Source organism: Nerophis lumbriciformis, linkage group LG10 (genome assembly GCF_033978685.3).
Source record: "Nerophis lumbriciformis linkage group LG10, RoL_Nlum_v2.1, whole genome shotgun sequence".
Lineage (NCBI taxonomy): Eukaryota > Metazoa > Chordata > Actinopteri > Syngnathiformes > Syngnathidae > Nerophis > Nerophis lumbriciformis.
Window position 1 is genome coordinate 50,743,192 of NC_084557.2, and position 241,046 is coordinate 50,984,237.

The 241,046-nt window shown below is 41.3% G+C and overlaps 2 protein-coding genes across 2 annotated transcripts; one reads left to right on the forward strand and one right to left on the reverse strand.

Annotated features, from left to right (window-relative positions):
* Positions 1 to 119,004: 119,004 nt before the first annotated feature.
* On the forward strand, positions 119,005 to 231,262 carry stra6 (signaling receptor and transporter of retinol STRA6). Its single transcript, XM_061969453.2, has 18 exons — positions 119,005 to 119,233; positions 146,232 to 146,534; positions 147,453 to 147,519; positions 161,339 to 161,421; positions 165,624 to 165,757; positions 167,730 to 167,896; positions 175,091 to 175,216; positions 181,856 to 181,926; positions 187,912 to 187,991; positions 188,084 to 188,145; positions 188,220 to 188,382; positions 191,188 to 191,263; positions 191,512 to 191,645; positions 207,414 to 207,531; positions 207,654 to 207,755; positions 208,713 to 208,876; positions 214,880 to 215,017; positions 230,641 to 231,262. Exons 2-18 carry the CDS (start codon positions 146,467 to 146,469, stop codon positions 230,880 to 230,882), a joined length of 1,995 nt encoding a protein of 664 aa, XP_061825437.2. The 5' UTR covers positions 119,005 to 119,233; positions 146,232 to 146,466; the 3' UTR covers positions 230,883 to 231,262.
* A 2,347-nt stretch (positions 231,263 to 233,609) lies between these two features.
* islr2 (immunoglobulin superfamily containing leucine-rich repeat 2) lies at positions 233,610 to 236,735 on the reverse strand. The gene is made up of 2 exons (XM_061969450.2): positions 236,514 to 236,735; positions 233,610 to 236,415 (listed from the first exon to the last, which is right to left on the reverse strand). The coding sequence occupies exon 2, from the start codon at positions 236,410 to 236,412 to the stop codon at positions 234,310 to 234,312; it is 2,103 nt and encodes a 700-aa protein (XP_061825434.2). The 5' UTR covers positions 236,413 to 236,415; positions 236,514 to 236,735; the 3' UTR covers positions 233,610 to 234,309.
* Positions 236,736 to 241,046: the final 4,311 nt, after the last annotated feature.

Consider the following 241,046-nt stretch of genomic DNA (forward strand, 5'->3'; position numbering starts at 1 on the left):
ACTTGAGTACAATTTCTGGCTACTCTACCCACCTCTGATGAAGTGACAAGTCCGTACTGCCCACACTTTGAACAGAATCCTTAAAGAGGAACTGCTTTTTCTTCTATTTTATTTTGACATTCGTTCCAATATTTATTATTAGAGAAAAGAAGACAGATGTATTTTTTTAATGCATTCAAACTCGTAAATAAACATAAAAGAAAGTCCACTTACAAATAGGTTAATGGGAGGTCCTCTATTCTGCTCATAAATCTCTCTAAATAAGCATCCAAAAACCGCCAACAATACTCCACTTACATTTTGTGACTTGAATAATAACCAAGTATCATTGATATTGTTATTATAAGCCAGACATGGGCACATGAAGGCCCGGGGGCCACATGAGGCCCGTTGAGCTTTTTAAATCTGGACCGCCGGACATTCCCAAATAATTGTTTTAGATGTTTAAGATGTAAAGTGTAGCTGCCATTATGATGTGCACTTATCTTTTCTGATGACCGTAAGTCTTCAACTATACTAAGTCATACTTGCCAACCTTGAGACCTCTGATTTCGGGAGGTGGGGGGTGTGGTTGGGGGCGTGGTTAAGATATATCTATAAGAAATACTTGACTTTCAGCGAATTCTAGCTATATATATATATATATATATATATATATATATATATATATATATATATATATGTCTTAATAAGGTTATCCAAAAAATAGTGCTCGATACCGTAGTAGAGCGCAATATATGTATGTGTGGGAAAAAAAATCACAAGACTATTTCATCTCTACAGGCCTGTTTCATGAGGGGGGGTACCCTCAATCATCAGGAGATTTTAATGGGAGCATTCGCATACCATGGTTTATATAGGGCACAGAGTGGGTGGGTACAGGCTGGCCTAGGGGCGTGGTGATTGGCTCATGTGTTACCTAGGAGGTGTTTCCGTCTATGGCGGCATGTTGTTACAATTTCGCTGCGCTTGTTGAGGGATGACAGGTCTGGACGGTAAATAATAAACAGTTTCTCTTTCAAGCATAGGTTGCATCTTTTATTACCACTATTGTAAGGTGTGCTGGATGCAAGAATTTGCCATGTTATTGAATATTCAACATTATTGTCTTTGAGTTCCCAAATGTGTTTGCTGAGTTCTGTGGTATTTCGCAGGTTTTTGTTCCTGAAAGAAGCCTTGTGATTGTTCCATCTGGTTTTGAATTCACCCTCGGTTAATCCTACATATGTGTCGGATGTGTTAATGTCCTTGCGTATTACCTTAGATTGGTAGACAACTGATGTTTGTAAGCACCCCCCGTTGAGGGGGCAATCAGGTTTCTTTCGACAGTTACATGCTTTGTTGGTTTTGGAGTCGCTCTGACTGGGGGTCGACGGCTCATTTGCAATTGTTTTGTTGTGGTTTGAGATGATTTGTCGTATATTGTTCATGCAGCTGTAGCTCAATTTAATGTTGTTCTTGTTGAATACTTTTCTTAGGTTGTTGTCTTTGGGAAAGTGTTTGTCAATCAGATTGAGGAATTTGTGTCCAATGTTCGTTGAGACGTTTTTGCTGTATGGGGGGTTGTACCAGATGATGCCGTTTCGTTTTCTGTTCTTTTTTGGCTGGTTTCCTGGCGTGGGTTCATAGGTGAGGGTGAAATTGTATCCGCTTTCATCAAGGGCCTTTTGGTACGGGGGGGTTGCTTGGTCAAATTCAGCTTTGCTAGATGACAGCATCGATAGCCTTTTATTGATTCCGGTAGGTATTCTTTTCGTGGTGGTGGGTGGGTGGTTGCTGTCATGGTGCACGTATTGGAGTGTTGTGTTGGGTTTCGTGAATGGTTGGTAGCTGTTATTTCTCAGGTTGAAAGTGACGTCAAGGAAGTTGACGGTTTGCTTGTTGGCTTCAATCGTGATCCGTAGGCCGTTCTCTTTGAAAATTATGCGCTTCTTGGTATTCTCGCTGCTCCTTGGCGAGGCGCGACACACTGCCAGTCCGTCATCACGGTAAATACCAAGGTTCAGATTGAGGCTAGTGAGCTGGGAGAGGAGGAAACTCCCAACGAGTTCACACGTTTCTGCTCCGTCAAAACTTCCCATAGTGACGTCAAATGTTGCATTGTTCTTTTTTTGCCATGGTGTACTGTTGTGGATGAGAATGGAGTTTTTTGCGTGGATGATGATGTTTCTTTCGTTGCCTGTGATTGAGTCGTAGTCTGAGGCGAAGTCTAGTGCTTGAGTCAGTAGGTCTTGCGTGATGGAAGGGTAAAATTCCTCGATATCAAAGGAGATAAAGTTGTGCTGTTGTTTGTCTTGGATGTTGTTGAACCATTTGATTACTGCTGCTGGTATTTACCGTGATGACGGACTGGCAGTGTGTCGCGCCTCGCCAAGGAGCAGCGAGAATACCAAGAAGCGCATATGCCAAATTTTCAAAGAGAACGGCCTACGGATCACGATTGAAGCCAACAAGCAAACCGTCAACTTCCTTGACGTCACTTTCAACCTGAGAAATAACAGCTACCAACCATTCACGAAACCCAACACAACACTCCAATACGTGCACCATGACAGCAACCACCCACCCACCACCACGAAAAGAATACCTACCGGAATCAATAAAAGGCTATCGATGCTGTCATCTAGCAAAGCTGAATTTGACCAAGCAACCCCCCCGTACCAAAAAGCCCTTGATGAAAGCGGATACAATTTCACCCTCACCTATGAACCCACGCCAGGAAACCAGCCAAAAAAAGAACAGAAAACGAAACGACATCATCTGGTACAACCCCCCATACAGCAAAAACGTCTCAACGAACATTGGACACAAATTCCTCAATCTGATTGACAAACACTTTCCCAAAGACAACAACCTAAGAAAAGTATTCAACAAGAACAACATTAAATTGAGCTACAGCTGCATGAACAATATACGACAAATCATCTCAAACCACAACAAAACAATTGCAAATGAGCCGTCGACCCCCAGTCAGAGCGACTCCAAAACCAACAAAGCATGTAACTGTCGAAAGAAACCTGATTGCCCCCTCAACGGGGGTGCTTACAAACATCAGTTGTCTACCAATCTAAGGTAATACGCAAGGACATTAACACATCCGACACATATGTAGGATTAACCGAGGGTGAATTCAAAACCAGATGGAACAATCACAAGGCTTCTTTCAGGAACAAAAACCTGCGAAATACCACAGAACTCAGCAAAGCGCAGATTTCAACCATTTAAATACTTTCTAGAGTTCAAGACTTATGGCAATTTAAAAACAGCACTACCCATCATAATGGCAAACACACTTTTGATGTTAAAGGTCTGAAAATATTATGTAGAACATCCGGCGGGCCAGATTGAAAATCTTAATGAGCCGCATGTGGCCCGCGGGCCTTACTTTGTCCGGGTCTGCTCCATTGTAAGCAAACTTTTGATCGCATTTATTTGTGTGCTTGTCTTACATAAGGACTGTGAATGATAGGCCAAATTCCCCAAAAAGTGCAGTTCCCCTTTAAAATTTGTACAAATAAGTATGATTCTCACCAGAGGTGGGTAGTAACGCGCTACATTTACTCCGTTACATCTACTTGAGTAACTTTTGGGATAAATTGTACTTCTAAGAGTAGTTTTAATGCAACTTACTTTTACTTTTACTTGAGTATATTTATAGAGAAGAAACGCTACTTTTACTCCGCTCCATTTATCTACATTCAGCTCGCTACTCGCTACTGATTTTTATCGATCTGTTAATGCACGCTTTGTTTGTTTTGCTTTGTCAGACAGACCTTCAAAGTAGGATCTATCACATGCCTACGTTTCACCAATCAAATACACTCACTGGTGACGTTTCACCAATCAAACAGAGCCAGGCGGTCACATGATTAACTGAACATAAAGTTTCAGCGGCAAACAACAACAAGCTTAAGCTTACATGAACTCAACGTCAAATTTGAGGAAGCACATGGCGGTAAGTAACGTTAGTAGATATTTTGGCTGTCACCGTAGGCTGATGTTAGCTTCCCTGCTATGAATCACTGTCAAATGTACATCGTGTGGGGACATTTATTAACGCACTGCAGCCTCATAGACACACACACACACACACACACACACACACACACACACACACACACACACACACACACACACACACACACACACACACACACACACACACACACACACACACACACATACACACACACACTCACACACACACCAATCAGAAGTGCACAGTGTGTTCCCAGGTGCAGCCCACACCTATCAGTTTATGGTTTTCGTAAAGGCTAACTTGTTATTTTCCTTTGTAATCTCTGCCTACTGAGCCTATGGTGCTGTTAAGTTATTGTGGCTAAATTTGCCTTCTTTTTTTTATGTTAATGTATTATTATTTAATATATATTATTGTTTTAGTTGCTTAAGAAATATTCCTGGCTCTGAATTTGCTCATTGCTGTTTTTATGTTTTTGTGCATTATTAGTTGCAGTCATCATTAAAGGGGAACATTATCACAATTTCAGAAGGGTTAAAACCATTAAAAATCAGTTCCCAGTGGCTTATTTTATTTTTCGAAGTTTTTTCCAAAATTTTACCCATCACGCAATATCCCTAAAAAAAGCTTCAAAGTGCCTGATTTTAACCATCGTTATATACACACCCGTCCATTTTCCTGTGACGTCACATAGTGAATACAAACAAACATGGCGGAAAGAACAGCAAGCTATAGCGACATTAGCTCGGATTCAGACTCGGATTTCAGCGGCTTAAGCGATTCAACAGATTACGCATGTATTGAAACGGATGGTTGTAGTGTGGAGGCAGGTAGCGAAAACCAAATTGAAGAAGAAACTGAAGCTATTGAGCCATATCGGTTTGAACCGTATGCAAGCGAAACCGACGAAAACGACACGACAGCCAGCGACACGGGAGAAAGCGAGGGCGAATTCGGCGATCGCCTTCTAACCAACGATTGGTATGTGTTTGTTTGGCATTAAAGGAAACTAACAACTATGAACTAGGTTTACAGCATATGAAATACATTTGGCAACAACATGCACTTTGAGAGTGCAGACAGCCCAATTTTCATCAATTAATATATTCTGTAGACATACCCTCATGTCAGCAGGCCAGGGAAGCTAGGGTCGATATTCTTCTCTTGATCATCTTCGGTGGCATAAGGGACGGTGTGAGCCAAGACATCCAGGGGGTTTAGCTCGCTCGTCTGCGGGAACAAACTGCCGCCATTGCTTGCCGTGCTAGCGAGGTCCTTTGTCCCTGAATTGCTCACACACTCCGGCAGATTCAATGGGGGTCTGGCGGCAGATTTCTTTGACTTTATGGTTGTAAATGCATCTGCTTTGAGTGTCGCAGGATATCCACACATTCTTGCCATCTCTGTCGTAGCATAGCTTTCGTGGGTAAAGTGTGCGGAACAAACGTCCAATTTCTTGCCACTTTGGCATCTTTGGGCCACTGGTGCAACTTGAATCCGTCCCTGTTGGTGTTGTTACACCCTCCGACAACACACCGACGAGGCATGATGTCTCCAAGGTACGGAAAACAGTCGAAAAAAAACGGAAAATAACAGAGCTGATTTGACTCGGTGTTTGAGAAAATGGCGGATTGCTTCCCGATGTTACGTCACGTTGTGACGTCATCGCTCCGAGAGCGAATATTAGAAAGGCGTTTAATTCGCCAAAATTCACCCATTTAGAGTTCGGAAATCGGTTAAAAAAATATATGGTCTTTTTTCTGCAACATCAAGGTATATATTGACGCTTACATAGGTCTGGTGATAATGTTCCCCTTTAAACGAACAGGTTACTCATCAGTTACTCAGTACTTGAGTAGTTTTTTCACAACATACTTTTTACTTTTACTCAAGTAAATATTTGGGTGACTACTCCTTACTTTTACTTGAGTAATAAATCTCTGAAGTAACAGTACTCTTACTTGACTACAATTTCTGCCTACCGTATTTTCCGCACCATTAGCCGCACCTAAAAACCACAAATTTACTCAAAAGCTGACAGTGCGGCTTTTAACCCGGTGCGCTTCATATATGGATAAATATTAAGATTCATTTTCATAAAGTTTCGTTCTCGCAACTTCGGTAAACAGCCGCCATCTTTTTTCCCGGTAGAGCAGGAAGCGCTTCTTCTTCTACGCAAGCAACCGCCAAGGTAAGCACCCGCCCCCATAGAACAGGAAGCGCTTCTTCTTGTACTGTAAGCAACCACCCGCCCCCGGAAGAAGAAGAAGCGCGCGGTGCATGCTGGGATATGTGACGTTTCATTTCCATTTGTGTGTTTATGTAAAGACCCCAAAATGGCTCCTATTAAGTGTGTTGTCTGTCTAATTATAAATAATGCAGACGAGGCGTGTTAACTGAGTTCTCAACGTTTACTCACAGCGTGCTCATAACCACATTCTAACTCCCAGCATACAACAACGCTTCTCAGGGCTACCGCGCATGCTCGTAACTATCATTGCATGCTGGGTAGTGTAGTTGTTATATTTGCTAGCTCATAACATCACATTAAAAGACACGCTTACGCGCTTAATTCAATACTCGCCGTCATTCCGGGTGGATTGACAAAAGACCTCCAGCCGCTAGATATTGGTGTCAACAGGGCATTCGAAGCTAGACTGCTAACTGCGTGGGAACAATGGATGACAGAAGGCGAACACACATTCACTAAGACAGGGAGGCAGCGCCAGACGACGCCAACATCTGCCAGTGGATCGTAAATGCCTGGGCAGATATTTCGGTCACAACTGTGGTCCGAGCTTTCCGGAAGGCAGGATTCACAGAACTGCTGGATAACAGTGACACTGACTCCGATGACTTCGACGAGACGGAACCGGCCATTTTGGATCTCACATTTGCCCAACTTTTCACTTCGGACACCGAAGACGAAGGATTTACGAATGAAGAATAACTTCAGAAAGTAAGCGCTATGTTTATTTTGTGTGTTGTGACATTAACGTTCGAGCAACATTATGTTGCTATTGCTCTGCACTATTTTGAATTTTACTATGTTTGTGATTGCACGTTTGCGTACATTTTGGGACAGAGTTGTTAGAACGCTGGTTTTCAATATATTATTAAAGTTTGACTGACCTATTTTTTTGACATTCCCTTTAGCGCAGCGTAGGCGCGGCTTATAGTCCGGGGCGGCTTATTGGTGGACAAAGTTATGAAATATGCCATTCATTGAAGGTGCGGCTAATAATCCGGTGCGCCTTATAGTGCGGAAAATACGGTACTCTACCCACCTCTGATTCTTACGCACCCATTTATTTGAATCTGTGTGCCGAATAGCCTCCCAAAGTGCTACTGGACTATATGGGAACGCTTTACAGATGTTAACTTATTTTTGCACTGAACCTGTTTTATGATGGTGATATTTTGAAACTGGAGCTATAGGAACATATAATGGTCGACCAGCATAACAAAATGGATGAACCTTTGACTTCCATCTGCATGTTCTGAGTGACTCAGTTCACTTCCAATAAAGACATCAGCACAGCCAGACTCAGAAGCTGAGCTCAGCCCAGACTGCATCTCTAGGGAGAACATCCTAGGAGCAAACACCAGGGAGCAGAAGAGCAACTCTCAACAAATATTCTCTGCTGTGGCTTGAGCAAATCATGTGAATAACACAAGAAGTATGCAGTTTACAGTCACACCATTTTTATGTTAATAGGAGAGTCTGGCTGAGAATGAGAGATATGTGCAGATCAACAGTTGGCACAAGAAGTGCGATGCCAGCAGGCAGGGGTGAGAGCGTGCCCAGCACCTGGCAGATGGTACTGACACTGGGGCATAGGTCCTCATCATGCAGCCACAAATACTTCTTGGGGAGAGGATGAAAAAAGGGCAAGGGGTATGGCTGAAGGAGAGGAAAGTATGGTGCCTAAGAGTTTGGATGGAATTGCTTAGAAGACCTCAATATACCTCAAGCAAACAGATATTTAGACACATTAAAAAACAGATACTCCACAGAGCATACAAATGTCATCAGTATGCTCCACCAGGCAGACATGAATATTGCCAACAATGCTATACCCAAACCACCTGACGTGTGCTTGTCCACAGGGATGTTTCAGCTTGAAATGTCATTGGCGGTGCGCAAACAAAAGGTCACCAGTGACACAGGATTCAGAGCTTCTTATTGATTCCCAATCCAGCAACATTATGGCTAACAATTACAGCTGCCACTGAAATGCTAATTTGTCAGCGTGACCAGACTTGTAATGTGGTGCATATGCATGTATAATAAGACTTGTAATGTGGTGCATGTATAATAAGACTTGTAATGTGGTGCATGTATAATAAGACTTGTAATGTGGTGCATGTATAATAAGACTTGTAATGTGGTGCATGTATAATAAGACTTGTAATGTGGTGCATGTATAATAAGACTTGTAATGTGGTGCATGTATAATAAGACTTGTAATGTGGTGCATGTATAATAAGACTTGTAATGTGGTGCATACACATGTATAATAAGACTTGTAATGTGGTGCATGTATAATAAGACTTGTAATGTGGTGCATGTATAATAAGACTTGTAATATGGTGCATGTATAATAAGACTTGTAATGTGGTGCATGTATAATAAGACTTGTAATGTGGTGCATGTATAATAAGACTTGTAATGTGGTGCATGTATAATAAGACTTGTAATGTGGTGCATGTATAATAAGACTTGTAATGTGGTGCATGTATAATAAGACTTGTAATGTGGTGCATGTATAATAAGACTTGTAATGTGGTGCATGTATAATAAGACTTGTAATGTGGTGCATACACATGTATAATAAGACTTGTAATGTGGTGCATGTATAATAAGACTTGTAATGTGGTGCATGTATAATAAGACTTGTAATATGGTGCATGTATAATAAGACTTGTAATGTGGTGCATGTATAATAAGACTTGTAATGTGGTGCATGTATAATAAGACTTGTAATGTGGTGCATGTATAATAAGACTTGTAATGTGGTGCATGTATAATAAGACTTGTAATGTGGTGCATGTATAATAAGACTTGTAATGTGGTGCATGTATAATAAGACTTGTAATGTGGTGCATGTATAATAAGACTTGTAATGTGGTGCATACGCATGTATAATAAGACTTGTAATGTGGTGCATGTATAATAAGACTTGTAATGTGGTGCATGTATAATAAGACTTGTAATGTGGTGCATACGCATGTATAATAAGACTTGTAATGTGGTGTATACGTATGTATAATAAGACTTGTAATGTGGTGCATACGCATGTATAATAAGACTTGTAATGTGGTGCATGTATAATAAGACTTGTAATGTGGTGCATGTATAATAAGACTTGTAATGTGGTGCATGTATAATAAGACTTGTAATGTGGTGCATGTATAATAAGACTTGTAATGTGGTGCATGTATAATAAGACTTGTAATGTGGTGCATGTATAATAAGACTTGTAATGTTGTGCATACACATATCTAATAAGACTTGTAATGTGGTGCATGTATAATAAGACTTGTAATGTGGTGCATGTATAATAAGACTTGTAATGTGGTGCATACGCATGTATAATAAGACTTGTTAAATTAGGGCTACAAGTTTTGTACTTGGGGAAAAAATTAAACTTCAAGTTTTGATGTTGAGTATATAAAGAATACAATGTTTTCAATTAAAAAAATATATATATGTACAAAGGCTGCAACTAACGATTAATTTGATAATCGATTAATCTGTCGATTAATTTGATAATCGATTAATCTGTCGATTATTACTTCGATTATCCATCCATCCATCCATTTTCTACCTCTTATTCCCTTTGGGGTCGCGGGGGGTGCTGGAGCCTATCTCAGCTACAATCGGGCAGAAGGCGGGGTACACCCTGGACAAGTCGCCACCTCATCGCAGGGCCAACACAGATAAACACACAACATTCACACTCACATTCACCGATTAATAATCGGATAAAAGAGACAAACTACATTTCTATCCTTTCCAGTATTTTATTGAAAAAAACAGCATACTGGCACCATACTTATTTTGATTATTGCTGTTTGTAAATGTTGCAGTTTATAAATAAAGGTTTTTTTTTTACAAAAATAAATAAAAAAATTGCCTTTGCGCATAGCATAGATCCAACGAATCGATGACTAAATTAATTGCCAATTATTTTTATAATCGATTTAATCGATTAGTTGTTGCAGCCCTAATATGTACAAAAATATTTTTCCAAGTTGAATAAAATCATTCTTCAGTCCGGCAGTTCTTTTGAACAAATTTATTATTTTTATTTTTTACTTGTGTATATTTTGTTGTCCAAATTTCACAAGGACACACTCACCACACTGAATTCGGGCCAAATGTCCAAATTTGAAAAAAACAAAAAAAACAATAAAAAAAAGATTTTAATTAACCAAAACAAGATCAGAACCTCAAAAAAAAATTATAAAAAATTTTAACAAAAAAAAATAAAATTGGAATTTGATAAAAAGCTACATTCAAAATACATAAAATGTAAACATTTACATATAGAATGTATTCAAAATAATTACCAGAGTGTATCATATTCAACCTGAAAAAAAAAGATTCTGTGCACATATTTTTATTTTAAATACACCAATATATTTGTCATAACTAGTATTTCAGTTTCAAAGTATTTTTTTCAAGGACGAAAATTTGGCCCTAATTCAGTTTCATACTAACCAACATATTAGTGTCATAATCATCCTTTTCCCATTTAAATATGTGTTTGATTTGTTTTCTCACAATCACAATTCACTGCAATATACATCCTGCGATCCAATTATATGCACCACGATCCATCCATCCATCCATTTTCTACCGCTTGTTCCTTTTTTGGGGCTGCGGGGGGGGGTGCTGGAGCCTATCACCACGATCCAATCAGTAATTCTTTCCTTGCATGTCTTCAAAAACAGATCGAAGCACAACAGAGCTATGAGAGTCTAAGATGATCATGCGAAGTGGTCTGTTGCCTGCCTGAGCACAGATGGAAGGCGAGCAGGATGTAGCGACACTGCTCTTGGCCATTTGCACAAGCACGCGCATGCGTATGCATATACATGACTAATGCTCTAACCATATCTACACAGTGGAGGTGACCATGCAGCCAAGTGCACAGCACAGGAAATGAGACGCTGATAGACAAATTGGCCTTTTAAAAATGTGTCACATTCCGTTAGGGAGTCATAACCTGTCATACTCTGTAATCAAACCTTTTATTTCCGGTTTTAAAATGGCAATGCAACAACTCCCAGACATGTCGATCAAAGGCTGCCTGTGGTTCACAGAGACATGCAAGGCCACGCAAGATAATTAGTGCACCAGGGCGATCAATACCGCATGCATGGGAGGGGGGTTGAACATGCAAGAAAAAGCAATCTAAGGAAGAGTTGGAAGAGAAGTGCAAATTAAAGCACAATCCAAACAGGCAGCAGTCATTCAATTTAGTCATTCAATTCACCATGCAAGACAATCAATAGTGTGGGATCTAAGGCTGCAGCTAACGATTATTTTTCTATCGATTAATCTATAGATTATTTTTTTTCGATTAATCTATGGATTATTTTTCCTTTTACCGATTATTTTTTTAATTTAAAATGAAGATGAAAAAAATAAATGTTGGCCAGTTTTTTCAAAAGGCATGACTTTTATTTACAAAAAAAAAAGTATGGCCACTCAGTCAACATTGACAACAACATGACAAAATATTCTGTAACAATGTAAACATTTAAAACTTTTAACATTTAACAAAATTAAAAGTAGCTTATTTGCTTTTTAATGTGCAAATATAAAAGTAAACATCCAGTGCAAATCTTAATATTCTGCAATAGTATAAGCATTTCAAAAGTAAAAGTATTGCTTATTTTGCTTTAAAATGTGCAAAAATAAAGATAAACATCCAATACAAAAAAGTGCAAAAGGAAATATTCTGTAACAGTGTAAACATTTCAACAAAAGTAAAAGTATTGCTTATTTTGCTTAATAACGCAACAATGATAGTATGATTAAAGTGAAAGTTAATTGTTGGTTTGTACATAGTATATGTAACTGTTAATGTTGTAAAAGGTATTTGCACAACTAGTTAACGTTAGCGTTAAAGAGGAGCGCGTCTTTGTAAACACTGAACAGGCATGCCAAACGCGTCTCTCAGAGCGAAACAGTGTTTCAGTTTATGAATTTACAACGCAAATACAAATGACACATTCATGTTTTTGTGTAATGATGACAACGTATACTCACGCAGACGATTGACTAGTTGATGGTGATGGCAAGAACGCTGTCGGGTGTTTTCTTTTCAAATGTTCCTTCATAGCCGTTGTGCTGCTATGATAGGCCATTTCCGCTCGACACAGTGTGCATACAACAACTGTCAAGTGTTTTGCTTTTTTCGCTGTGCTTATCCCACACTTGAAGGGATGTACCAATGCTGAATGTGGCTTCTGGATTTCACTCAAAAGACCAGACCGTAGTTACTTATTTCTTTTATTTTCCTTTAGTTTGCAACAGTTTTTCCAACGAAGAAACAGCTTCTTTTTTCTTCTTTAGTCTTTTTAGCAGTCTTTAGCAGTGTTAGTAGACTTTAGTTTCTTTAGCTGTCATTAGCTGTCTTTAGTAGCCTTTAGTAGCCTTTAGCTTCTTTAGTAGGTGAAAAACCTTTAAGGACAAAACACCACAAGATAAACATGCTGTAAAAAATCAATCAATTATCAATACCATAATTTACAATTATTAATTAGGTTATCAAACTCTTAACCATTAAACAACTGCAAGAAAATGGACACATCTTTTCCCTTTAAGTTAAAACAGATTTTAAATAAATTGTCTCAACATAAATGCACCAAGATACATATAAAATACATTTTAACCCAGAAACACAATAGATAAATGCAGCAGAAAACCCAATATGCAAATACATAAATACCTAACCAATTAACCACCTATTTAGATACATATTTAAAATCCATATTCAATATAAATATATTATTAATTTAGCAGTGAAACACTCAATCTTAAACGCTGTCTACTGGTAGAAAAATGCCCCTTTTTCTATGCCCTCACCAGCAGCCAATGATCCAACACAGTTAAATCCAACACTTGAAGTTGAGCGACTTCACCCTCCTGATGAAGCAAACTGCTCCAACATTTATCAAACTAAGCAAAGAATATCAACACTAAACAACAGTTACATAACACACTGTGTGTATTTAGCCTCCAGACTAAGCACGCTACATGCACACAAGTCCCCCCCCCCCCCCCATCTCACCAGCGCAACAAGTGCGCCACACCCACGAAGAGAAATATTAAATCTTACATACTTTTGGCACAACTCTGGGTTTCCTGTAATGAACTAAACCTTTTTCCACTCTGCGCTGGCGTCTTTTGTACTCCTTGATTTGACAAAGCGGTCTAATTACCGGGCTCGCGCACCAGCAGATGAGACGGGAGCGCGCCGCGTTATACCTGCGCGTGAACGTAAACTGATCGGCTCTGATTTTATAAGCCGACTGGCCGAAATAATGCCGAATTATATACATTTCCTGGGGTTGCCTAGGTGAATAGGGATGCGGATGTGCTCTCAGATAAAATATAATTTTATTAAGTGGGGTTTGGCTGGTTGCTAAACAGCCACGGTTGCGAGCTCGCGCGTCAGCTGACGAGACAGCTGTTCGCCGCTACAACATTATTAGGCCGTTTATTGAAATACTCCCACACTTTTGACGACTTTTGGCGTGCTTTTTTCCCCTCGCTCGCATCGTCTGCTTTGCGCTCCGCCATGACGGCAGTGTGACGTAAATATGCGACGCGTCGACGCATAAAAACGACGTCGACGTATTTACGTAACCGATGACGTCGACTATGTCGACGCGTCGTTTCAGCCTTAGTGGGATCGCTATAGTACAGAATGTTTTGTGCAGGACGCCAAGCTTTTTCAATTCACAACAATATTCATAACACAATGCATGAATGAGCAACCTATTGATTCCCAGCAAAAGCCACTGAAAGCTCCTGAGTGAGTGGACAGGCAAGCAGTAAAAAAGACAAATGGCGAGGCGCAAAGGCAGGAAGACGGATAGATGAATGCAGGGGGATCGATGGGCAGAGGAGGAGTGGAGCTCCCCGAGGGCGAGCGGGGCCTTTTTAGCACCGTGTAACGAAAGAGTGATGAAAGGTGCCCTGAGCATGGAAGACAGCCAGCATGCAAAGATGTGTGAGTTGGACCATAGGGCGCTGGGTGACAGACGGTGAGTGCGAGCGACAAGCAGAGCTTGAAAGAGAGGAAGACACAGCCCTCCTTCCTGCCTTGCTACCTGGAGGACAGCCAGGCCTCACTCAGTTACAGCCAACATGACAAAAACAGACATTTTGAGTCCATTTTGATTAAGCTAAGGATACAAAACCCAGTTATTCTGGGGGGAACTCTATTAAAATAAGCCAGAAAAATCATGACAATATTCAACAGTTAAAAAATGCTCAAATGTAATAATGCAGACTGGAGGTCTAAAGGCAAAATAAATCAGCAAGAATTATTCCATTTAAACCCAAATAGCAATCAAGAGTGCAGATATCTGACAAGGCTGAACACTTCTACAAACCCCGTTTCCATATGAGTTGGGAAATTGTGTTAGATGTAAATATAAACGGAATACAATGATTTGCAAATCAGTTTCAAGCCATATTCAGTTGAATATGCTACAAAGACAACATATTTGATGTTCAAACTCATAAACATTTTTTTTTTTTTTTGCAAATAATCATTAACTTTAGAATTTGATGCCAGCAACACGTGACAAAGAAGTTGGGAAAGGTGGCAATAAATACTGATAAAGTTGAGGAATGCTCATCAAAGACTTAATTGGAACATCCCACAGGTGTGCAGGCTAATTGGGAACAGGTGGGTGCCATGATTGGGTATAAAAACAGCTTCCCAAAAAATGCCTAGTCTTTCACAAGAAAGAATGGGACGAGGTACACCACTTTGTCAACAAATGCGTGAGCAAATTGTTGAACAGTTTAAGAAAAACCTTTCTCAACCAGCTACTGCAAGGAATTTAGGGATTTCACCATCTACGCTCCGTAATATCATCAAAGGGTTCAGAGAATCTGGAGAAATCACTGCACGTAAGCAGCTAAGCCCGTGACCTTCGATCCCTCAGGCTGTACTGCATCAACAAGCGACATCAGTGTGTAAAGGATATCACCACATGGGCTCAGGAACACTTCAGAAAACCACTGTCAGTAACTACAGTTGGTCGCTACATCTGTAAGTGCAAGTTAAAACTCTCCTATGCAAGGCGAAAATCGTTTATCAACAACACCCAGAAACGCCGTCGGCTTCGCTGGGCCTGAGCTCATCTAAGATGGACTGATACAAAGTGGACAAGTGTTCTGTGGTCTGCAGAGGTGGGTAGTAACGCGCTACATTTACTCCGTTACATCTACTTGAGTAACTTTTGGGATAAATTGTACTTCTAAGAGTAGTTTTAATGCAACATACTTTTACTTTTACTTAAGTATATTTATAGAGAAGGAACGCTACTTTTACTCCGCTACTTTTATCTACATTCAGCTCTCTACTCGCTACTAATTTTTATCGATCTGTTAATGCACGCTTTGTTTGTTTTGGTCTGTCAGACAGACCTTCAAAGTGCCTGCCTTACTGGTGACGTTTCACTCTGTTCCACCAATCAGAAGCAGTCACTGGTGACGTTGGACCAATCAAACAGAGCCAGGTGGTCACATGACCTGACTTAAACAAGTTGAAAAACTTATTGGGGTGTTACCATTTAGTGGTCAATTGTACGGAACATGTACTGTACTGTGCAATCTAATAATAAAAGTTCCAATCAATCAATCAAAAGTGTGAAGGAAAAAAGATACTTTTTTAATTCAACCGTACATCCCGTCAAAAGCCTAAAGACTGACCGCACATGAGGACCTTCCTGTCTTCACAATAAAAGTGCCGCTCCATCGCGCCTGCGCTTTCAAAACAAGAGTCTCCGAAAGCCAGCGCAAACAAGCTAGCAAGCTACGGAGTTTGACGCCAATATATTTCTTGTAAAGTGTATAAAAACGAATATGGAAGCTGTACAAATAAGATGCCAAAACCAACCACTTTCATGTGGTATTAGACAGGAAGGAGGAACTTTTCTTCTCCTCCATTTGAAAACGTGGACGTTATCATCACTACTGTCTGATTCCAATCAATGCAAGTCATCAGAATCAGGTAATACACCAACTTATATTCTTGTCTTCATGAAAGAAAGGAATCTATATGTGTTAAACATGCATGTATATTCATTAAAACACCTTTAACATGTAAACAAAAACAGCAAATTAAATAAATATAAATTATATACTGTACATATCAATGTATACGTATATATATATATATATATATATATATATATATATATATATATATATATATACATATATATATATACACACACAGTATATATATATATATATATATACATATATATATATACACACACAGTATATATATATATATATATATATATATATATATATATATATATATATATATATATATATATATATATATATATATATATATATATATATATATGATGAGTGTGTATGTTACTCATCAGTTACTCAGTACTTGAGTAGTTTTTCCACAACATACTTTTTACTTTTACTCAAGTAAATATTTGGGTGACTACTTCTTACTTTTACTTGAGTAATAATCTCTAAAGTAACAGTACTCTTACTTGAGTACAATTTCTGGCTACTCTACCCACCTCTGGTGGTCTGACGAGTCCACATTTCAAATAGTTTTTGGAAACTGTGGACGTCGTGTCCTCCGGACCAAAGAGGAAAAGAACCATCCGGATTGTTATAGGCGCAAAGTGTAAAAGGCAGCATGTGTGATGGTATGGGGGTGTATTAGTGGCCAAGACATGGGTAACTTACACATCTGTGAAGGCGCCATTCATGCTGAAAGGTACATACAGGTTTTGGAGCAACATATGTTGCCATCCAAGCAACGTTACCATGGACGCCCCTGCTTATTTCAGCAAGACAATGCCAAGCCACGTGTTACATCAACGTGGCTTCATAGTAAAAGAGTGCGGGTACTAGACTGGCCTGCCTGTAGTCCAGACCTGTCTCCCATTGAAAATGTGTGGCGCATTATGAAGCCTAAAATAGCACAACGGAGACCCCCGGACTGTTGAACAACTTAAGCTGTACATCAAGCAAGAATGGGAAAGAATTCCACCTGAGAAGCTTCAAAAATGTGTCTCCTCAGTTCCCAAACGTTTACTGAGTGTTGTTAAAAGGAAAGGCCATGTAACACAGTGGTGAACATGCCCTTTCCCAACGACTTTGGCACGTGTTGCAGCCATGAAATTCAAAGTTAATTATTATTTGCAAAAAAAAATAAAGTTTATGAGTTTGAACATCAAATATGTTGTCTTTGTAGCATATTCAACTGAATATGGGTTGAAAAGGATTTGCAAATCATTGTATTCCTTTTATATTTACATCTAACACAATTTCCCAACTCATATGGAAACGGGGTTTGTAATTTGCATCAGCACCATCAATAGAAACTCCCCAGCTATAAAGTATTTGTCGGAGTTGTGTCCAGGATTGATACATTATTCATAGTGAAATATTGGCACATATACAATAGAAAAATGCCACGCAAAAGTCAACAAAAAAGAAAAGATATTCTTGGAACCGCCTTAAAAGGTAATGGTTCATTCCTTGGCCTACAGCAGCTAAAACACAGCTGGTCAAAGTCAAATCAAGCCCTGATGCCAACATTAGATTGGTGATTGAAACACAATTTTGTGGAAATAGAGAATGAAATTGCTTTACAAGAATTTGCAATGAAAACATGATGTGTGTGTCGGCCGCCGCCATCCGTGCACCAGATTGGGGTTGTGACATTTTGACACTCAGCTAAAAATCCATTTGAAATGCAAAAAAAAAAAAAGAGGGTATTTTCACCTTGACAACGTCTTTGCTATTCTTAGAAGACAGGCAGGAGAAGGAAAGAAAAGCAAGATGGAGATCAGGGGATGTTCCACCTGTGATGCTAATATAGTCTAGTCTAAAAATCGACTCCGTTTTGTCTTCTATTCGCAACATGAGGTGTACGCACATAGTTTACTGAGATCTAACTACGGGCATAAAGAAAAATGCTGTTTTTCCGAAAATAATACAACTTATTTTAAGTGAGATTGTTAATGAACAATGGTATTGCTGTGGTAGTAGCAGAGGTGGGACCAAGTCATTGTTTTGCAAGTCACAAGTAAGTCTCAAGTCTTTGCCCTCAAGTCCGAGTCAAGTCCCGAGTCAAGACAGGCAAGCCCCGAGTCAAGTCCAAAGTCAAGACTGGAAAGTCTCAAGTCAAGTCCTAAGTCCTGCATTTTGAGTTTCGAGTCCTTTCAAGTCCTTTTAACCACAGACTAATATATTAACACAGATTGTGTATGCTTTTCAAACGCTGTATTTATTTATTAAAACAAGTGCATTTTAAATTGCAGGAAAGAAAATTGTGCTGACATTGCACTTTATAATAGCACTATTAACCAGTCATTTTAAACATTAACTCATTCCTTTACAGAACAAACACATTGAAAAATAAAGTGCAAATGTACTTATTTGTACAAAAGTGTTAACATTGAAAAAACATGACATATACGTGAACATAACAAAAAAGTTGTACTTTTTATATGTCAGGGCCCTATGCTGCATTGCATTTGCAAAAGACCAAATTAGCCAAGAGTCTGTCAGTCATTTGTGCACGATGGGGGCGTAGTATGATGCCACCATGGCTGAAAACTCGCTCCACTGGAGCACTGGAGGCAGGCACTGCCAAGACTCTCATGGCCACTCGGAACAGTGAAGGAAGAGTCTTCATGTTCAATGCCCAGAACAAAAGGGGGGAGAGAGTTGTTTTGGGTTGGTGCACTACTTGTAAGTATATCTTGTGTTTTTTATGTTGATTTAATTAAAAAAAGAAGAAAAAAAAAAATATTTCTTGTGCGGCCCGATACCAATCGATCCACGGACCAGTACCGGGCCGCGGCCCGGTGGTTGGGGACCACTGAGGTAAACAACCAACAGTATGTCAGAAAGCTAGCTAAAACGGTACACATATTCATAATATAGTATACATTTTAACTGACCTTTATTTGACTATTTTTGTCTTTTTTTAGGTGGCTAAAATACGCGGTGCTGCTGACCGCCGTCTAATGTTACGTGTGATATATTGACTAACGTAACCCTGCTTAAAAAAAATCACTGAACAAAAAGTATGAATAAGGTAGTGAACTGCAACAGATTCCCGTGTTTGCAATAACGTTATAACGTTAGCAGTGAGTTTACAGCCTCACTGATTTAACTACACAGCAAATAAAAGTCACGTTACTTAGCCAATAAACGTTATCTTACATTCAAAACTTACCGTTCTTTGTGCAACTTCAAATGCCGGACGAAGTTGGAAGTTGTTGCCTCTCCATCAGTAATTTTGGAACCGCATGTGTTGCATACTGCAAACCGTTTTGTGTTGACCACCTCGTAATTTTTATACCCAAACAAAATTATTTTAGGTATCATTTTTTGTTCACTGGCGTGTGGTTTGGACATGTCTTCTTCGTTGGTTGTCCTGCAATTTGATTGGATGAATGCTGTGTGATGAAAACAAAGTAGATCTAATTTGATTGGCTGTTGTACTGAGAGCACACCAGCTGACACACGCAACGCTGATAGACAAGTACACAATGAAAAATACGGAGCGCTCCCGAATAACTTTTTCATCTTTGGGTTTTGGGGAAAGTAGCAAGTCATGTCAAGTCATGTCAATTCAAAAGGCTCAAGTCCAAGTGAAGTCACAAGTCATTGATGTTAAAGTCTAAGTCGGGTTGCAAGTCTTTTTACATTTTGTCAAGTCGAGTCTAAAGTCATCAAATTCATGACTCGAGTCTGACTCGAGTCCAAGTCATGTGACTCGAGTCCACACCTCTGGGTAGTAGTATGTAGTGTAAGTACATTATAAGGCGGGGGTCAGCAAACCTGCGGCACTCGAGACGCTCTTTAGTGCCGCCCTGGTGGCTGCCTGGAGCATTTTTTTAAAAATAATTAAAAATGGATAAAGATGGAGGAAAATATTTTTTTGTTTTAGTATGTTTTTTGTTTGAGGACAAACATGACACAAACCTCCCATATTGTTAGAACTACCACAGTTTAATATGTTTGTGTGTATGCTTCACTGATGACACTATTTGGTTAACATCCTTTTGTCCTACTAATTTCAGCGGTTCTTGAACTCACCATAGTGAGGACTGTGACGCAACAGTTTGTTTACATGTAAAATTTTCCACTCTGTCTTTGTCTCATTTTGTCCACCAAAAGTTTCATGCTCTGCACTTTGTTGATGTTATTGACTTGTTGGAGTGCTAATCAGGCATATTTGGTCACTACATGACTGCAAGCTAATTGATGCTAACATGCTATTTAGGCTAGCTGTATGTACATATTGCATCATTATGCCTCATTTGTAGCTATATTTGAGCTCATTTAATATTCTTTACTTTTATCCTCTTTGTATATAATTTAGTTTTGCATGTCTCATGACACATTATCTGTATGTAATATTGGCTGCATTGTTTGTGTGCCATGTTGTTCCAGACCACAGCAAACATTACACAGCTTGCCAAAGATTGTAATAAATCTATTAAAAGAAGACAGCCTTAACTTGGACACACACATCTATACCTTTGGCCATTAAAAGCCAGTAGTTTCTAGGAGTTATCTCACCTTCTGAGTAGCCTCTGATTTACTAATGGTTTCTAATGTTGTAAAAATGTGTAGAATAAATATTACATTTCAACATTTCTATCAACGAAAATTTGCTTCAGCTAATATAGACACTTACAGTGGGGCAAAAAAGTATTTAGTCAGCCACCAATTGTGCAAGTTCTCCCACTTAAAATGATGACAGAGGTTATCATAGGTACACTTCAACTGTGAGAGACAGAATGTGAAAAAAAAATCCAGGAATTCACATTGTAGGAATTTTAAATAATTTATTTGTAAATTATGGTGGAAAATAAGTATTTGGTCAATAACAAAAATTCAACTCAATACTTTGTAATATAACCTTTGTTGGCAATAACAGAGGTCAAACGATTACTATAGGTCTTTACCAGGTTTGCACACACAGTAGCTGGTATTTTGGCCCATTCCTCCATGCAGATCTTCTCGAGAGCAGTGATGTTTTGAGGCTGTCGCCGAGCAACACGGACTTTCAACTCCCTCCACAGATTTTCTATGGGGTTGAGGTCTGGAGATTGTCTAGGCCACTCCAGGACTTTCAAATGCTTCTTACGGAGCCACTCCTTCATTGCCCGAGCGGTGTGTTTGGGATCATTGTCATGCTGGAAGACCCAGCCACGTTTCATCTTCAAAGCTCTCACTGATGGAAGGAGGTTTTGGCTCAAAATCTCACGATACATGGCCCCATTCATTCTTTCCTTAACACAGATCAGTCGGCCTGTCCCCTTAGCAGAAAAACAGCCCCAAAGCACGATGTTTCCACCCCCATGCTTCACAGTAGGTATGGCGTTCTTGGGATGCAACTCAGTATTCTTCTTCCTCCAAACACGACGAGTTGAGTTTATACCAAAAAGTTCTATTTTGGTTTCATCTGACCACATGACATTCTCCCAATCCTCTGCTGTATCATCCGTGTACTCTCTGGCAAACTTCAGACGGGCCTGGACATGCACTGGCTTAAGCAGAGGGACACGTCTGGCACTGCAGGATTTGATTCCCTATCGGCGTAGTGTGTTACTGATGGTAACCTTTGTTACTTTGGTCCCAGCTCTCTGCAGGTCATTCACCAGGTCCCCCCGTGTGGTTCTGGGATTTTTGCTCACCGTTCTCATGATCATTTTGACCCCACGGGATGAGATCTTGCGTGGAGCCCCAGATCGAGGGAGATTATCAGTGGTCTTGTATGTCTTCTATTTTCTGATAATTGCTCCCACAGTTGATTTTTTCACACCAAGCTGCTTGCCTATTGTAGATTCACTCTTCACAGTCTGGTGCAGGTCTTCAATTATTTTCCTGGTGTCCTTCGACAGCTCTTTGGTCTTGGCCATAGTGAAGTTTGGAGTCTGACTGTTTGAGGTTGTGGACAAGTGTCTTTTATACAGATAACGAGTTCAAACAGGTGCCATTAATACAGGTAATGAGTGGAGGACAGAAGAGCTTCTTAAAGAAGAAGTTACAGGTCTGTGAGAGCCAGAGACCTTCCTTGTTTGAAGTGACCAAATACTTATTTTCCACCATAATTTACAAATAAATTCTTCAAAATTCCTACAATGTGATTTCCTGGATTTTTTTTCACATTCTGTCTCTCACAGTTGAAGTGTACATATGATGAAAATTACAGACCTCTGTCATCATTTTAAGTGGGAGAACTTGCACAATCGGTGGCTGACTAAATACTTTTTTGCCCCACTGTATGTCATGTGTTGCCTTCATCATAAGACTTATTTACAGCTTTTAATTTTTTGTGGCTCCAGACAGATTTGTTTTTTGTATTTTTGGTCCAATACGGCTTTTTCAACGTTTTGGGTTGCCGACCCCTGTTATGAGGTAATGAAAATAGAATAATGAAGCTCACTCAGTGGAGGGCTTATCTCAGCCAACGCTGAAAAATTGGAGGTAGTGAGCAATTATTCATATAAAAGCATTCATTTTCATGCCCTATTCAATAAGAAATTAAGATATCAAACAATGTTTTTTGGGACGCTTACAAACAGAAACAAAAATAATCAGGAATTTGCAATGTTGAGATTGCAGTAGTTCAGGCAAATTTAACCAATTCCCACGAATTATACACGTACTGCAACTTCCCTGCATATTTGGGTGAATCAGCGTCATTTTCGCCAATCCAATTTATTTCTTGTGTAGACTAAGCAGGAACAGCAACGTGTAACAAAACATCATCACTTTATTGCTAAAATAGCACATTTGTCGTCCTCCCTCATACCTTAAACCAGTGATTTTTTTCATTAAAAAAATCCGAGGCACACCACCAGCAGAAAACATAAAAAAATGAAGCCGATATTGAAAATAAAAGGTTGTTGTCGCAATTGTTGGATATGACTTTAAAGCATAACCAAGCATGCATCACTATAGCTCTTGTCTCAAAGTAGGTGTACTGTCACCACCTGTCACACCAAGCCGTGACTTAATTTAAGTTTTTTGGTGTTTTCCTGTGTGTACTGTTTTAGTTCTTGTCTTGCACTGCTATTTTAGTGGCTTTTCCTGTTGTGTTGGTGTTTTTCTGTAGCAGTTTCATGTCTTCCTTTGAGCGCTATTCCCCGCACCTGCTTTGTTTTAGCAAACAAGACTTTGATTAAGTTTTGTGGATGCTATCCTTCTTTGTGGAGACATTGTTGATTGTGATGTCATGTTTGGATGTACTTTGTGGACGCCATCTCTGCTCCACATGCCGTAAGTCTTTGCTGTCGTCCAGCATTCTGTTTTTGTTTACTTTGCAGCCAGTTCAGTTTTAGTTTCATTTTGCACAGCCATCCCTAAGCCTTTTCTTAGCGGCACTCGCCTTTTGTTTGTTTTTGGTTTAAGCATTAGATACCTTTTTACCTGCATGCTGCCTCCCACTGTCGTCTGCATATTGTGATCACGATAAACCATCGTCATTGTTACCGACATCTACAAAGCAATTAGCTACCTGCTGCTACCTACTGGTATGGAAGAGTATTACACGGTTACTCTAGACCAGGGGTGTCCAAAGTGCGGCCCGGGGGCCATTTGCGGCCCACAGCTAATTCTGGAAATGCAGTTAACATTCTGGAAATGCTATTGCAAAAATAAAAAATAAACATTTCAAAAAGTGGAATGAGGTGAAATCTAACTAGAAAAAGTTGCAATGTTGACACAAAGCTGCCATGCAGGCTGTTTTTTTTCTTTTGTCTATCTTTATTTTTCTTTTTTTTGCCATTGCTCAAAAAAACTAAATAAATCAATGTTATAATGAATTATTGACCTATTCAAGGCTCCAATTACTTCAAATATTTCACTTTAAAATGTTTTATGTGGAAAATATTGCGTATATTGTGTGGTTGCCATATAAATACATCAATGTTTTCTTTGACAAAAGAGCATAAAACAAACAAAATAATAGTTCAAACGTAAAATAGACAGATATATCTGAAGTTGATCCTGTAATTAAGTGTTGAATGTAAAAAAAAAAACTAATAAAAATGTATCACTTTATGGGTGGGAGACCTTATGGATCCCAACAATATTTAGTGGGATTTTATTTCTCTTTTCTCTGTGATTACTCAAAAATAATAATGAATTAAAATCAATGGTGCCCTGCATTATTTATATTTTAGGGCTCTAATTACTAAATACTGCATATTTCAGTTTTACTATGAAAAAAAAAAAAGTGGTCTTTACTTTATATCAACCTGAAATTGATATAGAGATTTACTGGAAGCATTCAATAAAAAACAATAATAATATGACTTATTTTTAACATTTTAATGACTGAGACCCTTTATGGTCCCTGGGAGCCCTAAAGTTAAAAAAAAAAAAATGTCTGCTTTTAAGTCTGTGTGGTATGAAACAATACAGTTCAGTTTGTTGAACTATTGTGCTTTATTAGCTTAAGCTTACAAGGAACACTTAAAACATTGAGCACAAATTCATAAAAATTTAAAAAGCTGCCGCAAATTTAGGCATTAAGGCCGCAACAATCACAAAAAAGTCTTATTTTGCCTCTGCTCCACCCGCCCACAAAGTGGTCGGTCGGTTGAGTAGGTTTTGTGTAAACAACTGGCACTACAAACGTAACATTTCCAACAGGGTTGAGTGATCATCTCTGACCATGTCATTCAAAACTAAGGCTGAAACGACGTCATCGGTTACGTAAATACGTCGACGCCGTTTTTGTGCGTCGGCGCGTCGCATATTTACGTCACACTACTTTACTGTCATGGCGGAGCGCAAAGCAGACGATGCGAGCGAGGGGAAAAAAGCACGCCAAAAGTCGTCAAAAGTGTGGGAGTATTTCAATAAACGGCCTAATAATGTTGTTGTATGCACACTGTGTCGAGCGGAAATGGCCTATCATAGCAGCACAACGGCTATGAACGAACATTTGAAAAGAAAACCCCCGACAGCGTTCTTGACATCACCATCAACAAGTCAATCGTCCGCGTGCGTATACGTTGTCATTATTACACAAAAACATGAATGTGTCATTTGTATCTGCGTTGTAAATTCATAAACTAAAGCACCGTTTCGCTCTGAGAGGCGCGTTTGGCGTGCCTGTTCAGTGTTTACAAAGACGCGCTCCTCTTTAACGCTGTGGAGAGGCGGCGGCGGCGAGCGAGCGGCGAGGCGGGGCGCGCCGGGAGCGACGCCGCAATCGTGCCCAGGTGCGCGATCCGCGCAGTTGGAAGAGAAACGACTTTGTGTAAAATTAAAAGATTGTAAACCAGGCAAAGCCGTCTGGCGTTCAGTCTGTCGGTCCTGAAAGAACCCCACGGCACAAGACGTGTCACAAACGCTAACGTTAATTAGTTGTGCAAATACCTTTTACAACATTAACAGTTACATATACTATGTACAAACCAACAATTAACTTTCACTTTAATCATACTATCATTGTTGTGTTATTAAGCAAAATAAGCAATACTTTTACTTTTGTTGAAATGTTTACACTGTACACTTTTTTGTATTGGATGTTTAGCTTTATTTTTGCACATTTTAGCAAATAAGCAATACTTTTACTTTTGTTGAAATGTTTACACTTGTTACAGAATATTTCCGTTTTGCACTTTTTTGTATTGGGTGTTTATCTTTATTTTTGCACATTTTAAAGCAAAATAAGCAATACTTTTACTTTTGAAATGCTTATACTATTCCAGAATATTAAGATTTGCACTGGATGTTTACTTTTATATTTGCACATTAAAAAGCAAATAAGCTACTTTTAATTTTGTTCAATGTTAAAAGCTTTAAATGTTTACATTGTTACAGAATATTTTGTCATGTTGTTGTCAATGTTGACTGAGTGGCCATACTTTTTTTTTTGTAAATAAAAGCCATGCCTTTTGAAAAAACTGGCCTACATTTATTTTTTCCTCTTCATTTTAAATATTAAAAAAAAATCGGTAAAAGGAAAAATAATCTATAGATTAATCGAAAAAAATAATCTATAGATTAACCGATTAATCGAAAAAATAATCTATAGATTAATCGATAGAAAAATAATCGTTAGCTGCAGCCCTATTCAAAACAGAACTGTTATTTAGATTTTGATAGTGTTCTTCTCATTAGATTGTGTAGATCTTAATGCTGTGTCTGGATAATCTGTATCCATTATCACTCTATGACATCATGACTAAATCATGAATCTGACCAAACCAGCAATCACATCTTCCCATCTCCCAGCACTGTTTTAGTCTATAGTGTACAAACCAGATGTCCATTGTCTGTCTTAATTGATGTCAGAGCCCTGATGGGGCATCGGCCTCTTGTAGCATGTGTGTGTGTGTGCATGTGCTGTTGTGCATTTGTCCCCCCCAAAAAAACCTCGCCCACCAGCTGCAATAACAAAGCCAGAGCATATCGATTTTTCTGCTCATGGAAGCAGAATAAAAACGAGGAGAGTATTTTTTTCCTGTCTGACTCATCTGACAGGTGCGAGGAGGCAGAAGGGATTTGTTCCTCAATCAGTAGCTGATTTATGAGAGGAGAGTCAAAGATCACTTCTGAGCAGATGAAGTTATGCAGCATCACATGCTATCTGGTGGGCAGCCAATTATTGCAAAATGTTTTTTTTTTTTTTAGTGATAACTTAGGTTTATTGACTTCAGGGATACTTGTGTGCTGGGGGTCAGTGTGACACCGCCCCACTAGATCCAGCAGATGGAGCTGCAATTAAAAAGATGAAAAAAGTAATTGTACTGAATATAAAATAGAGGTCTTATTGCACAATCAAAGCTGTTTTTGTTTTTTTTACAGCATGAATGAGCTGCAAGTTTTATATCCGCCTTCTTCCTTGTAAGCTCCGCCCCAGTCATGGACACAACAAAAGGATAAGGTTATGTTACAAAAGCAGATTAAACTCACCGGTTTAACAGAATATATACAGTAGCAACCACCAAAACACCAATTTTTGTGTTTGTGCAAGTGTGACATGTGTGCGTTTTTGTCTGAGAGAGCCATGATTGAGAGCCTGAATGCCAGCATTCTGACCCCAACCAAACAGCAACTTTTACAAGTTCATTAAGTTTTAATTGTTAGAAATATAGACATTTGTTAAAGCTACTCTCTACGTCGATCGCGATCTACCGGTCGATCTCGGAGGGTGTGTCAGTCGATCACCAGCCAGGCATTAAAAAAAATAGTCCTAAAAATGAGCGATCATAAATCTTCACTATGACGTCACTTTCGTCACTTGATTGACATTCACGGCACCCGAGGGTCTTCTGAGATGACGCTGGCTGCTGCCAGCTCATTAAAATGACCGACTGGAAGGCGAGAAACACTTTATTTCAACGGACTCTGGCGCCGTACCTGTCGTCAAAACTCCAAAGACCGACTGCACAGTTGCACAATAAAAGCTCTGCTTCATCCTGCCTGCGCTACCAAAATAAGAGTCTCAGAAAGCTGGCGTGCACAAGCTAGCAAGCTACGGAGTTTGCCGACAATGTATTTCTTGTAAAGTGTATACAAAGGAGTACGGAAGCTGGACAAATAAGATGCCAAAAACCAACCACTTTCATGTGGTATTGGACAGAAAGGAGGACTTTTTTTCTCCTCCATTCGAAAATGCGGACGCTATCATCACCACTGTCTGATTCCAATCAATGCAAGTCATCACAATCAGGTAATACACCAACTTATATTCTTGTCTTCATGAAAGAAAGGAATCTATATGTGTTAAACATGCTTGTATTATCTTTAACCACCTTTAACTTGTTAACAATATTAACTATTTGTGTTAAACATGCTTGTTTTATCTTTAACCACCTTTAAGTTGTTAACAATTTTAACTATTTGTGTTAAACTGTGGGGCTGTCTTGGTTGACAAGACTCTGCAGCATCGCGTGGACATCGGGGGCGGTACCTCTGGATTGGCAGACCGGGGTGGTGGTTCCTCTCTTTAAGAAGGGGAACCGGAGGGTGTGCTCTAACTATCGTGGGATCACACTCCTCAGCCTTCCCGGTAAGGTCTATTCAGGTGTACTGGAGAGGAGGCTACGCCGGATAGTCGAACCTCGGATTCAGGAGGAACAGTGTGGTTTTCGTCCTGGTCGTGGAACTGTGGACCAGCTCTATACTCTCGGCAGGGTCCTTGAGGGTGCATGGGAGTTTGCCCAACCAGTCTACATGTGTTTTGTGGACTTGGAGAAGGCATTCGACCGTGTCCCTAGGGAAGTCCTGTGGGGAGTGCTCGGAGAGTATGGGGTATCGGACTGTCTGATTGTGGCAGTCCGCTCCATGTATGCTCAGTGCCAGAGCTTGGTCCGCATTGCCGGCAGTAAGTCGGACACGTTTCCAGTGAGGGTTGGACTCCGCCAAGGCTGCCCTTTGTCACCCATTCTGTTCATAACTTTTATGGACAGAATTTCTAGGCGCAGTCAAGGCGTTGAGGGGATCTGGTTTGGTGGCTGCAGGATTAGGTCTCTGCTTTTTGCAGATGATGTGGTCCTGATGGCTTCATCTGGCCAGGATCTTCAGCTCTCACTGGATCGGTTCGCAGCCGAGTGTGAAGCGACAGGGATGAGAATCAGCACCTCCAAGTCCGAGTCCATGGTTCTCGCCCGGAAAAGGGTGGAGTGCCATCTCCGGGTTGGGGAGGAGATCTTGCCCCAAGTGGAGGAGTTCAAGTACCTCGGAGTCTTGTTCACGAGTGAGGGAAGAGTGGATCGTGAGATCGACAGGCGGATCGGTGCAGCGTCTTCAGTAATGCGGACGCTGTATCGATCCGTGAAGAAGGAGCTGAGCCGGAAGGCAAAGCTCTCAATTTACCGGTCGATCTACGTTCCCATCCTCACCTATGGTCATGAGCTTTGGGTTATGACCGAAAGGACAAGATCACGGGTACAAGCGGCCGAAATGAGTTTCCTCCGCCGGGTGTCGGGGCTCTCCCGTAGAGATAGGGTGAGAAGCTCTGCCATCCGGGGGGAGCTCAAAGTAAAGCCGCTGCTCCTCCACATTGAGAGGAGCCAGATGAGGTGGTTCGGGCATCTGGTCAGGATGCCACCCGAACGCCTCCCTAGGGAGGTGTTTAGGGCACGTCCGACCGGTAGGAGGCCACGGGGAAGACCCAGGACACGTTGGGAAGACTATGTCTCCCGGCTGGCCTGGGAACGCCTCGGGGTCCCACAGGAAGAGTTGGACGAAGTGGCTGGGGAGAGGGAAGTCTGGGCTTCCCTGCTTAGGCTGCTGCCCCCGCGACCCGACCTCGGATAAGCGGAAGAAGATGGATGGATGGATGGATGCTTGTATTATCTTTAACCACCTTTAACTTGTTAACAATATTAACTATTTGTGTTAAACATGCTTGTTTTATCTTTAACCACCTTTAAGTTGTCAACAATATTAACTATATGTGTTAAACATGCTTGCATTATCTTTAAACACCTTTAACTTGTTAACAATACTAACTATATATATTAAACATACTTGTATTATCATTAAACACCTTTAATGTATTAACAATATTAACTATATGTGTTAAACATGCTTGCATTATCATGAAACACCTTTAACTTGTTAACAAAAACATATATTTCATAAATAAGTAAATATAAATGATATATATGAATGAGGTAGATCCCCACGACTTGATCAATTGAAAAGTAGCTCGCCTGCAGAAAAAGTGTGAGCACCCCTGCTCTAAAGCCACTCTTGGCAACAGCTAGCTGTTGGTAATGATCTTATATTTCTTGTTTTAATGTGTTTCTTTTTTTAGATGGTGACAGCTTTAAAGTGTGTGAATACATAAATCATTATGCAGGCCTGTTATTTAACTGGATTCATGGCATTTCCTTCTTTTTACTGCTTTCTGTGTTTGTGCGCAACAAGCAGTGTTGGGACTAACGCGTTACTTTATAACGCGTTACTGTAACGCCGTTACTTTCGGGGGTGAATAGAAATCTAACGCGTTATTTTTTATATTCAGTAACTCAGTTACCGTTACTACATGATGCGTTCCTGCGTTATTTTACGTTACTTTTTATGTAGTATCGGCTAGAAACTGAGAAGATCTGAGTGTGTTTTATTGCTGCGGTGTCGTCCTTCTGAATGTTCCTGTGTCACAAGGAAGAGGCGCGCCGCGCGCTCTATGTGGGTGTATGTGTGTGTGTGTGTGGGAGGGGGCGTGTCTGTGTTTACTAACAAGACAAGCCGAAGCCGAGTTTCTTAACATGAAGATATTCTCACTACTTTTCTTTTGTTGACCACAAAGAAAATAACATTTTAGTTAAAATGTAAGTTGTGTCTTGGATCAAAGCTCCTATCCTAGCAATTCAAATCTGCTACAAAAGCAACATGCTTCGACGAAGCTAGTAAAGAGAGACACACTTCACCTCCTAAGCAACAGCGGCTGGATTTTAACGAGGCACTGCTAGCCAGGACAACATTGATAGAAACATTGCAGCGTGTGTGCTAGAACACATGCAGGCTATTTTTACAGTGGAGTCACCCGCTTTCAGACAGCTAATTAGCATGATACCGGGCGTCAAATGGCACCTGGACAGTGAGTACATAAAAATGGAAAGCGAGCTAAAGAAGACGCTCCAAACTCTGCCTATGCTCATCATTCAGCACTGAAGATACACACTCTGTCAATTCTCCTACATACTCTTTCATTCTAGACTTCTAGAGTGTTTAAATATCACATCACTCTGAATGTATAGACTATAAAGTTCACAAACATAAAGAGGGATGCTAGTGGGCCAGGCCAATCTTTCCTTATCTCTAAACTAAAGCTGGGGAAATGTGTAGAGTGTTCTGGGCTTCAGACATGATTTTATTTCAGAATTCCTTGAGATAAAAAAACGCCTGGTTAGGCTTTGTGTATGTAGTGTGTGCCTTCCTTGCTTTACAGCTATGTTGTTATTATGCTGTTTGTTATGTATGTATGTTATGTTGCAGCTATTTAAAATAGTTTTGTCAATTTGTTCTGGCCCGAAACAAATTGGCCCTTTGAAACATATCTTTGTCTTTGTGTGTTGTATGTAGAGCACATTGCTTAGCAGAGTTGAGTGATGCAAATGCATGTCAAGTTGATCAACACATTGTATTATTCTCCAGTGCAATAACAGTACTGAAATGAAGGCTAAAAGGGCATTAAAGGGGGCCTTAAAAAAAAAAAAAAAAAAAAAAAAAATATATATATATATATATATATTATATATATATATATATTAGAGATGCGCGGATAGGAAATTATTTCATCCGCAACCGCATCACAAAAGTCGTCAACCATCCGCCATTCACCCGAACTAACATTTAATCAAAACCGCACCCGCCTGCCATCCGCCACCCGCCCGTTGTTATATATCTAATATAGACGATGCAAGGCATTAGTGAGGTTATAAAGCTTTTGCCTGTTAAAGAAAGGAGACTGATCCAATGCAGCAGAGACATTCAATGCGTGCCACGCTGTCGCGGCCCAGACGCACACCAGTGCGCAATCATCTGGGAGCCGCGCTGAGCGCACCTCCAAGCGCGCTCGCGCCACTCAAACTGCTGCAGGCAGCTGCGTTCTATCTTGTTTTAACATCCTGTGGCACTCTTCTGGGATCACGGCGGACGAAACTGCTCATGCTCAGGGTGTTTGTGGAGATTCGGGGTTTTGCACAAATGTGATGCACCATGTTAGATGTCCCGGTTTTGTGACTGTCGTAGACATAAACAGCGTCGCAGCTCTTGCAAATCACGTAGCCAGCATTACTATCATCCTGATTTACAACCTCATAAAAACGAGTCCACGCTGAACTTTTCTGGCCTTTTTTTTACCTGGTCTTTAGTATTCCCTTTTTTAGTTTGTCGCGTACCACGTTTGCTGCCGGCGTTGCCATCTCTTTTTTTCTTCTTCTTCTGTTGTGGCATATGCTGCAGGTGCCTGCTCGTTTTTCGTATGTGGGTAACAACATTTAACTATGTATATATATTTCCCAATTGGTTTAACTGCCACCCGCCTGAATCTATTTAAAATCTAATTTTTTTTTATTTCAACCGCCCGACCCGCGGATAATCCGCGGACTCCGCGGTTGTGTCCGCAAACCGCGCATCTCTAATATATATATATATATATATATATATATATATATATATATATATATATATATATATATATATATATATATATATATATGTCTTAATAAGGTTATCCAAAAAATAGTGCTCGATACCGTAGCAGAGCGCAATATATGTATGTGTGGGGAAAAAATCACAAGACTATTTCATCTCTACAGGCCTGTTTCATGAGGGGGGGGTACCCTCAATCATCAGGAGATTTTAATGGGAGCATTCGCATACCATGGTTTATATAGGGCACAGAGTGGGTGGGTACAGGCTGGCGTAGGGGCGTGGTGATTGGCTCATGTGTTACCTAGGAGGTGTTTCCGTCTATGGCGGCATGCTGTTACAATTTCGCTGCGCTTGTTGAGGGATGACAGGTCTGGACGGTAAATAATAAACAGTTTCTCTTTCAAGCATAGGTTGCATCTTTTATTACCACTATTGTAAGGTGTGCTGGATGCAAGAATTTGCCATGTTATTGAATATTCAACATTCTTGTCTTTGAGGTCCCAAATGTGTTTGCTGAGTTCTGTGGTACTTCGCAGGTTTTTGTTCCTGAAAGAAGCCTTGTGATTGTTCCATCTGGTTTTGAATTCTCCCTCGGTTAATCCTACATATGTGTCGGATGTGTTAATGTCCTTGCGTATTACCTTAGATTGGTAGACAACTGATGTTTGTAAGCACCCCCCGTTGAGAGGGCAATCAGGTTTCTTTCGACAGTTACAGCCTTTGGAGTCGCTCTGTCTGGGGGCCGACTGCTCATTTGCAATTGTTTTGTTGTGGTTTGAGATGATTTGTCGTATATTGTTCATGCAGCTGTAGCTCAATTTAATGTTGTTCTTGTTGAATACTTTTCTTAGGGTGTTGTCTTTGGGAAAGTGTTTGTCAATCAGATTGAGGAATTTGTGTCCAATGTTCGTTGAGACGAACTTATTATTTACCGTCCAGACCTGTCATCCCTCAACAAGCGCAGCGAAATTGTAACAGCATGCCGCCATAGACGGAAACACCTCCTAGGTAACACATGAGCCAATCACCACGCCCCTAGGCCAGCCTGTACCCACCCACTCTGTGCCCTATATAAACCATGGTATGCGAATGCTCCCATTAAAATCTCCTGATGATTGAGGGTACCCCCCCTCATGAAACAGGCCTGTAGAGATGAAATAGTCTTGTGATTTTTTCCCCACACATACATATATATATATATATATATATATATATAACTAAATAGTTACTTTTCACAGTAACGCATTACTTTTTGGTGTAAGTAACTGAGTTACTTTTGAAATAAAAAAACTAGTAACTGTAACTAGTTACTGGTTTTCAGTAACTAACCCAACACTGCCAACAAGTGACAGTGGAAAATAGTCCGCACAAATCTACATTGCTGCATCTGAGGTAGAAAATGTATTTAATTTGTAAAAAAAATAAATTGATATGGAAATGCTAACATACAGTAAATCCACGCTAATGTTAATGCACAGGAGATATGAGCCGAGTCTGCACTGCTCGTGGGAGAAATGAAGCTGATTTCCTATTCACAGAGAGAGACCTCAGCTGGAAATAGAGTAGTGAGCCTGCACAATAAAACTAAGGGAATGGCTGCCATTTGGTACTTGGCTCTAGTAAGTTTACTGCCACAGTAGGGCAGTAGTCCATTAAGACATCATCTGTGGAATGAGCTTCCCTTGCTCCATTCGCTACCTAATGGATATGGCAAGTGTTGAGAATATTGCTGGCTAGTGAGGCTGAGGATTGTCTTTTGAGATTTGAAGTGAAGAAAAACAGATTTAAAAAAATAGGGACTTGCGAATGAGATAGAGTGATTATGGCTTGTAGCTCTCAAGAGGGCCCTTCATTAACAACAATGCACAAATCAATGTTTATAGCCATCATAAAAAACTGCAAAGGAGAAAGCCCCCTAAAGCACAATGCATCCGTCAAGTATGCTCTCTACACAGGGCAGAACCATCTTGGAGCTGATTCAACATTAGGTTCCTAAACTCAGCACATCCTGCAATCCATTTCTGATATATTTCCCCCAAAAACAAAATTAGAACATTTCAGATCCATATTTCAGCCTGTTGTTTGTTTTGCTCCTCTGTTTCACTGCCTGTATCATTCCTTATGTCTAGACCGGGGGTCAGCAAGAGCCCTGGTGGCTCCATGGAGATTTTTCAAATACGTATGGAAATGGAAAAAAAAAATGGGCTGAAAAATATATTTTTTGTTGTAATATGATTTCTGTAGGAGGACAAACACGACACAAACTCATTATAGGTTAGAAATACCACAGTTTAATATGTTTGTGTTTATGCTTCACTGATGAGAGTATTTGGCGAGCGCCGTTTTGTCCTACTAATTTTCAGCGGCCCTTGAACTCACCGTTGTGTGGACTGTGACTCAACAGTTTGTTTACATGTATGACTTTCTCCGACGCTGCCACAGAAAGACGTGTTTTATGCCACTCCTTCTTTGTCTCATTTTGTCCACCAGACGTTTTATACTGTGCGTGAATGCACAAAGGTGAGCTTTGTTGACATCATTGACTTGTTATGGAGTGCTAATCAGGCATATTTGGTCACTGCATGACTGCAAGCTAATCGATGCTAACATGCTATTTAGGCTATCTGCATGTACATCATTATGCCTCGTTTGTAGGTATATTTGAGCTCATTTAATTGCCTTTACTTATGTCCTCTGTGTATATAGTAAATGTTTCCATGTTTAATGACACATTATCTGTATGTAATATTGGCTGCATTTCAGATAGTTTTTAGCGTGCCATGTTGTTCCAGACCACAGCAAACATTTGCCAGCTTGCAAAGATTGTAATAAATCCATTAGAAGAAGACAACCTGCCGTTTCCTTTAATTTGGACACACACATCTATGCCTTTGGCCACTCCATGACAGTCAATTCCAGGAGTTATCTCACCCTCTGAGAAGTTTTACTAATGTTTTCCAAGGTTGTAAAAATGTGTAGAATAAATATTACATTTCAACATTTCTGCCAATGAAGATTTCGTCGTTTTGATAGTAGGCTAATATAGCCAATTAGCCACTTACATCATGTGTTGCCATCGTTATAACATATTATTCATGTTATTCTTACATCTGTAAGAGACACTGCAACAGGAGAGCAAACAGCATCCTCAGGGACTCATCCCACCCAGGTCACCACTGGCTTGAAATCTTGCCTTCAGGGAGGCGCTATAAGACCATCACCCACTACACCAATACATCATCCCACTACCATCAGGGCGCAGGTACAGAACAATCAAATTCCGGAGGGCCCGCCTCAGGAAAAGCCTGATCCCTGCAGCTATAGCCGCCCTTAACAGCAGGCCCGGCCGACCTGTCTGACAAGCCTGTAAATGTGTGTTAGTCATGTATGATGTCTTTTTGTTATTTTTATTTTATTTTTTTGTGTGATGTGTAATGTCTAGTGTGACAATGAATTTCCCCAAGGGGACCAATAAATCTAATCTAATCTAATCTAATCTAATCAATGCAAGGACAAATAGACTGAAAAACAGTTTCTATCCTAGAGCTGTTATTGCCCTAAACTCCGCACTTACCTGAACACTCACCACTTTATTACTTGCTTATTACTCTGCTGTGCAATGTTTTTAACATTTTATTATTGTTTTTAAATTTTAAATTGTTTTATTATTGTTGTTGTCTTCAGACTATTTTATGTAGACTTGTTTTAAAAGCACTGAGCTGGATTGCTGTCCAATTTCGTTGTTTCCATACAATGATAATAAAGCTATTCTGATTCTGAACACTTATATAAGTCTTTTAATTTTTTGCGGCTCCAGATAGATAACTTTTTTGTATTTTTGGTCCAATCTGGCTCTTTCAACATTTTGGGTTGCCGACCCCCTGGTTTAGACTGTAAACTACATTGAAATATGAAATAAAATACTAATGTCATGTCTTTTCACTACTGTGTTTAATTGAAAACTGACATTTACTGTGAACAGTAATGTAAGACATAGGAGAAATTGTTTTGGTGCAATATAAAACATGAATTTTGCTAGATTAGAAGAAGATGATTAGCAAAAAAGATAGAAGCAATGGATATTGCAAGGAGAGACAGCAGCAAATGTAATGGGATACACATAGCTACACTGAAAGGGTAAAGAAAGCATGGATTATTCATGTTTATTCCCAAAGTAGAAGGGCTCCTATTTGATGAATGGCGCCTGAGGCAGTCTTCCCTGCTCAATAGCAACAGTCAGCCTCATGCTGCTGCACACAGACACCATGATGAGCTCCCCCGTAATCACAGACGGGGCCGGCGGCACCCCTCTTGCATGCTGTTGTCGGCCATGAGGACGATGATAATGATGAGGATGTGTGGTCCAAGGTGATCCCAAATTTAACAGGTCTCACAAGGTGAGGAGGGAAGTGGGGAAAAGGTTGTCGGGGCCTAATGGCAACACTTAAAGAAGCTTTTTTATAGTCCAAATGAAAGAATCCAGTCTATTAAAACACAACAATTTAATTACAGTGTTTCAGTGACGTGCGGTGAGGTTGATGGCTGGTGAGGCACTGACTTCATCACAGTCAGATTTACAAACATATGAACCCTAAAGAGTATCTTATTCACCATTTGATTGGCAGCAGTTAACGGGTTATGTTTAAAAGCTCATACCAGCATTCTTCCCTGCTTGGCACTCAGCATCAAGGCTTGGAATTGGGGGTTAAATCACCAAAAATGATTCCCGGGCGCAGCGCCGCTGCTGCCCACTGCTCCCCTCACCTCCCAGGGGGTGATCAAGGGGATGGGTCAAATGCAGAGGACAAATTTCATTACACCTAGTGTGTGTGTGACAATCATTGCTACTTTAACTTAACTTTAACTTTACACATACAAACTGTAGCACACAAAAAAGCACATTTAATAAAAAAAAACGTTATTATGGTCTTACCTTTACTTAGAAATGAAATCCACAACTAAAGCCCTCACTTAAACTTTCCACGTGCAAGATTGAATCTATTTAAAAAAGTGTAACCAAGGGTTTATAAATGTCGCCTATACTGTATGAAACTACAAAATAACAAACACGGAGGCTCCAGTTTACACGAGGACCACTTTATTTACCTTCTTTCAAAAACCTACGCTCCACTCCGTGTCATCACTTCCGCTCTTAGCGCCTTCAAAATAAGAGCTCAAGGCATATACTGTATAACAGCGCATAAATGGGTTGTACTTGTATAGCGCTTTTCTACCTTCAAGGTACTCAAAGCGCTTTGACACTACTTCCACATTTACCCATTCACACACACATTCACACACTGATGGAGGGAGCTGCCATGCAAGGCGCTACCAGCACCCATCAGGAACTTAACATAACATAACATAACAGGAACTTAACATCACAAAGAGAAAAGCCCATGAAAATAGGTTACAAAAGTTATTTAATAAGAAGCCAAAAAGTGCAAAAACAATAATGTTCGTGTTGGAGGAGTTGTGAATTAGATACACCTGCAGTCTGCAGGTGTACCTAATGTTGTGGCCCTGCAGTCATTCACGACTCCTCCAACACGAACATTATTGTTTTTGTACTTTTTGGCTTCTTATGAAATAACTTTTTTAAATAGATTCAATCTTGCACGTGGAAAGTTTAAGTGTGGGCTATATTTGATATAACAATTCTACGGCGGGGGTGCAGGAGGCGGGGCTACTGGAGCCTCAGCCAGTGCGTCTTTTGCAGCCGTTTTATGATCGCTCAGCACAAGAAATACACATACAGTTGTTGACAAAATACACTGTACATTATATACCTCAGCTAACTAAACTATGGAAATGTATAATATAGTTCATATAGCAATACGGTCTCACTGCACAGCAGGCCAGCAGTTAGCCGAGTCCGGAATCCATGTTGAGGCACTGAGTGACGTGCCTCAACTGGCTGCTGTTCACCGCACCGTCTCTTCCCAGTATTTGAACGGCAAATGTGAAAATTCAGCGATTTTGAATAAAAATAATCTAAAACTGGTGAAGTTAAATGGAAAATAACTCTATAGTATAATCACTGGATACATATAACAATTTAATTATTTTTTTTCTTTTTACATTTTTTTTCTTTCCATGATGGCAGGTGAGGCGGGGCCTCACCTGCCTCTAGTGACTGCACGTCACTGCAGTGTTGGTAGTTTGCAGTGGTGTATATCTATATTGCATCTAACTGAAAACATTTTCTGATGTGTTGTATCTAAATAAGTTGAACCAAATACAACAATATCAAAACAGAGATGTATTATTTGTGTAAATGTCATTTTTGGCACAGAGTAAAACAACTTGCACTGAGCCTAGTCTATAAAATCCGCTACACCTCCCTGATACCGAAGAACATGTCAAACTACTTCCTTAACCGCCATAACCACAACACCAGGGGGAGCTCCACTAACCACATTAAACCCAGATTCCCATTTAACAAAGGTCTTAACTCATTCTCCTTCTATGCCACATCAATATGGAATGCACTCCCAACAGGTGTAAAAGAAAGGGCATCTCTATCCTCCTTCAAAACCGCACTAAAACAACACCTCCAGGCAACTTCAACCCTTGACTAACACCCTCCCTTCCACATCCCACCTCCCCGGATTGTAAATAATCAAATGTAAATAATCAAATGTATTTCTAATGTATATACTTGTTCTTATGCTATCTGAACTCACTATGTTCTCTGCTCGCTGTACATATCCTACCAAGTCACACCTACACTGTTTCAATGTCCATTTCTCTGATGATGCAATTGTTGATGACTGAAGTGCTGATATCAACCAAACCCTCCACATCCCACCCCCCAAATTGTAAATAATGTAAATAATTCTATGTATATACTCTGATGATTAACTTGTGTGATGACTGTATTATGATGGTAGTATATATTTGTACTAGGGATGTCCCGATCCAGGTTTTTGCACTTCCGATCCGATACCGATATTGTTTTTGCACTTCCGATCCGATACCGATACTGACCGATAATGGCCTATCCGAGCATGTATTAAAGTTATTTAGCCTACTTAGTTGTCAGAATCATGTTGAAAAGGGTTTTAGTACTCTTGATAACAACTAGCCAGCTGAATTAGGGGAGTTTGAATAATACACAATGGTTGGTAACAAGAAACTGACCTGTTTATTCAAGGATAAACACAAAATAGACAAAATTATACATGACAAACAGAAATGGCATCATTGAACTAGGGCTGGGCGATATGGCCTTTTTTTAGTATTGCGATATTTTAAGGCCATATTGCAATACATGATATATATCTCGATATTTTGCCTTAGCCTTGAATGAACACTTGATGCATATAATCACAGCAGTATGATGATTCTATGTGTTTTGATTGATTGATTGAGACTTTTATTAGTAGGTTGCACAGTGAAGTACATATTCCGTACAATTGACCACTAAATGGTAACACCCCAATAAGTTTTTACACTTGTTTAAGTCGGGGTCCTTTTAAATTGATTCATGATACAGATATATACTATCAGATATATACTATCATCATAATACAGTCATCACACAAGATAATCACATTGAATTATTTACATTATTTATAATCCAGGGTGTGGAGGGGGGCGCCGGATGTAAGTGTCAAAAAGACAGCCAAAAGAGTTTGATATGAGAATAAATCTAAAGTTAAAATATAGGGTAGAAATGCACCCATTTGCAGGAAATGTAGTCTTGATTTTCAAAATTTTCTTTCAAGGCTTGCATGTCTACATTAAAACATTCTTCTTCATACTGCATTAATATATGCTACTTTTAAACTTTCATGCAGAGAAGGAAATCACAACTAAATAGATCACTAATCTTTTCAGACGGTGTTGATCTGGAAATTTTTGCCTCGGCATTTTGATGGTGTAGACGTGTGGCACCGAACGGAGATAAGCGTCTCGACAGACATTACAATATTTGAACAATGATGACGAAAACGGTTTTCTCTGTCGTGTCCGTGTGTCGAAAATTGTTATGCGCTTATTTTTTTATTTGATTTTGTGCGTGGCATAGATTTGCTGTGCGCAGAGGACGTTTGAGCAGGCGCGCACCTTAGCGGCTGCGCTAGCATCACAGCTAACGCTAGCCATGCCGCTACCTCTCTGCTCGGGGAGGACATATATACGTATGTGACGTATGACGTGACAGTATGTGACGTATGACGTGACAGTATGTGACGTGTGTAAGAAGGTGCGCTCGCTGTCTGTGAGAGGGAGACAGAGGAAAGAGTGAGAAGAGCCTGTCGTGTAATGCCAGCAGCTAAAAGCAACTGCGTGAGATTCCACAGACCTGTGGATGTGTTGAAGGTGTGCTGGAAAATGCGGAACGGAAATTACGGAGCAGTAGAAAAGTGGAATGTATTATTTAAATCGGTGCGTTGGAAAACAGGAACCGGAGCATTTTCCCATGCCTTGCCGATACGCATTTTTTGGCAAATATCGGCGGCCAATCCGATCCAAATATCGGATCGGGACATCCCTAATTTGTACCATGAATTGATTAACGTGGACCCCGACTTAAACAAGTGTAAAAACTTATTGGGGTGTTACCATTTAGTGGTCAATTGTACGGAATATGTACTTCACTGTGCAACATACTAATAAAAGTTTCAATCAACCAATCAAAGCTGATGTGAATCTCCGAGTATATATATATATATATATATATATAAAATAAAAGCAAATAAATGCAAATATGCATAATTAAGTTGCTTTATGTAAATTTGGATATGATGTAATTTCTTTGTAAAGGCAGAATCATATTATATTGTAGTAGTAGAAGTTTACCAAATGATGTGACGGTACTAAAATAAATACAGTACATTTGTAAAAAAGTGGAACAAGCAAAGGTTAAAGCCAAAGTGCTTAAGGCATTGCTATGGTACTGTAAATATAAACTGGAAGATTGCAACACTGAACAAGCTGAACTGAGGATGAACTCCGGCTGGCTCATACTCCTTTTTCAAAAGACGTATCTGCAGACAGCATGAGTCTGCCAAATTTCTTTAGGCAGACCATTTGAAAGAAGCGGAATCAAGTGGTAGTCCAACCCATTGTGGGTCAAATCCCAATAACACACGTTGCCTGCAGCCAGCAATGCCGCACACAGTCAGTCATCATGTTTTTTTGGCCCACTAAGGAGAAACTGATTAATGCAGAGATTTTCACACTTGTCACACATTCCACACTCTCTCCTGGCATCAAGGAAGCAAATCAACTGCTCGAGTGGTCAACTTGCTGTTCAAAGTGCCTTAGCAACAGTTGTGCAGTACTCCAATGGTATCGCCTCGCCGCAAAGGGGAGGAGTCACCTACATCGGCAAATGCAGAACTCTGGTGAACAAAAGGGAGGAGGCTTCAGAAAAAATGCTCTGCTTTGTCCATCAGTCTTCCCTTCAAATGTTCTGCTATCACGCCCACGCGGACTGAGAGTGCGACAGTATGTGTGGCCTTGTGTGTAATTATTCTGTCACGTTGCAGGCAGAAATCATGCTGCATGAATAAGCCCACCAATTAGCCTCACCTCGGGTGTTTTTTTTCTGATCTGGTACCAAAAATATGAAAATGACCTTTAACTGACAAAACTACTACAGAAGCTGCAAATACATGCAAAAATACACCATAAACCTTCTGTTTTCATAACCACCTATCTGACTAAGCGGGTCAAAACAAGTAAATAGTAAAACTAGGGGTGTCATATGATTGTTAATGGTGATTCATTATTATACTTGGCGTGGTATGTTTTTTTAATGGCGTTAATGTTATTTTAAATGTAACATTGTTGTGCCTGCGAGTTGTACCGCCCACTTCTTGTGCTGGACTGAGAGCATCAACAGTCGCCATGCGGCACACAGATCAAATGTAGCCACGGCAAAAAAGATGTCTCACTCTGTCACTGGACTGATGTTTGCAGATTTATAGTGCGAATATGATGGATTACAGCTAACAAATAGTGTAAAATATTAATTGTACAAATAAAGACGTATCATCAGTATGTTTATGGTTTGTATACGTTGCAATGTTGTCTTGGTTTTGACAATGTTTTTTTTGTATCTACAGTAGCTATTAGAGATGCGCGGATAGGCAATTTATTTCATCCGCAACCGCGTCAGAAAGTCGTCAACCATCCGCCATCCACCCGATGTAACGTTTGATCAGAACTGCACCCGCCCGCCATCCGCCCGTTGTTATATATCTAATATTAATAAAAAAAAAAAAAAAGGGTGAAAACTACGCGAATTGCACCTTGTGCAGACAAGATTTTTCGATCGGACACGGAGGAATTAGCGATGTAAAAGACCACGTTGGGACAAAAGAACACAAGTCTAATGCCGTTGCTAGCGATACAAGTGGAAAACTTTCAACGTTTTTCGTCGCCCAAACAGATTCTTTGGATGTGATAAATGCCGAAGTTTTATTTACGGAGGCAATAATTGAGCATGGACTTCCAATCGCACTGGCTGATCACATGGGACAGTTAATAATGTAATGCAACCTTTAAAAATCATTACGCGGTGATCGCGATCCCAAAAATAAACTTTTCTTGCATGATAATGTCCAGAAAAATTCGCTTTATATTACTATAGAGTCCTTTTAACGAATGAGTTTGATGGTTTATCACAAACCTTAAATGAAAGAAGTCCTTTGTTCTCTTGCACCATGGCCTTGCTTCGTGTTTGGTGCGCGTGTCGGCTGTATTTCACAGCACGACATACTGTTAAAAGTGTTTATACTATTTATACTTTCAATTAACAAATTGAAGTCTTGTGAAAGGTTGACAGGATAACTGGCATTAACTGTCAAAATAATTTCAAACTATTGAAGTTAGCTTACAGAATAAACATGTCAATCAACCCATATGATTTTTGCTGTAATATTTTTGTTTTGAAAAGTCACTGTGACTGATAGAAAAGTGATGGTTTTAGCAACATTTTAACCTGTCTGAATGCTAATAATCATTTTGCGTCGGGGGGCGAAGCCCTGAACCCTCCACCAGGACTTTGTCCTGGACCTACCGGGGCCTGCGGCCCTTGTACCCTGGCTACTAGGTTTTTCTGATTTAAAAGTTGGCAGGTATGGTGAGGTTATAAAGCTTTTGCCTGTGAAAGAAAGGAGACTGATCCAATGCAGCACGCTGTCACGACCCAGACGCACACCAGTGCGCAATCATATGGGAGCCGCGCTGAGCGCACCTCCAAGCGCGTCTCGCTGCCGGCGACGGCCAGGTATGGGCCCACGCTCCAGCGCCATCCATTTTCAGGGCTAGTTGATTCGGCAGGTGGGTTGTTACACACTCCTTAGCGGGTTCCGACTTCCATGGCCACCGTCCTAGCTGCTGTCTATATCAACCAGGGTGAGCCCCACCCCTTTCGTGAGCGCACTGCGCGCGGAGTGACCCCTGTTACGCGCCCCCGGCAACAGGGGTGGCAAGCAGGTAAGCTGCGCGGGCGGAGCGCGCGGAGTGACCCATGTTACGAGCCCCCAGCCACGGGGGTGGCGGGCAGGTAAGCTGCTTACCTGCTGCGCGTGACGCTGGCCGCGGCGAAAGCAGACGAGGCGGGGTGTCGGTGCGGTGGGCGCGGTAGTGACCCTGGACGTGCGTCGGGCCCTTCTCGCGGATCGCCTCAGCTACGGCTCCCGGTGGGGCCCTCTCGGGGGAAGGGGCCTCGGTCCCGGACCCCGGCGAGGCGTCCCTTCTCCGCTCCGTAAAAGTGTCCATCTCTTTTTTTTTTTTTTCTTCTGTTGTGGCATATGCTGCAGGTGCCTGCTCGTTTTTCATATGTGGGTAACAACATTTAACTATGTATATATATTTCCCAATTGGTTTAACTGCCACCCGCAAAAAAAAAAAAAAAAAAAAATCTAATTAATCCGCCTGACCCGACCCGCGAGCGGATAAAATCTTATTTTTTTAAATTTCATCCGCCCGATCCGCGGACTCCGCGGTTGGGTCCGCAAACCGCGCATCTCTAGTAGCTATTACACAAGCTATGGAAAATGGTGTCACTTGTGTGTTTTGACCCCCAGTAGCCTCTACGACAAAATAATTATGCATACACTAAATGTACAGATATTAATACGAATGATTCTGAATTAAAACAAAGCCACAAGTAATACAATATTCTAATTGTATAATTTCAAAACCCCGCTTGGCCCCTTCTTAAAAAAATCTATGCAATGCACAAAATCCAAATCCAAAATCTAACCTAAACTCTAAACAAAATAAACACACAATTTATTCTGTATCGTTTTTAACAAGTGGTCAAAACAGATATAACAATAAGACATTTTGAGGAGGAGAAGGAGGCGGCCTGCATCAATAATCATTTTATTGAGCACAATTGCACTGCAAAAACTGCAATCTAAGTAAGATTAAATATCTCAAATAAGAGTGATATTTGCTTATTTTCTGTCTGATAAGATCATTCTTCTCACGAAGCAGATTTTATCTCAGTGGCCTAGTGGTTAGAGTGTCCGCCCTGAGATGGGTAGGTTGTGAGTTCAAACCCTGGCCGAGTCATACCAAAAACTATAAAAGTGGGAGCCATTACTTCCCTGCTTGGCACTCAGCATGAAGGCTTGGAATTGGGGGTTAAATCACCAAAATGATTCCTGAGCGCAGCCACTGCTGCTGCTCGCTGCTCCCCTCACCTCACCTCCCAGGGGGTGATCAAGGGTGATGGGTCAAATGCAGAGAATAATTTTGCCACACCTAGTGTGTGTGTGACAATCATTGGTACTTTAACTTTAACTTAACTTTATGTTAGAGTGTTTACTTGTTTTAAGTGTTTTGGTCCTAAATGATCTCAGTAAGATATTACAGCTTGTTGCTGAGATGTGATGACCTATATTGAGTAAAACATGCTTGAAACTAGAATATCAAGTGTTGCAAAGCTGTGTCATCAACACTCACAAGTATAAAACTACTTTTTTAAAGTAATCATTTCTTATTTCAAGCATGTAAAAAAAAAAAATCATGACTTTGACACAATTGTGTCTCATAATTAAAACAGATGACAGCCAAATGGACTTTCCTCTTTTATTTTCAATGAAACAATAGAAAATACGCACTCATATAGTAGTACAGTTATTAGTGAGAATATACTTATTTTAAGGTAGTTTTGGGTTCATTGAGGTTAGCTAATTTTACTTGTTTTGGAAAGTCTTAAGCCAAATTTTCTTGTTCTATTGGCAGATAATTTTGCTTAGTTCAAATAAAATACCCCTAATTTTTGTATTTTTTTTTCTTGTTTTTGAACACTGACTTTTTGCAGTGTGGTTACTGCCGGCTGTGTGGCAATGAATGGGGTACAGGGGCCCACAATGATGCTCTTTCAGAATTTCTAGCAACGACCCTGCCCGTGTGTGTCTTGAGACGCACACTTACGGGTTTCTGTTTTATGTCGTTCGCTGGCAGACACGCAAGTCATTAACTTCAAGTTTTGTCTTTAGATAAGGTTTAAAGTTTTAGATAATGTTGCACATTATTGTACGTGTATTAAACATACTTTATGTGATTGACAATACCAATCAAAGCCAACATTTCCTCTGATCTGTTTAACAAAGTCTATCCAGTTGTGAGAAATACAGACATTTGATTCTCTTAAACACATATGCCAGCACTGTGATTGATGGGTGTGTTTTATCTATTTTATATCATCTGAAGTAGAGGGAAAGCAATAAGTTCAACATTCAATACAGTGTTCTTGCAGTTTTATGATTTATTAACTTCAACACTTTATATGGACCTTATTTTTTTATTTTAGAAAATAGAACAGACTGCATCTGTTCAAGTCTGTTTAAAACAATAATTTACTTTATAAAGCTACTTTTTTATATTGGCATTTTTACAATAATGTAATTAATTTTGGGCCCCATCAGTGAATTTAATTGTTCTATCAGATGCAGAAACTGTCAACATTTGCTATATCATTTTTATAACTAGGGCTGCAGCTAACGATTATTTTTCTATCGATTAATCTATAGATTATTTTTTCGATTAATCAGTTAATCTATAGATTATTTTTTCGATTAATCTATAGATTATTTTTCCTTTTACCGATTATTTTTTTTATTTAAAATGAAGAGGAAAAAATAAATGTAGGCCAGTTTTTTCAAAAGGCATGGCTTTTATTTACAAAAAAAAAAGTATGGCCACTCAGTCAACATTGACAACAACATGACAAAATATTCTGTAACAATGTAAACATTTAAAACTTTTAACATTTAACAAAATTAAAAGTAGCTTATTTGCTTTTTAATGTGCAAATATAAAAGTAAACATCCAGTGCAAATCTTAATATTCTGCAATAGTATAAGCATTTCAAAAGTAAAAGTATTGCTTATTTTGCTTTAAAATGTGCAAAAATAAAGATAAACATCCAATACAAAAAAGTGCAAAACGGAAATATTCTGTAACAAGTGTAAACATTTCAACAAAAGTAAAAGTATTGCTTATTTGCTAAAATGTGCAAAAATAAAGCTAAACATCCAATACAAAAAAGTGTACAGTGTAAACATTTCAACAAAAGTAAAAGTATTGCTTATTTGCTAAAATGTGCAAAAATAAAGATAAACATTCAATACAAAAAAAGTGCAAAACTAAATATTCTGTAACAACAGTGTAAACATTTCAACAAAAGTAAAAGTATTGCTTATTTTGCTTAATAACAACAATGATAGTATGATTAAAGTGAAAGTTAATTGTTGGTTTGTACATAGTATATGTAACTGTTAATGTTGTAAAAGGTATTTGCACAACTAATTAACATTAGCGTTTGTGACACGTCTTGTGCCGTGGGGTTCTTTCAGGACCGACAGACTGAACGCCAGACGGCTTTGCCAGGTTTACAATCTTTTAATTTTACACAAAGTTTTTTCTCTTCCAACTCTTTTCTCTCCTCGCTTTTTGGCTCCTCTTCCTCGCTCGCTCGGATCGCGCACCTGGGCACGATTGCGGCGTCGCTCCCGGCGCGCCCCGCCTCGCCGCTCGCTCGCCGCCGCCGCCTCTCCACAGCGTTAAAGAGGAGCGCGTCTTTGTAAACACTGAACAGGCACGCCAAACGCACCTCTCAGAGCGAAACGGTGCTTTAGTTTATGATTTTACAACGCAGATACAAATGACACATTCATGTTTTTGTGTAATAATGACAACGTATACGCACGCGGACGATTTACTTGGTGATGGCAAGAACGCTGTCGGTTTTCTTTTCAAATGTTCGTTCATAGCCGTTGGGCTGCTATGATAGGCCATTTCCGCTCGACACAGTGTGCATACAACAACATTATTAGGCCGTTTATTGAAATACTCCCACACTTTTGACGACTTTTGGCGTGCTTTTTTCCCCTCGCTCGCACCGTCTGCTTTGCGCTACGCCATGACAGTAGTGTGACGTAAATATGCGACGCGCCGACGCACAAAACGGCGTCGACGTATTTACGTAACCGATGACGTCGACTACGTCGACGCGTCGTTTCAGCCTTATTTATAACACATGTCAATTCTTCCAAGTCTCAATAAAAGACAAATGATTGACACTGTCAGAGGTCTGCAATGAAATGTTCATGCATTCGGCATAGAGCAGAGGGTAAACATGCATTCCACAGGAGGCAAAAATGTCACAAAGCGATTGAGATTCTGTCGAAAGCTCTTATTAAACACACTTGCAAAGAAATCAAGAGTGCAGCTCAAAATGCCAAGCTAATCACATGAACCTTTGAACGCACTAATCAAATATGATCCCTCTCCCTTCAGAGGCCTATAATCCCTCTTAGAGGGCGACGCAAGAAACGTGCCACCTGTTTCCAGTCATACAGCTTGAGGCCCGAGTGGCCTTGTGACATCACGCTGCCCTTAATCCATTGCACATATGCAGAGCTTCAACTACATGCCTCTGCTCACCACCAGAGTGAAGAGTGTCACCACCATAGTGAAGTGTCACCACCATAGTGAAGTGTCACCACCATAGTGAAGTGTCACCACCATAATGAAGAGTGTCACCACCATAGTGAAGAGTGTCACCACCATAGTGAAGTGTCACCACCATAGTGAAGAGTGTCACCACCATAGTAAGGTGTCACCACCATAGTGAAGAGTGTCACCACCATAGTAAGGTGTCACCACCATAGTGAAGAGTGTCACCACCATAGTAAGGTGTCACCACCATAGTGAAGAGTGTCACCACCATAGTGAAGAGTGTCACCAACATAGTAAGGTGTCACCACCATAGTGAAGTGTCACCACCATAGTGAAGAGTGTCACCACCATAGTAAGGTGTCACCACCATAGTGAAGAGTGTCACCACCATAGTAAGGTGTCACCACCATAGTGAAGAGTGTCACCACCATAGTGAAGAGTGTCACCACCATAGTGAAGTGTCACCACCATAGTGAAGAGTGTCACTACCATAGTGAAGTGTCACCACCATAGTGAAGAGTGTCACCACCATAGTAAGGTGTCACCACCATAGTGAAGAGTGTCACCACCATAGTAAGGTGTCACCACCATAGTGAAGAGTGTCACCACCATAGTAAGGTGTCACCACCATAGTGAAGAGTGTCACCACCATAGTGAAGACTGTCACCACCATAGTGAAGAGTGTCACCAACATAGTAAGGTGTCACCACCATAGTGAAGTGTCACCACCATAGTGAAGAGTGTCACCACCATAGTAAGGTGTCACCACCATAGTGAAGAGTGTCACCACCATAGTAAGGTGTCACCACCATAGTGAAGAGTGTCACCACCATAGTGAAGACTGTCACCACCATAGTGAAGAGTGTCACCAACATAGTAAGGTGTCACCACCATAGTGAAGTGTCACCACCATAGTGAAGAGTGTCACCACCATAGTAAGGTGTCACCACCATAGTGAAGAGTGTCACCACCATAGTAAGGTGTCACCACCATAGTGAAGAGTGTCACCACCATAGTGAAGAGTGTCACCGCCATAGTGAGGAGTGTCACCACCATAGTAAGGTGTCACCACCATAGTGAAGAGTGTCACCACCATAGTGAAGAGTGTCACCACCATAGTGAGGAGTGTCACCACCATAGTGAAGAGTGTCACCACCATAGTGAAGAGTGTCACCACCATAGTGAAGAGTGTCACCACCATAGTGAAGAGTGTCACCACCATAGTGAAGAGTGTCACCACCATAGTAAGGTGTCACCACCATAGTGAAGAGTGTCACCACCATAGTGAAGTGTCACCACCATAGTGAAGAGTGTCACCACCATAGTAAGGTGTCACCACCATAGTGAAGAGTGTCACCACCATAGTAAGGTGTCACCACCATAGTGAAGTGTCACCACCATAGTGAAGAGTGTCACCACCATAGTGAAGTGTCACCACCATAGTGAAGTGTCACCACCATAGTGAAGAGTGTCACCACCATAGTAAGGTGTCACCACCATAGTGAAGAGTGTCACCACCATAGTAAGGTGTCACCACCATAGTGAAGAGTGTCACCACCATAGTAAGGTGTCACCACCATAGTGAAGAGTGTCACCACCATAGTAAGGTGTCACCACCATAGTGAAGAGTGTCACCACCATAGTGAAGAGTGTCACCACCATAGTAAGGTGTCACCACCATAGTGAAGAGTGTCACCACCATAGTGAAGTGTCACCACCATAGTGAAGTGTCACCACCATAGTGAAGAGTGTCACCACCATAGTAAGGTGTCACCACCATAGTGAAGAGTGTCACCACCATAGTAAGGTGTCACCACCATAGTGAAGAGTGTCACCACCATAGTAAGGTGTCACCACCATAGTGAAGAGTGTCACCACCATAGTAAGGTGTCACCACCATAGTGAAGAGTGTCACCACCATAGTGAAGAGTGTCACCACCATAGTGAAGAGTGTCACCACCATAGTGAAGAGTGTCACCACCATAGTGAAGTGTCACCACCATAGTGAAGTGTCACCACCATAGTGAAGAGTGTCACCACCATAGTAAGGTGTCACCACCATAGTGAAGAGTGTCACCACCATAGTAAGGTGTCACCACCATAGTGAAGAGTGTCACCACCATAGTAAGGTGTCACCACCATAGTGAAGAGTGTCACCACCATAGTAAGGTGTCACCACCATAGTGAAGAGTGTCACCACCATAGTGAAGACTGTCACCACCATAGTGAAGAGTGTCACCACCATAGTGAAGAGTGTCACCAACATAGTAAGGTGTCACCACCATAGTGAAGTGTCACCACCATAGTGAAGAGTGTCACCACCATAGTAAGGTGTCACCACCATAGTGAAGTGTCACCACCATAGTGAAGTGTCACCACCATAGTGAAGAGTGTCACCACCATAGTGAAGTGTCACTGCCATAGTGAAGTGTCACCACCATAGTGAAGAGTGTCACCACCATAGTGAAGAGTGTCACCACCATAGTGAAGTGTCACCGCCATAGTGAAGTGTCACCACCATAGTGAAGAGTGTCACCACCATAGTGAAGAGTGTCACCACCATAGTGAAGTGTCACCACCATAGTGAAGTGTCACCACCATAGTGAAGAGTGTCACCACCATAGTGAAGAGTGTCACCACCATAGTGAAGTGTCACCACCATAGTGAAGTGTCACCACCATAGTGAAGAGTGTCACCACCATAGTGAAGTGTCACAACCATAGTGAAGAGTGTCACCACCATAGTGAAGAGTGTCACCACCATAGTGAAGAGTGTCACCACCATAGTGAAGTGTCACCACCATAGTGAAGAGTGTCACCACCATAGTGAAGTGTCACCACCATAGTGAAGAGTGTCACCACCATAGTGAAGTGTCATCACCATAGTGAAGAGTGTCACCACCATAGTGAAGTGTCACCACCATAGTGAAGAGTGTCACCACCATAGTGAAGAGTGTCACCACCATAGTGAAGAGTGTCACCACCATAGTGAAGTGTCATCACCATAGTGAAGAGTGTCACCAACATTCATCCAGCTCTTGATCTGTTGATACAACCATAAGTGTGAAATTGAGATACTGATGCCCTTCATCTTGTGTTGCCATTTTTTTCCCTACAAATACATTTTTAGCAGGTAGAGAAAAGTTATCATGTCATAAACTACAGTGGAACCTCTATTTACGAACTTAATTGGTTCTTGAACAGGATTCGTAAATAGAAAAGTTTGAATATTAAAGCAATTTTTTCAATAAAAACAATATAAACATGAATAATGAGTTCCAAATTCAACTAAAGCCCACATTTTCATAAACATTTGTACACTGTGAACACAATATAAAGCGCTACAGAGTACGACATATCAAACAAACATAACAAGGGGATATTTAATCAAGTCAAAACAACATTTAACTAGCTTAACTGTCCTCCTCGATTGCAGCCACCCTGCTTACATGCGCACACATTCAGCAATGGGTTCCTAACTTTACCTCTTATCTTTCTTCCTAAGTGATTTCCTAAAAGGAGTCCATTCAAATTCATGACGTGTTCTTAAACCGCCCAATTGTTCCCACCTGCTGTTCTTAAGTTGCTGAATGCCAAATGGTTAGCGCGTGCGCGTCTATCATAATTTGCATATAAACACGCCCTTATTTCCCCAATACGCATATGTAAACGCCCTTAATTCCATAATTTGCAAAGGTAAACGCCCTTAATTCCCCATATAAGGGCACAATTCCGGCGGAATAGCCGAACATCAAACACACGGAGAAAACACAAAGAGATTACAGAAGATACATTTGTATTATCCCGCGGCGGAAATACATAATGTCAAAACGTAAGTTTAAGAAAGGGGGGACAGCTCTCGGTAGCCTAAAGCGTTCAAATAAATATTCGTCACTTCGGGCAAATAGGTCGACATGGTCGTGAAATATGCGCTCCCTCCCCAGGGCACGATCTGCGGCATCTTGCAGTAGCAGCAAAAGCATTGACATTGTGTGTGTGTGTGTGTGTGTGTGTGTGTGTGTGTGTGTGTGTGTGTGTGGGTGTGTATGCGTTTGAAATGTCTATACATTGCTAAAAACGAAGGACCCAGATTTCCCTCGCCAGGACGCGGGTCACCGGGGCCCCCCTCTGGAGCCAGGCCCGGAGGTGGGGCACGATGGCGAGCGCCTGGTGGCTGGGCCTGTCCCCATGGGGAGCGGCCGGGCATAGCCGGAAGAGGCAACGTGGGTCCCCCCTCCAATGGGCTCACCACCCATAGCAGGGGCCATAGAGGTCGGGTGCAATGTGAGCTTGGCGGCAGCCGAAGGCAGGGCACTTGGCGGTCCGACCTCGGCTACATAAGCTATCTCTTGGGACGTGGAATGTCACCTCGCCAGGGGGGAAGGAGCCTGAGCTAGTGCGCGAGGTGGATATAGATATAGTTGGACTCACTTCGACGCACAGCAAGGGCTCTGGAACCAGTTCTCTCGAGAGGGGCTGGACTCTCTTCCACTCTGGCGTTGCCAGCAGTGAGAAGCGACGGGCTGGGGTGGCAATTCTTGTTGCACCCCAGCTCAGAGCCTGCACATTGGAGTTCAACACACTGGACAAGAGGGTGGCTTCCCTCCGCCTTCGGGTGGGGGGCCGGGTCCTGACTGTTGTTTGCGCTTACGCGCCAAACGGCAGCTCAGAGTACCCACCCTTTTTGGATTCACTGGAGGGAGTACTTGAGAGTGCTCCCCCGGGTGATTCCCTCGTTTTACTGGGGGACTTAAACGCTCATATTGGCAACGACAGCGAAACCTGGAGAGGCGTGATTGGGAAGAATGGCCGCCCGGATCTGAACCCGAGTGGTGTTTTGTTATTGGACTTTTGTGCTCGTCACAGATTGTCCATAACGAACACCATGTTCAAACATAAGGGTGTCCATATGTGCACTTGGCACCAGGACACCCTAGGCCGCAGTTCCATGATCGACTTTGTAGTTGTGTCATCGGATTTGCGGTCTCATGTTTTGGACACTCGGTGGAAGAGAGGGGCGGAGCTTTCATTGATCACCACCTGGTGGTAAGTTGACTGCGAAGGTGGGGAAGGATGCCGGAAAGACCTGGCAGGCCCAAACGCATTGTGAGGGTCTGCTGGGAACGCCTAGCAGAGTCTCCTGTCACAGAGAGTTTCAATTCCCGCCTCCGGAAGAACTTTGAACATGAGGTGCTGGACATTGAGTCCGAGTGGACCATGTTCCGTACCTCTATTGTCGAGGCGGCCGATTGGAGCTGTGGCCGCAAGGTGGTTGGTGCCTGTCGTGGCGGTAATCCTAGAACCCGTCCACCAGCGGTGAGGGATGCCGTCAAGCTGAAGAAGGAGTCCTATCGGGTTATTTTGGCTCATAGGACTCCAGAGGCAGCGGACAGGTACCGACAGGCCAAGCGGTGTGCGGCTTCAGCGGTCGTGGAGGCAAAAACTCGGACATGGGAGGAGTTCGGGGAAGCCCTGGAAAACGACTTTCGGATGGCTTCGAAGCGATTCTGGACCACCATCCGCCGCCCCAAGAAGGGAAAGCAGTGCAATGTCAACACCGTGTATGGTGGGGATGCTGTTCTGCTGACCTCGACTGCGGATGTTGTGGATCGGTGGAGGGAATACATCGAAGATCTCCTCAATCCTACCAACACGTCTTCCTATGAGGAAGCAGTGCCTGGGGAATCTGTGGTGGGCTCTCCTATTTCTGGGGCTGAGGTTGCCGAGGTAGTTGAAAAGCTCCTCGGTGGCAAGGCCCCGGGGCTGGATGAGATCCGCCCGGAGTTCCTTAAGGCTCTGGATGCTGTGGGACTGTCTTGGTTGTACTCCGGGAAGTCCTGTGGGGAGTGCTCAGAGAGTATGGGGTATCGGACTGTCTGATTGTGGCGGTCCGCTCCCTGTATGATCAGTGTCAGAGCTTGGTCCGCATTGCCGGCAGTAAGTTGGACCCGTTTCCAGTGAGGGTTGGACTCCGCCAAGGCTGCCCTTTGTCACCGATTCTGTTCATAACTTTTATGGACAGAATTTCTAGGTCGTTGAGGGTATCTGGTTTGGTGGCTGCAGGATTAGGTCTCTGCTTTTTGCAGATGATGTGGTCCTGATGGCTTCATCCGGCCAAGATCTTCAGCTCTCACTGGATTGGTTCGCAGCCGAGTGTGAAGCGACTGGGATGAGAATCAGCACCTCCAAGTCTGAGTCCATGGTTCTCGCCCGGAAAAGGGTGGAGTGCCATCTCCGGGTTGGGGAGGAGATCTTGCCCCGAGTGGAGGCGTTCAAGTACCTCGGAGTCTTGTTCACGAGTGAGGGGAGAGTGGATCGTGAGATCAACGGGCGGATCGGTGCGGCGTCTTTAGTAATACGGACGCTGTATCGATCCGTTGTGGTGAAGAAGGAGCTGAGCCGGAAGGCAAAGCTCTCAATTTACCGGTCGATCTACGTTCCCATCCTCACCTATGGTCATGAGCTTTGGGTTATGACCGAAAGGACAAGATCAAGGGGACAAGCGGCCCAAATGAGCTTCCTCCGCCGGGTGGTGGGTCTCTCCCTTAGAGATAGGGTGAGAAGCTCTGTCATCCGGGAGGAGCTCAAACTAAAGCCGCTGCTCCTCTACATGGAGAGGAGCCAGATGAGGTGGTTCGGGCATCTGGTCAGGATGCCACCCGAACGCCTGTTGTTTCGGGCACGTCCGACCGGTAGCAGGCCACGGGGAAGACCCAGGACACGTTGGGAAGACTATGTCTCCCGGATGGCCTGGGAACGCCTCGGGATTCTGGACGAAGTGGCTGGGGAGAGGGAAGTCTGGGCTTCCCTGCTTAGGCTGCTGCCCCCGCGACCCGACCTCGGATAAGCGGAAGAAGATGGATGGATGGATGGATGGATGGATAATGTAGATCAGGCTCTTGTCCGTGCAAGTTGCAATTAATGTGTCTTTTGTCACAGCTTATATAGGGCAGCAACAAATGTCACCATGCATTAGCTTGCATACTGACTGAACCCAGAGAATCAGCAGTGCGGGGAAAAAAAAGTCATTAAACATGCGGTCTTTCTTCAGAGAGTCCATAGGCTTACGGGAAGAACGACAACATTGCATGACAGGAAGCTTTTACCTCAGCACGGGTTCATGGTTGTCTTTTATCTTCCAGATGAAAACTAGCGCGGGGTATGACACTACACTATATCTGAGCTGCACACAGTGGTGCTTTATAGTCGTGAACTGTAGAGAACACATCTCTAGCTTTTAAATAAAAAACATTGTACTTAAAATGATCAGTTGCCTTAAGTCACAGCAAGCCCAATCAGAATGAATATTAATTATACCGTAACTGTGCTTTTAAGTCATTGTAAGGATAAATGGCATGGTTGGTTATGTGTTGCCAACGAATGGCCTATTTAGAAAAAAAACATTTTGTCCTGATGAACATTGAGGCTATGTACCTGCTATGTACAGGTAAAAGCCAGTAAATTAGAATATTTTGAAAAACTTGATTTATTTCAGTAATTGCAATCAAAAGGTGTAACTTGTACATTATATTTATTCATTGCACACAGACTGATGCATTCAAATGTTTATTTCATTTAATTTTGATGATTTGAAGTGGCAACAAATGAAAATCCAAAATTCCGTGTGTCACAAAATTAGAATATTACTTAAGGCTAATACAAAAAAGGGATTTTTAGAAATGTTGGCCAACTGAAAAGTATGAAAATGAAAAATATGAGCATGCACAATACTCAATACTTGGTTGGAGCTCCTTTTGCCTCAATTACTGCGTTAATGCGGCGTGGCATGGAGTCGATGAGTTTCTGGCACTGCTCAGGTGTTATGAGAGCCCAGGTTGCTCTGATAGTGGCCTTCAACTCTTCTGCGTTTTTGGGTCTGGCATTCTGCATCTTCCTTTTCACAATACCCCACAGATTTTCTATGGGGCTAAGGTCAGGGGAGTTGGCGGGCCAATTTAGAACAGAAATACCATGGTCCGTAAACCAGGCACGGGTAGATTTTGCGCTGTGTGCAGGCGCCAAGTCCTGTTGGAACTTGAAATCTCCATCTCCATAGAGCAGGTCAGCAGCAGGAAGCATGAAGTGCTCTAAAACTTGCTGGTAGACGGCTGCGTTGACCCTGGATCTCAGGAAACAGAGTGGACCGACACCAGCAGATGACATGGCACCCCAAACCATCACTGATGGTGGAAACTTTACACTAGACTTCAGGCAACGTGGATCCTGTGCCTCTCCTGTCTTCCTCCAGACTCTGGGACCTCGATTTCCAAAGGAAATGCAAAATTTGCATGGTTGGGTGATGATTTGGGGTGCCATGTCATCTGCTGGTGTCGGTCCACTCTGTTTCCTGAGATCCAGGGTCAACGCAGCCGTCTACCAGCAAGTTTTAGAGCACTTCATGCTTCCTGCTGCTGACCTGCTCTATGGAGATGGAGATTTCAAGTTCCAACAGGACTTGGCGCCTGCACACAGCGCAAAATCTACCCGTGACTGGTTTACGGACCATGGTATTTCTGTTCTAAATTGGCCCACCAACTCCCCTGACCTTAGCCCCATAGAAAATCTGTGGGGTATTGTGAAAAGGAAGATGCAGAATGCCAGACCCAAAAACGCAGAAGAGTTGAAGGCCACTATCAGAGCAACCTGGGCTCTCATAACACCTGAGCAGTGCCAGAAACTCATCGACTCCATGCCACGCCGCATTAACGCAGTAATTGAGGCAAAAGGAGCTCCAACCAAGTATTGAGTATTGTACATGCTCATATTTTTCATTTTCATACTTTTCACTTGGCCAACATTTCTAAAAATCCCTTTTTTGTATTAGCCTTAAGTAATATTCTAATTTTGTGACACACGGAATTTTGGATTTTCATTTGTTGCCACTTCAAATCATCAAAATTAAATGAAATAAACATTTGAATGCATCAGTCTGTGTGCAATGAATAAATATAATGTACAAGTTACACCTTTTGAATGCAATTACTGAAATAAATCAAGTTTTTCAAAATATTCTAATTTACTGGCTTTTACCTGTATATACCTGTAATCTATTGGTCACAAATATTAATGCGGCCATTATTGGAGAATGGCTGCACTTCAATTACCTTTTGCAATTGCGTGCGGAATGTAGCACTCAGCAGGAAGCAAAAGCTCGACTTTTATGAACTGTTACATGTATATTTTTAGTAAAAAAAACATTTTTGTTGCTTCACATTTCAGGAGCCCTTCCCCCATTTGTACCTTTTGTCTCTGAGAGCTCTGGTGTGTTATTGTTGGAAGCCCAGGAGCGCTGGGTCGGTGCCTGGCTGGCCTGCCCCCTCAAAGCTGCTGGCAGATGAAATATTTATGACTATATGGCTTGAAAACCTCACATTCCATTTGAAGTGCTGCAGCCGCTCTGATGCTGCCCCCACTGATGGCAACTGCCTCCGCCATGTTCATTCAACCAGCACTTTCCCTCTCAGCGGGGGTGCCAAACAAGGTGCGATGGTGGGACGGCATGCTTGCTCTGCCTTTCACCAATCAGGGACAGATTTTTCATGGTTGCATTACTTTACTGTTAATACCCAGAAAACAGCGGTGCTCTATACATATGCAACACAGCATCCTCAGGGGGAAACGCCACCACTACACGCTTCAGAAATGTAAGCTCTTTCAATATTAGCATATCATCCATGCACCTCTTAAAACATTTACATGTGTAAAATCACTATTTCATCAGATTATGCAGTTGTAAATAATATAGTTTAAAAAGATATAAAGAGAATGCAGTTCCAAACACTAGAATGAAAGGCTATTTTTTCAAACAAAGGGATTCATGATCAGAGGTGGGTAGTAACGCGCTACATTTACTCCGTTACATCTACTTGAGTAACTTTTGGGATAAATTGTACTTCTAAGAGTAGTTTTAATGCAACTTACTTTTACTTTTACTTGAGTATATTTATAGAGAAGAAACGCTACTTTTACTCCGCTACTTTTATCTACATTCAGCTCGCTACTCGCTACTAATTTTTATCGATCTGTTAATGCACGCTTTGTTTGTTTTGGTCTGTCAGACAGACCTTCAAAGTGCCTGCCTTACTGGTGACGTTTCACTCCGTTCCACCAATAAAATGCAGTCACTAGTGACGTTTGACTCCGTTCCACCAATCAAATGCAGTCACTGGTGACGTTGGACCAATCAAACAGAGCCAGGCGGTCACATGACCTGACTTAAACAAGTTGAAAAACTTATTGGGGTGTTACCATTTAGTGGTCAATTGTACGGAATAAGTACTGTACTGTGCAATCTACTAATACAAGTTTCAATCAATCAATCAAAAGTGTGAAGGAAAAAAGACACGTTTTTATTTCAACCGTACATCCCGTCAAAAGCCTAAAGACTGACTGCACAGTTCCTGTCTTCACAATAAAAGTGCCGCTCCATCGCGCTTGCACTTACAAAATAAGAGTCTCCGAAAGCCAGCGCAAACAAGCTAGCAAGCTACGGAATTTGCCGCCAATGTATTTCTTGTAAAGTGTGTGAAAACGAATATGGAAGCTGGACAAATAAAATGCCAAAAACCAACCACTTTCATGTGGTATTAGACAGAAAGGAGGAACTTTTCTTCTCCTCCATTTGAAAACGTGGACGTTATCATCACTACTGTCTGATTACAATCAATGCAAGTCATCAGAATCAGGTAATACACCAACTTATATTCTTGTCTTCATGAAAGAAAGGAATCCGTATGTTAAACATGCATGTATATTCATTAAAACACCTTTAACATGTAAACAAAAACGGCAAACTAAATAAATATAAATGGTATACTGTATATATCAATTTATGTGTATATATATATATATATACATATATATAAATACATACATATATATATATATATATATATATGATATGTGTGTGTATGTTACTCATCAGTTACTCAGTACTTGAGTAGTTTTTTCACAACATACTTTTTACTTTTACTCAAGTAAATATTTGGGTGACTACTCATTACTTTTACTTGAGTAATAAATCTCTAAAGTAACAGTACTCTTACTTGAGTACAATTTCTGGCTACTCTACCCACCTCTGTTCATGATGTAACCACTAAAGACTAGCTGAATTTCATGTATAAATATGTGGGTGTCATTTTATGACACCTCACCATCCATCGCTATTCACAGTTACTTGAAAATATGTTTTGGCACATCAGCTTGTGTGTTTGTCTTAAATATGCGGCACAAGGAACTAACATATGTTTTCTCAGTTGGAACACATTCATCTCCTGCTTGTCACAAAGAGGACAGATTTATTCTGGCTTCTAATTTGCACAATAATATTACAAATGTGCGCCAATATTTCAGTATGAAAGTTCTACTGCTTGTAAAAAGCTTTACAATATAAGAATTTGTGTTCCACAAATTGAACAAAGCCTGCTCTTATGCATGCACGGAGTCACATCGGTTCCTAAGCAACAGGTCTCTGCACAACACACGCCGCTTTTCAACAGGTTTCAAGACCACTGCGAGTCCAATTGGACAATAACCTTGAACAAACAGCTCACAGATCCCCTCACTTCTTGATGGAAGTCGCCGGGATAATTAGCGCAACACAATGAAGACGCATTCATCTTCAGTGCAAGGTCTTCTTCAGCGCCACGTGAAATCAACATTCGCCTGGAGTCATCAGACAAGGCTCAGGTTGCTAAGCTTTGATGGCTGTTCGGAAAAATATTCTGAAATGCCTCAAAATGAACAAATATTGCATGTGCAGGCATTGAGCATATAATTTTCTTCAATGAGCCCTGAAACCTTCAAATCAAGTTGACAAAAACACAACATTTATGTTTTAGAGCGCACTATATGCATACTTGCCAACCTTGAGACCTCCGATTTCGGGAGGTGGGGGGGTGCGTGGTTGGGGCGGGGGCGTGGTTGGGGGCGTGGTTAAGATATATATATATATATAAGAAATACTTGACTTTCAGTGAATTCTAGCTATATATATATATATTTTATTACATATATATATATATATATATATATATATATATATATATATATATATATATATATATATATATATATATACATATATATAAATAAAAGAAATACTTGAATTTCAGTGTTCATTTATTTACACATTTACACACACATAACACTCATCTACTCATTGTTGAGTTAAGGGTTGAATTGTCCATCCCAGTTCTATTCTCTGTCACTATTTCAGAACACACACATTATACAAATATACATGATAAAATCAATAAGAAAACGGGAGCTCTAATTTGGGAGTCTGAATTAGGATCAGAAGTTCCTATATAAACATTGCGCACTCACGTCGCCTTTTTGTATTGATTACTGCAGCTGTGCACTGGATTCATTCACAAATACAAACTACAACTCACAAACACTTTAGAGTTAGGCTCCACCATCAGAATGTGTACTTAAACTTATAAAGATCACATGGATATTATTCAGTGAGTTGATTCACCAAAACTAACCTGTTATACGGGAGGAAAAAGCACACAGGACGTTTTAATTGTTCACAGACTGGTCGCGCTCATCAGAATGACAAGACACTTCCGGTCTGCAGGTGATAGCATTCAATTGGGAAGAAACGCCCTACTGCCCCCTACTGACCAATGTGAATACTGATAAATGTGTAATGACAGCTCCAAAAACGAATTCAAACCACAAAATAAAGTAAATAAATCAACACAAAAATGTGACACATTATGGGTGGGTCACATATGCATGTACAGTAGATGGCAGTATTGTCCTGTTTAAAAGTGTCACAACATTGCTGTTCACGGCAGACGAACTGCTTTACGGGGGACGAAAACATGACTGCTGTTGTTGTGTGTTGTTACCGCGCTGGGAGGACGTTAATGAAACTGCCTAACAATAAGCACACATAAGAAACCAAGAACTCGCCCTCGATCATTAGCTGTTTATATTGTGGGAAAGCGGACGTGAGAACAGGCTGTCAACACGTCACTCAGGTCCGCATGGAGCTGGAAGGGGCGTGGCCTCCAGCTCCGCCTGAATTTCGGGAGATTTTCGGGAGAAAATTTGTCCCGGGAGGTTTTCGGGAGAGGCGCTGAATTTCGGGAGTCTCCCGGAAAATCCGGGAAGGTTGGCAAGTATGACTATATGGACATGAAAAATAGAGACTATGTATTTTACTGCTGCCAATACTCATGTTCAAGGCTGTAGATGAACAGTTAAGTCAACTTTATTTCTTAAGATTTAAAAAAAAATCCATCCAAAAACCTGATAGACAGCATGCAAATTAAAGGCCTACTGAAATGCGATTTTCTTATTTAAACGGGGATAGCAGGTCCATTCTATGTGTCATACTTGATCATTTCGCGATATTGCCATATTTTTGCTGAAAGGATTTAGTAGAGAACATTGACGATAAAGTTCGCAACTTTTGGTCACTGATAAAAAGTAGCAGACGAGTAGCGTGACGTCACAGGTTGTGGAGCTCCTCACATCTGCACATTGTTTACAATCATGGCCACCAGCAGCGAGAGCGATTCGGACCGAGAACGCGACGATTTCCCCATTAATTTGAGCGAGGATGAAAGATTTGTGGATGAGGAAAGTGAGAGTGAAGGACTAGAGGGCAGTGGGAGCAATTCAGATAGGGAAGATGCTGTGAGAGGCGGGTGGGACCTGATATTCAGCTGGGAATGACTAAAACAGTAAATAAACACAAGACATATATATACTCTATTAGCCACAACACAACCAGGCTTATATTTAATATGCCACAAATTAATCCCGCATAACAAACACCTCCCCCCTCCCGCCAATACAACTCAAACACCTGCACAACACACTCAATCCCACAGCCCAAAGTACCGTTCACCTCCCCAAAGTCCATACGGCACATATATTTCCTCAAAGTTACGTAAGTGACATGCACATAGCGGCACGCACGTACGGGCAAGCGATCAAATGTTTGGAAGCCGCAGCTGCATGCGTACTCACGGTGCCGCAACTGCGTATCCAACTCAAAGTCCTCCTGGTAAGAGTCTCTGTTGTCCCAGTTCTCCACAGGCCAATGGTAAAGCTTGACTGTCATCTTCCGGGAATGTAAACAATGAAACACCGGCTGTGTTTGTGTTGTTGCTGCAGTCGGCCGCAATACACCGCTTCCCACCTACAGCTTTCTTCTCTGCTGTCTCCATTGTTCATTGAACAAATTGCAAAAGATTCACCAACACAGATGTCCAGAATACTGTGGAATTTTGCGATGAAAACAGACGACTTAATAGCTGGCCACCATGCTGTCCCAGAATGTCCTCCACAATCCGCGACGTCACGCGCTGACGTCATCATACCGAGACGTTTTCAGCAGGATATTTCGCGCGAAATTTAAAATTGCACTTTAGTAAGCTAACCCGGCCGTATTGGCATGTGTTGCAATGTTAAGATTTCATCATTGATGTATAAACTATCAGACTGCGTGGTCGGTAGTAGTGGCTTTCAGTAGGCCTTTAAGATATAGAGCATTACTTACCCTACAAAACATTTACACCAAAGTAGGTGTCATGTCTGTGTGATCATGTTTTGTTTTAGTAATGTTCGGTTTTGTTTTTGGACTTTTTGTGCACTTTTGTTTTGTTTTGTCACCATAGTTACCCATTAGTTTCACCTGTCATGTCACGCACCTGTTGTTAAGCATGTCTGTTATTTAAGCTTTTCATTTTCTGTTGTTCGTCTTGATGTCACACCGGTTTATGTCTTGCTCTGACCAAGTAAGTTTCCCTGTCCACGCCATAGCTTCTGCTAAAGATTAGCCTCACTTGCGTTTTAGGCACGCTTGCCTTTTTTGTTGTTGTTGTTGTATTGTTTATGTTTGTGGTAGTGCGTGATTTATATTAATAAATCCTAGCCTGCCTTCACGCTGTTGTCCGGAGCCGTCTCTTTGCATTGGAAGAACACCCGCGCAGCGAGCTGCGACCCCCCCCCACGTGACAGTCGGTAGGTACCAACCGAATTCAGTCAATACTCCAGCGTACACATTCACGTAAAATCAAACGTTAACATATTTTGATATGTTGCAGTTTCAACACCTCCAAATTTGGTAATCAAAATGACAATTAAGATGCACGTTACAATCACCCAGCTTGTGTAATTAGTAATAAGTACAATACTTACAGTATAAACACTATGTAGGACTTAATAGTAGTGACAAGACCACACAATCAATTTCTAAGTAGTTGTTCACGTTACCAAAAAAGTGTGAATGGAATGGGTCCTTAAAGAGACCTGTTTTGGCATACATTGTCATGTTCACGGACACAAACAAGGTTTCAAGTGTCAGTCCTGGCACATTTGTGGCGATGTCATGGATTTTAAATAACCGGGATCAACATATTCTTAACCAAATGATTTTGCGTAGGAGATAAAGAAGGAAGAGGGCAAGAATTTTGGCTCTTGCAGTTTTTGGGTCACTTGCTGCGACGCCAGTTCTGAAGAGCGTGTGGGCAAACAGTCAGAGAAAGAAGTGGTGGGGCATTGATGAGATTTCTAAAACATCATCTTTTTGTCCATTTTTTTTTCTTGACTTTCTTTTTTTAGCAAAACATTCATTTATGATTATATATGGGTGGGATGAATGCGAGCTAATTGTCCAGACTGCAGTTGCATCGAATACATATCGATATCTGACATTACAAAAACATCAGAAACAGGTCACATATTGGCAAAAAAAAAAATCCGAATTGACCTGCAGTGTGAACATTGCCTCATAAGTATAAGAAAACAAGATACCCCATTTGGACAGCACAGTTATCATTATCAGCTCAATGTTAAAAAATAGATGTACTTAGTAGAGATGCGCGGTTTGCGGGCACAACCGCGGAGTCCGCGGATTATCCGCGGATCGGGCGGATGAAATTTAAAAAAAATTAGATTTTATCCGCGGGTCGGGTCGGGTCGGGCGGTTAAAATAAAAAAAAATTAGATTTTAAATAGATTCAGGCGGGTGGCAGTTAAACCAATTGGGAAATATATATACATAGTTAAATGTTGTTACCCACATACGAAAAACGAGCAGGCACCTGCTGCATATGCCACAACAGAAGAAAAAAAAAAAAAAAGTGATGGACACTTTTACGGAGCGGAGAAGGGACGCCTCGCCGGGGTCCGGGACCGAGGCCCCTTCCCCCGAGAGGGCCCCACCGGGAGCCGTAGCTGAGGCGATCCGCGAGAAGGGCCCGACGCACGTCCAGGGTCACCACCGCGCCCACCGCACCGACACCCCGCCTCGTCCGCCTTCGCCGCGGCCGGCGTCACGCGCAGCAGGTAAGCAGCTTACCTGCCCGCCACCCCCGTGGCCTGGGGCTCGTAACAGGGGTCACTCCGCGCGCTCCGCCCGCGCAGCTTACCTGCCCGCCACCCCTGTTGCCGGGGGCGCGTAACAGGGGTCACTCCGTGCAGTGCGCTCACGAAAGGGGTGGGGCTCACCCTGGTTGATATAGACAGCAGGACGGTGGCCATGGAAGTTGGAACCCGCTAAGGAGTGTGTAACAACCCACCTGCCGAATCAACTAGCCCTGAAAATGGATGGCGCTGGAGCGTCGGGCCCATACCCGGCCGTCGCCGGCAGCGAGAGCCGCGAGGGCTAGGCCGCGACGAGTAGGATGGCCGCCGCGGTGCGCGCTGAAGCCTCGGGCGCGAGCCCGGGTGGAGCCGCCGCGGGTGCGAGGGACATCGCACCTCCACGCGCTTGGAGGTGCGCTCAGCGCGGCTCCCAGATGATTGCGCACTGGTGTGCGTCTGGGCCGTGACAGCGTGGCACGCATTGAATGTCTCTGCTCCATTGGATCAGTCTCCTTTCTTTAACAGGCAAAAGCTTTATAACCTCACTAATGCCTTGCATCGTCTATATTAGATATATAACAACGGGCGGGTGCGGGCGGGTGCGGTTCTGATTAAATGTTAGATCGGGTGGATGGCGGATGGTTGACGACTTTCTGATGCGGTTGCGGATGAAATAATTGCCTATCCGCGCATCTCTAGTACTTAGTAATTGTTAAATAAAAATACAAAAATAGGTATTTTTAACACCATGATCACACAAAAGTACTGAAACTTACCGTTGAGTACCAGTATTGATTGCCAGCTACCAAAAATCAGTACCATATCGGTTCAAAAGTACCCATCCCTAATGCAACATGAAAGCAACATAACACAATAAAGCAGCTTTCAAGACATTTACAGTAATAACACGTCATTGATAATCCTCCACTTCTTTTAACTATTCAGCTAATGCTCAAGTGCAATGTGTACAATTTGCAAAAATCTTGTTCAATGTCTAATTCATCTATGTTGTTAAATGAAAGGCACTAATTATATTGTACTACTTGCTAAAAAAGGGCATTGTATTACTTTCTAAAGATTTACACCTAAAATGTTGTGTATAAAGACGTGCTTGATATATGTCAGTATACGGAGAGATACAGTAGATGTCAGGCATTGAAGTTAAATCCCATCAAGTATTGAGTTTTGCTAGTGGATTTAATGTAAAAAAGAAGTATACCTGCCACTGTGCTGTAGAACAGCAACACACAACTGGCTTACTCTCAGGGGAACAGACTAGTGAGTGATTTTGAGCAGGGAAAAAACCAGAAGCCAAAGAGCAGATATGGGATGGTGAGGTTTACTCCAGTTTGCTGGCTCCTCACCTCAAGCAATTACATAGAGCAGAGGCTTTCTGACATTCTTTCTGTCAATCAACTGGTCTCAGTCAATATATCCAAAGGAACTGCTGTACAGTCCAGTCACTTTCTTTGGATGAGCATTACCCAAGCATGTATGTTATTAAAAAGGAAAAGAAATGTAGGCAACATGGATTAACATCAGCCAATGGTGCATCGATCAGTGTCCACCGAGCATAAATGGAAATCACTGTTGAAATGTCTTTGCATTAATAACCGTTTTAATGAGGATGGGTGATATTGATGATGCTGATACAGTAGTTACAGCTTAATCAAAAGTCTGTTAGAGAGCCAAGGCAGTCTTTTTTGCTGAAATTGCTCAGTAAAAATGTATACCAATTGCAGCAGGATATACTGGGGTAAGGATAACAAACATTAAAAATAACAACATTATAAAAATATGAAGGTAAACCTTTGCATTGAAATACATAAAAAAATGATGTGAATTGTTCATTTTCTTAATTTTTTTTAATTAAGAGACACTATAAGAGATACTGAGACGTACACAAATTCAAAAACATGATAAAAATGAAGAACGAAGGCCACAGAATATTTGTATCAATATTAATTTTTTCGTTTTTTTACTTCAAACGTTTCACTTTAAATGAAACAGCTGCAAGCATCCATCCATCCATCTTCTTCCGCTTATCCTAGGTCGGGTCGCGGGGGCAGCAGCCTAAGCAGGGAAGCCCAGACTTCCCTCTCCCCAGCCACTTCGTCCAGCTCCTCCCGGGGGATCCCGAGGCGTTCCCAGGCCAGCCGGGAGACATAGTCTTCCCAACGTGTCCTGGGTCTTCCTCGTGGCCTCCTACCGGTCGGACATGCCCTAAACACCTCCTTAGGGAGGCGCTCGGGTGGCATCCTGACCAGATGCCCGAACCACCTCATCTGGCTCCTCTCTAAGGGAGAGCCCCGCCACCCGGCGGAGGAAACTCATTTCGGCCGCTTGTACCCGTGATCTTGTCCTTTCGGTCATAACCCAAAGCTCATGACCATAGGTGAGGATGGGAACGTAGATCGACCGGTAAATTGAGAGCTTTGCCTTCCGGCTCAGCTCCTTCTTCACCACAACGGATCGATACAGCGTCCGCATTACTGAAGACGCCGCACCGAACCGCCTGTCGATCTCACGATCCACTCTTCCCTCACTCGTGAACAAGACTCCGAGGTACTTGAACTCCTCCACTTGGGGCAAGATCTCCTCCCCAACCCGGAGATGGCACTCCACCCTTTTCCGGGCGAGAACCATGGATTCGGACTTGGAGGTGCTGATTCTCATCCCAGTCGCTTCACACTCAGCTGCGAACCGATCCAGTGAGAGCTGAAGATCATGGCCAGATGAAGCCATCAGGACCAAATCATCTGCAAAAAGCAGAGACCTAATCCTGCAGCCACCAAACCGGATCCCCTCAACGCCTTGACTGCGCGTAGAAATTCTGTCCATAAAAGTTATGAACAGAATCGGTGACAAAGGGCAGCCTTGGCGGAGTCCAACCCTCACCGGAAACGTGTCCGACTTACTGCCGGCAATGCGAACCAAGCTCTGACACTGATCATACAGGGAGCGGACCGCCACAATCAGACAGTCCGAAACCCCATACTCTCTGAGCACTCCCCACAGGACTTCCCGAGGGACACGGTCGAATGCCTTCTCCAAGTCCACAAAGCACATGTAGACTGGTTGGGCAAACTCCCATGCACCCTCAAGGACCCTGCCGAGAGTATAGAGCTGGTCCACAGTTCCACGACCAGGACGAAAACCACACTGTTCCTCCTGAATCCGAGGTTCGACTATCCGGCGTAGCCTCCTCTCCAGTACACCTGAATAGACCTTACCGGGAAGGCTGAGGAGTGTGATCCCACGACAGTTAGAACACACCCTCCGGTTCCCCTTTTTAAAGAGAGGAACCACCACCCCGGTCTGCCAATCCAGAGGTACTGCCCCCGATGTCCACGCGATGCTGCAGAGTCTTGTCAACCAAGACAGCCCTACAGCATCCAGAGCCTTAAGGAACTCCGGGCGGATCTCATCCACCCCCGGGGCCTTGCCACCGAGGAGCTTTTTAACTACCTCAGCAACCTCAGCCCCAGAAATAGGAGAGCCCACCACAGATTCCCCAGGCACTGCTTCCTCATAGGAAGACGTGCTGGTGGGATTGAGGAGGTCTTCGAAGTATTCCCTCTACCGATCCACAACTTCCGCAGTCGAGGTCAGCAGAACACCATCCGCAAGCATGTTGTGACTTAATTGTGCAGCCTGGTAAAAAATTAGTCTCACAGTGCTCAGAGAAACAAATATTCCCCAGCAGGTTGAAGGGAAATTTTTCCAGACCTGTTTGCATATCAAATTGTGTTAAATACTACTACGCCTGTAAACCGTGAGAAAGCATGAAGCATTTGATTTAAGACACAATCTGATATTGTTCCATTAAAGGGGACCTACGAGGATTTTCTTATTTTCTGACTTATAAATGTAGGGAAAGGTAACCCACGGTATGGTCCGTACCTCAGTTTTTGGACGACGGTTTTGGTTCAGTTTCGGTGCGTTTTTTGTGTTTACGGAGAACAATTTCATTTACTATCAAAAATTTAACTTTATTTTGCTTGTCAGCAAAAACCGCATTTTGCAATTAGAGTGTCACTGGTGTATTAAATACTATAAGTAACTAAACACATATTGCCTCTTATTCCTTGACTACTCGTAAACATCAGTTCTTCCCACCAGTGTTTTGGCAGTGGTGTGTGCCACCAGAGGTGACCCAAAGTGCGAACATTTCAGGAAAAAGTTTTTAGCCACAAATTGTGTCTTTGAATGAAGTCGGTACTTCTTTAAAATTTTGTCTTTCAAATTCTCTGCTCATGCTGGCCAAAAATCAGGCCTATTCAATTGGCGGCCCGCGAGCCACATCTGGCCTGCCAAATCTTCTCATTTGGCCTGTCAAACATTGCAAAAAATAGGCTTGATGAAACCATTAAAACTTAGGTTGATCATGTATGCAGTACTCCTGCCACCCTGCAGGGGGCAACAGCGATGCATATGTGTCACAGTGAAGCAGCAGTTAGGTGAGTAGAAGAAGACTACTCATTCAACCCTGAAAAAAATCCAAATAAATTGCAAATATCTGACTTTTAACAAGGACTAGACAACAAAGTATGAACGTTCTACCCAAGTCATTGTTTTCTGGCGGACCTTTTAAGCAACGGACGCATTGATCCAGACAAGCAGCAACAATGGTAGAAATCACAGCGTGTAAGTTTCATCACCAAACTTGGTCAAACATTTGTAAGTAGATATAATTGGTGCATAAGGATATGTAATTTATTTTGTATTGAAATTGCTGACTTCATGATGTATTTTGTATTCGTGGTTGTGTTGTTTTTTTGTCTGAGAGTAATGCTCAAACTTTGTTATATCATACTTGCCAACCGATTTCGGGAGGTGGGGGCGGGGGCGTGGTTGGGGGCGTGGTTAAGATATATATATATATATATAAGAAATACTTGACTTTCAGTGAATTCTAGCTATATATATATATATATATATATATATATATATATATATATATATATATATGTATATAAATAAAATAAATACTTGAATTTCAGTGTTCATTTACAAACTACAACTCACAAATACTTTAGAGCTAGGCTCCACCATCAGAATGTGTACTTAAACTTATAAAGATCACATGGATATTATTCAGTGAGTTGATTCACCAAAACTAACCTGTTATACAGGAGGAAAAAGCACACAGGACGTTTCAATTGTTCACAGACTGGTCGCGCTCATCAGAATGACAAGACACTTCCGGTCTGCAGGCGATAACATTCAATTGGGAAGAAACGCCCTACTGCCCCCTACTGACCAATGTGAATACTGATAAATGTGTAATGACAGCTCCAAAAACGAATTCAAACCACAAAATAAAATAAATAAATCAACACAAAAATGTGACACATTATGGGTGGGTCACATATGCATGTACAGTAGATGGCAGTATTGTCCTGTTTAAAAGTGTCACAACATTGCTGTTTACGGCAGACCAACTGCTTTACGGTAGACACTGTTGTTGTGTGTTGTCAACACGTCACTCAGGTCCGCCTGAATTTCGGGAGTTTTTCGGGAGAAAATTTGTCCCGGGAGGTTTTCGGGAGAGGCGCTGAATTTCAGGAGTCTCCCGGAAAATCTGGGAGGGTTGGCAAGTATGGTTATATACATGTAGTGCTGCATTTGACGAGTAGAGGGCGAAAACGCTAATAGTGATAAGTCACATACAATGTTTGGTGTGTGAATGTTGTGTAATTTCTATAAGTGTAAACATGTGTAGTTTAATGTGTGAATGTATTAACACTAAACCTTCCATTTTATTTATGTAAAATACACAATAAATAAATAAATGATAAATGGGTTATACTTGTATAGCGCTTTTCTACCTTCAAGGTACTCAAAGCGCTTTGACACTATTTCCACATTCACACACACTTTCACACACTGATGGCGGGAGCTGCCATGCAAGGCGCTAACCAGCAGCCAATAGACGTTATACTTTTGTTATGTTTAATTTGTGTTTATATTTACAGTCTTGCAAACAAGAAATAAAACTAAGGAAGGAAAATAATTAAAAAGAAGGAACATCAATCCTAAACAATTTTTATTTTATTGGTAGTGCAGTGTGAAAGCCGATGTGTTTACTTTGTAATTAAGTAAATGCAGTCACAAAGAAACATTCACATTTCAATGTCCGGCCTCTGAGCCCTTGGGTTCTTGAAACTGCGGCCCTCTTCATTACGTAGTTGAATAGCCCTGCCATAAATCTTTGGGTTTTTTTTCTGTACGAGGGAGAGACTGGTAGAGACACAATGGTGCTTGGACATTTTGCTATCTGCAAAGGCATACGCACGCACACTCACACTGCAAAATTAACGACAAAAGCGAAGAATGTGGTCCTTAAGGGTAAATTGTTGCGTACAAAATAGTCTGGTATTTTACCTTGTCCGGGTGCATCCCTTGTTGTCACACTGTTGGATACTCATGTTAAACGATGCCAAAGAGTCAAATCATAAGTTTCATGCATTTAAACGTGAGCCTGCACGTAGTTTTGAATGCTTCTGAACACTGTTTTGTAGTCCTTTCTTAACAATGTGCAATTTGTAATGTCACAGTTTGACGAGCGTACTTACAGGTAAAAGCCAGTAAATTAGAATATTTTGAAAAACTTGATTTATTTCAGTAATTGCATTCAAAAGGTGTAACTTGTACATTATATTTATTCATTGCACACAGACTGATGCATTCAAATGTTTATTTCATTTAATTTTGATGATTTGAAGTGGCGACAAATGAAAATCCAAAATTCCGTGTGTCACAAAATTAGAATATTACTTAAGGCTAATACAAAAAAGGGATTTTTAGAAATGTTGGCCAACTGAAAAGTATGAAAATGAAAAATATGAGCATGTACAATACTCAATACTTGGTTGGAGCTCCTTTTGCCTCAATTACTGCGTTAATGCGGCGTGGCATGGAGTCGATGAGTTTCTGGCACTGCTCAGGTGTTATGAGAGCCCAGGTTGCTCTGATAGTGGCCTTCAACTCTTCTGCGTTTTTGGGTCTGGCATTCTGCATCTTCCTTTTCACAATACCCCACAGATTTTCTATGGGGCTAAGGTCAGGGGAGTTGGCGGGCCAATTTAGAACAGAAATACCATGGTCCGTAAACCAGGCACGGGTAGATTTTGCGCTGTGTGCAGGCGCCAAGTCCTGTTGGAACTTGAAATCTCCATCTCCATAGAGCAGGTCAGCAGCAGGAAGCATGAAGTGCTCTAAAACTTGCTGGTAGACGGCTGCGTTGACCCTGGATCTCAGGAAACAGAGTGGACCGACACCAGCAGATGACATGGCACCCCAAACCATCACTGATGGTGGAAACTTTACACTAGACTTCAGGCAACGTGGATCCTGTGCCTCTCCTGTCTTCCTCCAGACTCTGGGACCTCGATTTCCAAAGGAAATGCAAAATTTGCATGGTTGGGTGATGGTTTGGGGTGCCATGTCATCTGCTGGTGTCGGTCCACTCTGTTTCCTGAGATCCAGGGTCAACGCAGCCGTCTACCAGCAAGTTTTAGAGCACTTCATGCTTCCTGCTGCTGACCTGCTCTATGGAGATGGAGATTTCAAGTTCCAACAGGACTTGGCGCCTGCACACAGCGCAAAATCTACCCGTGCCTGGTTTACGGACCATGGTATTTCTGTTCTAAATTGGCCCGCCAACTCCCCTGACCTTAGCCCCATAGAAAATCTGTGGGGTATTGTGAAAAGGAAGATGCAGAATGCCAGACCCAAAAACGCAGAAGAGTTGAAGGCCACTATCAGAGCAACCTGGGCTCTCATAACACCTGAGCAGTGCCAGAGACTCATCGACTCCATGCCACGCCGCATTAACGCAGTAATTGAGGCAAAAGGAGCTCCAACCAAGTATTGAGTATTGTACATGCTCATATTTTTCATTTTCATACTTTTCAGTTGGCCAACATTTCTAAAAATCCCTTTTTTGTATTAGCCTTAAGTAATATTCTAATTTTGTGACACACGGAATTTTGGATTTTCATTTGTTGCCACTTCAAATCATCAAAATTAAATGAAATAAACATTTGAATGCATCAGTCTGTGTGCAATGAATAAATATAATGTACAAGTTACACCTTTTGAATGCAATTACTGAAATAAATCAAGTTTTTCAAAATATTCTAATTTACTGGCTTTTACCTGTATGTGGGCATTCTAGTACACACTCTCTGCCAGGCCACTCCTCTGACTATGTTGGAGCCTCCTGCATACCTGCCAACTTTTGAAATCAGAAAAACCTAGTAGCCAGGGTCCAGGGGCCGCAGGCCCCGGTAGGTCCAGGACAAAGTCCTGGTGGGGGGTTCAGGCTTCGCCATCACTTTTCTATCAGTCACAGTGACTTTTCAAAACAAAAATATTACAGCAAAAATCATATGGGTTGATTGACATGTTTATTCTGTAAGCTAACTTCAATAGTTTGAAATTATTTTGACAGTTAATGCCAGTTATCCTGTCAACCTTTCACAAGACTTCAATTTGTTAATTGAAAGTATAAACACTTTTTACAGTAAACAAATGGTAAAACAGTACTAAACAATTCCATTAAAAAAAAATTGGTGTCATTATTAACTTTCTGTCCAAGCTTGTATAATCTACTGCCTTGTTCAATTGTAAAAAATATTCTGTGCCTAAAATTCACATTTCTATCACAATTATCATACTGTAAACATGGTAAGCTAACTTCATTAAAATTAATAGTCCTGTCAATAGCATGGAATTACAATTCAAATGTAGTTTTTTTGTAAGCCTTTCAAAATAATTCAAAATATGAAAAATTCATGAAAATTAATTGAAGCCATCAGACACTTGAAAAGTGGCACATCACATCTCTAATGTAATCATTTTAACTTTTCAACAGAAATAGCACTGCAAAAATATTAAGGACATACTTCTGTATTTTGGTAGTTATGCTGTCAACATTTAACAAGATTTCTTCAACTTGGACTTGAAAGCATAAATAGTATAAACACTTTTAACAGTACTAAACAATTCCAATAGATAACATTGGTGTCATTACCTTTTTGTGGCTAAAATCCGAAAAACGTTGAAAGTTTTCCACTTGTATCGCTAGCAACGGCATTAGACTTGTGTTTTTTTGTCCCAACGTGGTCTTTAACATCGCTAATTCCTCCGTGTCCGATCGAAAAATCTTGTCTGCACAAAGTGCAATTCGCGTAGTTTTCACCCTTTTTGGAACGGATAATTATTCCCGGATAGGCTTTTGAATATTCTTCACGGAATGACTGCACTTTTCTTTTCGGTTTAAGACTCGTATGCGATTTTTCTCCGGCTGATTCCATGATCGTTCGCTCGTTTGGAAACAATGGCAACTGGTGCCTCGTGCTTGGCAGCGGTGCTATAAATAGCCTCGCGGAATGGCTCGATAGGAAGTTACCGGAAGCAGGTCGAATGTCATTGTTGTTACGCGATTTCGTGAATAAAACTTTTAAAAAAATATTTTTTTTTTAATTAATGAAAAACCGTATTTTTTATCACTGCAACCGTAACCCGGAATAGGTTGATGAAAACCGTACTAATTACGGGAAAACCGGAGTAGTTGGCAGGTATGCTCCTGTGTCATGCCGTCCCATCTATTCTGATGTCATAAAATACATACTTCCGTGTTCCATGTTTATATATTCACAACATTCTACACGGGACAGTTTTGTCAACATGGGCCAGCACGAAGTTGGATTAATCGCTAAACTGCTGCTGAAAGACGGTGCCATTCAAACATTACAACTTAGTCGTGTTGAAGAACCACAAGAAAAATCTGTAACTGTATGTCAATTTATCAGTCTCCTGTTTATTTTGTGAAAAAGTGTGCATATGTACTGTATCTAGGGCTACAACTAACAACTATTTTGATAGTTGACTAGTCATCGACTATTTTAACGGTAAATCGACGGATTATTAAGTGTACACAAATTCAGTAGCTCTAATTTCGCAATCAACTTTCAAACTCAGCTACAAATATTTTAGGCATGTGCTTATGAACAACAAAAGGTGATTAATTAATTCATAAATATTTATTTATACTGTAACTATGCTGCTTATTCGGCTGTTACAAAATACAAAATAATTCTTAAACTTGTGTACATTTAAAAGCAAAGACAGGAAAAGTGTTAAAAAACAATGCAGAAAAGGACAGTTAAAATAGCAGCAACAACAACAACAGTAAAACACCAAAAACTAACTTATTAAAAAAGAAACACGCATTTTGTGAGGATTTAAAAAAAAAAAAATCTGCACACTGGTATATATATATATATATATTTTTTTTTCTTTAGTTTATTTCGAACATGAACACACTTACATCATAATACATCACACAATTTCATATCATTTCATTTTACATCACGCCCGAAAAGGAGTAGGAAGAAGCAAAGCTTATTTAATCCTACCTCTTTCCCACTTCAAAGCGTTTACAAATATATAGAATCATTTACTGACCTTTTTATATAATAAAATAACATCTATGAATTAGTATACAACAGTTTTGTAATATGTAATTAATTAATTAATTCAGTCATTATTAACAGACTGAGATGAAGAATATCTTATTTTCAATAAGGTTGAAAGTATTTCTCATAATTCTTCTTCTTTGTACTCTGTAAGCACTATTATTTTGGACAGCCTCTTAAACTGGATCATATCAGTACAATTTTTAACTTCTTTACTTAATCCATTCCATAATTTAATTCCACATACTGATATGCTAAAAGTTTTAAGTGTTGTACGTGCATATAAATGTTTTAAATTATTTTTTCCTCTAAGGTTATATTTCTCCTCTTTAGTTGAGAAGAATTGTGGTACATTCTTTGGTAGCAGGTTATAGTTTGCTTTGTACATCATTTTAGCTGTTTGCAATTTTACCAAATCACCGAACTTTAATATTTTTGACTTAATAAATAAAGGGTTTGTGTGTTCTCTATATCCAACATTATGTATTATTAGGGCCCGCAATGGCCCATTGCAAAAGGACTCCCGAAGGGAGTCCTTATGCAATGGGACATAAGGACCTATTGTTATTGTAAGGTTTTATTATTCTTTCTTTCTTTCTTCTTCCGCCGCCTCTTCGAGCACTAATTTGACCCACTTAACATGCTTCAAAACTCACCATATTTGACCCACACATCAGGACCTGCGAAAATTGCCTTTTAATAAAAAAACCAAACCCCAAAACTCAAAATTGCGCTCTAGCGCCCCCTAGGAAGAAGAAAAAAACTACGCTGCCTGTAACTCCCACTAGGAAGGTCGGAGAGACATGAAACAAAAACCTTTATGTAGGTCTGACTTAGACCTACATTTTTCAATTGTACATCTTTGGGCTAAAATCAACAGGAAGTTGGCAATTCCCCCTTCAAGACAGAAAAGTACTAAAAACAGTCACTTTTGCCTCTTTGAGCTCTAATTTGACCCCCTTAACATGCTTCAAAACTCACCTAACTGAACACACATATCAGGACTGGCTAAAACTGTGATCTAATGAAAAAACCTAACCCCGAATCTAAAAATTGTGCTCTACAGCAATTTTTTAATAAAACGCACAAAAAACTGCTCCTCGGATGAAAAATCTGACAAAACTGCCTGTCACTCCCACTGGGAAAGTCGGAGAGAGATGAAACAAAAACCTCTCTGTAGGTCTCACTTAGACCTACATTTCATAAATTGACTACCCCCAGCAAAAATCAAAAGGAAGTTTGCTATTCCCCCTTCAAAACAAATTTTTTGTAAAAACCAGTCACCTTCCTTCAAAAACGAACTCCTCTGAGCGCGTTTGTCGTTTCGCCTTCAAACTAACACAGGAGAGACATTGAACCCTTGTGATTACAACAACAGAAGCGCTTTTTAATTAACTGCTCCGGTTTTGATTTTATGACCCTTCAAAGACCCGCTGCGCTGATGCTGCTGTTTTTTTTAAGATGGCTGCTTAAAAGCAGGAAGCACCAACGTGCCCACACAATGCAGACAAGGTAGGTACACTAGACAAAAGTCTTGGGACACTTCAGACTAAAAGTAGACAAAAGTATTGGGACACTTAGGACTAGCACCTGCCAAATACGCGGGCCCGTCCAACGCTGCTTGCAGCTTTAATTCTAATTGATCTTTTTTGTAACACGGTTAGCGAATGTAGCGCACATTTGTAGTTATTTCCCCATATTTCTGCACAATAACTCAGATATGTAACACTAGCGAGCAGTAGAGAATATGTAGTGATTTTTGGCCCAGGACATATTTTGCTTTATTCATTATTGAAATGTTTTTTGCCACCTTATGTTGTATGTTTTGTATATGAGATTTCCAGTTCATTTGATCATCTATTAATACTCCCAAAAATCGAGTTTCTTTTACCCTTTCTATGTCTACTCCGTCTATTTGTATTTGTGTATGATGCTCTTTTCTACTATTACCAAATAGCATTATTTTAGTTTTACTGAGATTATTGATTATTGATTAACATCTGGTATTTTTAATCTAATAGACTCAATGTATAGAATTGTATCATTAATTAATTCTTAACATTTTACTTATCAAAAAGATAGTATGTTTAATCTTTTATGTTATAGGTGCATTGTTGCCTAATGTTGTGTGTGCATGTGCGTGTGTGTGCAGGTGTTTGTAGTATACATTTACAGATTGCATGAATATTGTGTGATTCACATTAGGCACTTATCCGTATTACCTCTCATTCAGACAGACACAGAGTCGCATTGCAGCCATGCAGGATGTCGGCCGAGTCCGATGTCATAATTTGACTAGCTTCAAAAGCTTACTTCTGGTCTATAATTAGGGACTTGATTGTCTCCGAGGAATAATGTATTCATATAGCGTGAATCTGCAGACGGCCTGTGCATGTGCGTCTGCGTGTGTTCACAGAGGCTTGGCTTTCACACATCTCTACTGGAATGAGGCTGATTCAAGACCATGTCCTGGTTGTCAGCAGCAGAGCATCATATCCTCTTTTGCAACCAAAGAAAATGTATTTTACGCTCAGATAGTTCTCGGGCACAATGGCGGCTTGAGAGAGCCTTTAAATTGTCGTGTTGTGTTTGAAAATGATTAAGTCAAATCATTTTGTGACCCTTTTGTCAGAAAATAAGTGCACAACATTAATGAAATGTGTTTTATTTTATTTAAGTGGGCAATATAGTACAAACCCTGTTTCCATATGAGTTGGGAAATTGTATTAGATGTAAATATAAACGGAATACAATGATTTGCACATCCTTTTCAACCCATATTCAATTGAATGCACTACAAAGACAACATATTTGATGTTCAAACTCATAAACTTAAATTTTTTTTGCAAATAATAATTAACTTAGAATTTCATGGCTGCAACACGTGACAAAGTAGTTGGGAAAGGGCATGTTCACCACTGTGTTACATCACCTTTTCTCTTAACAACACTCAATAAATGATTGGGAACTGAGGAAACTAATTGTTGAAGCTTTGAAAGTGGAATTCTTTCCCATTCTTGTTTTATGTAGAGCTTCAGTCGTTCAACAATCCGGGGTCTCCACTGTCGTATTTTAGGCTTCATAATGCGCCACACATTTTCGATGGGAGACAGGTCTGGACTGCAGGCGGGCCAGGAAAGTACCCGCACTCTTTTTTCATGAAGCCACGCTGCTGTAACACGTGCTGAATGTGGCTTGGCATTGTCTTGCTGAAATAAGCAGGGGCGTCCATGAAAAAGACAGCGCTTAGATGGCAGCATATGTTGTCCCAAAAGCTGTATGTACCTTTCAGCATTAATGGTGCCTTCACAGATGTATAAGTTACCCATGTCTTGGGCACTAATGCACCCCCATACCATCACACATGCTGGCTTTTCAACTTTGCGTCGATAACAGTCTGGATGGTTCGCTTCCCCTTTGGTCCGGATGACACGATGTCGAATATTTCCAAAAACAATTTGAAATGTGGACTCGTCAGACCACAGAACACTTTTCCACTTTGCATGAGTCCATCTTAGATGATCTCGGGCCCAGAGAAGCCGGCGGCGTTTCTGGATGTTGTTGATAAATGGCTTTGGCTTTGCATAGTAGAGCTTTAACTTGCACTTACAGATGTAGCGACCAACTGTATTTAGTGACAGTGGTTTTCTGAAGTGTTCCTGAGCCCATGTGGTGATATCCTTTAGAGATTGATGTCGGTTTTTTTATACAGTGCCGTCTGAGGGATGGAAGGTCACGGTCATTCAATGTTGGTTTCCGGCCATGCCGCTTACGTGGAGTGATTTCTCCAGATTCTCTGAACCTTTTGATGATATTATGGAGCGTAGATGTTGAAATCCCTCAATTTCTTGCAATTGCACTTTGAGAAACGTTGTTCTTAAACTGTTTGACTATTTGCTCACGCAGTTGTGGACAAAGGGGTGTACCTCGCCCCATCCTTTCTTGTGAAAGACTAAGCATTTTTTGGGAAGCTGTTTTTATACCCCATCATGGCACCCACCTGTTCCCAATTAGCCTGCACACCTGTGGGATGTTCCAAATAAGTGTTTGATGAGCATTCCTCAACTTTATCAGTATTTATTGCCACCTTTCCCAACTTCTTTGTCACGTGTCGCTGGCATCAAATTCTAAAGTTAATGATTACCGTATTTTCCGCACCATTAGCCGCACCTAAAAACCACAAATTTACTCAAAAGCTGACAGTGCGGCTTTTAACCCGGTGCGCTTTATATATGGATAAATATTAAGATTCATTTTCATAAAGTTTCGATCTCGCAACTTAGGTAAACAGCCGCCATCTTTTTTCCCGGTAGAACAGGAAGCGCTTCTTCTTCTACGCAAGCAACCGCCAAGGTAAGCACCCGCCCCCATAGAACAGGAAGCGCTTCTTCTTCTACTGTAAGCAACCACCCGCCCCCGGAAGAAGAAGAAAAAACGCGCGGATATCACCGTACGTTTCATTTCCTGTTTACATCTGTAAAGACCACAAAATGGCTCCTACTAAGCGACAAGGACCCGGTTCATGAAAAGACGCAATCTCTCCATCCGCACACGGATTACTACCGTATTTCACAGCAACTGATATTCCTGTGAACCGCACTGTGGATACAACGGGAGCACGTACGGTGAATATTCGCACCACAGGGAATGAGAAGTCATCCTTCACTGTGGTTCTAGCTTGCCATGCTAACTTCCACCCATGGTGATATTCAAAAGGAAGACCTTGCCAAAAGAGACCTTTCCAGCCGGCGTCATCATAAAAGCTAACTCGAAGGGATGGATGAAGAAAAGATGAGCGAGTGGTTAAGGTAAGTTTAAGTTTACGCGAAGAGGCCGGGTGGCTTTTTTCACGCAGCTCTGTCCATGTTGATATACGTATGTTTGTGATTGCACATTTGCGTACATTTTGGGAGTGAACAGAGTTGTTAGAACGCTGGTTTTTAATATATTATTAAAGTTTGACTGACCTATCTGACTGTTTTTTTGACATTCCTTTAGCGCAGTTAGATGCGGCTTACAACACGGGGCGGCTTATTGGTGGACAAAATTTTGAAATATGCCGTTCATTGAAGGCGCGGCTTTTAACCCAGGGCGCCTTATGATGCGGAAAATACGGTATTTGCAAAAAAAAAAAATGTTTATCAGTTTGAACATCAAATATGTTGTCTTTGTAGCATATTCAACTGAATATGGGTTGAAAATGATTTGCAAATCATTGTATTCCGTTTATATTTACATCTAACACAATTTCCCAACTCAAATGGAAACGGGATTTGTATAACAAAATATATGTACAGTACTGTGACGTTTAGGGATGATGTTCGTTAAGAAATGATCGATGTCGATGCCATTATCGAATCCTCTTATCGAACCGATTCCTTATCGAATCTCTTATCAAATCCAGATAGGTTGTTGTTCCAAAAGCCGTAGATGTTATGTGACTGGGCCGGCACACTGTTTATATGGAGGAAAGGCGGACGTGACTGAGGACAGCATGCGGACGTTAAAGGGTGAAGGTTTCAGGTGAGAGAGGAAGCTAAAGGCACGCGCCCAGTGAGCATATAGTGCGGCTATGTGCATTGTAAATAAAAAAGTTGCCGACAATCACATCACCAACATGGACGCTCACTTTCGACATCCCGGTGAAGCACCCTGTGGAGAAGAAGGGGACCAGCACGGTAGAGAATCGATTACGCACAACGGGGCAAGAGAAGTCGGCTTTTACTGTTGTGCTAGCTTGCTATGCTAATGGACAGAAACTGCCACCTATGGTGAATTTCAAGGGGGAGACGCTGCCGAAAGAAAAGTTTCCACCCGGAGTCATCATTAAGGCATGACGAAGGAACTCCAACCGCTGGACCTGGGTGTAAACAGGACGTTCAAAGTAGGGTGACCATTTCCATGACACCAAAAAGGAGGACATTATGCGGCATATCAATAAATTACTATGGTGTACATAGGACTCTGGTATACTCTTATTTATAGTACAATTTTGAGTGGTTTAAAGATGATGTTTGTGTGGCTGAATAGGAAAAAAATATTAAAGTCAAGTGTTTGTTAACAGTATTTGTATTTATTCAATACATTGTGGTGTTCAAAAAGTGACAACTGAGATGAATCTTTTCAAGTGCAGAGTACCACAAAGCATAACATGTGTGGACTTAAATGTAGTTAACATATATAATTTAAAAAAAATGCCACAAAAAATTTTCCACATCAACATCAAGGCTGCTTGCTGCATATCTGGTTGTGTTATGCAGAATATGGGCCAAACAGTTTGCAGGGAGCACATCTTTTTGGCTCAGTTTCAACTTCTGATACACACTGTTATGTTTGCCACAATTGACACTGGCATTGTCTGCTGCATATGCAGACATGTTTTTCACCTCTAAGCCAGACATCTAAAGTTTTGCCAGCAGCTAGTTTGTTATGGCGTTTCGTTGCTGTCACTATAAAAATCCAACAGGACATGTTGGATGCCTTCATCAAAGTGAAAATACCTTACCACAATGGGAAAACACTTGTTTGTTCCTTTATTTGAGGCGTCGGTTGCCACGGAAAAGGGTAGGTTGTTTTCTTTTATGTAGTCGGTATGTTCCTGTACCGAATAGTGAGCGATGACGTTCTCGCACAATGCCTTGGCTTTTGTTCGGCCACAGGCCATCCCTTTAGCTGTGGGATAGTCACTGAAAATCTCCCGGTCCACTTTCATGCCGCAGTCTAAACTTCTGTAGGACTGGTGATGCTTTACAGCAGTGGTTCTCAACCCTTTTTTCAGTGATGTACCCCCTGTGAACATTTTTTTAATTCAAGTGCCCCCTAATCAGAGCAAAGCATTTTTGGTTGAAAAAAAGAGATAAAGAAGTAAAATACAGCACTATGTCATCAGTTTCTGATTTATTAAATTGTATAACAGTGCAAAATATTGCTCATTTGTAGTGGTCTTTCTTGAACTATTTGGAAAAAAATATATAAAATAACTAAAAACTTGTTGAAAAATAAACAAGTGATTCAATTATAAATAAAGATTTCTACACATAGAAGTAATCATCAACTTAAAGTGCCCTCTTTGGGGATTGTAATAGAGATCCACCTGGATTCATGAACTTAATTCTAAACATTTCTTCACAAAAAAAGAAATCTTTAACATCAATATTTATGGAACATGTCTACAAAAAATTTAGCTGTCAACACTGAATATTGCATTGTTGCATTTCTTTTCACACTTCTTTTTGACAGACATTTTAGTGAGGGTCAAACCATCATGGCATGGGGGAAACTCTGGGTTTATGGTAATGAATGGAATAGCCGACTTGATTTGATGTTCAGTTTATGAACTTACATTACATTACATACCCCCAGGGTACCATTTGAGAACCACTGCTTTACAGCATGGTACACCTTACAGCTCGCAGCGGTTATCTTGTCATCCAGGGGCGACGAAACTTCACGAAAAAATGTCCTCATTGAAGAGGTGCCGCACGTTTATTACTTTTATGTTTATCCGTACCCGTATGCCGTTCAATTGCAGCTTTCCCCTGACTACTTACGTCGACATCACATCGACAAAGTGTGCAGAAGCCATGAAATGAGTCTCGGCTGCTTTTCGTTATAAATTCGTGCTCTTTTGTCCATTCAGAATTACACGAGGTCTTGCGTTTTGGCATGATGCTAACTTTCTGTCAATGTTATGCCGCAGCAGCACATGAACCCTTGTTTACTTTTTTAACCAATGATAAGCAGATTTGTATCCGACACAGCTCTTAGCCAATCATTTGATACGTTACTGCGTTGGGGGCATTTTTTACGGTCTTTGATTGGCTATCGCGCTGCAGCCCAGCAAAGATGAAAAAACTCCGCTTTTCAAGCCTAGTGCCTCAAAAAGGAGGACAAATACATCTCCGGCTTGATGCTGCGCCGGACGCCGGACAGGGCATAAAAAATCCGGACTGTCCGGCCTAAATCCGGACACCTGGTCACCCTAGTTCAAAGTGAAGTTGTGAGCGTCATGGGAGCGATGGATGACAGACGGACACAGCTTCACGGAAACTGGGAGGCAGCGTCGGGCGAGTTACGCCACAATTTGTGAATGGATCGTGGATGCTTGAGCCAACGTGTCTGCTTGCACTGTTCTTCCAGCTTTCGCAAAAGCCGGCATCTTTTCCGAGGAGACTGACTTTGAAAATGAGGAGAGGGAATCTGGCGTGTTTGATGGAGAACTTGCCCAGCTGTTCATTTGGGACACAGAAGATGAGGACTTTGATGGATTTGTGCATGAGGATTGATCAGAAAATAATGTGAGTACATTGATAAATACTTCAATAAAGTAGAATCGAACTCAGCTTTGCTCCTGCTGCCTTTTTAAAACTGCGTCAATGCATGCTAGCTTATGTTTTAAGCTAGCGTAACCCATTAACTGTCACAGCGCCTTTTTAATACGGTGCGCCCTATGGTCGAGAAAATACGGTATAGTGGCTTTGATAATGGGAGCCGGTTCTCAAAAAGGGATTGCAATCCATGGAATCGGTTCTTTTCTTATCAACGCATCGGGAGAACCGGTTTCCGAACAGATGTTAGCTTATTAATGAGGCAGGATAACTGAACAAGTTAGCCTTGCATTTGTATTAGGGATGTAACAATAAATGCTAATAATGATAAACGTAGTAAAACTCCTGACGGTTTGGATGACCTTTTTAAACTAAAATGAACAAAACAACTCTGATTGGTAACTGACTGATTCGCACGCGTTTGCCACCTTAAATGCTAACACAAAAACAAGAAACAATAATGTATTCCCCCTTTTAGAAACAACATACTCCAATCTGAACTTACAGAAACAACTCTGAGCAACTAAGCTATTTAATTGTGCACATCGAATTTACAAGCTGTGCTCTTTTAAAAGAAAGTGATCGTTATACATGGAGGAATACAAGACAGAGGTATTTTTACGGTATGTTCAAGGACCGCTGATCAGAGTAGGATACCACAACGTTCGTTTGTATGTAAGTGACCTTTGGCCATACTTGCCAATCCTCCCGGATTTTCCGGGAGACTCCCGAAATTCAGCGCCTCTCCCAAAAACCTCCCGGGACAAATTTTCTCCCGAAAATCTCCCGAAATTCAGGCGGACTCAGGTCCTCCACAATATAAAAAAGCGTACCTGCCGAATCACGTTATAACTGTAGAATGATGGATGGCGAGTTCTTGGTTTCTTATGTGGGTTTATTGTTAGGCAGTTTCATTAACGTCCTCCCAGTAACAACACACAACAACAGCAGTCACTTTTTTGTATACCGTAAAGCAGTTTGTCTGCCGTAAACAGCAATGTTGTGACACTCTTAAACAGGACAATACTGCCATCTAGTGCATTTGATGAAAGCACTTTTGTGCGTGCCACACAGCAATGCATCAGAGAGGGTGTTAAGCATGGTTCGAAAAATAGTGACAGAGAATAGAACAAGGATGGACAATTCAACCCTTAACTCAACAATGAGTAGATGAGTGTTATGTGTGTGTATATGTGTAAATAAATGAACACTGAAATTCAAGTATTTATTTTATACATACATATATATATATGTATATATATATACATATACATATATATATATATATATATATATATATATATATATATATATATATATATAAAAAATGTATAATAAAATATATATATATAATACAATAAATATATATATATATATATATATATATATATATATATATATCTAGAATTCACTGAACGTCAAGTATTTCTTATATATATATATATATATATATATATATATATATATATATATTTATTTATGTATTTATATATATATATGAAATACTTGACTTGGTGAATTCTAGCTGTAAATATACCCCTCCCCTTTTAGCCACGCCCCAACCACGCCCCGTCCCACGCCAACCCCCACCCCCCTCCCCCCACCTCCCGAAATCAGAGGTCTCAAGGTTGGCAAGTATGCCTTTGGCGCATGTGCAAACGGATCGGGCAGCTCAGAGGACCGGGTAATAACAACCACATGAAAACTACTACCAACTAGTGCTGTACAATCATCCAGCCATCCATCCATGTTCTACCACTTGTCCCTCTTTGGTTTGTGGGGGGGGGGGGGGAGTTGGAGCCTATCCCAGCTGCACTCGGGCGGAAGGCAGGGGACACCCTGGACAAGTTGCCACATCATCGCAGGGCCAACACAGACAAACATTCACACTCACATTCAGAATCAAATTTGAATCACGATCAAGCTCTCCCCTTTAGGATTCCTGCACATACGTATGAATCCAGAGAATGTGAAAATGTAATTGCACAGTAGAGGACTCTTTCACGTGGGTAAAGTTGTGACACCAAATAAAGCTATAGTTTTATATTTCAGACTTGAACTTTTACAGCCACATTAAGTCAATAACATTAGCAGCTTTTTACCACCTGAAAAACATTGCCAAAATCAGAGTAATAATGCCTAAATAAGACCGAGAAAGACTAACCCAGGCCTTTGTCTCCAGCCGGTTAGACCACTGTAATGGTCTTCTCACTGCGCTCTCTAAACAAGCTGCAGTACATCCAGATTGCTGCTGCTCGAGTCCCGACTAGAACCATGAAATACGACCACGTTAGTCCAGTGTTTCGGTCACTGCACTGGCTTCCTGTTGCTCAGAGAATATACTTTAAAACAGCTCTCTTTGTGTACAAGTCTTTTCATGGCCTTGTGCCAAAGTACATCTCTGACATGTTAGAAGCATATGAACCATCTCGACCTCTGAGAACGTCAGGGAGTGGTCTCCTGCTGGTGCCCAGAGTCAGGACCAAACAAGGTGGAACTGCGTCTCAGTTTTATGCTTCTAAAATCTACAATAATCTTCCTGAAGATGCAAGGCGGGCCTCAACGTTGGCAATGTTCAAATCCAAACTGAAAACACTTTTATTTAATTGTTCATATGACAAATGAAGGTATTTTATCTACATTCAGTGTTTCCCACACATTCATTTATTTGTGGCGGCCCGCCACGAAAGAATTACGTCCGCCACAAATGGATTTTTCGGCTTTTGACTCGCTCGACCGCTCATAAAAGCAATGAGACTCTGTCTGTGAATGTTGCTTGTAGTCACAACTCCGGTGCAGTAGGTGGCGGTAGCCTACTATGCATTGTAACTCCGCCAATAGCACTTAATTCACCTGGTGGGTCAGAAGAAGAAGACGAAGACGAAGAAGACGAAGACGAAGACGGACGGACGGGATCAAAATACGAGGGTAATATAGGTTATAGGTAGATAGGTTATAGCTGCATTGCTCGCGGCTCGTCATATATTTAACTTTAATCCGCGACTTCACCAAGCGTTTCACTGACGGTGAGCAGCCTGACGCTGCTTCATTAACACCCCCGCTGTTTGACTCGTAATAACAATCACCTGTTTTCATAGCGACGAGCTGACGTGTCCAGGTTATAACACTGTTGTCAATAAACACACGTGGAGACGGTGCTTCAGATACTACATTAATACTCAAGCTAAAATGTCCACTGCAGCTTGTGAATGCAATGAAAAGAATAAAATCTGAGCCAACCAGCTGTTAAAATGTTGTCCAGGTTAATGTTTTGGCCATTAAAGGCCCTTCATTTCAAGATTTCAACTGTGATCGGGCTTTAAACAGGTGGCTGACCTGTTCAGATGGGTGTAACTGCTACTGGTCAAATAATGTGAAATAGCATTTAATTTTACATGTATGCAATGCCATTTAAATGTAATTATAGATAATAATAATAATAAATACTGTGTAGTGTTGTAAATAGTCAACGGGAAGAATTTTAGTAAGATATAAGCCATGAGCACTACACAGCCAGAAAAAAACCTAGGCAGGACAAGTAAAAATATTGGGGAAAGTAGATTTGAGAAGTCGGGCAAGTAGAAAAATTAGGGCGGAGGGAACAGGTGAGACTCAGCAAACACTGAAAAATAAAGCAGGGGCAGATCAGAAATGCACTTTTCTAATGAAAAGGGTCCTAATTTATATTCTTATGTGCCTTATAGAGAGGACCACGACAAAACATAGAGCGACTAGCTCCAGTGCCACCTGGTCAGCAGCAGCAGGAGGAGGAGGAGGAGGAGGTTGACTGACTGTGGCAGGACACCTCTGCCTCTGTTTCACTTTATGTTGCTGGTAAATAATATGGTTGTAGTAGTAGGCTAAAGTTAAATTATTTAGTATAAACTAATTAAAGGGGCAGAGCTTTAAGAGACATTTTAGCTTTTATATTTTATAAGATATATTTTTTGTAAGAACCACAATTAATAAATCTATTTCAGTGAATAACTAATTGTTATAATCTGTATATAAATATGTACATAAAGTGTTGTAATTATATTCCAACTCCGCATTCTTCTTGGTCATCGCCGCTGCCGCCGCCACCCCCCGCCCCCCGACCACACCACCACAAATAGATGCCTGCCCTGTGGGAAACACTGTACATTATTTGATTTATTTTAATTGATTATGATTGTTTTTATGATGATTGTATTTTCTGATTTTGATTTGAATTATGATTTTATATCTTTATTTTTGCCTTCTTTTAATTTTCTGCAAAGCAATTTGAATTGCCTTGTGTATGAATTGTGCTCTATAAATACAAATGTCTTGCTTTACCTTGCCAATATTTTGTTATTTAATATGCATGTTTCACACTACAAATAATCAAATGTATGATTAGGTCAGGCCAGGGTGTCAAGCAGGCCACCCACAGAACAAGGCTGTTTTTATGGCCCTGAAAAAAACATCAAAATGGATAAATCAAGCTAAAGGAATAATGTAATGACAAAAAGCTGATATGTGAACTAATAATGAACAAAAACACAAATATTTGTCTTGGATAATGAATAACGTTTATTTTGCCTTTTTGTTAGACTTTCATTTCAAATTATGTGGTAACTTCACATTCGTGCACCCCCCCATTGTTACTATTTGTACCTAACATGTTGAATAATCGTCATTAATAATCATGATTTCAATATTCATGAAAATAAATGTGAATATCCTTTTGAGCCTAATTATGCTACCCTACTGCTAACACTTCTTCAATCTCTTCTTTTAACACTTATTCACTACCACGCTGCTACTGACCCAACATGCAAAACGCGGTCCATACCCTGAATTACAAACTGAATAATAGTAGCGTTGTTACATACTTTTGTTGAAAGCAACATATGCAGCAGTAATCATACCTCTAATTGCATTAGTTGTGAGTCTATACTTAACTTTTTTGTAGTTTGAACCTGCTAACCTATCTGAATGTTGACCTGGAGTTGTAAAAAAGTCATTTTGAGGCGCTTTAGTTCTATTTTTCTTATCTCAACAAAAGTGATATGTCAGAGGTTGGGCCATTGTGACTGTTGTGAAAGAACATATTTCTACAGATGTTGTTTTTCTGAATGTCTCTTTAATGCAAGAAGCCTTATGTCAGCTTTTGTAATCCATCCACCCGTGTCACAGTAAACAAATTGCTATAGTTGCTTTGAAGACTCAGAGTTGGTCATTTCTAAAAGTCATTTGGTCACAAATGGCCCGGCGGACGGAAATGTGTGTGTTCTTTGAAAATGGCAGTTAGTCCCATTGAGACATTGGTTCCGTCACACTGCGCTGGTCCCCCGCAAAGATCAGTCATGCCAGCCTCCTTTCGCAAAAGGCTTCTCTCCACATGCCACCACGTGAACAAAGACCCGTTTTCATCTGACACCATGAGAGGACAGCCGCCATAAATAAAGTTCTAGTAAACATGGCTTGAAGTGCATACGTTTTTATAACCAAATGAATTCAAGTGATTGGCAGTACCGGTTATAGGCAGTCAGAAATGTGAAGGAGGCATCATGTGTACACGCTGCTTATTTCTGTGCTAATACCGTAGTAACATTGCCTTCTTCATTGAATTTGGTTGTTAGCTATGTTTCCAACTCCGACCTGGAGAAGTGGATTGTACTTTGTCAGGCCTCTACCTTTAGGCCTGTTCAGCTTGAGTGTCCCACCTGAAGACTACAGTAAGATTCTGTCGGTGTAGTTCTTGAGGTCACTGAGGTACACAACCCCCTGACCACAATAAGGTGGCAATCCCTCAGGGGCGGGGGGACTAAAAATACAAGTAAAATAAATAAAATAAAGGAGCCATTAGCATTTTATCAACAATTTATCTTTTTTTTTTTTTTGTCCTGTCCAGCTTCTCAGGCAAATCATATAGTAGATGTAGATGATCATATAGTAGATGTAGATGATCATATAGTAGATGTAGATCAGGGGTGCTCACACTTTTTCTGCAGGCGAGCTACTTTTCAATTGATCAAGTCGTGGGGATCTACCTCATTCATACATATAATTTATATTTACTTATTTATGAAATATATGTTTTTGTTAACAAGTTAAAGGTGTTTAATGATAATGCAAGCATGTTTAACACATATAGTTAATATTGTTAAAAAATTAAAGGTGTTTAATGATAATACAAGTATGTTTAATACATATAGTTAATATTGTTAACAAGTTAAAGGTGTTTAAAGATAATGCAAGCATGTTTAACACATATAGTTAATATTGTTAACAAGTTAAAGGTGTTTAAAGATAATACAAGCATGTTTAACACATATAGTTAATATTGTTAACAAGTTAAAGGTGTTTAAAGATAATACAAGCATGTTTAACACATATAGTTAATATTGTTAACAAGTTCAAGGTGTTTAAAGATAATACAAGCATGTTTAACACATATAGTTAATATTGTTAATAAATTAAAGGTGTTTAAAGATAATACAAGCATGTTTAACACATATAGTTAATATTGTTAATAAATTAAAGGTGTTTAAAGATAATACAAGCGTGTTTAACACATATAGATTCCTTTCTTTCATGAAGACAAGAATATAAGTTGGTGTATTACCTGATTCTGATGACTTGCATTGATTGGAATCAGACAGTGGTGCTGATAATGTCCGCATTTTCGAATGGAGGAGAAAAAAAGTCCTCCTTTCTGTCCAATACCACATGAAAGTGGTTGGTTTTTGGCATCTTATTTGTCCAGCTTCCATACTCCTTTGTATACACTTTACAAGAAATACATTGTCAGCAAACTCCATAGCTTGCTAGCTTGTGCACGCCAGCTTTCTGAGACTCTTATTTTGGTAGCGCAACTGTGCAGTCGGTCTTTGGAGTTTTGACGACAGGTACGGCGCCAGAGTCTGTTGAAATAAAGTGTTTCTCGCCAGCGTCATCTCAGAAGACCCTCGGGTGCCGTGAATGTCAATCAAGTGACCAAAGTGACGTCATAGTGAAGATTTATGATCGCTCATTTTTAGGACTATTTTTTTAATGCCTGGCTGGTGATCGACTGACACACCCTCCGAGATCGACCGGTAGCTCGCGATCGACGTAATGAGCACCCCTGATGTAGATGATCATATAGTAGATGTAGATGCCCATATCGGCTGTTCACATTTACTTTAGTGTAGGATACTTCTCTTGTTGCCTTATTTGTATTTGACTTTATTAAATGTATTTATATTAAAGACATCATCACAACATTTATCTTAACTGGATGGCCTAATTCTTAAATTGAATTCAACCTTAAGTAGGACTTCACTTAACAGCACTGCCCACACTCTATACATAGTGGGTTAGTTTTCCAAGTTGTGTTTTACCAACTAACAGCGAGTCAACACTTTAGCCTCTGTGCTTTTGTTGAGTCCCTACAGTTGAAGCATGCACATGTTTGTGGCATGCATCTGTGTAGCACTTTGTCTCCATCAAGTGCTGCTTTCCAATTGTTAAAAGCAGTTAAGGTCAAATCAACATCCCTGTCATTAACAGCGCTGCTATATTTCCAAAAGGGGAAACAGAAGCAAACATTTCGCAGCACAGAATACTCTAGCCATGGTGGTGTGCGGTACCATGCAGGGTTGAATGATCTCAATGTTGTAGCAAATGCACGCTATGGGTAGCTAACCAGTATTGGCTGAGATGGTGCACTGCATATTATATAAAACCTACTTTTCTTACCTATTGGTACCTGTTTTTGTTTATTTGGGATCTGCATAAGTTCCGAAAATGTGAAATCACACTGTGGAGGCATTGCAGAGATATTTATAAAACAATCTTGCCTTCCTTCATACTTCTTCCAAACAAGCTGTTCGGAATTTGCCCAATTGAGGATGTCAGAAAAGACCTTTATACATGGTTGCGCTTTACCCAAAGTGCTCTGTGCAAGTCCTCCATTGTAGTAACATTGCCTTCTTCATTGAATTTGGTTGTAAGTTCCTTCTTTTTCTCTATCCACTTGATGTGTGGTAGACTGGCTTGTTCATGCAAATGCACTCTCGGCTGTTGCCATTTCCAATACAAAGAAGCCTATAGTTCTAACTAGGGATGTCCCAATCCAGGTTTTTGCACTTCCGATCCGATACCGATACTGACCGATACCGATACTGGCCTATCCGAGCATGTATTAAAGTTATTTAGCCTACTTAGTTGTCAGAATCATGTTGAAAAGGGTTTTAGTACTCTTGATAACAACTAGCCAGCTGAATTAGGGGAGTTTGAATAATACACAATGGTTGGTAACAAGAAACTGACCTGTTTATTCAAGGATAAACACAAAATAGACAAAATTATACATGACAAACAGAAATGGCATCATTGAACTAGGGCTGGGCGATATGGCCTTTTTTTAATATTGCGATATTTTAAGGCCATATTGCGATACACGATATATATCTCGATATTTTGCCTTAGCCTTGAATGAACACTTGATGCATATAATCACAGCAGTATGATGATTCTATGTGTTTTGATTGATTGATTGATTGAGACTTTTATTATAAAGGTTGCACAGTGAAGTACATATTCCGTACAATTGACCACTAAATGGTAACACCCCAATAAGTTTTTACACTTGTTTAAGTCGGGGTCCACTTAAATTGATTCATGATACAGATATATACTATCAGATATATACTATCATCATAATACAGTCATCACACAAGATAATCACATTGAATTATTTACATTATTTATAATCCAGGGTGTGGAGGGGGGCGCCGGATGTAAGTGTCAAAAAGACAGCCAAAAGAGTTTGATATGAGAATAAATCTAAAGTTAAAATATAGGGTAGAAATGCATCCATTTGCAGGAAATGTAGTCTTGATTTTCAACATTTTCTTTTAAGGCTTGCATGTCTACATTAAAACATTCTTCTTCATACTGCATTAATATATGCTACTTTTAAACTTTCATGCAGAGAAGGAAATCACAACTAAAAAAATCACTAATTTTTTCATACGGTGTTGATCTGGAAATTTTTGCCTCGGCATTTTGACGGTGTGGACGTGTGGCACCGAACGGAGATAAGCGTCTTGACAGACGTTATAATATTTGAACAATGATGACGAAAACTGTTTTCTCTGTCGTGTCCGTGTGTCGAAAATTGTTATGCGCTTATTTTTTTATTTGATTTTGTGCGTGGCATATAATTGCTATGCGCAGAGGACGTTTAAACAGTGCGCAATTGCACAAGCGCGCACCTTAGAGAGAACGTTGGTCACACGGCTGCGCTAGCATCACAGCTAACCTTAGCCATGCTGCTACCTCTCTGCTCGGGGAGGGCTTATACGTATGTGACGTATGACGTGACAGTATGTGACGTATGACGTGACAGTATGTGACGTGTGTAAGAAGGTGCGCTTGCTGTCTGTGAGAGGGAGACACAGGAAAGAGTGAGAAGAGCCTGTCGTGTAATGCCAGCAGCTAAAAGCAACTGTGTTAGAATCCACAGACCTGCGGATGTGTTGAAGGTGTGCTGGAAAATGCGGAACGGAAATTATAGGGAGCAGCAGAAAAGTGGAATGTACTATTTAAATAGGTGCGTTGGAAAACACGGAGCGGAGTTTTTTTTTTAACTGGATCTGGATCGGCATTTTCCCATGCCTTGCCGATACGCATTTTTTTGCAAATATCGGCGGCCGATCCGATCCAAATATCGGATCGGGACATCCCTAGTTCTAACTTATGTCTGTCAGTAGACAGACTAAAAACTACAACATGGCTGGCAGGGAGAAGACTCAGTCGAAGTGGAGGCACGTAAATAAAACTGCCTACAAGAGATGGTCCGAAAGTGGCATGAAGATGGTCTATAAAAAATAATCAATGCAAAATTTTGAGCAAAGAATCATTATTATATATTATGTCAACCACAAGGAAGCGTTTTACTCGTAGAAAAAACCCATAATGAAGTTAAAGTTAAAGTCCCAACGATTGTCACACGCACCAGGTGTGGTGAAATTTGTCCTTTGCATTTGACCCATCCCCATGTTCAACCCCTGTGGGGTGAGAGGAGCAGTGAGCAGCAGCATGCACCGCGCTCAGGAGTCATTTGGTGATTTAACCCCCGATTCCAACCCTTGATGCTGAGTGCCAAGCAGGGAGGCAATGGCTCCCATTTTTTGTAGTCTTTGGAATGACTCGGCCGGGGTTTGAACTCACGACCTCCCAGTCTCAGGGCAGACACTCTAACCACCAGGCCACTGAGCTGGCTAATATGACCCTTTAAGTCACGGGGTCGCTGTGCAGGATGGTTTGGGGCAGCACGTGTTTGTGGAATGGAGGGAGAAGCAGTGCTAGCTGATACTAAAGGTATGCTGGTTGCTGTCTCTGATGTACTACCAGTTAGAGATGCGCGGTTTGCGGACACAACCGCGGAGTCCGCGGATAATCCGCGGGTCGGGCGGGTGACATGACGAAAAAAATAGATTTTAAATAGATTCGGGCGGGTGGCGGTTGAACCAATTGGGAAATATATATACATAGTTAAATGTTGTTACCCACATACAAAAAACGAGCAGCACTCTTTGAAACAGGCAATTATTCATCAGGCACTGCAGCACACCACAACACAACACAACACAACAACAACAACAAAAGATGGCAACGCCGGCAGCAAACGTGGTACGCGACAAACTAAAAAAGGGAATACTAAAGACCAGGGGAAAAAAAAGACCAGAAAAGTTCAGCGTGGACTCGTTTTTATGAGGTTGTAAATCAGGATGATAGCAATGCTGGCTACGTGATTTGCAAGAGCTGCGACGCTGTTTATGTCTACGACAGTCACAAAACCAGGACATCTAACATGGTGCATCACATTCCTCTACAAACTTCCATCTCGACGGATCAGCAGAGGAAAATCTACTTTCCTTTTGGGGGGAAACAAGGACAATCATTCCCACGACTACAACACCTTGCCAAAAGAATCCTATGCGTCCCAGCAACAAGTGCCGCAAGTGAGCGCTCCTTCAGTTTAGAGGCCAGGCGCTCTCGCCTGAATCCTGGCACTGTAGATGCCATTTTATTCCTGCATAGTGCTAACAAAAAAAAAAGTAAATAGACATACGGTTGGATATGTTAAACGAATTAGTCTACCTTACCTAGGCTATACCAAATAAGCCCATGTCTAACCTATATTGAGTTCGGTCAGCTGAATAACTTTGATGGTTACGTGTTTGGGCGCACTACAATGCAAAGGAATTAAGGCAATTGCGTTGTTTATTGTGTTTTTTTTCTATTCGAGATATACTACTGTGTGTTAATTATTTGGCCTCGCTTTCAAGTGAAGCGCATCTCCGATTGGCGACAATGTAAGGATATTTAGCCTGCTTTGTTTGTCGCCACCGTCTATTTTCATTATAATTCAAGTTTGATGATAAAGTGCAGTCTGATGGGTTTGATTTCCCCCCTTCAGCTTTTTGCCTTGGCCAATAAGTTGCAGGTAATTTATTATTATTATTTATTTAATTTATTTTTGTTTAAATAGGGATGACATACATATGTTATTGTATAATTTAAGTTTGTGCGCGTGATTGACAGCCTAAGGCTTATGAGGCACATTTTTTTTTTTTTTTTTTTTTTTCAACTTAAAAAGGTATGAGCCTATGCCTATGCCTACAACATAGGCTATGTGTTTATCTTTATTTTCCTGCCTGTCGTTGACAATGGAGATTGTCTGATATTTTGTCATGGCTGCAGATCAATCAATAAAGGTTCATCTTTGTCGCAAAATTGTTCACTTCTTCACTGTGCACCCCGCCCTCGTCCCTATTTGAGCATTATAACGTTAAGTATAAAGTTAATATTCATTGAAATAAATTCAGAACATTTTTTTTACCTAACGAAAATATAGGCCTAGTCTTTCTAAAACATTTTTTTAACTTCTTAAAAGCATCGTTCTGCTTGCTGCAACTGCGCACACAAAGTGTGAGGAACGCACTCCTGATCTGAGGGCATTGGCAACAATAGTCAACACTTTCTTAATGGAAATGACAATAATACTATAATAATGATAAATAATATTATCAGGCATTAATATCTCTTAGCCACTAATGCGTGGCCAAGAGATATTAATGCGTGGCACGTATTGAATGTCTCTGCTCCATTGGATCAGTCTCCTTTCTTTAACAGGCAAAAGCTTTATAACCTCACTAATGCCTTGCATCGTCTATATTAGATATATAACAACGGGCGGGTGGCAGGCGGGTGTGGATTTGATAAAATGTTAGTTCGGGTGGATGGCGGGTGGATGACGACTTTTGTGATGCGGTTGCAGATGAAATAATTGCCTATCCGCACATTTCTACTACCAGTTCATGCAGGAGCAGCACCAAACATTTTAAAAGCTCTAAAAAATGGGTGCAATACACAGCGTTAACTTTCTCTTTGTGAGCTTCTAAGAGCAGGAACAGACAGTCAGTAAGATGGTTTATATTGAACAAAACAGAAGTACAGGCTGGGGTGGGGCTTCACGTAGAGGTCTGTCAGACACAGGTTTGTCTTCAGTTTATCAAATGCAGTGGACACCAAACTTGACACTGCATTATTTGCACACTGCAACAGTGATTGGTAGTTTACTGCAGTGTTCATTTTGACAGTAGTTTCAATGTAGTTTTAGTCTTAGTCTTTTGACGACAATTAGAGATGAGAGAAGATGATACTAGTGTATCGTGTCCCTTTTTCAGCGGATTTCTCCTCTATACCGATAATTTGGTGAACTTGTGATGTATTAATTTTGTGAGTATGTTTAAAAGGTACACATTTTATTTGAGGGGGCAAGATATGTATTTGCCCACATAGAGGTGAAAATAGGCAAATATTTATTTATCTACTGCTGCCACTTCAATATTCCAATAATTAACCAGGTTTACATTTTGTGTGTGTCGACTGATATCAAGTATCTGCATTTGGGAATCTTCCTGCTGCCGCAGTGACATCATCTCATTGATTCCTGCAATACACAGAAGTGACTCACATGTCCCAGAGTGGTTACATGATAGTCCAGAAGGGGAACCCCCATAGGGCCTTGTATGGGTTGCTCACTGTCTGGTGTGATATCTTCCTTTTTATTTTGATTTCGGACACACTCTTTCATCATGTGTGATCATCTCTCCGAGCCGTATGGAGCCGCTCGGGCCTCTTGCACGTGACCAAACACCTTACCTAATTAGGGTGGTGACAGATTGTCATTTGCACATACGTACCACGGTGAGTCGGTGGGAGGTGGAAGCATAGAGTGGCACCTTGGGGCCTGTGTGCCTATAGAAGAGTCCACAGGTACAGTCCCATCAGAGGTGTTGCTGTCATTGCTTGTGGTGTGTCAAAATAATGTAAAATGAAGTAAAATACAATATTCTATTTAAAGGGGACCTGTGATAATTCTAAACTATATTATGGTCTCGATAAAAAGTATTGTTAATGCGTTGGTATACAAACCCCGTTTCCATATGAGTTGGGAAATTGTGTTAGAAGTAAATATAAACGGAATACAATGATTTGCAAATCATTTTCAACCCATATTCAGTTGAATATGCTACAAAGACAACATATTTGATGTTCAAACTCATAAACTTTAGGGTTTTTTTTGCAAATAATAATCAACTTAGAATTTCATGGCTGCAACACGTGACAAAGAAGTTGGGAAAGGGCATGTTCACCACTGTGTTACATCACCTTTTCTTTTAACAACACTCAGTAAACGTTTGGGAACTGAGGAGACACATTTTTGAAGCTTCTCAGGTGGAATTCTTTCCCATTCTTGCTTGATGTACAGCTTAAGTTGTTCAACAGTCCGGGGGTCTCCGTTGTGCTATTTTAGGCTTCATAATGCGCCACACATTTTCAATGGGAGACAGGTCTGGACTACAGGCAGGCCAGTCTAGTACCCGCACTCTTTTACTATGAAGCCACGTTGATGTAACACGTGGCTTGGCATTGTCTTGCTGAAATAAGCAGGGGCGTCCATGGTAACGTTGCTTGGATGGCAACATATGTTGCTCCAAAACCTGTATGTACCTTTCAGCATTAATGGTGCCTTCACAGATGTGTAAGTTACCCATGTCTTGGGCACTAATTCACCCCCATACCATCACAGATGCTGGCTTTTCAACTTTGCGCCTATAACAATCCGGATGGTTCTTTTCCTCTTTGGTCCGGAGGACACGACGTCCACAGATTCCAAAAACAATTTGAAATGTGGATTCGTCAGACCACAGAACACTTTTCCACTTTGTATCAGTCCATCTTAGATGAGCTCAGTCCCAGCGAAGCCGACGGCGTTTCTGGGTGTTGTTGATAAATGGTTTTTGTGTTGCATAGGAGAGTTTTAACTTGCACTTACAGATGTAGCAACCAACTGTAGTTACTGACAGTGGGTTTCTGAAGTGTTCCTGAGCCCATGTGGTGATATCCTTTACACATTGATGTCGCTTGTTGATACAGTACAGTCTGAGGGATGGAAGGTCACGGGCTTAGCTGCTTACGTGGAGTGATTTCTCCAGATTCTCTGAACCCTTTGATGATATTACAGACCGTAGATGAAGAAATCCCTAAATTCCTTGCAATAGCTGGTTGAGAAAGGTTTTTCTTAAACTGTTCAACAATTTGCTCACGGATTTGTTGACAAAGTGGTGACCCTCGCCCCATCCTTGTTTGTGAATGACTGAGCATTTCATGGAATCGACTTTTATACCCAATCATGGCACCCAGCTGTTCCCAATTAGCCTGCACACCTGTGGGATGTTCCAAATAAGTCTTTGATGAGCATTCCTCAACTTTATCAGTATTTATTGCCACCTTTCCCAACTTCTTTGTCACGTGTTGCTGGCATCAAATTCTAAAGTTAATGATTATTTGCACACAAAAAAATGTTTATCAGTTTGAACATCAAATATGTTGTCTTTGTAGCATATTCAACTGAATATGGGTTGAAAATGATTTGCAAATCATTGTATTCCGTTTATATTTACATCTAACACAATTTCCCAACTCATTTGGAAACGGGGTTTGTATATTTTGTGTAAATTTTGATCCGCAGTCTTGTTTTTAACCCCCTTTCTTAGTAAGCCTGCAAAATGATCCGTTTAGGGGACTCTGTTTTTTGAGATGCAAATTATTCTCACCAAGCCCCACCCCATACACTGTTGAAATCTATGTTTTGAAAAAAAAACATTACCGCTATTTTGGCGATAAAATAAACTTCATTCTCACTGAGTGTTGAACATTGCTTTTAATGTGTGCATACCACAGTTAAATGACATTAATACTTCATCCATGTCTATGTGGTAAGCCGAACACATTAATTTTACTTTAGCTCCTTGTAAATGCACTAACATTACACATCGGGGTGCAACGATTTGTTGCCATTGTCGACGAATATCGACATTAAAATTTGCCGCTAACAAATGAATGTGTCGCAGGTGAAAACATGTGTTTGTTCTTGTTAAAGACATGAATACCTTCTTCATTTTGCAGAACAGATCTTGTTTTTATGACAAAACATCTGTGATATGGGAGCATTTAAAGCGGTGGAATGTCGGACATCTGAAGGATGTGGTCTCAACTTAGTAAGATTGTTTGCTAGCTAGCAAGGTAACAAGCTAACAAGTGTGAGACAAAGTTGTGTGAAAAATAACTTAAACTGCCGGTATCATTTTAGCAATAGTTCGCCACCTAAAGTTTGTGTAAATCAATTTAAGTACTTTTTAACCCTGTAACACCCCTTGTTGTAAAATTACAACGTTACCTTTAACCATCCTAAAAAGCAATCCGTTATATATAGTATATATTTTTTTTTAATCACATTTACATAGTCATTGGGTCCTATTGTTCAGTCTCACAAGGTTATTGGATCGTACATTTGTTTATAAGTACGCCTTCTGGCCATGAACTCACACAACCTCTTCAAACAACATCTATTTGTTTCATTGGACTGGATTCATCAGATTCAAGTAAGTAAAATGTCTTTTATATATTTTTTGGTTGTTATTACAATGTCTAGAGCATGTACATCTGTAGTTATTGTGGAACAGATGCATCAAATTTCATTCAGAGCTTGTTATATCCCACCTCACTCCTACCCACTTCTCCAAAGTGGGCTGGCTCAGGGTGGAGGACAGAGTAAAACAACTTGCACTGAGCCTAGTCTATAAAATCCGCTACACCTCCCTGATACCGAAGTACATGTCAAACTACTTCCTTAACGTAAATGACCGCCATAACCACAACACCAGGGGGAGCTCCACTAACCACGTTAAACTCAGATTCCAATCTAACAAAAGGTCTTAACTCATTCTCTTTCTATGCCACATCAATATGGAATGCGCTCCCAACAGGTGTAAAAGAAAGGGCATCTCTATCCTCCTTCAAAACCGCAATAAAAGTACACCTCCAGGCAACTTCAACCCTAACCCTAACCCTTAGTTGTTCAGACAATGTGAGAACAAATACAGAAATTCTGCTCCCATCAAAGCCCAATGTTGCAATATTACAACATTTCTCTGAAATCATACATAAACATTTTTTTTTAACTATTCAATTTTTGCATTACTGAAGACGCCGCACTGATCCGCCTGTCGATCTCACGATCCACTCTTCCCTCACTCGTGAACAAGACTCCGAGGTACTTGAACTCCTCCACTTGGAGCAAGATCTCCTCCCCAACCCGGAGATGGCACTCCACCCTTTTCCGGGCGAGAACCATGGACTCGGACTTGGAGGTGCTGATTCTCATCCCAGTCGCTTCACACTCGGCTGCGAACCGATCCAGTGAGAGCTGAAGATCCTGGCCAGATGAAGCCATCAGGACCACATCATCTGCAAAAAGCAGAGACCTAATCCTGCAGCCACCAAACCAGATCCCCTCAAAGCCTTGACTGCGCCTAGAAATTCTGTCCATAAAAGTTATGAACAGAATCGGTGACAAAGGGCAGCCTTGGCGGAGTCCAACCCTCACTGGAAACGTGTCCGACTTACTGCCGGCAATGCGGACCAAGCTCTGACACTGATCATACAGGGAGCGGACTGCCACAATCAGACAGTCCGATACCCCATACTCTCTGAGCACTCCCCACAGGACTTCCCGAGGGACACAGTCGAATGCCTTCTCCAAGTCCACAAAGCACATGTAGACTGGTTGGGCAAACTCCCATGCACCCTCAAGGACCCTGCCGAGAGTATAGAGCTGGTCCACAGTTCCACGACCAGGACGAAAACCACGCTGTATCGATCCGTTGTGGTGAAGAAGGAGCTGAGCCGTAAGGCAAAGCTCTCAATTTACCGGTCGATCTACGTTCCCATCCTCACCTATGGTCATGAGCTTTGGGTTATGACCGAAAGGACAAGATCACGGGTACAAGCGGCCGAAATGAGTTTCCTCCGCCGGGTGGCGGGGCTCTCCCTTAGAGATAGGGTGAGAAGCTCTGCCATCCGGGAGAACCTCAAAGTAAAGCCGCTGCTCCTCCACATGGAGAGGAGCCAGATGAGGTGGTTCGGGCATCTGGTCAGGATGCCACCCGAACGCCTCCCTAGGGAGGTGTTTAGGGCACGTCCGACCGGTAGGAGGCCGCGGGGAAGATCCAGGACACGTTGGGAAGACTATGTCTCCCGGCTGGCCTAGGAACGCCTCGGGGTCCCACAGGAAGAGCTGGACGAAGTGGCTGGGGAGAGGGAAGTCTGGGCTTCCCTGCTTAGGCTGCTGCCCCCGCGACCCGACCTCGGATAAGCGGAAGAAGATGGATGGATGGATATTCAATTTTTGCATCAAATGCCTCCTACAACAAAATCTAAAAGGTCAAATATTTTTTTTTTTAGGTTTTTCTATATTTGGGTCTTACAGGGTTAAATAAGCGTCAGTTTGCAGTGCAATGAAAACGTCAACAACACCCCCCCCCCCCCCCCCCCCCCACACACACACACACACACACACACACACACACACACACACACACGAAATATGCAATCATACATGCTCACATGATCAAACAAGCTCATCAGTATTTGCTGCCCTCGATTAGCTCTTTTGGGACACTTTGGCAAATCTCCCATTTTGAAAGCGATTACGGTACGTTTGACGTGCTTGGCTAAAAATTAATCTCATAATTAAAAATCTCGGAGATGTGAGACATGCAAATACACCATCAGTCCTGCATGCTATGCTGCCTTGAGAGGGAAATTGAAATTCATTGCACATTTTTTTATGTCTTCATATTGGGAAACACACACTTTTGTTCTTATTTGTACTAGGGCTGAAACGACGCGTCGACGTAGTCGACGTCATCGGTTACGTAAATACGTCGAGGACGTTTTTGTTCGTCGACGCGTCGCATATTTACGTCACACTACCGTCATGGCGGAGCGCAAAGCAGACGATGCGAGCGAGGGGAAAAAAGCACGCCAAAAGTCGTCAAAAGTGTGGGAGTATTTCAATAAATGGCCTAAGAAGAAACGCTACTTTTACTCCGCTACTTTTATCTACATTCAGCTCGCTACTAATTTTTATCGATCTGTTAATGCACGCTTTGTTTGTTTTGGTCTGTCAGACAGACCTTCAAAGTGCCTGCCTTACTGGTGACGTTTCACTTCGTTCCACCAATCAGATGCAGTCACTGGTGACGTTGGACCAATCAAACAGAGCCAGGGGTCACATGACCTGACTGGCTCCGAGCTAACTTCGGGTGTTACCATTTAGTGGTCAATTGTACGGAATATGTTCTGTACTGTGCAATCTACTAATAAAAGTTCCAATCAATCAATCAATAGTGTGAAGGAAAAAATACCCTTTTTTTATTTCAACCGTAAAGACTGACTGCACAGTTCCTGTCTTCACAATAAAAGTCCCGCTCCATCGCGCCTGCGCTTTCAAAATAAGAGTCTCCGAAAGCCAGCGCAGACAAGCTAGCAAGCTACGGAGTTTGCCGCCAATGTATTTCTTGTAAAGGGTATAAAAACGAATATGGAAGGTGGACAAATAAGATGCCAAATAACAACCACTTTCATGTGGTATTAGACAGAAAGGAGGAACTTTTTTTCTCCTCCATTTGAAAACGTGGACGTTACCAGCACTGCTTCCTGATTACAATCAATGCAAGTCATCAGAATCAGGTAATACACCAACTTATATTCTTGTCTTCATGAAAGAAAGGAATCTATATGTTAAACATGCATGTATAATTATTAAAACACCTTTAACATGTAAACAAAAACGGCAAAATAAATAAATATAAATTATATACTGTATATATCAATGTATGTATGTGTATATATATATATATATATATATATATATATATATATATATATATATATATATATATATATATATATATATATATGTGTGTGTGTGTGTGTGTGTGTGTGTGTGTGTGTGTGTGTGTATATATATATATACACATATATATATATATATATATATATATATATATACACATATATATATATATATATATACATATATATATATATATATATATATATATATATATATATATATATATATGATATGTGTGTGTATGTTACTCAGTACTTGAGTAGTTTTTTCACAACATACTTTTTACTTTTACTCAAGTAAATATTTGGGTGACTACTCCTTACTTTTACTTGAGTAATAAATCTCTAAAGTAACAGTACTCTTACTTGAGTACAATTTCTGGCTACTCTACCCACCTCTGCTAATAATGTTGTTGTATGCACACTGTGTCATAGCAGCACAACGGCAGCGTTCTTGCCATCACCATCAACTAGTCAATCGTCCGCGTGAGTATACGTTGTCATCATTACACAAAAACATGAATGTGTCATTTGTATCTGCGTTGTAAATTCATAAACTAAAGCACCGTTTCGCTCTGAGAGGAGCGTTTGGCGTGCCTGTTCAGTGTTTACAAAGACGCAGTCCTCTTTAACGCTAACGTTAATTAGTTGTGCAAATACCTTTTACAACATTAACAATTACGTATACTATGTACAAACGAACAATTAACTTTCACTTTAATCATACTATCATTGTTGTGTTATTAAGCAAAATAAGCAAAAGTTTTACTTTTGTTGAAATGTTTACACTGTTGTTACAGAATATTTCCGTTTTGCACTTTTTTGAATTGGATGTTTATCTTTATTTTTGCACATTTTAAAGCAAAATAAGCAATACTTTTACTTTTGAAATGCTTATACTATTGCAGAATATTAAGATTTGCACTGGATGTTTACTTTTATATTTGCACATTAAAAGCAAATAAGCTACTTTTAATTTTGTTAAATGTTTACATTGTTACAGAATATTTTGTCATGTTGTTGTCAATGTTGACTGAGTGGCCATACTTTTTTTTTTGTAAATAAAAGCCATGCCTTTTGAAAAAACTGGCCTACATTTATTTTTTCATCTTCATTTTAAATTAAAAAAATAATCGGTAAAAGGAAAAATAATTTATAGATTAATCGAAAAAAAATAATCTATAGATTAACCGATTAATCGAAAAAATAATCTATAGATTAATCAATAGAAAAATAATCGTTAGCTGCAGCCTTAATTTGTACCTTATGTGGGCTTTGTACCGAGGATGTCGTTGTGGCTTGTGCAGCCCTTTGAGACACTTGTGATTTAGGGCTATATAAATAAACATTGATTGATTGATTGATTGATGGTTCTGTTTTTGCAATGTATTATCTTAAAGAGTACAAACACAAATTTTGCTTTACGGAAAAATACAATATTTAAAAACGACTGCGTTTTCAATATCGTTGTACTTTACACTCCTTCAGCTATATAGGTCACAAGATAAGAGAGAAACATGGTACATTTCACAAGAAACCAATAAGCTAACTGCACAACATGGCTCTGGAAAATAACACACACACAAGCAGAATTGGAGAGTAGAGGGCGTGCCAAGGACGTCGTCTACCACAATGCCATGCAACATCTTCACTATAAGGAGTATCAAAATACACAAAGCACATTGATTAAAACATACTTTTCACTGCCACATTGATTTGGTAGATGTTTGAATGTATCAATGTTTAGATAATAAAAATGTGTTTTCTAATGGTCATGATTTATGATCTTTGTGAGAGACACGCCAGCTGGGATGTTTGCTCAGATAAACAGATCAAATCAAATTATATTCCAGAGTGTGCAGTACATTGGGCGCCACAAAGCGCTTGTATACAGAAAATGATAAGGTGATGTGACCTTGACTAGCCTGCTATAAATTCACAGATCAATGTGATCACAAGCACTTTAATATCTACCTGGAAGATTTGTACTTGTCACGGGCTCCTTACGTACATCTCATTTTCAGGGCTTATAAAAGAAAGAATAAATCTTTTGCCACAACAGCAGCCATACATCAAAGCAGAAGCAGCCAGGCTACGACTGAAATTGATTTTTTGTTCTTGTGAACGCTTACTGTAAGAACAATGAACATTATATGTCTAACATAATTATAGTGGAACCTCGAAGGTTGAACAAAATCTGTGCCAATGCATCAGTCAACCTCTGTTTTTTTCTTCTATAGGAAATTGTGGGAACGGAAAATGGTCAAACCACTGCCCTCATAATCCTGTATGTATAGAAAATTAAATAGGAATCTCAAAATATTTTACTGTTGTTAAATTAGGGTTTAACAACAATAATTAATCCTTTTAATGTTGACGCTTGACTGAAGTCACATTCGGTATATTAAAGCCCAACCCTGACTTTAGAGTCATATTTGCAACTTTAAAAAAAGAAAATTCTGCGGTAGTAGTGCCCCTTTGATTTTGTTTGTTGATTGATTGAGACTTTTATTAGTAGATTGCACAGTACAGTACATATTCCGTACAATTGACCACTAAATGGTAACACCCCAATAAGTTTTTACACTTGTTTAAGTCGGGGTCCACGTTAATCAATTCATGGTACAAATATATACTATCAGCATAATACAGTCATCACACAAGTTAATCATCAGAGTATATACATTGAATTATTTACATTATTTACAATCCGGGGGGTGGGATGAGGAGGGTTTGGTTGAAATTAAACTTCAAACCCTAGTTACGCTGAATGAGTTTAAAGCTTCTGTGAAAGGACTGCAGTCTACCTTGTCTGTATGCACATGTGTCATGTGAGCAAGTTTTAATGTTGTAAATGTGATGTTTTATGTATTTGTTTACTGTTTTTAATGTAACCTTGCTGCTGCCCTCTTGGCCAGGTCTCCCTTGGAAAAGAGATCTTTGATCTCAATGGGATTTTACCTGGTTAAATAAAGGCTAATAAATAAATTGGTTGATATCAGCACTTCAGTCATCAACAATTGCATCATCAGAGAAATGGACATTGAAACAGTGTAGGTGTGACTTGGTAGGATATGTACAGCGAGTAGTGGACATAGAGAGTTCAGATAGCATAAGAACAAGTATATACATTAGAAATACATTTGGTTATTTACAATCCGGGGTGGTGGGATGTGGAAGGGGGAGGGTGTTAGTCAAGGGTTGTAGTTGCCTGGAGGTGTTCTTTTAGTGCAGTTTTGAAGGAGGATAGAGATGCCCTTTCTTTTACACCTGTTGGGAGTGCATTCCATATTGATGTGGCATAGAAGGAGAACGAGTTTAGACGCGCTTTGGTACTCTGATTCTATAGCTTGGCCATTGTTTCCCCATTTCCAATCAACTATTTCATCACTCCCATCTTGAAATAATTTTCTGAATGGGGGGAAAAAAACAAAAAAAAGGGTTGGGTTGACCCAGTTTGGCTTCATTGAAGCTGCCAATGCTAAACAATCCTTTCATGTCAGCTTCAATCTACATGGCTTTCCACCTCGGACACGCACAAATCCAATTAGGCCTTAATTGAGTGTTACAAGGCTCATTGATTATGATAGAGGCAGTGCAGAGCAGAGCAGAAGAAAAATAGCACTTGTAATTAGCCATGACTCTTCGGAGGCCTTAGAGTACCAAGATTTAATACAAAGGCAATATTTTTTGGTAGGACTCAATTTGAAATTTGACTCGCAAAACTTGTGGCGGACACAATTAACAATATAAAAATATAAGCAAAATGTCAATTTAAATGTGCTGTTTCCAACCGTGAGGTGGCTGCCAAGTGGGCGCTAACTTTTGAATGTGTTGTAAGCATGATATCTATCTTTAAACACATAAACTACTGATAGCGATGTGGCAAAGTTTAGTTGCTAGCCTGACAAGACAAGGCAAGACAAGACAAGCCAGGCTTTTTCCTCAGGCCGACAAGCAACTTTATGCAATATAATTAGTAATTGCGAAAAACATACATTTTCTTTAAAAAGTTATGTGAAATCCCTAATGGTAACATAAAATACCCTTTGGTGTTGTTGTTATATTTTGTGGTATGAAAATTTTACTTCGATCAAGTTACCAGCATCCATTTTCGTACACCCTGGACAAGTCGCCACCTCATCGCCTGGTCAACACCCATTTAAATTAAAAGTAGGGTAACAGTGAGATACTTTTGACAAAATGGCTACCCCGATAGGGACAAGTGGTAGAAAATGGATGGATGGAAGGGTAAAACTTGTGAAATACAGTATCGCATGCAGACCACCTCATGATTTTGATGGCCATCCATCCATCCATCCATCTTCTTCCGCTTATCCGAGGTCGGGTCGCGGGGGCAGCAGCCTAAGCAGGGAAGCCCAGACTTCCCTCTCCCCAGCCACTTCGTCCAGCTCCTCCCGGGGGATCCCGAGGCGTTCCCAGGCCAGCCGGGAGAGATAGTCTTCCCAGCGTGTCCTGGGTCTTCCCCGTGGCCTCCTACCGGTCGGACGTGCCCGAAACACCTTCCTAGGGAGGCGTTCGGGTGGCATCCTGACCAGATGCCCGAACCACCTCATCTGGCTCCTCTCGATGTGGAGGAGCAGCGGCTTTACTTTGAGCTCCCCCCGAATGACAGAGCTTCTCACCCTATCTCTAAGGGAGAGCCCCGCCACCCGGCGGAGGAAACTAATTTCGGCCGCTTGTACCCGTGATCTTGTCCTTTCGGTCATGACCCAAAGCTCATGACCATAGGTGAGGATGGGAACGTAGATCGACCGGTAAATCGAGAGCTTTGCCTTCCGGCTCAGCTCCTTCTTCACCACAACGGATCGATACAGCGTCCGCATTACTGAAGACGCCGCACCGATCCGCCTGTCGATCTCACGATCCACTCTTCCCCCACTCGTGAACAAGACTCCGAGGTACTTGAACTCCTCCACTTGGGGCAAGATCTCCTCCCCAACCCGGAGATGGCACTCCACCCTTTTCCGGGAGAGAACCATGGACTCGGACTTGGAGGTGCTGATTCCCATCCCAGTCACTTCACACTCGGCTGCGAACCGATCCAGTGAGAGCTGAAGATCTTGGCCGGAGGAAGCCATCAGGACCACATCATCTGCAAATAGCAGTGACCTAATCCTGCAGCCACCAAACCAGATCCCCTCAACGCCCTGACTGCGCCTAGAAATTCTGTCCATAAAGGTTATGAACAGAATCGGTGACAAAGGGCAGCCTTGGCGGAGTCCAACCCTCACTGGAAACGTGTCCGACTTACTGCCGGCAATGCGGACCAAGCTCTGACACTGATTATACAGGGAGCGGACTGCCACAATAAGACAGTCCGTTACCCCATACTCTCTGAGCACTCCCCACAGGACTTCCCGAGGTACACGGTCGAATGCCTTCTCCAAGTCCACAAAGCACATGTAGACTGGTTGGGCAAACTCCCATGCACCCTCAAGGACCCTGCCGAGAGTATAGAGCTGGTCCACAGTTCCACGACCAGGACGAAAACCACACTGTTCCTCCTGAATCCGAGGTTCGACTATCCGGCGTAGCCTCCTCTCCAGTACACCTGAATAGACCTTACCGGGAAGGCTGAGGAGTGTGATCCCACGATAGTTGGAACACACCCTCCGGTTCCCCTTCTTAAAGAGAGGAACCACCACCCCGGTCTGCCAATCCAGAGGTACCGCCCCCGATGTCCACGCGATGTTGCAGAGTCTTGTCAACCAAAACAGCCCCACAACATCCAGAGCCTTAAGGAACTCCGGGCGGATCTCATCCACCCCCGGGGCCTTGCCACCGAGGAGCTTTTTAACTACCTCGGCAACCTCAGCCCCAGAAATAGGAGAGCCCACCACAGATTCCCCAGGCCCTGCTTCCTTATAGGAAGACGTGCTGGTAGGATTGAGGAGGTCTTCGAAGTATTCCCTCCACCGATCCACAACATCCGCAGTCGAGGTCAGCAGAGCACCATCCCCACCATACACGGTGTTGACACGGTGTTGATTTTGATGGCATTACTGAGAAACAACAGAGAGGTCTATAAAATGGAAAGTAATCTATGCCAGGTGCAAGACATCTGATGTGCACTTGACTTTCCTTTTTTCCACTGGAAGAAACCATAAGAGTAGGTTGACTGTCAAATGAAATCTAATGTGTAATTACCCGCCTTCACTGACACGCAGTGGCGGGCCGTGCGTCTCTCACCTAGGCTGCCAGTGATGTCCGACTTCAATGGTTACCTCTAAAAATACCATCATTGATGTCACCACATGACCATTGCTGGAGAAATACTACACAGAAACACATTTACGCCCTACTGGGCATTGAATCACCAACTGTGTACAGAACGGGTTATTCTCTGGCCGAAAATCAATAAATTTGCATCAGCAATTAAAACATATCTTATGTGGTACTGTCAAAATTAAAATAGCAAAAAAACATATTAAACGTGAAAAAATAAAGAAATTAAATATTTGGACTCACAATTTGTAGCACCCATTCGACGCCGTATAACCCCTCGTAGTCGGTTGATTCGAGTGGAAATGGCGGGCATTTCCCCATTTCATCACAGACATCGTCTCACAAGATGTGGTTTCTCTTTAAATATCCTTCTTGAAAATGGCCTTGCAAATATATATCTGCCACCTAATCAAAGTTTTGTTCTCTTTCTTTGCGGGTCAACACTTCCTGCTTCCTGCTAAATTAAAACTTGTGATTAGATACTCACTTTGGAACGACAAGTGATTATCCAATCACAATCTCGTTAAGATCAGGCTACCTAGATACGCTACTGTCAACAACTTGTGATCCGACTGGCTATCGCAACTGTCTATCAACTCTATGTGTTCTCAAATTCATCCGCTAACGGCCCCGGGGAGTATCCAATCACAGGACTCGTAAATGTCACGTTCAACCTTCGGCCAGCTAGAAGGTCTTACTGACAACAACTCGTGATTTGATTGGCTATCGCAATTGTCTATCAACGGTTTGTGTCCGTTCACTTACAGTGCATTGTTGATTCTGAAGGCCACAGGCAGATTTGGTACAGCATGGCAACATAAACTAGCTGAATTCTGATTGGATTCAAACGGTAACCTAAAAACAACAGCACTGGAAAGAGCATAATATGACATGAAGAGAATATGAATACTTTTAGATATTTAGGGAAAGTAAATTAAAAAATAATTGTATCTTTAATTATGATCATGATTTCTGGTTATGTTAGGCAAGCAGAGAAGGCTTTGCTGGCCCTAAAGGCACAACACTGCTGATACGCCACCTTAAAGCCATACTTGCCAACCCTCCCGGATTTTCCGGGAGACTCCCGAAATTCAGCGCCTCTCCCGAAAACCTCCCGGGACAAATTTCCTCCCGAAAATCTCCCGAAATTCAGGCGGAACTGGAGGCCACGCCCCCTCCAGTTCCATGCGGACCTGAGTGACGTGTTGACAACCTGTTCACACGTCCGCTTTCCCACAATTTAAACAGCTAATGATCGGGGCGAGTTCTTGGTTTCTTATGTGGGTTTATTGTACGGCAGTTTCATTAACGTCCTCCCAGCACGGTAACAACACACAACAACAGCATTTCGTCTACGTAAAGCAGTTGGTCTGCCGTAAACAGCAATGTTGTGACACTTTTAAACAGGACAATACTGCCATCTACTGTACATGCATATGTGACCCACCCATAATGTGTCACATTTTTGTGTTGATTTATTTATTTTATTTTGTGGTTTGAATTCGTTTTTGAAACTGTCATTCCACATTTATCAGTATATACATTGGTCAGTAGGGGGCAGTAGGGCGTTTCTTCCCAATTGAATGCTATCACCTGCAGACCGGAAGTGTCTTGTCATTCTGATGAGCGTGACCAGTCTGTGAACAATTGAAACGTCCTGTGTGCTTTTTCCTCCTGTATAACAGGTTAGTTTTGGTGAATCAACTCACTGAATAATATCCATGTGATCTTTATAAGTTTAAGTACACATTCTGATGGTGGAGCCTAACTCTAAAGTGTTTGTGAGTTGTAGTTTGTATTTGTGAATGAATCCAGTGCACAGCTGCAGTAATCAATACAAAATGGCGACTTGAGTACGCAATGTTTATATAGGAACTTCTGATCCGAATTCAGACTTTCAAATTAGCGCTCCCGTTTTCTTATTGATTTTATAATGTATATTTGTATAATGTGTGTGTCCTGAAATAGTGACAGAGAATAGAACAAGGATGGACAATTCAACCCTTAACTCAACAATTAGTAGATGAGTGTTATGTGTGTGTTTATGTGTAAATAAATGAACACTGAAATTCAAGTATTTCTTTTATTTATTTATATATATATATATATATAAATAAATAATAATGTATTATATATATATATATATGTAATAAAATATATATATATATATATATATATATATATATATATATATATATATATATACGGTAGCTAGAATTCACTGAAAGTCAAGTATTTTTTATATATATATATATATCTTAACCACGCACCCCACCCCACCCCCGACCACGCCCCCCACCCCCCACCCCCCGAAATCGGAGGTCTCAAGGTTGGCAAGTATGCCTTAAAGCTGATGTTCGGAACCCACTGGAACCCAACATGAAATCATTAAATTTTTTTTTTTGGTATAAGAATACCTCAAATTTGGCATCCTTAGCTCTCCAGGAATTAACAAAGTAAATGCTATGTTTGGAATAGTCTCAACAGACCATAATTGTGTGATGTAACAATTGTGACAAAGTTAGCTGATCCAGGTATATAGGGCGTTAAATAAATATCGGTTATGCATGGTCCTTTTTGGCCTGCATGCATTTTATCTGCTTTGACGTAGTATTAAAAACCAGTTACACTTATTGTCTCCATGACCATAAAAACACTTGGAAAAATCCACATACATGGTATGTCAATAACAAATTCTTCAAACATCAATAAACTTGACCAAATGAGTTCTCTAAAGGTTTGACAACACTTAAGGAGTTCAATCAGGTTGCTGCCATTGCAAGATAGAGACGTTCAAAGTCCTCACAAACACGCACACACAAACACACACACGTACACACAGCAGGATACTACAAACAAATTGAACTTGAAGATTTTTCTAAATGTAACTGAGCATTTTGAAGTTTTTCCTTGGTGAGGAGGCTTCAGGGTGATAAGGTAAGGTGTATCATTGAATTCCATAACAGGATATTAGATCATTTGCAAGTGCTTTAAGTTGATTTGTATTATTAGGAAGCACAATATGTATTCAACTCTGCAGTTTTTGCCACATTATTTGGTGCCGGGGGGATTCCAGTATATGACCTTTAGGAGTGCTCAAGTGTACCATACTTTACCAACAATGATGCTATTTTAGTTTCAAATCAGGAAAATATACTCGATGAATTTTAAATCAATTATGAAATATGATTCTTTTTTTTTTTTACTAATACAATGATACTCTCAAAAGGCAAACTATTTAATTTTGCAATGCTTAAAGTCAGTGCGAGGAAAAGCACATGGGGACACCAGTTATAGCATCTTAATAATAATAATAATAATAATAACTGGGATTTATATAGTGCTTTTCTAAGTACCCAAAGTCGCTTTACATGTAGAACCCATCAATCATTCACACCTGGTGGTGGTAAGCTACTTTCATAGCCACAGCTGCCCTGGGGTAGACTGACGGAAGCGTGGCTCCGACCACCACCTATCATTCATCATTCAATTCACCGGTGTGAGTGGCACCGGGGGCAAAGGGTGAAGTGTCCTGCCCAAGGACACAACGGCAGCAATTTTTGGATGGTAAGAGGCGGGGAGCGAACCTGCAACCCTCAGGTTTCTGGCACGGTTGCTCTACCCACTACGTTATGCCACCCCTTGGTTAGCCAAGCACGGGGGTGTCAAACTCATTATAGATCGGGGGCCAAATTGAGAAAAATCTACTCCCAAGTGGGCTGGACTGGTAAAATCACGACATGATAACTTCAAAATAAAGACAACTTCAGATTGTTTTCGTCTGAAACATTCTGAAAATGTAAAAATCATAACGTTGTTGGGTTTTCTTTTACACTTACATGTTTCGGTTAATAGTATTCTATCATTATTTGTCGTTATTTATACTTTCTGAATAAATTATGTGATAATGTTTGTCAGTCAACGAATTGGTATAAATTTTCAATAGATAAAAAAATTATATTAAATTCAAATTATGGGATCTTATTTATGTAGTTTGCTCATTTTCTTCAACTGGTGCACTAACATCATGTGCTGTATTTTTTTTTTTTTTGGTTGATATCAACACTTCAGTCATCAACAATTGCATCATCAGAGAAATGGACATTGAAACAGTGTAGGTGTGACTTGGTAGGATATGTACAGCAAGTAGTGGACATAGAGAGAGAGATCAGAAAGCATAAGAATAAGTATCTACATTTGATTATTTACATTTGTTTATTTACAATCCGGGGAGGTGGGATGTGGAAGGGGGAGGGTGTTAGTTTAGGGTTGAAGTTGCCTGGAGGTGTTATTTTAGTGCGGTTACACACGAAAGTGACTGCAAAACATACTTGATCAACAGCCATACAGGTCACACTGAGGGTGGCCGTATAAACGACTTTAACACTGTTACAAATACGCGCCACACTGTGAACCCACACCAAACAAGAATGAAAAACACATTTCGGGAGAACATCCGCACCGTAACACAACATAAACACAACAGAACAAATACCCAGAATCCCTTGCATCCCTAACTCTTCCGGGCGACAATATACACCCCCCGCTGCCACCAAACCCCGCCCCCCCAACCCCGCCCACCTCAACCCCGCCCCACCCCCTCCCCCCAATCTCCCGAATTCGAAGGTCTCAAGGTTGTCAAGTATGATCTACAAAGATACAAAGAATTGCTATTTCGACATCTAGTGGACACGTTTAGAACAGCAGTTTCTTTCATTCAAAAAAGTTTGGTTCGTTTTCATACTTAGCAAACTCAACCCGCGGGCCGGATAAAACCTTTTCGCGGGCCAGATCAGGCCTGCGGGCCGTATGTTTGACACCCCTGGCCTAGCATCTTCTTTAACCTACAAGAAGGCTAGCAGAGGGACGGCTTACATTAGCTAGTTAATGTATTTTGGATTGATTGAGACTTTTATTAGTAAATTGCACAGTAGAGTACATATTCCGTACAATTGACCACTAAATGGTAACACCCCAATAAGTTTTTCACACTAATTTAAGTCGGTGTCCACTTAAATCAATTCATGGTACAGATATATACTATCATCATAATACAGTCATCACACAAGTTAATCATCAGAGTATACACATTGAATTATTTACAATCCGGGGTGTGGGATGTGGAGGAGGAGGGGGGGGGGGGGGGTTAGGTTTGGTTGATATCAGCACTTCAGTCATCAACAATTGCATCATCAGAGAAATGGACATTGAAACAGTGTAGGACTGACTTGGTAGGATATGTACAGCAAGTAGTGGACATAGAGAGAGAGATCAGAAAGCATAAAAACAAGTATATACATTTGATTATTTGGGGGGAGGGTGTTAGTCAAGGGTTGAAGTTGCCTGGAGGTGTTGTTTTAGTGCGGTTTTGAAGGAGGATAGAGATGCCCTTTCTTTTACACCTGTTGGGAGTGCATTCCATATTGATGTGGCATAGAAGGAGAATGAGTTAAGACCTTTGTTAGATGGGAATCTGGGTTTAACGTGGTTAGTGGAACTCCCCCTGGTGTTGTGGTTATGGCGGTCATTTACGTTAAGGAAGTAGTTTGACATGTACTTCGGTATCAGGGAGGTGTAGCGGATTTTATAGACTAGGCTCAATGCAAGTTGTTTTACTCTGTCCTCCACCCTGAGCCAGCCCACTTTGGAGAAGTGGGTAGGAGTGAGTTGGGATCTGGGGTGGAGGTCTAGAAGTAATCTGACTAGCTTGTTCTGGGATGTTTGGAGTCTAGATTTGAGGGTTTTGGAGGTGCTAGGGTACCAGGAGGTGCATACGTAATGGAAAAAGGGTTGAATGAGAGTTCCCGCTAAAATCTTCAAGGTGATTTTGTTGACCAGAGAGGAGATTCTGTAGAGAAATCTCGTTGGTTGGTTGACCTTTTTGATGACCTTGGTTTAGGGTGACCAGGTGTCCGGATTTAGGCCGGACAGTCCGGATTTTTAATGCCCTGTCCGGCGTCCGGCGCAGCTTCAAGCCGGACACGTATTTGTCCTCCTTTTTGAGGCACTAGGCTTGAAGAGCGGAGTTTTTTCATCTTTGCTGGGCTGCAGCGCGATAGCCAATCAAAGACCGTAAAAAATGCCCCCAACGCAGTAACGTATCAAATGATTGGCTAAGAGCTGTGTCGGATACAAATCTGCTAATCATTGGTTAAAAAAGTAAACAAGGGTCCATGTGCTGCTGCGGCATAACATTGACAGAAAGTTAGCATCATGCCAAAACGCAAGACCTCGTTTAATTCTGAATGGATAAAAGAGCACAAATTTATAACGAAAAGCAGCCGAGACTCATTCCATGGCTTCTGCACACTTTGTCGATGTGATGTCGACGTAAGTAGTCAGGGGAAAGCTGCAATTGAACGGCATGCGGGTACGGATAAACATAAAAGTAATAAACATGCGGCAGGTACCTCTTCAATGAGGACATTTTTTCATGAAGTTTCGTCGCCCCTGGATGACAAGATAACCGCTGCGGAGCTGTGCAAGGTGTACCATGCTGTAAAGCAGTGGTTCTCAAATGGTACCCTGGGGGTATGTAATGTAATGTAAGTTCATAAACTGAACATCAAATTAAGTAGGCTATTCCATTCATTACCATAAACCCAGAGTTTCCCCCATGCCATGATGGTTTGACCCTCACTAAAATGTCTGTCAAAAAGAAGTGTGAAAAGAAATGCAACAATGCAATATTCAGTGTTGACAGCTAGATTTTTTGTGGACATGTTCCATAAATATTGATGTTAAAGATTTCTTTTTTTGTGAAGAAATGTTTAGAATTAAGTTCCTGAATCCAGATGGATCTCTATTACAATCCCCAAAGAGGGCACTTTAAGTTGATGATTACTTCTATGTGTCATCACTTGTTTATTTTTCAACAAGTTTTTAGTTATTTTACATATTTTTTTCCAAATAGTTTAAGAAAGACCACTACAAATGAGCAATATTTTGCACTGTTATACAATTTAATAAATCAGAAACTGATGACATAGTGCTGTATTTTACTTCTTTATCTCTTTTTTTCAACCAAAAATGCTTTGCTCTGATTAGGGGGCACTTGAATTAAAAAAATGTTCACAGGGGGTACATCACTGAAAAAAGGTTGAGAACCACTGCTGTAAAGCATCACCAGTCCTACAGAAGTTTAGACTGCGGCATGAAAGTGGACCGGGAGATTTTCAGTGACTATCCCACAGCTAAAGGGATGACCTGTGGCCGAACAAAAGCCAAGGCATTGTGCGAGAACGTCATCACTCACTATTCGGTACAGGAACATACCGACTACATAAAAGAAAACAACCTACCCTTTTCCGTAGCAACCAACGCCTCAAATAAAGGAACAAACAAGTGTTTTCCCATTGTGGTAAGGTATTTTCACTTTGATGAAGGCATCCAACATGTCCTGTTGGATTTTTATAGTGACAGCAACGAAACGTCAGAAGCCATAACAAACCAGCTGCTGGAAAAACTTGAGATGTCTGGCTTAGAGGTGAAAAACATGTCTGCATATGCAGCAGACAATGCTAGTGTCAATTGTGGCAAACATAACAGTGTGTATCAGAAGTTGAAACTGAGCCAAAAAGATGTGCTCCCTGCAAACTGTTTGGCCCTTATTCTGCATAACGCAACCAGATATGCAGCAAGCAGCCTTGATGTTGATGTGGAAAAATTTTTGTGGCATTTTTTTTTAATTATATATGTTAACTACATTTAAGTCCACACATGTTATGCTTTGTGGCACTCTGCACTTGAAAAGATTCATCTCAGTGGTCACTTTTTGAACACCACAATGTATTGAATAAATACAAATACTGTTAACAAACACTTGACTTTAATATTTTTTCCTATTCAGCCACACAAACATCATCTTTAAACCACTCAAAATTGTACTATAAATAAGAGTATACCAGAGTCCTATGTACACCATAGTAATTTATTGATATGCCGCATAATTTTTGGTATCATGGAAATGGTCACCCTACCTTGGTTGCCATTTTATCACAGGAAAGATTAGCCTCTAGAATGGAACCTAGGTAGGTGACCTCATCTTTCCTGGTGATAACAATGTCACCCACTTTTATTGTGAAGTCACTGACTTTCACTGACTTGGACACACAAATTACAGCGAAAATAAATCAAATCAAATCAAATCAACTTTATTTATAGAGCACATTTAAAATTTACCACAGGGGTAGCCAAAGTGCTGTACAATGAGCAGGTTAAAAGATAAAACGAGTACCGAGCAAACACAACACAACACAAACAGAACACGATAAAAAATAAATAATTAAAATAGAATTAATAAAAAACATAAAAACATAAAAACAGGATCACAGCAGGTGTATTATGGGGCGCCATTGCATGATGGATATCACTCAGTGTTAAAAGCCATGGAATAAAAGTATGTTTTTAAGAGAGATTTAAAAACAGGAAGAGAGGAGGCTTGTCTAACACTCAGGGGTAGGTCGTTCCAGAGCTTGGGAGCAGCAACGGCGAAAGCTCTGTCACCTCTAAGCTTCAGCCTTGTGTCAGGGACCGTCAACAGCAGCTGATCGGCTGATCTTAAGGATCGGGTGGGGCAGTAAGGCTGAAGGAGGTCGGAGAGATAGGTTGGCGCGAGGTTGTTTAGACATTTAAAAACAAATAAAAGGAGTTTAAAATGTATTCGGTAACGCACAGGGAGCCAGTGAAGGGACGCTAAAATAGGGGTGATGTGCTCACGTCTGCGGGTCTGTGTTAGCAGACGAGCAGCAGAGTTCTGCACGAGCTGCAGGCGGGCGAGGGAGGCCTGGCTAATGCCAACATACAGGGCATTACAGTAGTCAAGACGAGTCGAGATAAAAGCGTGGATTAATTTCTCAAGATCATGTCTTGATAGAAGCGGTTTCACTTTCGCTATTTGGCGTAATTGATAAAAGCTTTTTTGAACGACGCTGCTGATTTGTTTTTCGAATTTAAAATCTGAGTCAAACTTTACCCCCAGGTTTGTGACAGAGTCGCTGAGATACGGGGTCAGAGTGCCGAGGTCAACGTTGGGGGAGGGAGAGCGACTTGGACCGAACAACATAACTTCTGTTTTATCTTCATTTAGGCTCAGGAAGTTAGCTGAAAGCCAGACTTTGATGTCGTGCAGGCAGTCAATAAGACGTTGAACCGTGTTATTTTGTGCCATGGGAAAATAAATCTGGCAATCATCGGCATAAAAATGAAATGCAATACTGTACTTCCTAAAAATAGAACCAAGGGGGAGAAGGTAAAGCGCAAATACAATTGGGGCAAGGATTGAGCCCTGGGGGACCCCATGTGGTAAAGGAGCTGTGGACGACATAAAACTGTCTACTTTTACACAAAAACTCCTGTCGGTTAGGTACGACCGGAACCAGTTGAGGGCGGCGCCCTTAATGCCCACACAGTTCTCAAGACGAGTGATTAAGGTGGCGTGGTCGACGGTGTGGAACGCAGCAGACAGATCTAAAAGCACCAGGACAACATATTTACCAGAATCAGTGGACAGGAGGATATCGTTAAAAACTTTTAGAAGCGCTGACTCTGTGCTGTGGAGGGCTTTAAAACCGGACTGGAACAGCTCAGTGATACCATTATCCTCTAAGAAGGGCAACAACTGACTCTAGACAACCTTCTCTAATATTTTGGAAATGTATGGAAGATTAGAGATAGGTCTGAAGTTAGAGAGGAGAGAGGGGTCGAGGCTGGGTTTTTTAAGTAGAGGTCGTACCACTGCATGTTTAAACTCTACTGGAACTATTACAGAAGAGAGGCTACTATTGATAATGTTAAGGACACTTGATTCAATAGTAGCAAGTACCTCCTTAAACAGGCGAGGTTTAACTATATAATATACAATAAACATTGTAACATCTGTATTACTAAAGTACGTTTCAATATGTGTCTAAAATAATCTATGGGCTTCAACACAGCTAAACAAAGGAGTAGCTAGGAATAGCTCATTCGGCGCAAAGCATTCTGGGAATTGTAGTCATAATTAGGTTAGATAGTTCCCTGCTTGTTGTAAACTTCCCTCTCAAATGGTGAAAAGACATTTAGGCAATTATTAGAAAGTTCATTACTGTGACGGCTGTAGCTATTGATATTTTGACGGTGGTTCATCCGCCATAAAGTGTCTCCAAAACGGTTTGATAGACAAAATAGTACCATTTTTTCATTCATTCGACATTTATTATGTGTCCACGCCTACCTGGTGCTGAACACAGGTGAAGGTGCAGGTGCAGGTGAGTAATCTGTCGTCTCCTCTCCTCGACGTTGTTGATAGAAATGACCCACAAAATAGACTTATTCTGGGCGTGAAAGGAGCACAATGGCGAGTCTGCCTTCAAGCAAAACGAGATGAATTTACCTGAGATGTCACACTTTGCTAATCTCAGGAACTCACTTTGAAAGAAAACAAACTGGTGTGTCGTGTTTTTGTTTGTGCCTTCTAGAACTTTCTCAGATGTAGGATGAATTACGACTATTTCGTCGGTTTACGTCACATTTGTGCTGTCCGTTTTTTGTGTACACTAACAGGCCACAACATTAGGTACACTTGCACGGATTAATTCCAGAGTTGCCAAAAAAAAGTGTTATGCCTCAACACTTAGAAGCATTTTTGGTTCTGATTAAAACTGACATATGTTTTATAACAATTTATGATGTTTTAGTTTGTTAATTATAAATAGAATACACTGTAAAAAAAAATTCTGTAAAAAAAACGGTCATCTACTGACAGCTGCGGCTACCAAAGAAAACCATAAAATTAAAGTAAAACATTGTAAACCAATTAATGATCAAAAACATTATAATTACAGAAATTTTCATGAAACGTTTTACGGAAAAATATCGTGATATTACATGAATTTGAAAGTAATTTAAGAAAACAGAAAATTCTATGTATAATTAATTTGGTATTTTTCTGTACAAAAAATAGAAATATACATAGTTTGTCATTACTTGTTTATTTACAGATAATGTCTTCAATTCTACAGTTTTATAAACAATTTTTTTAAAAATGGAAAAAATACAGTAGAAATTTAGTGTAAATTAACCATAAAAATATGATGTATTTTTTTACAGTGTAGAATGTATATTTTTTTGTCTAGAAGACATATGATCAGAGCTGGCCCAAGGCATAAGCGTACTAAGCGCTTGCTTAGGGCCCCGCGGCCACCAGGGGGCCCCCAAAAGCAATTAACAAAAAATTATTATTTTTTATTTTTTGCATGTACGAGTCTGACTGATGATTTCTAAATGATCAAAGATATATTATTGTACAAAAACACAATTTTAGGTCAACGTTTTTGCACATTGCTGTTTCAGGTTTTTGTTACCAAAAATAATAAAGTCAATCAGAATCAGCTTTATTGTCCAGTTATGTTTAACACACATGGAATTTAACTTCAGTAGACTGCGCTCTCTTTGTACTAAGTAAACATTAAATATGAACAATTAACTAAAAATATAAACTAGTAATTAAAGACTAATATGTACAAGACTGATGAGACAAGATGACACTTTTACTGTAAATACAAAGCTTTATCACTTGGACTGTTCAACCCCAGGCCACTCTTGTAGCTGAATGTTTTCTACATTTTAAGATTAGGAACCATATGTGGCACTCTGGACATCATTCGTTCATTCATTGGTATTATTTATGTTCTTAACTGGGCCACCCCCATATCTTTATAAATGACATGTCATTTGTAAAAACATGCCAGGCTGACAATAGGATAATGTAAACAACACTGCCAGAGCCGCAATGAGTTTATATATTATTTATATATTATTGGCAGAAATAGAGGGCCCCAAAATCAAATTTTGCTTAGGGCCCCATGGAGGCTTGGGCCGGCACTGCGTATGATTAATTAATTTCTTTCTTTTAACGTTCTAAATTGAATACAATTTATTTTAACTACTTTTTAGAAGTATTTTCTTACAGGCGTGTGTATGTTTTAACGCTGAGGAAAACACATTTCCTCTTTTTTTAGTGGGTTAATGCAGTTTAAAAAAAAATCTATTTTAAATTAACTAGTAAACTCTTCTGCCAAATCTCGTGTTCATTGATTTAGGGTTTACTAATTTTAATAAAGCAACATGATATGCACTTTCAGTACACCTAACTCCTGCATATGCCTGAATGTTGTCCGAAAATTTATTAAATATTTAATGTAAAAGGAATGAAAATTACAGAAACATTTAATGGGTTCTTCCTTAACCTTCCATCCAAGATTTGTGGGGAAATTGTATTTTTTATTCATATTTTTTTCATAATTCTGCTCACAATGATGAAAGGATATTTGAATGTAACAGTATTAATTGTATAATGGCACCATACTACACATTTACCTTAATTGTTGTCCCAACATCGTTAATTCCTTGCTGTAAGATGATGGAAAACCTTGCACAATTAATTAAATCAGAAAATTTTTACAATAACTGTTTTGGGGTTTTTTCGTGATCGCACAACTACGATTTGTTGTTTTCATTTTGCTGCTCACAAAGTGAAACTATACCCTCCTTATTACAATGTTTTTTGTTAAGGTGCATGAGGTTGTATTCTCATTGTTGTTGTCATGAATCCATATTGCTGTGTTTCTACTTTAACAACCCCAGAGTTCTGTTTAAAACTATTAACACTGTCATTGATGCTCCCAAATCTGCTGGTTTTGATGCTTCTTTTGAATTCTGTGAAAATTGTCTCCATTTTTTCACTGACAAAATTGTGTCAACTAGAGCCAGTCTATCTCAGCCTTCATATGACCCTTCTGTTCCCCTGCATTTCTCTTCTGTTTTCCATCAGTTTGAGCCGGTGTCCTTTTCTTTTTTAAGTGACACAGTCAGTCATATGAAGCCCTCTGGTTCTCCTGCAGATGCCCTCCCACCTCGCCTGTTTACTTGCTACTATTGGATCAAGTGTCCTTAACATTATCAATAGTTGCCTCTCTTCTGGAATAGTTCCAGTAGAGTTTAAACATGCAGTGGTACCACCTCTACTTAAAAAACCCAGCCTCGACCCCTCTCTCCTCTCTAACTTCAGACCTATCTCTAATCTTCCATACATTTCCAAAATATTAGAGAAGGTTGTCTAGAGTCAGTTGTTGCCCTTCTTAGAGGATAATGGTATCACTGAGCTGTTCCAGTCCGGTTTTAAAGCCCTCCACAGCACAGAGTCAGCGCTTCTAAAAGTTTTTAACGATATCCTCCTGTCCACTGATTCTGGTAAATATGTTGTCCTGGTGCTTTTAGATCTGTCTGCTGCGTTCCACGCCACCTTAATCACTCGTCTTGAGAACTGTGTGGGCATTAAGGGCGCCGCCCTCAACTGGTTCCGGTCGTACCTAACCGACAGGAGTATTTGTGTAAAAGTAGACAGTTTTATGTCGTCCACAGCTCCTTTTCCTACATGGGGTCCCCCAGGGCTCAATCCTTGCCCCAATTTTATTTGCGCTTTACCTTCTCCCCCTTGGTTCTATTTTTAGGAAGTACAGTATTGCATTTCATTTTTATGCCGATGATTGCCAGATTTATTTTCCCATGGCACAAAATAACACGGTTCAACGTCTTACTGACTGCCTGCACGACATCAAAGTCTGGCTTTCAGCTAACTTCCTGAGCCTAAATGAAGATAAAACAGAAGTTATGTTGTTCGGTCCAAGTCGCTCTCCCTCCCCCAACGTTGACCTCGGCACTCTGACCCCGTATCTCAGCGACTCTGTCACAAACCTGGGGGTAAAGTTTGACTCAGATTTTAAATTCGAAAAACAAATCAGCAGCGTCGTTCAAAAAAGCTTTTATCAATTACGCCAAATAGCGAAAGTGAAACCGCTTCTGTCAAGACATGATCTTGAGAAATTAATCCACGCCTTTATCTCGACTCGTCTTGATTATTGTAATGCCCTGTATGTAGGCATTAGCCAGGCCTGCAGCTCGTGCAGAACTCTGCTGCTCGTCTGCTAACACAGACCCGCAGACGTGAGCACATCACCCCTATTTTAGCGTCCCTTCACTGGCTCCCTGTGCGTTACCGAATAAATTTTAAACTCCTTTTATTTGTTTTTAAATGTCTAAACAACCTCGCGCCAACCTATCTCTCCGACCTCCTTCAGCCTTACTGCCCCACCCGATCCTTAAGATCAGCCGATCAGCTGCTGTTGACGGTCCCTGACACAAGGCTGAAGCTTAGAGGTGACAGAGCTTTCGCCGTTGCTGCTCCCAAGCTCTGGAACGACCTACCTCTGAGTGTTAGACAAGCCTCCTCTCTTCCTGTTTTTAAATCTCTCTTAAAAACATACTTTTATTCCATGGCTTTTAACACTGAGTGATATCCATCCTGCAATGGCGCCCCATAATACACCTGCTGTGAACCTGTTTTTATGTTTTTATTAATTCTATTTTAATTATTTATTTTTTATCGTGTTCTGTTTGTGTTGTGTTGTGTTTGCTCGGTACTCGTTTTATCTTTTAACCTGTTCATCGTACAGCACTTTGGCTACCCCTGTGGTGAATTTTAGATGTGCTTTATAAATAAAGTTGATTTGATTTGATTCTCTAAAGTGCAGTGATGTTTGAGGCTTCCATGTGCTTTCCTTTCAATGAAATTCAAACCTACTTCGCTAAACCTGATACAAGTTAACTGTCCGGCTAAATCAAAGCGCTTCTGTGTGATGTCATTAGAAGCGTTCAAAGCATTCTTTGTTCACTGACCCCTTTATTTGTGGGGCTGTTTTTTTTTCTTCCTGAGCACATTTGGTGTGGTGGCTTACAGTGCTTGAGAAACACTTGATTCTCAGGAGTGCTGAGAGAGAAAGTTGTGTTGCTTTCGAAACTAAGTGTGGCTGTAATCCTGCCATAAAGGCTGTATGCTGACATGGAGGCGTGTTGCAAAACAGTCACAGTTTCAGTTCCACTCTGGCTTTCTGCAGTGTCAGATTCCCGCATTCATTTTTGTGTATATAGGCAAGCTTGCATAATGATTTACATTCTCACTTACAAACTTTTATATTATTCCTTCTTATTGTAAAAGTAAAATAATTGGAGAAGGGTGTTGATCTGCACTTTGACCCCAGTCCATGCTTTTGTTTCACTTACGGTAAGTCAGTCACCATTCCCGCCCCCAAACTGTTTCTGAGCTCCACTTTTATAAAACCGCCGGCATACATGTGTATCTTTGGTCACATTCTGTTTATCATTTTTCTCATTGGGAAAAACACAATTGCTATCTATCGGCATAATAGTAAAAGATAGTATTAAATTAATAACAATGTCATCAAAACTGAGCATTCTTATCTTTGTATAATTGGTATTACAGTTGTGTATTTGAGCGTATTTGAAGTGTAAATATGGCCTGGATATTGGAATTTAGACAAAGTTCTTAAGGCCCTATCCACACGGGAACACATGGCGAGGAAAAACCAGCGTCCACAACATGTGGGATAAATAAGTAGCCACGTCCAGATGGTAACAAATCACCTAGAGATGTCATTTTAAAGCATTTATCGGCCGATAATATCGGCAGTCCGATATTATGGGCCGATAAATGCTTTAAAATGTAATATTGTAAATTATCGGTATCGGTTTCAGAAAGTACAATTTATGACAAAAACGCCGTTGTGTACACGGACGTAGGGAGAAGTACAGAGAGCCACTTAACCTTAAAGGCACTGCCTTTGCGTGCCGGCCCAATCAAGCCCGGCCCTAACCAATCTGGCGCCCTAGGCAAGATTTTAGGTGGTGCCCCCCCACATCGGCAGTGAAGTGTATATACTCACAAGAAACCGAATAGCTTTGTCTTTGACCTTTTTTTTACTTAAAGAAAGCAAATTAACAATCACAATAGTTAACAAGATAAACAAAAATATGAATAAATAAATGAATGCAAAAAATAAAAAATGAATATATGAAATACAATATTTTTTACATACATATTGCTTAATTAACATTAATGATGTGCACTTTAACAACTAGGCTTACAACTATACCTAATATATAAAGGGGTGGAAAAGTGACTATTACCTGCAGGGCAAACATTAGCTAACCAGAAGGCAATAACAATGTAAACAAAAAACACCTGCTTAAAAGATCTAATACAAATGTCCCTGAGGAATGTAAGGTGGGAGTACTGTAATTACCTAACGTTACATTATTATTTTCCATAACAATTTAGCCCCCTCCACAATATTAACCCGACGTTAAAACAGAACTAGCTATTTATTGATTAGCAATTGCCGAATCATGTAACATTAGCTTAATGCTAAAAAGCCAGGTTACTATCACATTCTGTAACAGACAAATAATTTCATGTAGGCTAATGTTACCTACCTGCTACCTCTTGTCTTTTTCTCGTTTCTCCTCCTCTTCTTTTCTCTTATTTCTTCCCTGGGCACCTGACAGTTTTGGCCGTTTTGACATCTTGTGTTGATTTTTTGATGTGGTGACGTCCAAAAAGAGTCATGATACGGGAAGGGAGGGGGCACACAGTGCGGGGGGCATAATGTTGTAACAAATAATATTTCTATTATATAGGCTTTACTTTGCATTTTAATTAACGTGGGATTATTTTTTGTATTTAGAAATAATAGTACCAACTTTTTTTTTTTTTCTCCAACATTTGTGGCACTGGCGTGGCGCCCCCTGATGTACGGCGCCCTTAGCATTTGCCTATACGGCCTATGCCACGGGCCGGCCCTGGGCCCAATCACATAATATCTACGGATTTTTACACACACAAGTGAATGCAAGGCATACTTGGTCAACAGCCATACAGGTCACACTGAGGGTGGCCGTATGAACAAGTTTAACACTGTAACAAATATGCGCCACACTGTGAACCCACACCAAACAAGAATGACAAACACATTCCGGGAGAACATCCGCACCGTAACACAACATAAACACAACAGAACAAATACCCAGAACCCCTTGCAGCACTAACTCTACCAGGTTTACCATATACACCCCCCCTACCCTCTACCCCCCCACCACCCCCAACCCTGCCCACCTCAACCTCCTCATGTCCCAAATTCCAAGCTGCTGTTTTGAAGCATGTTAAAAAAAAATAATGCACTTTGTGACTTCAATAATAAATATGGCAGTGCCATGTTGGCATTTTTTTCCATAACTTGAGTTGATTTATTTTGGATTACCTTGTTACATTGTTTAACGCATCCAGCGGGGCATCACAACAAAATTAGGCATAAAAATGTGTTCATTCCACTACTGTATACAGGTAAAAGCCAGTAAATTAGAATATTTTGAAAAACTTGATTTATTTCAGTAATTGCATTCAAAAGGTGTAACTTGTACATTATATTTATTCATTGCACACAGACTGATGCATTCAAATGTTTATTTCATTTAATTTTGATGATTTGAAGTGGCAACAAATGAAAATCCAAAATTCCGTGTGTCACAAAATTAGAATATTACTTAAGGCTAATACAAAAAAGGGATTTTTAGAAATGTTGGCCAACTGAAAAGTATGAAAATGAAAAATATGAGCATGTACAATACTCAATACTTGGTTGGAGCTCCTTTTGCCTCAATTACTGCGTTAATGCGGCGTGGCATGGAGTCGATGAGTTTCTGGCACTGCTCAGGTGTTATGAGAGCCCAGGTTGCTCTGATAGTGGCCTTCAACTCTTCTGCGTTTTTGGGTCTGGCATTCTGCATCTTCCTTTTCACAATACCCCACAGATTTTCTATGGGGCTAAGGTCAGGGGAGTTGGCGGGCCAATTTAGAACAGAAATACCATGGTCCGTAAACCAGGCACGGGTAGATTTTGCGCTGTGTGCAGGCGCCAAGTCCTGTTGGAACTTGAAATCTCCATCTCCATAGAGCAGGTCAGCAGCAGGAAGCATGAAGTGCTCTAAAACTTGCTGGTAGACGGCTGCGTTGACCCTGGATCTCAGGAAACAGAGTGGACCGACACCAGCAGATGACATGGCACCCCAAACCATCACTGATGGTGGAAACTTTACACTAGACTTCAGGCAACGTGGATCCTGTGCCTCTCCTGTCTTCCTCCAGACTCTGGGACCTCGATTTCCAAAGGAAATGCAAAATTTGCATGGTTGGGTGATGGTTTGGGGTGCCATGTCATCTGCTGGTGTCGGTCCACTCTGTTTCCTGAGATCCAGGGTCAACGCAGCCGTCTACCAGCAAGTTTTAGAGCACTTCATGCTTCCTGCTGCTGACCTGCTCTATGGAGATGGAGATTTCAAGTTCCAACAGGACTTGGCGCCTGCACACAGCGCAAAATCTACCCGTGCCTGGTTTACGGACCATGGTATTTCTGTTCTAAATTGGCCCGCCAACTCCCCTGACCTTAGCCCCATAGAAAATCTGTGGGGTATTGTGAAAAGGAAGATGCAGAATGCCAGACCCAAAAACGCAGAAGAGTTGAAGGCCACTATCAGAGCAACCTGGGCTCTCATAACACCTGAGCAGTGCCAGAAACTCATCGACTCCATGCCACGCCGCATTAACGCAGTAATTGAGGCAAAAGGAGCTCCAACCAAGTATTGAGTATTGTACATGCTCATATTTTTCATTTTCATACTTTTCAGTTGGCCAACATTTCTAAAAATCCCTTTTTTGTATTAGCCTTAAGTAATATTCCAATTTTGTGACACACGGAATTTTGGATTTTCATTTGTTGCCACTTCAAATCATCAACATTAAATGAAATAAACATTTGAATGCATCAGTCTGTGTGCAATGAATAAATATAATGTACAAGTTACACCTTTTGAATGCAATTACTGAAATAAATCAAGTTTTTCAAAATATTCTAATTTACTGGCTTTTACCTGTATATATCGGTATCGGTTGATATCGGAATCGGTAATTAAGAGTTGGACAATATCAGAATATCGGATATCGGCAAAAAAGCCATTATCGCACATCTCTAGAGGAAACTGATGTAATACAAATGCTCCACCTACATGTGGCGCTGTAAGACATATACAGAGCCATCGGGATCACCAAATCTATAGAAGCAAGAGTGCAGGCGCCTTGTCACTATATGATCGGTACTGGAAGACATGATCGGTCCACGCATGCACAAAGACTACGTCACTTATTTTGCAACAGTCATGTTTGTGCACGCTGTCACTGTTACCATGGTTTTACTTTTTGAATATATGCTTTATTTCAATAACAATGTAATATAAACATTACATACAAAACAAACTATCAAGGTTACAGTCTTTCAAAACGGTCACTGTCACCATACTAACAATAAATCATCACTTTCTTCGAATGCGGAGGGAAAACACAGCACGTCTTACGGCCGTTCGGCAACCTTTAATTCAACAAAATTAAACAGTGATCACACTTTTAAGTAATTTACTTCTTAATTTACATTAAATATATCAATATACGATGCTGCCAATTAGTGTTGCTTAAAAAATAGATTCACATTTGAATTGCAGTTACTATTTATTCTGATTCTAAATCAATTCAAAATGTTGCAAATGTATTAAATCTAAAAAAAACACATGTACCGTATTTTCCGCACTATTAGCCGCACCTAAAAACCACAAATTTACTCAAAAGCTGACAGTGCGGCTTATAACCCGGTGCGCTTTATATATGGATTAATATTAAGATTCATTTTCATAAAGTTTAGGTCTCGCAACTACGGTAAACAGCCGCCATCTTTTTTCCCCGTAGAAGAGGAAGCGCTTCTTCTTCTACGCAAGCAACCGCCAAGGTAAGCACCCGCCCCCATAGAAGAGGAAGCGCTTCTTCTTCTACTGTAAGCAACCACCCGCCCCCGTAGAAGAAGAAGAAGCGCGCGGATATTACGTTTCATTTCCTTTGTGTGTTTACATCTGTAAAGACCACAAAATGGCTCCTACTAAGCGACAGGTTTCCGGTTCATGAAAAGACGCAATCTCTCCATCCGCACACGGACTACTATTTCACAGCAACTGCCTAAAGACTTTCAAGAAAAGCTGGCTACTTTCCGTGCATATTGTAAAAACAAGATAGCTGAAAAAAAGATCCGGCCAGAGAACATTATCAACATGGACGAGGTTCCACTGACTTTTGATATTCCTGTGAACCGCACTGTGGATACAACGGGAGCACGTACGGTGAATATTCGCACCACAGGGAATGAGAAGTCATCCTTCACTGTGGTTCTAGCTTGCCATGCTAATGGCCAGAAACTTCCACCCATGGTGATATTCAAAAGGAAGACCTTGCCAAAAGAGACCTTTCCAGCCGGCGTCATCATAAAAGCTAACTCGAAGGGATGGATGGATGAAGAAAAGATGAGCGAGTGGTTAAGGGAAGTTTACGCGAAGAGGCCGGGTGGCTTTTTTCACGCAGCTCCGTCCATGTTGATATACGACTCCATGCGCGCCCACATCACGCTGGTTTTTAATATATTATTAAAGTTTGACTGACCTATCTGACTGTTTTTTTGACATTCCCTTTAGCGCAGTTAGATGCGGCTTATAACACGGGGCGGCTTATAGGTGGACAAAGTTTTGAAATATGCTGTTCATTGAAGGCGCGGCTTATAACCCAGGGCGGCTTATGGTGCGGAAAATACGGTACATAAGTATTTACAGCCTTTGCTCAATACTTTGTTTCTGCACCTTTGGCAGCAAATAAAGCCTCAAGTCTTTTTGAATGCGATTCCACAAGCATGGCACACCTATCTTTGGGCAGTTTAGTCCATTCCTCTTTGCAGCACCTCTCAAGCTCCATCAGATTGGATGTGAAATGTTGGTTTTCATCCAGCATGTCTTTGTACATTGCTGCATTCATCTTAGTCTAGTCATGGAGGTGACAAAGAACCCGATGGTCCCTCCTTCGGACCAACAGTTTTCCTCTGTGGAGAGAGGAGAACCTTCCAGAAGGACAACCATCTCTGCAGAAGGGATGTCCCGATCCAGGTTTTTGCACTTCCGATCCGATCCGATATTGTTTTTGCACTTCCGATCCGATACCGATACTGACCGATACTGGCCTATCTGAGCATGTATTAAAGTTTAAAGTTATTTAGCCTACTTAGTTGTCAGAATCATGTTGAAAAAGGTTTTAGTACTCTTGATAACAACTAGCCAGCTGAATTAGGGGAGTTTGAATAATACACAATGGTTGGTAACAAGAAACTGACCTGTTTATTCAAGGATAAACACAAAATAGACAAAATTATACATGACAAACAGAAATGGCATCATTGAACTAGGGCTGGGCGATATGGCCTTTTTTTTAATATTGCGATATTTTAAGGCCTATCGCGATACACGATATATATCTCGATATTTTGCCTTAGCCTTGAATGAACACTTTATGCATATAATCACAGCAGTATGATGATTCTATGTGTCTACATTAAAACATTCTTCTTCATACTGCATTAATATATGCTACTTTTAAACTTTCATGCAGAGAAGGAAATCACAACAAAAAAATTACTATTTTTTCCATACGGTGTTGATGTGGAAATGTTTGCCTCGGCATTTTGATGGTGTGGACGTGTGGCACCGAATGGAGATAAGCGTCTCGACAGACGTTACAATATTTGAACAATGATGACGAAAACTGTTTTCTCTGTTGTGTCCGTGTGTCGAAAATTGCTATGCGCTTTTCTTTTCTTTTTTATTTTGTGCGTGGCATAGATTTGCCGTGCGCAGAGGACGCTTGGGCAATGCGCAATTGCACAGGCGCGCACCTTCGAAGGAAGGTTGCTCGCACGGCTGCGCTAGCATCACAGCTAACGTTAGCCATGCTGCTACCTCTCTGCTGGGAGAGGGCGTATACGTATGTGACGTATGTCGCGACAGTATGTGACGTGTGTAAGAAGGTGCGCTTGCTGTCTGTGAGAGGGAGACACAGGAAATAGTGAGAAGAGCCTGTCGTGTAATGCCAGCAGCTAAAAGCAACTGCGTGAGAATCCACAGACCTGTGGATGTGTTGAAGGTGTGCTGGAAAATGCGGAACGGAAATTAGGGAGCAGCAGAAAAGTGGAATGTATTATTTAAATCGGTGCGTTGGAAAACACGGACCGGAGTTTTTTTTTAAAACTGGATCTGGATCGGCATTTTCCCATGCCTTGCCGATACGCATTTTTTTGCAAATATCGGCGGCCGATCCGATCCGATCCAAATATCGGATCGGGACATCCCTACTCTGCAGTAATTCACCTATCAGGCCTTTTTAGTAGAGTGGCCACACGGGTGCCATTTCTTTGTAGAAAGTTGCCAAAATGCACCTGAAAAACTCTCAGACCAAACAACAAACAAAATGCTCTGGTCTGATGAAACAAAGATTGAACTCTTTTGCGTGAATGCCAGGCATCATGTTTGGAGAACACCAGGCACCACTCATCACCAGGCCAATACCACCCTTACAGTGAGGTGAGGCATGGTGGTGGCAGCATCATGCTGTGGGGATGGTGTGTACAGAGACATCCTGGACGAAAACCAACGCTTCCCATCCAACCTAATGGATCGACAACATATTAAACAAAGGCTGTGAATACTTATGTACATGTGATTTTTAAGTTGTTTTATTTTTTATAAATTTGCAAATTGAAAAAAACCAAAAATGTTACTCATTGTCTTTATGGGGTATTTCATGGACAATAATACATGTATTCCATTTTGGAATAAGGCTCTAACATAACAACATTTGTAAAAACTGAAGCGCTGTGATTACTTTTGTAATGCACTTTATTCTATTTTTATAATAATAAAAAGTATATATATATATATATATATATATATATATATGTATATATATTAGAGATGCGCGGTTTGCGGGCACAACCGCGGAGTCGGCGGATTATCCGCGGATCGGGCGGATGGAATTTAAAAAAAATTAGATTTTATCAGCGGGTCGGGTCGGGTCGGGCGATTGAAATTTAAAAAAATTAGATTTTAAATAGATTCAGGCGGGTGGCAGTTAAACCAATTGGGAAATATATATACATAGTTAAATGTTGTTACCCACATACGAAAAACGAGCAGGCACCTGCAGCATATGCCACAACAGAAGAAAAAAAAAAAAAGAGATGGACACTTTTACGGAGCGGAGAAGGCCCCCGACGCCTCGCCGGGGTCCGGGACCGAGGCCCCTTCCCCCGAGAGGGCCCCACCGGGAGCGATCCGCGAGAAGGGCCCGACGCACGTCCAGGGTCACCACCGCGCCCACCGCACCGACACCCCGCCTCGTCCGCCTTCGCCGCGGCCGGCGTCACGCGCAGCAGGTAAGCAGCTTACCTGCCCGCCACCCCCGTGGCCGGGGGCTCGTAACAGGGGTCACTACGCGCGCTCCGCCCGCGCAGCTTACCTGCCCGCCACCCCCGTGGCCGGGGGCGCGTAACAGGGGTCACTCCGCGCGCAGTGCGCTCACGAAAGGGGTGGGGCTCACCCTGGTTGATATAGACAGCAGGACGGTGGCCATGGAAGTCGGAACCCGCTAAGGAGTGTGTAACAACCCACCTGCCGAATCAACTAGCCCTGAAAATGGATGGCGCTGGAGCGTCGGGCCCATACCCGGCCGTCGCCGGCAGCGAGACGCGCTTGGAGGTGCGCTCAGCGCGGCTCCCATATGATTGCGCACTGGTGTGCGTCTGGGTCGTGACAGCGTGGCACGCGAATGTCTGTGCTGCGTTGGATCAGTCTCCTTTCTTTAACAGGCAAAAGCTTTATAACCTCACTAATGCCTTGCATCGTCTATATTAGATATATAACAACGGGCGGGTGCGGGCGGATGGCGGGCGGATGCAGTTCTGATCAAATGTTAGATCGGGTGGATTGCGGATGGTTGACGACTTTCTGATGCGGTTGCGGATGAAATAATTGCCTATCCGCGCATCTCTAATATATATATATACTTTTTTTTTTTTTTTTTTTTTATTTATTTTTTAATTATTTTTTTTTTTGCCAAAAAAAACCAAAAAACTAAAAAAACAAATATATATATATATATATTTTATTTATTTTTTTAATTATAAAAATAGAATAAAGTGCATCACAAAAGTAATCACAGCGCTTCAGTTTTTATAAAAAAAAACATATACCGTATTTTCCGCACTATAAGGCGCACCGGATTATTAGCCGCACCTTCTATGAATTACATATTTCATAATTTTGTCCACCAATAAGCCGCCCCGGACTATAAGCCGCGCCTACGCTGCGCTAAAGTGAATGTCAAAAAAACGCTGCGCTAAAGTGAATGTCAAAAAAACAGTCAGATAGTTCAGTCAAACTTTAATAATATATTGAAAACCAGCGTTCTAACAACTCTGTCCCAAAATGTACGCAAATGTGCAATCACAAACATAGTAAAATTCAAAATGGTGTAGAGCAATAAATAGCAACATAATGTTGCTCGAACGTTAATGTCACAACACACAAAATAAACATAGCGCTCACCTTCTGAAGTTATTCTTCATTCGTAAATCCTTCGAATTCTTCGTCTTCGGTGTCCGAATTGAAAAGTTGCGCAAGCGTGGGATCCAAAAATGGCCGGCTCCGCCTCGTCGAAGTCATCGGATTCAGTGTCGCTGTTGTTGTGCAGCAGTTCTGTGAATCCTGCCTTCCGGAAAGCTCGGACCACAGTTGTGACCGAAATATCTGCCCAGGCATTTACGATCCACTGGCAAATGTTGGCGTATGTCGACCGGCGCTATCTGCCCGTCTTAGTGAAGGTGTGTTCGCCTTCGGAGCTGTGTGAAAAAAGCCACCCGGCCTCTTCGCGTAAACTTCCCTTAACCACTCGCTCATCTTTTCTTCATCCATCCATCCCTTCGAGTTAGCTTTTATGATGACGCCGGCTGGAAAGGTCTCTTTTGGCAAGGTCTTCCTTTTGAATATCACCATGGGTGGAAGTTAGCATGGCAAGCTAGAACCACAGTGAAGGATGACTCCTCATTCCCTGTGGTGCGAATATTCACCGTACGTGCTCCCGTTCCACAGTGCAGTTCACAGGAATATCAGTTGCTGTGAAATACGGTAGTAATCCGTGTGCGGATGGAGAGATTGCGTCTTTTTATGAACCGGATCCTTGTCCTTTGTAGGAGCCATTTTGTGGTCTTTACAGATGTAAACAGGAAATGAAACGTACGGTGATATCCGCGCGTTTTTTCTTCTTCTTCCGGGGGCGGGTGAAGCGCTTCCTGTTCTATGGGGGCGGGTGCTTTCCTTGGCGGTTGCTTGCGTAGAAGAAGAAGCGCTTCCTGTTCTACCGGGAAAAAAGATGGCGGCTGTTTACCGAAGTTGCGAGACCGAAACTTTATGAAAATGAATCGTAATAAAGCGCACCGGGTTATTAGGCGCACTGTCAGCTTTTGAGAAAAATTGTGGTTTTTAGGTGCGCCTTATAGTGCGGAAAATACGGTATATATATATTTTTTTTATTTTTTTATTTTTTTTTAAATAGAATAAAGTGCATCACAAAAGTAATCACAGCGCTTCAGTTTTTATTAAAAAAAATAAAAAAATAAAAAAACATATATATATATATGTGTATATATATATATATATATATGTATATTTTTTTGTATTTATTTATTTTTTTTACAATTTTTTTTTTTTTTTAATAAAAAAAAAAAAGTGCATCACAAAAGTAATCACAGCGCTTCAGTTTTTATAAATGTTATGTTAGAGCCTTATTCCAAAATGGATATATATATATATATATATATATATATATATATATATATATATATATATATATATATATATATATATTATTATTATTATTATTATTATTATTATTATTATTATTATTATTATTATTATTATTATTATTATTATTTTTTATTTTTTTTTTTTTTTTTTTTTTTACAAAAATGTAAATATCACAGCACGTTACGTCGCAGAAGTAAAAATCACGTTTGAAGGACGTGACTCATCGTGTCTTCCAGTACTGATCGTGTTGTCTGTTGTCTTTTGCTGCACACCAAACAAACTCAAAGAAGAAGATCATGGAGAAGGAATGCAAGAAACAAGCATCTCTTGTACAGATTTAATGATAAACCGCTGTATATCTTCCAACTGTTGGTATTCATTCATTTTCTACCGCTTGTCCCTCTCGGGGTCGCGGGGGTTGCTGGAGCCTTTCCCAGCTGTATTACGGTTTGAAATCCAAATTTCCATAAAACCGTGATGTATAACCGCACTTGAATAAAATCACGGATCGGCTAGTGTTACATCGCTAATTAGCTTAAATGCTATCATGAATAAAGGAGACATTAACGTCTTTTCCCCTTAAGAAGAGTAATATCCCAATCTCAACGCGTATAAACACTTAGCTGTCTGAGCAACTCAGCTATTCACAAGCTGTGCTCTTTTAGTACAGAGTGATTGATCGATGCAACCAGGTGTCTACGACAGGAAGTGAACTCACGTGGTGTCACATAAACAGGAAGTGAAGCGCACATGTTGTCTTTATTATTGAAGAAAAAACACACTAAAACCTTTACAAATTAAAATGGAAGAAGATAAACATTTTTCAACACTCCAAAAAAACAACAGAAGTAAGCACAATGTTTGATGTTTCTTCTGCCAAGAAAATGTATCGCACATCTTTTTATTTTATGTTTTTATTCTACACTTAGTAAAACATTTCAGTGTTTATAAGTACTTTTTGAGCACATTAAACATCCATCCATCCATCCATCTTCTTCCGAGGTCGGGTCGCGGGGGCAGCAGCCTAAGCAGGGAAGCCCAGACTTCCCTCTCCCCAGCCACTTCGTCCAGCTCCTCCCGGGGGATCCCGAGGCGTTCCCAGGCCAGCCGGGAGACATAGTCTTCCCAACGTGTCCTGGGTCTTCCTCGTGGCCTCCTACCGGTCGGACGTGCCCTAAACACCTCCTTAGAAAGGCGCTCGGGTGGCATCCTGACCAGATGCCCGAACCACCTCATCTGGCTCCTCTCGATGTGGAGGAGCAGCGGCTTTACTTTGAGCTCCCCCCGGATGACAGAGCTTCTCACCCTATCTCTAAGGGAGAGCCCCGCCACCCGGCGGAGGAAACTCATTTCGGCCGCTTGTACCCGTGATCTTGTCCTTTCGGTCATAACCCAAAGCTCATGACCATAGGTGAGGATGGGAACGTAGATCGACCGGTAAATTGAGAGCTTTGCCTTCCGGCTCAGCTCCTTCTTCACCACAACGGATCGATACAGCGTCCGCATTACTGAAGACGCCGCACCGATCCGCCTGTCGATCTCACCATCCACTCTTCCCTCACTCGTGAACAAGACTCCGAGGTACTTGAACTCCTCCACTTGGGGCAAGATCTCCTCCCCAACCCGGAGATGGCACTCCACCCTTTTCCGGGCGAGAACCATGGACTCGGACTTGGAGGTGCTGATTCTCATCCCAGTCGCTTCACACTCAGCTGCGAACCGATCCAGTGAGAGCTGAAGATCCTGGCCAGATGAAGCCATCAGGACCAAATCATCTGCAAAAAGCAGAGACCTAATCCTGCAGCCACCAAACCGGATCCCCTCAACGCCTTGACTGCGCCTAGAAATTCTGTCCATAAAAGTTATGAACAGAATCGGTGACAAAGGGCAGCCTTGGCGGAGTCCAACCCTCACCGGAAACGTGTCCGACTTACTGCCGGCAATGCGAACCAAGCTCTGACACTGATCATACAGGGAGCGGACCGCCACAATCAGACAGTCCGAAACCCCATACTCTCTGAGCACTCCCCACAGGACTTCCCGAGGGACACGGTCGAATGCCTTCTCCAAGTCCACAAAGCACATGTAGACTGGTTGGGCAAACTCCCATGCACCCTCAAGGACCCTGCCGAGAGTATAGAGCTGGTCCACAGTTCCACGACCAGGACGAAAACCACACTGTTCCTCCTGAATCCGAGGTTCGACTATCCAAACTGTAATTACAATTAAATCCCTACATTAAATGACAGGACAACAAAATATGAAGATATGGTCAACTTGGAGTCATCTGCAAGTTTGTTAGCAATGGTTGCATGTTGAGTCATCTCTTGTTCATTGTTCTCATAAAATAGTGGTTTACTTCTCCAGATGACAACAAGTTCTCAAAACTTATTTTCTCAGAGCACCCAGAACTCTGTTGCCAGGCGGATGAACAGCCGGAACAATACAAAACTTTACCATTCTGGGGCGGTATAGCTCGGTTGGTAGAGTGGCCGTGCCAGCAACTTGAGGGTTCCAGGTTCGATCTCCGCTTCCGCCATCCTAGTCACTGCCGTTGTGTCCTTGGGCAAGACACTTTCCCCACCTGCTCCCAGTGCCACCCACACTGCTTTAAATGGAACTTAGATATTGGCTTTCACTATGTAAAAGCGCTTTGAATCACTAGAGAAAAGCGCTATATAAATATAATTCACTTCACTTCACATTCTGACTTAAGAACTGTCCCATGTAGACGGCCTTAGTAAGCCCAACTGGGAACACAACGTTTTGTGTGTCTGTAGCTTTAATGGTCAAGAGCTGTGGTTGTCCATCTTGTCTCTGACCTCTTTGCTTGGTTAAATTAGTGATAAGTTGTTCACTCTTACATTTTACAGTTTTAGTGCACCTGTTATGCACAATAAGAATCAGAATCAGAATCAGAATCCGCTTTATTGTCATTACGCAGGGTAACGAGATTGAGGCCATTCCATACAGTGCGATGTGTGCATGCTAGAAAAACAATGTGCAAATATATAAAAATATAAAAAATATAGAAGTACAATGAATATGGTGTGAAATGAATATATACATGAAAAAACAAAACAAAAACAGGGTGGTTGGTGGAATGGGTTATTGCACCGAAGAGAAGGCTGTTATGAGGGACAATGGGGCAGTCCGTTCAGGATGGTTATGGCCCTGGGGAAGAAGCTGTTCTTTAGCCTGTTTGTTTTGGTTTTAATGCACCTGTAGCGCTTCCCAGAGGGCAGCAGGTGGAACAGGTCAGAGCCAGGGTGGGTGCTGTCCTTGATGATGGCACTGGCTCTGTTGAGGCAGCGGGAGGTGTAGATGTCCGTCAGAGAGGGGAGAGGGCGGCCGATGATCTTCTGAGCCGTCTTGACCACTCTTTGCAGCCTCTCCCTGTCTGCTGCAGTGCAGCTGCCGTACCATACCGTAATACAGTAGGTCAGCAGGCTCTCGATGGACGAGCGGTAGAAGGTCAGCAGCAGGTCAGGCTTCAGGTTGTACTTCCCGAGGACTCTAAGGAAGTGTAGCCGCTGCTGAGCCTTCTTGATGATTGATGTGGTGTTGACTGTCCAGGAGAAGTCATTAGAGATGTGGACTCCAAGGTACCTGAAGGTGTGGACCCTCTCTACACGCTCGCCGTTGATGTAGAGGGGGGCAGGGTCGGTGCTGCTCCTCCTGAAGTCGACGATGATCTCTCTGGTCTTGCTGGTGTTGAGAGCGAGGTTGTTCTCCGAAGACCAGGCCGTCAGCTTCAGGACCTCCTCTCTGTAGGCAGCCTCGTCACCCCTGGAGATGAGCCCGACCACTGTGGTATCGTCGGCGAACTTGACGGTAAGGTTGTCACTGTGGGCCGGACTGCAGTCATGGGTGTAGAGGCAGTAGAGGAGGGGGCTCAGCACACAGCCCTGTGGGGAGCCGATGCTCAGCGTGCGGGAGGATGAGAGGTGCGGGCCAAGTCTCACATTCTGGGGTCGGTCCGTTAGGAAGTCCCTTATCCAGGCGTTTGTGAGAGGGGGGAGGCCAAGAGTGTCCAGTTTATTGCAGAGTCTGTCCGGGATTATTGTATTGAAGGCAGAGCTATAGTCCACAGAGAGCATCCGGACGTAGCTCTGCTGCTGCTCCAGGTGGTTCAGAGCAGAGTGGAGAGCAACAGCGATGGCGTCCTCTGTGGACCTGTTCGCCCGGTATGCGAACTGGTGGGGGTCGAAGTCTGGAGGGATATGGTCCTTGATGTGCTGGAGAACAAGTCGCTCGAAGCACTTCATGATTACCGGAGTGAGGGCCACTGGTCGGTAATCATTCAGGCTGGTGATGGGAGACTTCTTCGGCACCGGGATTATTGTAGATGACTTCAGGCAGGATGGGATGACTGCCTGAGCCAGGGAGAGGTTGAAGATCCTGGTGGGGGGGGGGGGGGGGGGGAGCGAGCTGGTGGGCGCACGTCCTGAGCACCTTTCCAGGTACTCCGTCTGGTTATAAGAGTCCAAGTTGAAAAAACTATTTCCCCAAACATGCTTGAAGGACTTTTTATCTGCCGAAGATAAAGTGAATGAAGTTGAATGAACTCTGTCCTTGATGTTTGTCAAGGTGTATACAGTAGTTGTTGTTTTTATAAATCTAAGGCCCCTCCTACACTAAGGTTATCCAGGCTATATCCCACCTAACCTTATCCTTCCACACACACACACAATGCCACCATTTAAGACCCCCTCCGTCCACCGTCCACCGGCGCAATGCGACCTAGTACGCATGAGCGAAAAAAAATGCTAGCGTCATAGTCACCTCTGACCTGGGAGTGTATCCTTACCCTGTGTTTCAATCAATCAATCAATCAATGTTTATTTATATAGCCCTAAATCACAAGTGTCTCAAAGGGCTGCACAAGCCACAACGACATCCTCGGTACAAAGCCCACATAAGGGCAAGGAAAAACTCACCCCAGTGGGACCCCTGTCGTACCTGTTTACTAGGCCTGTTGCGAGTTAGCTCCCTAAGATTAGCCTCAATGTCAGGTGCTCTAGCCCCAGGGATACACTTAATTGTGGCTGGTTTGCTAAGCTTTATGTTTCGGGTGATGGAGTCCCCTATGACTAAGGTGTGGTGCCCGGTAGACTGGGGTGTAGGACTAGCTAAAGAGCTAAATCTATTATGCGTCTCAACTGGTACACCGTAGCTTGTAGGCCGCTTAGGACTACTACAGGCTGGGCTAGTTAGCTCGTTCCAGCTAACGCTAGCAGATGTGTCCGCAACATCTAAAGTTAGGAGATTACTCTGCTCTAACTGGCGGACACGGCCCTCTAGCAGAGCCAGCCTCTCCGTGAGTAAGGTGCAAGACGCGCAGGAAGCCATACTCACGGTGTTTTCTGTCACCGAGTGAAGTTCCTGCTGTCTTCCGAGAAGTCGTGGTCACGGTGTGCGGGGAGCCTCTTCCTTCCGACGGACGACCGGCGCCGCCTTTCTCCGCGCTAGCTTCGTTAGCTTAGCAGCTAGCTGCTAGCTAGCTGCGGGAGGGGTGGTGAGACTGAGATCGGGTGATTTGCAAGTTAAATAGTACTACTAAATATGTTAAGAAAGTAATAAAGAAAGCTGCAGAACAATTAAAAGCACACAAATAGAACGATACTTAGCTTTTTCGAAACAGCGAGCAGTCAGCGAGCAGTCACGCACGGTGAACCGGAACCCACTCAATGTAGACTATTGCCACACTTCTTTTAACAGTAAACCTTGCTTGCCTCACCATCAGCAGCTGTTAGACTATTGGAGTGAATCACACCTGAGCCATCATACATGAATCATATCTTTAATGGCAGAGGTGGGTAGAGTAGCCAGAAATTGTACTCAAGTAAGAGTACTGTTACTTTAGAGATTTATTACACAAGTAAAAGTAAGGAGTAGTCACCCAAATATTTACTTGAGTAAAAGTAAAAAGTATGTTGTGAAAAAACTACTCAAGTACTGAGTAACTGATGAGTAACATACACACTCATATCATATATATATATATATATATATGTATATATATATATATATATATACAGTATATAATTTATATTTATTTACTTTGCTGTTTTTGTTTACATGTTAAAGGTGTTTTAATGAATATACATGCATGTTTAACATACGGATTCCTTTCTTTCATGAAGACAAGAATATAAGTTGGTGTATTACCTGATTCTGATGACTTGCATTGATTGTAATCAGACAGTAGTGCTGACAACGTCCACGTTTTCAAATGGAGGAGAAGAAAAGTTCCTCCTTTCTGTCTAATACCACATGAAAGTGGTGGGTTTTTGGCATCTTATTTGTCCAGCTTCCATATTCGTTTTTATACACTTTACAAGAAATATATTGGCGGCAAACTCCGTAGCTTGCTAGCTTGTTTGCGCTGGCTTTCGGAGACTCTTATTTTGAAAGCGCAGGCGCGACGCAGCGGCACTTTTATTGTGAATACAGGAACGTCCTCATGTGCGGTCAGTCTTTAGGCTTTTGACGGGATGTACGGTTGAAATAAAAAAAGGATCTTTTTTCCTTCACACTTTTGATTGATTAATTGAAACTTTTATTAGTAGATTGCACAGTACAGTACATATTCCGTACAATTGACCACTAAATGGTAACACCCCAATAAGTTTTTCAACTTGTTTAAGTCAGGTCATGTGACCGCCTGGCTCTGTTTGATTGGTCCAACGTCACCAGTGACTGCATCTGATTGGTGGAACGAAGTGAAACGTCACCAGTAAGGCAGGCACTTTGAAGGTCTGTCTGACAGACCAAAACAAACAAAGCGTGCATTAACAGATGGATAAAAATTAGTAGCGAGTAGCGAGCTGAATGTAGATAAAAGTAGCGGAGTAAAAGTAGCGTTCCTTCTCTATAAATATACTTAAGTAAATGTAAAAGTATGTTGCATTAAAACTACTCTTAGAAGTACAATTTATCCCAAAAGTTACTCAAGTAGATGTAACGGAGTAAATGTAGCGCGTTACTACCCACCTCTGTTTAATGGACGTGTGGAAGTAAACAATGTGATAAAGAACATTTTACACCAACCAATCTAGGGATCTAGATATCTGGTCAGGACACATGTGCTTGTAGGCTGAAATTGGCGGTTCGTACTTGATGGCCGCAACCACTTCATGGCTCCACAATAGTTGTGGAGTACAAAACTAGACGTTGAGTAATTGCTCGACATACATCGCGGACAATAACTAGTAATAGTCTGCTTTGCCAGTCCAAATGCAGTTGCTGTTTTCCATAGTACTCCCTCGTCCACGGGAGCCCACATTCTCTTTGTCTCCCCTTCGACAAATGGACAAAGTTTTTCGCTAAGTACAATCACAGCTGACCTGGATTTTCGAAAGTTCTCTTGCTGTTCCGGTGGCCGGCTAATGTTATCTAGGCTATATCCCACCTAACCTTATCCTTGTCCACACACACACAATGCCAATGTTTAAGACCTTCTCCCCCCTCCGTCCACCGGCGCAATGCGACCTAGTACGCATGAGCGAAAAAAAATGCTAGCGTCATAGTCACCTCTGACCTGGGAGTGTATCCTTACCCTGTGTTTCAATGTAGCCTATTGCCACATTTATTTTAACAGTAAACCTTGCTTGCCTCACCATCAGCAGCTGTTAGACTATTGGAGTGAATCACACCTGAGCCATCATACATGAATCTTAGCTTTAATGGACGTGTGAAAGTAAACAATGTGATAGAGAACATTTTACACCAATCAATCTAGGGATCTAGATATCTGGTCAGCTTGTAGGCTGAAATTGGTGGTTCGTACTTGAGGCCCGCAACCACTTCATGGCTTCACAATAGTTGTGGAGTACAAAACTAGACGTTGAGTAATTGCTCGACATACATCGCAGACAATAACTGATAGTCTGCTTTGCCAGTCCAAATGCATTTGCTGTTTTCCGTAGTACTCCCTCGTCCACGGGAGCCCGCATTCTCTTTGTCTCCTTTTTGACAAATGGACAAAGTTTTTCACTAAGTAGAATCACAGCTGACCTGGACATTCGAAAGTTCTCTTGCCGTTCCTGTGGCACAACACACTCGTTGACAAACATATCCCACCAGGCTGCCGCTCTTCTAGGCCTTATCCAAAAATGTCGCTCAACTGGTATGTTGCCGTCTGAGATGTGTTGTATCCGAAATAGCTGCAATCGCGTGTTTCCTTCTCTTAAGGCAGGGGTGCTCACACTTTTTCTGCAGGCGAGCTACTTTTCAATTGATCAAGTCGTGGGGATCTACCTCATTCATATATATAATTTATATTTACTTATTTATGAAATATATGTTTTTGTTAATAAGTTAAAGGTGTTTAATGATAATGCAATCATGTTTAACACATATAGTTAATATTGTTAATAAATTAAAGGTGTTTAATGATAATACAAGTATGTTTAATACATATAGTTAATATTGTTAACAAGTTAAAGGTGTTTAAAGATAATGCAAGCATGTTTAATACATGTAGTTAATATTATTAATATGTTAAAGGTGTTTAATGATAATACAAGCATGTTTAATACATATAGTTAATATTATTAATAAGTTAAAGGTGTTTAAAGATAATACAAGCATGTTTAATACATATAGTTAATATTATTAATAAGTTAAAGGTGTTTAAAGATAATACAAGCATGTTTAACACATATAGTTAATATTGTTAACAAGTTAAAGGTGTTTAAAGATAATACAGGCATGTTTAACACATATAGATTCCTTTCTTTCATGAAGACAAGAATATAAGTTGGTGTATTACCTGATTCTGATGACTTGCATTGATTGGAATCAGACAGTGGTGCTAAAAACGTCCGCATTTTCGAATGGAGGAGAAAAAAGTCCTCCTTTCTGTCCAATACCACATGAAAGTGGTTGGTTTTTGGCATCTTATTTGTCCAGCTTCCGTACTCCTCTGTATACACTTTACAAGAAATACATTGTCGGCAAACTCCGTAGCTTGCTAGCTTGTGCACGCCAGCTTTCTGAGACTCTTGTTTTGATAGCACAACTGTGGAACTGTGCAGTCGGTCTTTGGAGTTTTGACAACAGGTACGGCGCCAGAGTCTGTTGAAATAAAGTGTTTCTCGCCTTCCTGTCGGTAATTTTAATGAGCTGGCAGCAGCCAGCGTCATCTCAGAAGACCCTCGGGTGCCGTGAATGTCAATCAAGTGACGAAAGTGACGTCATAGTGAAGATTTATGATCGCTCATTTTTAGGACTATTTTTTTAATGCCTGGCTGGTGATCGACTGACACACCCTCCGAGATCGACCGGTAGCTCGCGATCGACGTAATGAGCACCCCTGTCTTAAGGTATTCATGTGTGATTTCCACAAGAGTCTGTACATGTAGAAGTAGGAGAAACACGGCATGTCTGGATGACTCGCCTCCATCTTTTCAGTTTTTACCTCCGAGTTACGATACCGCTTGTTAAGAAGCTGGCTGTGGCGCGTTCTTTCTGACGTCACGTCCTGTCTGGAGCACGGTCTTTCTGGTGTCACTTCCTCTCCGAACTCAGTTTGTAAACGATCAATGAGTCCATACAAAGCTAAGAGCCGGAGATTCAAGAAATACACGGCGCTCTTACCCGTGTAAAAAATGATCCAAGGAGGGGAACCTTAAACGATGGGTTAGTGTGGCTGACACGGGGCTTAGGCTAAATAATTATTTGTTTAAGGAGTTATCCGGCTTAATGTAGACAAGGCCTCAGAAAGGGGAACCTGTAAACCATCATCCTTTTATTGGTTCTCATGATTAAAGAAAACACCTTTTTCAGGTATCATCATGGAAGTCCACATAAGCGGTCTTTATCCCCTTAAGCCAGCGTTTCTCAAAGTGTGGGGCGCGCCCCACTGGTGGGGAATAGAGACATGACAGGTGGGGCGCGAGGAACGGGAGGAAATTTCACTTTAAATTTTTTTTTAAATTATTATATTCTTAGATTATTTTTTTTACTATGCTTTCATTTTCTATACACACTGTAAATCACTTTGTGATTCTGTCTGTGAAATCCGCTATATAAATAAATGGAAATTACCGGTACTTATTTTTACTGTAGGCTTTATATTTCTCGGTACGAGCGAAAGTTTGACAGACATAGCAACAGTAACTAATGGGGGCGGGGCTAAGCGGAACAAACTTTCGCGCGGATGGGTAGCAGGCTAATGTGTGGACCACAATTACACAAATATATACATTTGTGACTCGCACCTCAAAGGTCGTCGAGCCAGAGCCAGCGCCTGCAGAGAAACAAAAATGTGACGGGCACACACTGTGTCATTCACCGGGAAGCACTCGCGTCAAGGCAGCTCAGCCCCGAACTCAATGAGGTTATAACAGATGTTGTGAGCGCGGTAAATTTGATCAAAACACGACCACTGAAAGCGCGACTGTTCTCTGCACTGTGTGAGGAAATGGGAGCTGATCATACAGCCGTGCTGTTTCACAGTGAAGCAAGGTGGCTCTCCTGGGGGAAAGTGCTGTCACTTGCCCTGTCTTGCCAAATGCATAGCTCCTCCTTTTTTTTTTTGCAAAGATTGCAAAGTGGCACTTTTATTGTATTTATTATTGAACTTGATGCAAGTTATTTGATTTATTATTGAACTTGATGCAAGTTATAACACTTTTTTGATTTATTATTGAACTTGATGCAAGTTATAACACTTTTTTTGATTTATTATTGAACTTGATGCAAGTTATAACACTTTTGTTTTATTTATTATTGAACTTGATGCAAGTTATAACACTTTTTTTGATTTATTATTGAACTTGATGCAAGTTATAACACTTTTGTTTTATTTATTATTGAACTTGATGCAAGTTATAACACTTTTTTTGATTTATTATTGAACTTGATGCAAGTTATTTGATTTATTATTGAACTTGATGCAAGTTATAACACTTTTTTTGATTTATTATTGAACGTGATGCAAGTTATAACACTTTTTGATTTATTATTGAACTTGATGCAAGTTATAACACTTTTTTTGATTTATTATTGAACTTGATGCAAGTTATAACACTTTTATTTGATTTATTATTGAACTTGATGCAAGTTATAACACTTTTGTTTTATTTATTATTGAACTTGATGGAAGTTATTTTATTTATTATTGAACTTGATGCAAGTTATACCACAGCTGCACAGTTATTTTATTTATTATTGAACTTAATGTTATTTTATGTTATTGAGTTTGAATGTATACAACTTGATGTTCAATAAATTTGAAAATGTTAAAGCTTGGCATTAGCGCTCTGTTGGGGCGATGGGGGCAGGTGGGGCTTGAAAACTCCCCCTTGTCCAAAGTGGGGGATGACAAAAAAAGTTTGAGAACCACTGCCTTAAGCCAACCCACATGGTCCCAGCTATAGTTTTATAACGGAGCACACCTGACTACAGCAACATGTCCAACACAACCTCACAAGTAGATGTAATCCCAGTAAGCAGCAGGTGGCCTTCCAGATTGGCTGCCCACATCTCTACTGTTTCCCTCCTTTCACACACACGCTGTTACCCCCACCACATCACCACCTTAACCCCTCCACACCCTCACTCTCTCCCCAGGCTCCCAGTGTGATGGTAACCCTCTGTTGAAAAAGGGCCTTTGCAGGGTGGAGGCGCAGCCAGGAGCTGTCACATGAACTCACAGGACCACAACACCTGAGTCCGAGCTGACCTACGCTCAGCAGCGAGGAGGCAAAACTTGGGACTTGGCAAAGGTTTTCCCCTCGCTGTCGCAACTGTGGCACAAAGTCTCCCCGGTGCAAACTTTGGAACTGTTTGAAGAAGAGGTGGCACAATGGATAAGGATGGAGTGGACTACGAGTACTCCGATTTTGACCCTGTGCCCAACAGGATTATAAAGGAGTGAGTAAAAATATTTACATTTGCATTGTTATTGTTTTTACTGTTATTGGAGACTTGCTAGCAACAATCAACTTCACTCACCGATATGTTAGTTCTCGCTTGACGTACTTCGTGTCAGAGTGAGGCTTCCACTTAGTTCAGAAGCTGCATGATCTTCATATTTTAAGAGTTTGTATTGTTGACCAGAAACAAAATGAAGAACACATTACAATGCAACTGACCTAATGTTTAGTCCTTTCATCTGTTTTTAATTCACCATGCAAACAAACAGTTTCCATCCTTAGACTTACCCAAAAGTAAATATTATTATAAGAACAGTATTGCTAAATAAACTGCAGGATAGTATGGGTTTTGCCGTGAATAGTTGCAATGAAACTGTCCTCTTAAATTGTAAGTGGTGTTGAGTTGTGGTCTTGCCAGCTTTGATGTAGCTTGCAAGTGGTTTTGCCGTATGTGTAAACAGTCCGTATCCTCTCTACAGACTCCGACTGTGGTTGTGAATTTTGACGTTGCTTTAAATCCACATGTGGTTTGATGTGATGCCAGTGTCTGGTCTTTTGAGCGAGGGCCAAAGTCCCAAAATGATTCAATGTTTGCACAGGTGAGAGGCTGTTGTCCATCCTGGATGTTTCTACTACAAACGTCTTGGACTATCAAAGTAGTAATGACTTCCTCATGACCAGGCATTCTTGCTCTTGTAGCGCAGGGGAATGTGAACATAGGCATTAGTTGTTTTCTGCGTCACGCTGGTAACAATCCGGTTAAATGCAAATCTCCGCTATGGGATTTTAGCTCCAAAGTTGCCTGCCACAGAAAGATCTCGAAAGGTTTAGTGAGGTGCAGGCCTGCTCATTTACTTAAGGCCGTGTGCTACCACACACACTTGATTGTTCTCCTCACATGTTTTTTTTTTTTTAGAGTCATTCTTCCATGTGACCCGACTGCAGATGACAGGCTCTACCACATATGCATCAGCGCAGTGTCTGTGAGTCTCTTTACATGTTGCATTAACGCACCACTCCACACTGATACAAACGCTACTGAAGCTGTGGGAACATGTTGTCACTTAGGACAGGCAGCATAGGCCTTTTTATAGAGGTATTCTAACACCACACACTTTCCATCTTTACCAGAAGAAACTTACATTGTGCCCTACTTCAATCAAAGCAATCAATCAAAAGTTTATTTATACAGCCCTTAATCACAAATGTCTCAAAGGGCTGCACAAGCCACAATGGCATCCTCGGCTCAGATCCCACATCAGGGCAAGAAAAATACTCAACCCAATGGGCGTAATGAGAAACCTTGGAGGGGGGCCGCAGATGTGGGTACCGGTGCAATGGATGCCGAGAGGATATGGTTAATAATGTGAGAGTCCAGTCCATAGTGGATCTAACATAATAGTGAGAGTCCAGTCCATAGTGGATCTAACATAATCGTGAGAGTCCAGTCCATAGTGGATCTAACATAATAGTGAGAGTCCAGTCCATAGTGGATCTAACATAATAGTGAGAGTCCAGTCCATAGTGGATCTAACATAATAGTGAGAGTCCAGTCCATAGTGGATATAACATAATAGTGAGAGTCCAGTCCATAGGGGATCTAACATAATAGTGAGAGTCCAGTCCATAGTGGATCTAACATAATAGTGAGAGTCCAGTCCATAGTGGATCAAACATAATAGTGTGAGTGTCCAGTCCATAGTGGATCAAACATAATAGTGAGAGTCCAGTCCATAGTGGATCCAACATAATAGTGTGAGAGTCCAGTCCATAGGGGATCTAACATAATAGTGTGAGAGTCCAGTCCATAGTGGATCTAACATAATAGTATGAGAGTCCAGTCCATAGTGGATCTAACATAATAGTGTGAGAGTCCAGTCCATAGTGGATCTAACATAATAGTGTGAGAGTCCAGTCCATAGTGGATCTAACATAATAGTGTGAGAGTCCAGTCCATAGTGGATCTAACATAATAGTATGAGAGTCCAGTCCATAGTGGATCTAACATAATAGTGTGAGAGTCCAGTCCATAGTGGATCTAACATAATAGTGTGAGAGTCCAGTCCATAGTGGATCAAACATAATAGTGGGAGTCCAGTCCATAGTGGATCTAACATAATAGTGTGAGAGTCCAGTCCATAGTGGATCTAACATAATAGTGAGAGTCCAGTCCATAGTGGATCTAACATAATAGTGTGAGAGTCCAGTCCATAGTGGATCTAACATAATAGTGTGAGAGTCCAGTCCATAGTGGATCTAACATAATAGTGTGAGTCCAGTCCATAGTGGATCTAACATAATAGTGAGAGTCCAGTCCATAGTGGATCTAACAAAATAGTGTGAGAGTCCAGTCCATAGTGGATCTAACATAATAGTATGAGAGTCCAGTCCATAGTGGATCTAACATAATAGTGTGAGAGTCCAGTCCATAGTGGATCTAACATAATAGTGTGAGAGTCCAGTCCATAGTGGATCTAACATAATAGTTAGAGTCCAGTCCATAGTGGATCTAACATAATAGTTAGAGTCCAGTCCATAGTGGATCTAACATAATAGTGTGAGAGTCCAGTCCATAGTGGATCTAACATAATAGTGTGAGAGTCCAGTCCATAGTGGATCTAACATAATAGTGAGAGTCCAGTCCATAGTGGATCTAACATAATAGTGTGAGAGTCCAGTCCATAGTGGATCTAACATAATAGTGAGAGTCCAGTCCATAGTGGATCTAACATAATAGTGAGAGTCCAGTCCATAGTGGATCTAACATAATAGTGTGAGAGTCCAGTCCATAGTGGATCTAACATAATAGTGTGAGAGTCCAGTCCATAGTGGATCAAACATAATAGTGAAAGTCCAGTCCATAGTGGATCTAACATAATAGTGAGAGTCCAGTCCATCGTGGATCTAACATAATAGTGAGAGTCCAGTCCATAGTGGATCTAACATAATAGTGAGAGTCCAGTCCATAGTGGATCTAACATAATAGTGTGAGAGTCCAGTCCATAGTGGATCTAACATAATAGTGAGAGTCCAGTCCATAGTGGATCTAACATAATCGTGAGAGTCCAGTCCATAGTGGATCTAACATAATAGTGTGAGAGTCCAGTCCATAGTGGATCTAACATAATAGTGAGAGTCCAGTCCATAGTGGATCTAACATAATAGTGAGAGTCCAGTCCATAGTGGATCTAACATAATAGTGAGAGTCTAGTCCATAGTGGATCTAACATAATAGTGAGAGTCCAGTCCATAGTGGATCTAACATAATAGTGAGAGTCCAGTCCATAGTGGATCTAACATAATAGTGTGAGAGTCCAGTCCATAGTGGATCTAACATAATAGTGAGAGTCCAGTCCATAGTGGATCTAACATAATAGTGAGAGTCCAGTCCATAGTGGATATAACATAATAGTGAGAGTCCAGTCCATAGTGGATCTAACATAATAGTGTGAGAGTCCAGTCCATAGTGGATCTAACATAATAGTGAGAGTCCAGTCCATAGTGGATCTAACATAATAGTGTGAGAGTCCAGTCCATAGGGGATCTAACATAATAGTGAGAGTCCAGTCCATAGTGGATCTAACATAATAGTGAGAGTCCAGTCCATAGTGGATCAAACATAATAGTGTGAGTGTCCAGTCCATAGTGGATCAAACATAATAGTGAGAGTCCAGTCCATAGTGGATCTAACATAATAGTGAGAGTCCAGTCCATAGTGGATCTAACATAATAGTGTGAGAGTCCAGTCCATAGTGGATCTAACATAATAGTGACAGTCCAGTCCATAGTGGATCTAACATAATAGTGAGAGTCCAGTCCATAGTGGATCTAACATAATAGTGTGAGAGTCCAGTTCATAGTGGATCTAACATAATAGTGAGAGTCCAGTCCATAGTGGATCTAACATAATAGTGAGAGTCCAGTCCATAGTGGATCTAACATAATAGTGAGAGTCCAGTCCATAGTGGATCTAACATAATAGCGAGAGAGTCCAGTCCATAGTGGATCAAACATAATAGTGAGAGTCCAGTCCATAGTGGATCTAACATAATAGTGTGAGAGTCCAGTCCATAGGGGATCTAACATAATAGTGAGAGTCCAGTCCATAGTGGATCTAACATAATAGTGAGAGTCCAGTCCATAGTGGATCAAACATAATAGTGTGAGTGTCCAGTCCATAGTGGATCAAACATAATAGTGAGAGTCCAGTCCATAGTGGATCTAACATAATAGTGAGAGTCCAGTCCATAGTGGATCTAACATAATAGTGTGAGAGTCCAGTCCATAGTGGATCTAACATAATAGTGACAGTCCAGTCCATAGTGGATCTAACATAATAGTGAGAGTCCAGTCCATAGTGGATCTAACATAATAGTGTGAGAGTCCAGTCCATAGTGGATCTAACATAATAGTGTGAGAGTCCAGTCCATTGTGGATCTAACATAATAGTGTGAGAGTCCAGTCCATAGTGGATCTAACATAATAGTATGAGAGTCCAGTCCATAGTGGATCTAACATAATAGTGAGAGTCCAGTCCATAGTGGATCTAACATAATAGTGTGAGAGTCCAGTTCATAGTGGATCTAACATAATAGTGAGAGTCCAGTCCATAGTGGATCTAACATAATAGTGAGAGTCCAGTCCATAGTGGATCTAACATAATAGTGAGAGTCCAGTCCATAGTGGATATAACATAATAGTGAGAGTCCAGTCCATAGTGGATCTAACATAATAGTGTGAGAGTCCAGTCCATAGTGGATCTAACATAACAGTGAGAGTCCAGTCCATAGTGGATCTAACATAATAGTGTGAGAGTCCAGTCCATAGTGGATCTAACATAATAGTGAGAGTCCAGTCCATAGTGGATCTAACATAATAGTGAGGGTCCAGTCCATAGTGGATCCAACATAATCGTGAGAGTCCAGTCCATAGTGGATCTAACATAATAGTGTGAGGGTCCAGTCCATAGTGGATCTAACATAATAGTGAGAGTCCAGTCCATAGTGGATCTAACATAATAGTGAGAGTCCAGTCCATAGTGGATATAACATAATAGTGAGAGTCCAGTCCATAGTGGATCTAACATAATAGTGTGAGAGTCCAGTCCATAGTGGATCTAACATAATAGTGAGAGTCCAGTCCATAGTGGATCTAACATAATAGTGAGAGTCCAGTCCATAGTGGATCTAACATAATAGTGAGAGTCCAGTCCATAGTGGATCTAACATAATAGTGTGAGAGTCCAGTCCATAGTGGATCTAACATAATAGTATGAGAGTCCAGTCCATAGTGGATCTAACATAATAGTGTGAGAGTCCAGTCCATAGTGGATCTAACATAATAGTGAGAGTCCAGTCCATAGTGGATCTAACATAATAGTGAGAGTCCAGTCCATAGTGGATCTAACATAATAGTGAGAGTCCAGTCCATAGTGGATCTAACATAATAGTGAGAGTCCAGTCCATAGTGGATCAAACATAATAGTGTGAGTGTCCAGTCCATAGTGGATCAAACATAATAGTGAGAGTCCAGTCCATAGTGGATCTAACATAATAGTGAGAGTCCAGTCCATAGTGGATCTAACATAATAGTGTGAGAGTCCAGTCCATAGTGGATCTAACATAATAGTGACAGTCCAGTCCAAAGTGGATCTAACATAATAGTGATAGTCCAGTCCATAGTGGATCTAACATAATAGTGTGAGAGTCCAGTTCATAGTGGATCTAACATAATAGTGAGAGTCCAGTCCATAGTGGATCTAACATAATAGTGAGAGTCCAGTCCATAGTGGATCTAACATAATAGTGAGAGTCCAGTCCATAGTGGATCTAACATAATAGTGAGAGTCCAGTCCATAGTGGATCTAACATAATAGTGAGAGTCCAGTCCATAGTGGATCTAACATAATAGTGTGAGAGTCCAGTCCATAGTGGATCTAACATAATAGTGACAGTCCAGTCCATAGTGGATCTAACATAATAGTGAGAGTCCAGTCCATAGTGGATCTAACATAATAGTGTGAGAGTCCAGTTCATAGTGGATCTAACATAATAGTGAGAGTCCAGTCCATAGTGGATCTAACATAATAGTGAGAGTCCAGTCCATAGTGGATCTAACATAATAGTGAGAGTCCAGTCCATAGTGGATCTAACATAATAGTGAGAGTCCAGTCCATAGTGGATCTAACATAATAGTGAGAGTCCAGTCCATAGTGGATCTAACATAACAGTGTGAGAGTCCAGTCCATAGTGGATCTAACATAATAGTGAGAGTCCAGTCCATAGTGGATCCAACATAATAGTGAGAGTCCAGTCCATAGTGGATCTAACATAATAGTGAGAGTCCAGTCCATAGTGGATCTAACATAATAGTGAGAGTCCAGTCCATAGTGGATCTAACATAATAGTGTGAGAGTCCAGTCCATAGTGGATCTAACATAATAGTGACAGTCCAGTCCATAGTGGATCTAACATAATAGTGAGAGTCCAGTCCATAGTGGATCTAACATAATAGTGTGAGAGTCCAGTTCATAGTGGATCTAACATAATAGTGAGAGTCCAGTCCATAGTGGATCTAACATAATAGTGTGAGAGTCCAGTCCATAGTGGATCTAACATAATAGTGAGTGTCCAGTCCATAGTGGATCCAACATAATAGTGAGAGTCCAGTCCATAGTAGATCTAACATAATAGTGTGAGAGTCCAGTCCATAGTGGCTCTAACATAATAGTGTGAGAGTCCAGTCCATAGTGGATCTAACATAATAGTGAGAGTCCAGTCCAAAGTGGATCTAACATAATAGTGTGAGAGTCCAGTCCATAGTGGATCTAGCATAATAGTGAGAGTCCAGTCCATAGTGGATCTAACATAATAGTGAGAGTCCAGTGCATAGTGGATCTAACATAATAGTGAGAGTCCAGTCCATAGTGGATCTAACATAATAGTGTGAGAGTCCAGTCCATAGTGGATCTAACATAATAGTGAGAGTCCAGTCCATAGTGGATCTAACATAATAGTGTGAGAGTCCAGTCCATAGTGGATCTAACATAATAGTGTGAGAGTCCAGTCCATAGTGGATCTAACATAATAGTGTGAGAGTCCAGTCCATAGTGGATCAAACATAATAGTGAGAGTCCAGTCCATAGTGGATCTAACATAATAGTGTGAGAGTCCAGTCCATAGGGGATCTAACATAATAGTGAGAGTCCAGTCCATAGTGGATCTAACATAATAGTGAGAGTCCAGTCCATAGTGGATCAAACATAATAGTGAGAGTCCAGTCCATAGTGGATCTAACATAATAGTGAGAGTCCAGTCCATAGTGGATCCAACATAATAGTGTGAGAGTCCAGTCCATAGTGGATCTAACATAATAGGGTGAGAGTGCAGTCCATAGTGGATCTAACATAATAGTGTGAGAGTCCAGTCCATAGTGGATCAAACATAATAGTGAGAGTCCAGTCCATAGTGGATCTAACATAATAGTGTGAGAGTCCAGTCCATAGGGGATCTAACATAATAGTGAGAGTCCAGTCCATAGTGGATCTAACATAATAGTGAGAGTCCAGTCCATAGTGGATCAAACATAATAGTGTGAGTGTCCAGTCCATAGTGGATCAAACATAATAGTGAGAGTCCAGTCCATAGTGGATCTAACATAATAGTGAGAGTCCAGTCCATAGTGGATCTAACATAATAGTGAGAGTCCAGTCCATAGTGGATCCAACATAATAGTGAGAGTCCAGTCCATAGTGGATCTAACATAATAGTGAGAGTCCAGTCCATAGTGGATCTAACATAATAGTGAGAGTCCAGTCCATAGTGGATCTAACATAATAGTGAGAGTCCAGTCCATAGTGGATCCAACATAATAGTGAGAGTCCAGTCCATAGTGGATCTAACATAATAGTGAGAGTCCAGTCCATAGTGGATCTAACATAATAGTGAGAGTCCAGTCCATAGTGGATCTAACATAATAGTGAGAGTCCAGTCCATAGTGGATCTAACATAATAGTGAGAGTCCAGTCCATAGTGGATCTAACATAATAGTGAGAGTCCAGTCCTTAGTGGGGCCTGCAGGGGATCATCTTGAATGGAGACAAGTCAGCAGCGCAGAGACGTCACCAACTGAAGGAGTGGTCCACCCCGGGTCCTGACTTTGAACAGCTAGCGCCTCAACTGTGGTTACCTGATAACTTCTCCACGCAGGAGAGGGGGGCCGAGCATAACAGAGAGACAGCAGATCAACTGGTCTAAAAGGGGGGCCTAGAGTATCCAAATGCATTTTAAGATGGGACTCAAATGCTTCTACTGAGGTAGCATCTCTAACTGCCCTGAGATGGGTAGTTTGTGAGTTTAAACCCCGGCCGAGTCATACCAAAGACCATAAAAATGGTAGCCATTACCTCCCTGCTTGGCACTCAGCATCAATGGTTGGAATTGGGGGTTAAATCACCAAAAATGATTCTTGGGCGTGGCCACCGCTGCTGCCCACTGCTCCCCTCACCTCCCAGGGGGTGAACCAGGGGATGGGTCAAATGCAGAGGACACATTTCACCACACCTAGTGTGTGTGTGACAATCATTGCTACTTTAACTTTAACTTAACATTCCATAGTACTGGAGCCCAAATAGAAAACGCTCTATGGCCTGCAGACTATTTTTGGGCTCTGGGAATCACTAATAAGCCGGAGTTCTTAGAACGCAGATTTCTTGCCAGGACATATGGTACAATACAATCAGCAAGATAGGATGGAGCTAGACCGTGTAGTATTTTATACGTAAGTAGTAAAACCTTAAAGTCACATCTTAAGTGCACAGGAAGCCAGTGCAGGTGAGCCAGTATAGGTATATATATATATGTATATAAAGGTATATACAGTATAGGCGTAATATGATCAAACTTTCTTGTTCTTGTCAAAAGTCTAGCAGCCGCATTTTGTACCAACTGTAATCTTTTAATGCTAGACATCCATCCATCCATTTTCTACCGCTTGTGCCTTACGGGGTAGCAGGGGGTCTGGAGCCTATCCCAGCTGCACACGGGCGGAAGGGAAACCTGAAAATAATGCGTTCACATAATCAAGACGAGACGTAACGAACGCATGAATAATGATCTCAGCGTCGCTAGTGGACAAAATGGAACGAATTTTAGTGATATTACGGAGATGAAAGAAGGCCGTTTTAGTAACACTCTTAATGTGTGACTCAAAGGAGAGAGTTGGGTGGAAGATAATACCCAGATTCTTTACCGAGTCGCTTTGTGTAATTGTTTGGTTGTCAATTATTAAATAAATGTCGGTGTTTAGCAGGACCGATAATTAGCATTTCCGTTTTCTTGGCGTTGAGTTGCAAGAAGTTAGCGGACATCCATTGTTTAATTTCATTAAGACACACCTCCAGCTGACTACAATCCGGCGTGTTGGTCAGCTTTAGGGGCATGTAGAGTTGGCTGTCATCAGCATAACAATGAAAGCTAACACCGTATTTGCGTATGATGTCACCTAGCGGCAGCATGTAAAGACTTAAGAGTGCAGGGCCAAGAACCGAACCCTGAGGAACTCCGCACGCTACCTTAACATAGTCCGAGGTCACATTATTATGGGAGACGCACTGCATCCTGTCAGTAAGATAAGAGTTAAACCACGACAAAGCTAAGTCTGACATACCAATACGTGTTTTGATACGCTCTAATAAAATATTATGATCGACGGTATCGAAAGCAGCGCTAAGATGAAGAAGCAGCAACATAGATGACGCATCAGAATCCATCGTTAGCAGTAGATCATTAGTCATTTTTGCGAGGGCTGTCTCCGTAGAGTGATTTGCCCTGAAACCGGATTGAAAAGGTTCACAAAGATTGTTAGACACTAAGTGTTCATTTAGCTGCTGTGCGACAATTTTTTTGGAGGATTTTCGAAATAAAGGGAAGGTGAGACACCGGTCGGTAGTTTACCATGAGGTCAGGATGGAGGTTAGGTCTTTTGAGCAGAGGATGAATAACCGCTTTCTTGAATGCTAGGGGAACAGTGCCAGAGGAAAGTGATAAGTTTATAATATTTAGCACTGATGGACCTAATAATACAAAAAGCTCCTTAATAAGTTTCCCAGGAAGTGGGTCAAGTAAACATGTTGTTTGTTTTATCCCACTTACACGCCGTAATAGTTCCTCTAATGTTATTTCATCAAAAAGAGAGAGACTATTTTGTATTGCAGTATCCATCGTAGATACAGTTGTATCTGTGTTAATAGAACCCAGTTGTAGCTGGGATGCGTTGTCTTTAATCTCCTTTCTAATGAGTTCAATTTTCTTATTAAAGAAATTCATAAAGTCATCTGCCGAGTTGGTGGAGCTATTGGGAGGAGTCCCTTGTTGGGTTAGCGATGCTACTGTACTAAACAAAAATGTAGGGTCGTTTTTGTTGAGGCGGATGAGATTTGAGTAATATTTAACTTTAGCTAAGGTAAGCATGCGTTTATACGATATTAAACTATCACTCCATGCTTGATGGAAAACCTCAAGCTTGGTCGCGCGCCATTTGCGTTCCAACTTTCTACATGATAATTTATGAGCTCTGGTTTCTTCGGTAAACCATGGGGTGCGCCTTTTAGGGGCCTTTTTTTGTTTTAGCGGTGCTATACTATCAATGGTTTTGCGCAGGGCATTGTCAAAGTTGTTAGTGAGGTTATCAATAGAGCCGACATAATTTGGGAATGGTGCCATTACCGAAGGCAGTAGGTCAGCAAAAGTCATCGTTGTGGCAGCATTAATGTTGCGGCTGCTATAGCAGTTATTATTATTATTAGTTTGTTGACAATGAGTCAGAACTTCGAATTTTATAAGGTAATGATCGGACATTACTTTAGTATACGGGAGTACCATAACTTTGGAGGTGGTGACACTCCTGACCAGCACTAGCTCTATCGTATTACCGTTGCGAAGTCTGACATACCAATACGTGTTTTGATACGCTCTAATAAAATATTATGATGGACGGTATTGAAAGCAGCGCTAAGATGAAGAAGCAGCAACATAGATGACGCATCAGAATCTATCGTTAGCAGTAGATCATTAGTCATTTTTGCGAGGGCTGTCTCCGTAGAGTGATTTGCCCTGAAAGCGGATTGAAAAGGTTCACAGAGATTGTTAGACACTAAGTGTTCATTTAGCTGCTGAGCGACAATTTTTTCGAGGATTTTCGAGATAAAGGGAAGGTGGGACACCGGTCGGTAGTTTACCATGAGGTCAGGATCAAGGTTAAGTCTTTTGAGCAGAGGATGAATAACCGCTTTTTTGAATGTAAGGGGAAGAGTTGTCAGACTATCTGCTAAAGGTCAAACTAGATTTAAAACTCTTAATGATACCAAAATAGAGCAAATCTATTAACATTATTAACACAAATGTTTAGAAAAAATGTTATTTGTGCTGTCAAGTGATTTAAAGAAATTAATGATTAATTCATGATGATCTGTAATTAATCTCTTTTTTAATCATACCTAAAATGCTGAGAAAAGCTCTTAATGATGCTTTTCTTTTAAATTCATTATTTTTTTATTAGGACAAGTATTTAAACAGAAAAATGGCTTTATAAAGTAATGTATTGTTTTTAACAGACTTAAACAGTTGCAGTCTGTTTTATCCACTAAAATAAAACATCACATCATATAAAGTGTTGATGTAAAAATACATCAAAAAATCAAAACACACCCGGAAGTGACTTAATTTTTCTACATAACTTGTCTAAAAAGCATACTCTACGCTAAAAACAAAACAACATTCAAACATATACAAACCATAGACACACTGCTGATATGTATTCAAGTTGATTATGAATATTTTACACTATTAGTTACATATAGTTCAGTTCAGTTTATTATCATCAAAATCAAGGTCCATACAAAAAAATCGACATAAACCCAGATTACTCATTAATAAACAGTGCTAAACAAGACAATCATACCAAATATCTGATATCTCACATCACTGACATGAGTGTTGACCAGCTGAGCAATGAGCAGTATAATTTATCCTATCCTTCACCATTTAAAGTCACCAGCTAAGTTTTGTGACAGAGTGAAGCTTCTTTTTCGCTGTGGCTGCGTATTATCTTTGTGCCGCATGGCGGTCGTGTTTTTCCTCACGATCAAGCACACGAGAGCCAGGCAACTCACAGACATACAGAGACAATTAAAAATGAGGTGAACACGATTAAAAAACATAATGCGCTAAATTTGATTGTAATTATCCATCCATTTTCTACCACTTGTCCCTTTTGGGGTGGCGAGGGGTGCTGGAGCCTATCTCAGCTGCATTCGGGCCTAAAGCGGGGTACACCCTGGACAAGTAGCCACCTCATCGCAGTGATTGTAATTAATTAATCATAATTAAAGTGATAATTTTACACCCCTAATTTTACTAATGATGAGTCATCTATGTTGCTGCTTCTTGATCTTAGCGCTGCTTTCGATACCGTCGATCATAATATTTTATTAGAGCGTATCAAAACACGTATTGGTATGTCAGACTTAGCCTTGTCGTGGTTTAACTCTTATCTTACTGACAGGATGCAATGCGTCTCCCATAATAATGTGACCTCGGACTATGTTAAGGTAACGTGCGGAGTTCCTCAGGGTTCGGTTCTTGGCCCTGCACTCTTTAGTCTTTACATGCTGCCGCTAGGTGACATCATACGCAAATACGGTGTTAGCTTTCATTGCTATGCTGATGACAGCCAACTCTACATGCCCCTAAAGCTGACCAACACGCCGGATTGTAGTCAGCTGGAGGCGTGTCTTAATGAAATTAAACAATGGATGTCCGCTAACTTCTCGCAACTCAACGCCAAGAAAACGGAAATGCTAATTATCGGTCCTGCTAAACACCGACATTTATTTAAAAATACCACCTTAACATTTGACAACCAAACAATTACACAAGGCGAATCAGTAAAGAATCTGGGTATTATCTTCCACCCAACTCTCTCCTTTGAGTCACACATTAAGAGTGTTACTAAAACGGCCTTCTTTCATCTCCGTAATATCGCTAAAATTCGTTCTATTTTATCCACTAGCGACGCTGAGATCATTATTCATGCGTTCGTTACGTCTCGTCTCGACTACTGTAACGTATTATTTTCGGGTCTCCCTATGTCTAGCATTAAAAGATTACAATTGGTACAAAATGCGGCTGCTAGACTTTTGACAAGAACAAGAAAGTTTGATCATATTACGCCTATACTGTATATACCTTTATATACATGTATATATACCTATACTGGCTCACCTGCACTGGCTTCCTGTGCACTTAAGATGTGACTTTAAGGTTTTACTACTTACGTATAAAATACTACACGGTCTAGCTCCGTCCTATCTTGTCGATTGCATTGTACCATATGTCCCGGCAAGAAATCTGCCTTCAAAGAACTCCGGCTTATTAGTGATTCCCAGAGCCCAAAAAAAGTCTGCGGGCTATAGAGCGTTTTCTATTGGGGCTCCAGTACTATGGAATGCCCTCCCGGTAACAATTAGAGATGCTACCTCAGTAGAAGCATTTAAGTCCCATCTTAAAACTCATTTGTATACTCTAGCCTTTAAATAGCCCCCCTGTTAGACCAGTTGATCTGCCGTTTTTTTTTCTTTTCTCCTCTGCTCCCCTTTTCCTTGTGGAGGGGGGGGGGGCACAGGTCCGGTGGCCATGGATGAAGTGCTGGCTGTCCAGAGTCGGGACCCGGGGTGGACCGCTCGCCTGTGCATCGGCTGGGAACATCTCTGCGCTGCTGACCCGTTTCCGCTCGGGATGGTGTCCTGCTGGCCCCACTATGGACTGGACTCTTACTATTATGTTGGATCCACTATGGACTGGACTCTCACAATATTATGTCAGACCCACTCGACATCCGTTGCTTTCGGTCTCCCCTAGAGGGGGGGGGGTTACCCACATATGCGGTCCTCTCCAAGGTTTCTCATAGTCATTCACATCGACATCCCACTGGGGTGAGTTTTTCCTTGCCCTTATGTGGGCTTTGTACCGAGGATGTCGTTGTGGCTTGTGCAGCCCTTTGAGACACTTGTGATTTAGGGCTATATAAATAAACATTGATTGATTGATTGATTGACAAATGTGTTATAAAGAGTAGGAGATTTGTCTCAATTTGAAATAATTATTTAATTGGGAACTTGGATCCATTTTTGTTTATTTGATTCTTCAAAATGGGCCTCAAATGCCTTCCACTGTGAGGTAGACTTAACCAGAGTTTGTCAAACCACAATTGAAGTAAACCAACATGTAAGGTTTTGTACCAGGGGTTTTTAAAGTGAGAGGTGGAAAAATGAAAAAAGACATCGTTTTCAAACCAAAATGAGTTTGTTGGGAAGTAAGGAGGGCCTCGAACATATTATAGTGTATCCCATTGTTAATCCCATTTTTTTTTTTAAATAAATATAGACATTAAACTAAAAAGAGCATTTTCTTCTGCACTTCCTCAGGCTCATTTCATGTTTGACTTGTTTTGACAAATAGGTGCTCATAATGTTGGTCATTACAGCTCCAATTTAGCACGAGGCATTCTTCCCTTTGTGGGGTGTTTCCTCAATGTGTTCCAGGTCATGATAGTTCACCAAACTCTCACTGCTCAATGATCTTGACTAATGATTTTGCATTCAGGCCACGTCCACAGGGAGCACTAACGAGGTATTGCCTTTTGTGCCATCAATGTCATCCACTTTTTTTTGTCCCAAGCACAGTGAAGTCTGACGGAATTCACATTCTCTGCATGTAACACTTAATAATCCATCTCTTCCTCTAGCTCGTCGTCATGGTGATCTTGGCAGTTTTAGCCAGGCGCATAAAGGCGGGCAGCAGACAGAAAGGACTGTCAGGTTTACTCAGGTGAGGCTCGAAGAAAGTTTGTATTTCATTTGATTACGTAACACCATCTTGAAATAACAATCTTTTTCGCCAATATTTATAGCTGTCACACTGGTTTCCAATTTGATATAACTTTTAAAGCAAATATATGTAATAATGGGATGCAGCATTAGTGGACCACCCAACACCTCTAATGTCCTTGCGGTCATTGGTGAGAAATGTCTGTGTGCAAAGATTTGCTAAAATGTGATAGAACACCATACTTGCCAACCTTGAGACCTCCGATTTCGGGAGGTGGGGGGTGGGGGGCGTGGTCGGGGGTGGGGCGGGGGGCGTGGTTAAGATATATATATATATATATATATAAGAAATACTTGACTTTCAGTGAATTCTAGCTATATATTTTTTTTTATTACATATATTTATATATATATATATATATATATGTATATGTGAATATATATAAATAAATAAAAGAAATACTTGAATTTCAGTGTTCATTTATTTACACATATACACACACATAACACTCATCTACTCATTGTTGAGTTAAGGGTTGAATTGTCCATCCTTGTTCTATTCTCTGTCACTATTTCAGAACACACACATTATACAAATATACATTATAAAATCAATAAGAAGACGGGAGCTCTAATTTGGGAGTCTGAATTAGGATCAGAAGTTCCCATATAAACATTGCGCACTCACGTCGCCTTTTTGTATTGATTACTGCAGCTGTGCACTGGATTCATTCACAAATACAAACTACAACTCACAAACACTTTAGAGTTAGGCTCCACCATCAGAATGTGTACTTAAACTTATAAAGATCACATGGATATTATTCAGTGAGTTGATTCACCAAAACTAACCTGTTATACAGGAGGAAAAAGCACACAGGACGTTTCAATTGTTCACAGACTGGTCGCGCTCATCAGAATGACAAGACACTTCCGGTGTGCAGGTGATAGCATTCAATTGGGAAGAAACGCCCTACTGCTTCCTACTGACCAATGTGAATACTGATAAATGTGTAATGACAGCTCCAAAAACGAATTCAAACCACAAAATAAAATAAATAAATCAACACAAAAATGTGACACATTATGGGTGGGTCACATATGCATGTACAGTAGATGGCAGTATTGTCCTGTTTAAAAGTGTCACAACATTGCTGTTTACGGCAGACCAACTGCTTTACGGTAGACGAAAACTTGACTGCTGTTGTTGTGTGTTGTTGCCGCGCTGGGAGGACGTTAATGAAACTGCCTAACAATAAACACACATAAGAAACCAAGAACTCTCCCTCGATCATTAGCTGTTTATATTGTGGGAAAGCGGACGTGAGAACAGGCTGTCAACACGTCACTCAGGTCCGCATGGAGCGGGAGGGGGCGTGGCCTCCAGCTCCGCCTGAATTTCGGGAGATTTTCGGGAGAAAATTTGTCCCGGGAGGTTTTCGGGAGAGGCGCTGAATTTCGGGAGTCTCCCGGAAAATCCGGGAGGGTTGGCAAGTATGTATAGCAGTGTTGTGCATTGCAAACTCAATGTGTTGTTGTAGAAGCTAGCTTATCTCTTGCCGTAGTTAGCTTTTATGGATAATGCCGATGTGTTACTACGATAGAAAAATAGTTCGTCAGTGTTCGCTCTTACAATAACATCGCTACAGCTTGGTTATTTTATGGGTTTCGGAACGTAAATGAAGTATTGACGGTTTTTGAATGCATTTTTAAAAGGATTTAGAGGTAAAAATTGATTTGCTCCCATCGGCTGCATTGCTAGCCGCCGAGAACGAGCCGATTTGTAAATGTTACAAAGCAAGAAAACTCAAACACCTTTTCTATTCTCGTCTCTCATAATGATTGTGAACGATAGGCAAAAGTACAAAAAAGTACACAGAGGCATTAATGCTTTATCTGCGAGGGAAAAAAATTAACCGGTTAGATTTGAAAGATAAACAGTAGAGATGCGCGGTTTGCGGACACAACCGCGGAGTCCGCGGATTATCCGCGGATCGGGCGGATGAAATTAAAAAAACTAAGATTTTATCCGCTCGCGGGTCGGGTCGGGCGGATTAATTTTTTTTTTTTTTTTTTTTTTTGCGGGTGGCAGTTAAACCAATTGGGAAATATATATACATAGTTAAATGTTGTTACCCACATACGAAAAACGAGCAGGCACCTGCTGCATATGCCACAACAGAAGAAAAAAAAAGAAAAGAGATGGACACTTTTACGGAGCGGAGAAGGGACGCCTCGCCGGGGTCCGGGACCGAGGCCCCTTCCCCCGAGAGGGCCCCACCGGGAGCCGTAGCTGAGGCGATCCGCGAGAAGGGCCCGACGCACGTCCAGGGTCACTACCGCGCCCACCGCACCGACACCCCGCCTCGTCCGCTTTCGCCGCGGCCGGCGTCACGCGCAGCAGGTAAGCAGCTTACCTGCCCGCCACCCCCGTGGCCGGGGGCTCGTAACATGGGTCACTCCGCGCGCTCCGCCCGCGCAGCTTACCTGCTTGCCACGCCTGTTGCCGGGGGCGCGTAACAGGGGTCACTCCGCGCGTAGTGCGCTCATGAAAGGGGTGGGGCTCACCCTGGTTGATATAGAGAGCAGGACGGTGGCCATGGAAGTCGGAACCCGCTAAGGAGTGTGTAACAACCCACCTGCCGAATCAACTAGCCCTGAAAATGGATGGCGCTGGAGCGTCGGGCCCATACCTGGCTGTCGCCGGCAGCGAGACGCGCTTGGAGGTGCGCTCAGCGCGGCTCCCATATGATTGCGCACTGGTGTGCGTCTGGGTCGTGACAGCGTGGCACGCGAATGTCTGTGCATTGGATCATTCTCCTTTCTTTAACAGGCAAAAGCTTTATAACCTCACCATACCTGCCAACTTTTAAATCAGAAAAACCTAGTAGCCAGGGTCCAAGGGCCGCAGGCCCCGGTAGGTCCAGGACAAAGTCCTGGTGGAGGGTTCAGGGCTTCGCCCCCCGACGCAAAATGACTATTAGCATTCAGACAGGTTAAAATGTTGCTAAAACCATCACTTTTCTATCAGTCACAGTGACTTTTCAAAACAAAAATATTACAGCAAAAATCATATGGGTTGATTGACATGTTTATTCTGTAAGCTAACTTCAATAGTTTGAAATTATTTTGACAGTTAATGCCAGTTATCCTGTCAACCTTTCACAAGACTTCAATTTGTTAATTGAAAGTATAAATAGTATAAACACTTTTTACAGTATGTCGTGCTGTGAAATACAGCCGACAGGATTGCGCATGCATGGTGCAGGAGAACAAAGGACTTCTTTCATTTAAGGTTTGTGATAAACCATCAAACTCATTCGTTAAAAGGACTCTATAGTAATATAAAGCGAATTTTTCTGGACATTATCATGCAAGAAAAGTTTATTTTTGGGATCGCGATCACCGCGTAATGATTTTTAAAGGTTGCATTACATTATTAACTGTCCCATGTGATCAGCCAGTGCGATTGGAAGTCCATGCTCAATTATTGCCTCCGTAAATAAAACTTCGGCATTTATCACATCCAAAGAATCTGTTTGGGCGACGAAAAACGTTGAAAGTTTTCCACTTGTATCGCTAGCAACGGCATTAGACTTGTGTTTTTTTGTCCCAACGTGGTCTTTTACATCGCTAATTCCTCCGTGTCCGATCGAAAAATCTTGTCTGCACAAGGTGCAATTCGCGTAGTTTTCACCCTTTTTTTAATTTTTTTTATTAATATTAGATATATAACAACGGGCGGATGGTGGGCGGGTGTAGTTCTGATCAAACGTTACATCGGGTGGATGGCGGATGGTTGACGACTTTCTGACGCGGTTGCGGATGAAATAATTGCCTATCCGCGCATCTCTAATAAACAGTCTTTGAAAATGAAGCTGTTGATACAGATGACACATCCAAATCCTGCAGATAAAATTGAAGTCTAGAGTATGTTGTTCAATGAAAATATGCTTTTTGATTCTATATTTCTTCTTCAAAACATGTATGACCCACTGTAACAGTAAACTATGCAGCAACTTGAATTTAAATTGTGTGAAACACTTTGCAGGACTGGGCGTTACTTATTGCTTATGTTTAATTGACTGCTACCAACAGCAATGTCAAGGACTGTTTTGATCAAGTCTGCTCAATAAGCATCTCAGCTGCGTGTGAGGCCACTCACACCCGAGCTCTAAATACCTTTCCGCTTTGGTTTCACAGCCCGGTCAACTTCCTGGACCATACTCAGCACAAGGGCCTGGCCGTGGCCGTGTTTGGAGTGCTCTTGTGCAAACTCTGTGGACTCGTTGTATCACCAAACCCTCTCCCCTTCACCACGGAGGCAGGGAACAAACGTGAGGTCATCTTTGTACTTCCCTCCAACATTTGTTGTCTTCATTTCTGTGGTACACGCACTATAAATCTGTTCGAGAAGACAATAATATATGCTGCTAGATTAGGAGTGAACCTTGTACTCAGGATGTTTTTCACTATGTTATGTCATTTCATTGCTTTCCTTGCAGGGCTATTTTCATATTAGGAACTGGATAAGCTGTTTTTTTTTCAGAAATGGAATTATATAAGAATTAACTGAACGTTGGTGAGAGTTTTTACAATCCTGAAACAACACAAGGTTTAGCACAGAGGATTTACCAGTGTGGTCTCTCCCCACTCAGAATGGCTTTGGCACCAAAACAGAACCTCTACATCTTACACATGCCAAATGAACAAAAAGCTGCTGAAATCATGCTTTCAGTAGCTAATACAACTTATTTACAGTAAAAGCGTTGCCTGGGGATTATTCTACAATATGGTTATTATTATGGTAGTCAGCAACAGTGAACTGCACCTGACTGACCTAAATAACGGAGCACAGTATCAGTACCGTATTTTCCGGATTATAAGGCGCACCGGATTATAAGGCGCACTGCCGATGAACGACAATTTTTTAAATCTATTTTCAAATATTAGGCGCACTGGATTATGGGCGCATTAAAGGAATCATATTATTATTTATTTTTTCTAAAGGAAAATACTTCCTTGTGGTCTACATAACATGTAATGCTGGTTCTTTGCTCAAAATGTTGCATAGATGATGTTTTACACATCATCTTCAACTCACTTTCTGACAGTCTCTTCAGGATGCGCCGTTTTGTGGGCGCTCTTATTTATATGCCTCCACTCGGACAGCGTCTTCTCCCCGGCATCTTTGTTGTAGCGGTGTAGCGTGCAAGGACGGGAGTGGAAGAAGTGTCAAAAGATGGAGCTAACTGTTTTAATAACATTCACATATCTCCTCATCCGGAAACAACACCGAAAATGTGTCCCGGGAAAAAACGTCCGACCGGAACTCTCCAATAACTAAAGTTCCTTGGGTGAATAATGTAAAGTCACTACACCGGTATGTTTTAGCGCTTTCATGGTGAGTTTACTGACAGATATAAGTAAGAACTTTACACTACTTTATATTAGAAATGGCAAAAGTGGAGGATGAGTGTCACATAACAAGAAGATAGAGAAAAAGAAGAAGCTTATCGACTATGGCGTCGGCGTGGACGGGCGCAATTTTTCCGGATTTATGCAGATCCCAAATACAGATCAGCAGGTACCAGAAGGTAAGGAAAGTTGCTTTAGCATAATATTGCGAAACAATATTATATGCTTCATAGCTTACCAAAATCGTACTAAAACATTTTGATAGATTTTTGAGCGCCGTGTGTAATGTTCTATTTTTTCAATGCCATCATATTGCAGCCTACACTTATCTCTTATGTTTGACTGCCATCTACTGGTCACACTTATCATTACACCATGTACCAAATAAAATAGCTTCGAGGTGGGTAAGCTCAACCAAACATATTCCTTACATTAGGCGCACCGGGTTACAAGGCGCACTCTCGCGTTTTGAGAAAAGAAAATTATTTTAAGTGCGCCTTATAGTCCAGAAAATACGGTAAATTGTGCTGTTCTACATATTGTTAAATAGTGAATATTATTCAAAAATACTTGATGCTGTAATTGTTGCCAAAGGTGCATCAACAAAGTATTGATTTTTGGTTTTAGTAAATATGCAGTAATTTAAAAGAAACTTTCCACATTGTCATTGTGGGGTATTCTCTGTAGAATGTTGAGGACAAAAATACATTAATTGCATTTTGGAATAAGGCTGTAACATGACAAAATGTGGAAAAAGTGAAGTGTTGTCAATACTTTCTGGATGTGCTGTGTATTTGGAAAGATGTGATATTTAATCCAGTTTCTGTATAGGTAGATTATGTTGGTGTGCCTAATAAACTGGCTGATGAACGTTGTGTGTTGCATCCGCAGAGAACTGGATAATCCTGGGTGTTTTCTTCTACCCCGCACTTTACTACCCTCTCCTGGCATGTGGCACCTTGCATAATAAACTGGGCTACGTTCTTGGTAGCCTTTTGTCATGGACACACTTTAGCATCCTGGTTTGGCAGAAGATAGATTGCCCCAAAACACCACAGGTATGCATAGATCACTGTCAACATTGTTCATTTAGTCAAAGTGTTTCACTGAAGATAAATGCGGGGAAAACTCATTTGTTCTGGTAGGAAAACCCTTTAATGGTAATGATCAGTGTTATCGTACACAGAATGAAATGTGATTTAAAATGATTAATATCAGCCTGTGGCTGCCTGAGATGTAATCTGTTTGTGCCTCATACGTATTTGTATTATTTTTATATTTTTTTATATGAAATGAATGGTTTTCTGACTCAAAGCAATTAGTTCCACTGTCTGGTGGTCTTAATCAAGAGGCTTCGTCACACTTAATCACTTTAGTGTGTCTCAGTGGCATCCGGGTTTTATTACATATTTTGTAATGGTGGCTTTTCTTTTAATGCCACCGATGCTGCAGAGCTGAGATAATCTGCAAGACAGAGCGTTACTCATCAGCACAGACCATAGAATGTACTTGAAGAAAAGAACTATTCATCGCAGCCCTTTGTCAACAGAGAGGAGCTGCTTCAGAAAAGTTGAATGCACTAAATACTTGCTGCAAACCACCTCAACTTATTAGCTTTCTGTAAATGGTTCTAGAATGGATCTTCTAGAAAAACACTTGTATCTCACATCGTCTCTCATTGAAAGGAACTTAAAATGTTGATTGGTGCTTGGCCCCTCCCCAAAAACAGTGCAATTTGTACATGTAACATGCCTTTTAGGTAAGAAATATACAGGTAAAAGCCAGTAAATTAGAATATTTTGGAAAAACTTGATTTATTTCAGTAATTGCATTCAAAAGGTGTAACTTGTACATTATATTTATTCATTGCACACAGACTGATGCATTCAAATGTTTATTTCATTTAATTTTGATGATTTGAAGTGGCAACAAATGAAAATCCAAAATTCCGTGTGTCACAAAATTAGAATATTACTTAAGGCTAATACAAAAAAGGGATTTTTAGAAATGTTGGCCAACTGAAAAGTATGAAAATGAAAAATATGAGCATGTACAATACTCAATACTTGGTTGGAGCTCCTTTTGCCTCAATTACTGCGTTAATGCGGCGTGGCATGGAGTCGATGAGTTTCTGGCACTGCTCAGGTGTTATGAGAGCCCAGGTTGCTCTGATAGTGGCCTTCAACTCTTCTGCGTTTTTGGGTCTGGCATTCTGCATCTTCCTTTTCACAATACCCCACAGATTTTCTATGGGGCTAAGGTCAGGGGAGTTGGCGGGCCAATTTAGAACAGAAATACCATGGTCCGTAAACCAGGCACGGGTAGATTTTGCGCTGTGTGCAGGCGCCAAGTCCTGTTGGAACTTGAAATCTCCATCTCCATAGAGCAGGTCAGCAGCAGGAAGCATGAAGTGCTCTAAAACTTGCTGGTAGACGGCTGCGTTGACCCTGGATCTCAGGAAACAGAGTGGACCGACACCAGCAGATGACATGGCACCCCAAACCATCACTGATGGTGGAAACTTTACACTAGACTTCAGGCAACGTGGATCCTGTGCCTCTCCTGTCTTCCTCCAGACTCTGGGACCTCGATTTCCAAAGGAAATGCAAAATTTGCTTTCATCAGAAAACATGACTTTGGACCACTCAGCAGCAGTCCAGCTGGTGTCGGTCCACTCTGTTTCCTGAGATCCAGGGTCAACGCAGCCGTCTACCAGCAAGTTTTAGAGCACTTCATGCTTCCTGCTGCTGACCTGCTCTATGGAGATGGAGATTTCAAGTTCCAACAGGACTTGGCGCCTGCACACAGCGCAAAATCTACCCGTGCCTGGTTTACGGACCATGGTATTTCTGTTGTAAATTGGCCCGCCAACTCCCCTGACCTTAGCCCCATAGAAAATCTGTGGGGTATTGTGAAAAGGAAGATGCAGAATGCCAGACCCAAAAACGCAGAAGAGTTGAAGGCCACTATCAGAGCAACCTGGGCTCTCATAACACCTGAGCAGTGCCAGAAACTCATCGACTCCATGCCACGCCGCATTAACGCAGTAATTGAGGCAAAAGGAGCTCCAACCAAGTATTGAGTATTGTACATGCTCATATTTTTCATTTTCATACTTTTCAGTTGGCCAACATTTCTAAAAATCCCTTTTTTGTATTAGCCTTAAGTAATATTCTAATTTTGTGACACACGGAATTTTGGATTTTCATTTGTTGCCACTTCAAATCATCAAAATTAAATGAAATAAACATTTGAATGCATCAGTCTGTGTGCAATGAATAAATATAATGTACAAGTTACACCTTTTGAATGCAATTACTGAAATAAATCAAGTTTTTCAAAATATTCTAATTTACTGGCTTTTACCTGTATTGGATAAAAACAATACAATACCTTTAAAGGGTTTCAACGACCTTTTAATATCCACTGACTCTGGCGATTCTGCCATTTGAATTATTTTAGATCTAACTAGACCAGGGGTCGGCAACCCGCGGCTCTAGAGCCGCATGCGGCTCTTTAGCGCCGCCCTAGTGGCTCTCTGGAGCTTTTTCAAAAATGTATGAAAAATGGAAAAAGTTGAGGGGAAAAAAAATAATTTTTTGTTTTAATATGGTTTCTGTAGGAGGACAAACATGACACAAACCTCCCTAATTGTTATAAAGCACACTGTTTATAATAAACATGCTTCACTGATTCGAGTATTTGGGGAGCGTCGTTTTGTCCTACTAATTTTGGCGGTCCTTGAACTCACCTTAGTTTGTTTACATGTATAACTTTCTGCGACTTTCTAGGACGTGTTTTATGACACTTCTTTTTCTGTCTCATGTTGTCCACCAAACTTTTAATGTTGTGCATGAATCCACAAAGGTGAGTTTTGTTGATGTTATTGACTTGTGTGGAGTGCTAATCAGACATATTTGGTCACTGCATGACTGCAAGCTAATCGATGCTAACATGCTATTTAGGCTAGCTATATGTACATATTGCATCATTATGCCTCATTTGTAGCTATATTTGAGGTCATTTAGTTTCCTTTAAGTCCTCTTAATTCAATTTATATCTCATGACACACTATTTGTATGTAATATGGCTTTTAATTGTTTGTGGCTCCAGACAGATTTGTTTTTGTATTTTTGGTCCAATATAGCTCTTTCAACATTTTGGGTTGCCGACCCCTGAACTAGTGCATTCCACACAGTAGATCATGCAACTCTCATCAGATGCTTGGAACAATGTGTGGGTTTAAGAGACACACCCTTCAACTTTTTGAAGTCATATCTGACAAACAACTCTTTTAAAATCCAAATTGATGTCTGCCTCAGCTTGTGCGTCCTTGTTGCCAAACCATACCTCTAAACCCTCTTATTTTTCCCAGGAAACTCCCATATTTTTCACTTCTTTTCCGTTGTTTTCCCAATACCATGTTTGTATTCTCTATGGAGGTCAACAATTCCTCTCCGGTCCTGATTCAATCAAATACAGTAGACCAGTGATTTTCAACCACTGTGCCGCGGCACACTAGTGTGCCGTGAGATATTGTCTGGTGTGCCGTGGGAAATTATGCAACTTCACCTATCCATCCATCCATCCATCTTCTTCCGCTTATCTGAGGTCGGGTCGCGGGGGCAGCAGCCTAAGCAGAGAAGCCCAGACTTCCCTCTCCCCAGCCACTTCGTCCAGCTCCTCCCGGGGGATCCCGAGGCGTTCCCAGGCCAGCCGGGAGACATAGTCTTCCCAACGTGTCCTGGGTCTTCCCCGTGGCCTCCTACCGGTCGGACGTGCCCTAAACACCTCCCGAGGGAGGCGTTCGGGTGGCATCCTGACCAGATGCCCGAACCACCTCATCTGGCTCCTCTCGATGTGGAGGAGCAGCGGCTTTACTTTGAGCTCCTCCCGGATGACAGAGCTTCTCACCCTATCTTTAAGGGAGAGCCCTGCCACCCGGCGGAGGAAACTCATTTGGGCCGCTTGTACCCGTGATCTTGTCCTTTCGGTCATAACCCAAAGCTCATGACCATAGGTGAGGATGGGAACGTAGATCGACCGGTAAATCGAGAGCTTTGCCTTCCGGCTCAGCTCCTTCTTCACCACAACGGATCGATACAGCGTCCGCATTACTGAAGATGCCGCACCGATCTCACGATCCACTCTTCCCTCACTCGTGAACAAGACTCCGAGGTACTTGAACTCCTCCACTTGGGGCAGGGTCTCCTCCGCAACCCGAAGATGGCATTCCACCCTTTTCCGGGCGAGAACCATGGACTCGGACTTGGAGGTGCTGATTCTCATCCCAGTTGCTGCGAACCGATCCAGCGAGAGCTGAAGATCCTGGCCAGATGAAGCCATCAGGACCACATCATCTGCAAAAAGCAGAGACCTAATCCTGCAGCCACCAAACCAGATCCCCTCAACGCCTTGACTGCGCCTAGAAATTCTGTCCATAAAAGTTATGAACAGAATCGGTGACAAAGGGCAGCCTTGGCGGAGTCCAACCCTCACTGGAAACGTGTCCGACTTACTGCCGGCAATGCGGACCAAGCTCTGGCACTGATCATACAGGGAGCGGACCGTCAAAATCAGACAGTCCGATACCCCATACTCTCTGAGCACTCCCCACAGGACTTCCCGAGGGACACGGTCGAATGCCTTCTCCAAGTCCACAAAACACATGTAGACTGGTTGGGCAAACTCCCATGCACCCTCAAGGACCCTGCCGAGAGTATAGAGCTGGTCCACAGTTCCACGACCAGGACGAAAACCACACTGTTCCTCCTGAATCCGAGGTTCGACTATCTGGCTTAGCCTCCTCTCCAGTACACCCGAATAGACCTTACGGGGAAGGCTGAGGAGTGTGATCCCACGATAGTTAGAACACACCCTCCGGTTCCCCTTCTTAAAGAGAGGAACCACCACCCCGGTCTGCCAATCCAGAGGTACCGCCCCCGATGTCCACGCGATGCTGCAGAGTCTTGTCAACCAAGACAGCCCCACAGCATCCAGAGCCTTAAGGAACTCCGGACGGATCTCATCCACCCCCGGGGCCTTGCCACCGAGGAGCTTTTTAACTACCTCAGCAACCTCAGCCCCAGAAATAGAAGTAGAACTTCACCTAATTGGTCCAAAAAATATTTTTTGCAAATCAATAATCATAATAATGTGCTGTTGTCTAGTGCCTGTGCTGTGTAGAGCTTGGCAGGGTAATCTTGTAATACTCCATACCAGTAGGTGGCAGCAGGTAGTTCATTGCTTTGTAGAAGTCGGAACGCGTCGAGGATGGTTTGTCGTGATCCCAATATGCAGAGCACAGCGAGAGACAGCGTGCAGGTAAAAAGGTATGTAACGCTTAAACCAAAAAATAACAAGGCATGTCCCGCTAGGAAAAGGCACTGAAGCATAGGAATGGCTATGTAAAACATAAGTAAAACTGAACTGGCTACAAAGTCAACAAACACAGAATGCTGGACGACAGCAAAAACTTACAGCGTGTGGAGCAAAGAGGATGTCCACAAAGCACATCCCATACATGACATGACAATCAACAATGTCCCCACATAGAAGGATAGCGTACGCACAACTTAAAGAGTCTTGATTGCGAAAACAAAGCAGGTGCGGGCAATAGCACTCAAAGGAAGGCGTGAAGCTGCTACAGGAGAACACCAACAAAACAGGAAGGGTCACCAAAATAACAGCGCAAGACAAGAACTAAAGCACAACACACAGGAAACAACAACAAACTCAAAATAAGGCACGACAGCCTGGTGGAGTTTCATTGTTTAACCTTTTCTGCTGGTGGTGTGCCTCCGTATTTTTTTTTTATGAAAAAAATGTGCCTTGGCTCAAAAACGGTTGAAAAACACTGCAGTAGACAGCGCCAAATACATGTAAAACATGAAGAAACACTTACCGTATTTTCCGCACCATAAGGCGCCCTGGGTTATAAGCCGCGCCTTCAATGAACGGCATATTTCAAAACTTTGTCCACCTATAAGCCGCCCGGTGTTGTAAGCCGCATCTAACTGCGCTAAAGGAATGTCAAAAAAACAGTCAGATAGGTCAGTCAAACTTTAATAATATATTAAAAACCAGCGTTCTAACAACTCCCAAAATGTACGCAAATGTGCAATCACAAACATACGTATATCAACATGGACAGAGCTGCGTGAAAAAAGCCACCCGGCCTCTTCGCGTAAACTTAAACTTACCTTAACCACTCGCTCATCTTTTCTTCATCCATCCATCCCTTCGAGTTAGCTTTTATGATGACGCCGGCTGGAAAGGTCTCTTTTGGCAAGGTCTTCCTTTTGAATATCACCATGGGTGGAAGTTTCTGGCCATTAGCATGGCAAGCTAGAACCACAGTGAAGGATGACTTCTCATTCCCTGTGGTGCGAATATTCACCGTACGTGCTCCCGTTGTATCCACAGTGCGGTTCACAGGAATATCAGTTGCTGTGAAATAGTAATCCGTGTGCGGATGGAGAGATTGCGTCTTTTCATGAACCGGATCCCGGTCGCTTAGTAGGAGCCATTTTGTGGTCTTTACAGATGTAAACACACAAAGGAAATGAAACGTAATATCCGCGCCCTTTTTCTTCTTCTACGCGGGCGGGTGGTTGCTTACAGTAGAAGAAGAAGCGCTTCCTGTTCTATGGGGGCGGGTGCTTACCTTGGCGGTTGCTTGCGTAGAAGAAGAAGCGCTTCCTGTTCTACCGGGAAAAAAGATGGCGGCTGTTTACCGAAGTTGCGAGACCGAAACTTTATGAAAATGAATCTTAATATTTATCCATATATAAAGCGCACCGGGTTATAAGCCGCACTGTCAGCTTTTGAGTAAATTTGTGGTTTTTAGGTGCGACTAATAGTGCGGAAAATACGGTATGTAAACATCCTGACAAAGAGGAGGCTTTTTAAGGAGTCCTATTATACGATTTGAAAGAAGAAATGTATGCTTTTTGTAAGATTTGATTTTAGCACATCACACAAAGGAAAACAAATTGTGAGCCAATCTCTTCACAATAATATCCTTTTGTGTTTTGATTTACAATTAAAATCTCTTTTTCCCATTTTACTGGGAAATTTCAAATATTTAAAAATGCAAATGTTGACAAGTATGTGCAGCTAAAAGTAAGAATACTTAGACTTTAATGATCCACAAGGGAAATTGTTCACAGGCTTCATTGTGTGTACTACTCTACGGGCATCCAACATGGTGGTTGAATAATGCAAACTATTCTCTCTTTTTTTCTCTCCAGATACATAAGCACTACTCACTGTTTGCAAGCCTCCCCCAGATAGCTTGCTTAGCGTTCCTGAGTTTCCAGTATCCTCTCCTCCTTTTTAAGGGCTTAAAGGGCACAGAGAAGACTAATGTTACTGAGGTAAGTCCTCTTGCTCAGAATCAGAATCAGAATCAGCTTTATTGTCATTACGCAAGGTAACGAGATTGAGGCCATTCCATACAGTGCGATGTGTGCATGCTAGAAAAACAATGTGTAAATATATAAAAATATAAAAAATATAGAAGTGCAATGAATACAGGTAAAAGCCAGTAAATTAGAATATTTTGAAAAACTTGATTTATTTCAGTAATTGCATTCAAAAGGTGTAACTTGTACATTATATTTATTCATTGCAAACAGACTGATGCATTCAAATGTTTATTTCATTTAATTTTGATGATTTGAAGTGGCAACAAATGAAAATCCAAAATTCCGTGTGTCACAAAATTAGAATATTGTGTAAGGCTAATACAAAAAAGGGATTTTTAGAAATGTTGGCCAACTGAAAAGTATGAAAATTAAAAATATGAGCATGTACAATACTCAATACTTGGTTGGAGCTCCTTTTGCCTCAATTACTGCGTTAATGCGGCGTGGCATGGAGTCGATGAGTTTCTGGCACTGCTCAGGGGTTATGAGAGCCCAGGTTGCTCTGATAGTGGCCTTCAACTCTTCTGCGTTTTTGGGTCTGGCATTCTGCATCTTCCTTTTCACAATACCCCACAGATTTTCTATGGGGCTAAGGTCAGGGGAGTTGGCGGGCCAATTTAGAACAGAAATACCATGGTCCGTAAACCAGGCACGGGTAGATTTTGCGCTGTGTGCAGGCGCCAAGTCCTGTTGGAACTTGAAATCTCCATCTCCATAGAGCAGGTCAGCAGCAGGAAGCATGAAGTGCTCTAAAACTTGCTGGTAGACGGCTGCGTTGACCCTGGATCTCAGGAAACAGAGTGGACCGACACCAGCAGATGACATGGCACCCCAAACCATCACTGATGGTGGAAACTTTACACTAGACTTCAGGCAACGTGGATCCAAAGGAAATGCAAAATTTGCATGGTTGGGTGATGGTTTGGGGTGCCATGTCATCGACTCCATGCCACGCCGCATTAACGCAGTAATTGAGGCAAAAGGAGCTCCAACCAAGTATTGAGTATTGTACATGCTCATATTTTTCATTTTCATACTTTTCAGTTGGCCAACATTTCTAAAAATCCCTTTTTTGTATTAGCCTTAAGTAATATTCTAATTTTGTGACACACGGAATTTTGGATTTTCATTTGTTGCCACTTCAAATCATCAAAATTAAATGAAATAAACATTTGAATGCATCAGTCTGTGTGCAATGAATAAATATAATGTACAAGTTACACCTTTTGAATGCAATTACTGAAATAAATCAAGTTTTTCAAAATATTCTAATTTACTGGCTTTTACCTGTATAGGGTGAAATGAATATGTACATGAAAAAAACAGGGTGGTTGGTGGAATGGGTTATTGCACCGAAGAGAGGGCAGTTATGAGGGACAATGGGGCAGTCCGTTCAGGATGGTTATGGCCCTGGGGAAGAAGCTGTTCTTTAGCCTGTTTGTCTTGGTTTTAATGCACCTGTAGCGCTTCCCAGAGTACTGCCATGTTTAGACTTTGATGTACCTTGTTCAAACAAAATTCACATCAGCCTGCGCTAAGACGTACTGTACATTTCTTAGCAATGTGTGCACATTTTAGGAGCATGTCAAAGTTCTTCGGGCTTATGCAATGTGCCAGCGGCTCATTTTAAGTAGATTTGATGTAATTGGTTTATGTTATGTTCTTGATCAGATTACGAAAAGGTTGGCTATGTATTTTCCAGCAAGGAAACACAATGGCATGTTTATTTGATGCTAATCTTTGCATGGGTGTGACAAAGCTGGGGTGAGGCCCCCAACAACAACCCCATTACGCCAACACAGGACTCTATGTTATGTATTTAGACAAGCACACCATATCCCCCAATTAACTAGCGTATATTACCATAAGAGTTGTACAACAACAATCTCAGCTGTTAACTAAAAGGAATTAGAAATAAAACATGTCATAAATGAATCAAACACACGATATTTGAATGTGATCCATTTAAACTGTAAACTGATGAATAAATCTAGTGTCACTCCCGGTGTGATACAATTATAATAAAACTTCCTTACTGTAAGGCCATCCATCCATCCATCTTCTTCCGCTTATCCGAGGTCGGGTCGCGGGGGCAGCAGCCTAAGCAGGGAAGCCCAGACTTCCCTCTCCCCAGCCACTTCATCCAGCTCTTCCTGTGGGACCCCGAGGCGTTCCCAGGCCAGCCGGGAGACATAGTCTTCCCAACGTGTCCTGGGTCTTCCCCGCGGCCTCCTACCGGTCGGACGTGCCCTAAACACCTCCCTAGGGAGGCGTTCGGGTGGCATCCTGACCAGATGCCCGAACCACCTCATCTGGCTCCTCTCGATGTGGAGGAGCAGCGGCTTTACTTTGAGCTCCCCCCGGATGGCAGAGCTTCTCACCCTATCTCTAAGGGAGAGCCCCGCCACCCGGCGGAGGAAACTCATTTCGGCCGCTTGTACCCGTGATCTTGTCCTTTCGGTCATGACCCAAAGCTCATGACCATAGGTGAGGATGGGAACGTAGATCGACCGGTAAATTGAGAGCTTTGCCTTCCGGCTCAGCTCCTTCTTCACCACAACGGATCGATACAGCGTCCGCATTACTGAAGACGCCGCACCGATCCGCCTGTCGATCTCACGATCCACTCTTCCCTCACTCGTGAACAAGACTCCGAGGTACTTGAACTCCTCCACTTGGGGCAAGATCTCCTCCCCAACCCGGAGATGGCACTCCACCCTTTTCCGGGCGAGAACCATGGACTCGGACTTGGAGGTGCTGATTCTCATCCCAGTCGCTTCACACTCGGCTGCGAACCGATCCAGTGAGAGCTGAAGATCCTGGCCAGATGAAGCCATCAGGACCACATCATCTGCAAAAAGCAGAGACCTAATCCTGCAGCCACCAAACCAGATCCCCTCAACGCCCTGACTGCACCTAGAAATTCTGTCCATAAAAGTTATGAACAGAATCAGTGACAAAGGGCAGCCTTGGCGGAGTCCAACCCTCACTGGAAACGTGTCCGACTTACTGCCGGCAATGCGGACCAAGCTCTGGCACTGAGCATACAGGGAGCGGACTGCCACAATCAGACAGTCCGATACCCCATACTCTCCGAGCACTCCCCACAGGACTTCCCGAGGGACACGGTCGAATGCCTTCTCCAAGTCCACAAAACACATGTAGACTGGTTGGGCAAACTCCCATGCACCCTCAAGGACCCTGCCGAGAGTATAGAGCTGGTCCACAGTTCCACGACCAGGACGAAAACCACACTGTTCCTCCTGTAAGGCCTACATTTCATATTTGTATCAAGTATTTTCAGTTCATTGTGTGAACGCTCCAAAGCATTCACACATGCTTTTCTACACCAAAATTCATCTATTTATTCTTCTTCTTGTCTATATTTTGGCGCGCTCTACCTTACACATTTTTCACCCGATTCAAAGCGTTCCAACTTCAAACTGTTCAACCTATTTGGGAATCGCGGGCTTTCCCAGAATTCCAGGTTTTCCGGGACATTTTTCCCCATTCAAAATGAATTGGCCATTTTTCAAATTTTCACCATTTCCACATTTTCCAACCTATTCAAACCATTCCACCTTCAACACATTCCACCCTTCTGGAAATTTTTACTATTATTTTTCCAAGTTAAAAAAAACAATTCCAGGATTTTCCAGAATTCCTGCTTTTCCAAAGCCCTATTTCCACCCTTTTTTCTGGTGACTACTCCTTCGACATTTTTCAAGGTCAAAACATTCCTCTTAATGAGGACAAAAAACAAAGTTGTTTTTTGAACTGGAAACATTCCCGGTTTTCCCGAAATTCCGTAATACCATTTCTCAATTCAACATGTTACTACTTCAACATTTTCCAACCGATTTGAAAAATTTCAACACCAACCATTTCATCTCATTCAGACCATTCAAGTTTATTACCATTTTCAAAAAATTCCCGTTTTCCCAAAATTCACAATTTTTTTGAAATTCCCTTTGAAATCAATGGGACATTCTTCAAAGTTCCACAATTCCCACATTTTTGATCCGATTCAAACTGTTCCAACTTCAAAATATTCAGCCTGTTCAGGAATTATGTGCTCTACTTCAGCAATTAAAAAAAAAAAATCTCCCGGATTTTCTATAATTCCTTTTTTTTTTGCATTTTCCCCACTCAAAATGAATTAGCCATTTTTCGAACGATTCAGAATCGATTTTCATTTTTTTTAAATCGATTTAATTTTTTTAATTTAAATTTTTTTTTTTTGTAATTTATTTTATTTGTTTTAAATTAATCAATCCAACAAAACAATACACAGCAATACCATAACAATGCAATCCAATTCCAAAAGCAAAGCCAAGCCAGCAACACTCAGAAGTGCAATAAACAGAGCAATTGAGAGGAGACACAAACACCACACACAACAAAACAAAAGTAGTGAAACAAAAATGAATATTATCAACAACAGTATCAATATTAGTTACAATTTGTGATTAAAAATCCCTCATTGACATTATCATTACACATTTATAATAAAAAAGAACAATAGTGTCACAGTGGCTTACACTTGCATCACATCTCATAAGCTTGACAACACACTGTGTCCAATATTTTCACAAAGATAAAATAAGTCATATTTTTGCTTCATTTAATAGTTCAAACAAATGTACATTATTGCAATCAGTTGATAAAACATTGTCCTTTACAATTATAAAAGCTTTTTACTCTGCTTGCATGTCAGCAGACTGGGGTAGATCCTGCTGAAATCCTATGTATTCAATCAATAGACAATCCTTTTGAATCGGGAAAATATCCTTTTTGAATCGAGAATCGCGTTGAATCGAAAAAAATTCGATTTTGAATCGAATCGTGACCCCAAGAATCGATATTGAATCAAATCGTGGGACACCCAAAGATTCGCAGCCCTAGTTAGTACGCTAGAAAAAGAGTTCCTCAGTGTTTGCTCTTACAATAACAAGAACGTAAATGAAGTATTGTTGACTGTTTTTTAATGCATTTTTAAAGTGATTTAGAGGTAGAATTGATTGCTCCCATTAGCTGCATTGCTAGCTACCTAGAACAAGCCCATTTTTATGTTGGAAAGCGCAAAAAAAACACAAAAAAAACTTTTGTCGTCTTGAATCTCATAATGATTGTGAACAATGGGCAACATTTCCAAAAAAGTGGAAAAAATGACTCATAATCCTTGCGAAATAAAAAGGTGGGTGGAACCAAGTGTCTTTTTGTGTCTTTCTCGCCATTTCCGGTTTTAAATTGGATGTCAAAGTTGACCAATTTATCAGATTATGTCATCACCCTTGATAGTAGAAGGGTGATGACATAATCTGATAAATTGGTAAATTTTTTATCAGATTATGTCATCACCCTTCTACTATCAAGGGTGATAGTAGAAGGGGTGAGTTTTTCCTTGCCGTTATGTGGGCTCTGTACCGAGGATGTCGTTGTGGCTTGTGCAGCCCTTTGAGACACTTGTGATTTAGGGCTATATAAATAAACATTGATTGATTGATTGGTTTTATGAATGTTCCTGTTACTACATTACATATATACTTACAGCGTGTATATAAAACCTTGATGGAGGAATTTTAATGTTTTTAAGCATTGGCTCCATTGTAAGCAGACTTTTGTTCGCCATTTGTTTACTAGTCAGAATGCATTACAAAACATATGTGCTTGGCTTACTGTACTTAAGGATTGTGCATGATAGGCAAAATTCCCACAAAAAGTGCAGTTCCCATTTAACACACATCCACCTATATACACTGAACAAAAATATAAACGCAACACTGACTGGAGGAATGTCCCCCAGAGCTGTTGCCTGTGAATGTTCATTTCTCTACCATAAGCCGCCTTCAAAGGCGTTTCAGTGAATTTGGCAGTACATTCAACCGGCCTCACAACCGCACATGTAACCACACCAGCCTCCACATTCAGCAGGTGCACCTCTATGATTGTCTGAGACCAGCCGCCCGGACAGCTGCTGCAACAATTGGTTTGCATAACCAAAGAATTTCTGCACAAACTGTTAGAACCGTCTCAGGGAAGCTCGTCATCATCACCAGATGTTGCAGCATGACAATGCACGACCCCATGTTGCAAGGATCTGTACACAATGCCTGAAAATATCCCAGTTCTTGCATGGTCAACATACTTACCGGACATGTCACCCACTGAGCATGTTTGGGATGCTGTGGATCGGCGTGTAAGACAGTGTGTTCCAGTTTTAGCCAAGGTCTAGCCACTTCACACAGCCACTGAACAGGAGTGCACCAACATTCAACTACCTGATCAACTCTATGCGAAGGAGATGTGTACTAAATGCTTTTCTGAAACCGTCAGACCCCAAATAAAGCAAAACTTTCAGTGGCCTTTTATCGTGGGCAGCCTAAAGATGATTTTATCAAAGTGGTGCGGTGATCGAAGCTAGTCCAGTCTGAATAACTAATATAGTGCTTAACTTTTCTTACAATATCCAAATCATTCTGGTGAGACCATGGAGTGCATGGTTTTAAAAGCCCCCTGTACTAATGTAAAGTTGTACTGTTTGCTACTAAACTTGTTGTCTTGTGGTTTCTCACACGTGTCCTGTAGGATCTAAACAGCAGCTACTACAATGACTATGTGAAGAAACTGCTTAAGAAAAAGAATCCCATGCAAATCAGGTGAGGGTCCAGTACTGTTCTTTTTACTCTACACTCTATGTCCTCTGAGCCATGCTGGTCACATTCAATACCGGTACTTGAAATCACACCTCAAATTTGTGTGTGCATAATCCTGTTTTTGGGACATACCACTGCAAACTTGACCAGATGCGGGCACTCTCGCCCCTACAACAAGAAAAGTGCATCTACAGTACACATATAGAGACTGCTAGAGTTAAATGTGTAGAGGATATCAAATTCACTGAAAAAAACACCAACCAAATTACAGGAATGTTCAACAGGAAACAGGTTGTATGTCTTTCTGCTGAGTGTCATCCTCCTTTGGAGATTAACTGGAAATGTGCAAAATAGAAAAATAGGAACATGGTTGCAGTAAGATGGTATCATGGAATAGATTAAGCAAGGATATCAAACAATGTACTAACATTATCCAGTTTAAGAGGCTGTTCAAACTACAAGTGTTCACAAAGTACAGAGAAGAATCATTTTGATAAACGTCATATTATATATATATATATATATATATATATATATATAATATATATATAAAAGACATGCATCTGGGGATAGGTTGATTGGCAACACTAAATTGGCCCTGAAATTGGCGTGAATGTGAGTGTGAATGTTGTCTGTCTATCTGTGTTGGCCCTGTGATGAGGTGGCGACTTGTCCAGGGTGTACCCCACCTTCCGCCCGATCGTAGCTGAGATAGGCTCCAGCGCCCCCCGCAACCCCGAAGGGAATAAGCGGTAGAAAATGGATGGATGGATATATATATATATATATATATATATATATATATATATTAGGGATGTCCCGATCCGATATTTGGATCGGATCGGCCGCCGATATTTGCAAAAAAATGCGTATCGGCAAGGCATGGGAAAATGCCGATCCAGATCCAGTTTAAAAAAAACTCCGGTCCGTGTTTTCCAACGCACCGATTTAAATAATACATTCCACTTTTCTGCTGCTCCCTAACTTCCGTTCCGCATTTTCCAGCACACCTTCAACACATCCACAGGTCTGTGGATTCTCACGCAGTTGCTTTTAGCTGCTGGCATTACACATCAGGCTCTTCTCACTCTTTCCTGTGTCTCCCTCTCACAGACAGCGAGCGCACCTTCTTACACACGTCACATACTGTCACGTCATACGTCACATACGTATACGCCCTCTCCCAGCAGAGAGGTAGCAGCATGGCTAACGTTAGCTGTGATGCTAGCGCAGCCGCTAAGGTGCGCGCCTGCTCAAGCGTCCTCTGCGCACGGCAAATCTATGCCACGCACAAAATCAAATAAAAAAATAAGCGCACAACAATTTTCGACACACGGACACGACAGAGAAAACAGTTTTCGTCATCATTGTTCAAATATTGTAACGTCTGTCGAGACGCTTATCTCCATTCGGTGCCACACGTCCACACCATCAAAATGCCGAGGCAAACATTTCCACATCAACACCGTATGAAAAAAATAGTGATTTTTTTTAGTTGTGATTTCCTTCTCTGCATGAAAGTTTAAAAGTAGCATATATTAATGCAGTATGAAGAAGAATGTTTTAATGTAGACACATAGAATCATCATACTGCTTTGATTATATGCATCGAAGTGTTCATTCAAGGCTAAGGCAAAATATCGAGATATATATCGTGTATCGCAATATGGCCTTAAAATATCGCAATATTAAAAAAAGGCCATATCGCCCAGCCCTAGTTTCAATGATACCATTTCTGTTTGTCATGTATAATTTTGTCTATTTTGTGTTTATCCTTGAATAAACAGGTCAGTTTCTTGTTACCAACCATTGTGTATTATTCAAACTCCCCTAATTCAGCTGGCTAGTTGTTATCAAGAGTACTAAAACCCTTTTCAACATAATTCTGACAACTAAGTAGGCTAAATAACTTTAAACTTTAATACATGCTCGGATAGGCCAGTATCAGTCAGTATCGGTATCGGATCGGAAGTGCAAAAACAATATCGGTATCGGATCGGAAGTGCAAAAACCTGGATCGGGACATCCCTAATATATATATATATATAGTAGTGGAGGATGTATATGATGTGTGTATATATATATATACACACACATGGTACCAGTACCAAAATATATATTGTTACTTTTTGATATTTTTCCAAATAAAGGGAACTAAAAAAAAATGTAATATTGGCTTATTTTAACAGAAACGCGTACAATACAATAAACATATGTTTCTTATTGCACTCAAAGAACAATTTTACAATGTTGAAATATCAATTAAAGGGCATTAAACACTTTGGGCTTTTCTTGTTGCGGTTACAATTTTCCATATTACATATAGTCTGCCATAATCAAGGATTAGATTAGAATATAATAAAAAGCTTTATAGACATAATATTAAATGCTTCATGATTTATGGTTGCTCCTCCTGGCCTGTGCTTTTAAGAGAAATACAATTATTAGTATGTACTAAAAACAAAAATATGGATAAAAGTACACAGATGTAGCAGGTAAAATGCACAATTGTTGAAGATAAAACACGATTTGTAGCAATTTGTTACAAAATTCAGTAATTTCACTTGCATTAGTTGACGCTAATTGGGCGGTCTTAACGCAGCTAATATTTGGCATGAAGTCCAGCAGCTGTGTGCGAGTCTACATATCTACATGTGCAGGGGAGCTGGTCAACTATGTTATGAGAGTAGCGTACAGTATGTGTGTTTGCGAGAATGGCATTCTGTTGACTAAGTGACGTCAGTGAGTGAGTGGGCGAGTAAAGAGAGGGAGCGCGTGCATTGCGAAGTAAAGTGATTAACGGTCCGGTTGTGTCCTGCAAAACTAATAATATAGTGATTGTCACGAATCGGCAGACTCGTCATTCTGACCCAAAAGTAGGGCTTAGCGGACCCATTGCCGGGTAAAGTGAAGGGTGTTACCCCCGACGAAAACATCGACCCTGGAGCGAACGTCTGCCCTGTGCTCCTCGACTATGGTCTGCACCGGAGCCGAACAGCAGGAAAGGTCTAACAACATTATTACCTGTCACTCCTAAAAACTTCTTGTGCAGATCTGAATTCTTATTATTTAAATGATTACCTAAGTTTGAAGCAAAGGTGCTAATACTAACTGCCACATTTGGCGAGGCGTGTTTGAAAGCAACACTTGCAGCGCAGCGCCTCCCTGTTTAGAGCATCACCTTTATCCTTAGTTTTGAAGCCCAAATATCTCCACATTGCGCTTCATGCACCCCCTTTATTAACCAGTAGAAATGACGTTTTTTTGCCATTCTTCCTCGCCAAGATGTTATTGCTAATATGCCCTTTATGTGTGCGTTTTGACACACTCAACATCATGCGCCTCGGCTCTGTAGTCACTGCCGCACAGCGTCATTCGGATGAAAGAACGGTACCGGTATTTTTCAAAGGTTGTATAGTACCGATTTCAATTAATTAGTATTGCATTACTTTATTAGTACTGGTATACTGCACAACCCTAATATATACAAAAGTATATACAAATATATATATATATATATACACACATACATATACACACACACACATATATATATACAACATAGTTAACGCAGGGGTATATCTTGCTTTGGTTGTTGCCTGAGATCAGGGATCTCGGGCTGGAAAAGGTTGGTGACCACCAGAGGTGGGTAGAGTAGCCAGAAATTGTACTCAAGTAAGAGTACTGTTACTTTAGAGATTTACTACTCAAGTAAAAGTAAGGAGTAGTCACCCAAATATTTACTTGAGTAAAAGTAAAAAGTATGTTGTGAAAAAACTACTCAAGTACTGAGTAACTGATGAGTAACCTGTTGGTTTAATGATGACGGCAACAAATAATGCACAAAAACATAAAAATAGCAATGAGCAAATTCAGAGCCAGGAATATCTCTTAAGCAACTAAAACAATAATATATATTAAATAATAATACATTAACATAAAAAAAATGAAGGCAAATTGAGCCACAATAACTTAACAGCACCATAGGCTCAGTAGGCAGAGATTACAAAGGAAAATAACAAGTTAGCCTTTACGCAAACCATAAACTGATAGGTGTGGGCTGCACCTGGGAACACACTGATTGGTGTTTCTATGCATGCGTGTGTGTAGGTGCGACTGTGTGTCTGTGTGTGTGTGTGTGTGTGTGTGTGTGTCTGTGAGGCTGCAGTGCGTTAATAAATGTTCCCACACAATGTACATTTGACAGTGATTCATAGCAGGGAAGCTAACATCAGCCTACGGTGACAGCCAAAATATCTACTAACGTTACGTACCGCCATGTGCTTCCTCAAATTTGATGTTGAGTTCATGTAAGCTTAAGCTTGTTAATCACGTGACCGCCTGGCTCTGTTTGATTGGTGAAATGGAGTCAAACGTCACCAGTGACTGCATTTGATTGGTGAAACGCAGACATGTGATAGATCCTACTTTGAAGGTCTGTCTGACAAACCAAAACAAAGAAAGCGTGCATTAACAGATGGATAAAAATCAGTAGCGAGTAGCGAGCTGAATGTAGATAAATGGAGCGGAGTAAAAGTAGCGTTTCTTCTCTATAAATATACTTAAGTAAAAGTATGTTGCATTAAAACTACTCTTAGAAGTACAATTTATCCCAAAAGTTACTCAAGTACAGGTAAAAGCCAGTAAATTAGAATATTTTGAAAAACTTGATTTATTTCAGTAATTGCATTCAAAAGGTGTAACTTGTACATTATATTTATTCATTGCACACAGACTGATGCATTCAAATGTTTATTTCATTTAATTTTGATGATTTGAAGTGGCAACAAATGAAAATCCAAAATTCCGTGTGTCACAAAATTAGAATATTACTTAAGGCTAATACAAAAAAGGGATTTTTAGAAATGTTGGCCAACTGAAAAGTATGAAAATGAAAAATATGAGCATGTACAATACTCAATACTTGGTTGGAGCTCCTTTTGCCTCAATTACTGCGTTAATGCGGCGTGGCATGGAGTCGATGAGTTTCTGGCACTGCTCAGGTGTTATGAGAGCCCAGGTTGCTCTGATAGTGGCCTTCAACTCTTCTGCGTTTTTGGGTCTGGCATTCTGCATCTTCCTTTTCACAATACCCCACAGATTTTCTATGGGGCTAAGGTCAGGGGAGTTGGCGGGCCAATTTAGAACAGAAATACCATGGTCCGTAAACCAGGCACGGGTAGATTTTGTGCTGTGTGCAGGCGCCAAGTCCTGTTGGAACTTGAAATCTCCATCTCCATAGAGCAGGTCAGCAGCAGGAAGCATGAAGTGCTCTAAAACTTGCTGGTAGACGGCTGCGTTGACCCTGGATCTCAGGAAACAGAGTGGACCGACACCAGCAGATGACATGGCACCCCAAACCATCACTGATGGTGGAAACTTTACACTAGACTTCAGGCAACGTGGATCCTGTGCCTCTCCTGTCTTCCTCCAGACTCTGGGACCTCGATTTCCAAAGGAAATGCAAAATTTGCATGGTTGGGTGATGGGTTGGGTGAGAGCAACCTGGGCTCTCATAACACCTGAGCAGTGCCAGAAACTCATCGACTCCATGCCACGCCGCATTAACGCAGTAATTGAGGCAAAAGGAGCTCCAACCAAGTATTGAGTATTGTACATGCTCATATTTTTCATTTTCATACTTTTCAGTTGGCCAACATTTCTAAAAATCCCTTTTTTGTATTAGCCTTAAGTAATATTCTAATTTTGTGACACACGGAATTTTGGATTTTCATTTGTTGCCACTTCAAATCATCAAAATTAAATGAAATAAACATTTGAATGCATCAGTCTGTGTGCAATGAATAAATATAATGTACAAGTTACACCTTTTGAATGCAATTACTGAAATAAATCAAGTTTTTCAAAATATTCTAATTTACTGGCTTTTACCTGTAGATGTAAATGTAGTGTGTTACTACCCACCTCTGGTGACCACTAATATCACATATCATTTTGTAATTTTTGTCGACTTTTCACCTCATTCAGTACATCAAGCACAGAGACCCCTAAGCTCCCTCAACGAATAATTGATGCTGTAAAGTCATACATTTATACACCAGAGGAAGGTAAAGCATCATTGTTGTTTTCATACAGTGTGTATTATTATTATTATTATTATAACCTGACAAAAAAGTTGACTGTTGCCTTTCCGGAACAGCTTTCCGATTCCCTCTAAAGTTGGCCATATCTGGAGTAGCGTCATTTATCACACTCTATCAGGTAATCTTTTACAGCTTATAAATGGGTTTGGTATATTTTTGATCATTCTCCTCTTCAACAAACTTATATTTTAGGTGGGCCTGCTGCTGATAATATCCGTAGTGCCTTCACTACAGACTGCCCGCATGGGAGTTGATGAAGACATCGCCAACGTCTTAGCCGGCTTCAAGATTGTGCTCTCTCCAGATAAACATGAAGTGGTTAGAATAGTGGTGTATTACATGTGGTGTGTGGAGGGTGAGTATATCTACAAATCATTTTTTCCAGTAGAAAATACTGGAAATAGAACTACAGTAATCTGTTCCAGGGTCAAACTGTCACCTTTATAAAACCTCTATTAGGTAACACGGTTTACTGTCATATAAGGGTTGAAATAGGTTCATTGCAGTTCAAATGAAAACCTTAACTTTGATGGCGTATCGCGGCACATAAAGTGGAAAAAGAAGTTATCCCCAAATAAGACATGTAAAATACTCTACTTCAACTTTGATAATAGTGAGGATGTATATGATGTGCTCGCTAGAGATAGATTCCTGTGTATAATCTTCTAATAACACCCTTTTTTAAGGCTATTCATTTTTTGTAGTAAGGAGTTCAAAAACGCTGTAAAAATCTTAAGGAAAAAGCAAAAAAACATACCCAGAGTTCATCTTTTGACGCTATCATATGTCAATTGAATTAATAAATATATTGATATTAATACAGTATGTAATACAGTATATTAATCAGCATTGTGTTAATTAATAGGAATGTTCCAATCAGGGTTTTATGCTTAAAATTCTAATACCGATCATTCATGAGTGAGATAGTAATACATATTACCGTATTTTTCGGACTATAAGTCGCAGTTTTTTTCATAGTTTGGCCGGGGTTGCGACTTATACTCAGGAGCGACTTATGTGTGAAATGATTAAGACATTAGCGTAAAATATCAAATAATATTATTGATATCATTCACGTAAGAGACTAGACGTATAAGATTTCATGGGATTGAGCGATTAGGAGTGACAGATTGTATAGCATGTTCTATATGTTATAGTTATTTGAATGACTCTTACCATAATATGTTACGTTAACATACCAGTTGGTTATTTATGCCTCATATAACGTACACTTATTCAGCCTGTTGTTCACTATTCTTCATTTATTTTAAATTGCCTTTCAAATGTCTATTCTTGCTGTCGGCTTTTATCAAATACATTTCCCCAAAAAATGCGACTTATACTCCAGTGCGACTTATATATGTTTTTTTCCTTCTTTATTATGCATTTTCGACCGGTGCGACTTATACTCCGAAAAATACGGTATATGTACTGTACATTTTTCAAAGTATTTACGGTGAGTGCTATTGAACGTTTAACAATATCAACACAATATTTAAACTAGTTCCTTCTTCTCTTTCATTAATACAATTGTTTGATATAAAAAAGTCAAACAAAAGCAAAAACTGTGTAGCGGTCAGCTTAGCTATTTAGTATTTCCCTGGCTTGCTCTCGCTGTGTAACATGTTTAGCCTCGTCCTTCAGTGATTATCATCACTTGATAATGATACTTTAGATCAGGGGTGCTCACACTTTTTCTGCAGGCGAGCTACTTTTCAATTGATCAAGTCGTGGGGATCTACCTCATTCATATATATCATTTATATTTACTTATTTATGAAATATATGTTTTTGTTAACAAGTTAAAGGTGTTTAATGATAATGCAAGCATGTTTAACACATATAGTTAATATTGTTAATACATTAAAGGTGTTTAATGATAATACAAGTATGTTTAATAAATATAGTTAATGTTGTTAACAAGTTAAAGGTGTTTAATGATAATACAAGCATGTTTAACACATAGTTAATATTGTTAAAAAATTAAAGGTGTTTAATGATAATACAAGAATGTTTGATACATATAGTTAATATTGTTAACAACTTAAAGGTGTTTAAAGATAATACAAGCATGTTTAACACTCATAGTTAATATTGTTAACAAGTTAAAGGTGTTTAAAGATAATACAAGCATGTTTAACACATATAGTTAATATTGTTAATAAGTTAAAGGTGTTTAAAGATAATACAAGCATGTTTAACACATATAGATTCCTTTCTTTCATGAAGACAAGAATATAAGTTGATGTATTACCTGATTGTGATGACTTGCATTGATTGGAATCAGACAGTGGTGCTGATAATGTCCGCATTTTCGAATGGAGGAGAAAAAAAGTCCTCCTTTCTGTCCAATACCACATGAAAGTGGTTGGTTTTTGGCATCTTATTTGTCCAGCTTCCGTACTCCTCTGTATACACTTTACAAGAAATACATTGTCGGCAAACTCCGTAGCTTGCTAGCTTGTGCACGCCAGCTTTCTGAGACTCTTATTTTGTTAGCACAACTGTGCAACTGTGCAGTCGGTCTTTGGAGTTTTGACGACAGGTACGGCGCCAGAGTCTGTTGAAATAAAGTGTTTCTCGCCTTCCAGTCGGTCATTTTAATGAGCTGGCAGCAGCCAGCGTCATCTCAGAAGACCCTCGGGTGCCGTGAATGTCAATCAAGTGACGAAAGTGACGTCATAGTGAAGATTTATGATCGCTCATTTTTAGGACTATTTTTTTAATGCCTGGCTGGTGATCGACTGACACACCCTCCGAGATCGACCGGTAGCTCGCGATCGACGTAATGAGCACCCCTGCTTTAGATACTAAGAAATTCAGTTTATTTGCTGCAATGAAGGAGATTATTAGGTGAAGGAAGAGACTCCACGCTGTGTATGGAGATACACAATTAGCTGCTAGCCGCTTTTCAGCCGGGGGACTACAAATACGTAGTGTTAGCCAGGGGGATTTGTGTATGTGATTTGCATTCATTGACAATGGCGATCACTTACTTTTTCTCCATATTTTCCGATACTGATTTGGTGGTTGATCGATCGCCTCATCCCTAATGTTCTATTATCTAAAATATTTTCTATGGCATTTTGTCTATGCAACAGCACATTGCAACAATGCAGAAAAAGACCACATTACTAATGTGTTGTTTGTCTTATGGCAGTGTGCTACATCTCAGCGATGACCCTGTCAAGCCTCGTCAACTTGGCAATGTTCATGAGGTCCATGGTTCTCCATCGGTAGGAACAGACAGTCTCAAATCCTTCTTTATTGTAATTCTTTCTGCAGAAGCTTCACATTGTGGTTCTCTCATTTTAATACAGTGGTACACTTGGGTGTTATTATAACACAATCGAGTAATAACTTACTAGAATGACTGGATTGAATTCGTTCTGCATTTGCAAGGAAACGACTATTAAGAGAGAAAATAAATGAAATGGCCTGCTATTAGAGTAAATTGCTGTTCCATTATGTCTTTATTTTGCAGGTCAAACCTGAAGGGGCTTTACAGGGGAGATATCTATAATGTTTATAATTGCCAGAGAAGTATTCGAGCTTCGCGGCCTGCCCTGGTCTGCTGGATGGGATACACCAGCTTCACGGCTGCTCACGTCTGCATCGGTACGTTTGAAACAGCCTCAATAAAAATGCACTGCAGACACAACAAATGCACAATCTAAAGAGGTCCACTATCAGAGAAGAGTCGAATGTATGATTGGACACTAATGTGTTTTGTGTAGAACTGCAATGCATCATGGAAAGTGATAGTCGTAAACTACAATAATAAACAATTGTTAATTGTTCCTGTAGTGGATCTTATTAGGTTGTGTAGATGCACACATTGGCCACTGAGTACCCTGCAAGTAATATAGATAGGATGTTGTATCCTGAAATTAACAGATGGTCAGTCTGAGAACTCTAAAATGCAGTGACGTGTGGTGAGGTTGATGGCTGGTGAGGCACTGACTTCATCACAGTCAGATTTACAAACATATGAACCCTAAAGAGTATCTTATTCACCATTTGATTGGCAGCAGTTAACGGGTTATGTTTAAAAGCTCATACCAGCATTCTTCCCTGCTTGGCACTCAGCATCAAGGCTTGGAATTGGGGGTTAAATCACCAAAAATTATTCCCGGGCGCGGCGCCGCTGCTGCCCACTGCTCCCCTCACCTCCCAGGGGGTGATCAAGGGGATGGGTCAAATGCAGAGGACAAATCTCACCACACCTAGTGTGTGTGTGTGACAATCATTGGTACTTTAACTTTACTTTAACTTTACACATACAAACTGTAGCACACAAAAAAGCACATTTAACTTTACTTATAAATGAAGTCCATGCGCCGCTCCTTCTAAACAAAAGCGTCGATAACTTGTTTATAGAAGTCTTCCTTATCTTTCTTCAGTTTTAAAAGTCTCTCTGTCTCGATGGAGATCTTCCTTTAATTATTACCTCCTGCTTCCATTGAAAGTCCAGTTTAGAAAAGTGTTCTGCCCTCACTATATGTGTTGAGGTTATACAGCTTGGCAGACAGCTAACAAATAATCCAGGACGTTCTAATAAAGTTCCAAAGCAGATGAATCCATTTAGGCTCTTTATTGTTGTTGATCTTGCTTTGTCTTGGCACTGGACTTTTTTTTTTTTTTTTTTTGTAAAACTGAAATCCACACAATGACAATGTATAAGCTATATGATTCAATCAACACACTGAAATGCAATACACAATATGTCAACATCAGCTCCACACAAATACACAGCACCACCATCAAGCAAACACTGCTGAGTGTTGAAACTACAGGTAAAAGCCAGTAAATTAGAATATTTTGAAAAACTTGATTTATTTCAGTAATTGCATTCAAAAGGTGTAACTTGTACATTATATTTATTCATTGCACACAGACTGATGCATTCAAATGTTTATTTCATTTAATTTTGATGATTTGAAGTGGCAACAAATGAAAATCCAAAATTCCGTGTGTCACAAAATTAGAATATTACTTAAGGCTAATACAAAAAAGGGATTTTTAGAAATGTTGGCCAACTGAAAAGAATGAAAATGAAAAATATGAGCATGTACAATACTCAATACTTGGTTGGAGCTCCTTTTGCCTCAATTACTGCGTTAATGCGGCGTGGCATGGAGTCGATGAGTTTCTGGCACTGCGCAGGTGTTATGAGAGCCCAGGTTGCTCTGATAGTGGCCTTCAACTCTTCTGCGTTTTTGGGTCTGGCATTCTGCATCTTCCTTTTCACAATACCCCACAGATTTTCTATGGGGCTAAGGTCAGGGGAGTTGGCGGGCCAATTTAGAACAGAAATACCATGGTCCGTAAACCAGGCACGGGTAGATTTTGCGCTGTGTGCAGGCGCCAAGTCCTGTTGGAACTTGAAATCTCCATCTCCATAGAGCAGGTCAGCAGCAGGAAGCATGAAGTGCTCTAAAACTTGCTGGTAGACGGCTGCGTTGACCCTGGATCTCAGGAAACAGAGTGGACTGACACCAGCAGATGACATGGCACCCCAAACCATCACCCAACCATGCAAATTTTGCATTTCCTTTGGAAATCGAGGTCCCAGAGTCTGGAGGAAGACAGGAGAGGCACAGGATCCACGTTGCCTGAAGTCTAGTGTAAAGTTTCCACCATCAGTGATGGTTTGGGGTGCCATGTCATCTGCTGGTGTCGGTCCACTCTGTTTCCTGAGATCCAGGGTCAACGCAGCCGTCTACCAGCAAGTTTTAGAGCACTTCATGCTTCCTGCTGCTGACCTGCTCTATGGAGATGGAGATTTCAAGTTCCAACAGGACTTGGCGCCTGCACACAGCGCAAAATCTACCCGTGCCTGGTTTACGGACCATGGTATTTCTGTTCTAAATTGGCCCGCCAACTCCCCTGACTTTAGCCCCATAGAAAATCTGTGGGGTATTGTGAAAAGGAAGATGCAGAATGCCAGACCCAAAAACGCAGAAGAGTTGAAGGCCACTATCAGAGCAACCTGGGCTCTCATAACACCTGAGCAGTGCCAGAAACTCATCGACTCCATGCCACGCCGCATTAACGCAGTAATTGAGGCAAAAGGAGCTCCAACCAAGTATTGAGTATTGTACATGCTCATATTTTTCATTTTCATACTTTTCAGTTGGCCAACATTTCTAAAAATCCCTTTTTTGTATTAGCCTTAAGTAATATTCTAATTTTGTGACACACGGAATTTTGGATTTTCATTTGTTGCCACTTCAAATCATCAAAATTAAATGAAATAAACATTTGAATGCATCAGTCTGTGTGCAATGAATAAATATAATGTACAAGTTACACCTTTTGAATGCAATTACTGAAATAAATCATGTTTTTCCAAAATATTCTAATTTACTGACTTTTACCTGTATTTCTATGACCGGCAGCCATTTTAAGTCCTCTAACATCCATTAAATTAGTGCACAAAAATCGTTTTTCAATACACATCGTACTATCAAATTTAGCCACTTTCCACCTTCATATTGAGCCACATAAACAAGTTAAACCGTTTACTTACACACTTATCTTTTCCAAGGCTTGTAAGAGGTAACACAACTTCTTATTGTCTCATGAACTGAACTAACATTGTAAACCGGAAGTGCCCAAACTGATGACGCGTAGCATTTTCCCATCACCACAAGGTGTCAGTAATAGTCCACAATCAAACGGGCATAACAAAAACTGTTTTATTTTAGATATGTAATCCTCCATGTTAAAAGTTCAGGCAAGAGGAAAAAATAAACGATCGCTGCTAACTGTTGCTGCTTGTTGTCACTTATTCTGCAGCCGAGTAGTCGCAAAAATGATCTCTGGGATCACTAGCGCCCTCTACCACCAGGAGGCGGGATTACTGCGAGCCTCACCCAGTGCGTCTTTTGCAGCCGTTTTATGATTGCTCAGCACAAGAAATACGTTACACACATACAGTTGTTGACAAAATACACTGTACATTATATACCTCAGCTAACTAAACTATGGAAATGTATAATATAATTCATATAGCAATACGGTCTCACTGCACAGCAGGCCAGCAGTTAGCCGAGTCATTGCGCAATCCATGGTGAGGCTCAACTGGCTGCTGACTCACCGCAAGTCTCTTCTCAGTATTTGAACGGCAAATGTGAAAATTCAGCGATTTTGAATAAAAATAATCTAAAACTGGTGAAGTTAAATGGAAAATAACTTTATAGTATAATCACTGGATACATATAACAATTTAATTATTATTATTTTTTTTTACATTTTTTTTCTTTCCATGATGGCACGTGAGGCCCCGCCTCACCTGCCTCTAGTGACTGCATGTCACTGCTAAAATGGGAGTAATAAGACTGAATTGATGGCATCTTGACAAGAGCCTTGTGGCAGCGTTCTGTACTGCTTGCAGGCGATCTGTAGACGTTTTGTTGAGACAAGTGAATTACAATAGTCAAGATGTGAGGACACAAGATCATTTCTAGTTCAGAATGAGATCCTACAGATCTGTTTTTGAAAATGTTTCTGTGGTGGAAAAAGCAGGAGCTGGTTGTACTTTAGATGTGCTCGAACAAAAAGTATGTGACCCCAAGATTCCTCAAAATGGGGCACACAATTTTACCAAGGTATTGTTGTCATACTTGCCAACCCTCCCGGATTTTCCGGGAGACTCCCGAAATTCAGCGCCTCTCCCGAAAACTTCCCGGGACAAATTTTCTCCCGAAATTCAGGCGGAGCTGGAAGCCACGCCCCCTCCAGCTCCATGCGGACCTGAGTGACGTCAGGTGCGCAACACCACGTAAATCGTTGGCCAACCAAAAAGTAACCCCAGTACGCTATAGCCAACATTCACCAGGAGATGGCAACAGACAAACATAGATCACTCTATTACATTATTTCCCTTTTAGAAATGTATAGAAGTTACTCAAAATAAATAAACAACCCAACCAAAAAATGCAGCAGCTCAATTAAAAAACTGTACTTAAGCCACATTCTTTTCTTTTTTTTAGTACTGAACTCTTAACCCTCATTTGTAAAAAAATAACATGCTTATTATACAAACAGTATTTGTACACCTTTAACACAGATCTTTATACTGTCTTCAGAGATTCCATTTTTTTGGTGGTACTCGAAACCTTTCTGGGTACCTGCAAAAGGGTGTTCAGCATGGTTAGAAAAATAGTGACAGAGAATAGAACAAGGATGGACAATTCAACCCTTAACTCAACAATGAGTAGATGAGTGTTATGTGTGTGTATATGTGTAAATAAATGAACACTGAAATTCAAGTATTTCTTTTTTATATATATATATATATATATATATATATATATTGTATATATATATATATCCATCCATCCATCCATTTTCTACCGCTTATTCCTTTGGGGTCGCGGGGAGCGCTGGAGCCTATCTCAGCTGCAATCGGGCGGAAGGCGGGGTACACCCTGGACAAGTCGCCACCTCATCGCAGGGCCAACACAGATAGACAGACAACATTCACACTCACATTCACACACTATAGCCAATTTAGTGTTGCCAATCAACCTATCCCCAGGTGCATGTCTTTGGAGGTGGGAGGAAGCCGGAGTACCCGGAGGGAACCCACGCAGTCACGGGGAGAACATGCAAATATATATATATATATATATATATATATATATATATATATATATATATATATATAATAAAATAAATATATATACAGCTAGAATTCACTGAAAGTCAAGTATTTCTTATATATATATATGAAATACTTGACTTGGTGAATTCTAGCTGTAAATATACTCCTCCCCTCTTAGCCTTGCCCCCAACCACGCCCCCGCCCCACCCCGACCACGCCCCCCACCTCCCGAAATCGGAGGTCTCAAGGTTGGCAAGTATGATTGTTGTGGCTTGCGCAGCACTTTGAGACATTTGTGATTAAGGGATATATAAGTCAACTTTGATTGATGATTGATTGACCCTCGACAGCTGGCTAGTTTTGAAGATGCAGTGTTGGGGGCAATAATTAACACTTCTGTTGATCATTAGTCTTAAACTTCAGTCAGACAACCATTTAGTGTATTCATTTCCTGTGTCCTATCTGGGTAATATAACTGAAGGTCACCCACGTACATGTGGTATGAGGTATCTTCAAAATGACTAATGGCATCCCTGAGTGGAAGCATGTAGAGGGTAAAAATGATGGGCCCCAAAACTGAACCCTTGGGCACTCCGCACGAGAAGTGAAGTCAAATAAATTATATTTATATAGAACATTTTTCTCTAGAGACTCAAAGCGTTTTACAAAGTGAAACCCATTATCTACATCTTGAAGCTACATTTAAAGCTGTGTGGGTGGCAGTGGGAGCAAGTGGGCAAAGTGTCTTGCTCAAAGACACTTTGGCAGGAAGCGGGGATCGGACCTGGAACCCTCAAGTTGCTGGCACAGCCGCTCTACCAACCAAGCCACAACAATTTTTCTAAAATTTTGGACAGAAAGTCAGCTTGGAGATGGGCCGATAGTTGCTAAGAATGAAGAGGTCAAGGTCTGGTTTTTTAAGAAGAGGCTGCCTAAAGTGGGACGGAGCGCTTTTGGAAACCAGTGAGCAATTAACTAAGTATAGCAGAGATGGACCAATAGTTCTAAACACCTTTTTTTAACAAAGTTGTGGACAGGATGTCTAATGGACTAGAATTTATATTAATTTTAGTCACAAGATATCAGAGGTGGGACCAAGTCATTGTTTTGCAAGTCACAAGTAAGTCTCAAGTCTTTGCCCTCAAGTCCGAGTCAAGTCCCGAGTCAAGACAGGCAAGCCCCGAGTCAAGTCCAAAGTCAAGACTGGAAAGTCTCAAGTCAAGTCCTAAGTCCTGCATTTTGAGCTTCGAGTCCTTTCAAGTCCTTTTAACCACAGACTAATATATTAACACAGATTTTGTATGCTTTTCAAACGCTGTATTTATTTATTAAAACAAGTGCATTTTAAATTGCAGGAAAGAAAATTGTGCTGACATTGCACTTTATAATAGCACTATTAACCAGTCATTTTAAACATTAACTCATTCCTTTACAGAACAAACACATTGAAAAATAAAGTGCAAATGTACTTATTTGTACAAAAGTGTTAACATTGAAAAAACATGACATATACGTGAACATAACAAAAAAGTTGTACTTTTTATATGTCAGGGCCCTATGCTGCATTGCATTTGCAAAAGACCAAATTAGCCAAGAGTCTGTCAGTCATTTGTGCACGATAGGGGCGTAGTATGATGCCACCATGGCTGAAAACTCGCTCCACTGGAGCACTGGAGGCAGGCACTGCCAAGACTCTCATGGCCACTCGGAACAGTGAAGGAAGAGTCTTCATGTTCAATGCCCAGAACAAAAGGGGGGAGAGAGTTATTTTGGGTTGGTGCACTACTTGTAAGTGTATCTTGTGTTTTTTATGTTGATTTAATTAAAAAAAGAAAAGAAAAAAAAAATATTTCTTGTGCGGCCCGATACCAATCGATCCATGGACCAGTACCGGGCCGCGGCCCGGTGGTTGGGGACCACTGAGGTAAACAACCAACAGTATGTCAGAAAGGTAGCTAAAACGGTACACATATTCATAATATAGTATACATTTTAACTGACCTTTATTTTACTATTTTTGTCTTTTTTTAGGTGGCTAAAATACGCGGTGCTGCTGACCGCCGTCTAACGTTACGTGTGATATATTGACTAACGTAACCCTGCTTAAAAGAAATCACTGAACAAAAAGTATGAATAAGGTAGTGAACTGCAACAGATTCCCGTGTTTGCAATAACGTTATAACGTTAGCAGTGAGTTTACAGCCTCACTGATTTAACTACACAGCAAATAAAAGTCACGTTAAATTAGCCAATAAACGTTATCTTACATTCAAAACTTACCGTTCTTTGTGCAACTTCAAATGCCGGACGAAGTTGGAAGTTGTTGCCTCTCCATCAGTAATTTTCGAACCGCATGTGTTGCATACTGCAAACCGTTTTGTGTTGACCACCTCGTAATTTTTATACCCAAACAAAATTATTTTAGGTATCATTTTTTGTTCACTGGCGTGTGGTTTGGACATGTCTTCTTCGTTGGTTGTCCTGCAATTTGATTGGATGAATGCTGTGTGATGAAAACAAAGTAGATCTAATTTGATTGGCTGTTGTACTGAGACCACACCAGCTGACACACGCAACGCTGATAGACAAGTACACAATGAAAAATACGGAGCGCTCCCGAATAACTTTTTCATCTTTGGGTTTTGGGGAAAGTAGCAAGTCATGTCAAGTCATGTCAATTCAAAAGGCTCAAGTCCAAGTGAAGTCACAAGTCATTGATGTTAAAGTCTAAGTCGAGTTGCAAGTCTTTTTACATTTTGTCAAGTCGAGTCTAAAGTCATCAAATTCATGACTCGAGTCTGACTCGAGTCCAAGTCATGTGACTCGAGTCCACACCTCTGCAAGATATGTTGTAAAGGAGTACGAAGGAAAAGATGGTTTATTATTGACATTGACGCTGGCAACTTTGTTTACAAAAATAATTAAATACCGCAGTCCTTTTTAAAAGACGAGAGTGGAACTGATGGTTGTGCACCAGTAATGGAGTTTATGGTGTAGAAAATGACACTTGGTTTTATTTTATTGGAGGTAATAAGATTTGTAAAATAACAGCCTTTGGCCATCTTGACCATACAATTGAATTCAACTAACAGTTCCTTTAGATTGAGACGATGGACAAGAAGTTTTGTTGACTTCCATGAGCACTCAGCTCCCCGACACAGACAACAAATATCGTCGTTTAACCAGCGAGTTGTATTGGCTGCTGGAATTTTACGAGGCTTTAAAAGAGCAACCTCATCAAGAATGGCAGAGTAGTGGTAATTGAAAGCTCAAACTTGAGTATCAACATCAACATCAATGTTGTAAGGCTGTGCAACACTGTCTAAATGCAGTAGAGTAGTTCTCTGCAGAGAGGTAAGGTTGTATTTTTGCCTCACTCCTGTGAGAATCCTGCATGTGAGCATAAAGGAGTGGGCCTGTCCAGGACTAACTGCAGTGGTCTCAAACAACCACCAGGTAGCATCTGTCAGCAGATATCATGGTATCATATCGTTCTCTTTTGGACTTATTCAAAATTCAAGATTCAAGATTCAAGATGCTTTATTATTGTCCATTCTTTAACATGTACAAGACACATAAGAACTGAAATTTCATTTTGGGCACAGTCCCACTAAGAGCAGACATACGTTTACAGGGAGACAAGACGGGACCGCCAACGGATCAGCCACTTGCGGCGCTCCTTAAAAAAGGTGGGAAAAAGGTGATATTGGAAAGGGGGGAAGAGTAAAAAAAATATCAGTCTAAGGCTGGACCCTCGGGAGGGGGTCCAGACTAAAGTTAAAGTAGCAATGATTGTCACACACACACAAGGTGTGGCGAAATTATTCTCTGCATTTGTCCCATCACCCTTGATCACCCCCTGGGAGGTGAGGGGAGCAGTGAGCAGCAGCGGTGGCCGTATACGCGCACTAACTGACTGAAAGAGCACGCACTTGGCATGATGATGTCATGTTATCCATGGAAAAATGCATTTTTAGACAATATGATTTGCCTGAGCGGCTAGGAGACCCCGAGAGTAACAAGCGCTTGCCTTGTTGCCTTTCCATTAAGAACAATAATTTAGTTTTTAGTATAAGTTTGCTGCTTTCAAGAAATGTAATGCCGAGCGCATATCATTATGTCAAGATAATGGCACTAGCATTTACTTCATTTAAGAAAATGTTTCAACATATTGACCAAAAAGGTCTTTTTTTTTTTCTACCAAGAAAAGTGCACTTGTTATTAGTGAGAATATACTTATTTTAAGCTATTTTTGGGTTCATTGAGGTTAGCTAATTTTACTTGTTTTTGAAAGTTTTGACAAGCCAAATTTTCTTGTTCTATTGGCAGATAATTTTGCTTATCCATCCATCCATCCATCTTCTTCCGCTTATCCGAGGTCGGGTCGCGGGGGCAGCAGCCTAAGCAGGGAAGCCCAGACTTCCCTCTCCCCAGCCACTTCGTCCAGCTCCTCCCGGGGGATCCCGAGGCGTTCCCAGGCCAGCCGGGAGACATAGTCTTCCCAACGTGTCCTGGGTCTTCCTCGTGGCCTCCTACCGGTCGGACGTGCCCTAAACAACTCCCTAGGGAGGCATCCTGACTAGATGCCCGAACCACCTCATCTGGCTCCTCTCGATGTGGAGGAGCAGCGGCTTTACTTTGAGCTCCCCCCGGATGACAGAGCTTCTCACCCTATCTCTAAGGGAGAGCCCCGCCACCCGGCGGAGGAAACTCATTTGGGCCGCTTGTACCCGTGATCTTGTCCTTTCGGTCATAACCCAAAGCTCATGACCATAGGTGAGGATGGGAACGTAGATCGACCGGTAAATTGAGAGCTTTGCCTTCCGGCTCAGCTCCTTCTTCACCACAACGGATCGATACAGCGTCCGCATTACTGAAGACGCCGCACCGATCCGCCTGTCGATCTCACGATCCACTCTTCCCTCACTCGTGAACAAGACTCCGAGGTACTTGAACTCCTCCACTTGGGGCAAGATCTCCTCCCCAACCCGGAGATGGCACTCCACCCTTTTCCGGGCGAGAACCATGGACTCGGACTTGGAGGTGCTGATTCTCATCCCAGTCGCTTCACACTCAGCTGCGAACCGATCCAGTGAGAGCTGAAGATCCTGGCTAGATGAAGCCATCAGGACCACATCATCTGCAAAAAGCAGAGACCTAATCCTGCAGCCACCAAACCGAATCCCCTCAACGCCTTGACTGCGCCTAGAAATTCTGTCCATAAAAGTTATGAACACAATCGGTGACAAAGGGCAGCCTCGGCGGAGTCCAACCCTCACCGGAAACGTGTCCGACTTACTGCCGGCAATGCGAACCAAGCTCTGACACTGATCATACAGGGAGCGGACCGCCACAATCAGACAGTCCGAAACCCCATATTCTCTGAGCACTCCCCACAGGACTTCCCGAGGGACACGGTCGAATGCCTTCTCCAAGTCCACAAAGCACATGTAGACTGGTTGGGCAAACTCCCATGCACCCTCAAGGACCCTGCCGAGAGTATAGAGCTGGTCCACAGTTCCACGACCAGGACGAAAACCACACTGTTCCTCTTGAATCCGAGGTTCGACTATCTGGCGTAGCCTCCTCTCCAGTACACCTGAATAGACCTTACCGGGAAGGCTGAGGAGTGTGATCCCACGATAGTTAGAACACACCCTCCGGTTCCCCTTTTTAAAGAGAGGAACCACCACCCCGGTCTGCCAATCCAAAGGTACAGCCCCCGATGTCCACGCGATGCTGCAGAGTCTTGTCAACCAAGACAGCCCCACAGCATCCAGAGCCTTAAGGAACTCCGGGTGGATCTCATCCACCCCCGGGGCCTTGCCACCGAGGAGCTTTTTAACTACCTCAGCAACCTCAGCCCCAGAAATAGGAGAGCCCACCACAGATTCCCCAGGCACTGCTTCCTCATAGGAAGACGTGTTGGTGGGATTGAGGAGGTCTTCGAAGTATTCCCTCCACCGATCCACAACTTCCGCAGTCGAGGTCAGCAGAACACCATCCGCACCATACACGGTGTTGGTAGTGCACTGCTTCCCCTTCCTGAGGCGGCGGATGGTGGTCCAGAATCGCTTCGAAGCCGTCCGGAAGTCGTTTTCCATGGCTTCCCCGAACTCCTCCCATGTCCGAGTTTTTGCCTCCGCGACCGCTGAAGCCGCACACCGCTTGGCCTGTCGTAATTTTGCTTAGTTCAAATAAAATACCCCTCATTTTTGCATTATTTGTTCTTGTTTTTGAACACTGACTTTTTGCAGTGTTATGACCTTTCTCCACCACCGTAGATCTCCGCCACTTTTGTTTTGATGATGCCACAGACATAAAAATAGAGTTGACGTTTAACATCTTTATTAAAAGTTCTAAACTTCATAAAAGGTCTACCGTTCTTAAAGCCAATGTTTTCCTTTTTCCAGTATTGATACAATCGATCGATTAACTTTTAAAACAATATTGGATGGAAATTGGAAGGCAAACTTGCCGAGCACATATCGATATAATTGAAATTTGGGAATATAAATGAATATATCGATGTGTTGATCAATCGTTGCACCCCTAGTGGATAGTATTATTATGGTGTTTGTAATTCCTATTTGTCATTACTACAGGTATGGTAGCAGGCTCTGAGTGGTTTGTGCATACTGCAGGACAAAAAATTATACTCAAATTAACGCCTCTATTCTTTTTAATCTAGTCACCTGTGGTCGTTGGTGGGTACACATACTTGCCAACCTTGAGACCTCTGAATTCAGGAGTGTGTGTGTGTGTGTGTGTGGTTAGGGAGGGCTTGGTTTGGTGGTAGCGGGGGGTGTATATTACAGCGTCCCGGAAGAATTAGTGCTGCAAGGGATTCTGGGTATTTGTTCTGTTGTGTTAATGTTGTGTTACGGTGCGGATGTTCTCCCGAAATGTGTTTGTCATTCTTGTTTGGTGTGGGTTCACAGTGTGGCGCATATTTGTAACAGTGTTAAAGTTGTTTATACGGCCACCCTCAGTGTGACCTGTAAGGCTGTTGACCAAGTATGCAGGGATTCACTTATGTGTGTGTAAAAGCCGCATATATTACGTGGCTGGGTGGGCACGCTGTTTGTATAGAGGAAAAGTGAACGTGACGACAGGTTGTAGAGGACGCTAAAGGCAGTGTTTTTAAGGCACGCCCCTAATATTGTTGTCCGAGTGGGAATCGGGAGAAATTCGGGAGAATGGTTGCCCCGGGAGATTTTCGGGAGGGGCACTGAAATTCGGGAGTCTCCCGGGAAAATCGGGAGGGTTGGCAAGTATGTGGGTACGTGGTCTAAAAAAGTAAATAACACAGGGGTCTCGACGTAGCACTGGGTCCAAATACACTTGCTTTAATAGCTGTGGTTGTAGGCACCCTCCTGTAGTTTTATTTTTTCAAATATATTTATATACATTTTTCAGACAATCAAGTACATGTAAAGGTAGGAAATGTTTGCAGGAAGTTTGAAAAAAAAACAAAACACAATGACAGTTTATTCAACCCTCCCATACTTTCTAATCCAGCCAAAGACAACCGAGATCAATGGTAGCCAGAGATCAGGGTTTTGTTCCTGGATTAAAACAAGTAGCTGTTGGAGTTAAGATGTGGCATAAAGACATACTTGCCAACCTTGAGACCTCCGATTTCGGGAGGTGGGAGGAGTGGGGTGGGGGTGGGACGGGGGCGTGGCTAAAAGGGGAGGAGTATATTTACAGCTAGAATTCACCAAGTCAAGTATATCATATATATATATATATATATATAAAAGAAATACTTGACGTTCAGTGAATTCTAGCTATGTATATGTATATATATATATATATATATATATATATATATTCATTTATTTACACATATACACACACATAACACTCATCTACTCATTGTTGAGTTAAGGGTTGAATTGTCCATCCTTGTTCTATTCTCTGTCACTATTTTTCGAACCATGCTGAACACCCTCTCTGATGATGCATTGCTGTGTGGCACGCACAAAAGTGCTTTCATCAAATGCACTAGATGGCAGTATTGTCCTGTTTAAGAGTGTCACAACATTGCTGTTTACGGCAGACGAACTGCTTTACTGTATACAAAAAAGTGACTGCTGTTGTTGTGTGTTGTTACCGCGCTGGGAGGACGTTAATGAAACTGCCTAACAATAAACCCACATAAGAAACCAAGAACTCGCCCTCCATCATTCTATAGTTATAACGTGATTGGGCAGGTACGCTTTTTTTATATTGTGGCGGACCTGAGTCCGCCTGAATTTCGGGAGATTTTCGGGAGAAAATGTGTCCCGGGAGGTTTTCGGGAGAGGCGCTGAATTTCGGGAGTCTCCCGGAAAATCCGGGAGGGTTGGCAAGTATGCATTAAGAGGTAGTACAGTTAAGTAAAATACGACAAATGACTTAGGTGAGGCAAAATAAAATAGTGCTAACTATTTAAGTGCATATTATTTAAAATATTAAAATTATGAAAATATACCAAGAAATTTCCAAATACTTTTCTATTTTTTATTTATTTATTTTTTATTTTTTTGGAATTGCCCATTGAATAGTGTATTTAGTAGTTTTTTATTAACTCAAATGACAATAACTGCATTTAATTGTATTAGTGATCAGCCTCCAGCAGCTTTATGTCACTCTGCATGCACTTTAAAATGTTGGTTGTGCTATTTAGCTGCTGTTTTATGAGTTAAACTTGCTGTCCTGTTGTTTACAAGCAGTCCATCATTGGTTGTACTGCTAGCCCAGTTCCATACTCCAGAGGTGGGACCAAGTCATTGTTTTGCAAGTCACAAGTAAGTCTCAAGTCTTTGCCCTCAAGTCCGAGTCAAGTCCCGAGTCAAGACAGGCAAGCCCCGAGTCAAGTCCAAAGTCAAGACTGGAAAGTCTCAAGTCAAGTCCTAAGTCCTGCATTTTGAGTTTCGAGTCCTTTCAAGTCCTTTTAACCACAGACTAATATATTAACACAGATTGTGTATGCTTTTCAAACGCTGTATTTATTTATTAAAACAAGTGCATTTTAAATTGCAGGAAAGAAAATTGTGCTGACATTGCACTTTATAATAGCACTATTAACCAGTCATTTTAAACATTAACTCATTCCTTTACAGAACAAACACATTAAAAAATAAAGTGCAAATGTACTTATTTGTACAAAAGTGTTAACATTGAAAAAACATGACATATACGTGAACATAACAAAAAAGTTGTACTTTTTATATGTCAGGGCCCTATGCTGCATTGCATTTGCAAAAGACCAAATTAGCCAAGAGTCTGTCAGTCATTTGTGCACGATGGGGGCGTAGTATGATGCCACCATGGCTGAAAACTCGCTCCACTGGAGCACTGGAGGCAGGCACTGCCAAGACTCTCATGGCCACTCGGAACAGTGAAGGAAGAGTCTTCATGTTCAATGCCCAGAACAAAAGGGGGGAGAGAGTTGTTTTGGGTTGGTGCACTACTTGTAATTGTATCTTGTGTTTTTTATGTTGATTTAATTAAAAAAAGAAAAGAAAAAAAAAATATTTCTTGTGCGGCCCGATACCAATCGATCCACGGACCAGTACCGGGCCGCGGCCCGGTGGTTGGGGACCACTGAGGTAAACAACCAACAGTATGTCAGAAAGCTAGCTAAAACGGTACACATATTCATAATATAGTATACATTTTAACTGACCTTTATTTGACTATTTTTGTCTTTTTTTAGGTGGCTAAAATACGCGGTGCTGCTGACCGCCGTCTAACGTTACGTGTGATATATTGACTAACGTAACCCTGCTTGAAAAAAATCACTGAACAAAAAGTATGAATAAGGTAGTGAACTGCAACAGATTCCCGTGTTTGCAATAACGTTATAACGTTAGCAGTGAGTTTACAGCCTCACTGATTTAACTACACAGCAAATAAAAGTCACGTTACTTAGCCAATAAACGTTATCTCACATTCAAAACTTACCGTTCTTTGTGCAACTTCAAATGCCGGACGAAGTTGGAAGTTGTTGCCTCTCCATCAGTAATTTTCGAACCGCATGTGTTGCATACTGCAAACCGTTTTGTGTTGACCACCTCGTAATTTTTATACCCAAACAAAATTATTTTAGGTATCATTTTTTGTTCACTGGCGTGTGGTTTGGACATGTCTTCTTCGTTGGTTGTTCTGCAATTTGATTGGATGAATGCTGTGTGATGAAAACAAAGTAGATCTAATTTGATTGGCTGTTGTACTGAGAGCACACCAGCTGACACACGCAACGCTGATAGACAAGTACACAATGAAAAATACGGAGCGCTCCCGAATAACTTTTTCATCTTTGGGTTTTGGGGAAAGTAGCAAGTCATGTCAAGTCATGTCAATTCAAAAGGCTCAAGTCCAAGTGAAGTCACAAGTCATTGATGTTAAAGTCTAAGTCGAGTTGCAAGTCTTTTTACATTTTGTCAAGTCGAGTCTAAAGTCATCAAATTCATGACTCGAGTCTGACTCGAGTCCAAGTCATGTGACTCGAGTCCACACCTCTGCCATACTCCCTACTGGTACTACAACGCTGGTTCTCTTATGCTGCGTTGTGCAATACACTTGTTCATAAATCACCATGTGGTCAGAGAGTTTTCTGCTCCACTTTCTCATGCACTCCAGAGCATTGCTACATTTTGAAATTTAAGTTGGAGAATTTAGTTTTTAAATAACTACCTTTCTTCCAAATAAGCTTAGCCTATAATAGCATTTAGTATGTGTGTGCTGTTGGATGCACTAATGACGCCTTGTCTCACCCCGTGCAGCCATGCTGATCCAGACCATGGTGTTCTTCCTCTGTCTTCTCATTGCTGTCTTCCTCATTATCATGCCCATTCTGCACCAGCACAACCTGATTCTCTTCCAGATCATGTGGAGCATGTGGTGAGTCCCTACATTGTAACTCAAAGGATGCTACAAGAGTCGTGTTTGTCGTCTCTAGTGTTGTACATCGTGATTCTTTGAGCATTATAGGTGCTGTTTGATTGTTTATGTTGTCCTTCTAGGCCTTTCTGGCTGATGATCCTCCTGTCTGTGCTGATTCAGCATTTAACTGCCAGGTTTTGTTTTATCAAAAAGACGGCGGGCACACGAGACCTTGACAACAGGTAAATTTAAACATATCTTTCAGACCTTATCAAGTTTAATACAAATGTTAACCCCTCTTGAATTGTTAATTAATGAATAATTAGTAACAACTCTCAGTATGGTGCAGTCAGTGATTGTTACTGTAACGCCGTTACCTTCGGTGGTAAATAGTAATCTAACGCGTTATTTTTTATATTCAGTAACTCAGTTACCGTTACTACATGATGCGTTACTGCGTTATTTTACGTTATTTCTTATGTCGAAACTGAGAAGATCTGAGTGTGTTTTATTGGAGCTGAGGCGACAAGGAAGAGGCGCGCTCTGTCTGTGTGGGAGGGGGCGTGTCTGAGTTTCTTAACATGGAGATGTTCTCACTACTTTTCTTTTGTCGACCACAAAGAAAGGAACATTTTAGTTAAATGTAAGTTGTGTCTTGGATCAAATCTGCTGAGACAGCTACAAAAGCAACATGCTTCGACGAAGCTAGTAAAGAGAAACACACTTCACCTCCTAAGCAACAGCGGCTGGATTTTAACGAGGCACTGCTAGCCAGGACAACATTGATAGAGACATTACAGCACTGAAGGTACACACACTCTGTCAATTCTCTTACATACTCTTTCATTCTAGACTTCTAGAGTGTTTGAGTATCACATCTCTCTAAATGTATAGACTATAAAGTTCACAAACATAAAGAGGGATGCTAGTGGGCCAGGCCAATCTTTCCTTATCTCTAAACTAAAAGTGGGGAAATGTGTAGAGTGTTCTGGGCTTCAGACATGATTTTATTTCACAATTCCTTGAGAGAAAAAAATGCCTGGTTTGGCTTTGTGTATGTAGTGTGTGCCTTCCTTGCTTTACAGCTATGTTGCTATTATGCTGTTTGTTACGTATGTATGTTATGTTGCAGCTGCAACTACAACTACAATCATAAACATATTGTTCTATGAATACCTTTCCACTAACCTCTCTTCCAGGGGAAACCTCTTCCTGCTGACCTTCCTGCTGTTTCCAGTCAATGTTCTCATCGGGGTGCTACTAGCAGTGTGGCGTGTGATCATCACAGCCTTGTTTAACATCCTTCACATGGGACGCATGGACATCAGCCTTCTCAACAGACATGTGGAAGCATTCGATCCAGGTAAGCCTCTTTGGATGGCATGTAGACATCATCCAACACAATCTAGCATGCCAACCACTTCCATGTCTGCCTAAGCTGACCTCGCATGAACGTGTTGGCTGAAGTCATTTGACTGTTTGTGTGCATTCTTCTTCCCACTATAAGATGTTTTTTAGAGCAGTATTCTTACTGCTTTGGAATATCTAACCATTCAGTGCCTGTGGTAGTACTGAAGGAACAGGGCTTGATTTTCTCTTTACACCGCGTCGTCGGCAGTACATTTCTATGTGGAAAAAAATCACTAAAGTACTTAAACAATGTAAAACTGAAATTTGACCTAACTACATGTCTAAACATCATTGTAAGACTTTTTTTTTTGGTATCAATGTTTACAAAACCCAAAACCAGTGAAGTTGGCACGTTGTGTAAATCCGTAAATAAAAAGAGAATACAATGATTTGCACATCATTTTCAACTTATATTCAATTAAATAGACTGCAAAGACAAGATATTTCATGTTCAAACTTAGATACTTAATTTTTTTTTGGAAATAATTATTAACTTAGAATTTAATGGCAGCAACACATTGCAAAAAAGTTGTCACTGGGGCATGTTCACCACTGTGTTACGTGGCCTTTCCTTTTAACAACACTCAGTAAACATTTGGGAACTGAGGAGACACATTTTTGAAGCTTCTCAGGTGGAATTCTTTCCCATTCTTGCTTGATGTACAGCTTAAGTTGTTCAACAGTCCGGGGGTCTCCGTTGTGCTATTTTAGGCTTCATAATGCGCCACACATTTTCAATGGGAGACAGGTCTGGACTACAGGCAGGCCAGTCTAGTACCCGCACTCTTTTACTATGAAGCCACGTTGATGTAACACGTGGCTTGGCATTGTCTTGCTGAAATAAGCAGGGGCGTCCATGGTAACGTTGCTTGGATGGCAACATATGTTGCTCCAAAACCTGTATGTACCTTTCAGCATTAATGGTGCCTTCACAGATGTGTAAGTTACCCATGTCTTGGGCACTAATACACCCCCATACCATCACACATGCTGCCTTTTACACTTTGCGCCTAGAACAATCCGGATGGTTCTTTTCCTCTTTGGTCCGGAGGACACGACGTCCACAGTTTCCAAAAACAATTTGAAATGTGGACTCGTCAGACCACAGAACACTTTTCCACTTTGTATCAGTCCATCTTAGATGAGCTCAGGCCCAGCGAAGCCGACGGCGTTTCTAGGTGTTGTTGATCAACGGTTTTCGCCTTGCATAGGAGAGTTTTAACTTGCACTTACAGATGTAGCGACCAACTGTAGTTACTGACAGTGGTTTTCTGAAGTGTTCCTGAGCCCATGTGGTGATATCCTTTACACACTGATGTCGCTTGTTGATGCAGTACAGCCTGAGGGATCGAAGGCCACATGCTTAGCTGCTTACATGCAGTGATTTCTCCAGATTCTCTGAACCCTTTGATGATATTACGGAGCGTAGATGGTGAAATCCCTAAATTCCTTGCAATAGCTGGTTGAGAAAGGTTTTTCTTAAACTGTTCAACAATTTGCTCACGCATTTGTTGACAAAGTGGTGACCCTCGCCCCATCCTTGTTTGTGAATGACTGAGCATTTCATGGAATCTACTTTTATACCCAATCATGGCACCCACCTGTTCCCAATTAGCCTGTTCACCTGTGGGATGTTCCAAATAAGTGTTTGATGAGCATTTCTCAACTTTATCAGTATTTATTGCCACCTTTCCCAACTTCTTTGTCACGTGTTGCTGGCATCAAATTCTAAAGTTAATGATTATTTGCAAAAAAAAAAAGATTATCAGTTTGAACATCAAATATGTTGTCTTTGTAGCATATTCAACTGAATATGGGTTGAAAAGGATTTGCAAATCATTGTATTCCGTTTATATTTACATCTAACACAATTTCCCAACTCATATGGAAACGGGGTTTGTATATCGGAGGTGAAAACGTCGTATTGGGAGACGCCTGCTAATGATATTTACTCACATTACAGTAATTAGTTTGTATTTGTACCTTTTATAATCCAATGACCTAAATGTCCTACCTCCACCAGGAAGTCATGCAATCATTGTCAGTGATGTTTCTGTCATTTGGGAAAATAACTCAAAAGGTTATGGGCAGGTTTTCTGTGAAAATTTCAGCAATTGTTAGAAATAGATCTAGATACAGTAATCCCTTGTACTGTTAATTGGTTCCGGGCCTGACCGTCGTAAGTGGAATTATTATTCATGAATCAAATATTTTCATCGCTAGAGCAAGCAAAACATGACCTTCAAAACACGAGTTTGACATTATAAAAGCCCTCTAGACATGAAAAAAGGGACTCATGATTACAATTTGGCCTGATATTTTTTCAATGATTAGCAAATCCTTTTCAACCCATATTCAGTTGAATATGCTACAAAGACAACATATTTGATGTTCAAACTCATAAACTTTTTTTTTTTTTTTTGCAAATAATAATTAACTTAGAATTTCATGGCTGCAACACGTGCCAAAGTAGTTGGGAAAGGGCATGTTCACCACTGTGTTACATGGCCTTTCCTTTTAACAACACTCAATAAACGATTGGGAACTAAGGAAACGAATTGTTGAAGCTTTGAAAGTGGAATTCTTTCCCATTCTTGTTTTATGTAGAGCTTCAGTCGTTCAACAGTCCGGGGGTCTCCGCTGTCGTATTTTACGCTTCATAATGCGCCACACATTTTCGATGGGAGACAGGTCTGGACTGCAGGCGGGCCAGTCTAGTACCGCACTCGTTTTTTACGTAGCCACGCTGTTGTAACACGTGCTAAATGTGGCTTGGCATTGTCTTGCTGAAATAAGCAGGGGCGTCCATGAAAAAGACGGCGCTTAGATGGCAGCATATGTTGTTCCAAAACCTGTATGTACCTTACAGCGTTAATGGTGCCTTCACAGATGTGTAAGTTACCCATGCCTTGGGCACTAATGCACCCCCATACCATCACACATGCTGGCTTTTGAACTTTGCGTCGATAACAGTCTGGATGGTTTGCTTCCCCTTTGGTCCGGATGACACAATGTCGAATATTTCCAAAAACAATTTGAAATGTGGACTCGTCAGACCACAGAACACTTTTCCACTTTGCATGAGTCCATCTTAGATGATCTCAGGCCCAGAGAAGCCGGTGGCGTTTCTGGGTGTTGTTGATAAATGGCTTTCACTTTGCATAGTAGAGCTTTAACTTGCACTTACAGATGTAGAGACCAACTGTATTTAGTGACAGTGGTTTTCTGAAGTGTCCCTGAGCCCATGCGGTGATATCCTTTAGAGATTGATGTGGGTTTTTGATACAGTGCCGTCTGAGGGATGGAAGGTCACGGTCATTCAATGTTGGTTTCTTACGTGGAGTGATTTCTCCAGATTCTCTGAACCTTTTGATGATATTATGGAGCGTAGATGTTGAAATCCCTACATTTCTTGCAATTGCACTTTGAGAAACGTTGTTCTTAAACTGTTTGACTATTTGCTCACGCAGTTGTGGACAAAGGGGTGTACCTCGCCCCATCCTTTCTTGTGAAAGACTGAGCATTTTTTGGGAAGCTGTTTTTAAAGCCAATCATGGCACCCACCTGTTCCCAATTAGCCTGCACACCTGTGGGATGTTCCAAATAAGTGTTTGATGAGCATTCCTCAACTTTATCAGTATTTATTGCCACCTTTCCCAACTTCTTTGTCACGTGTTGCTGCCATCAAATTCTGAGTTAATTATTATTTGCAAAAAAACATTTTTTTATGAGTTTGAACATCAAATATGTTGTCTTTTGTAGCATATTCAACTGAATTTGCAAATCATTGTATTCCGTTTATATTTACATCTAACACAATTTCCCAACTCATATGGAAACAGGGTTTGTAAAAAAAGGCCATATCGCCCAGCCCTAACATATATGTAATGTTTACATATTATATATACAGTATATGATACATACTGATATACAGGTAAAAGCCAGTAAATTAGAATATTTTGAAAAACTTGATTTATTTCAGTAATTGCATTCAAAAGGTGTAACTTGTACATTATATTTATTCATTGCACACAGACTGATGCATTCAAATGTTTATTTCATTTCATTTTGATGATTTGAAGTGGCAACAAATGAAAATCCAAAATTCCGTGTGTCACAAAATTTGAATATTACTTAAGGCTAATACAAAAAAGGGATTTTTAGAAATGTTGGCCAACTGAAAAGTATGAAAATGAAAAATATGAGCATGTACAATACTCAATACTTGGTTGGAGCTCCTTTTGCCTCAATTACTGCGTTAATGCGGCGTGGCATGGAGTCGATGAGTTTCTGGCACTGCTCAGGTGTTATGAGAGCCCAGGTTGCTCTGATAGTGGCCTTCAACTCTTCTGCGTTTTTGGGTCTGGCATTCTGCATCTTCCTTTTCACAATACCCCACAGATTTTCTATGGGGCTAAGGTCAGGGGAGTTGGCGGGCCAATTTAGAACAGAAATACCATGGTCCGTAAACCAGGCACGGGTAGATTTTGCGCTGTGTGCAGGCGCCAAGTCCTGTTGGAACTTGAAATCTCCATCTCCATAGAGCAGGTCAGCAGCAGGAAGCATGAAGTGCTCTAAAACTTGCTGGTAGACGGCTGCGTTGACCCTGGATCTCAGGAAACAGAGTGGACCGACACCAGCAGATGACATGGCACCCCAAACCATCACCCAACCATGCAAATTTTGCATTTCCTTTGGAAATCGAGGTCCCAGGGTCTGGAGGAAGACAGGAGAGGCACAGGATCCACGTTGCCTGAAGTCTAGTGTAAAGTTTCCACCATCAGTGATGGTTTGGGGTGCCATGTCATCTGCTGGTGTCGGTCCACTCTGTTTCCTGAGATCCAGGGTCAACGCAGCCGTCTACCAGCAAGTTTTAGAGCACTTCATGCTTCCTGCTGCTGACCTGCTCTATGGAGATGGAGATTTCAAGTTCCAACAGGACTTGGCGCCTGCACACAGCGCAAAATCTACCCGTGCCTGGTTTACGGACCATGGTATTTCTGTTCTAAATTGGCCCGCCAACTCCCCTGACCTTAGCCCCATAGAAAATCTGTGGGGTATTGTGAAAAGGAAGATGCAGAATGCCAGACCCAAAAACGCAGAAGAGTTGAAGGCCACTATCAGAGCAACCTGGGCTCTCATAACACCTGAGCAGTGCCAGAAACTCATCGACTCCATGCCACGCCGCATTAACGCAGTAATTGAGGCAAAAGGAGCTCCAACCAAGTATTGAGTATTGTACATGCTCATATTTTTCATTTTCATACTTTTCAGTTGGCCAACATTTCTAAAAATCCCTTTTTTGTATTAGCCTTACACAATATTCTAATTTTGTGACACACGGAATTTTGGATTTTCATTTGTTGCCACTTCAAATCATCAAAATTAAATGAAATAAACATTTGAATGCATCAGTCTGTGTGCAATGAATAAATATAATGTACAAGTTACACCTTTTGAATGCAATTACTGAAATAAATCAAGTTTTTCAAAATATTCTAATTTACTGGCTTTTACCTGTATTATTAAATTATATTTTTATGTAACATATCCCAATTAGCATTTACAATATTACATTTGTACATTTGGATACATCTCTATCCAAAATCATTATTTTGTTTTAGAAACACAATATTCAAATAACCTGGAATTGTTTAAAATGAAGCCATTTTCCCCCGACATGATGCAGCTTTCAGCCTCACCATATCCACGTGACTTTCATGGCTCGACTAAGTGCAGCTTGTATGATTTGTGTATGCGGTGTGACGCCATGCGAGTGACTCTAATAGCGCACTCTGAAACGGCCGCAGCTTTAAGACACCTCTTGTCAGCGAAAACATGTGTTTGAAACAGCCCATGATTGTATGGTGATTATGTGTCATTGCCTCAAAGATTACCTTTTTTTTTTGTGTGTTTTTTTTTTTAAACCCCCTCCACCACTTGTGTCCGTCTGCAGCCTACCGCTGTTACGCTCATTATCTGAAGATTGAGGTGAGCCAGTCCCACCCTGTGATGAAAGCTTTCTGCGGGATGCTGCTGCAGTCTGCGGACCAGAAGGACAATGTCACGCAGAGGTCGCGGGATGCTGAAGAGGGTGTGTACTGTGTAGCACTCATCAGCTAAAAGCAATGGCATTTGGTGCCCAAACACTGCAAATACTGAAATCTAAGTAAGATAAAATATGTAAGGCTGCAGCTAACGATTATTCTTCTATCGATTAATCTATAGATTATTTTTTCGATTAATCGGTTAATCTATAGATTATTTTTTTTCGATTAATCTATAGATTATTTTTCCTTTTACCGATTCTTTTTTATTTAAAATGAAGATGAAAAAATAAATGTTGGCCAGTTTTTTCAAAAGGAATGACTTTTATTTACAAAAAAAAAGTATGGCCACTCAGTCAACATTGACAACAACATGACAAAATATTCTGTAACAATGTAAACATTTAAAACTTTTAACATTTAACAAAATTAAAAGTAGCTTATTTGCTTTTTAATGTGCAAATATAAAAGTAAACATCCAGTGCAAATCTTAATATTCTGCAATAGTATACGCATTTCTAAAGTAAAAGTATTGCTTATTTTGCTTTAAAATGTGCAAAAATAAAGATAAACATCCAATACAAAAAAGTGCAAAACAAAATATTCTGTAACAGTGTAAACATTTCAACAAAAGAAAAGTATTGCTTATTTTGCCTAATAACACAACAATGATATTATGATTAAAGTGAAAGTTAATTGTTGGTTTGTACATAGTATATGTAACTGTTAATGTTGTAAAAGGTATTTGCACAACTAATTAACGTTAGCGTTAAAGAGGAGCGCGTCTTTGTAAACACTGAACAGGCATGCCAAACGCGCCTCTCAGAGCGAAACAGTGTTTTAGTTTATGAATTTACAACGCAGATACAAATGACACATTCATGATTTTGTGTAATGATGACAACGTATACTCACGCGGACGATTGACTAGTTGATGGTGATGGCAAGAACGCTGTCGGGTGTTTTCTTTTCAAATGTTCGTTCATAGCCGTTGTGCTGCTATGATAGGCCATTTCCGCTCGACACAGTGGGCATACAACAACTGTCAAGTGTTTTGCTTTTTTCGCTGTGCTTATCCCACACTTGAAGGGATGTACCAATGCTGAATGTGGCTTCTGGATTTCACTCAAAAGACCAGACCGTAGTTACTTTTTCCTTTTATTTTCCTTTAGTTCGCAACAGTTTTTCCAACGAAGAAACAGCTTCTTTTTTCTTCTTTAGTCTTTTTAGCAGTCTTTAGCAGTGTTAGTAGACTTTAGTTTCTTTAGCTGTCATTAGCTGTCTTTAGTAGCCTTTAGTAGCCTTTAGCTTCTTTAGTAGGTGAAAAACCTTTAAGGACAAAACACCACAAGATTAACATGCTGTAAAAAAATCAATCAATTATCAATCCCATAATTTACAACTATTAATTAGGCTATCAAACTCTTAACCATTAAACAAGTGCAAGAAAATGGACACATCTTTTCCCTTTAAGTTAAAACAGATTTTAAATAAATTGTCTCAACATAAATGCACCAAGATACATATAAAATACATTTAAACCCAGAAACACAATAGATAAATGCAGCAGAAAACCCAATATGCAAATACATAAATACCTAACCAATTAACCACCTATTTAGATACATATTTAAAATCCATATTCAATATAAATATATTATTAATTTAGCAGTGAAACACTCAATCTTAAACGCTGTCTACTGGTAGAAAAATGCCCCTTTTTCTATGCCCTCACCAGCAGCCAATGATCCAACACAGTTAAATCCAACACTTTAAATTGAGCGACTTCACCCTCCTGATGAAGCAAACTGCTCCAACATTTATCAAACTAAGCAAAGAATATCAACACTAAACAACAGTTGCATAACACACTGTGTGTATTTAGCCTCCAGACTAAGCACGCTACATGCACACAACCCCCCCCCCCCCCCCCCCCGCCCCCCCAATCTCACCAGCGCAACAGGTGCGCCACACCCACGAAGAGAAATATTAAATCTTACATACTTTTGGCACAACTCTGGGTTTTCTGTAATGAACTAAACCTTTTTCCACTCTGCGCTGGCGTCTTTTGTACTCCTTGATTTGACACAGCGGTCTAATTACCGGGCTCGCGCACCAGCAGATGAGACGGGAGCGCGCCGCGTTATACCTGCGCGCGAACGTAAACTGATCGGCTCTGATTTTATAAGCCGACTGGCCGAAATAATGCCGAATTATATACATTTCCTGGGGTTGCCTAGGTGAATAGGGATGCGGATGTGCTCTAAGATCAAATATAATTTTATTAAGTGGGGTTTGGCTGGTTGCTAAACAGCCACGGTTGCGAGCTCGCGCGTCAGCTGACGAGACAGCTGTTCGCCGCTACAACATTATTAGGCCGTTTATTGAAATACTCCCACACTTTTGACGACTTTTGGCGTGCTTTTTTCCCCTCGCTCGCACCGCTCGCATCATCTGCTTTGCGCTCCGCCATGACGGCAGTGTGACGTAAATATGCGACGCGTCGAAGCATAAAAACGACGTCGACGTATTTACGTAACCGATGACGTCGACTACGTCGACGCGTCGTTTCAGCCTTAAAAATATGTCAAATAAGGGTGATATTTGCTTATTTTCTGTCTGATAAGATCATTCTTCTCACTAAGCAGATTTTATGTTAGAGTGTTTTACTTGTTTTAAGTGTTTTGGTCCTAAATGATCTCAGTAAGATATTACAGCTTGTTGCTGAGATTTGATGACCTATATTGAGTAAAACATGCTTGAAACTAGAATATCAAGTGTTGTGTCATCAACACTCACAAGTATAAAACTACTTTTTTAAAGTCATCATTTTTTACTTCAAGCATGAACAAAAAAAAATCATGATTTTCATTCATTTCTTTATTTATCTCCTTCATTGATGTGCATCTTTGATCGATAGACAATTAAACCTCAATTAATCAATCATACATTTACACAGCAATGCCTGAGAAGGAGCAGGATGAAGACAAATCTTATATTTTCCTGCCCCCTTCAACATAATACGTAGTCTTACTTCATGGATATCATACAAACCAAACAAATATATACAAATATAATGAAATCAAACAAAAAACACACAAAAAAACACAACAAGTGCAAAACTTCATGAAGTACAAACCGAACAAAAACAAGTAATATACACCTCACGGGATGATACAAAACAAATACAAAACCTGACAAAAAAACAAGTAAAATAATAAATAAAAAGCAAAGTCAAGGCGTTGAGGGGATCCGGTTTGGTGGCTGCAGGATTAGGTCTCTGCTTTTTGCAGATGATTTGGTCCTGATGGCTTCATCTGGCCAGGATCTTCAGCTCTCACTGGATCGGTTCGCAGCCGAGTGTGAAGCGACTGGGATGAGAATCAGCACCTCCAAGTCCGAGTCCATGGTTCTCGCCCGGAAAAGGGTGGAGTGCCATCTTCGGGTTGGGGAGGAGATCTTGCCCCAAGTGGAGGAGTTCAAGTACCTCGGAGTCTTGTTCACGAGTGATGGAAGAGTGGATCGTGAGATGGACAGGCGGATCGGTGCGGCGTCTTCAGTAATGCGGACGCTGTATCGATCCGTTGTGGTGAAGAAGGAGCTGAGCCGGAAGGCAAAGCTCTCAATTTACCGGTCGTTCTACGTTCCCATCCTCACCTATGGTCATGAGCTTTGGGTTATGACCGAAAGGACAAGATCACGGGTACAAGCGGCCGAAATGAATTTCCTCCGCCGGGTGGCGGGGCTCTCCCTTAGAGATAGGGTGAGAAGCTCTGTCATCCGGGGGGAGCTCAAAGTAAAGCCGCTGCTCCTCCACATGGAGAGGAGCCAGATGAGGTGGTTCGGGCATCTGGTCAGGATGCCACCCGAGCGCCTCCCTAAGGAGGTGTTTAGGGCACGTCCGACCGGTAGGAGGCCACGAGGAAGACCCAGGACACGTTGGGAAGACTATGTCTCCCGGCTGGCCTGGGAACGCCTCGAGATCCCCCGGGAGGAGCTGGACGAAGTGGCTGGGGAGAGGGAAGTCTGGGCTTCCCTGCTTAGGCTGCTGCCCCCGCGACCCGACCTCGGATAAGCGGAAGAAGATGGATGGATGGATGGATGGACTTTTTGCAGTGTAGTGATAGTTTTTTCTCCACATAATCATCACATTATTCACATTATTAGGATTTGAGGCAGCAGACAGACTTGTGAGACTTTCAGCAGCAAGTGTCCGATACATAATCCCATCATGACGCCGTCTTGCACGCGCCCTAGAAACGAAGGCTGATTTAATATGTGAAGAGCAAATTGAGTCTCACGCGGCATAATTTACAGTCTTAGGGCTTATGGTCTCAATCAAATCTGTCATAAAGTATTCAGCTGCCCTTTCCGGCGTGTCCAAATATCATCCACATGTATTATTTAAAGGAATACCTGAAGGCAGGAAAATAAAGTGAGCTATTAACCCAAAAATCCATCAGGGCCCTTTTAGATGTGCTTAATATGATATTACTGCACAACAATAAGCTATTATTGTGCTACATGGACTCATTGTGTGGGCGCTGATTACACAGATGAGCTGCGCTAATTGCCTGGTTTATATTCACGCGGCCCAGGGACTCAGGTTTTTTGGGCGTTAACGGCGAGAACGTCGACGCGTGTTCCGTACCGCGCTGAGGGGATTACGCTGTGATTGCTTTCTATTCTTGCTGCTCTTGTCAAATCTCTGTGGTCCTCAAATGTTGTTATTGCAGTGATGGTTATATTGAAGAGCAGACATCTGGCACACATCCAACAATGGGATCAGTTCTAAAATATCAAACTTTTTCCGTGCAAAATTGCTCCGATTATGTGAGTTACCTTTCATTTTTAAGTATTTTTGTCCATGCATTTTTTTTTAATTACTCTTATGTCTCATTTGATGCTGCAGTGTCACCTGATCAATTGTATATTTGCTATTTGTTATGTGGTATGGCCGACCTGGGCAAAATACCACCCGTTAAGATTTACAATCTAACCCCCTAGACCAGGGGTCGGCAACCCGCGGCTCTAGAGCCGCATGCGGCTCTTTAGCGCCGCCCTAGTGGCTCTCTGGAACTTTTTAAAAAATGTATGAAAAATGGAAAAAGATGAGGGGAAAAAATATATTTTTTGTTTTAATATGGTTTCTGTCGGAGGACAACCATAACACAAACCTCCCTAATTGTTATAAAGCACACTGTTTATATTAAACATGCTTCACTGATTCGAGTATTTGGCAAGCACCGTTTTGTCCTACTAATTTTGGCGGTCCTTGAACTCACCATAGTTTGTTTACATGTATAACTTTCTCCGACTTTCTAGGACGTGTTTTATGCCACTTCTTTTTCTGTCTCATTTTGTCCATCAAACTTTAAACGTTGTGCATGAAAGGTGAGTTTTGTTGATGTTTTTGACTTGTGTGGAGTGCTAATCAGACATATTTGGTCACTGCATGACTGCAAGCTAATCGATGCTAACATGCTATTTAGGCTAGCTATATGTACATATTGCATCATTATGCCTAATTTGTAGCTACAGGTAAAAGCCAGTAAATTAAAATATTTTGAAAAACTTGATTTATTTCAGTAATTGCATTCAAAAGGTGTAACTTGTACATTATATTTATTCATTGCACACAGACTGATGCATTCAAATGTTTATTTCATTTAATTTTGATGATTTGAAGTGGCAACAATTGAAAATCCAAAATTCCGTGTGTCACAAAATTAGAATATTACTTAAGGCTAATACAAAAAAGGGATTTTTAGAAATGTTGGCCAACTGAAAAGTATGAAAATGAAAAATATGAGCATGTACAATACTCAATACTTGGTTGGAGCTCCTTTTGCCTCAATTACTGCGTTAATGCGGCGTGGCATGGAGTCGATGAGTTTCTGGCACTGCTCAGGTGTTATGAGAGCCCAGGTTGCTCTGATAGTGGCCTTCAACTCTTCTGCGTTTTTGGGTCTGGCATTCTGCATCTTCCTTTTCACAATACCCCACAGATTTTCTATGGGGCTAAGGTCAGGGGAGTTGGCGGGCCAATTTAGAACAGAAATACCATGGTCCGTAAACCAGGCACGGGTAGATTTTGCGCTGTGTGCAGGCGCCAAGTCCTGTTGGAACTTGAAATCTCCATCTCCATAGAGCAGGTCAGCAGCAGGAAGCATGAAGTGCTCTCAAACTTGCTGGTAGACGGCTGCGTTGACCCTGGATCTCAGGAAACAGAGTGGACCGACACCAGCAGATGACATGGCACCCCAAACCATCACTGATGGTGGAAACTTTACACTAGACTTCAGGCAACGTGGATCCTGTGCCTCTCCTGTCTTCCTCCAGACTCTGGGACCTCGATTTCCAAAGGAAATGCAAAATTTGCATGGTTGGGTGATGGTTTGGGGTGCCATGTCATCTGCTGGTGTCGGTCCACTCTGTTTCCTGAGATCCAGGGTCAATGCAGCCGTCTACCAGCAAGTTTTAGAGCACTTCATGCTTCCTGCTGCTGACCTGCTCTATGGAGATGGAGATTTCAAGTTCCAACAGGACTTGGCGCCTGCACACAGCGCAAAATCTACCCGTGCCTGGTTTACGGACCATGGTATTTCTGTTCTAAATTGGCCCGCCAACTCCCCTGACCTTAGCCCCATAGAAAATCTGTGGGGTATTGTGAAAAGGAAGATGCAGAATGCCAGACCCAAAAACGCAGAAGAGTTGAAGGCCACTATCAGAGCAACCTGGGCTCTCAAAACACCTGAGCAGTGCCAGAAACTCATCGACTCCATGCCACGCCGCATTAACGCAGTAATTGAGGCAAAAGGAGCTCCAACCAAGTATTGAGTATTGTACATGCTCATATTTTTCATTTTCATACTTTTCAGTTGGCCAACATTTCTAAAAATCCCTTTTTTGTATTAGCCTTAAGTAATATTCTAATTTTGTGACACACGGAATTTTGGATTTTCATTTGTTGCCACTTCAAATCATCAAAATTAAATGAAATAAACATTTGAATGCATCAGTCTGTGTGCAATGAATAAATATAATGTACAAGTTACACCTTTTGAATGCAATTACTGAAATAAATCAAGTTTTTCAAAATACTCTAATTTACTGGCTTTTACCTGTATATTTGAGCTCATTTAGTTTCCTTTAAGTCCTCTTGATTCAATGTATATCTCATGACACACTATCTGTATGTACTATGGCTTTTAATTTTTTGCGGCTCCAGACAAATATGTTTTTGTATTTTTGGTCCAATATGGCTCTTTCAACATTTTGGGTTGCCGACCCCTGCCCTAGACGTTCTACTTTTTTTCTTTTTTTTAGACCTTTACCATCAAAACTGATTATGATGTGCAGTGATGTTTTTTATAATGAGTCTTGAACTATAGAAAGTATTTCAATGGTTGAAATCTGCACTTTAGGGTGTTCTAGGAGTTATTACAGTAATCCAGGTCACAGCAGTTTAGACCAGGAACAAAGCAGAGTGGGCGGGGCTTGTTTTCAGAGCAGCCAGCCCCAAACGCATGTGTCAGAAATTTGCGGAAGCAAATTTTTACAACACATTTCTGCATAAAAGTGAAATGATATCATATTGTAGGTGTTTATTACACTTTGCATTCATATTTTGCTGTTTTTTTAAAATGTTTGATGTGTTTTGCTTGGTCTGAGAAGTAAAAGAGGAGTGACGTTCACATGTTGTTAATATTCAGTGTTTTATTGTTCATAGTTAATATTGTAAATCACACTTTCTTTATTTTCATGTACATTTTGGGTGTCCCATTCGTTAAAAAACTGTAAAATTCCATTCTGCTTTTTTGAGGTGGTCTGTCATAACCTTTTTAGAACTCTATGGGACATTGTGACTTTTGGTATTAGTGTTGCTGGGTAAAGGGCCCCAAACACACATACTGTATACAGCAGGTTTTTACAGCTAAATGTCTATATTTGATTTATACACACATACACATTGGCCCCCCAGACACATTTTTTTTTCTCAATGTGGTCCCCGAGTCAAAATATTTGCCCAGCTCTGTATGACTTAAGATACAATTACGTATGATACAGTATAAAACAATCATGATATATTGTACATACTAGGATATGATGTGGTGTGATATGAGAATAACTTCTGATCATTTAATAGAATAATATATCATTACTTTAACGATCACTGTTATATAATGCACTATCAACACCGTGTATGGCGAGGATGGTGTTCTGCTGACCTCGACTGCGGATGTTGTGGATCGGTGGAGGGAATACTTCGAAGACCTCCTCAATCCCACCAACACGTCTTCCTATGAGGAAGCAGTGCCTGGGGAGTCTGTGGTGGGCTCTCCTATTTCTGGGGCTGAGGTTGCTGAGGTAGTTAAAAAGCTCCTCGGTGGCAAGGCCCCAGGGGTAGATGAGATCCGCCCGGAGTTCCTTAAGGCTCTGGATGCTGTGGGGCTGTCTTGGTTGACAAGACTCTGCAGCATTGTGTGGACATCGGGGGCGGTACCTCTGGATTGGCAGACCGGGGTGGTGGTTCCTCTCTTTAAGAAGGGGAACCGGAGGGTGTGTTCTAACTATTGTGGGATCACACTCCTCAGCCTTCCCGGTAAGGTCTATTCAGGTGTACTGGAGAGGAGGCTACGCCGGATAGTCGAACCTCGGATTCAGGAGGAACAGTGTGGTTTTCGTCCTGGTCGTGGAACTGTGGACCAGCTCTATACTCTCGGCAGGGTCCTTGAGGGTGCATGGGAGTTTGCCCAACCCGTCTACATGTGTTTTGTGGACTTGGAGAAGGCATTCGACCGTGTCCCTCGGGAAGTCCTGTGGGGAGTGCTCGGAGAGTATGGGGTTTCGGACTGTCTGATTGTGGCGGTCCGCTCCCTGTATGATCAGTGTCAGAGCTTGGTCCGCATTGCCGGCAGTAAGTCGGACACGTTTCCAGTGAGGGTTGGACTCCGCCAAGGCTGCCCTTTGTCACCCATTCTGTTCATAACTTTTATGGACAGAATTTCTAGGCGCAGTCAAGGCGTTGAGGGGATCTGGTTTGGTGGCTGCAGGATTAGGTCTCTGCTTTTTGTGGTCCTGATGGCTTCATCTGGCCAGGATCTTCAGCTCTCACTGGATCGGTTCGCAGCCGAGTGTGAAGCGACTGGGATGAGAATCAGCACCTCCAAGTCCGAGTCCATGGTTCTCGCCCGGAAAAGGGTGGAGTGCCATCTCCGGGTTGGGGAGGAGATCTTGCCCCAAGTGGAGGAGTTCAAGTACCTCGGAGTCTTGTTCACGAGTGAGGGAAGAGTGGATCGTGAGATCGACAGGCGGATCGGTGCGGCGTCTTCAGTAATGCGGACGCTGTATCGATCCGTTGTGGTGAAGAAGGAGCTGAGCCGGAAGGCAAAGCTCTCAATTTACCGGTCGATCTACGTTCCCATCCTCACCTATGGTCATGAGCTTTGGGTTATGACCGAAAGGACAAGATCACGGGTACAAGCGGCCCAAATGAGTTTCCTCCGCCGGGTGGCGGGTCTCTCCCTTAGAGATAGGGTGAGAAGCTCTGTCATCCGGGGGGAGATCAAAGTAAAGCCGCTGCTCCTCCACATGGAGAGGAGCCAGATGAGGTGGTTCGGGCATCTGGTCAGGATGCCACCCGAACGCCTCCCTAGGGAGGTGTTTAGGGCACGTCCGACCGGTAGGAGGCCACGGGGAAGACCCAGGACACGTTGGGAAGACTATGTCTCCCGGCTGGCCTGGGAACGCCTCGGGGTCCAACAGGAAGAGCTGGATGAAGTGGCTGGGGAGAGGGAAGTCTGGGCTTCCTTGCTTAGGCTGCTGCCCCCGCGACCCGACCTCGGATAAGCGGAAGAAGATGGATGGATGGATGGATGTTATATAATGATAAACCGCTCTAACATTCTCCGAGGGTTAGTAAAACTATTTCAAATTTTGATTATAGTAAAAGGCAGCACGGTGATACGGGGTTAGGGCGTGTACCTCAAAATTACAAGGTTCTGGGTTTGATCCCCGGGCTCGGGGTCTTTCTGTGTGGAGTTTGCATGTTCTCCCCGTGACTGTGTGAGTTCCCTCCGGCTTCCTCCCACCTCCAAAGACATGCACCTGGGGATAGGCCCCTCCCACCTCCAAAGACATGCACCTGGGGATAGGCCCCTCCCACCTCCAAAGACATGCACCTGGGGATAGGCCCCTCCCACCTCCAAAGACATGCACCTGGGGATAGGTTGATTGGCAACACTAAATGGTCCCTAGTGTGTGAATGTTGTCTATCTGTGTTGGCCCTGCGATGAGGTGGCGACTTGTCCAGGGTGTACACTGCCTTCCACCCGAATGCAGCTGGGATAGGCTCCAGCACCCCCGTGACACTGAGAGGGACAAACAGGATAAAATGGATGAATGGGTGGATTATAGTATTGTGATAGTGCTCATTTCCTGGAGAAGCAGCTAGCACCCTAATCGTTAGCTAGCTTAAATGCTAACATGAACACAAGACACATTGTATTTCCCCGTTATAAACACCTGCTAGGCCTTTATCATTTAAAAAAAAGAGTAAAAATGATCAAGAGAAACACTTAAATAATAATATGGCTCTTAAGAAGCCAGCAAAATATTTAATCTTTCTTATGTCAATGAAAGAATATTGTGTCTATTCATTGCTTTAAAAATAAAACTTGGTTGAAAGATTTCAGTGTATATAAGTACTCTTTAGGTGTTAACCTCATTTTAGTTGAGGGGCCACATGGAGGTTTGTTTTCTTTGTCTTAGTTTGGCCAAAAATAGAACAAACACATTCTGAAAATATTACAATAAAAATATAGAAAAAAATACAGGCAGCAGTAAAGTTTAGATCCATGAAGGAAAAAAAAAAGTGAATAAAATGACATATGCATAAAAATATAATATAACAAGTGTGAGGTATACATACATACATTTATCAATTGTTTTCAAAACGCTTACAAAAAAAAGTGGGACACCAAAAATGTACTGTGGGACCCCATTTTTATGACTTGACGGGGTCCCTGGGACCCCATTTTGGAAATTCCTAGCACCAACACTGATGGAGTATTGGTGCGTGCAAGACAGCAGCAGGTGACTGTGGCCTGCGGGCCGGTTCTAATACTAATCAAATATCATCCCCGGGGACCATAGATCATTCATTCACGGGCCTTGACTTTGACACATTCAACAACATTGCAACAATAATAACATTGATCATTTTGCTCACAACAACCGTGAAATAAATTGTGGTATTGTTACATCCCTAATTGTAATGTGTGGTAGGGTATGGTGTGAGGAGTATGCTTTTGCCATGATATAGAATCATTAATATGATACATGACATGATGATGTATGATATGATGGCTAAATTGTTATGGAAAATAATAATGTAACGTTAGGTAATTACAGTACTCCCACCTTACATTCCTCAGGGACATTTGTATTAGATCTTTTAAGCAGGTGTTTTTTGTTTACATTGTTATTGCCTTCTGGTTAGCTAATGTTTGCCCTGCAGGTAATAGTCACTTTTCCACCCCTTTATATATTATGTATAGTTGTAAGCCTAGTTGTTAAAGTGCACATCATTAATGTTAATTAAGCAATATGTATGTAAAAAATATTGTATTTCATATATTCATTTTTTATTTTTTGCATTCATTTATTTATTCATATTTTTTTTTATCTTGTTAACTATTCTGATTGTTAATTTGCTTTCTTTAAGTAAAAAAAAAGGTCAAAGACAAAGCTATTCGGTTTCTTGTGAGTATATACACTTCACTGCCGATGTGGGGGGGGCGCCACCTAAAATCTTGCCTAGGGCGCCAGATTGGTTAGGGCCGGGCCTGCTTTTGTGTGAATGAGTGTAAATGGGGGAGGAAGGTTTTTTGGGTTGGTGCACTAATTGTAAGTGTATCTTATGTTTTTTATGTTGATTTAATAATACAAAAAACCCCAAAAAACGATACCGATAATAAAAAAAATGATACTGATAATTTCCAATATTACATTTTATAGCATTTATCGGCCGATCCCTAGTACAGGCCAAACGTTTGGACACACCTTCTCCTCATTCAATGTGTTTTCTTTATTTTCATGACTATTTACATTGTAGATTGTCACATCCAAACTATGAATGAACACATGTGGAGTTATGTACTTAACAAAAAAAAAAATGAAATAACTGAAAACATGTTTTATATTCTAGTTCCTTCAAAATAGCCACCCTTTGCTCTGATTACTGCTTTGCACACGTTTGGCATTCTCTCCATGAGCTTCAAGAGGAAAGGGTTTTCACTTCACAGGTGTGCTAGTTTTTGATGCCTTCAGTGACAATCTACAATGTAAATAGTCATGAAAATAAAGAAAATGAGGAGAAGGTGTGTCCAAACTTTTGGCCTGTACTGTATGTGTTACAATGACATATGATCTTTAATAAGATGACATGTACAATGATGATGTAATACAGGATGAGGTCATATGATGTGATATTTTGGATGTATCGGTGGTATGATATGACACCGTGATTATAAAGCAGGGGTGTCAAACTCACTTTAGATGGAATGAATGAAAAATCTACTCCCAAGTGGGCCGGACTGGTAAAATCATGGCACAATAACTTAAAAATAAATAGACATAATATAATATATCAGTATGTATAATATACTGTACATATATTATGTAAATATTACGTATATATGTTATATTTTATATCGCTATATTTAGTCTATTTATACCTGCATTGTCCTTTCCATCCTTACACTTTCCATCATTGTAACTGAGCTACTGTGTGGAACAATTTCCCTTGTGGATCATTAAAGTTTGTCTAAGTCTCAATCTGGCGCCCTAGGCAAGATTTTAGGTGGCGCCCCCCACATCGGCAGTGAAGTGTATATACTCACAAGAAACTGAATAGCTTTGTCTTTGACCTTTTTTTTTTTTACATACAACTATACCTAATATATAAAGGGGTGGAAAAGTGACTATTACCTGCAGGGCAAACATTAGCTAACCAGAAGGCAATAACAATGTAAACAAAAAACACCTGCTTAAAAGATCTAATACAAATGTCCCTGAGGAATGTAAGGTGGGAGTACTGTAATTACCTAACGTTACATTATTATTTTCCATAACAATTTAGCCCCCTCCACAATATTAACCCGACGTTAAAACAGAACTAGCTATTTATTGATTAGCAATTGCCGAATCATGTAACATTAGCTTAATGCTAAAAAGCCAGCTACTATCACATTCTGTAACAGACAAATAATTTCATGTAGGCTAACGTTACCTACCTGCTACCTCTGTCTTTTCTCGTTTCTCCTCCTCTTCTTTTCTCTTTTTTCTTCCCTGGGCACCTGACAGTTTTGGCCGTTTTGACATCTTGTGTTGATTTTTTGATGTGGTGACGTCCAAAAAGAGTCATGATACCGGAAGGGAGGGGGCGCACCGTGCGGGGGGAGGGGGGGGGGGGGGCGTAATGTTGTAACAAATCATATTTCTAATAAATAGGCTTTACTTTGCATTTTAATTAACGTGAGATTATTTTTTGTATTTAGAAATAATAGTAACAACTTTTTTTTTCCTCCAACATTTGTGGCACTGGCATGGCGCCCCCTGATGGACGGCGCCCTTAGCATTTGCCTATACGGCCTATGCCACGGGCCGGCCCTGCTAAGTCTAACTTCAGATTGTTTTCTTTGTTTAAAAATAGAACAAGCACATTCTGAAAATATACAAATCAAAATGGTTGGGTTTTATTTTACACTTCTATCTTTATTTGTCGTTATTTATACTTTGAGTCAACTCATTGGTGTTTATTTTCAATCTATCAAGATAAAAAAAATCATATCAAAATCAGATTACAGGATGTTATTTATGTAGTTTGCTCATTTTCCTTGACTGGTGTGGTTTAGTTTTATTTACATATTTAGCATAATCTACAAAGATACAAAGAATTGCTATTGCGACATCTAGTGGACACATTTAGAACAGCAGTTTCTTTCATTTCAAAATTTCGGCTCATTTTTATTCATAGCAAACTCTTCCCGCGGCCCGGATAAAAACCGTTCGTACATTTGACACCCCTGGTTTAAATGATATGGTTTGACGTGATGATTTGGTATGGTATGTGTTATGATCCGCTGCCCGGGTCATATTTTTTGTTTACGTTTTCAAGATACTTGTGTTTTTGGTTAGTTTTGGACTCCTTGAGTGCCTGTTTTGTACACCTGAGTTTGTTGCCATGGCTGCTTATTATTTTCACCTGCCGCGTTTGTTCCCGACACGCACCTGTTTGTCATCACTGACATTATTATTTAAGCCTGCCTTCCCTGTCATTCGTTCTTGCTTCGTACTGTGACGACCGGGGCGCATGGTGATGCGGGGTTTCGTTCTCCCAGGATGCAACGGACTGATATTTTCCACGATGACAATGCAGACGTCGAAGGCATTCCTGTCCTTGGACGGTAAAAACCTGTCAAGTCACCCACACATGAAAGACCTCCATTATCTTCTTATCTTCTCCCTGGAAAAAAACAACTTCGAGCTGCTACCGCAATTCTTCCCTCCGGAACACAGTACGAAGCAAGCAAAAAGTTCTCTCGCATCGGACCTGACGGAGGTGGATGAAGAAGGTGCGTGGATGGTCCTCCGAGCGATGGAGGCAGAGACGCTCCGCTGCAATCCAGATGAGGAGATGATATGGGGACCTGGAGGTGTAATCTAATTTACCGACGTGTCTAACAACGAAAATGCCATTAACACAACAAACATGGAGTTAAAAGCTCAAAATGAACACCGACTCACTGTTGGTAGCAGCTCGAAGTTGTTTTTTTCCAGGGAGAAGATAAGAAGATAATGGAGGTCTTTCATGTGTGTGTGACTTGACAGCAACTTCGAGCTGCTACCAACAGTGAGTCGGTGTTCATTTTGAGCTTTTAACTCCATGTTTGTTGTGTTAATGGCATTTTCGTTGTTAGACACGTCGGTAAATTAGATTACACCTCCAGGTCCCCATATCATCTCCTCATCTGGATTGCAGCGGAGCGTCTCTGCCTCCATCGCTCGGAGGACCATCCACGCACCTTCTTCATCCACCTCCGTCAGGCCCGATGCGAGAGAACTTTTTGCTTGCTTCGTACTGTGTTCCGGAGGGAAGAATTGCGGTAGCAGCTCGAAGTTGTTTTTTTCCAGGGAGAAGATAAGAAGATAATGGAGGTCTTTCATGTGTGGGTGACTTGACAGGTTTTTACCGTCCAAGGACAGGAATGCCTTCGACGTCTGCATTGTCATCGTGGAAAATATCAGTCCGTTGCATCTTGGGAGAACGAAACCCCGCATCACCATGCGCCCCGGTCGTCACAGTACGAAGCAAGAACGAATGACAGGGAAGGCAGGCTTAAATAATAATGTCAGTGATGACAAACAGGTGCGTGTCGGGAACAAACGCGGCAGGTGAAAATAATAAGCAGCCATGGCAACAAACTCAGGTGTACAAAACAGGCACTCAAGGAGTCCAAAACTAACCAAAAACACAAGTATCTTGAAAACGTAAACAAAAAATATGATCCGGGCAGCGGATCATAACAGTATGATATGATTTCTAATAGGGTATATGATGATACGGTGAGGATGCATATGATATTATATGATCTGTTGTCCTCAGGGATACAGCTGGTCCAGCAGGAGAAGAAGCACCTGAAGATCTCCAGCGCCAAGCGAGCCCGAGGCCACTGGCACCTCCTCTACACGCTGGTCAACAACCCCTCACTGGTGGGCACCCGGAAGCACTTCCAGCAGCGCACGGCCACCGAGGGCTTTCTGAACGGGAGCCTGAAGGGCAGCAGGAAGGAAGCCGAGGCGGACACGCCTGCAACTGAACATGAAGACGTCCAAAACGATTCATAACGGCCACGTTGTTGTTTTCAGTACAGATCTTCCTCAAGTCCTCCACACTTTGTCCCGTGCAGGCCTCGCGGTCAACATGGGTCACATGGCCTCTTGTAGGTGGGAGGAGCTTGTGTGTCTACCGTACATCATAATGTGCAACTTATTAATCTCAACTAAAACACATAAATGTGCTAAAAACAATCATTTTCAAGAGGGTATATTTATTCTACAAAGTGACTATTTATCATTAGCTGTTACTTTTCAGTGGAATGTTCTACAAACATGACCTGATTTATTCTGTTGTTTTTTAGACAATCTGAATATCATAAAGCACTGGAAATACAAATACAAAATTAAAGCTGCAAGCAGTGTTGTTCGGGCCCGCGTATTTGGCAGGTGCTAGTCCTAAGTGTCCCAATACTTTTGTCTACTTTTAGTCTGAAGTGTCCCAAGACTTTTGTCTAGTGTACCTACCTTGTCTGCATTGTGTGGGCACGTTGGTGCTTCCTGCTTTTGAGCAGCCATCTTAAAAAAACAGCACCGCAGGAGCATCAGTGCAGCGGGTCTTTGAAGGGTCATAAAATCAAAACCGGAGCAGGTATCACAAAACGGTTCTGTTAATTTATGCACAAGGGTTTAATCTCTCTCCTGTGTTATTTTGAAGCCGAAAGGACAAACGCGCTCAGAGGAGATAGTTTTTGAAGGAAGGTGACAGGTTTTTCCAAAAAAAATGTTTTGAAAGGGGAATAGCAAACATCCTGTTGATTTTTGCTGGGGGTTGTCAATTTATGAAATGTAGGTCTAAGTATGACATACATAGAGGTTTTTGTTTCATGTCTGTCCGACCTTCCCAGTGGGAGTTACAGTCAGTTTTGTAGTTGTTTTCTTCCGAGGAGCAGTTTTTTGTCAGTTTTATTAAAAAATTGCTGTAGAGCACAATTTTTAGATTTGGGGTTAGGTTTTTTCATTAGATCACAGTTTTAGCCAGTCCTGATGTGTGTGTAAAGTTTGGAGAGTTTTGAAGCATGTTAAGGGGGTCAAATTACAGCTCAAAGAGGCAAAAGTGACTGTTTTTAGTACTTTTTTGTCTTGAAGGGGTAATTGCCAACTTCCTGTTGATTTTAGCCCGAAGACATACAATTATGAGAACTAGGTCAAAGTCAGACCTACATAGAGGATTTTGTTTCATATTTTTCCGACCTTCCTAGTGGGAGTTACAGGCAGTCTATTTTTTTTTTTCCTAGGGGGCGCTAGAGCGCAATTTTGAGTTTTGAAGTTTGGTTCTTTGATAAAAAGTTTTGCCGTATATTACTGATGTGTGTGTAAAATTTGGTGAGTTTTGAAGCATGTTAAGGGGGTGAAAGTAGTGCGCAAAGCTGCGGAAGAATAATAATAATAATTAAAGCTGCAAGCAGCATTGTTCGGGCCCGCGTATTTGGCAGGTGCTAGTCCTAAGTGTCCCAATACTTTTGTCTACTTTTAGTCTGAAGTGTCCCAAGACTTTTGTCTAGTGTACCTACCTTGTCTGCATTGTGTGGGCACGTTGGTGCTTCCTGCTTTTGAGCAGCCATCTTAAAAAAACAGCAGCATCAGTGCAGCGGGTCTTTGAAGGGTCATAAAATCAAAACCGGAGCAGGTATTAAAAAGCTGTTCTATACTTTTATACACAAGGGTTCAATCTCTCTCCTGTGTTAGTTTGAAGCCTAAAATATGAACGTGCTCAGAGGAGATAGATTTTGAAAGAAGGTGACCGGTTTTTACAAAAATGTTGTTTTGAAGGGGGAATAGCAAACTTCCTGTTGATTTTTGCTGGGGATTGTCAATTTATGAAATGTAGGTGTAAGTGAGACCTACATTGAAGTTTTTGTTTCATGTCTCTCCGACCTTTCCAGTGGGAGTTACAGGCAGTTTTGTCATTTTTTTCTTCCGAGGAGCAGTTTTTTCTCCGTTTTATTAAAAAATTGCTCTAGAGCGCGATTTTTAAATTTGGGGTTAGGTTTTTTATTAGATCGCAATTTCTGCTAGTCCTGATGTGTGTGTTCAGTTTGGTGAGTTTTGAAGCATGTTAAGGGGGTCAAATTACAGCTCAAAGAGGCAAAAGTGACTGTTTTTAGTACTTTTTTGTCTTGAAGGGGGAATTGCCAACTTCCTGTTGATTTTAGCCCAAGGATATACAATAATGAAAACTAGGTCTAAGTCAGACCTACATAGAGGATTTTGTTTCATGTCTTTCCGACCTTCCTAGTAGGAGTTACAGGCAGTCTGTTTTTTTTTCCCTAGGGGGCGCTAGAGCGCAATTTTGAGTTTTGGGGTTCGTTTTTTTTATTAAAAGGCCTGATGTGTGGGTCAAATATGGTGAGTTTTGAAGCATGTTAAGTGGGTCAAATTAGTGCTCAAAGAGGCGGCGGAAGAATAAGAAAGAAATAATAAAACCTTACAAATTCAATAGGTCCTTATGTCCCATTGCATAAGGACTCCCTGTGGGAGTCCTTATGCATAGGGCCATGCGGGCCCTAATAATAAGAAAGAATAAAACGGACGAATAACAATAGGTCCTTATGTCCCATTGCATTAGGACTCCCTGTGGGAGTCCTTTTGCAATGGGCCATGGCGGGCCCTAATGACATAAGAGAGACAAAAACACAATCCCCCCCCATTTATTTTTCTTTACAAATAAATCTAGTGAGAAGAAAAGTATCGCGTCTATTTTTTTCACACATTTCTCAGCAAAATGAACGACAAATCCAAGTTTTATTAATTTATTAATCCCATTTACAAGAAATGATAGAGCAAAAATATCAAGCGCACACAGATTTGGTATTTATTTTTATTTTGGTTTAACATCAAATTTGACAGAAAAAAACAAGCCGCAGGACGCGTCTCGCTCGTCCTTTTTTTTCTTTTTTTTGGGGCTTCTTATAGAAACTTGTTTTAAAAAAATTAAAAAATACTCACTTTACGGCACAAATTGACAGCATATATATAAAATAGTCAAATAAGAATAATCTACGACACAAAAGAGTAATAAAACACCAGTGACGTCATGCACCGGACAACGTCAATACACATTTATTATTAATATCAGATGAGATTTAACGATATATGTAAACATATTCTCATCACACGATCAATGCTGATGCATACTTGGATTTTTATATTTTAAAAACACCGGCAGATTTGGCTTAAAATAATTCCTGAGAGGCTTTTAGCAAACCAGATTGACTATTTTAGTTACAAAAAAAAAGCCGGGTTTTTTTTTTTTTTTTTTGCTCGTTGCGCTGCGCAGTAATTAATAATAATAATAATTAATAAGCCAATATTGTGTGCTTTACATTTACATGCCTCTAATGTTTAAAATGACGTCAAATACAATCTCAGCGGTGGGTTTTTTTCCCAGGTAAGAAAAAGGGTGATATCTTACAAAAAGTGTACACCTGGCGGGCAGTCAGCGGCTCGACTGCTTGTAGTTTCCGTTGATCTCCTCCGAGATGTTGACCGCCTCGGCCCCCAGCGGCAACCTGTCACTGTACTCGGACCCCGCCTCGAAGTCGTCCTGGTTGGTCTTGGACGAGGACCCCGGGATGGACTCGGTCACCTCGGTCGCGCCGTCTCCCAGCACGGGACTGTCTCTCTCCCCGTCCCCGTCGCCCGCCTCGCTGGGGTCGAAGGTCTTCTCCGACTCCACCAAAGACGCCCGGCGGTGGAAGTCGGCTTGCTTCTCCAGCCAGTCTGGATTCTGCGTCTTCATGACCAGCTTGTAGGTCTTCCCTTGGTATTTGTAGAGGAGGTGGCAGCAGGTGGCCCCCAACAGGGGGACGGTGGCCAGGCCCAGGAGGAAGATGCTGACCACCACGATGATGAGCAGGGACGGGATCTTCTTCCTGGTGGTGAAGACCACCTGCACCTGGCAGTCCTGTCCTCCGTAAGTGAGACAAAGCGTGTAGTTGGTGCCAGGCTGTAATCCGGTGAACAAATAGGAGTTGACCCCGTCTTCGATGTTGGACCACTTGATGAGGGAGTGTCCGTGCCCGGTGTCCACGCAGATGTAGAGCATGTCCGGGATGTGGTTCCCCGAGGACGCCTGGTACAGACCGGCGGGCTCCTGCACCAACACGTCCTCCTTCCCCCCCTGACTCACGTGAAGGTTGGATTTGCTGCGAGAAAGCTGCAGAGGGTTGAGTTTGACCTTGGCGTCCGTCTCGGACACTTCCAGGGCGATGATGCCGAAGTCGAAGGTGTACTGTTTGAGGTCGTCCAGGCTCATGTTGAAGGCGTGGTTGGAGACGTACTCGCTGCCGTCCCTCACGCCGCACTTGCCGCTAAAGACGGGGTCTTTAGGAACCACCTGGGCGCCGTCTTGTTTGCCCGGCCACCCTTGCGGTTTGATCTTGGTCCTGTCGTCGCTTTTGATGACGTTGTTTTTGGAGGTCTGGGGTTGGGAAGGCTTGTTGGGAGACGGTCGGATCCTGTCCACCGTGGCGTCCGACGACGCGGCGTGTTTTTTGCTGCCCGTCGAGGTCAATTGAACAGAACTCTGGGACTTACCCAGATCGTTCACAGCAAGGCAGCTGTAATTCCCGTCTTCCTTTTTAGTCAGACGGGGGACCACTAGGGTGCCATTTTGAAAAACAAGGAACCGACTGTTGGTGGTTTTGTCATTGACCGGCAGGTTGTTGGTCTCGCCGCCGAACGGCAGAGGGAATAGGAAATTCTGGTTTCCCGCAATCACCTCCCAGCTGACCTGCGGTTTGGGGCTTCCTTGTGTTTCACAATTCAAGACCACCGTGGAGCCCTCAGGGAGCTCCGTCTTATCAATGTCCGGTTGGTAGGTTATGGTGACAAGAGGCGCCTGACAGTCCAGTTTGGGGATTTTGGAGACCATCACACCTCTGTGGAGCTCGGGCGAGTCGCACACAATAGAATTGGGCTCGGGGACGGAGATCTTGGTCGTCGCCATCCAGTCCTTCAGCCACTCCAAGCTGCAGGAGCACGAGAAGGGGTTGTTGTAGATCTGCAGGTGAGACATGGAGGACAGAGCGCTGAAGGTGCCCTGGACGATGGTGGTGAACTTGTTGTTGTTGATGCGCAGCGAGCGCAGGTCTTTCAGCGTGGCGAAGGCGTCCCCGGGAAGGTCCGCCATCTCGTTATTGTTCATTTTCAGCAGCTGCAAGGCGGTCAGGTTGCGAAGGTCCTCCCAGGGGAACTTGACTATTTTATTATAGCTGACGTCCAAGTTTCGGAGCTGCACCAAAGGGGCCAAAGTGTCCATCTCTATGGAGACGATCTCGTTATGGGCCAACCAGAGGGAGGTGACCTGGGTGATGTTGGCGAAGGTTTTGCTCGGCAGGAAAGTGAGCTTGTTGGCCGAGAGGCTGACCGTGGTCACGTTGGCGGGCAGACCCCGAGGCACCGCCAGGAGGTCTTTGTAGGCGCAGTCGGCGAATTGATGGGCAAATTTGTCTTGGCAGGTGCAAAGCTCTGGACAGCAGCGGACGCTCGCCAGCAGCGAGGTCCACAAAGCCAGGACGCGCACAAGCTTGGGCGCCATTTTCTGCAAAAATGTGAAAATGCTACTTTTTAGAAACATTTTCATTCATATGTAATAGTTTAAAACATCATTTTCTTTGCTTAAAATTGAAATGAACTTACCTGTCCAATCCAATGTGGTCTGCCTTCAATCAATTCGGTCCACTTTCCACTCAAAAAGCTTCAAAAGTGCCACAAAAAGGTGTTTTAATTACAATTCACCTGACTTTTCCCTCCTAAAAGGCAACATTTTTGTGTTTGTTTGTCCCGGTGAGCAGTTCACGGTCCGTCGGTGATTTCTCTCCCTTTCGTGAGCGTGTCAAACCCCACTGCGCGCTCCCGTCGTCGTGGAGCCAGGAAAGGCATCGGGAGCGCGCAGCCTCTCCCATCGCGCGCGCTCCTCTCCTCTTATTAAAGATACAGAAGCTGCATCCTCCAAGGAAATCATCCATCATTCATAAAGCACACAAAACATCTTCTTTGACCTCATTCAGCTTTGTTTTTCTACTGTTTCTACACACCTTGTGCACATTTGACATTCAAATAATACCAAATCATAATCTTTTTTTTTTTTTTTACACTAAATTCAAACTAATATTTGCCTAGTAGTCTAATTCAAGAAGCTGCAGGGCGAGCACCACGCATGCGCATCATTTTTTTTTTTTTAAATAAATAAAAGACATTAGGAGACATTCAAAAATGAAATAATTGTACAAACATAATGTTTTTAGAAAAGAAAACAATTTACTCAGTACACCACGAGTCAATTATATGTGAGTGCAAGCCACATGTGGGATCAAAAATAAAAATAAAATCAATAAGCTCAATTTAAAAGTCTACAGGCAAGTATATTAGTTTGGTTTGATGTTCAGGAAGCGTGCTAAATATGAACATTTAATAATTAATTAATTTTTTGCGAATAATATGTACTTGTACAAACACACATATACTATGTCGCATATTTCTATTGTCTTTATTGTATGCAGATTGATAAAGAAAATAAATGTCCAAACAAAACCCCACATTTGACTATAAATTGTGTATTAAAACACATCAAATGTAACATTATGGAGGCGTGTCCGATGACGTCACCAGAAAGTGTTTCCTCAACTTTAGCACAACAGCGACCTCTGCTGCCTGAAAGATGTCATCACAAGAGACTACGTTTGGACTCCTCGTTTTCCACCTTTTTAGACTTCAACAGGATGAATGAAAAAAAAAAATCGGGATTACTATAAAATAACTTTGTATTTTTTTGACTGAGCATTGTTGGTTTTAATACTGTCATTTTGTTTGCAACAGACGGTTCCTAATAATGTAAGAGCTTTGATACTTAAACACCAGAGGTGGGACCAAGTCATTGTTTTGCAAGTCACAAGTAAGTCTCAAGTCTTTGCCCTCGAGTCCGAGTCAAGTCCCGAGTCAAGACAGGGCAAGCCCCGAGTCAAGTCCAAAGTCAAGACTGGAAAGTCTCAAGTCAAGTCCTAAGTCCTGCATTTTGAGTTTCGAGTCCTTTCAAGTCCTTTTAACCACAGACCAATATATTAACACAGATTGTGTATGCTTTTCAAACGCTGTATTTATTTATTAAAACAAGTGCATTTGAAATTGCAGGAAAGAAAATTGTGCTGACATTGCACTTTATAATAGCACTATTAACCAGTCATTTTAAACATTAACTCATTCCTTTACAGAACAAACACATTGAAAAATAAAGTGCAAATGTACTTATTTGTACAAAAGTGTTAACATTGAAAAAACATGACATATACGTGAACATAACAAAAAAGTTGTACTTTTTATATGTCAGGGCCCTATGCTGCATTGCATTTGCAAAAGACCAAATCAGCCAAGAGTCTGTCAGTCATTTGTGCACGATGGGGGCGTAGTATGATGCCACCATGGCTGAAAACTCGCTCCACTGGAGCACTGGAGGCAGGCACTGCCAAGACTCTCATGGCCACTCGGAACAGTGAAGGAAGAGTCTTCATGTTCAATGCCCAGAACAAAAGGGGGGAGAGAGTTGTTTTGGGTTGGTGCACTACTTGTAAGTGTATCTTGTGTTTTTTATGTTGATTTAATTAAAAAAAGACAACAACAAAAATTATTTCTTGTGCGGCCCGATACCAATCGATCCACGGACCAGTACCGGGCCGCGGCCCGGTGGTTGGGGACCACTGAGGTAAACAACCAACAGTATGTCAGAAAGCTAGCTAAAACGGTACACATATTCATAATATAGTATACATTTTAACTGACCTTTATTTTACTATTTTTGTCTTTTTTTAGGTGGCTAAAATACGCGGTGCTGCTGACCGCCGTCTAACGTTACGTGTGATATATTGACTAACGTAACCCTGCTTGAAAAAAATCACTGAACAAAAAGTATGAATAAGGTAGTGAACTGCAACAGATTCCCGTGTTTGCAATAACGTTATAACGTTAGCAGTGAGTTTACAGCCTCACTGATTTAACTACACAGCAAATAAAAGTCACGTTACTTAGCCAATAAACGTTATCTTACATTCAAAACTTACCGTTCTTTGTGCAACTTCAAATGCCGGACGAAGTTGGAAGTTGTTGCCTCTCCATCAGTCATTTTCGAACCGCATGTGTTGCATACTGCAAACCGTTTTGTGTTGACCACCTCGTAATTTTTATACCCAAACAAAATTATTTTAGGCATCATTTTTTGTTCACTGGCGTGTGGTTTGGACATGTCTTCTTCGTTGGTTGTCCTGCAATTTGATTGGATGAATGCTGTGTGATGAAAACAAAGTAGATCTAATTTGATTGGCTGTTGTACTGAGACCACACCAGCTGACACACGCAACGCTGATAGACAAGTACACAATGAAAAATACGGAGCGCTCCCGAATAACTTTTTCATCTTTGGGTTTTGGGGAAAGTAGCAAGTCATGTCAAGTCATGTCAATTCAAAAGGCTCAAGTCCAAGTGAAGTCACAAGTCATTGATGTTAAAGTCTAAGTCGAGTTGCAAGTCTTTTTACATTTTGTCAAGTCGAGTCTAAAGTCATCAAATTCATGACTCGAGTCTGACTCGAGTCCAAGTCATGTGACTCGAGTCCACACCTCTGCAAACTGGTACTGTAAATATAAATATATTTAATTATTGGATAGAAAATATATTAGCAATCACACATTACGCATCAAAAATGCAGCTTTTATTATCTGAAGCTAATGTTTCACCAACATAATATATTTACCATACAGGTGAGATTATCACCATTTTCACTGGCTCAGATGTAACTGTAAGACACTGCCCCCTGGTGTTTAAATGAAGTCACTGCAGACACATTTGTTAGTTGTTAATTAAGTGTCCAAACTTTTCCACACACAATTAAAGAATGTGTGGGGGACCTTCATACATGTTGTATATAAAATATACTAAAACCAATACAATATAGGTCAAAATATGCCATTTTAACTGATGCTACAAAACCAATTAGATTAATTCTTCATTATTTTATGAGGATTTTATTCCTTTTATTCATCATTTTGTTTGCCTTCTTGTAATGTTTGAGTTTGAGTTTATTTGCAACATGCACGCATACAACATGATACATCACACATGCATGCATACAACATGATGCATCACACATGCATGCATACAACATGATACATCACACATGCATGCATACAACATGATACATCACACATGCATGCATACAACATGATACATCACACATGCATGCATACAACATGATACATCACACATGCATGCATACAACATGATACATCACACATGCATGCATACAACATGATACATCACACATGCACGCATACAACATGATGCATCACACATGCACGCATACAACATGATACATCGCACATGCACAAATACAACATGATACATCACACATGCACGCATACAACATGATACATCACACATGCATGCATACAACATGATACATCACACATGCACGCATACAACATGATACATCACACATGCATGCATACAACATGATACATCACACATGCACGCATACAACATGATGCATCACACATGCACGCATACAACATGATACATCACACATGCATGCATACAACATGATACATCACACATGCACGCATACAACATGATACATCACACATGCATGCATACAACATGATACATCACACATGCACGCATACAACATGATACATCACACATGCATGCATACAACATGATACATCACACATGCACGCATACAACATGATACATCACACATGCATGCATACAACATGATACATCACACATGCACGCATACAACATGATACATCACACATGCATGCATACAACATGATACATCACACATGCACGCATACAACATGATACATCACACATGCATGCATACAACATGATACATCACACATGCATGCATACAACATGATACATCACACATGCATGCATACAACATGATACATCACACATGCATGCATACAACATGATGCATCACACATGCACGCATACAACATGATACATCACACATGCATGCATACAACATGATGCATCACACATGCATGCATACAACATGATACATCACACATGCATGCATACAACATGATACATCACACATGCACGCATACAACATGATGCATCACACATGCATGCATACAACATGATACATCACACATGCATGCATACAACATGATA

Coding starts and splice junctions, on each gene's coding strand:
- islr2 (XM_061969450.2), bottom strand. CDS start 236,412: ATGGCGCCCAAGCTTGTGCGCGTCCTGGCTTTGTGGACCTCGCTGCTG.
- stra6 (XM_061969453.2), top strand. CDS start 146,467: ATGGATAAGGATGGAGTGGACTACGAGTACTCCGATTTTGACCCTGTG. Junction 188,383..191,187: donor TTACATGTGGTGTGTGGAGG/GTGAGTATATCT, acceptor GTCTTATGGCAG/TGTGCTACATCTCAGCGATG. Junction 191,646..207,413: donor GGCTGCTCACGTCTGCATCG/GTACGTTTGAAA, acceptor CACCCCGTGCAG/CCATGCTGATCCAGACCATG.